We start from the raw sequence: 288358 nt of genomic DNA on the forward strand, positions 1-288358 counted from the left end.
TTTTTTTATAAAAAGCAGCCACTCAGTGACACTCAGATATAGGTACCTGTAGGCAGCAGACCTGATGAGTTTTTTTTATAAAAAGCAGCCACTCAGTGACACTCAGATATAGGTACCTTTAGGCAGCAGACCTGATGAGGTTTTTATAAAGAGCAGCCACTCAGTGACACTCAGATATAGGTACCTTTAGTCACCAGACCTGATGAGTTTTTTTATAAAAAGCATCCACTCAGTGACACTCAGATATAGGTACCTGTAGGCAGCAGACCTGATGAGTTTTTTTTATAAAAAGCAGCCACTCAGTGACACTCAGATATAGGTACCTTTAGTCAGCAGACCTGATGAGTTTTTTTATAAAAAGCAGCCACTCAGTGACACTCAGATATAGGTACCTGTAGGCAGCAGACCTGATGAGTTTTTTTTATAAAAAGCAGCCACTCAGTGACACTCAGATATAGGTACCTTTAGGCAGCAGACCTGATGAGTTTTTTTATAAAGAGCAGCCACTCAGTGACACTCAGATATAGGTACCTTTAGGCAGTAGACCTGATTAGTTTTTTTTATAAAAAGCAGCCACTCAGTGACACTCAGATATAGGTACCTTTAGTCAGCAGACCTGATGAGTTTCCTTTTAGCCATCACAAACTATTAATTATGATTTTGACATAAGCACTAGATCCAAATATGCGGAACCCCCTAGGCACCAATTCCTCGAACAACTTTACCTTTCTTTAAATATCTTTAAATGGTATTCGAACAAAAAAAGTTAATAAATTAGCTTGAGTAAAAGCTGTCTTTTTAAGCTATTAGCTTCCCAGTGTTAGGGCTTTTTCTATTTTTTTATTGTGGTTTCAGACAAATTTTTACAGACAGTCGTAGGTACAATATAAGACATACAAGAAAATAATGCTCAATACAAATCAGTATCCACTATTCCAGGACACAAGATAGTGTCTGCAAAGTATATGAACCAACCTACATTAAACCTCAGTTTTACATTTTAGTATTCCCCATTGGACAGAAGGCCACTTTTGGGCCTGTGCATATTCATGTAACAAAAAGAAGGGGGGACTAATAATTCTCAAGGGCCACTCTTGGGCCATGATTATAATGTAACATCCTTGTAAAGTGGACTAGATATTATCAATAGCAATAAGAGGGCCATATCGTAAGGAGTTAAGGATATTATGCTAGGGGCAGGTTGTGTAGGATACTTCAACAGTATAGTAAATTGAAACAAATTTTTGAATTATATATGGGCCCCGTGGAGCGTGTCCTATATTAATGTAATTGAAACTTATGACCTGTGCAAAAACTAACGGCTAGATTTAGAGTTTTGTTGGTAACGACCCGCTTAGATAACGCTGGCTTTTTTCTGGCTGCACCTTTAAAATAACTCTGGTATTGAGAGTCCACAGAATGGCTGCGTTAGGCTCCAAAAAAGGAGCGTACAGCATATTTAACGCCACTGCAACTCTCGATACCAGAGTTGCTTACGGACGCGGCCAGCCTCAAAAACGTGCTTGTGTATGATTCCCCCATAGAAAACAATGGGGCTCTTTGAGCTGAAAAAAAACCTAACACCTGCAAAAAAGCCGCGTTCAGCTCCTAACGCAGCCCCATTGTTTGCTATGGGGAAACACTTCCTACGTCTGCACCTAACACTCTAAGATGTACCCCGAGTCTAAACACCCCCAACCTTACACTTATTAACCCCTATTCTGCCGCCCCCGCTATCGCTGAGCCCTGTATATTATTTTTAACCCCTAATCTGCCGCTCCGTAAACCGCCGCTATTTACATTATCCCTATGTACCCCTAATCTGCTGCCCCTAACACCGCCGACCCCTATATTATATTTATTAACCCCTAATCTGCCCCCCACAACGTTGCCTCCACCTGCCTACACTTATTAACCCCTAATCTGCCGAGCGGACCGCACCGCTATTATTATAAAGTTATTAACCCCTAATTCGCCTCACTAACCCTATAATAAATAGTATTAACCCCTAATCTGCCCTCCCTAACATCGCCAACACCTAACTTCAAACATTAACCCCTAATCTGCCGACTGGAGCTAACCGCTATTCTAATAAATGTATTAACCCCTAAAACTAAGTCTAACCCTAACACTAACACCCCCCTAAGTTAAATATAATTTACATCTAACGAAATTAATTAACTCTTATCAAATAAATTATTCCTATTTAAAGCTAAATACTTACCTGTAAAATAAATCCTAATATAGCTACAATATAAATTATATTTATATTATAGCTATTTTAGGATTTATATTTATTTTACAGGTAACTTTGTATTTATTTTAACCAGGTACAATAGCTAAAATAGTTAAAATAATTACAAAATTACCTGTAAAATAAATCCTAACCTAAGTTACAATTAAACCTAACACTACATTATCAATAAATTAATTAAATAAAATACCTACAATTACCTACAATTAAACCTAACACTACACTATCAATACATTAATTAAATACAATATCTACAAATAAATACAATGAAATAAACTAACTAAAGTACAAAAAATAAAAAAGAACTAAGTTACAAAAAATAAAAAAATATTTACAAACATCAGAAAAATATTACAACAATTTTAAACTAATTACACCTACTCTAAGCCCCCTAATAAAATAACAAAGACCCCCAAAATAAAAAAAATGCCCTACCCTATTCTAAATTACTAAAGTTCAAAGCTCTTTTACCTTACCAGCCCTGAACAGGGCACTTTGCGGGGCATGCCCCAAAGAATTCAGCTCTTTTGCCTGTAAAAAAACACATACAATACCCCCCCCCAACATTACAACCCACCACCCACATACCCCTAATCTAACCCAAACCCCCCTTAAATAAACCTAACACTAAGCCCCTGAAGATCTTCCTACCTTATCTTCACCATACCAGGTTCACCGATCGATCCAGAAGAGCTCCTCCGATGTCCTGATCCAAGCCCAAGCGGGGGGCTGAAGAGGTCCATGATCCGGCTGAAGTCATCATCCAAGCGGGAGCTGAAGAGGTCCATGATCCGGCTGAAGTCTTCATCCAAGCGGGAGCTGAAGAGGTCCATGATCCGGCTGAAGTCTTCTATCAACGGCATCTTCAATCTTCTTTCTTCGGAGCCATCATCTTCCATCCGATGCGGAACATCCTCTTCTCCCGACGCCTACTCGCCGAATGACGGTTCCTTTAAATGACGTCATCCAAGATGGTGTCCCTCGAATTCCGATTGGCTTATAGGATTCTATCAGCCAATCGGAATTAAGGTAGGAATATTCTGATTGGCTGATTGGATAACCAGCTCTGAAATATGGCCAAACTAGTGGCAAGTGGCATCTTGGCAGCTGCACGCTTGACTTTTCTCAGTTCATGGGCAGTTATTTTGCGCCTTGGTTTTTCCACACGCTTCTTGCGACCCTGTTGACTATTTTGAATGAAACGCTTGATTGTTCGATGATCACGCTTCAGTAGCTTTGCAATTTTAAGAGTGCTGCATCCCTCTGCAAGATATCTCACTATTTTTTACTTTTCTGAGCCTGTCAAGTCCTTCTTTTGACCCATTTTGCCAAAGGAAAGGAAGTTGCCTAATAATTATGCACACCTGATATAGGGTGTTGATGTCATTAGACCACACCCCTTCTCATTACAGAGATGCACATCACCTAATATGCTTAATTGGTAGTAGGCTTTTGAGCCTATACAGCTTGGAGTAAGACAACATGCATAAAGAGGATGATGTGGTCAAAATACTCATTTGCCTAATAATTCTGCACACAGTGTACATTTATTAGAATAGCGGCGAGATTCGGTCGGCAGATTAGGGGTTAATAATTGAAGTTAGGTGTCGGCGATGTTAGGGAGGGCAGATTAGGGATTAATAAATATAATATAGGGGTCGGCGGTGTTAGGAGCAGCAGATTAGGGGTACATAGCTATAATGTAGGTGGCGGCTCTTTGCGGTCGGCAGATTAGGGGTTAATAAGTGTAGGCAGGTGGAGGCGACGTTGAGGGGGGCAGATTAGGGGTTAATAAATATAATATAGGGGTCGGCGGTGTTAGGGGCAGCAGATTAGGGGTACATAAGGATAACGTAGGTGGCGGTCGGCAGATTAGGGGTTAAAAAAAATTTAATCGAGTGTCGGCGATGTGGTGGGGCCTCGGTTTAGGGGTACATAGGTAGTTTATGGGTGTTAGTGTACTTTAGAGCACAGTAGTTAAGAGCTTTATGAACCGGCGTTAGCCCAGAAAGCTCTTAACTACTGACTTTTTTCTGCGGCTGGAGTTTTGTTGTTAGAATTCTAACGCTCACTTCAGCCACGACTCTAAATACCGGAGTTAGAAAGATCCCATTGAAAAGATAGGATACGCAATTGACGTAAGGGGATCTGCGGTATGGAAAAGTCGCGGCTGAAAAGTGAGCGTTAGACCCTTTTTTGAATGACTCAAAATACCGGCGGTAGCCTAAAACCAGCGTTAGGAGCCTCTAACGCTGGTTTTCACGGCTACCGCCAAACTCCAAATCTAGGCCTAAATAAGTAAATCAGGCAACAGGAGCCCTACTATGTGCATATGCTAGTGGGAGCAGATATCTCTAAGGCAAGCTAGAGAAGTAGGGCTATGAGGGACACCGCTGAATGTATAAAATGGAGTACGATCTGAGAGGCTGATGTTTGGAAACTCTTAGTATAATTGAATGAGGTAACTGTGCCTAGATAATTCGAGTGGAAGGTAGTATGAACAATATATAACTGCAGCTAGCAGTACAATCACTGCAAAACAAGATATAACAATAGAACCCTGAACATTAGAGGTCAGAATCTCTGTAACAAGAACTTATGAAAAACCAAACACGGTGTGATCAGCTTAGAGCTATACCACTTCTACATGGGTCAGAGAACTGTATAAAGATGGAAATCACATAGGTCAACACATATTAATGCATATATATATATGTCACAGAGGAATAGGATATAGACTCCTGGAGGGCTAAAAGTCCAATATAGTCCTAGCTGTGGCATAAGAGTCAGTTCAGTGAACAATATAGGGAAAAACATATAGAACTTACATAGACTTCATGCATGCTGTAAGAAACTCTCTACAAGCAGACCCCTGCAAGGTTTAAAACATTACAAATGTGCACGGTGGTTAAGACCGCAGTCGTATAGAGTGCAACCAAAAAAAAGAAAGAAAAAAATACAGGCAATTTGGCAAGATCGTTATTTGCACAATTATGGGCATAGGATTATATCTGTCCCAGGCTACTCCGCTTACCCAATTCCAGTGCGTACAAACACAAAGGTACTGTCCTCCCAAGGAATGTTGCCAGGGTAAGGAAGATATGTAACTGGTTTTCCCCAATGAGTACCGTGTATGGCCTCCGTAGCTTGATGTGGTGGAGCTACTGACCCAGGCTCCGGTTCTATCAAACTCACAGGCCACAAGCTGCAATGCGCCATCCAGAAGGTCAGAAGCTTTACGCAATCCACTATTCTGCTCATGCTCTGGGGAGTTTGAGGGGTGGGCGCCGGCAGAAGCATACTGTTGCCAGCCTGTGTATCCATTGCCTCCAGGGGAACTGAGGACAGCTTGGCAGCAGTCTATACCCCCATTCTCCTCTATGTGTCTCAACCCAATCAAGGGGAGCCAACTGTCAGCCTCCACTGGTAGTGGTGTGGTGCGGTAAGCATCCAGGGCCTGCTTACATGGGGATTGCTGTGATATAGCAACCTTGTCAATCATGTAGGGAGCAGATCTCCTTATAGCTACCCGGACACTAGGCTGCTTTAACTCATCAGTTGGGTCAGAGGTAGGTTTGTCACTGCCAGTGCGGTTGCTGGATATAGGGATCTGCCTCATTCCTATATTGGTCTCCGTTGTGGAACTAGGAGGGTTGTCTACCTGTGACTGCTTTTCTAAGTTCCTGTTATTGCGGGAGTCAGAATGGGATGCCTATTCCACAACACTGCACACTTGGGTGACACCTCTTACACGCACTGGGTGAGTGGGTATTTGCTTCAAGAAACTTTAATGGCGACTGCACCGGCTTTTGTAGTGTGTTGTATAGCCCTTTTTGGATCTGGCTTCCAGAGAGCCTAGACTCACTAGTTTCACTTGCCGGGAGAGTAAAAGATCTTGCAATAGTCTTTAGGTTCTCAACTTCAGTATCCCATAATTTAGTGATGCTTTCGAAATGCGAGTGCAGAAGGGCCTCAACTTCCGACAGGGCAATATGAGTTGCAGTTGCCATGATGGGAAGGAACTAGTTATAGATAAAGAGCTGTGCACTCAGGCACAGTTAGTTTGGAGACGGTGTTAAGGCTTCAGGTATAGGGAAAGGCCTTAAGAGTAATAGTCCGGTACTCAGGGCTATTATGCCACGTCGCAATCCAAAACCCTATATATCTTAGATCAGGACGCCAACAGCTAATCTTCTTCACTATTTTGAAAAGGATATATCTACTTCTGGTTCCCAGAATTAGTGAATTTTAAAGAGAGCTGAAGGAGCTGAAGCTCAGTGCGACCACTAAGATGGCCACCGCCCGGAAGTCCCCCAAAAGCTGTCTTTTTACATGAAATCCAAACATTTTCATGATTTACAATTAACTTATATAATTAAAATTTCATTGTTCTGTTGATATCTTTTGTTGAAAATTGAGGAGATAAGCTCAGGAGTGCCTGCGGCATTATATGGGCCAGATTACAAGTGGGCTATAGTCCCCTATACTTTCAACAGATATCACAGCCGCTCTAAATATCGCTCATATTTTAAGTTGTGAGTTAGGTGTTGCACTCAAGTGAAACACATAACAGTGCTAAAAAGGTTAGCTCGAGTTGAGACCTGAAGTAAAATTGTTAGAGCTAGAATAAAAGTATAACAAAAGACATTAAAATAAAAGTATTACACTCATGTAAATACATAATATTAAATGTAAAATATAAGTTTATTATTTAAATAAATGTATATAAATGTTTTAAAGTGATATTATATATGACAAAAAAATTGTGTTTTCAAGGGACACTGAACCCAATTATTTTCTTTCATGATTTAGAGCATGTAATTTTAAGCAACTTTCTAATTTACTCCTATTATCAATTTTTCTTCATTCTCTTGCTATCTTTATTTGAAATGCAAGAATGTTAGTTTAGAAGCCGGCCCATTTTTTATTCACAACCTGGGTTGTGCTTGCTGATTGGTGGCTAAATGCACCCACCAATAAACACGTGCTGTCCAGGGTACTGAACTAAACATTGGCTGGGTCCTTAGCTTAGATGCCTTCTTTTTCAAATAAAGATAGCAAGAGAACGAATAAAAATTGATAATAGGAGTAAATTAGAAAGTTGCTTAAAATTGCATGCTCTTTCCGAATCATGAAAGAAAACAAATTTGGGTTCAGTATCTCTTTGAAGTGACATGGTATGACAACAACCTGGACTGGGAAGGGCTCAAAAGTGCATATATTGGGGCCTATCTATCAAGCTCCGTATGGAGCTCGAAACCCTGTGTTTCTGGTGAGCCTTCAGGCTCACCAGAAACACCAGTTATGAAGCAGCGGTCTAAAGAAGGTCTGAAGGCTCACCAGAAACACCAGTTATGAAGCAGCGGTCTAAAAAATGTCTGAAGGCTCACCAGAAACACCAGTTATGAAGCAGCGGTCTAAAGAAGGTCTGAAGGCTCACCAGAAACACCAGTTATTAAGCAGCGGTCTAAAGAAGGTCTGAAGGCTCACCAGAAACACCAGTTATCAAGCAGCGGTCTAAAGAAGGTCTGAAGGCTCACCAGAAACACCAGTTATTAAGCAGCGGTCTAAAGAAGGTCTGAAGGCTCACCAGAAACACCAGTTATTAAGCAGCGGTCTAAAGAAGGTCTGAAGGCTCACCAGAAACACCAGTTATGAAGCAGCGGTCTAAAGAAGGTCTGAAGGCTCACCAGAAACACCAGTTATGAAGCAGCGGTCTAAAGAAGGTCTGAAGGCTCACCAGAAACACCAGTTATGAAGCAGCGGTCTAAAGAAGGTCTGAAGGCTCAACAGAAACACCAGTTATGAAGCAGCGGTCTAAAGAAGGTCTGAAGGCTCACCAGAAACACCAGTTATGAAGCAGCGGTCTAAAGAAGGTCTGAAGGCTCACCAGAAACACCAGTTATGAAGCAGCGGTCTAAAGAAGGTCTGAAGGCTCACCAGAAACACCAGTTATGAAGCAGCGGTCTAAAGAAGGTCTGAAGGCTCACCAGAAACACCAGTTATGAAGCAGCGGTCTAAAGAAGGTCTGAAGGCTCACCAGAAACACCAGTTATGAAGCAGCGGTCTAAAGAAGGTCTGAAGGCTCACCAGAAACACCAGTTATGAAGCAGCGGTCTAAAGACCACTGCTCCATAACCTGTCCGCCTGCTCTGAGGAGGCGTACAGACATCCCCGCAATTCAACCCAATTGTATTCAATTGGCACCCCCTGCTAGCGACTGATTGGCCGTGAATCCGCAGGGGGTGGCGTTGCACCAGCAGTTGACAAGAGCTGCTGGTGCAATGCTGAATGCGGAGAGCGTATTGCTCTCCGCATTCAGCGATGTCTGTCGGACATGATCCGCTAATTGGATCATGTAGGACAGACAAATAATAAATAGGCCCCATTGTGTGTGTATATCACCTCTGATGAAGAAGGAAACATTTGGATATACATTAGAAATGCGTGAGGTGATAGGGGAACTTTGTTTAAGTGTCCAATTTTACATTGTTTTAATCTCATTTATAGAATTTGATGTATTGCACTATTTCATATGGCTACAAATTTGAACCTTTATTGTAAGCTTCAACTGGAACTGAATCCCAGTAACAAACTATTTCTGGTACACACAGAGGGACAACATTAATATAACACATAAATACACTCCCCTTCCCACTCCCATACCAAAAAGCTTTGAGGTATATCCTTGAAACTTGGGACTATATGAAGAAGCCAAGGAACCACTAAGAACACGTGGACAAGCGAGAGGACTGCTGAGGAGTGCACTAACACAAGTGCCTTAAAAATACCTCATATCTGGAGGGTATACCAGGTGAGCGTGGATTTTCCCCCACTGTTATATACATGCAAAGTATTTGAACGTATTACACGAAGTGTGCCCTCTGGCGCCTGTTTTATTTCATACCTTTCAGATCTTTAAGAGGAACCTCTCCCTGCGAGGGACATTCCTTTCCTACAGACAGGGCTGCCAAACTTTCACAGCACACAGGAACTAGCACTGTGGACATAAGAAACATTATATATCCATAGACTGACCACCCCTAAATCTATGAGACTGTTTACTGCATAATTCGCAAGTGTCTTGTGTGTATATATATATGTTCTGGGTAGTGGATGGGAACATATATTGAGACCAACAGTATACTCATACACTTCTAGCGCTGATTACCTTTCTGTCTCTGAAAACATATATATATATAAGTGTATGGATAAAGAGAAAGCACCAGCGCTAAAACTCAAGTACTCAAGGTCACCATACAGGGACTAAAAGGCACAGTCATCTTTACTTACATAAAACGGATACCTTACCTCATATGATTGGGGTTTAAGCTGGTAAGCAAGAATTACTTACTACATTATACGACATTAAGAAGTCTCTGACAAAAGAAACTCATTCCAACAGCACAGATCTGTCACTCAAAAACTGTTTAAAAACTATTCTGATTCAAGCACATTAAGTTTATACTTCAGAAAGAATAAGTTTAGCTGAGTGCCTATTCACCATTATTGATTGCTCTTTTTACTTTATATATATATACTAGTCCTAAAGCCCGTTCACACAGGCCATTTTTTGCAGTACAGTGGTCCCACCCCTTGCGTTCTCTCCCTAACACTCTCTTTTGCTTTCTCTCTTTCCCCCCTCTCTTTTACGCTCTCTCTCCCCCTCTCTTTTGAGCTCTCTCCCCCCTCTCTTTTGCACTCTCTCTCTCCCCCCTCTCTTTTGCGCTCTCTCTCTATCTCCCCTCTCTCTTTCTCTCTCTCCTCTCTCCCTCTCTCTCCCCCTCTCTCTCTCCCCTCTCTCTCTCTCCCCCCTCTCCCCCCCCCCTCTCTCTCTCTCTCTCTCTCTCTCCCCCTCTCTCTCTCCCCTCTCTCTCTCTTTGCCCTCTCTCTCTCTCCTCTCTCTCTCAACCTCTCTCTCTCCTCTCTCTCTCCCCCTCTCTCTCTCTCTCTCTCTCTCCTCTCTCTATCTCCCCCCTCTGTCTCTCTCTCCTCTCTCTCTCTCTCTCTCTCCCATCTCTCTCTCTCTTTTTCCCCCCTCTCTCTCTCTCCTCTCTCTATCTCCCCCTCTGTCTCTCTCTCACCTCTCTCTCTCTCCCCTCTCTCTCTCTCTCTCTCTCTCTCTCCCCTCTCTCTCTCTATCTCCCCCTCTCTTTCTCTCTCCTCTCTCTCCCCCCCTTTCCCTCTCCCCTCTCTCCCCCCTTTCTCTCTCCCCTCTCTCTCTCCCCTCTCTCTCTATCTCTCTCTCTCCCCTCTCTCTCTCCCCTTTCTCTCTCCCCTCTCTCTCTCCCCTCTCTCTCTCCCCCCTCTCTCTCTCTCCTCTCTCTCTCTCTCTCTCTCTCTCCTCTCTCCTCTCTCTCTCCCCTCTCTCTCTCCTCTCTCTCTCTCTCTCTCTCTCTCTCCTCTCTCTCACCTCTCTCCTCTCTCTCCCCTCTCTCTTTCTCCTCTCTGTCCCCCCTCTCTCTCCTCTCTCTCTCTCCCCTCTCTCTCTCCCCTCTTTCTCTCCCCTCTCTCTCTCTCCCCACATCTCCCCTCTCTCTCCCCTCTCTCTCCTCTCTCTCTATCTCCCCCCCTCTGTCTCTCTCTCCCCTCTCTCTCTCTCCCCTCTCTATCTCCCCCCTCTCTCTTTCTCTCTCTCCTCTCTCTCTCCCCTCTTTCTCTCCCCTCTCTCTCTCTCTCTCTCTCTCTCTCTCCACATCACCCCTCTTTTTCTCCACCCTCTCTCCATCTCCCCTCTCTCTCTCCCCCATCTCTCTCTTTCTCCCCTCTTGATCTCTCTCTCCCCCTCTCCCCTCTTTTGAGCTGTTTGAGCTCTCTCCACGGCCTTTCACGGCCCTGCCTCTGGCCCTGCCCCCTCTCTCTATCTCCCCCCCTCTCTCTCTCCCCTCTCTCTCCCCACATCTCCCCTCTCTCTCTCCCCTCTCTCTCTCTCTCTATCTCCCCCCTCTGTCTCCCTCTCCCTCCTCTCTCTCTCTCTCTCTCCTCTCTCTCTCCCCTCTTCCTCTCCCCTCTCTCCACTGCCTTTTACGGCCCTGCCCCGCCCCTTCACACTAGGCCACGCCCATACATGTTCGGTCACGCCCCCGCACATGCTCGGTCACGCCCACTTCTTCTCGCGGCAGTCGGCAGATCAGGTAGGGAATCCAAGGCCAGGTGTGTTTGTCCTCGTGCTGTCTCTACTGCGCATGACAGCTTCGGACAAACACACTTGGCCTTTTATAATATAGGATATATATATATATATATACAAAACATGGGTGGGGTCAGCACTCTCAGGCTGGACCGGGTACACATCCTATGACCCTGCAACATGCACAGCCCTGGGTGCAAACCAGCATTCTCAGGAAGCTGCACCGTCACCAGAGTCACAGGCAGTTAACCCCAGTCAGGCCTGGGTGCAAGGCCCAAACAAGGAAAATTACAAAAAATAATATTTTTTAATATAAACACACAGAAAAAGTCCAGCACTCACTCAGAAGCTCTCAACTAAGATAATTTTTTTCTGTATATATATATATATATATATATATATATATATATATATGTGTGTATGTATGTGGACTTATGTATGTGCACACATATCCATACACTCATACAAATAAATATACACACACACACCTGTATATATATATGTGTGTGTGTATGTGGACTTATCTATGTGCACACATATCCATACACTCATACAAATAAATATACACACACACACCTGTATATATATATGTGTGTGTGTATGTGGACTTATCTATGTGCACACATATCCATACACTCATACAAATAAATATACACACACACACCTGTATATATATGAAAAATATTATCTGCACCACTAGGATTATGTATGTAGTTACGCTTCCCTTAGTGCATGGGGAATTGAAAAAAATGTAAAGAAAAAAGAAGAAAAAAACAGCAAATACTCCTATCTAGCACTTGGCTATTTAATTTAAAGCAATAATTAAGCCAATTAAAAAATAGTCCATTATATAGCTGTATCTGTGGGTATTCACTATAAGTAAGACATATTACAGTAAATATATATTTTTAAAGCAACATAAGTATTGTGGCTAGAGACCAAAGTCCATTCATTGAACAGTACAAGAGGCCATATAATTCAAATTAAATTGTATATAGCAAGAGCTATGAGTAGCGATCAAGTTGTTGTGCCATAAGTTGCATCTGAAAGTTCAAAACCAAGTTAAAGGCAAAGAATATCTAATGCAATAGTCCACAATACATGTGTAGGCCTATACTTGGTGTTAATATAAGAGTAGCAACATTGATATCCAGAGACTATAATGTAGTTCTTATATGATGATAAAGTACTTCCTTGATACAAAGTATAAGTGTTCTGAGCAAAAATAAGGGAATAGCTAACACCACCTACCAAACCAAGAAGTCGCCAACCTGTTCCCTCCATGGGAGTTCCTAGGGACAGAAATACTTGGCATTTACCTTGTAATCAAAGGCATATACATATTGTGTGTGTCCTGTCCCGGTGCAGCTATTTACCCTCCTGCTTCGGTATCACATCACAAAGTAGAGCTCTCCAGTTGAATAACGCTCCCTCTACGATACCACTCCTTTCACAGGACTCCACCTCTCAAGCTTCGCCCGGGTGAAATATACTACTTTCTTAATCAACATTGTTGCCTTTACTTTTTATAGTAACCATACACATCATTTATATACTCTGTTTTGTGGCAATAAAGTACAACTTTTTAAATACAAATTAACTAAATAAAGTATACAGTAGCTATAATAATGCAAATCATCAATATTCTGTCATCACATTCAAAAAGGAATTCTCATCATTGCAAAACCAATATCCAATTGTTATTTATTTATGTGTATTTTTTTAAAAAAAATTAGTTTTTATTGAGGTTAAATGAACAATATAACAGACGTGATATTTCAAAAATCATAGAAATATACAGAAAAAGAAACTTATCAATCACTTTGATCAAAATATATACTCGTATCTGTTAAATCTTGGTTATGTTAAACGTACTGAAAATAAACCTCATATTTTCTAGTTTTTCTTTAAGAGATGAAGTTGTCCTCCATAATCTTTGGAGGTCACTTATGGACCTCAACCAGGCAAGTACAGCAATGTTTCAGTAGGAAAACAAAACTAATAACATTAATACAATATTGAATGAAAAAATATATATCTTATGAATAGAATTTTAATAACCCTTTAAGAGGTGCAAAATGAAACTGCTATCCTGTAATTATATATTTGCTGAGGTGTGATCAGAATCTAGGATCTATATATCATAAGAAGCTGCATTTAAAGCAAATCATGTTGCGTAATATCTGGAAAAAAAGGAAGACACAGAGGTGCCAATATGGCCTAGTAACTTCTATACAGAAGAATATTCAATGTGATATAGAATGGTCCTCACAAAGATGAAGCACCCAATGGTGCAAGTGGCGCAGACTGGATCAATTGGCAGTAGTCCAGCTCACTGTGTGCCAACAAATACAGCACTCGATCAAAAAAACAGAAACCAGGCATCTGTTCCTGTGAGTGATAAAACACAGCTCCCATATCCTAGTACAGTATAAACAGGCAAAAGTTACACTTATTGGTCATACTTACAATAAGGAGCGAACCTCCAGGTGCAGTAAAGGCAAGCTGGGACCCCTCAGTCTCCCAGTAGACTGTGCTCAGGCGTTGAAGGATTCCACTCACCAGCCACACAATGTATATAAAAATCTCCAGGATAACAGCAAGTGTATCATTAAAACATTTTTTTATTTTTTTAATTCTTATTGAGATGGTCATTGAAATCTAAAATGAGTGCATGGGGTCCTCTGAAAATGAAAAGAAGGTCATCTATGTAACGGCCATAGAACACCAGGTTTGCCGCGAAGCGGGATTTGTAGATGTGATTTTTTTCAAATTGTCCCATGAACAAGTTAGCAAAGCTAGGGGCGAACCTGGTGCCCATGGCCGTTCCTTTAATCTGTAAATAATATTTACTTTGATATAAAAAATAATTGTGTTTTAAAATGAAAGTGATGAGTTGGATGATGAAGTCCACCTGTGTGTCGGGCATATAAAAGTCTTGTTCTCGATATGAACGCACAGCCTGTATCCCCAACTCATGTTTGATATTAGAGTATAGGGCTCCGACTTTACAAGGGATCCACCAACATTCATCATCCAAAGAAGTGGCTTGTAACTTAAGCAACAAATCTGTGGAATCCATAAGATGATACATTAACAACAAACTTTTGCAGAAAAAAATCTATATAGGCAGATAGGGAATCAGTGAGACTTCCAATCCCTGCAATAATGGGACGGCCCTGGGGTTTGAGGGGATCATTATGGATTTTGGGAAGATGATAGTAAAATGCAGTGCTTGGGTACTTGGGGAAACAGAACTCCATTTCTTTCTTGGTAAGGATACCCTTGTCCCATCCTGATAGAAGGATACCATATAACTCCTGTTGGTATTTCAAAGTGCGGTCACCATACAGAGTACTATAGTACTCCTTGTCATTGAGTATATGGTTAGCCTCACTTAAATAATCCTGCAAGTCTTGCAGGACTAACCCCCCATCCTTATCCGCCTGCCTAATGATGAGGTTGGGTTTGCCAGTGAGTCCAATAAGGGCCTTCCTCTCACCTGGGCTGAGATTATTTTAATATCAAAGTTTTTTTTTATTTTTTTAGAGAGTTTTTCAAGGTCTTCTCATTATTGCAGGGATTGGAAGTCTCACTGATTCCCTATCTACCTATATAGATTTTCTTCTGCAAAAGTTTGTTGTTTCTTTATCATCTTATATCAAGGATTCCACAGATTTGTTGCTTAAGTTACAAGCCACTTCTTTAAATGACAAATGTTGGTGGATCACCTGTGATGTCAGAGCCCTATACTCTAATATCAAACATGAGTTTGGGGTTCAGGCTGTGCGTTCATATCTAGAACAAGACATTTATATGCCTGACACACAGGTGGACTTCATCATCCAACTCATCACTTTCATTTTAAAACACAATTATTTTTTAAATCAAAGTAAATATTATTTACAGATTATAGGAACAGCCATGGGCACCAGGTTCGCCCCTAGCTTTGCTAACTTGTTCATAGTAGTGATCAAGTGTATAGAATTGAGTGTTGGCGCTAACTGTTATCCTAAATGCCTGGTTAAAGGATAAACTACTCCTCCTTAGTAGTTTAAAAAAGTGTAGGTGCTAAAATTAAAAAAGGGGGTAACTGGCGCTAATGGTTAGATTAGCTAGGATAACACTACCAGATTGGTGACTGTTATATTAATAGACGGCTGTCCGTCAGAGTGAAAACAAGTGATACGGGTATCTAATATAGTCCTACTAATAACTTAAAAAAACTATATAGTGTCACAATTCTTAATTTGATATAGTGGCAGCGAGTTTTAGTAAACAAAAATTGTGATGAAGGTATTTACCTATTTGACATCGTCAATACTAATGTGAGTAAAATATAAGAAAATGTGAAAATGTTCAAATAGTTACGTGTATACGTCAGATATGGTGGACAATTAAGGTCTATATGTATAGATAATAAGTGACAGATTGTGAAGTAAAAAATGAATATCTATGACTGTTAATGCATAAAATATTTATTCCTAAAAAAGATAATAAGTGACAGATTGTGTAGTAAAAAATGAATTTCTATGGCTGTTTAATGCATAAAATATTTATTCCTAAAAAATCAATAAAACAACATCAATATAATTAAAATAGTTCAAATATTATATTCGGGACGTCTCCCTTGTAATCAGTGATATCTGTCGACAAGAAGTTTGCTCAGCCGCAGTTAACTGGGCATATTTGGTGGTATGTGATACAGTGTTACTGCAAATCGTAAGGTACCTTACAGTTAGAGATGTTTATGAAGGCTGACAGACCGGGCGTGCGTTTATTCTGTCCTTGCACCGGGTCTCAGTATGGTGGTGTATTCCGCGGCTTCAAAGACAAAACAGCTCGCTGATATGGTGATTGGCGGTTTGGGTTACACACCCCTTTTCTGATAAGTAGAACGTCTGGTGTTCCGTGGAAATATATCGGCCAATATATTAATAATGATGGCTTGTTTCTTTTACTGAAATGATGGTAGTTGAACAAAGGTCAGACAAATTTGTGCCTGCTGTAGCCGTGTTTAAAAACGGTTGTAGTAGTTAGCGTGGATACTCGCTATTTGCTGATCAGATCCCTGGTCCTTGCAGCGGATTTATCTCCTAAATCAAAAAATTAGAGAGTCCACAGGAGGGGCTGGATCGCAGCTTTTGCGTGTATTTCAATCTTTGGTGGGTTCCACATAAAAACAAGCTTTCTGGAGTAAATTCTACGCGTTTCACCCTGAGAGGGCTTTATCAAGATAAAGCCCTCTCAGGGTGAAACGCGTAGAATAAAGCCCTCTCAGGGTGAAACGCGTAGAATTTACTCCAGAAAGCTTGTTTTTATGTGGAACCCACCAAAGATTGAAATACACGCAAAAGCTGCGATCCAGCCCCTCCTGTGGACTCTCTAATTTTTTGATTTAGGAGATAAATCCGCTGCAAGGACCAGGGATCTGATCAGCAAATAGCGAGTATCCACGCTAACTACTACAACCGTTTTTAAACACGGCTACAGCAGGCACAAATTTGTCTGACCTTTGTTCAACTACCATCATTTCAGTAAAAGAAACAAGCCATCATTATTAATATATTGGCCGATATATTTCTACGGAACACCAGACGTTCTACTTATCAGAAAAGGGGTGTGTAACCCAAACCGCCAATCACCATATCAGCGAGCTGTTTTGTCTTTGAAGCCGCGGAATACACCACCATACTGAGACCCGGTGCAAGGACAGAATAAACGCACGCCCGGTCTGTCAGCCTTCATAAACATCTCTAACTGTAAGGTACCTTACGATTTGCAGTAACACTGTATCACATACCACCAAATATGCCCAGTTAACTGCGGCTGAGCAAACTTCTTGTCGACAGATATCACTGATTACAAGGGAGACGTCCCGAATATAATATTTGAACTATTTTAATTATATTGATGTTGTTTTATTGATTTTTTAGGAATAAATATTTTATGCATTAAACAGCCATAGAAATTCATTTTTTACTACACAATCTGTCACTTATTATCTTTTTTAGGAATAAATATTTTATGCATTAACAGTCATAGATATTCATTTTTTACTTCACAATCTGTCACTTATTATCTATACATATAGACCTTAATTGTCCACCATATCTGACGTATACACGTAACTATTTGAACATTTTCACATTTTCTTATATTTTACTCACATTAGTATTGACGATGTCAAATAGGTAAATACCTTCATCACAATTTTTGTTTACTAAAACTCGCTGCCACTATATCAAATTAAGAATTGTGACACTATATAGTTTTTTTAAGTTATTAGTAGGACTATATTAGATACCCGTATCACTTGTTTTCACTCTGACGGACAGCCGTCTATTAATATAACAGTCACCAATCTGGTAGTGTTATCCTAGCTAATCTAACCATTAGCGCCAGTTACCCCCTTTTTTAATTTTAGCACCTAACTTGTTCATAGGACAATTTGAAAAAATTCACATCTACGAATCCCTCTTCGCGGCGAACCTGGTGTTCTATGGCCCTTACATAGATGACCTTCTTTTCATTTTCAGAGGACCCCATGCACTCATTTTAGATTTCAATGACCATCTCAATAATAATTAATTTGGTATTTCTTTTACTCACAACATCCAAAGATAAGATAAGATTGAGTTCCTGGACTTGATCTTGATCAGGAGCTCTGACGGGGTAGTCTCGTCTAAGACCGTCTTTAAAACAGTGGACTGCAACAGCTTCCTACATTACGATAATAATCACTATCAAAGCTGGAAAACCAATGTGCCATATGGCCAATTTAAAAGAATCAGAAGAAATTGTTCCATTATATCAGATTATGATAAGTAGGCTAGGGTACTTGGGGACCAGTTCTTGAAGAAGGGATACCCTAAAGAACTTATCAACAAAGAACTCATTAGGATTAGAGAAGAGGATAGAACACAATATTTTTGTAGGAATAACAAGGCTAAGGAAAGCTTTAAGGAAACTAATCCTCCCCTCTTCATAACTAGATACAATTCCAATTACCGTGAGATCAATAGAAATTTACAAAAACATTGGCCAATATTGACTAACGATTCCACACTTGAGAAAATTATCGGAGCCAAACCAAAGGTGGTCTACAGAAGAGCACCTACCCTTAAGACCCTTCTGGCTCCCAGCAAAATAGTGAGAGATAAACCCAAATCACAGTCTAGCTTTTTAGAGGGGCCAGGCCCAGACATAAAAAGTGTGGTAAGAAACAATGTGGCATGTGTACTCATATCTCACATCGAGAATCCACTTTTATGTCGCATAAGACTGGGGAGACGTTCAATATCAAAAACCACATGACCTGTGAATCATCTTTTGTAATTTATCTGTTAAATTGTGTATGTGGGGCCCAGTATGTGGGCCGCACTTGTAGCAAAGTAAAAAAAAGATGGGGCGAACACTCTGCCAATATCAAAAACAAGTCCCAGAACCATAGTATCTTGAGACATTGCTTAATTGCTCATGGGACTCTTACAAATCCATTGAGGATTTTGCCTATTGAATCTATATCCAGAGTCCAAGCGAACACCTTTATGACCCTCAGGAGATGTGGTCCTATTGGATCACAAAATTAAAGACTCTAGAATAAAATCTTGACTTGGCAGCATTAATTTAAACCTCCAAGGGGCCTTGCCTGCCTATACATTTATATCACTGCCGTACCGATTAGTACCTGGTGATAGCCACTTGGCAGGCTCTGTTGGTACTTATCAGTAATAGTAGAATGTCATCCTATATGTATATTCCATTCCCACACTTACCTCCACTCACAAACACCACACATCACTTTCCTATATTTAATGTTGCACATATGTTTAGTTATATCACAGACAATTATTCCCTGCAACTATCACTTTGCACCGAACTGTATAGGATTTGCCATCCTCTAGTTTTTGTTGTCTAGACAATGCAGGATTTTTTCACTGTAAAGTAGACAGACACTTTAGTATATAATCCTCCAGTTAATTTATCCAAATCAATTTTTATATTATTTTGACCAGCCTCTCCCTGACCAGTCCCCTCTCAGGACGGGCAAAGATCTTGCGTGTCTCTTTGTCGACACACTCAAGGTATCTATCTTCATTGCTCATCACATCATGGGTGAGCTCATTTATTCATCCATACAGGATTAGGTGTTGCACTAATACACTGGTCTTATATCACATTTGGAGTTTATACACTATTATCATTATTAGTATATTTATATTTTTTTTAAGAAGGATATTACATTATCCCTTCACACACCAATACCTTTCACAACCATTTACACTGATGCCACATCACATCCTATATGGTATACTGTCACGATTATAGTTAATTATACTCTTTTCATAGTATTTATTTCAATATATTTTTAGATAGTTTAGATCCCCTTATTATTCAAATGCAGTTTTCCATAGGGAACAATCATTTATATTAGATAGGTTCATGCATTTAGCGTATGTCTAAATTAAATAGGGTTTAGCCTTGTCTCTATAGTGACATCATCACTAAGATTATGTGGTTAGTATGTGGTTGTCAATGAACATGTTATCACAGATGGTTTAGGATTGAAGGGGGGTGGGCCTGTATCAATTAACCTATCACAGGTGTATTAAGGGTTTATATAGCAAGTGTATCAATACATATTTTTATTGTATAGCCTGAGGAAACAGCCTTAGAGGGGCTGAGAAATGCGTTGCTTTGTTTTAATAAAATTTTGTTTTAATTATACACTTGCTGTTATCCTGGGGATTCTTATATACATTGCGTGGCTGGTGAGTGGAATCCTTCAACGCCTAAGCACAGTCTACTGGGCGACTGAGAGTACCCAGCTTGCCTTTACTGCACCTGGAGATGCGTTCCTTATTGTAAGTGTGACCAATAAGTGTGTCTTTTGCCTGTTTATACTGTACTAGGCTGTGGGAGCTATGTTTTATAACTTACAGAACCAGATGCCTGGTTTGCTGTTTTTTTTGATCGAGTGCTGTATTTGTTGGCACACAGTGAGCTGGACCACTGCCAATTGATCCAGTCTGCGCCACTTGCACCATTGAGTGCTTCATCTTTGGGAGTACTATCCTATATCACATTGAATATTCTTCTGTATAGACGTTACTAGGCCATATTGGCGCCTCTGTGTCTTCCTTTTTTTCAGATCATTCATCACCAGGGACTGACCATCGTTTTGACAGAGTGCTGCCTCTTGTTGGATGTTAAATGGACAGTATACTAAAAAATGGTTTTCCTTTAATGTGTTTCCAATTACTTTTTTTTACCAGCTGCAGAGTATAAAATGTATGAGATTTGCTTTGTAAGGCTTATTTGTGTATATGAATGAGCTGATTTTGTGTTTTGAAGCCACAACCTAATAAAATGGGTTGAGCTTGTAGGTGTAATAAGATCTCATTACTTTATCACATTGTGTACATATACCTGCTTCTTTATCTTATATCTGTCCATAAACCAATCACCAATACTTGGAGAGAACAATGGAAAATTAACATTGTATTACCTTATCTCTTCTATAACCCACTGGGAGTGTAATTTCTTCTTCTAACTGTGTTAAGACAGCTTGGCCTTGAGGCCAAAAACTTTCAGGATGGGTGGGGATACCACAGACTAAATAAACTATTTCAAATGCCAATATAAGGGTAATGGAAATACTTGTACATAATTTAATACACTCCAGCAGGTAAAGTGGATCATTGGGAACACATTAAAGGGGATACTTTTTGGGGGTAAACTGTTCCTTTAAGGACTTTATATATACAATACATTCTGTTGGGCTATAGCTTGATTTGATGTGTTGCTCATATTATTTCTTGAAGATTTTTGCTACAGGATTTGTATTTAGGAAGCGCCCCCTATGGGAATATCTTTGTGGCTTATATTTCCCTTATTCTCATGTTGCGTAATATATTAATGGCAAGATATATTTATGTGAGTTTATGTGAAAAGATTGTTGTGGTATGTTGTGAAAGAAACCAAGGTTTTAATTTCTGGATACAATTTACCCATACCAGAGTAATATTACGTTGTTGGCGGGGGATGGTTAAAGTCCGGCAGCTATAATAAAAAAAAGGTTAGCTATTAAATATTGCGTAGGTAATTTAGTCACTGCAGATCGCTCATGGGCTATAAAATGAGTAGTGGGTTGTTAATATAGGATGCAATCGGACTCCTGATATGAATTGAAACAGGTGCTCTGTCTTATTATGCACAATACCACACTAATAAGTTGCTAAACTGCCAATATGAAAGTGCGAGATTAAGTGCATTCTCTCAAGAAAATGCTATAATCTCAAGTAAGTAAGATTGTATTGTAGGTTGTACTTTAAGACACTGGGAGTAATGCAAGACTAAGTATACCTTCCTAAGAAAAAGCTGTTATCTCAAGTGAGTGAGGTTATATTATGGGTTGCACTTTAGTGTACTAAGCATCAAGGGCTGTAATTTGATATAGGAAATGCCTGTTTAGGATGACCTTATTATTAAATAGCATATCTATTTAGGTGTCTAGTGGGTAGCTAATGTGTCTAGTGGGTAGCTAATATATAGTAGTCAAATATTAAGTTTACTTAGCGCTTCGTAGGTGATAGGAGCATTATACATACAACAACTATGAGTAATAACCTAGATCATATACCTATGAACATATTTTTGTATAAAGTTAGCCGCTTCAAGAGTGAGGGGAAACATAGTATATAGGGTAGGGCAGCATTTTGTAGTCAACAAGTAAGGAGTATACTAACAACAGACTATTAAACTGGTTTTGAAGGTATTGACCATTTCCAGGCTTAAAAATAAGCATACATCCTAAGCAAGTAACCAGTGACAAGTAAATAGATTAGATATACCCCTGCAACACAAAACAAGTTATTTATCATCCTACGTGTCATGGGTCAATTTAAACAGGTAAAGTGTATAATAACATAAATGCTTGTATTATACTACACAGATATCAGCCAAATTTTCTGTTAAGTAAAAAGTCTATGAGGCATATAGGTATTATATACAAGAGACTTCTGCCACTAATCAGCCTACATCACCATTTCCAAAGCATACAGTAGGCAAATATGAGTACATTAATATGAAACATAATACCCATTCCTAACAAAACTTTTAAGTAAAAAAATATAGAAAGAGCTATTAGCTGTTAAATTACAATGGGGACTCCGGCAAGTCTTTAGAAAGCCGTTAAAGCAGTGCTTTCCAAACTGTGTGTCGGGACACACTAGTGTGTCGGCAGCAGTGTGTAGGTGTGTCCCTGCTTCAGCACTAATTTCTTTTAATTTACATTTAAAAAAATAAATAAAAATATTTTGGTTTCCTACTTTTCCGCCTGCCTGCTACGCATATCACATGGTTGACACGATTGATACCTAGCGGGTCACAGATCATCTTAACCAATTGGCGCAGCTCAGTGGGAACTGAAACTATTCCCATTGGCGGCTTTGGCGGCACATTGGCTCCTGACTGCACGTGTAGTCTCCTTAATTGGCTTGTGACTGCATGTGTAGTCAGTGAGTGGAACAGCAGTGTGTTTGCAGCATGGGCAGTAGTCCCCACGGAGCTCTGAGGGCGGCAGCTTAAACGCTGAGCTGAAGTCAGAGGGTTTTTTTTGCAGCTAGCTCCCAGTAGTGCATTGCTGCTCCTGATATCTGGATAGGAAGTGGAAGCTTAAAAATGCTTGATGATGAAATGTGAGTACCTTTATCTAATATTCTACCAAATATTCAGAAATTGTGTTCATCCCATCAACCTCATAAATCAAATTAAAATAGTAAGTAGCTATTGGTGTGTTATTAAACTTTTTTTTTAATACTTGCACATACATACTGTTACTTGTAAATACATATTATTATTATTATTATTATTATTATATAATTTATGTATGTGTCCGTATATTTTAAAACATGTTAGTTTAACCTCTTTTTTGCTAGTACAACTGAATTAATTACCGTGCCGCAAAATGATGTAGGTCTAAAAAGTGTGTCACCAACATGAAAAGTTTGGAAAGCTCTGCGTTAAAGGGACACTTAACCCAATTTTTTCTTTTATGATTCAGATAGAGCATGCAAATTTTAGCAACTTTCTAATTTACTCCTATTATTAATTTTTCTTCGTTCTCTTGCTTTTTTTTTTTTTTTTAAAGAAGGCATCTAAGCTATTTTTTGGTTCAGCACCATGGAAAGCACTTGTTTATTGGTGGGTGAATTTATCCACCAATCATCAAGAACAACACAGTGTGTTCACCAAAAATGGCCCGGCATCTAAACTTACATTCTTGCATTTCAAATAAAGATACCAAGAGAATGAAGAGAATTCGATAATAGGAGTAAATTAGAAAGTTGCTTAAAATTGCATGCTCTATCTGAATCAAGAAAGAAAAATTTTGGGTTCAGTGTCCCTTTAAGTGGAATCTAGCGTTTTGCCTTCATAGGTAACGATTAATAGCCAGAGTCATCATTAATACATCCAGCATGGACCAAAAATAAAAGGTTCACATTATACTTATCAAAAAGGTCCAATGCTGTAAAAATTATAGAGTTCCTTTCCAGGCATATCTTCTTACATCCAAATAACTTGCGTAAATTATAATGCTTCATTTCCTATCATATGCCTGTTCTTAGTGAATAAACCACCAGCATGGGACCTATTCTTTCACCGGTTGCCCTGCAGGTTTTGTGCCAAGTTGCCTGGGTCCAATAGTGCTGTCTCCATTTGAAGGAAGTTTGTTCTGATGCTGTCTTCCTAGGTTCATGAGGAGAACGCAACAATAGTTTAGCTTTCCTGAGTCCTCTATAAGGATACAATACTCTCCTATTAGGTTCTTAACGGCAGCTCTTGTTAACAGGGATTCATCGATAGTCTCCTCAGTCTCATGGTATATTACATTCTCAGCTGTTTCTGTATTGGAAGTGTGCGGTTGATGCTGGGGCCCCAAAGCACACCCACTAGTATTGTTCCCTTCAGCTGGGCTGGAATAAACCTCGTTCAAAGTCCTAATGTCCTCTGCAAAACAAAGAGCCTTGTTTAAGGCAGCAGTAAGTTTAAGTTGGTGGGAGGTTATAAGTCTACTAAGTTCACTTAGTAACTGGTGAGTGTTCTCCATGGCAAATGCAGACCGACAAGGGAGGCAAGATGGCTACCGTCTTTGCAACTGCAAAATGGGACTCTGGTCTCACTTTATGCTGGTGTATCTGTGGCAAAACCAGCATTCTCTGCGTGTTGGTTAGGACTCCAACAGGAAGCCCCCTTATTATAGAAGGATTACTTAGTATCATTTAAGTGTATTTTAATAACTTTCTTTTAACTTTATTAAAAAAGGGGGCATAATTAATCTCTTCATTAAGGCCATCAGGTTTAAGGGACCTTAGATTGTAGATCCACTTGCATTCTAGTTGTAGAAGTATTTGATCTACTTCTCCTCCTCTACCTTGCAATTCAACATTCTCCAATCCCCTAAACTGCAAAATATGTTAATTGCTCTGATGGAATTCTGCAAAATGTCTAGTGACACTGCTAGATTTAAAACATTTATTTTTAATATCTCTCTTATGCTCCTTGTTCTTTTAATTCACATTAGGTTTTGCCTATATAGAACATCGGGCATTTGCAAAAGACCATATATATTACCTTTTTACTTTTACATGTTATAAGTAATTTTACCCTTTGTTGACTCCCACATTTATATATAAAGTTATCCCCTATATTCATATTTGCACAAACTGAACAATGATTGCATCTGAAATTACCAGTCTTATTAATCATCTCGCTAAGCCAAATATTTTTCTTTTTGACAAGGTGACTTTCCACTAACTTATCCATCAGGTTTGGGGCCCTCTTAGCTGTTATTAGAGGGGTAACACCCACTATTTTAGAAATCCCTGGGTCTATCTGTAAAAAATGCCAATATTTACGTAAGATGGCCATTATTTATATATAGATAATTATGCCCAAGAGGCGTCACTATGGTTGGTGCCACCAGGTGCAGTAACTCATGGTGTCACTCCCCTAGTAATGTTTTTTTGGTTTTTTTTACTAATGCTACTCATAAATCATAACGCCCATATAACACTGAATATAATGACAAAAGAAATGACATTTATAATTATTAAAATTACATCTTTAAATAATATCATATAATTCAAAGTTAAAAATTCTTCAAAAACAAAATTTATGCTTATCTAATAAATTTCTTTCTTTCCGGATATGCAGAGTCCACGATGTCATTCCAATTACTAGTGAGATATTCAACTCCTGGCCAGCAGGAGGAGGCAAAGAGCACTCCAGCAAAGCTGTTAAGTGTAACTTCCCTTACCCATAATCCCCAGTCATTTAGCCGAAGGAAAATGGAAAAAGAAGAAACACAAGGGTGAAAGGGTGCCTGAAATTTACTCTAAAAAAACTGCTGAATTATAAATAAGAAGAGGGCGGGGTCGTGGACTCTCCATGTCCGGAAAGAAATTTATCAGGTAAGCATAAATTTTGTTTTCTTTCCTATGACATGGAGAGTCCACAACGTCATTCCAATTACTAGTGGGAACCAATATCCAAGCTAGAGGACACTGAATGAACAGGGAGGGAGAAAAAGGCAGGAGGACTTAAACAGAAGGCACAACCGCTTTAAGAACCTTTCTCCCAAAAGAAACCTCAGCCGAGGCAAATGTATCAAATTTGTAGAATTTGGAAAAAGTATGCAGAGAGGACCATGTTGCCGCCTTGCAAATCCAGGCTTCAAATCCAGAAGCTTCATTTTTCAAAGCCCAAGAAGAGAAGACAGCCCTAGTGGAATGAGCTGTAATTCTCTCAGGAGGCTGCTATCCAGCAGTCTCATAAGCCAAACGAATCAAACTTCTCAACCAGAGAGACAGAGTAGTAGAAGTGGCCTTCTGACCCTTATGCCTCAGAGAAAATAACAAACAGGGCAGAAGATTGCCTAAATATTTAGTAGCTTGTAAGTAAATCTTTAGAGCGTGCACAACATCCAAGTTATGCAAAAGACGTTCGTTATGAAAAGAAGGATTAGGACAAAAAGAAGGAACAACAATTTCCTGATTCATGTTTCGATCCGACACCACCTTAGGGAGAAAACCCAATTTAGTACGAAGGACTGCCTTATCTGCATGAAAAATAAGATACGGGGAATCACACTGCAGAGCTAAAAGCTCAGAAAACTCTGTGAGCGGAAGAAATAGCAAGTAGAAACTATACCTTCCAAGATAACAATTTTATATCAACAACATGCATCGGCTCAAACTGAGTCTGCTGCAAAACTTTAAGAACTAAATTAAGGCTCCAAGGAGGAGCAACAGGTTTAAATACAGGCCTGATTCAGACCAGGGCCTATACAAAAGCTGCCAGACGTTTGTGAAAAAGGATAGATAATGCAGAAATCTGACCCTTCAGGGTACTGACTAACAAACCTTTCTCAAGGCCATCCTGAAGAAAAGAAAAATACGGGGAATCCTCACCGGCTCCAGGAGAAACCCTTAGATTCACACCAATAAAGATATTTACGCCATACCTTGTGGTAAATTTTGCGAGCAACAGGTTTGCAAGTCTGAAGCATGGTATCAATGACCGCTTTAGAAAACCCATGTCTAGACAGAACTAGGTGTTCAATCTTCAAGCAGTCAGCTTCAGAGAATCCAGATTTGAATGGAGGAAAGGACCCTGAATTAGAAGGTCCTTCCTCAGAGGTAGAGATAACATCCTTACAAGATCCGCAAACCAGATCCTGCGAGGCCAAACTGGAGCTATTAGAATTACTGATGCTATCTCCTGTTTGATACGAGCAATGGCTCGTGGAAGGAGAGGAAACAGGTATGCTCGAGAGAAAACCCAAAGAACTGCTAGAGTATCTTTCAGAATGGCCTGAGGATCTTTTGATCTGAACTGTACTTTGGAACCTTGGCATTTTGGTGGGACATCATCAGATCCAACTCTGGAACTTCCCACCTGAGGGTTATCTGAGAGAACACTTCCAGATGGAGAGCTCACTCCCCGGGATGAAAGGTCTGCCTGCTCAGAAACCCTCCCTCCCAATTGTCCACTCCTGGAATGTGGATAGCAGATAGGAGACAGTCATGAGCTTCCACCCACTGCAGAATGTGAGTCACCTCCTTCATGGTACTCTGAGTTCCTGTCTGGTGGTTGATGTAAGCCACTGAGGTGATGTTGTCCGACTGGAATCTGATAAACCAGACTAAAGATAATTGAGGCCAAGCTATCAAGGCATTGAAGATTGCTCTCAACTCCAAGATGTTTATGTCAAGAGACTCTTCCCGAGACCAAAGGCCATGAGCTTTTAGAGAGCCCCAAACTGCTCCCCAGCCTGACAGGCTGGCGTCCATAGTCACAATCACCCAGGATGGTCTCAGAAAGGAAGACTCCCAAGACAGATTCTCCTGGGAAATCCACCACGAGAGAGAGTCTCTTGCTAGGTGGTCCAAATTTATCCTCTGCGATAAATCTGAATGGTCTCTGTTCCATTGACAAAGCTGCAGCGGTCGCAGATGGAACCGATCAAAAGGAATGATGTCTATGGAAGCCACTATCAGACCAATCACCTCCAGGCATTGAGCCACTGATGAACGAAAAGCAGACTGGTGGGAAAGACAAGAAGCCAGAAGTTTGGATTCTCTGATGTCCGTCAGGAAAATCTTCATGGACAGAGAATCTATGATAGTCCCTAGGAAAATCACTCTTGAAGTTGGAACTAGAGAACTCTTCTCTAGACTCACTTTCTACCTGTGGAACATAGAATAGACAACAGCATCTCTAAATGAGATCTTACCAACTGAAAAGATGGCGCCTGGACCAAGATGTCAACCCAGAATGGCGCCACCACCATTCCCTGAGATCTGACCATCACCAAAAGGTCCCCCTAGAAAATTAATAAACATTAGAGGAGCAATAGCAAAGAAAAATGCTGGACATGTTGATGTAGCCAGAGGATGTGAACATGAAAATACATAATTGTCAGGTCCATAGAGTCAACAACTGACCCTCCTGAACCAAGGGTAGAATAGAACCAATAGTCTCCATTTTGATGACCCTTACGCTTCCAGGACAGAACCTTTAGAAAATTGAGTAGACACTTGCGGTCCCAAAAAGGGTCAGAAAAATTCCCATTTTCTTGGAAACAGGAGCGAGAAAATCCCTAACACTGTTTTGCCATAGTAACTGGTATTTAGTGGGATCTGAACCCACGTCTCCATTAGAAGACCAGAACACCCAATCACTGGGAAGATGAGAATCTCGAGAATCTCGAGTCTTGTGCCTAAGACCACTCAACCTTCCTGACTCACCCCAGAGAAGATCAGAGGTTTGTTTTTTTAAAGAAACATCCAACTTAGGACCATACAAAATCTCCTACGATTCCTACGATTGTCCCAAGAAAGGATATATATATATATATATATATATATATAGTAGCGAAGATGTGCACTCCTACTTACAAGTCAGCTGCCAGGGTGCTAGTAGACATCAATATTGGTACAGAAAAAACTTGCACTCACTGGAACTTTTCAACAAAAATGTACTTGTGATTGTAACGTTTCTGAGGAAGGGGATATATTACAATCACAAGTAAATTTTTGTTGAAAAGTTCCAGTAAGTTTTTTCTGTACCAATATATATATATATATATATATATATATATATATATATATATATATATATATATATATATACAGTTGTGCTCATAAGTTTACATACCCTGGCAGAATTTATGATTTATTGGCCATTTTTCAGAGAATATGAATGATAACACAAAAACCTTTCTTTCACTCATGTTTAGTGCTTGGCTGAAGCCATTTATTATCAATCAACTGTGCTTACTCTTTTTAAATCATAATGACAGCAGAAACTACCCAAATGACCCTGATCAAAATGTTACATACCCTGGTGATTTTGGCCTGATAACATACACACAAGTTGACACAAAATGGTTTGAATGGCTATTAAAGGTAACCATCCTCACCTGTGATCTGTTTGCTTGTAATTAGTGTGTGTGTATTAAAGGTCAATGAGTTTCTGGACTCCTGACAGATCCTTGCATCCTTCATCCAGTGCTGCACTGACATTTCTGGATTCGGAGTCATGGGAACAGCAAAATAATTATTTAGAAGATGGCCAAGATAACTTGAACAACTTAGTAAATTCAAATATGCAACAAATTTCAATTCATCAATGCTACAAACTCTCCAAGACAAAATAGAAGATTTGGACAACAGGGGAAGGAGAAATAATCTCCATATCCGGGGAATACCAGAGGATATCCCACAAGACCAGCTTAAATCTTATGTTAAAGATCTTTTCCAACACATATCCCCCTGCATGCCCCACCTCAACAACGAAGACATAGAACATATACATACAGCACTGAGACCACTTCCAAGACCACCTGCACCACCAAGGGATGTTATTATGCATTTCTTAAAATATATCATCAAAGAAGAAATATGGCAAGCAGCTAGAACAAGCCAGTCCATTTTGTTCCAAGGCCACAACATCCAAATCTACCAAGGAGGTCAGATTTATCACTAATGCTTTGTGAGAAAATAACATCAGTTACAGATGGGGCTTTCCTTTCAGCCTAATAGTTAATCCTAATGGCTCCCAATTCATTTATAAGAACTTTAACGAGCTTGACAGTTTGGCCAAATTTTTTAACATTCCACTCGAACCTCCACCAGACAGCGTGTTATCGCTATCATCTCCACAACCCACAGAGGATCAAGTCAGACCCAAAGAACAATGTGCCCAATGGAGCAAAGTCTTACCTAAAAGAAGAAAAATTGGAATCACCCCACCACTGAACCCACCAATAGTCTCTTAATAGCCTCCTTAGATTTACTTCAAATTCAAAAGGCTGCTGGTTAGCTGCAAACGAAGCCTAGATTTAAACTTCTCTTTGCAATTAAGAAGAATACGGGCTTCATTACTGGGTACTGGTATGTAATAGTATGTAGCTACAAGTTGTAAAATGTTGCTTACAATTACTCACGTCACTATATATATTCTTTACACCTTATCACAAGTTTAGCTGACTTTGATTGCTCCCCATAGAAATTTATTAGCTAACTTTTTAATAAGAAATAATAAAAAAAAAATACCAGTGCCCGTAGATCATACCTAGGTTGAAGGGCTAGTGAACTATGACGAATGCACCTCTAACTTTATAATCTAATTTAGTTATGTATCTATAGGGCTCCACTGTGTTCACTTACTTTGATAACAATATTGTATGATTACCAAGAATACCCCTTGGCAACTCTTCCCCCTATTCATGGTGTATTATAAGACAAATACACACTATCAGCTAGATTACGAGTTTTGCGTTATTAGTGAAAAAGCGTCGTTATGCTTCATAACGATGCTTTTTCCCTAATGCCACTATTACAAGTATCTTGTAGGTATAGGTGTACCACACACCTTTTTGGCCGTCACGCAACGTCAGTTCTGCACTTTAAAAAAAGTCCTTTTTCAATGGGACTTTCATAGCGCCGGTATTACAAGTTTGCCTGGTTTTGTACCGCCATTTAAAGTCAGTAGTTATAAGTTTTACGTTACAAAGCTGTAGCATAAAACTCATAACTAAAGTGTTAAAAAGTACACTAGCACCCATAAACTACCTATAATAAATTAATTAACCCCTAATCTGCTGCTCCGGATATCGCTGCCACTTAAAAAATGTATTAACCCCTATTCCGTCGCTCCCCGACATTGTCACCACTATAATAAACGTATTAACCCCTAAACAGCCGCCCTCCCGCATCTCAAACACTATTTAAATATTATTAACCCCTAATCTGCCATCCGCCGACACCGCCCCTATAATAAACCTATTAACCCTTAAACCGCCACCCTCCCGCATCACTACATAAATATATTAACCCCTAAACCTAACCCTAACGAAACCCTAAGTCTAACCCTAACCCTAACACCCCTTAACGTAAATATAATTAAAATAAATCTAAATAGGACTTCCGGTGGGCGGGTAAGAAGTAAGCAGCTCACTTTAGAGCTCCGCTATCCCATTGAGATCTTTTGAAATTGAATTAGGCTTCATCTATAGAAAGCAAGACCCGAGCATACTGGCCTTTGGCAGAAACGTGCCTAGACAACTTTTGGCTGGAGAACCCCATCTCTCCCCCACGGAAGGGCAACTAAACAAGCGAGTAGGTGTTGAGGTGTATGTGACCGGCGGCCATATTGGCGTGCACAAAAGGAACGAGTATCCTTGGCAGACTACAGGGTCCTGTGACAGCAGCGAGGTGAGGTGGTGACCGGAGGGGACAAAGGAACAAAACAAGCTGCACTACCTAAGCGCCTTACCCCGACCTCCCGTCAACCGGCACAAGTGAAGAGGCGAAAACAGTGCCCTGGAGCGCGCTGCATGGGAACGCACGCCACTAACTGCCTGCACCCTGAACTTCTCACAGGCGGAGGTAGATTTACTTTCCAGTGGACCGGGATCGCTGTGATCTAGCTGACAGCCGCTGTGGGGAAACCAAACGGAGCTGCACGGGCACATTGCCAACTCTGACTACGCCACAAACAGTAGAGCCCTGACTCCTGCGGCGCCATCTTGACTAGCAGCGGTCTCACTTGTCAACACCATCAGGGCCTAACACCGCAGCTGCTAAGAGGCAGGAGCTGTATTGCAGGTCCGGACACATGAGAATCATCTGGGACTCAGCGGAGCTGGTAAGATACAGAGCACTTAGCCCCAGTTCCACACCACACACACCTGGCTCACACAGGCCTGTTTAAAGACTCAGTGCTGTTTGCACGCATAGCACATTTTGACCTCTTGTGAGTCTTGTGGTGTGGGGTACAATTGGATCAGACTCTGCCACAAATTGCTTATTGGGACCCACCGGGGCACAGTGCGTAGGAGTGACCTTTAGATTGAAGAAACAAGTAGAAAAAGACTCTCACAAAAACACATGGCATGTTATGCGGCAATAATTGCCTGATCTAGTTGCCCCTTCACACAGCACTCTGTTCTATCAATAGGCACCGAACTAGCCGCAAACAGAATACTGCAACTGTTCCTGATGTTTTCTAATTTGCAGTTGAAGCTGTTATGACTTTATGTAATACCTGCATTTGATTGTACCTGTGAACACTGTGTTGATATCTGTAAGGTTTCAGGCACAAGATGTATACTGTATTGATACTATGAACCTGTATCTACACTTGATCAAACTATAATTTTTACTTTGACACTGGAGGGTAGGGGCGGGTATAGTGTCTGAAGGGAGAGCACAAGGAAACCTGGGGCATATTAACAAGAGCCAAGTAGAGTAAGCTTCTCAGTATTAAGCTTCACTATACCTAACCCCAACAAGTGCATTCCTTCCTTATATGGATACATTTTTAGAGCCCCCCAAAATGTCTGGTAGAGGCAAGACAGGAGAAAAAAAGGCAAAGAATGTGGTAGAGCACACCCCTGCTCATACACCTAAAAAAAATGACACCACACCTGAGCTAGCTAAATCACACGCCATAGTACAGCAACTCACATCACTCTTTATGCCGAAAATGGATAATATTCAAAAAGGTGTAGATATTTTAGCAGGTGAGGTTAAACAGATAACGGCCCGCTTTAATGAGGTAGAGGAGAGAGTCTCAGAGTTAGAGGACTTTAATGTTTCTCACACAAGGAAAGTAGAAGACCTGACACATCAAAATCAAATTCTGTATCAGCGCCTGGAGGACCTAGAAAACAGGTCCAGGCGGAACAATGTTCGCCTCTTGGGCTTACCCGAGACAGTTAAGTCATCTGACATCATACACTTTGTTGAGCATGACCTAGCATCCTTACTGAGTATTGCAGCGGGTACTATGAGAGGTAGTGTTGAGAGGGCACACAGAGTAGGGCCGGAAAGACAAACTCCAAGAGAAGGCCAGCCCCCCAGACAAGTAATGATAAAATTCTTACATTTCCAGGTAAAGGTGCAGGTACTACGAGCATACCGTAGACTCCCCTCCTTGATGTTTGACAACTCAAAACTCCTACTCTTTCAGGATTACTCTGCAGAGTTGATGAAAAAAAGGAGGGAATTCTCTGCGATATGCTCGTCCCTAAATAGGGAAGGGCGAAAAGTGTATCTGTTGTACCCAGCAAGGTTAAAATTGCTTACTGATAATGGTCCTAGATTTTTTTATTCTCCCGCGGAGGCTCAAGCCTTTCTGGGGGAGGGTCAGAGAAGGCCTGGTAACCCTCGCAGGGAGGCACCAAAACCTAACCCGGATTGAAAGCTGATGCAAGTGGCTGAGAGTCACAAAACATGGATATGGTGCTGATGGGATATATTACCATTCATATCTGTTTTATAACTGTTATTTGGTATACTGCCCTGTGTAACGCTCAGGAGCACGCTGAGGTAATACGAAACAGCAGGACTTTTTCCTCTATTGGTGCTCTGATGTTGCACTCACGGCAATATCCTATGTTCACGGGCTTGCAATGGGGAGGGAATATGACTGTTCGGATACTTTCAGTATTAATGGATTATTTCACAACTGTTATATGTTTCATTTATGTTATGTTGGGTACTGCCCTGAGCGACACTCAGACGCAAACAGAGATAGCACTAGCCGAAAAGAACTTACTCCCTGGTGTTGTCTTGGTGTCGCTTCCACGGCAATACACTGCTACTGGAAATAAGCAGAAAAAAAGAGTTCTTTCATGTAATACAATTTCTAATAATTCTGCTTGTTGTGGGGAATGTTCACCAAGATTGACAATCTGTTCTATTTATTTCTTGTTGTTGCTTTGTTCACATGCTGCTATTTTTAGCAACTCAACTTGCTGTGGGAAATGGTGGGCTACAGTCCCTGGAGGCTGTATGTTTCTTTTTCTTAACTTGAATTTTTTTTACTTGTTGTTACTATTATTGTTGTTATATTTGTATGCTGTGGTTTCTAATACTCTTTCTTACCATGGAGAATGGCAGGCCACGGTCCTGGGAGACTGTGTTTTTTTCCAATTTGGATTTTTTATTTTTCCTTTTCAAAAATTTTTACCATTGAAATCCGCGAGATCTCAAACCTGTACTATGAACCATTGGACCAGTGATGCACTGCATCAACATCCTTTAAAATTTTTCTTTCTTTTTTTTCAACTTCTGGATGGATTTAACTCACTAATGGCTAAAATAGTGCAGGCGACCCTCCCCACTGATGGGGCAAATGCTGGTCTCACAGAGGTATCTTTTTTTTTTTTCTCTCTCTGGGCCCTCTCCCCCCCCCCCCCAGTGCTTTGCAGATGCAATTCCGAAAACACGGGACTCGGAAGGGAGCTATAGATGGTAGTCACGCACTTACGTAGGATACATACTGATGTGGCTCTCCTACAGGAGACGCACCTGACCGATACGGAACATGAGAAACTAAAAACGGACTGGGTAGGTAACATTGCCTATGTTTCACACACTAGCTCTAGTAGAGGACTAATCATCCTTTTTGGGAAAAAATCTAGCGTGGACATCCTCAAAACCCATAAAGACCCAGAAGGTCGGTACCTAATAGTCCAAATTAAACTGGGCATACAGCGCTATACTTTGTGTAATTTGTATGCCCCCAACCAAAAAAGCGCAGGATTTTGGGCCCAACTAACTAGGGTACTAACGCCATACTTAGACACTAAGATTATACTGGGAGGGGACTTTAACCTTGCACCTGATCAAATATGTGATAGGATGCGAGCCCCTGGTCTCCCTCCAGACAGTGCTCGGCCTAAATACTTGGGGCGATTTGAGAAGAAGATTTTCTCTAACCTAGAAAAAGAGCTGGGGTTGTGTGATATTTGGCGGCTGCGACACCCAGAGGGCAGAGACTACTCTTGTATCTCTAAAGCCAAGGCGTCCTTGTCAAGGATAGACCTTTTTATGATATCCGAGTTGGTTATATCGCTGGTCCAACAGGCCAAGATACATGATATCCTAGTATCTGACCATGCACCGGTTGAGCTTGCGCTCTGCTCCCGCAGGGGTCCTGCCAATAGAAACACACTGAGATTTCCAAACTATTTAATAAACTCGGTGCCTTTTAAACAATTCTTGGTGCACTCCTGGAATGATTTCTATACTGACAACCTGGCTCATGCTGACAATCCCCAACTTATGTGGGAAACAGCCAAGGTGGTGTTGGCAGGTAATATCATCTCATATTTGGCTGACCTTCGGCGTAAAAAGCAGCTCCGATATATCACACTGGAAAAAAATCTGGTTTTGGCCTATAGTAGCTACTGTAAAACCAAAACTAGAGAGCTGTATGATGAGTACGTCGCCGCTAAAGAAAGGCAGCAGCAGGGTTGATTAAAACCGCAACTAAATTTTATAGATTTGGAAATCGATCTGGGAAGCTATTGGTCTCTCTAACCAAAGCTCGCACAGCAAAAAAGGATGTAGCCTCCTTGCGATGTAGAGGAAGGGTGCTCACCACGCCTATCGATATTGCCAGGGGTTTTGCAGAATATTATACAGAGCTATATACAAAGCAACCGGGGTGCATGCCTGAGGTGCAGAACTCCTTTTGGTCTACTGTGAACCTTCCGTGGCTTAGCCAGGACCAGACTGATCAGCTGAACTCCCCCATTACGGCGGAGGAAGTTGATAGAGCAATACAAGGCATGGCTCTGGGTAAGACACCAGGACCGGATGGTCTACCGGTGGAATTCTACCGGTTATTACAACCCAATATAGCAGCAACTCTGCTGGGAATGTTCAATGGATACTTCCAGAATAAATTTCTACCCTCGCCGACTTTCTCGGCGGCACATATTACGCTCATCCCTAAGCCGGGAAAGGACCACTCTCTGCCTGAATCGTATCGACCCATCTCGCTACTGAACGCTGACTATAAGATATTTATGGCAGTGTTGGCGGCCCGATTAAAGATCTTATTACCATCCCTTCTACACCCAGACCAAACCGGTTTTGTATACCAACGATCATCGGTGGTTAACTTGCGAAGGGTTTTGCAGGTCATCGATTTTTGCTGGAGGAGAAGTGAGGGTCGATATCAGGATGATATCTCGGAGGCCTTCATGCTGTCCCTAGACGCAGAGAAGGCCTTCGATAGAGTTGAGTGGGAACATCTGAACAACACTTTAACGCGCTACAATGTGGTGGGAAACTTTGCACAGACGATTCGGAACATATACTCGAGGCCAGTGGCCAGAATTCTGACTAATGGTCTGTTCTCCCCAGACATTGTCCTGCAGCGAGGCACGAGACAGGGGTGTCCCTTGTCTCCTCTGCTTTTCGACTTGGCATTGGAGCCTCTTGCTATTAAATTGCGGCAGAGCTTCCCGGACGTCAAAGTGCACGGCAGACCACAGCAGCTGGCTCTGTACGCCGATGACATGCTGCTATTTGTTGAGGACCCGGCCGAGCATGTCCCTAAAATCCTTCGGATCATTTAAAACTTCGGCAGCTTTTCCGGCTATAAGATCAACACAGGGAAGTCGGAAATACTGTGGCTCAACAAGCACTCAGCCAGCAGAGGGACCTATCCCTTTACGGAAGTTGGGAACGGATTAACCTATCTAGGAATCCAACTGCATAGAAACCCACACCACTTATATGATTTGAATTTTTCAAGTCATTGTGCCAACCTATGTAAACAATTACAGCAGTGGAGCTCACTGCCATTATCAATCATGGGACGAATCAGTCTCGTCAAAATGGTCACGCTGCCGAGGCTGCTCTACCCTATGCTTATGCTGCCTTTCCTACTGAACAAGAGAGATCTGAACTCCTTGAATATGGCAGTCAAAAAATTTGCGTGGAAAGAGGGGAAACCGCGCATAGCTGCTGCACACCTGCAGCAAACATACAACTCTGGGGGCTTTGGACTGCCAAATTTCAGAATGTATAACTGGGCGGCTCTGATCAGGGTGGTCCTTGACTGGCAGCTGGATACTTCCCACTTCTGTGATAGTGAATTAGAAAATGCTGTACTGAAACCTATAGACCTAACATACCTGCCGCATCTAAAGGCAGTTGACACACCCCCACTCATTAAGTCCTCTATCCTCTATAAGGGGCCACTAGCAGCCTGGCGTATGGCTCATAAATACTTGGGGTCCCGATCCCCCTCCGCTAAACTATTGCCCATAGTGGGCAACCTTGACTTCCCAGCGGGCACAGATACCCTGCCCTTCAGTCAGTGGAGGGATAGGGGAATAAAGACAATTGGAGATCTATTGAACCCCCTGACACACTCGGTTAAGACCTTTATGGACTTGAGAACGAGTTATGATCTCCCCAACACGCAATTCTATGCTTATCTTCAAATTCGCCATTATATTGACGATCTTAAACAAAAAGACCCACACTTCTGGAGCACCCCAGTCTTTGCTATTACACAAACTTTATTTAAATTGGGGAATTTCTCGATGTCCAGTATATATAAGACACTGATGCATAAGTCAATGACTACCTGTCAGAGCATCACCTTAGATAAGTGGAAGGCAAGAGGAGTGAATGATATTACCAACATAGACATCCAGAAAAGTCTGGAGCTAACTAAGAAGCATACAAAGAGAGAAGCGCTCTACCAGGAACGAACAACAACTCAGTGGCTTGTTCTATGGCGATTTACCACCCGGAAGCAGCCTCTTTTAGACCAGTGTGCTTTTCACAGAAGAAAACTTTCCTGAAGTATATCAGTCTGATCCCGCCAAGTAAGGTCAGTCCAGCCCCGAAATACCAGGCAATTCTCCTCTGAACAAGGAACATGACAACCCCAGACGATCGTTTCGGCCTCCTATGGGCCTCGTCAGTGAGGTGCAGCCACATTCCTCTAAGCACACTGGGCAAGGAGTCCACGTCTGGTTTCCCCCATCACCCATAGGGAGACTTCCCCAGGGTCATAATAATTTGCATACAAAGAGAGAAGCGCTCTACCAGGAACGAACAACAACTCAGTGGCTTGTTCTATGGCGATTTACCACCCGGAAGCAGCCTCTTTTAGACCAGTGTGCTTTTCACAGAAGAAAACTTTCCTGAAGTATATCAGTCTGATCCCGCCAAGTAAGGTCAGTCCAGCCCCGAAATACCAGGCAATTCTCCTCTGAACAAGGAACATGACAACCCCAGACGATCGTTTCGGCCTCCTATGGGCCTCGTCAGTGAGGTGCAGCCACATTCCTCTAAGCACACTGGGCAAGGAGTCCACGTCTGGTTTCCCCCATCACCCATAGGGAGACTTCCCCAGGGTCATAATAATTTGCATACAAAGAGAGAAGCGCTCTACCAGGAACGAACAACAACTCAGTGGCTTGTTCTATGGCGATTTACCACCCGGAAGCAGCCTCTTTTAGACCAGTGTGCTTTTCACAGAAGAAAACTTTCCTGAAGTATATCAGTCTGATCCCGCCAAGTAAGGTCAGTCCAGCCCCGAAATACCAGGCAATTCTCCTCTGAACAAGGAACATGACAACCCCAGACGATCGTTTCGGCCTCCTATGGGCCTCGTCAGTGAGGTGCAGCCACATTCCTCTAAGCACACTGGGCAAGGAGTCCACGTCTGGTTTCCCCCATCACCCATAGGGAGACTTCCCCAGGGTCATAATAATTTGCATACAAAGAGAGAAGCGCTCTACCAGGAACGAACAACAACTCAGTGGCTTGTTCTATGGCGATTTACCACCCGGAAGCAGCCTCTTTTAGACCAGTGTGCTTTTCACAGAAGAAAACTTTCCTGAAGTATATCAGTCTGATCCCGCCAAGTAAGGTCAGTCCAGCCCCGAAATACCAGGCAATTCTCCTCTGAACAAGGAACATGACAACCCCAGACGATCGTTTCGGCCTCCTATGGGCCTCGTCAGTGAGGTGCAGCCACATTCCTCTAAGCACACTGGGCAAGGAGTCCACGTCTGGTTTCCCCCATCACCCATAGGGAGACTTCCCCAGGGTCATAATAATTTGCATACAAAGAGAGAAGCGCTCTACCAGGAACGAACAACAACTCAGTGGCTTGTTCTATGGCGATTTACCACCCGGAAGCAGCCTCTTTTAGACCAGTGTGCTTTTCACAGAAGAAAACTTTCCTGAAGTATATCAGTCTGATCCCGCCAAGTAAGGTCAGTCCAGCCCCGAAATACCAGGCAATTCTCCTCTGAACAAGGAACATGACAACCCCAGACGATCGTTTCGGCCTCCTATGGGCCTCGTCAGTGAGGTGCAGCCACATTCCTCTAAGCACACTGGGCAAGGAGTCCACGTCTGGTTTCCCCCATCACCCATAGGGAGACTTCCCCAGGGTCATAATAATTTGCATACAAAGAGAGAAGCGCTCTACCAGGAACGAACAACAACTCAGTGGCTTGTTCTATGGCGATTTACCACCCGGAAGCAGCCTCTTTTAGACCAGTGTGCTTTTCACAGAAGAAAACTTTCCTGAAGTATATCAGTCTGATCCCGCCAAGTAAGGTCAGTCCAGCCCCGAAATACCAGGCAATTCTCCTCTGAACAAGGAACATGACAACCCCAGACGATCGTTTCGGCCTCCTATGGGCCTCGTCAGTGAGGTGCAGCCACATTCCTCTAAGCACACTGGGCAAGGAGTCCACGTCTGGTTTCCCCCATCACCCATAGGGAGACTTCCCCAGGGTCATAATAATTTGCATACAAAGAGAGAAGCGCTCTACCAGGAACGAACAACAACTCAGTGGCTTGTTCTATGGCGATTTACCACCCGGAAGCAGCCTCTTTTAGACCAGTGTGCTTTTCACAGAAGAAAACTTTCCTGAAGTATATCAGTCTGATCCCGCCAAGTAAGGTCAGTCCAGCCCCGAAATACCAGGCAATTCTCCTCTGAACAAGGAACATGACAACCCCAGACGATCGTTTCGGCCTCCTATGGGCCTCGTCAGTGAGGTGCAGCCACATTCCTCTAAGCACACTGGGCAAGGAGTCCACGTCTGGTTTCCCCCATCACCCATAGGGAGACTTCCCCAGGGTCATAATAATTTGCATACAAAGAGAGAAGCGCTCTACCAGGAACGAACAACAACTCAGTGGCTTGTTCTATGGCGATTTACCACCCGGAAGCAGCCTCTTTTAGACCAGTGTGCTTTTCACAGAAGAAAACTTTCCTGAAGTATATCAGTCTGATCCCGCCAAGTAAGGTCAGTCCAGCCCCGAAATACCAGGCAATTCTCCTCTGAACAAGGAACATGACAACCCCAGACGATCGTTTCGGCCTCCTATGGGCCTCGTCAGTGAGGTGCAGCCACATTCCTCTAAGCACACTGGGCAAGGAGTCCACGTCTGGTTTCCCCCATCACCCATAGGGAGACTTCCCCAGGGTCATAATAATTTGCATACAAAGAGAGAAGCGCTCTACCAGGAACGAACAACAACTCAGTGGCTTGTTCTATGGCGATTTACCACCCGGAAGCAGCCTCTTTTAGACCAGTGTGCTTTTCACAGAAGAAAACTTTCCTGAAGTATATCAGTCTGATCCCGCCAAGTAAGGTCAGTCCAGCCCCGAAATACCAGGCAATTCTCCTCTGAACAAGGAACATGACAACCCCAGACGATCGTTTCGGCCTCCTATGGGCCTCGTCAGTGAGGTGCAGCCACATTCCTCTAAGCACACTGGGCAAGGAGTCCACGTCTGGTTTCCCCCATCACCCATAGGGAGACTTCCCCAGGGTCATAATAATTTGCATACAAAGAGAGAAGCGCTCTACCAGGAACGAACAACAACTCAGTGGCTTGTTCTATGGCGATTTACCACCCGGAAGCAGCCTCTTTTAGACCAGTGTGCTTTTCACAGAAGAAAACTTTCCTGAAGTATATCAGTCTGATCCCGCCAAGTAAGGTCAGTCCAGCCCCGAAATACCAGGCAATTCTCCTCTGAACAAGGAACATGACAACCCCAGACGATCGTTTCGGCCTCCTATGGGCCTCGTCAGTGAGGTGCAGCCACATTCCTCTAAGCACACTGGGCAAGGAGTCCACGTCTGGTTTCCCCCATCACCCATAGGGAGACTTCCCCAGGGTCATAATAATTTGCATACAAAGAGAGAAGCGCTCTACCAGGAACGAACAACAACTCAGTGGCTTGTTCTATGGCGATTTACCACCCGGAAGCAGCCTCTTTTAGACCAGTGTGCTTTTCACAGAAGAAAACTTTCCTGAAGTATATCAGTCTGATCCCGCCAAGTAAGGTCAGTCCAGCCCCGAAATACCAGGCAATTCTCCTCTGAACAAGGAACATGACAACCCCAGACGATCGTTTCGGCCTCCTATGGGCCTCGTCAGTGAGGTGCAGCCACATTCCTCTAAGCACACTGGGCAAGGAGTCCACGTCTGGTTTCCCCCATCACCCATAGGGAGACTTCCCCAGGGTCATAATAATTTGCATACAAAGAGAGAAGCGCTCTACCAGGAACGAACAACAACTCAGTGGCTTGTTCTATGGCGATTTACCACCCGGAAGCAGCCTCTTTTAGACCAGTGTGCTTTTCACAGAAGAAAACTTTCCTGAAGTATATCAGTCTGATCCCGCCAAGTAAGGTCAGTCCAGCCCCGAAATACCAGGCAATTCTCCTCTGAACAAGGAACATGACAACCCCAGACGATCGTTTCGGCCTCCTATGGGCCTCGTCAGTGAGGTGCAGCCACATTCCTCTAAGCACACTGGGCAAGGAGTCCACGTCTGGTTTCCCCCATCACCCATAGGGAGACTTCCCCAGGGTCATAATAATTTGCATACAAAGAGAGAAGCGCTCTACCAGGAACGAACAACAACTCAGTGGCTTGTTCTATGGCGATTTACCACCCGGAAGCAGCCTCTTTTAGACCAGTGTGCTTTTCACAGAAGAAAACTTTCCTGAAGTATATCAGTCTGATCCCGCCAAGTAAGGTCAGTCCAGCCCCGAAATACCAGGCAATTCTCCTCTGAACAAGGAACATGACAACCCCAGACGATCGTTTCGGCCTCCTATGGGCCTCGTCAGTGAGGTGCAGCCACATTCCTCTAAGCACACTGGGCAAGGAGTCCACGTCTGGTTTCCCCCATCACCCATAGGGAGACTTCCCCAGGGTCATAATAATTTGCATACAAAGAGAGAAGCGCTCTACCAGGAAGGCAACTAAGAAGGCAACACTCAGCATGCCCCTACGGGAATCGCAAGTCAGAATGTTACATTTCGATTACATCACTCCTAACAGGATCTCCAAATGGAACCCACACCTGCCAAACAGATGTGGCAAGTGTGGATCCGCGGCTCCAGATGTCCCACACTATTTTTATTTCTGCCCTCTGGTGAGACAGTTTTGGGCCAGATTGCAATACTGGCTTAAAAACTTATTAGATATCTCAGTTGATCTACAACTAGATCAGATAAGCTTTTTTAGATGGCGTGATACTCCTCACAAATATCACGCACTGCTGACATTGACGACGCTGCTTGCCAGACACTGCATACTATGCTTATGGACAGTTAGAAAACCACCAACTATGGGGCAATTTAAACGCAAACTATTTAAACATTTATTCACAGAGCAGTTTGACGTCAGATTGGACACAGACCATAGACTAAGACCTTTTCTAACAAAATGGGGACCTTTTTTGAAAAAACAGACTCCCACAATACAAAGACAGATACTCGGCCCATTCTCCCAGACGGAAACTCTCCTAGAGGCATCCCTAAGAGGAGAATGGACAGCACTATATGATAAAGACGCGGCAGCGGTGGATGACAGACAGGGTGAGATCCTATTTTCACAAATATTATAGACCGGAAAACTAAGACCCAAGCTGGGAGACGGGTGGGGGGAGGGAGACCCTCAGAGAATAATATTTATTTTTTTTTCCCCCCCAACTCTGGGGAATCCTGCCAAATTCCACGGTACACTTAGAACCACCCGCGGGTGAGGTTACATGTTAAAGTAATGTGTTAAGTTATAAATGTATAAAAAAAAATAAGAGAGTTGAAGGAGAAGGGAACGACAAAACTCTGATAACTATCAACATCTAATCTCCATACAGAAATAAGCTACAAGAAAATCAAATGTAATACTGTCAAATTAAGTATACCAACTTCTATGTGATGCATTTGATATGTTATTTGTATATCTATAGGCTAATTGTAATTGTTTCTTACCTCCTTTTCTCTTTAATAAAAAGAATTTAAAAAAAATAAATAAATCTAAATAAAACTTACAATTATTATCTAAATAACCTATTTAACCCTTTAAGGACACAGCTTTCAGTTTGCTCAATGGTTTTATGACGGAAAAATTCCGTCATATGTCCTTAAGAGGTTAAAACAAAATACATACTTACCTGTAAAATAAAACCTAAGCTAGCTACAAAATAACTAATAGTTACATTGTAGCTAGCTTAGGTTTTATTTTTATTTCACAGGTAAGTTTGTATTTATTTTAACTAGGTAGACTAGTTAGTAAATAGTTATTAACTATTTACTAACCACCTAGTTAAAATAAATACAAAGTTACTTAAATAAAACCTAACCTGCCTTACACTAAAACCTAACATTACAATAAAATAAAAAAATTAAATTAATCAAATACAATTATCTAAATTATCTAAATTAAAAACCCCCCACTAAATTACAAAAAATAAAAAACAAAATGATCAAAAATAAAAACTAATTACTCCTAATCTAATAGCCCTATCAACATAAAAAGCCCCCCAAATAAAAAAAACCCTAGCCTACACTAAACTGGCAATAGCCCTTAAAAGGGCCTTTTGCGGGGTATTGCCACAAAGAAATCAGCTCTTTTACCTGTAAAAAAAATACAAACAACCCCCCAACAGTAAAACCCACCACCCACACAACCAAACCCCCCAAATAAAAACCTTTCTAAATAAACCTAAGCTAATCATTGCCCTGAAAAGGGCATTTGGATGGACATTGCCCTTAAAAGGTCCTTTCTCCTGTTAAGTGTAGTCAGTCCATGGGTCATCCATTACTTATGGGATTATATCTCCTCCCTAACAGGAAGTGCAAGAGGATCACCCAAGCAGAGCTGCTATATAGCTCCTCCCCTCTACGTCATACCCATTCATTCTCTTGCACCTAACTAATAGATAGGACGTGTGAGAGGACTGTGGTTGTTAAACTTAGTTTTTATTTCTTCAATCAAAAGTTTGTTATTTTAAACGGTACAGGAGTGTGTTGTTTTCTTCTCAGGAAGCATTAGAAGAAGAATCTACCTGAGTTTGTCTATGATCTTAGCGGTCGTAACTAAGATCCACTTGCTGTTCTCGGCCATTCTGAGGAGTGAGGTAACTTCAGAACAGGGGATAGCAGGCAGGGCTCACCTGCAAGGAGGTATGTTGCAGTATATTATTTTCTAAGGAATGGAATTGACTGAGAAAATACTGCAAATACCGATGTAATGTAAGTGCAGCTTTAAATGCAGTAGTAGCGACTGGTATCAGGCTGATATATATGTATGTATACTCTGAGGTATTTCTGGGGAATGGAATTTCACTAAGAAAATACTGTCTATATTTAAGTAATATTTGAGCCTACACTGCAGTGAAAGCGACTAGCAGCAGGCTTATTAATGACATTTCATAATTTCATTTTTAAAACGTTTACTGGCATGTTAATCGTTTTTTCTGAGGTACTTGGTGATAAAACTTTATGGGCATGATTTTTACCACATGGCTGTCGTTTGTTTCTGAATAAAATCAGTTTACTGAGCTTCCCCACTGTTGTAATATGAGTGGGAGGGGCCTATTTTAGCGCTTTATTGCGCAGTAAAAATTTAGTCACAGTCTTCCTATTTCTTCCTCCATGATCCAGGACGTGTCTACAGAGCTCAGGGGTCTCCAAAACTAGTTTTGAGGGAGGTAATCACTCACAGCAGACCTGTGATAGTGTGTTTTGACTGTGATAAAAACGTTAATATTAAATTGTTATTCGTTTTTTGGGTATTAAGGAGTTAATCATCCATTTGCTGGTGGGTGCAATCCTATGCTAACTTAATACATTTACTGTGAAAAATTGGTTGCTATAACTATTTTGGTTCATTGTTATTTCAACTGTGACAGTTTTTTGTGCTTCTTAAAGGCACAGTAGCGTTTTTTATATTGCTTGTAAATTTATTTAGGAAAGTATTTCCAAGCTTGCTAGTCTCATTGCTAGTTTGTTTAAACATGTCTGACACAGATGAATCTCTTTGTTCACTATGTTTAAAGGCCAATGTGGAGCCCAATAGAAATTTGTGTACTAATTGCATTGATGCTACTTTAAATAAAAGCCAATCTGTACATGTAAAGAAATTATCACCAGACAACGAGGGGGAAGTTATGCCGACTAACTCTCCTCACGTGTCAGTACCTTCGCCTCCCGCTCAGGAGGTGCGTGATATTGTGGCGCCAAGTACATCAGGGCGGCCCATACAAATCACTTTGCAAGACATGGCTAATGTTATGACTGAAGTACTATCTAAATTGCCAGAATTTAGGGGTAAACATGATCACTCTGGGGTAAGAACAGAGTGCGCTGATAATAATAGAGCCATGTCTGATACTGCGTCACAATTTGCAGAACATGAGGACGGAGAGCTTCATTCTGTGGGTGACGGATCTGATCCAAGTAAACTGGACTCAGACATTTCAAATTTTAAATTTAAGCTTGAGAACCTCCGTGTATTACTAGGGGAGGTATTAGCGGCTCTTAATGATTGTAACACGGTTGCAATTCCAGAGAAAGTATGTAGGCTGGATAAATATTTTGCGGTACCGGCGTGTACTGACGTTTTTCCTATACCTAAAAGGCTTACAGAAATTGTTAACAAGGAGTGGGATAGATCCGGTGTGCCTTTTTCACCCCCTCCTATATTTAGAAAGATGTTTCCAATAGACGCCACCACACGGGACTTATGGCAGACGGTCCCTAAGGTGGAGGGAGCAGTTTCTACTCTGGCTAAGCGCACCACTATCCCGGTGGAGGATAGCTGTGCTTTTTCAGATCCAATGGATAAAAAGTTAGAGGGTTACCTTAAGAAAATGTTTGTTCAGCAAGGTTTTATATTACAACCCCTTGCATGCATTGCGCCTGTCACGGTTGCGGCGGCATTCTGGTTTGAGTCTCTGGAAGAGACCCTTAGCACAGCTCCATTGGATGAGATTATAGACAAGCTTAAAGTCCTTAAGCTAGCTAATTCATTTATTTCTGATGCCGTAGTACACTTAACTAAACTTACGGCTAAGAAATCCGGATTCGCCATTCAAGCGCGTAGAGCGCTGTGGCTTAAATCCTGGTCAGCCGATGTGACTTCTAAATCTAAATTGCTTAACATTCCTTTCAAAGGGCAGACATTATTCGGGCCCGGTTTGAAAGAAATTATCGCTGACATTACTGGAGGTAAGGGCCATGCCCTGCCTCAAGACAGGGCCAAACCAAGGGCTAAACAGTCTAATTTTCGTGCCTTTCGTAACTTCAAGGCAGGAGCAGCATCAACTTCCTCCGCTCCAAGACAGAAAGGAACTGTTGCTCGTTACAGACAGGGCTGGAAACCTAACCAGTCCTGGAACAAGGGCAAGCAGGCCAGAAAACCTGCTGCTGCCCCTAAGACAGCATGAAGTGAGGGCCCCCGATCCGGAAACGGATCTAGTGGGGGGCAGACTTTCTCTCTTCGCCCAGGCTTGGGCAAGAGATGTCCAGGATCCCTGGGCGTTAGAGATCATATCTCAGGGATATCTTCTGGACTTCAAAGCTTCTCCTCCAAAAGGGAGATTTCATCTTTCAAGGTTGTCAGCAAACCAGATAAAGAAAGAGGCGTTTCTACGCTGTGTACAAGACCTTTTACTAATGGGAGTGATCCACCCAGTTCCGCGGTCGGAACACAGACAAGGGTTTTACTCAAATCTGTTTGTGGTTCCCAAAAAAGAGGGAACCTTCAGACCAATCTTGGACTTAAAGATCCTAAACAAATTCCTAAGAGTTCCATCGTTCAAAATGGAAACTATTCGGACCATCTTACCTATGATCCAAGAGGGTCAGTACATGACCACAGTGGATTTAAAGGATGCCTACCTTCACATACCGATTCACAAGGATCATTACCGGTATCTAAGGTTTGCCTTCCTAAACAGGCATTACCAGTTTGTAGCTCTTCCCTTCGGGTTAGCTACAGCTCCAAGAATCTTTACAAAGGTTCTGGGCTCTCTTCTGGCGGTACTAAGACCGCGAGGAATAGCGGTAGCTCCGTACCTAGACGACATTCTGATATAAGCGTCAAGTTTCCAAACTGCCAAGTCTCATACAGAGTTAGTTCTGGCATTTCTAAGGTCGCATGGGTGGAAGGTGAACGTAGAAAAGAGTTCTCTATTGCCACTCACAAGAGTTCCCTTCTTAGGGACTCTTATAGATTCTGTAGAAATGAAAATTTACCTGACAGAGGACAGGTTATCAAAACTTCTAAATGCTTGCCGTGTCCTTCATTCCATTCAACACCCGTCAGTGGTTCAATGCATGGAGGTAATCGGCTTAATGGTAGCGGCAATGGACATAGTACCTTTTGCACGCCTGCATCTCAGACCGCTGCAATTGTGCATGCTAAGTCAGTGGAATGGGGATTACTCAGATTTGTCCCCTATGCTAAATCTGGATCAAGAGACCAGAGATTCTCTTTTATGGTGGCTTTCTCGGCCACATCTGTCCAGGGGGATGCCCTTCCGAAGGCCAGATTGGACGATTGTAACAACAGACGCCAGCCTGCTAGGTTGGGGCGCAGTCTGGAATTCCCTGAAGGCTCAGGGATCATGGACTCAGGAGGAGAGACTCCTTCCAATAAACATTCTGGAATTAAGAGCAGTTTTCAATGCTCTTCTGGCTTGGCCTCAGTTAGCAACTCTGAGGTTCATCAGGTTTCAGTCGGACAACATCACGACTGTGGCTTACATCAACCATCAGGGAGGGACAAGGAGTTCCCTAGCGATGATGGAAGTCTCAAAGATAATTCGCTGGGCAGAGTCTCACTCTTGCCACCTGTCAGCGATCCACATCCCAGGCGTGGAGAACTAGGAGGCGGATTTCCTAAGTCGCCAGACTTTTCATCCGGGGGAGTGGGAACTTCATCCGGAGGTGTTTGCCCAACTGCTTCATCATTGGGGCAAACCAGATCTGGATCTCATGGCGTCTCGCCAGAACGCCAAGCTTCCTCGTTACGGATCCAGGTCCAGGGACCCGGGAGCGGTACTGATAGATGCTCTAACAGCACCTTGGGTCTTCAACATGGCTTATGTGTTTCCACCCTTCCCGATGCTTCCTCGATTGATTGCCAGGATCAAACAGGAGAGAGCATTGATGATTCTAATAGCGCCTGCGTGGCCACGCAGGACCTGGTATGCAGATCTAGTGGACATGTCGTCCTGTCCACCATGGTCTCTGCCTCTGAGACACGACCTTCTAATTCAGGGTCCTTTCAAACATCCAAATCTAATTTCTCTGAGGCTGACTGCATGGAGATTGAACGCTTGATTCTATCAAAGCGGGGATTCTCGGAGTCAGTGATTGATACCTTAATACAGGCTAGGAAACCTGTTACCAGGAAAATTTACCATAAAATATGGTGTAAATACTTATATTGGTGCGAATCCAAGAGTTACTCATGGAGTAAGGTTAGGATTCCTAGGATATTGTCTTTTCTACAAGAAGGTTTAGAAAAGTGTTTATCTGCTAGTTCGTTAAAGGGACAGATCTCAGCTCTGTCTATCCTTTTACACAAACGTCTGTCAGAAGTTCCAGACGTTCAGGCTTTTTGTCAGGCTTTGGCTAGGATTAAGCCTGTGTTTAAGACTGTTGCTCCGCCGTGGAGCTTAAACTTAGTTCTTAACGTTCTGCAAGGTGTTCCGTTTGAACCCCTTCATTCCATTGATATCAAGCTGTTATCTTGGAAAGTTCTGTTTTTAATGGCTATTTCCTCGGCTCGAAGAGTCTCTGAGTTATCGGCCTTACATTGTGATTCTCCTTATCTGATTTTTCATTCAGACAAGGTAGTTCTGCGTACTAAACCTGGGTTCTTACCTAAGGTAGTCACTAACAAGAATATCAATCAAGAGATTGTTGTTCCATCATTGTGCCCTAACCCTTCTTCAAAGAAGGAACGACTTCTGCACAATCTGGACGTCGTCCGTGCCCTGAAATTTTATTTGCAGGCAACTAAGGATTTTCGTCAAACTTCTTCCCTGTTTGTCGTTTATTCTGGACAGAGGAGAGGTCAAAAAGCTTTGGCTACCTCTCTCTCTTTTTGGCTTCGTAGCATAATACGTTTAGCCTATGAGACTGCTGGACAGCAGCCTCCTGAAAGGATTACAGCTCATTCTACTAGAGCTGTGGCTTCCACTTGGACCTTTAAGAATGAGGCCTCTGTTGAACAGATTTGCAAGGCTGCAACTTGGTCTTCACTTCACACTTTTTCAAAATTTTACAAATTTGACACTTTTGCTTCTTCGGAGGCTGTTTTTGGGAGAAAGGTTCTACAGGCAGTGGTTCCTTCTGTGTAAAGATCCTGCCTGTCCCTCCCGTCATCCGTGTACTTTTAGCTTTGGTATTGGTATCCCATAAGTAATGGATGACCCGTGGACTGACTACACTTAACAGGAGAAAACATAATTTATGCTTACCTGATAAATTCCTTTCTCCTGTAGTGTAGTCAGTCCACGGCCCGCCCTGTTTTTTACGGCAGGTCTAAATTTTAAATTAAACTCCAGTCACCACTGCACCCTATAGTTTCTCCTTTCTCGTTTGGTTTCGGTCGAATGACTGGGTATGACGTAGAGGGGAGGAGCTATATAGCAGCTCTGCTTGGGTGATCCTCTTGCACTTCCTGTTAGGGAGGAGATATAATCCCATAAGTAATGGATGACCCGTGGACTGACTACACTACAGGAGAAAGGAATTTATCAGGTAAGCATAAATTATGTTTTTTAAGGGCCATTGGCAGTTTAGTGTAGGCTAGGTTTTTTTTTTTATTTTGGGTGGGCTTTTTTATTTTGATAGGGCTATTAGATTAGGAGTAATTAGTTTTTATTTTTGATAATTGTGTTTTTTATTTTGTGTAATTTAGTGTTTATTTTTTTGTAATTTAGATAATTGTATTTTATTAATTTAATTTATTTTATTTTATTGTAATGTTAGGTTTTAGTGTAAGGCAGGTTAGGTTTTACTTTACAGGTAACTTTGTATTAATTTTAACTAGGTAGGTAAATAGTTAATAACTATTTACTAACTAGTCTACCAAGTTAAAATAAATACAAACTTACCTGTAAAATAAAAATAAAACCTAAGCTAGCTACAATAAACTATTAGTTATATTGTAGCTAGGTTAGGTTTTATTTTATAGGTAAGTATTTAGTTTTAAATAGGAATTATTTAGGTAATAATTGCAAGTTTTATTTAGATTTATTTTAATTATATTTAAGTTAGGGGGTTAGGGTTAGATTTAGGCTTAGGGTTACGTTAGGGTTATGCTTAGGGTTACGTTAGGGTTAGGTTTATGGGTTAATATATTTATTTGGTGTTAGTGATGTGGGAGGCCAGAGGTTTAGGGGTTAATAACTTTAGTATAGTGGCGGCGACATTGGGGGCAGCAGATTAGGGGTTAATAACTGTAATGTAGGTGGCGATATCGGGTGGCGGCAATGTTAGGGGCAACAGATTAGGGGTTAATAACATTATGTAGGTTGCGGTGATGTTGGGGGCAGCAGATTAGGGGTGTTTAGACTTGGTTTTTATGTTAGGGTGTTTCTTTCCCCATAGACATTAATGGGGCTGCGTTACGGAGCTTTTGTTTCCGCGATCGCAGGTGTTAGCCTTTTTTTTAGCCGACTCTCCCCATTGATGTCTATGGGGAAATCGTGCACGAGTACATCAAAACACCACTTGTATTTGGGTGAGGTATGGAGCTCAATGCAACCATATCACCCACGCAAGCCGGGTTTTACAAAACCTGTAATAGCAGCGCTATAGGGAGGTTAAATACCGCCGCTTTTGTGGCGGACGTTAATTTCCCTATAGCGCTCAAAACTCGTAATCTAGCTGATTGTTTGTATTGTTTTAAGACTTTACTATTTCCAAGTTTGCGGTTTATGTGAATTTACAGGTTTTATGATGCACTACTCTGTGTCTCAGGTTCTGTTTATTTTGTATGTATGCGACTACTTAACATTCAGCTCCATGTAAAACTGCACATTCTCCAAACCACTTTATTATGTCTCCTGAACCATTAAACATTAAAATTATGTTGCACAATGTCAAAGGGCTCAATATCCCCTAAAAGAGGTCAATAGCTACTAAAGATTATGCTAAACTCAAAGGTGATATAATCCTTCTCCAAGAGACCCACTTTAAAAAAGGTCACACACCCCTCCAACCTTTTATGAAATTTGGTCAAGTTTATCTTGCCTCTAACACAGTTAAACGTAGCGGGGTGGGAATTCTTTTTAATAAAGCGTTACCATTTAAATCCACTTCGGTTCATAGAGATAGGGAAGGAAGGTATTTAATTATTACTGGGATATTATATAACAAACTAGTTACAATAGTGAATATTTACGACCCGAATAATAACTCGTCCCAATTTTTTAAGCAAATTTGTAATCTTCTACTAGAGACTTCCAATGGAAGCTTAATATTGGGAGAGGATTTCAATATTGCTCTAAACCCGGACCTGGACTGCTCCACAGATTCCTCATCTATCCTAAATAAGACACTAAATCTCATAAAATCAAGCTTAACAAACTTGGCAGTACACGACCCATGGCGAGTCCATCACACAACCACAAAGGACTATACCTTTTTCTCATATCCTCATCAGAAATATTCTAGAATCGATTATATATTAATGGATGTAACTAGTTTGGCATTAGTACAACACACAAAGATATTTCCAATCACATTGTCAGATCACTCCATACTTAGTTGCTCTCTTAAATGGCCTACCTCCCAGATATTTGATAAAGTTTGGAAGCTTGACGAAACTTTATTGAAATACCAATTGATTTGCACACAGATTACAAACTCTCTGGAGGAATACTTTAGATTAAATGTTACCCCAGATGTAGATATCCAAAATGTTTGGAACGCACACAAGTGCGTCATAAGAGGAGAATTAATAGCATTAGAAGCAGCCAAAATAAAGCAACAACAAATTTAATTAAAATCGCTATTAGAGGACAACAAACTTCAAGAAATCAATAAAAGATACCCACAAAATAGTTCGCGACTAGATAGTTTAGAACATAAGAAGCAACAATTAAACCTATACCTAGGCTTGGAAGCTAAATGCAGGGCCTTATTCCTCCAATAAAGATACTATGAGGGGGCTAATAAACAGGGGAAAATGTTGGCTAGACAACTTAAAAAGAGAACAAACCAACAACATACTGTATAATGAGTATAGCTGATAACTCAGGAACGCAATGGTCCTCCTCCAAGGATATTGCAAACTCTTTCAAAACTTATTACAATAACTTATACAATCTAAACCAATCCCCTCAAAATACCAAAATGACAGAAATACAGACTTACTTATCACAACTACACTTACCCACACATACTATGGAACAACACAATGACTTAGAAGCACCTTTTACTCTATAAGAACTGCAAAAGCTATTGCATCCCTTCCATCTGGGAAATTTCCAGGTCCTGATGGGTTTGGAAACATATATTATACTAAATTTAAGGATCTTCTGGCCCCACAACTTCTGACATACTTTCACAACATAGATAAAGATGTGTCCTTCCCCCCACAAGCTTTACAAGCCCATATACAGGGAGTGCAGAATTATTAGGCAAGTTGTATTTTTGAGGATTCATTTTATTATTGAACAACAACCATGTTCTCAATGAACCCAAAAAACTCATTAATATCAAAGCTAAATAGTTTTGGAAGTAGTTTTTAGTTTGTTTTTAGTTATAGCTATTTTAGGGGGATATCTGTGTGTGCAGGTGACTATTACTGTGCATAATTATTAGGCAACTTAACAAAAAACAAATATATACCCATTTCAATTATTTATTTTTACCAGTGAAACCAATATAACATCTCAACATTCACAAATATACATTTCTGACATTCAAAAACAAAACAAAAACAAATCAGTGACCAATATAGCCACCTTTCTTTGCAAGGACACTCAAAAGCCTGCCATCCATGGATTCTGTCAGTGTTTTGATCTGTTCACCATCAACATTGCGTGCAGCAGCAACCACAGCCTCCTAGACACTGTTCGGAAGGTGTACTGTTTTCCGTCCTTGTAAATCTCACATTTGATGATGGACCACAGGTTCTCAATGGGGTTCAGATCAGGTGAACAAGGAGGCCATGTCATTAGATTTTCTTCTTTTATACCGTTTCTTGCCAGCCACGCTGTGGAGTACTTGGACGCATGTGATGGAGCATTGTCCTGCATGAAAATCATGTTTTTCTTGAAGGATGCAGACTTCTTCCTGTACCACTGCTTGAAGAAGGTGTCTTCCAGAAACTGGCAGTAGGACTGGGAGTTGAGCTTGACTCCATCCTCAACCCGAAAATGCCCCACAAGCTCATCTTTGATGATACCAGCCCAAACCAGTACTCCACCTCCACCTTGCTGGCGTCTGAGTCGGACTGGAGCTCTCTGCCCTTTACCAATCCAGCCACGGGCCCATCCATCTGGCCCATCAAGACTCACTCTCATTTCATCAGTCCATAAAACCTTAGAAAAATCAGTCTTGAGATATTTCTTGGCCCAGTCTTGACGTTTCAGCTTGTGTGTCTTGTTCAGTGGTGGTCGTCTTTCAGCCTTTCTTACCTTGGCCATGTCTCTGAGTATTGCACACCTTGTGCTTTTGGGCACTCCAGTGATGTTGCAGCTCTGAAATATGGCCAAGCTGGTGGCAAGTGGCATCTTGGCAGCTGCACGCTTGACTTTTCTCAGTTCATGGGCAGTTATTTTGCGCCTTGGTTTTTCCACACGCTTCTTGCGACCCTGTTGACTATTTTGAATGAAACGCTTGATTGTTCGATGATCACGCTTCAGAAGCTTTGCAATTTTAAGAGTGCTGCATCCCTCTGCAAGATATCTCACTATTTTTTACTTTTCTGAGCCTGTCAAGTCCTTCTTTTGACCCATTTTGCCAAAGGAAAGGAAGTTACCTAATAATTCTGCACACCTGATATAGGGTGTTGATGTAATTAGACCACACCCCTTCTCATTACAGAGATGCACATCACCTAATATGCTTAATTGGTAGTAGGCTTCCGAGCCTATACAGCTTGGAGTAAGACAACATGCATAAAGAGGATGATGTGGTCAAAATACTCATTTGCCTAATAATTCTGCACACAGTGTAGTAATTCTTCCGAAACCCAATAAACCTACTACTCTATTGGCTAATTACTGCCCAATATCTTTGTTGAACACTGATATAAAACTTTATGCAAAAATCATTGCTAATAGATTAAACCAAATGTTACCATTTCTCATTCATCAAGACCAGGTCAGCTTTGTTCCCACCCGGAAGGCAAAGGACAACAGTACAAAATCTACTCCTAATGGGTTATGCCAGAGAGAGAGGTATCCCCTTGGTTTGGCTCTCCACTGATGTGGAAAAGGCTTTTGGAGTGGGAAATGCAATGCTGTGTAGAATTTTTGCATTGTATTCTAATCCTAGTACTAGAATATCCTTGAATGGTATACTCTCTGACCCACTTCAAATATCAAATGGAACGAGACAGGGATGCCCCCTATCCCCACTACTATTCACATATCTTATTGAAACATTGGCCTCAAAAATTAGAAACAATCCTGAAATACCGGGTATAACGCTTAAAGGGGAGGAATTCAAATTGTCCATGTTCGCAGATGGCATCCTTTTTACCCTATCAGACCCAGAGAAAGCTATACCTCACTTACTGCAAGAACTAAACATTTTCTATCATTTATCAACTTTTTTAATTAATCAAAATAAGTGAGAAGTCTTGGGGATATCACTCTCACCTCAATTAGAGAGCCGAATTAAAAACTTATGCCCGTTCAGATGGTGTAAGATAGCCTGAGGAAACAGCCTGTGGTGGCTGAGAAACATGTCGCTGTTTTTAAAATAAAAGTTTTTAAATATACACTTGCTTTATCACAATTATTCTGCTCCTGTTTGGGGGCAGAGTGTGTGTGCTAGTCCTATCTTCCAAAGTGGTGATTTTCTGCATCCTGCAAATTGGATTCTACAGTCCACTGGGCGGTTGAGAGGTCCCAGTACTGCTGATATTGCACCTGGTGGTGCTTTGTTTCCTGTAAGTACAACCTTGAATCCTTTTTTATCTGGTGTACAAACGTTACTGGGCTATGTGTGTGCCTTTTTTGCCCTTATAGGCATCATAGGATAGGCCCTCGCCAAGGATCATCTCTATCTGGCTGGAGACACCAGTGAGCTGGACCACTGTTTGATGTTCCAGGCTGCCACAATAGCACCATTTGGGTGCGCTACGCTTGTGAGTATATTTCCTATCCTGCTGATGTTTTGTATCCGACTGCCGTGACGTTACTAGGCCATGTTGGCGCCTCTGTGCTTCTTTTTCTTATGGTGTAAGGGTTCACTGAAATACTTAGACATTTTCTTAGCAGATAACCAGGACTCGATATACAAGTTAAACTATATTCCAATTAAAGCAACTCTAATATGAGACTATGGACATCTAAGAAATTATCGTGGCTGGGACGCATAAATACTATTAAAATGAACGCGTTCCCCAGACTCTTATATATTTTACAAACCCTACCTATCCCACTACCCTTAAACTATATATTGCAGATTCAACGTTTGTTTAGCTCCTTTATATGGCATAGAACACCCCCCCCATAATTAATAAACACATCATGGGTTTACCTACAAACTCAGGAGGTGTGGGAGTCCCAAATATAGAATGTTATCGCCAATCTATTTTCCTTCAAAGAATTCTTGATTGGAGGATACATAAACAACAAAAACATTGGATCATATTAGAAGAAAATTTTAACCCAGAAGTTGATTTAAGGTCTATATGCTGGCACCCCAACCCAAAACCTATAACCAGCATAATAACTAACACTAAAACTTTAAAAGTTTGGGAAACAGCTAATAGAACTAATCCACTCTTATCGTCCAGACCTGGTCCCCTAACCTCTAACCCACAACAGCAAATTTTCAATCAAGGACCTAATAAAACACCCAAACGACTCCTCTTTCCCAATGAACACAGAAATCTACCAATTAATAAATAACGAACAATTTCATAAACAAGAATACTTGAAAGAACAAAAAGTCCCTTGGGTGCACAGTTGGCTCTCTTACAGGAAAGTACATCATTACGTTACCACTCACAAACAGAATCTCAATATAACTCCCCCTTAACTAACTTAGAAAGATTATTTATATCAACCCCTACATTAAAACACACTTTGTCTCATATACACAAAATCTTAACTCAATTCCGTTTGGGCTGCACTCTGCATTACATTGAAATATGGGAAAAGGAATAATCCCTCAGGCCGCAACAACCATTTTTCTCAATACTAAATCATTCTCCACATCCTCCTCAATATTAGAGATAAATTATAAATTACTACACTGTTGGTATCTAACTCTAAAACATTTGCATAGACTATTTCCTACAGTTAGTAATTAGTGTTGGAGTTGTGGGCATGTAGGTAGTGGAATAAGCCACTGGAGAAACATAATCACAGAGATGGAAGACTCTCCCCCTTGACCCACAGGTCTGGCTGTTGAATAAATCCATAAAGCTCCCCACCAAACTTTATAAACCTCTCTTTAAAATGATGGTCAATAGCGTGAGAGCTCTCATAGCAAAAAATTGGATATCAAAAGAGATCCCAACTCTGAAAATGTGGAGATTATAGGTGTCAAGTCTACTGGAGTTAGAAGAATATAGCTCTTTTAGATAAGAAAATAGAGAGTTGATTATTGAATCTCAAACAGTCTGGGAACAATAAATTAAAAACTTATCCTATAATTTTTGTTTCCCTTAATACTAATGTACTCTAACTCACATGAATAGTATCCCCTTTTGGTTATATAACACAATAGGAAAAAGCAAATCCAAATTTTAAGGTCAACAGTTTTATTTTTGTTGGGGAGTTGTGCAAACTTTTTTCATAGGATAGAAACAAAAGACTGGTTATACTTATAGTTTTATAATGTTAAATGAGACACAGAGACTAAGGTTAATGCAACTGTTTACTTTATTTAAGTTAAAATAGGAATCCAGAATGTGAGACAGACTATTTGTTGTATGAACATGTTGAAAAGACTGTTACTGAACTGAAATTTGTATTGCATTTTTGGATCCTAAATAAAAAGATTTAAAAAAAATATTAAAAAAAATTATGTACACAAAAGAGGAATAAATACAAAAACTACTAAAGTAGCGTAGATAGTCTAAGGATATACCCCAAAACTAAACATAGCATAAGCAGACACCATGCTTATAAAGTTGTTCAGAGTAGACTTATTGGGGCTTATTTATCAAAACGTCAACTGAAAATACGCTTGAATTCCGTGTTGTATTTGTAGAGAGACTGATCCGCCGTAGTTATCAAAGCATCAAGATCGGCAAATGTTGAACTTTGTGACATAAAATACGATCCTGCAATCTCAATCTTACACAGATCAATGCTTGCATGATTACAGATGTTCCAAATTCAGATACGACTCTATTTGAACCTTTTCCCAATTTATCAAACATGTAATAGGTACGCTGTATTCCGACGCAGCATACCTAGTTTTCAATCCGCCACCCTTGAGGTAGCGGATGCCATAGAACTCAATAGGAGTCTGAAAACACAGAAAGCTTATGTTCGATGCTGCAAGAGAATGAAATATATTACATAATAAAAGTAAATTAGAAACTCTATTAAAATTGTATACCCTTTCTAAATCAAACAATATTATTGCTACATATTTGGTGCAGTAGTATATATAGGGATACAAAATGAAAAATACATTATTACTTATGGATTATGTTACAACTTTGTCTCTCATTACAAAGCATGAGGACAATATTACTTCTACAAATTTTTTGAAATGTTTTGCCCCAAACTTGTCGCACTAATAGATATACAGATAAAAATTAAATACACAACATAATATAGCTAACTTCCTTTTTATTTTTTGTGAAATATCTATGTGCACTATGTTTAAGCCATGTAATACAAGTCCCACTCTCCACTTTGCACCAATTTTGACGCAACACTTTTCACACCAATTATGACGCAAACTCCTAAACAACCCACACTCTAGTGAATTTTTCAACCACTTTTGATTGGAATATGCATAATCACATGATTTATGAAATCAGCCAATCTGATTCAAATATACATTTTAAACTATCAATAACGAATCAAAATGCTCAATACTCGTGTCATTGATCACTCATCAGAACTTGTAAGTGCCATTTGTTATATTGTGTATTATGTTTTGAAAGTATATATATGTGAATTTAGAATTAAAGATAAACATTGATGCTGACATTAGAACATACAGTGTAATATTTTAGACAAGTATTTTAAAATTCGAATTGATGTTGGATTCAATATAATCTTAAGATGATAGCTCAATGGGATAGCCCACCTAATATTAAACTGTCATGATTCAGATACAGCAGAAATGAAAATCACCTCTTTACTGTCATGCTATTTTCAGTGTTTTTCTTCCTTCTCTTGAGTTTCTTTTTCAGTAAGAAATGTCATCTTATATGCCAGCCCATTTTATAACACCTGTGAAGGGGTGGTTTTTTAAAACTAGATTGCAATCAGGAGGGGTTACACAGGTACAGAGAGAAAACTGGCCCAGTTCTTAAGATATCCATTGAGTGCAAATAAATACATATGATACCCTGATTACATGTTATATTTGCAATTATTCCTGGTATAAATAAACACAGAGATATGAAAGACAACATCGTTTAGAACAAGAAAAGGAATTTAGGGACATGTAAATATGTTTGCAAAAGATTTCTGATATAACACACACACACACACACACACACACACATATATATATATATATATATATATATACAAGCATGTGCAAATATATATGTACAAATTCTAGCATTAATAATCATTTATAAAAATAAAATATGAGATAAAAGCATATCATGACTTCTAGAAATACAAATACACATTAATTTATGTGAAAGTATCATATAACAGATTTTTTTGTATAACAAATAAATATAACAATAACTTTCTATGAGATATTGTTTGCTGAGGTATAAATGTAGCTATTTCTTGGACATTAACAGTTGAAAAATAAAGATTAGCTTTAGAGAAATGTGCTTGTTCATGGACAGTAATGAAAAGGTATAAATAAAGTTGGGAAAAACCTTAATAACTGTGTCATCGATGAATGTTAGTTAACAACAGTCCGATGCTCTTCGCACAGTACTTGACATGCGTGTTTTTGACGGCTTTTTTGATAAATAAGGGGATCATTTTCAGATTCACGACAGCTATGTCTGGCGAGCGTATTGTCGCCGGCTAATGCAAAATAGTTGACGCTTTGATAAATAGGCCCCCATTGTGTGTAAAGTAAATTAAAACATAGCCACAGCAGACATGACATGTCAGTACCAGAAAAAAACAGCAGATGGCAGTAATAATTGTAAATCCCTTAGGATTAACACAATATAAAAGTGAATATAACTCTTCAAATTCACTATATAAAACCATCATAATAAAAATAAAGTACTCAAATCGCTAATAAAGTTAAAAAGCAAAGTATATGCAAATTTGGAATCCAAAACCGCAATACAGAAATTGCAGAAAAAATTCCACCACCGCTCTAGCATTAAACCAACATTGAATCTGTAAAACTGAGCGTAGAAACATACAGCACTGGAGCACTAAGAAAAAGCTCAAACCCACTAAGCCATCGAGCTGAGACATCAGAATGGCTAACAGAGGAAAGGAACGGCTCCTCAAATAGGCCCAATATTGAGTTCTTGCCAGAGTACCGGCCATACAGCGCAGTAAGATAAGTGCATGAAAAGTACAGCCGTATCAACAGTCTCTCGCTATATAAATAAAAAGTACTGGGAGGTACGGGGAATCATGTACCGTATTACAGATCTCAAATTAAAATACTTCTTCTGCGAAATGCAACTCGCAACAGCATAGGGCTTATATATATGTCACAATGACTGCAACTATCCCAAGATAAATGATCCGATTAAACAGATCATGAAAGGCTCCCAGAATAGCATGAAATGACCTCCACATATCACAAACTAAATACTGTACTCCAACTGTGATAAGCACAAAAAACATCTGTAGTAACGGATTGTACAGGGGTAAAAAAGTGGGAAGTAAAACTCACTCGACTTAGATTCCCACAAGCATAAAAACTGGCTAACCTGTAGAAAAGCCCGGCACTGACAGTGGCAAATCCCCCGTCCCTGGCAGTGAGCCAGACGTCTACTCAGCCGCAACATATCCCAAACTTTAGGCTATATATTAAATAAATATAAACCCCTTTGGAGGTCTCTCTTCCATAAAATTTCTGAACTGGGAAATATGTAAATAAAAGGACCGCCAACAGGGACCTGTAGAAAAAGAAAGAACAGAGTAACCAACTCTGGCTGTCTCCCAAGGGCTAGCAAAGTGTTAGAAGTAAAGCAAAGACTACCTTGCCACCTTCTAACTGCTATAAGCCACCACTACGCTTACTAAAGAGATTCACGTGGACACAGCTAGACCCCAATCCTTGCTTGCAGGGAAAAGTACCCATAAAAGGATTAAATATCTTCAGACACCAACTTCACACAATCTCCATTGACAGAGGCTAAGAGAATGACTGGGGATTATTGGTAAGGGAAGTTACACTTAACAGCGTTGCTGGGGTGCTCTTTGCCTCCTCCTGCTGGCCAGAAGTTGAATATCCCACTAGTAATTGGAATGACGTTGTGAACTCTCCATGTCATAGGAAAGAAATTATGTTTATTTAAACTTTATTGAAATAATGAAAATATGAAATAGTGCACAATGAAATAATACCATCAACATAAACAGGAACAAATACACAAGCATATAGAGTAATAAAGCTCTCTGAGATAGTGAATCTCACAGAGCATAAATTCTCTGTTTGTAGCTAATACAAATTAAACAAATGTTTTCATTATAATTCAACTTGCATTTGCTTCTAGTTAAGTCACTTTTCTTTCAGGTAAATAACTGTATTATGAACTTTGAATATACCTCACCATACAGCTTGCAAGTTAAAGGAACAAAATAAACCTTGAAATGTTTATTTAAAATCTTTAGTTATTAGTAATGAAACAACTTTGCAATATATTTTCATTATTTATTTTGCCCCCTTTTCATGTAATTTAACTCTGGAAAATTAAACAATTTCCAGTTCTCAGAACTTGAAATACATGCTACCTTGAAAGCTTTTCAAGGTTAACTCTGCTAAATAAATTTTTCTAATTGGCATTATCAGATAACATCTGCAAAACAATTCATTTTATACTAAATTTATGACAGTGGCTAGCCTTATTGTCTTTGGACCAGATTGGCTCCTCCAAACAAGGCATATGGTGGGCAAAGTTTGGCTATTGAAAACTAACTGCAGTAAAAAGGATGTCATTTATTTTAAAAATGTTAAGACTTGGCTGATATGGTATTCTATAGCAACACAACAGCAATATATTGTTATTACAAGGTGTATACTATCCCTTTAAATCAGTGAAACCTGGAGATGGAAAATTCTTTGAGAATATAATGAGTTGCAAGGGAGCTTCAGACACACCAAGATTTATGCAAGGGAAAGTGAGCTTAGATGGTGCAGATATTAAGATTTCTTAAAGGGATATGAAACCCATTTTTTTTTTTTATGATTCAGATAGAGCATGCAATTTTAAACAGCTTTCCAATTTACTTTTATTATCAAATTTGCTTTGCTCTCTTGATATACTATTTTGTTTTATTTTGTTTATTGAGACATAATTGTAAAAACATTAATACAAACAAATTAGTTTTATAAGGTATTCATTATATTGCTTGCCCAGTACAGCATATTTATAATTAAACGTTAAACCAATATTTCCTTAGACTGTGCATATCATAGTATTCAAATAATTTCTATAATACTTTCTTTAACTTAAATGTGTCTCATTTTTATACAAATCTCTACATATATATTAGAAAAAAAAATTCAGTCATCTTTACCAATCACCCAAATAAAAAAAAAAAGAAAAAGAAAATATAATAAGAAAAAAAACTAGACATTTAGTTAGATGCAACCAAAATTTCATATTTATCTAGTTATCTTATATGCTATAAAAAAAGAAACTTTAAAAAAAAAAAAAAGGCCTCCCTGGGATCACAGAGGGAGGGAAAAAAATCAATAAAAAAATCATATGTATAAAGCAGATAGCTTTATATATATCCATAAAGGTGCATATATACATAAATATATGCCCGTGCACATACAAACCCATAAGTATATATATGCACATACATATTCTGCCCCAGTTTTATACTTTAGTGACTACTCCCACTCTCCTCTTAATTTGCTTTCCATTATATATTGAGTTGATTCAAATTTCCTACATTATATTCAAGCTTATACCAAATATCATATTGTTCTATCAGAAACTGTTTCCTGATAGCATTCCTAAAGTATACAAAGGATGGACTTACATTTGTTTTCCAATATTTTAAAATTAAGTTTCTTGCGATAATAATAGCCATATTTATAAAATTTTTATTATTTTTGTCTGTTCTGCTGATAATGAAATATCAATCTGGCATATTCTATTCATCCAGTAGTTAATCATCCTCCCAAATTTCTGTATTTTTGGACAAGCCCAACAACAAAGAATATTAGCTTTATAGAATCTACACTTTCGGCAGCAATTCTCTTCCATGTCTTTCGACCATTTAGATCTGTTCAGTGGAGTAGAGTAAGCCATTAATACTATCTTAGTATGTTGTTCCCTAGAGAACGCCGATAGAGAAGCTTTTTCCACTCTTTTTAAACTTTTTAATATATTTTGATCATTAAAATTACCATTCAAAATCTTGCTCCATTTTTGAGCCATTCTTTCTAAGAACATATCTTGATTTATATTGGTAATCAATTTATATAAACGTGAGATGGAAAATTTTCCTTTAGAGAAAGCATTAATAATTTGTACTAAAACTATCCACTCCCAACGTCTACCATACAATGATATAAGTTTAATACAATAATGTTTTGCCTTCAAATATGAGAACCAATGTTTTGCATCTAGAGAGTATTTTTCTTTTAATTTGTCAAAGGAATATATAGAGGTTACTCCTTGTGCCTATTCCCATAGTTGATATACTTTACCCAGACCTAAATTATGCCATATTTTTGCGACCCCTCCTAACCTTAGATCTGGATTGCTATTAATTTCTAAAAATTTGGAAACTGAGAAATTAATTTTAAAATTTCGAAATTCGGTGCCATGCAATGACCGGATCCCTAAGGAAATCCACTTTTTTCCAATAGTCAGGCAGATTTTTAATCTGACTGTGAGTTATATTTGTCAAAGAGAAGGGTAAACTAAGTTTTTAGCAGTGAACAAGTGTGGAGATCCCACATGAAACATGTCTGCTGTTTCCTGCACTACCGGATACTTTTTCCTGCTGATGTGAGCTGCTTGCTCCCCCATGGTTTCAACTTGTATTCACCACCAATAAAGATTATGTTTTTTATCTTATACTAAAGACTTTCATTTCCTGTGAGCAGGAGTTGCTGTGGAATCATTTGTGCATACTGGAACTTTGTTTGCGTTCTAACGGGGACGCTTTCCAGCTGCACCCTCTAACAGGAACAGGCTCCCTTTGACGTGTGCACGCTGAAGAAACGCTGCCGGATACACACGTGGTGCAGGTGAGCGCCTGTAACATACTCTGTTCCTTTAACAGCCGTTCCTCCTAGCCTCCTTTTCACTCACCTTCCCCCTTATAAGGCACACCCACATAACCTTCATTGCTTGGTATTGAAGGTAATACTGCTCTGTCAAGCCTCTCTGAATCTAAGCAGAATCTTGTTTAAGCATATCCAGTATCTTCACGAAGACGCTGCTCCGCTCTCACTTCCAGCTGATCGGCGGTGACGTCACCTCAGCTGCTGCCTGACACTTCCGTGTACGCCAGATACACGCTACCTGCCACAGATCTATCAGCTGCTTTGTCAAGGTACCAACCAAACTTGCCTTATTAATCTTACCTGTCATGAACACTTGCACTCATATACTTTGCCAACGCTTGGTAAGGTTTATAATTCAAAATTCAGACAATCTTATAATTTTTCATTTTTTTATGCGCAATGTATTTTTTCTCTTGCTAGCAATCTTGAGAGTCATATTCATTCTTACTGTTCTAATATGTTCATGTGTGGACAACATTAGCAACAAGACAATGTTAATGTGTTTGCATAGAACTATAATATATTTTCCCAACATTCAAGCAGTATAGAGTTAAGTCTGCCTCTAGACTGCTAGAAATTGGAAACACACCTATTTTTAATTGCTAGCAACCTAGTTGCTAATCAATGAGCAGAAAAGTAACATCTTTATGTTTGTGGAATTATTACAGCGCCGTAGATCTTTTGCTTTTTTTAAACTAAGTTTTGATTCAACTGGCATAATCGTAAAGTAATTACATTTTAATATCATATCAAGAGCAATCTTACCTAGAGTAGCTAAGTTATAATTTACTATATGAGGGAGGGCAAAGCCAATATATTCATTTGATATTACTAACTTAGCAACACTGATCCTAGGTTTCCTCCCTTCCCCAAGGTAGTTTATAATAGCTGAATTAAGTTTCTTACTATCTTCTCTCCTCAATAGTAGAGGTACTTTCTGAAAAATATATAAAAGTTTGGGTAAAGCAATCATTTTCAACAAGCTAATCTTTCCTGTCAATGGAAGGGGAAGTGATCTCCATTTTTTAAGCTGTTCACAAAAATGATTAACACCTACACCTATGTTCAATTTATACCACTCTTCAGGGTGTTTAGAGATCTTAATTCCCAAATACGTCATATTATTGCCTACTTCTCTAAATAGCCCTGATACTGACTCTTCAATTTTATATACCAATAATATCTCTGATTTATTGGTATTAATTTCATAGCCAGAGACCGTATTGAACGTATTAAGGATATTATTAATTTTAGGTAAATTGACCGTGGAATGTCGCATAAAAATTAATAAATCATCCGCAAAAAGTGCTGTTGTTATCTCTTGATCAGCAATTGGCATATCTTGTATCTCTTTTCAAATTAAAATTGCTAAAGATTCTAATGCAATATAGAAAATTAACGGGTATAATGGGCAACCTTGTTTAGTTCCTCTTAACAATATAAATGAGGAAGTGTTATTACTATTTATCTTCAAATATGTAGAAGATTCCGTATATAATGATTTAATAACATTTTGTATATTACCACAATATCCAAATCTTTCCAGGGACAACAATAAATGATTCCATGTAATGGAATCGAAAGCTTTGCGGGCATCAAGAGATATGATAGAGAGGTCATAATTTGGTTTTTCCCCTTTAAATTTCTGATTGTACCAAGTATTAGATATACAGTAGATAGAAAAACCTTTCTAAGATTCACACTTAATGACCTAACCTTCATAAAACCAGTTTGGTCTGGTTCGACGAGAGTAATAGCAGATTCGTTAAAACCCCTAGGGGGGGATCATCTGACCAGATTAGAATTTATTATACATTATGGTCAGAATTCCTGTAATATCCTCCACCAAGATTTTATAGAATTCGGCTGGTAGGCCATCAGGGTCAGCTGCTTTATTATTTGCTAATTCCTTAATAATATTTTTAATTTCTGTAATGTTCCCCTGATATTTTATTTTAGATATAAATGAGGGACTTTTTGATTCTTATTAATTTGTGCCAACAGTCTACCTGACTTACTACCAAACCTATAGTATTTAGATGCATTTTTAATCTCTTCCTTAATAGTCAGTCTAGCAAAAATATCATCTCTTTCTTTCTTAGCACAAATATATTTGTTCCAATGTTTCCTACCCTAATGTATCTAGTATATGCATTTATTAACTGGTTTGATATTTGTAACTTTATTTGATTAATTTTTCTTTTAAATTTAAACATAAAGGCCATAATTTCCCCACGTAATACCGCTTTTCCTGCTTGCCAAAAAATGTCAATTTTTTTTTTAAATATTCTAGATTATTTTGTTTATACATTTCCCATTTACTTTGGATACAATTAATACATTTGGGGTTATTAAGTAGGAATTTAGGAAAGGATAAAACATTCCCACCTCTACTATGGCTCAATTTTTCCAATGAAATATATATTGGAGCATGATCTGATATGGTAATTTGATCTATTCTAGTGTCTTTAATCCTATTAACTAGTTTTCCTGAGGTTAGAAACATATCTATGGTATACGATGGTATTTATGTTATACATTTTTTACAAGTATTGACTGCATGTACTTTGCAAACGCATTGTTCTATTGTGTGTGGGGACTATATAAGGACCTAAGGCATATTGGGGATCTGTGAGTGGAGTCATCTGACACGGGTGTAATGATACATCTCTTTTGCCCCTGTCAATGAGGATGAAGTTTCTGCCCTTATACTGTCCTCCCACCTCACTACCTGTCCCCTCGACCCCATCCCCTCACAGCTACTCCCCTCCCTCTCTTCTACCCTCACCCCCATACTCACACACATTTTCAACCTCTCCCTCAGCACTGGTATATTTCCCTCATCTCTAAAACATGCACTGGTCACACCTATCCTCAAAAAACCTTCCCTCGATCCAACCTCCCCTTCCAATTACCGCCCTATTTCCCTACTCTCTCTTGCCTCAAAGCTCCTCGAAAAGCTAGTTTACGCACGTCTATCCCATTTCCTTACACTAAACTCTCTTCTTGACCCATTGCAATCTGGATTTCGTTCCCATCACTCTACAGAGACAGCAATTGTGAAGGTTACCAATGACCTACTTACAGCAAAATCCAAAGGCCACTTCTCTCTGCTTATCCTCCTTGACCTGTCTGCAGCCTTCGACACTGTTGACCACCCTCTTCTGCTCCAAACCCTCCAATCCTTCGGCATCTGAGACACAGCTCTCTCGTGGTTCTCTTCCTATCTGACTAACCGTACATTTAGTGTAGCCTTCTCCGGAGCATCCTCTGCCCCGTTACCACTTTCTGTTGGGGTACCTCAAGGCTCTGTCCTTGGTCCCCTTCTCTTTTCAATCTACACATCGTCACTAGGTTCCTTAATAAAGTCCCATGGGTTTCAATACAATTTGTATGCCGATGACACCCAAATCTACCTCTCTGCACCAGACCTACCTCCTTCCTTACTAACCCGTGTCACTAACTGTCTTTCTCACATCTCATCTTGGATGTCCTCTCACTATCTTAAGCTAAATCTCTCCAAAACTGAACTCCTTATTTTTCCCCCTTCTTCCAATGTCTCCACCCCCAATATTTCTATAACTGTTGATAATTCCATCATTACCCCTACCCCGCGCGCCCGATGTCTTGGGGTCACACTTGACTCAGATCTTTCCTTCACTCCTCACATTCAGTCCTTGGCTAAAGCCTGCCGCTTCCACCTTAAAAACATTGCTAAAATTAGACATTTCCTTACACAAGATACAACCAAGATTTTAATCCACTCTCTCATCCTTTCCCACCTCGACTACTGAAACTCCGTCCTCTCTGGTCTACCTAGCTGCCGCATAGCTCCTTTACAATCCATAATGAATGCCTCTGCCAGGCTCATCTTCCTTACTCGTCGCTCTTCATCTGCTGCACCTCTCTGCCAATCCCTTCACTGGCTTCCTCTTGCCTCTAGGATTAAACATAAAATCCTCACCATGACATATAAAGCTCTCAACTGCACTGCTCCCCCCTACATCTCAGAACTTGTCTCTAGATACTCTCCCTCCCGTCCCCTTCGATCAGCTCAGGATCTCCTCCTCTCCTCCTCTCTTGTTACTTCCTCACACTCCCGTTTACAGGACTTCTCCAGACTGGCCCCCATCTTGTGGAATTCCCTGCCTCGCTCCATAAGACTCTCCCCTAGTTTTAACAGCTTCAAGCACTCCCTATAAACTCTACTATTCAGGGATGCATACAACCAACACTAACCTTTCCTAACTCCACTGCTTTCCCCTTGAACCCCTTAGAGTGTAAGCCTATGGGCCCAGCTGTTTACAGATCGCTTCATAAGAGCCGACTACAACAGTGAAACTCTCGGCAGGGCCCTCTACCCACTTGACCCCTACAAAAGCTATCCTGTACATCAACTATGTTTATAGCACTGCAGAATCTGTTGGCACTCTACAAATACCTTATAATAATAATAATAATAATAATAATACATCATACACCGGACCTCCAGACAGATTTGGCTCCTTAAGATCTGCAGTGGAATTGCTTTGAGAGACCTTTTGCTGTTCCCCAGTGTTTTTATCATACCTCATAACGTTTGAGGTTTTATCTTGTGAGTGTGAATTTGTGCTATGTAATAAATATTGTTTATAACTAACATATTACACTTAGAGGGGTTGCGCCCTGTTTTCTTTCTTTTATATCTTGTAGTCCATCCGGTCTCCAGAACCGTGTAATAGTGGTGGCAGCAACCCATCTATATACTCTGTGATACACTCTGTGCTACCTGGATGTCATTTTAAAGACACATATCCTTTTCTGTTAAAAGTTGTGCTGATTTCATGTGAGCTGTTCTTTGGAGTGTGGGGCGCTTTTATTAATTGTGTGTGTTTTTATAATAAAATATCATAAGGGAGTTATACACCTATTTTTGCCCCCACTTATACACAGCCAGTAGATTGTAGTATGGTAGGATTGCACTTATCTTATTGTTGATTGGCTGAGATTCAGCATCATGAATAAAATCTTGCTTCAGGCAATACCGCTAAAGTCCCCTTCAGTATTGGCTTGATGGTGGGTCTCTACTCTAAACAGAGCCTGAGTGCTGATCCTTTATTTCCTTTATTTTTTCCTCCTCTTTGCGACCGTGGTTATCGGTGTCCGTGGGCTGCTACCGCTCCTCCGTGGGTCCTAGCAGATGGTGGAGTCCTGTGGGGGGTAGCGGCCCTATCTGTTTGTAACCAGAGCATTCCTTCTCCTTTGCTGGCCTTCCCTGCTAGCGTGACCGCTCTCCACTTCCCACTTGTTTCCCGGTGTGACCCAGAATGGGTTAGTATCCCTCCGCCTAGGGGTAATCTACACTGTGGCTTGTTCACGGGTCTCCGACACCAGCAAGCGCTCCTAAACACCCGCTCTCATGGCCACACCCACCGGAAGTCCGTCGCTCTCTTGCTATACCTTATTAAAAAGGATACTTAGGTAGGCTCAAGCGCACCAAAGCACTACTGGGAGCTAGCTGCTGATTGATGGCTGCACATATATGACTTTTTATTGGCTTACCTGATGTGTTCAGATAGCTCACAGTAGTGCATTGTTGCTTCTTCAACAAAGGATACAAATAGAACAAAACTAATTTGAGAATTGAAGTGAATTGGAAAGTTTTTTTAAAATTGTATGTTCTATCTGAATCATGAAAGATAAATTTGGGTTTCATATCCCACCTTCGGTTAGCACACAACTGAAAGCCAGAACATGCTTTTGTAGCATGCCCAATAGAAGTTTGTGGGGAACAAGACTTAGTGTGGATGTGCTATTCGACCTCCAGATGTCAGTGCGCCTGAGTCCTTGACTGAGTAAAAACGTTTTACTTTCAAGCTGTAATATGAGCACAAGAAAAGGAGCACTTTTGATTTAACTTGATGGGCGGCAGTGCTCAATAGTACTAATATTTCTGCACCCCACTTCCTATGGCAGCAGTTTTGCTATACATTTGCAAATATCTCTTCAACAAAGAATACAAAGAGAACAAAACTAATTTGATTAGGGAAGTAAATTGAAATTTGTAATATTATATATTCTTTCTGGATCACAAAAAAAGAAATATTATGGGTTTCACGTCCCTTTAAACTTTATGAATGACTCAGTTAAAGGGACAGTTTGTTAAATTGTTTATAAAACAGCCTCTTACCTTTATTTTGTCATTTGAAATAGATGATTTTCCTGTTGAAACCTCCAGCTATGCTAAACATTTCAATAGTTGTAAAAAATATTTGTAAACAAAGGCAACAGAAAAATGTAACGCTCCATGGGGGGTGGGGTCAAAGAGAAAGAGACCAGCCCTATTTAATGGTTGCTGCTGAATCAGCTTTAAATACAAATAACTCTTATATGCTGCTTGTACTAAAGTACTCAACAACTAAATAACATTGTAAAGAATTCTATAATGATTTTAATAATAATAATAAAAATAATAATGATGATAGCTATGTTTCCAATTGTATTTTATGAATGAAGAAATACTGCAATATCAAGATATCAATAAACAGGGCACATTTTGGCCTTCAGCAACTAGAAGATGCTATTGCTGTCAAACTTACGGAATCTAATTAACAAACGTTTACACTCTTTGGGGCCTAATTATGAACGTGCAAGCGGACATGATCCGATATTACGGATCATGTCCGCCGCACATCGATAAGTGCCGACTGCGTACGCTGTTGGCATTTATCATTGCACCAGTAGTTCTGGTGAACTGCTGGTGCAATACCGCCCCCTGCAGATTTGCGGCCAATCGGCCACTAGCAGGGGGTGTCAATCAACCCAATCGTATTCGATCGGGTTGATTTTTTGCGAGTTCTGTCCGCCTCCTTTAGAGCAGGTGAACAGGTTATAGAGCAGCTGTCTTTAGACTGCTGCTTCATAACTTGTGTTTCTGTCGAGCCTGAAGGTCCATAAATAGGCCCCTTTATGTCTAGTGCAGTCTTTATTTAGCTTTTGGGCTGCACTAGGCACTGAGAAATCTGCACCCCTCACCCCAACAATATTAACTCATATTTTGCCTCATATGTTTCTTAAAACTGTAGGCCAAAGAAACGTAGAGGACTTGTGCATTCAAATAACACAACTGAAAACAAGAATGAGAAGACATCATGTCTAGAACTAGGGTTGTCACCTTTTTATGGAAAAAGTCATATCATTAGCATAAATATACATAATTAATTAGCAATATATGTCACAACTAGAAGTACATATTTCTGTTCAAAAGCATATTATATAATGTATCTACAAAAATCTCTTTATTTAAATGACAAATATTGTATAAAAGCATTTTGATAAGATTTTACATGGAGACTTTTTTTTATTACTTTTACTAGAGAGGCAGTTAAAATACTGGATACTTAGCAGCCCTACGTGGAATTACATTTGCCCTATAGACCCATTGTTTCAGTCTGCTGTTTTTTGTAAACTTTTTACTGCAGCCTTTACAAATCAGAGGAATTTTTTTTTTATTCAGAGGGAACATTTTAATGACAACAAAATAGTACACCTATGTATCAGACATACCTATGTATCTGACTTGTCATTCCCTCTGACTACCTATACTAATAACCTGTCCTGGCTCTGCCCAAAAACTGCACCTGAGTCACACAGCATTGCCCATGGAGCATGCCCAGAACTGCTTCAAGTCTGACTAATCACCCCAGAGTGCTCTCACTCCAAACTTTTGTTTCCCAGGCACACCCACACTGCCCTGACATCCCCATATGTCACCCATTTAAAACTGCAGACTACACTGAATAAGCCTATGTGCCAACCAGGATCATACAATAAAAGAAAGCCTGAATCTGCCCCTGTGCCAATCAGTCACAACCACAGATTGTTCTGTCTCTGCCCCTTTGGCAGTCAATCACATCACCAGATTGCCCTGATGCAGCCCATGTGTCAGCCAACCCCTGCCCCAGACTGCCCTGACTCTGCCCATGTTCCAGCCAGTCAAACCCTCCAACACCACCCTCAGGCCACTCTGACTGCACCTTCTTGCTTCTTGGTTACACATTTGAAAACTAGTAATGCAGGGAGCTACTATAAACAGCCATCAAATAAGCAATGCTTAAAGGGACAGTTTACTCAAAAATGTTCTCCCCTTTAATTTGTTCCCAATGATCCACTTTACCTGCTGGAGTGTAATAAATTGTTTACAAGTATTTCCACTAACCTTATATTGGCATTTGAATTAGTTTATTTAGCCTGTGGTATCCCCACCTATTCTAAAATAGCCAGTAGAAGAAATTACACTCCTAGTGGGTTATAGAAGAGATAAGGCAATAAAATGTTAATTTTCCTTTGTTCTCTTCAAGTATTGGTGATTGGTTTATGGACAGATATAAGATAAAGAAGCAGGTATATGTACACAATGTGATAAAATAATGAGATCTGATTATACCTACAAGCTCAACCCATTTTATTAGGCTGTGGCTTCAAAACACAAAATCAACTAATTCATATAAACAAATAAACCTTAAAAAACAAATCTCATACATTTTATAATCTGCAGATGGTAAAAAAAGTAATTGGAAACACATTAAGGGAAAAACAATTTTATAGTATACTGTCCCTTTAAATTACATAAATGCTATTGGTTTAACATGCAGAAGTCACAACATCTGAACCACAGTGCAATGTTTTTGTAAAGAAAAATACACATTAAGTATATTCTGCCTCTAAGATCTGTATCACTGCACATTTACTACTTGAAGAGGCTTATTGTTATTTACAAATAAAATAAATAAAAATGAAGTGGAAAAAAACCCCCTCATTGGTTCATACACAGTATTCAGTCAATAGTGGTGGATGATCAGATACAATGCTTTAAAGGGCCCATTGTGACTCCAATGACTTAGGATGGGCAAGCCTGTTTCTAGAATTGAGATGTGATATTAAAAAGAATTCAGATAGGGCATGTCATTTTAAACAACTTTTCAATTTACTTTTATCACCAATTTTGCTTTGTTCTCTTGGTATTCTAAGTTGAAAGGTAAACCTAGGAGGTTCATATGCTAATTTCTTAGACCTTAAAGGCCGCCTCTAATTTAAATGCATTTTGATAGTTTTTCACCACTAGAGGGCATTAGTTCATGTGTTTATAGATAACATTGAGCTCATGCTCGTGAATTTACCACGGAGACAGCTCTGATTGGCTAAAATGCAAGCCTGTCAAAAGAACTGAAATAAGGGGGCAGTCTGCTGAGGCTTAGATACAAGGTAATCACAGAGGTAAAACGTGTATAATTATAACTGTGTTGGTTATGCAAAACTGGGGAATTAGTAATTAAGGGATTATCTATCTTTTAAAACAACAAAAATTCTGGTGTTGACTGTCCCTTAAATATTATTGCAAGCGGAATGTAATTGCTCCCTCACAGTAAGAAATCACTTTTAACACTGAATCCTTTGCTTGTTTTATGATTTCCTTAATTTTAGTGTCTACTATAACAATGAAACATAATTATATGATACAGACAGTAGTAAAACACCTCCTCCTGCTGGCTAAATTGTCTATTTTTTATTTATAAATATTGCTTCAGTTTAGTAACAGACAAAAACCAGAGGTTTGGAGTTATAACTACTTAAAATTAATAAACTTTTTGATAACAGCCATCCCTGCTTGCAGCCACAATCACATAAAAACAACAACCTTTACTGCTGTACATGATTCATGATTAACAGTAGATGTGGTGGGGTCATATACTACCATACCGCATACTTTAGTTATTCAAGCAGTACAGTATTTTATGGATCACTTTACACATTATTCTTAAGACTTGAAGAGGTTTGTTTTTTCAAGTATTGAAGTTTCTTCTTCATCACAACTATTTTGAGTTTAAAGCTGGGGACAGCTATGGGGGCAAAGTTTGCCTCTTCATACGCCAACCTGTTTATGGGTTGGTGGGAGCTGTCCCATGTCTTTGAAGATTAGACATGTGCATCGGTAAAAAAATGTGTTTAGTTTCATTTTGATTAGTTAAATAAATAATTTCGTTTCGGCAAATTAGTTTTAGTTAAGTTTTTTTTTTAAATTTGTTTCAGCAAATTAGTTAAGTTAATCGTTTTTTCTGATCCGTTCGTTTTTTCTGATCCATTCTTTATTCATATGCATTATTCTATTCTGAAGTTTAGAATAGAATAATGCATATGAATAAAGAATGGATCCGAAAAAACGAAAGGAACCCAAAAAAATTATTTAATTTAACATAACTAGTTTGCCGGCGATTGCCGAAACAAAATTATCTAAAACCGCTGCCGCCGCCACCCACATCGCCGACACTAAATAAAGCTATTAACCCCTAAACCACCGTCCCCCCACATCGCCAATACTACCTAAACCGCAACCCCCCCCACACATTGCTGACTAAATCACTAATAAAGCTATAAACCCCTAAACCGCCGTTCCCCGACATCGCCAACACTAACTAAACCTAGTAACCCCTAAACCGCACACACCCACACATGGATAATTTTGTTTGTTATTTTTTGTAATGGTAGTTTTTTTATTTTTTGTAATTTTAGTGTTTACAATTTTTTGTGATTGTAGTTTTAATTTTAATCTTAGGTTTTTAAATTTTTAGTAATGTTAGGTTTTATTTTTATTTCACAGGTAAGTTTGTATTTATTTTAACTAGGTAGTTAGTAAATAGTTATATTGTAGCTAGCTTAGGTTATATTTTTAGTTCACAGATAAGTTTGTATTTATTTTTAAATCAGTAGTTAGTTAATAATTGTAACTTTAATTTACTATTTTAATTATGTTAACGTTAGGGGGTGTTAGGTTTAGGGTTAATATAGTTTAATTTAGGTTGTTGCGATGTGGGGGCCAGCGGTTTAGGGGTTAATATGTTTAGTTAGTGTTGGCAATGTGGGGGCGGCGATTTAGGGGTTAATAGGTTTAGTTAGTGTTGGCAATGTTTGAGAACTGCGGTTTAGGGGTTAATAGGTTTAGTTTGTGTTGGCGATGTTTGGGAACTGCGGTTTAGGGGTTAATAGGTTTAGTTAGTATTGGCGATGTCAAGGAATGGCGGTTTAGGGGTAAATAGGTTTAGTTAGTGTCGGTGATGTCAGGGAACTGCGGTTTAGGGGTTAATAGCTTAATTTTGTGATTTACACAAAACAGTGGACTACTGGGAAGTGTGTACATATATAGCACTCAACAACAATCAACTGGAATAAATACAATATCGTCAGTGGGGAAATGATTCATCTCCGGGGTGGAGAGGTTTAAAACTTAACTTTTATTAATTATACAAAATTAAAAAGAAAGGATAATAACATTAAAACACAGAGGCATATCAACCTGTACTTCTGAATCGTGTTTTTGCTGTATAGTAATAGATGTGAAATCTAGTCACTGGTAGGAGAAGTGGGAAAGACACAGGCACTGGACTATCCACTACCGGGGTAGATGGACTAGCTGAAGGTACGTACTCCCTGGGTTGAACAGAGCATATGGTCATAAGATAGGGCTCACCAGGGATAATTCACCTACTAATCCCTAGTTCAGGCAGGGTAATATATTCAATATAATGTCGCTACACAGTCATATTCACAAGTAGCTCATATATACTGGAAGTCGCCCCGACAATAAGGGTCCAGTACTAGTAGAATTGTGAATATCAAAGGCTAGACTAGCCATGGGTGTAGTAGGTGGGACTAGTATATGTGAGTACCCTCTAATGTTCTCATACTGGGATTGGATATTATAGGATATCAAATCTCTGGTTGTGCCGATATTGGCTATGTTATTATCAAATCCATATAATGTACCAATGTATAACAGAACTTCCTAATTAGAATAGTTGGCTGATCCAGTTGAATTCCATATGGTACGATTCTCCCAATATAGAAATGTGGTGTCAAAAATATATGTGTAACCACAGGGGGATAGTATTCCCCCAAAGTACATAAATACTAGTTATATCCCCCAAAGTACATAAATAATAGTTGTTGCCCAAAGGGTATTACTATAACATGAGCGGACCAGGGGCGGACTGGGCCGGGGGGCGGGGGGGGGGCAATTGCCCCCTGGGCCTCTTTGATGTAGTGTGAAATGGGCCGCAGGCAAGCCTGGCTGAAAAAAATAAGTGAAAGTGTGTTGGCTATGCGCTATCTGACTCTGAACTAATAAAATGTATTTAATTCCAATCCTGAGTTTTTAAATAATTAATTGTGCAACTGATACTTTTTAAATAATGTCTGTCATGATCGATGTGACATATACTCTATAGAGATCATGCAGATGATCATGATAATAAATGCGATGAATGATGCGACCGCATGGCCGGGCCGGCAGTGTGGCTGATCAGGGCAGGGGCAGTCACTGTGTCAGACCCAGAATGATGATTGATCGTCAGATCAGCATCATCAGTGGCACAGTGCCGCACTGCCGCCACTGTCGGCCCGGGGTGGGCCTCAGCCTCACGCTCTCTCAAGTCCTCAGCGCAGCGCATCCTGACTCCTCCTCCCTTCCGGCGTCTTCTCGAGTCCCAGCAGCAGCTGCGCATTGTATTTGCAGCTGCGTACTACAGCCCAGCCACGCGGGAAGATCACAGTGAGTACTCGTGACTGTCTGAGCTGACTGAGTCAGGGAGAGTGCTGAGAGAAGCAGCGTGTGGCAAGATATTACTAGGCTGCTGCTGCCTGCCTGGCTGGCTTGCTATTAATTTAAGGCTGGTGCCGTGGTTGGTGGACTGGGGACTTGGGAGGTGATGGTGTCTGACTGTCTACTCTGTGGTGAGTGTGAGCATCACAAATGAATGAAGTAAATGTTATGTAACCACAGTGAGTGGGATAACTGGGATTTAAGACTTTTTCTGCCACAGAATTTGGAAGAGAAACAAAGCAAGCAAGCAAACAATGACAATCTGTGGCAGAAAAAGTGTCTTAAATAATCCCAGTTATCCCACTGGTTCAGATATTAGAGGTCTAATCAGGACAGGGAGAAAAAAAAATGTCTTGCTGTAATAGTGGCCAGGGCAAATTTAAAAAGGTGGGTGATTGGAAGAGAAACAAAGCAAGCAAACAATGTTAATCACCCTTTTTAAATTTACCCTGGCCCCTATTACAGCAAGACATATTTTTTTTTTCTCCCTGTCCTGATTCGACTTCTAATATCTGAACCAGTGGGATAACTGGGATTTAAGACACTTTTTCTGCCACAGATTGTCATTGTTTGCTTTGTTTCTCTAATCACCCTTTTTAAATCTGCCCTATTACAGCAAGACATATTTTTTTTCCCTCCCTGTCCTGATTAGACTTATACTATATCTGAACCTGACCTTGGGAAATAATTTATAACTAGTCAGACTGTGGACATAGAACAAAAGTGCATTATGGGAAGATCAAGATCTGCTTAACAGAACTGTAAGAATCTGAGAGTCTGGTTTTGGTTGCAGAGAAGGGTTAACTCCAGGCAGATCTTGCATTGCCTGCAACTGAGTACAGTTATTAAAAAAAAAACTGTTATTAGCAAACATGATGACATCATCATCACAAATCACACAATAATTCACCAGGCAGAGTAGTCAATATAATAATCCAGTGGAATGGATTACATTATATTTATTAATACATTATAGCATAATGGCTGCTGGATGGTGCATCAGGCTCTATAATGGCTGAAAATCTATCAATGGATGAAAATCAATCAAGGCTAATTACTGCCTATTTGTTTTTCTGCAGGCTGCAGCAATGCCATGGGCTTTATTTTTTTCTTGCAATCGTGCTGCTGACCCTAGAGACCTCACCTGATCTTGATTAGTGATTAATACTACCACCAATACCCCTTGTTTTAAAAAAATAAATGTCTGTTAACTGTTAAGCAATGTAGGTGAAAGTAATCCTAAGTATAATGATATACATATCATGCTACACATTGATTGCTACATCACTAGTAGTACAATGGGTTTGGGGTGGGTGGTATATACAACAGATATGCGCCACTTATCTATGCAGTGTGATGGATGATGATCATGTTATGTTGGTTTAGATTTGCTATATAAAGTTTAATTTATTTATTTTTAAAAATTGTATTTTCTATCTGAATCATGAAAGACAAAAATTGGTTTTCATGTCCCTAGTTCTAAGAGATTATAATTAGTAGCCTTATATTTACCCTTAGTATCTTGGTTGTTAAATCTGACTGAAGACTTCAATTATACAGGCAATTATTCTGATATTACAGTCAAGTCATAGAATAGAGATTCCAGAGTTTGATTTAATATAAGGATTGCATAAGTTAAGTTTAAAATTACTAATAAGCAATTTAGCTAATTTGATTGAGATTAGTATATAAACAATATTTGACAAGTAAAGAGTTTGAAATAATGAACATGCATTAGGCAATAAGATTTTTTTTTGTGGGGGGGGGGGATTGGGATGGATGATCATGGATCCTTTAGTGTGTGATAATTTTGTTCATTTATAATATATTGATATTTATATTTTCTTTGTGTGGCCTTGTCTTGATCATAAGGTTTAACTTTATCTTGTGAAATTACTTGTGTATAAGCACATCAATTCTTTATGCATTTTGCATAAAGCTGTTAAAGTGAAGGTACAATACATATTGGACTAATTTGGAGATCTATATTTTCAGTAGCTGGTTCAATTGTGCGTTGAGTTTTAAATTTGGATATGTGCTATAAAGACCTTTTACCTGTGCTAATTGTTACTCCCTATTATTTGTTTGATGTTCAGCAGACAGTTTAGTAAAGTTCATTCTATATTGATAAAAATGGAGAGCAAACCATCAAAAAGTAAGGAAAAAGGTGGCGGGACAGGAATAGGTGGGCGGGTGCGGGAAGGAGGCGGGCAGGGGGTCGAGTTGCTGCACCATGGGCCTCTGGGTTGTACTTTCCCCCTGGGCCAAAAGTTGCCAGTCAGCCCCTGAGCGCTTAACAGGTCAGTCAAGGAGAACAAAGTAGGACTCCAAGGTTCAATGTAATGCATGAACGTAGTGGAATAATACTGATCTCACAGGATATGTAATAGTACCGTAGTTATACACAGGACAAGGTGCAGGAGCGCACCACTGACTCTATAGCCTTGTAGTAACAGTAAAAAAGGGAGGATTATTGTGGCCGTGTGACCGGCTTTAGAATACAGGATGGATAGTCAGTAGAATAATAGGAAATGAAGCCTGTGGAGACAGTAAGTCAGTACTTATAGATACACATCAACATGCTTAAATAGTTAACCGATGTAAAATTAACTGATAAGTAACTATATTAACCCAAAAGTAGTAGCAGTGTGTAGAACCAGTGCACCAGAATATTACACCTACCAATTGCTATGACTATTACTACGGCGACACCATTTGTCAGCCAAATGCAAGTTATCATTAACAGCAAAGATGCCTATAAATATAGGAGGTACAGGAGGATAGCCACTGCAAGTTAAAAAATGGATAGAGTCAGGAGGGAGACCACTATGTCTCTGCGCCCCCTAACATGTTTCGCACAACTGCTTTTTCAAAGGTGGGGAGCCTGCCTCAGATCCGGATTTTTATAGGCTAATGGCTGAGCAACGTCATAGGCAGAAAGTAATTCAATAGGAAGAAGTACGTACTGACTGCTGATTGGTCAGGAAGGGGGGGGTGATAGCCCTATTGCGTTCACAGTATGCTGGGGCATAGAAGGGTTGCCTGGTAAACATGGACATGTTTCCCACGGTTTTAACCATCTTAAGGTTCAACGATCAGCATGCATCATGACATTTGTAGAAAGAGGTTACATAGCGTATAACAATGATGGTGTAGGAATACAATGTAACGGACTGATACTTGCAATGTTGCGATCTTGAATTGTACAAACACTAAGCGCATTGCGTATATTTAGCCATATGGATAATTATTACTAGATCAATAAAGAATAAATACTTATTACTGGATCTGTGTGAGGGAATAAAAGGAATCCTGAAAGTGATACCAGGTGAATGCTCAATTCAGAGGGAAAATTGAATTCCCTAAACATTAATAGTGCCAAACTTATAAGGGCAAATACATCAACATAAGTGAGGTGACAAAATATACAACTTGTGTGTGCAATCAGAATCACCCATGTAGGAGTGAGAGTAAAATGTGCGTTAGAATTGCAGATTAGATAAAGGGATTACAAAAATCCATGATTAATAGGGATATGTGAGAAAAATGGGAATCCCTAATTATAAAATAAGGGAATGTGTGAACAAAAATCAGGGAAAAAGAATTTAAAATTGTAATCTTTTCTAACAAGAAGAAAATAATAATGAAATGAGAGGTGGTACATGGCCACCAAGGGAAATGCGGGTGTAAGTTGTGGATCAGTGATACAATAACAAATCAGTGGAAAAAACCTAGAAGTGCAAAAAATAACTTGGACAAGGGTTAACATCTTATACTTAAACAAGTGTCATTAAAGGAAAGGACAATCTGTTGGGGGGGGGGGGGCGATGTGGTGGAAGAATTGCATTATTATGTTAATGCAGTTAATTATATATATGATGATTTTAACATGATGATTTATATTGCGTTCCGGTTATAAAAAAACAATATATTTTTTTTCTGCTTGTTAAGCCCTTTGGGGTGAACGCAATCTAAAAGGTAAATCCATCTACATTCTGCCCTGAGGAGGGCTGATTCAAGTTTACCCCCTTTTATACCTAGAGAAACTTTCGCAATCCCTTGACATTGGATATCTTGGGGATTGGAGTTATGATACAGTAGGAAATGTAATACAACAGAGGTGAGGGTCTTGCCCTCTTCTTGATCTTTCCTTGCATTTTTGATACTTCTGACATGTTCTTGAAGTCTGACATGTAGTTTTCGACTTGTCATGCCAACATAGTTCTTAGAGCACATGCAATACAATGCATATATAATGTTTTTTGTAGTGCGGCTGAAATAATTTTTCATTTTATGGGTGTGTCCAAATCGATCTTGAATACTGTCGGTCTTTCTAATGTAATTACAGCTTGAACAGGACCCACAGGAGAAGGAACAGGGTACAATAGAAGTCTTTTTCAAGTTTTGCCCACTTGAAAGTGGCTGCTGGAGATCATATTTTTAATGTTTTGAGTTCTTCTGTACTCCACTTTGACTGAATCACCAAATATAGATTTTAAATCTGGATCTAATAGCAATATATTCCAGTGTTTATTCATAATATCAGTGATTAGATGCATTCGTGGGTTGTATGTGAGTATCAGTCTAGTCTGATCCTCTTTCTCTTTCTTTTTCTTCTTTTTGAGCAGGTCAGTATGGTTGATATTTAGAGCTCGGGATCTGGCTTTTTTAATTCCTCTTTTGCTGTATCCTCTATCCAATAGTCTCTTTTCCAGATCTTTAGCCTGTGCTTTGAACAGTGTGAGATCACTACAATTTCTCCTAACTCTAAGGAATTCTCCTACAGGTAGAGATTTGGTAGTGCCCAGAGCATGGGCGCTGGTTTTGTGTCGTAGGCTATTGGTAGCTGTGGGTTTTCTGAAGAGATCAGTATAAATCTTGCCCTCTGCATCCTTAAAGATAGTTAGATCCATGAACTCTATTTTTGATTGACTCATGGTATACGTTAATTTAATGTTCAATGTATTATCATTTACTTTGCCCAATAAAGTCTCCAGTTCCTCCTGGGTACCTTCCCATAGAAACATGATATCATCTATGTATCGTATCTAGAGTGGTATTAAGTTGGTATCATCTGTGTAGGTGTCCGAAAATAGACATTGTCACTCCCACCATCCAAGGAAGAGATTGGCATATGTAGGTGCACATGCCGTGCCCATCGCGTGCCTTGTGTCTGTAGATAGAATTGGTTGGTAAAAGTGAAGAAATTATATTTGAGTACAAATTCTAATAATTGAAGAATAAAATGATCATGCGTTGTTTCTTCTTTTGAACCTTCTTCTAAGAAGAATTGTACTGCCTAGAGTCCTTTGTGCGCTATTGATGTATATAACGCCTCCACATCCATGGTAACCAACCACGTTTCCTTCCTAACAGTAATGTTGTCAAGCCTTTCAAATACTTCCATAGTGTCTTTTATGAAGGCAGTTACAAACTCCCTCAACCTGTGATCAACATACTGGCTGGCACGTTCAGATAGGTACTCATTGCCAGATACAATTGGTCAACCTGGAGGAATGTCTATGTTCTTATGTATTTTGGGGATAAGCTAAACAGTCGCGACTTTGGGTTCTTTAACAGTGAGAAATTTGGTTTAATCTGAGTTAATTATCCCTCTGTCATGGGCCTCTTTAATAATCTTACTATAGATATTAAGATATGCTTCACTAGGGTTATTAAATCATCTCTGATAGCATTGTTTGTTTTTCAATTGTTTCTCGACCTGTTTAATGTACATTAGTGTGGGCCAGATGACAATATTGACCCCCTTGTCGTCTTCCCTTATTATTACATCCTCCCATTTTTGTATCTCTTGAAGTGCCAATTTCTCTTCCGGAGTCAAATTACTAGGTGGGGATCCAGTTTTAATCTGTGAAATTTCGTGACAGACTACTTGGTTAAATACTTCAAGTTGTGGAGAAGTATTATATTTGGGAACAAAGGTAGATTTGGATTTCAGATTTTTATGCCAATGGGCGGGTTCCTGATTACCTTCACTGATCAAGCTTTCCAAGTCCAATAGGGCTTGTGCATCTTTCTCTGATATAGTGGGGTCAGTCTTTTTGGCACATAACTTTTTAAGGTTTAATTTGCGAACATATAACTGGATGTCTTTAATAGCTTCAAACTTGTTTAAATTACCAGTAGGACAATAGGATAGACCTTTAGATAACAATGGAGCGACCTCCCCTATGGGATGCTCTGGAGTGGCCTCTCGACCTGGTTGGTCTTTTGTTTATATTTCTTTCCTCTTCGGGAGGTTCTGCCTCTTCGTATGTGCCAGAATCTAAAAAAGTATTTATTTTATTTCTGGATGGCAGACTGAAGGTGGATGTGGACGGGGTGGCTACTGTGGTACTATTTTCATTGTTATCATTATACTCCCCATCTGTGTCTGACACATCGCTCTGGATAGTATTGGCCTGAAAAGATTGGGAGGCACTTCTATAAAAATTCCTCCTTCTCCATTTGTAGACTTTTTTCTCTTTGTAGTCATTAATATCTCTAAATAGTTTGCCCTGTTTTGTTTCTCTATGTTCTTTAATATATTGGTCTAATTCCTTTTGGTAATTTTTGTATAGTTTTTCAAAGTCAGTTTGAATCTCAAAGGTTTTGAGTTGATTATACTGTTCTTGAATTGTGAGTTCTAATTTGTCTTTATCGTGCTTGATAAGGATATTCATAAGTTTAACTGAGCATTCTGAAAGTGCTGTTTCCCATTCCTCAGTTAAGGTAAGGTTCTCAAACTCGAACGCTGGGAACAGTTGAATCCTCAAACCTCTGGGTATCAGTTTTTGTTCAATATATTTGTGAATTGAGCATTCACCTGGTATCACTTTCAGGATTCCTCTTATTCCCTCATACAGATCCAGTAATAAGTATTTATTCTTTATTGATCTAGTAATAATTATCCATATGGCTAAATATATGCAATGCGCTTAGTGTTTGTACAATTCAAGATCGCAACATTGCAAGTATCAGTCCGTTACATTGTATTCCTACACCATTATTGTTATACGCTATGTAACCTCTTTCTAGAAATGTCATGATGCATGCTGATCGTTGAACCTTAAGATGGTTAAAACCGTGACCACGGTTACCAGGCAACCCCTCTATGCCCCAGCATACTGTGAACTCAATAGGGCTATCATGCCCCTCTTCCTGACCTATCAGCAGTCAGTACGTACCTCCTCCTATTAAATTACTTTCTGCCTATGATGTTGCTCAGCCATTAGCCTATAAAAATCCGGATCTGAGGCGGGCGCCCCACCTTTGAAAAAGCAGTTGTGCAAAACATGTTAGGGGGAGCAGAGACATAGTGGTCTCTCTCCCGACTCTATCCATTTTTTACCTTGCAGTAGCTATCCTCCTGTACCTCCTATACTTATAGGATATTTGCTGTTAATGATAACTTGCATTTGGCTGACAAATGGTGTCGCCGTAGTAATAGTCATAGCAATTGATAGGTGTAATATTCTGGTGCACTGATTTTACAGACCGCTACTACTTTTGGGTTAATATAGATACTTATAATCAGTTAATTTCCAGATGCCATTTTTCATCGGTTAACTATTAAAGCATGTTGATGGGTATCTATAAGTACTGACTTACTGTCTCCCGGGCTTCATTTTCTATTATCCTACTGACTAGCCATCCTGTATTCTAAAGCCGGTCACACGGCCGCAATAATCCTCCTTTTTTACTGTTACTACAAGGCTATAGAGTCAGTGGTACGCTCCTGCACCTTGTCCTATGTATAACTACGGTACTATTACATATCCTGTGAGATCAGTATTATTCCACTACGTTCATGCATTACATTGAACCTTGGAGTCCTACTTTTTTCTCCTTGACTGACCTGTTAAGTGCTCATGTTATATTAATACCCTTTGGGCAACAACAATTATTTATGTACTTTGGGGGATATAACTAGTATTTATGTACTTTGGGGGAATACTATCACCCTGTGGTTACACATATATTTTTGACACCACATTTCTATATTGGGAGAATCGTACCATATGGAATTTAACTGGGTCAGCCAACTATACTAATTAGGAAGTTCCGTTATACATTGGCCCATTATATGGATTTGATAATAACATAGCCAATATCGGCACAACCAGAGATTTGATATCCTATAGAATCCAATCCCCATATGAGAACATTACAGGGTACTCACATATACTAGTCCCACCTACTGCACCCTTGGCTAGTCTATCCTTTGATATTCACAATTCTACTAGTACTGGGCACTTATTGTCGGGTCGACTTCCAGTATATATGAGCTACTTGTGAATATGACTGTGTAGCTATATTATATTGAATATATGACCCTGCCTGATCTAGGGATTAGTAGGTGAATTTTCCCTGGTGAGCCCTATCTTGTGACCATAAGCTCTGTTCAACCCAGGGAGTATGTACCTTCAGCTAGTCCATCTACCCCGGTAGTGGATAGTCCAGTGCCTGTGTCTTACCCACTTCTCCTACCAGTGACTAGATTTCACATCTATTATTATACAGCAAAAACACGATTCAGAAGTACAGGTTGATATGCCCCTGTGTTTTAATGTTATTATCCTTTCTTTTTAATGTTCTATAATTAAGAAAAGTTACGTTTTAAACCTCTCCACCCCGGATGCTCACTATGGGGCCTAGTTATCAAGCCGTCAACCTCAAATACGCTGGAATTCCGCAGCGTATTTGTGGCGAGGCTGATACGCCTTAGTTATCAAAGGCTCGAGACCGGCAAAAGTAGAATTTTGTGACGTAAGCATCGATCCGCCGGACTCCGTCCGACACAGATCGATTCTTACGTCACTCCAGATGTTCCGATCAGCCAATAGAATGCGAGCTCAATCTGATTGGCTGATTGGATCAGCCAATCGGATTGAACTTGAATCTGATTGGCTGATTCCATCAGCCAATCAGATTTTCCTACCTTAATTCCGATTGGCTGATAGAATCCTATCAGCCAATCGGAATTGAGGGGACGCCATCTTGGATGACGTCCCTTAAAGGAGCCGTCATTCGTCGTAGTCCGTCGGTGAAGAAGGTGGTTCCGCGTCGGCGGAAGGAAGATTCAAGACCCGGCTTGGAAGATGACTTCGCCCGGATAGAAGACCTCTTCAGCGCCTCTTTGAAGATGACATCGGCCGGATCGAAGACTTCTTCAGCGCCGCCTGGATGATGACTTCATCGGATGGAAGATTTCTTCAGCGCCGCTTGGAGGATTAACTTCTTCCGCTCCGGATGTCCTCTTCAGTTCCATCGGTGGCTCGGCTGAGTGAAGACGACTCAAGGTAGGATGATCTTCAGGGGATTAGTGTTAGGTTTTTGTAAGGGGGGTTTGGGTTAGATTAGGGGTATGTGGGTGGTGGGTTTTAATGTTGGGGGGGGTTGTATTTTTCTTTTACAGGCAAAAGAGCTGAACTTTTTGGGGCATGCCCCCACAAATGGCCCTTTTAAGGGCTGGTAAGGTAAAAGAGCTTTGAAATTTATTTATTTATTAGAATAGGGTAGGGATTTTTTTTATTTTGGGGGGGTTTGTTACTTTATTAGGGGGCTTAGATTAGGTGTAAGTAGCTTAAAATTGTTGTAATATTTTTAACATGTTTGTAACTTATTTTTTTATTTTTTGTAACTTAGCTTTTTTTATTTTTTGTACTTTAGTTAGTTTATGTAATTGTATTTAATTGTAGTTATTTGTAGGTAGTTTATTTAGTTAATTTAATGATAGTGTAGTATTAGGTTTAATTGTAACTTAAGTTAGGATTTATTTTACAGGTAATTTTGTATTTCTTTTAGCTAGGTAGTTATTAAATAGTTAATAACTATTTAATAACTATTCTAACTAGCTAAAATAAATACAAAGTTACCTGTAAAATAAATATAAATCCTAAGATAGCTATAATATAATTATTAATTACATTGTAGCTATCTTAGGGTTTATTTTACAGGTAAGTATTTATTTTTAAATAGGAATAATTTATTAAAGTATAGTGTAGTGTTAGGTGTAATTGTAACTTAGGTTAGGATTTATTTTAGGGGTAAATTTCAGTTTATTTTAGCTAGGTAAGCTATTAAATAGTTAATAACTATTTAATAGCTATTGTACCTAGTTAAAATAAATTGAAAGGTACCTGTAAAATAAAAATAAATCATAAGATAGCTAGAATATAATTATTATTTATATTGTAGCTATATTAGGGTTTATTTTATAGGTAAGTATTTAGTTTTAAATAGGATTCGTTTAGTTAATAAGAGTTAATTTATTTAGATTTATTTAATTAATATTTAAGTTAGGGGGGCGTTAGGGTTAGGGTTAGACTTAGGTTTAGGGGTTAATAATTTTATTACAGTGGCGGCGGCGTAGTGGGGGGCAGGATAGGGGTTAATAAATTTATTATAGGTGGCGACGGTGTAGGGGGGGCAGGATAGGGCTTAATAGGTTTAATATAGGTTGCGGCGGGTTCATGGAGCGGCGGTTTAGGGGTTAAACTATTTATTTAGTTGTGGAGAGGTGCGGGATCAGCAGGATAGGGGTTAATAATTTTATAATAGAGGGCGACGGTGTAGGGGGGGCAGGATAGGGGTTACTAGGTATACTGTAGGTGGCAGCGGTGTCCGGGAGCGGCGGTTTAGGGGTTAATACATTTATAAGAGTTGCGGCGGGGTCTAGGAGCGGCGGTTTAGGGGTTAGTAACTTTATTTAGTTGCGGGGGGCTCCGGGGGCGCCGGTATAGGGGGTAGAACAGTGCAGTTTAGTGTGAGTGCTTAGTGACAGGCTAGCAATAAAGCTGGGAAAAAGCCGAAGGGCAGCGAGATCGGATGAGTGATAACTGTCACAGTCCGCTGCTCATCGCCCCGTGGCTTTTTGACAGCTTTATTTGATAACTTAGGCGTATTTTTTCAGGTCCGCGGCAGCGAAGGTAGGCGAGTTTAGGCGGGCGTATTGGGCCGGAGAAGCCAGAAAAGTAGACGGCTTGATAACTACCCCCCAATGAATCATTTCCCCACTGACGATATTGTATTTATTCCAGTTGATTGTTGTTGAGTGCTATATATGTACACACTTCCCAGTAGTCCACTGGATTTTTGTGTAAACAATCTTTCCCTGTGTACATAGTAGTACTGGACTAAAAATCTATATAGGTTTTAGGCAACAACATATGTAGTGCCATAGTTTATCTTGTTCTTTTTCTCGTAATTTTGTGATTTACTTAGTGTCGACGAAGTTGGGGAACTGCGGTTTAGATAGAACATTGAAAAATTCTGTATATGTATAATGGATTCGAAAATTCGGAAACTGATTTATTCATTTTTGGAATTTTTCGGGATTTGCCAATTCGGAAATTTGGGTGCATTCAAATCTCTCAAATGGCTGAAACGAAATTTGGTCGAAATGAAATGCACATGTCCATTGGAGATAGAAATCCGTATAGAGACTGTGGCCTCTAGTTATTAAGGTCTGGCAGACCTAATCCAACACTGCGGATCAGGTCCGCCAGACCTCGCTGAATACGGCGAGCAATACGCTTGCCGTATTCAGCATTGCACCAGCAGCTCACAAGAGCTGCTGGTGCAACACCGCCCCCTGCAGACTCGCCAGCAGGTGGGGTGTCAATCAACCCGATCGTACTCGATCGGGTTGATTTCCGGTGATGTCTGTCCACCTGCTCAGAGCAGGCGGACAGCTTATGGAGCAGCGGTCTTTGTGACCGCTGCTTCATAACTGCTGTTTCTGGCGAGTCTGAAGACTCGTCAGAAACAGGGGCCATCAAGCTCCTTACGGAGCTTGATAACTAGAGGCCTATATCTCCATACATAAAAGATACATTGACGATCTGATATTTGTATGGTCAGGATCTGTAGAGCAGGCTCATCAGTTCATAGAATATTTAAATCGTAATGACTATAACTTAAAATTAACATATGCTCTTGAGAAGTCTGAAATACCCTATTTGGATTTTAAATTAAGGGGGGGCCTTAATAAAGGTGTGATTAGTTCTAACCTTTACAGGAAACTAAATTGTCTAATACACTTTTACATGCAAAAAGCTCACATCCTAAACATTGTCAATTTGGTATAGCTAAATGCCAGTTTATTTGAATAAAACACAATGGGGCCTAGTTATCAAGCCGTCAACCTCAAATACGCTGGAATTCCGCATCGTATTTGTGGCGAGGCTGATATGCCTTAGTTATCAAAGGCTCGAGACCGGCAAAAGTAGAATTTTGTGACGTAAGCATCGATCCGCCGGACTCAGTCCGACACAGATCGATTCTTATGTCACTCCAGATGTTCCGCACACAAGTGCGGCACATTCTCACTACTTTTGCTAGTTATCAAAAAACTAGCAGGTACGCTCGGCACTTTTATGGCCCAGCGTACCTGGTTTTCAATCCGCCACCCCTGGAGGCGGCGGATCCCATAGGAATCAATGGGAGTCTGACCACAGCGAAAGTACAAGTTCGCTGCTGACAGACATCCCATTGATTTCTATGGGAGCTGTCTACACCTAACACCCTAACATGTACCCTGAGTCTAAACACCACTAATCTGTCCCCCCTACACCGCCGCAACTAAATAAAGTTATTACCCCCTAAACCGCTGCTCCCGGAGCCCACCGCAAGCTACTCTATACATATTAACCCCTAAACCGCCGCTCCCGGAGCCCACCGCAACTATAATAAATGTATTAACCCCTAAACCGCCGCTCCCTGAACCCGCCGCAACCTATATTAAATGTATTAACCCCTATCCTGCCCCCCCTACACCTTCGCCACCTATAATAAATTTATTAACCCCTAATCTGCCCCCCCTACACCGTCGCCACCTATAATAAATTTATTAACCCCTATCCTGCCCCCCACTACGCCGCCGCCACTGTAATAAAATTATTAACCCCTAAACCTAAGTCTAACCCTAACGTCCCCCTAACTTAAATATTAATTAAATAAATCTAAATAAATTAACTCTTATTAACTAAATGAATCCTATTTAAAACTAAATACTTACCTTTAAAATAAACCCTAATATAGCTACAATATAAATAATAATTATATTCTAGCTATTTTAGGATTTATATTTATTTTACAGGTACCTTTCAATTTATTTTAACTAGGTACAATAGCTATTAAATAGTTATTAACTATTTAATAGCTTACCTAGCTAAAATAAAGAGAAATGTACCTGTTAAATAAATCCTAACCTAAGTTACAATTACACCTAACACTACACTATACTTTAATAAATTATTCCTATTTAAAAATAAATACTTACCTGTAAAATAAACCCGAAGATAGCTACAATATAATTAATAATTATATTATAGTTATTTTAGGATTTTTATTTATTTTACAGGTAACTTTGTATTTATTTTAGCTAGTTAGAATAGTTATTAAATAGTTATTAACTATTTAATAACTACCTAGCTAAAAGAAATACAAAATTACCTGTAAAATAAATCCTAACTTAAGTTACAATTAAACCTAATACTACACTATCATTAAATTAATTAAATAAACTACCTACAAATAACTACAATTAAATACAATTACATAAACTAACTAAAGTACAAAAAATAAAAAAAGCTAAGTTACAAAAAATAAAAAAATAAGTTACAAACATGTTAAAAATATTACAACAATTTTAAGCTACTTACACCTAATCTAAGCCCCCTAATAAAATAACAAACCCCCCCAAAATAAAAAAAATCCCTACCCTATTCTAAATTAAATAAATTTCAAAGCTCTTTTACCTTACCAGCCCTTAAAAGGGCCATTTGTGGGGGCATGCCCCAAAGAAAACAGCTCTTTTGCCTGTAAAAGAAAAATACAACCCCCCCCAACATTAAAACCCACCACCCACATACCCCTAATCTATCCCAAACCCCCCTTACAAAAACCTAACACTAATCCCCTGAAGATCATCCTACCTTTAGTTGTCTTCACTCAGCCGAGCCACCGATGGAACTGAAGAGGACATCTGGAGCGGAAGAAGTTAATCCTCCAAGCGGCGCTGAAGAAATCTTCCATCCGATGAAGTCATCATCCAGGCGGCGCTGAAGAAAAGTCTTCAATCCGGCCGATGTCATCTTCAAAGAGGCGCTGAAGAGGTCTTCTATCCGGGCGAAGTCATCTTCCAAGCCGGGTCTTGAATCTTCCTTCCGCCGACGCGGAACCACCTTCTTCACCGACGGACTACGACGAATGACGGCTCCTTTAAGGGACGTCATCCAAGATGGCGTCCCCTCAATTCCGATTGGCTGATAGGATTCTATCAGCCAATCGGAATTAAGGTAGGAAAATTCTGATTGGCTGATGGAATCAGCCAATCAGATTCAAGTTCAATCCGATTGGCTGATCCAATCAGCCAATCAGATTGAGCTCGCATTCTATTGGCTGATCGGAACAGCCAATAGAATGCGAGCTCAATCTGATTGGCTGATTCCATCAGCCAATCAGATTTTTCCTACCTTAATTCCGATTGGCTGATAGAATCCTATCAGCCAATCGGAATTGAGGGGACGCCATCTTGGATGACGTCCCTTAAAGGAGCCGTCATTCGTCGTAGTCCGTCGGTGAAGAAGGTGGTTCCGAGTCGGCGGAAGGAAGATTCAAGACCCGGCTTGGAAGATGACTTCGCCCGGATAGAAGACCTCTTCAGCGCCTCTTTGAAGATGACATCGGCCGGATCGAAGACTTTTCTTCAGCGCCGCCTGGATGATGACTTCATCGGATGGAAGATTTCTTCAGCGCCGCTTGGGGGATTAACTTCTTCCGCTCCGGATGTCCTCTTCATTTCCATCGGTGGCTCGGCTGAGTGAAGACAACTAAAGGTAGGATGATCTTCAGGGGATTAGTGTTAGGTTTTTGTAAGGGGGGTTTGGGTTAGATTAGGGGTATGTGGGTGGTGGGTTTTAATGTTGGGGGGGGGTTGTATTTTTCTTTTACAGGCAAAAGAGCTGTTTTCTTTGGGGCATGCCCCCACAAATGGCCCTTTTAAGGGCTGGTAAGGTAAAAGAGCTTTGAAATTTATTTAATTTAGAATAGGGTAGGGCATTTTTTTATTTTGGGGGGGTTTGTTATTTTATTAGGGGGCTTAGATTAGGTGTAAGTAGCTTAAAATTGTTGTAATATTTTTAACATGTTTGTAACTTATTTTTTTTATTTTTTGTAACTTAGCTTTTTTTATTTTTTGTACTTTAGTTAGTTTATGTAATTGTATTTAATTGTAGTTATTTGTAGGGAGTTTATTTAATTAATTTAATGATAGTGTAGTATTAGGTTTAATTGTAACTTAAGTTAGGATTTATTTTACAGGTAATTTTGTATTTCTTTTAGCTAGGTAGTTATTAAATAGTTAATAACTATTTAATAACTATTCTAACTAGCTAAAATAAATACAAAGTTACCTGTAAAATAAATATAAATCCTAAGATAGCTACAATATAATTATTAATTATATTGTAGCTATCTTCGGGTTTATTTTACAGGTAAGTATTTATTTTTAAATAGGAATAATTTATTAAAGTATAGTGTAGTGTTAGGTGTAATTGTAACTTAGGTTAGGATTTATTTAACAGGTACATTTCTCTTTATTTTAGCTAGGTAAGCTATTAAATAGTTAATAACTATTTAATAGCTATTGTACCTGGTTAAAATAAATTGAAAGGTACCTGTAAAATAAAAATAAATCCTAAGATAGCTAGAATATAATTATTATTTATATTGTAGCTATATTAGGGTTTATTTTAAAGGTAAGTATTTAGTTTTAAATAGGATTCATTTAGTTAATAAGAGTTAATTTATTTAGATTTATTTAATTAATATTTAAGTTAGGGGGGCGTTAGGGTTAGGGTTAGACTTAGGTTTAGGGGTTAATAATTTTATTACAGTGGCGGCGGTGTAGTGGGGGGCAGATTAGGGGTTAATAAATTTATTATAGGTGGTGACGGTGTAGGGGGGGGCAGGATAGGGGTTAATAGGTTTAATATAGGTTGCGGCGGGTTCAGGGAGCGGCGGTTTAGGGGTTAAACTATTTATTTAGTTGCGGAGAGGTGCGGGATCAGCAGGATAGGGGTTAATAATTTTATAATAGAGGGCGACGGTGTAGGGGGGGCAGGATAGGGGTTACTAGGTATACTGTAGGTGGCAGCGGTGTCCGGGAGCGGCGGTTTAGGGGTTAATACATTTATAAGAGTTGCGGCAGGGTCTAGGAGCGTCGGTTTAGGGGTTAATACATTTATAAGAGTTGCGGCAGGGTCTAGGAGCGGCGGTTTAGGGGTTAGTAACTTTATTGAGTTGCGGGAGGCTCCGGGGGCGCCGGTATAGGGGGTAGTTTAGTGTGAGTGCTTAGTGACAGGCTAGCAATAAAGCTGGGAAAAAGCCGAAGGGCAGCGAGATCGGATGAGTGATAACTGTCACAGTCCGCTGCTCATTGCCCCGCGGCTTTTTGACAGCTTTATTTGGTAACTTAGGCGTATTTTTTCAGATCCGCGGCGGCGATGTGAGGCGAGCTTAGGCGGGCGTATTGGGCCGACGAAGCCAGAAAAGTAGACGGCTTGATAACTACCCCCCAATTGCTCTAATACTTCTGATTTTCCTAAAGAGAGCAATGAATTAAAAGTGTTCCTCTCTCAAAGGGGTTATCCCAACCGCATAATAGAAAAGGCATTTAATGAAGTTAGGGATAGAGATAGAAAGCCTTACTAACAGCAAATAAAAAGAAATATGCCATGAAAGATAACAAAATGTTTTTGTTACAACATTTTCCTCTAATATACACAAGTATGTAAGATAATTAAAAAACATCTTCCAATTTTATTGGGTGATGAAGATCTGGGATGGTTGTCATTTTGTGAGTTGAAGGAATAAAACATTAGGAAATATTTTAGCACCTAGTATGACTTGGCAAAAAAATTATCACGACAACCAGACATCTTGGTTAACATGCAATGGGCATTATAAATGTGGGAGTAAAACTTGCAAGGCCTGTAGTCACACCATGATATGTAAAACCTTTCAGTCTAACTCTACACAGAAGGTTTTTACTTTAGATGATTGTAAAAACTGCAGAACGAAGTTTGGAGTTTGTCTAATTTGGTGTCAGGTTTGTAAGCTACAATATGTTGGCCGTACCATCAGGGAGGTACGTGAATGGATACGTGAACATCTTAATTACATAGATAACTCAATTCACTGCTCTAGCCTCACATTTTATCAATGAACATCAGAGTCTGACTACTGATTTTAAATGGTGTATTAAAGCGAAGGTTAGAAGACTTCAATAATGAGGCAGATATTATAATTTTTTGGCAATAATAAACATAAATGAGTAAAAGATAACTGAGTTTTGGATATATATATCTAAAATTTAATTTTCGATACAAGAAGGTCTATATATACATTAATTATGCTATTCATTGCTGTTCTACATGAAACACAAATCACATTGTCTGGGTCTAATAGTTATGAGACATATACCAAGTCTTTACTTCTTACCATGTGAAGGGGAATGTTTATAATATATTAACTATGAACACATTTTCTAACATGTATCCTTACAATGAAAACCTGTTTATAACGGAATTGTACTGTATAGTATGTGTAGTAAAAACTATATTGCATTCGAATATGTATGTTTTATTGTGTATATAGCTTTAACTGTTAATTTTGTCATGTAGCCTATCAGGTTGCAGATATACCTTCAAATAATTGTACACTGGAAGTAAAAGACACAGGTCTATGAGTAAGGCGATAAACAGCCAAAATGCGTAAGACTGTGTCCCTCCTTCTCTTGTTTTTATTATCTGGATGTGACTGCTAATAAATCATGGACTTTTTGTCTCCATGCCCACTTGTCTTGCTTTTCCTGCTGTACATGAATACCATACTCAGCGTACCCAGCAGCAGGATAGACAGCACCAGAATAAGTAACTTTCCCCAAGAAAACCTCCAATTTACATATAATCCTGATGTGTTCCATTCACACACTTTATATTCCCTGCTGGACATTAAAAGATGCCAGACAAGTAGGTTTGACATTTGCCTGGTTGACTAGCAGATGATTAAGAGAAAGCAGTGATGAGCTAACCCTGCAACAGCTGTCAGTTCTGCCCACATCAGCCCCCAGCTCAGACCCCGTGCCTGCAGTTTGTGTTAGCAACAAGCCTTTATTGGAAATCAGATCAGACCCTTGGTCTTGAGCCAGTCAATGATGACCCATGAGACCTTAGAGGGCAACAATTTTTATATTCCAGTTTTGAAGCTTTATATCACTGCAAGTAATAATCAGATTTCCTTTTTTTTATTTTCACAAAGCATTATAGATCTTTTGGCTCTGTGTGCCAATTAAGGGCTAGATTACAAGTAGAGCTCTAATTTATTGCACGCCTGGAAATTTGCCAGTTTGCGGGTGCACGATAAATAACCAGCCATTACAAGTGACTGTTTATTGCTACCGTGAGCTTGTGGTAGCAATTAGCATTTAGACAAGTAAACAGAGGTCAGACCTCAGGTTAATTTTCTAAATGTCCCCCAATTGCACCCATAATACAGTGTATTAATCTTTATTAAAAGATAAAAATATTGGCATTTTTATTTTTTAATAAAGTAACTGCATAAGGCAGTTATAAGAGGCTAAAGTTGGCGGCAGGGGAGAGTTTGAAAAACAACGGCACCGAAAAGTGCCTATATTTTGCGGTCTATTGGGACTATTTTCCCTGTAAATATATATGTATATGCTTATATACACAGGTATTTGTGTTATGTGTATATACACATAAACACATAAATATATATGTATAATATTCAAATACATATTTATATTTGCTGTGTTTATTCTCATGCCGTGTCTCGTGGCATGAGAACGAGGCTCCCATTGGAGCCTATGAAAGCGCACTCTTGTGAGCGCAATGCTTTTGTGCAATGCGAACATGAGGTTGCGTTCACATTGCACCTCACTTGTAATATCAGCGCATATTTGCGTGAGCTGGTATTACAAAGTGGAGGGCAAATATCGCTTTCGCAGAAGTTATATTTTGTGCTCCATTTATAATCTGGCCCTAAATGTAAAATAATTCAAACAAATCTTTCACAGGTGTTTTTATTGTAGGTGTTAAACCTTTCTGAACAGTGCATGGGAGTAAATTAAAACGGTATTTCTTCCAGCCAGTCAAATTTATAGCTGTATTTCAGAGATTTATTTAAAAAAACAAAAACAAAAAAAAACAAAACATAATGGATTAGCCATTTAAAAAACTATTAGCAGTTATAACATGGGTACTATTTTTTCTTCTTTTTTAATGCTAATTTACAGTTTTTATGTTACTGATTCAGCTAGATCATGCAAAACAACTTTACAAATTACTTTTATTATTAATTTTGTTTTGTTTCATTTGTATCCTTTGTTGAAGAACAATCATAAGTAAGCTTAAGAGCGTTGCACGTGTCTTTAGTATTCTATGACATCAGTGTTTCCAGCTATATATAACATTGTTACAAAATCCTGAGCTCACCTAAAATTACTCTTTAACAAAGGATACCAAGAGAACTAAGCAACATTGATAATAAAAGAAAAAAATGAAAGTTGTTTAACATCTCATGCTCTATCCAACCCATTTAACTTTGACAATACTGTCCCTTTATATAGCACATGTTCTCAATTACTATAGATTTTCACTTTATAATTATTAACAAACATGTGAGACATTGTTATACTTAATGTATAGGTTTTATTTTAAATTGATCTGCTTTCTTTTTTTTACACTGTTAAAGAGCCAATAAAAATGACTGAGGAGAAAGGCAAAACCAGCTCTCATTTACACATATTAGTGTTCTTTGTATCTGCTTGGTTTAAAGGGACACTAAACCCAATGTTTTCTTTCATGATTCAGATAGATCATGCAATTTTAAGCAACTTTCTAATTTACTCCTATTATCAATTTTTCTTTGTTCTTTTGCTTTTTTTATTTAAACAGTAGGAATGTAAAGTATAGGAGACGGCCCATTTTTGGTTCGGACCTGGGTTGTACTTCTTTATTGGTGGCTAAATGTCAGCCACCAATAAGTAAGCACTATCCATGGTGCTGAACCTAAACTGGGCCGGCTCCTATGCTTTACATTCCTACTGTTTAAATAAAGATAACAAGAGAACAAAGAAAATTGATTATAGGAGCAAATTAGAAAGTTACTTAAAATTGCATGATCTATCTGAATCATGAAAGAAAACATTTGGGTTTAGTGTCCCTTTAATGAATATTATTTTATTTTCTTAAATGTAATTGATTTTAATGCAGACTTGTGACATTTGCCCAGGAAGGAAAAGTACCCAGATCAAATATTTGAAAAGCCCAGGCGTTGATGGCCAGCGTGATGGTCAGAACTCCAAGTATCTTTAGGACGAATCCGGCTTTGACCTGCAGGAGAAGGGAATAAAAAGCACTGTCATTAAATTCTCTCTCAACGATTGTGCTTGACTCATGCTACAAAGAGTGGCTATAAAGCTATTTCTCAAGTTTAAGTTTTCACCAAGATCCTGCAAATTACATTGTGGTAGAGGGTCTGGCGATATAGCCTTAAGAGTAGAGGGTTTAATGCTGGGGAAAGTTGCAGCTATAGAGACAACAGTAGTCAGGGCTAATAAGGATCTCCATAATACAGATAAAACACTGCTACTTTTATAAAAGAGGTAACAATGTTAACTTGGAAGACCATTTTATCTATCCACACAGTTTGTACCTTTGTTGTAGTTAGTGTTATAACTTAAAGGGGTCACTAAAGTCAAAATGAAGGTTTCATGATTCAGATAAAGCAAGCAATTTAAAAAAACAAAACCTTTCCAATATAATTCCATTATCAAATCATTCACTTTGCGTTTTATGTGCTCACTTTCTGAGACTCAAGCTCCTACTGAGCATCTGCAAATTTGCACAATATAAACATATATGCATTTTGTGATTGGATGATTGCTGTCACATGACACAGGGGATGGGAAAAGTGGATTGACTTTGACATTTGCCAGAAAATATTCTACTGCTTATTCAATTCAACTGTATTTAGTGGTTCTTTAATCCCATTATGAGGATGTGGTTAACAAGGACATAGCAATATGGCACAAGGAATTGTGAATTACTTTTGATGCCTATATCTTGAGGTAATATAGCTGTGTGTCCAAGGGGCATAACAAAAACAAAACATGATTTAGATCGAACATACAATTTTAAACAGCATTCCAATTTACTTCTATTATCAAGTTTTCTTGTTATCCTTTGTTGAAAAGCAGGAAGGTAAGTTCAGGGGTGTGCACGTGTCTGCAGCACTATATGGCAGCAGTTTTGCAACAATGTTATGCATAAGCAAGAGCAGTAGATGGAGCACTATTTCCTGTGCTACAAACATGTGCGCCCTTCCTTGTTAGATATCTCTTCAACAAAGAATAACATGAGAGCAAAGCAAATTTGATAATAGAAATAAATTGGAAACTTATTTAAAATTGTATTCTCTTTCTGAATCATAAAAGAAAATAATTGGGTTGCATGTCCCTTTAACTAAAATGTTTAAACAAGTTTAGCACAAGTATATTCTAAACCACTACAAGACACAAAGAAAAAATATATTTCACTAAAATATATTTTGATGACTTTCAGTTTGTGGGGAGATGAAACGGCTGCAAAAAGGAGGCACTCCATAATTAACAGATCTAAATACACTGCAACGGCAGCTAAATATCTCCCCCACGTTCCTTTCCTTGCCACAGACGAGCCCCGGTCATATAGCTCATAGCAAGTTGTGGCCAGAAAACTCTTACAGTGAAGGGCTTCACATTTTTGCCCTTGCCCCGTGGAATCAGTAAGGATTGTGAGGTGCGCTATCTAGGTGCAACTCTCAGGAGATTCCCCGATGGGCTGCAGTAGCTGGGGCTGGAAAGCCACAATTTAAAGGGGTGATTAATGGATACAGTTGGGTTGTAGGTGGCTATTTAACAACAATCTGGCACTTTTTTAATACAAATTAATATAATTCTGAAACAAATATTGGGGGAAAGAGTATCCCAGTAAACCCTGTTTGAGAAAAATGGGGTGCACACATTATACTGACATATACGGCTGGTCTCCAAATACGACCAGTCCAGCCCTGGCTACTCTAGTGCCTGTCCTTATAAAGCCGGCATTATCACCAGGGAAAAGTGCTGCCTGAAAGCCACTGCATCGGTCTGTGCAGCGAAGCTCTCACCCAGACTGACGAAGCACCAGAGTATAGCCAGAAAAATCACACCCATGGTTTGTGATTAACAAGCTACCTCCACATGGCTCCCAGTTATACCAGAGAAAGCCTAGGAAGAGGGGTGAAGTATAAGGGGAAATATTTTGTACTGAGCCAACAGATTGATAGCTGTCTGAGCCTTCTTGATCCCCCTTCCTTTCTTCCACTTTACCAGCATTACCCCCAAGCCCTGGGAATTTTTATTATCTCTGCCCTCTATTCAATATATAAGGGAAGGTGAACATGTGACCCAGTGTATATACATATTTCAAGTCTTCACTGCATTGCCATAGTGTTTATTCATTTGGGGGGGAGGGAGGAAAATAAACTTCCTGAATTATTCTATTCATGTTGCCTTGCACTGTGTTGTGAAATTTCTCAATATTGCTTTGATATCAGGGATGAAGGCGCAATGTTGTGGCCAAACTATATAAGTGCATCAGATATTCCTCTGTCTGAACATCTGCGGTACTGGTCTCTAAAGCATACTACGTTTTTATAGGCAGAAAGTCAAACCACTACAACAGCGACCCCAAGTGGTCATTTTCTGTTACTGCATCAGTGTAAACAAACATTTTTCTTGTCTTAAAGTGAATGTAAATTTGAATGAATAAGTGCCCAGTTTTTAAAAATACTATTAAAAACAGGGGCACTTTCATTCATTAAAATTTATATTGAAGCATTTTTAATTTTTTTTTAATTGGAGGAAGCCGGTTTTGTCATTGCGGTGCTAAGTACAGAGGAGCTGCGGGCGGAGGATCGTCAGTCTGGCTTTCCTAAAGTAAAAGGTAAGGTTTTAAAAAGAAAAACACTTCAATGTAAATTTTACTGAATGAAAGTGCCCATGTTTTTAATAGTATTTTTAAAAAACGGTCACTTATTTACTCAAATTTACATTTACTTTAAGGGCTTGTCTGCCTGCAATACTTACTGGTAACATCACGATGGCTGACTCCTTATATTCTACCATCTAGCTCCCTACTGTTAATAAATGTAAGTGGATACATATTTTATGAGTCTCTCCTCCTCTGAAGATGCAACAATGGTGGCATGATCAAAGCAATCTGACAAAAAAAAATCACAGCTGTAGCAGAGGTATAGGGGGAAGACCCTTCCTCGCTACCAACCTCGGAGACCTTACAATCTGACTCTCACTTACTTATGCAAGAACTCAAGAGTTTTTTCTTCCTAAAATGTAATCCCATTAAGCAGGGATGGACACCTTAACCACTAAAGTTCGACAGTATTCCTCCCGCCCCTCACTCAGGCGGAACAAAGAATTTTGTACATGGAAGATCGCCATAATGAAGCTATAGTTACTCTTTCCTGCCTAGTGAGAGAAAACCAGCAACTTCAAGAAAAAAATAGATGATCTAGCAAATAGATCTTGTCCAAATAACCTAATAATTGGGGTGCCAGAATCTGTATGTTACAATGATCTCCTGGAATTTGTCGCCTTAGCATTGCCTAAGCTGTTGAATATGGTTAAGGTTGCTTTACTACTGGATATTGAACAAACCTTTAGGTTGGGCCCGAGAGATCTACCATCCAAATTAATAGCAAACTGCCAAGTCATAGTTAAGTTTTTGCACTACCAAAAGAAATTAGCAATGTTTCTGGCCTATAGGATGGAAAAGGAATTCAAATACGAGAGCAATAGAGTCTTAATTTTTCAAGATTTATCAGCAGAAGTTGTGAAGAGGAGAAGAGACTTTTCCCCTCTCTGCAGTCGCCTATATGAACAGGGCAGACAGGCATCTCTCTTGTAACCAGCAAAACTAAGACTACAGTCTCCTCATGGTTCAAAGTTTTTTATTTTTCCACGGGAGTGAGCACAATGTTATCTATATGACACACATGAACTAGCAGTGTCTAACTGTCAAAAACAGTCAAAATGCATTGAGATAAGAGACAATTCAACGACTTAGAAATTAGCATATGAGCCTACCTAGGTTTAGCTTTCCACAAAGAATACCAAGAGATCAAAGCAAATTTGATGATAAAAGTAAGTTGGAAAGCTGTTTAAAATTGCATGCCCTATTTAAATCATGAAAGTTTGATTTTGACAAGACTGTCCCTTTAAGAGACACATCTGGCTATTTTATGTTGTTTCCCATTTTGTTGCAGAAAAAGATTATCGTGCCTGTGTCTGCTCTTCAATGGATCCTACTGGAATTCTACTGGCACATTTTCATACATCGTCAAATGTAAGTCTTACACGGAATACACACACACACATAACTATGACCTAGTTCTTCAGAACACAGACCGAGGTCGGTCTAACTGTTCCACTTCCCTCTTGATTGATTCAGAGGGACAGATTTGCTTTTGATGGCTTAAAATATAATATCCCCCCATTCCCAGATTTTGCTTAAAAATGACCCACTTATGTAATGTAATATCCTGGAATGTGGGAGCGATTACATTGTAGTATGATATTAAAGCATTTACAATCCATTCAGGCAGACCTTGCCCTGTTACAAGAGACAAGGTTGACTTTTGAAGAACATGAAACGCTAAAAACCCATTGGGTAGGGCTGGTACCTATGTGTAGCAAACCTCCATTACTTTCTTCTGGAAATAAGAAAGAAACTTAACTAATCTCTGCCTTTAAAAATGACTTTTTGGGGTAACTGCTTTGTGGCAAGCTTGTAACCCATGTCTATCTAAATCACATCACACCTTTTTCAGGATTAATTATTTTCTGACCTCCCCTTTAAGTACCAGTATTTCCTGACTGTGGATTGCCCAAGTAACACTGTCTGACCATGCCCCCATTTGGTTACTGCTTTAGCCCACTCCACAAAAGCCACCGCAAAGGGCATGGTGATAACCCACTTATTTAAGCCATAACATTGAATTTCAAAATCACCTTAAGACCCAATGGGCTGATTATGCTACCTTCAATGTACAACAGACACTACATAAATCTCTTGGCATGCCTCTAAGGAGGTTATGCCTAGTACGGTTGACAGAGGCTTATAACACATATTTGCAGACTCTTCTGTTAATAGGCAAAACTATTAGACCCTGAAACAAGAATGTGACACTTTTCTCCAACAACAGAAGAACATATTTAATGCATAGAGAGAAGGATGCGAATGGATTCTGTGAGCATTATGTCAGAGTTTTTGGGTTATTATTAATCCCTGTATACAAAACAGCATATCACTACAGACGAACAACAGAATTTCTGGAGTGAAATTCAATCTCCACAACTGAGAGATCATCTAAATGCTCTTATACAACCATTGGAAGTCCGCAAGGCTATCCAATCTACTTAACCAGCTAAAATAGCCTGACCAACAAAATACCAATTTTATAAGACTCTACAGTTAGAAATATCCCCAATATTAGCAGAGTTGTTCTCTGGATATCTTACAGGATTATAAATGATAGGTCCATATTTGTGTTATCCCCAAGCCTGACTGAGACCCTACACTAAACTTTTCTTACAGACCTATCTCCCTATTAAATAGAGATTATAAGATATTCACAAAAATATTGGCAGACTGCCTGGCCAATGAAATAGAGTACAAGACCAAGCAGGCTTTATTAAATCCAAGCCCTCTGTTAGAAATATCTGTATAACTTTGACTGTGATGTCGTACTTCTGGCAGGAACAACAGGGGAATCCAACTTTGAAATCGCCGGACCCCTGCCTCCTAGCTGTTGATGCGGAAAAGGCATTCGACAGAATAGAATAGGGCAATTGGAAATGGGATTACAGGCAATTTCCTTCAGGCAATTCATAGTCTATACAGACATCCCTCGGCATTATGGATTATTAATGGGTGGGTTCCCCCCTCTTTTATTTTAGAAGTGGTACTAGACAGGGTTGCCCACTATCACCATTGTTATTTAACCTAGCTATTGAACCCCTAGCTTGTTATATTAGGCAAAAAAGTAAAGGTCTAACTGGACAAAAAGAAATTACATGAATAGCAGACCCACAATAAAAGTCCTTGGGTCCTCCTTCTGATCTTTTCCCAAACAGAAAGGAAATGCCTTAGGAGGTTTGCTGCTGTGTGAGGCAGTTTTAACTGATAGTACTAGTGTTGTCCTAATAGGGTGTTAGACTCAAACAGAATAAATCATATTAACATTTGAAAAAAGTCTTTATTGCTGTGTTGGAGGGCATGAAATAATTTGAACAAGGCTTCAGAAAAGAACAAATCGGGTCAGGAAGTTTTAGATATACTTGAGAGTTCTTGGATTACCTTAGTTATTGTTGTCACTTGGTCTGACAATACAGACAAGTAACGGACCACCTCTGCAAGCACGAAAGTATGGCCCTGGGTCTGGAGAGTGAAGCTCATTTGCAGAGGGGGCTATGGTAACTTTCTTACTTTTAGGCATAATGGCTGATGAAAAATCCAGGAACAGGTATCACAGGCAAAATACTTGCAACACAGGATACAGCAGAGGCTGAGTGATGGCAGGGTCATAGCAGAAACTGAACGATGGCAGGATCACGGCAGAGGCTGTGCGATGGCAGGGTCACGGCAGAGGCTGAGAGATGGCAGGGTCACGGCAGAGGCTGAGCGATGGCAGGGTCATGGCAGAGGCTGAGCGATGGCAGGGTCACGGCAGAGGCTGAGAGATGGCAGGGTCACGGCAGAGGCTGAGCGATGGCAGGGTCATGGCAGAGGCTGAGCGATGACAGGGTCACAGCAGAGGCTAAGCAATGGCAGGGTCACAGCAGAGGCTGAGTGATGGCAGGACAGACTAGAGACACAGAAGCTGGTATCTTTAGACAGACTTGGCACTAGTCTCAGATGCAGCAAGGCTTGAGCCTTCGATTGTCTTTGATGAAGTAGTAGCCAGAAGTGCTCAGAAAATGCAGAGGTAACTAGGTGTACTCATGAGCTGCAGCAGACAAGGTATACACTGGAGCTGCAGCTTAAAGCAGGAAACAGGTCAGACTAGCAGGGTTGGTATCTCTCTGGTAAATACAGTACAAGGGTTATCCAGAGGCTTGGTCAAAAACAGGCGAGGTAGAAAATTCAGAAGGTAAGTCCAAAATCAGGTGTCACAGCAAAGGGTCACACAACGACAGAGTCAGGAACAAGCGAAGGTCAATACCAGAAAGCAACAAGGATTATTCTTAAGCAAGCAAAGGCACAGACTGAGTAGACTCAATGTCAGGGCAAACACTGATTAGCCAGGAAGGTTTAAATAGTCTGTTCTAATTGCACATTACCAACAACTGTCAGGAGATGAAGCCAGAGAGCCTGAGAAAGAAAGCAGAAAAATAACAGGAAAGCATTCAGAACTAAAGCCCTTTGGTGGCTCTGGGGAAAGTCACTGGGATACAACATGGAACACCAGAATTCAAGACCCGATGGGTGAATGACACTGTGCAACTCCAGCAAAATTACTTTTGAATGACTGGCTGACAGACACTAAGTTTTTCGGGGTCCCTCACTTAGAACAACAGTTCCTGCATTCCTTTCAACCAGCGTTTCTTCCACATGTGAACTTGTCCTCCCTACCACATTCAATCAGTCACAGTATATTGTTCCAAGATCCATTAAGTGTCTGGGCTAAATGTTGCAGGATATGGGATGTTCACAGACAATTCAGCATTTACTTGCCTCTCACAGGTAATCCAGATTTCCTGCCAGGATTCTCCACATTAGTGTTTGTCAGTGGAGATCTAAAGACATTGTAACTATTGCACAATTGGTAAATCAAACAACACATCAAACACTTAACTTGCAGGAGCTGAGAGATAAATATGACCTACCAGCTAGGGATAGATTTGCATAATTTCAGAGCAGACATTTCAATAAGCTTATATTACATGGACTGTACTGTTTGTCATCAGCCAACATTACAAAACTTTGTACACTAGCCTGACAAGGCATACATTCTATATCCTATATGCATTCCTCTATTGCTGCTCACCATGAACAATAGACAATGCAAACCCTGGTAGAAAGATGGCAAAGTATTTGAGAAATACCAAATATAACTAAAAACCTACAAAACAAGTTTTTCACATGTTCAGGCAGTAACACTGTTGACGGATCTGTGGGAGTCGCATATTAAATGAATGCATCAGGCCTATAAATTATGTCAAGTAGCCTCCCCAGATATCTTTCATTTACTGTGGGGCTGTCCTAAATTAAGGAGATACTGGGAGAGAATCTCTTATTGGCTCTCAAAAACCTGTAAATATAGGATCTTGCTGTCATTAGGTAATATTTTATTTCTAGTGCGAGACAATTTGAGAAAAGATCTCACACAGATATGGTATTTGGTAGCAGACCTTATCTGGCTCTAGACTTGCACCATTCCAGTGCTCCTGTAAATTGATTCTATTTTATGCCTTTTGGCATTTGAAATTAAAATTAAGTTTTACTCAATTTGAGATAAAGAGTCCCACAGTTTTCAGTTTGGGGGCGGAGCCGGCCGAGGCAGAGAATGGCCGCACACTTTTGAGCTCCAGCTTTACCGACTCACTATAGGCAGCAAATAAGCCTTTCTATGCCCTAAAACTGAGAAATACTAACAGCGTGGGGTAAGGATTTGTAAAGTATGTGTAGCTATACCATAATGGTGCAGGGGAACTACCGGATCGTAAAAGACTGCGCTATTGAGGAAAAGCGTTATCCTGGCTAACACCTGAAGCGGGAACACCTGGGCAGCTTACCTGTGGTGAGAGGAAACCATATTGGAGGCTGCTTCTGCGCGGGAGCTCAGGCTGAGCGGAGTAGGAGATAGCTGTGTGGAAGACGCACTGACAGCAGATCCATAGCCAGCGGAGAAGCCCTGCGGCGGGATAGAATTTGGTCCCTGGGGACATAGCTGCGAACATTGTGAAGCAGAGACACGGTTCAGGTGTTTGGCGCTAAGTAAAGGGCAGGAAAGCCTAAGGGGTCACAGTTGCTGACTCTTGGAACAAGACACTCTGTTGGAGGAAATAGCGCTTGTAGCTGCAAAAGATCAGCGGTGCCTCCGGAGAAGACCACTCCCGTTATTACAATAGACACCCCGGATCAGAGGGGAGATAAGTGGAGGAAAGGGAAGAACGCAGCCCCAGAGCGGAGGGCAGCTGTACCTTAGAACGTACGCAATCAAGCTCGGCTAGATTGGAAGTAAAGAAATTTACCCCAGTACGATACCCAGTCAGCTTGGACTACAGGAATTAAAGGTACTACAATATATTGTTTGTGGGACATTCATAAGAAAAATATATGCTGATAACTGGGATAAAAGTTAAAGGAATAAAGATTACCAGGGAATAAGGAAAATAAAGGAGGAAAAAAAAGGAAGAAAAAGGGAAGAGAAAAAAAGAAAAAAGGAAAAGGGGTAAAACTGGTAACTTGGATATAGACACAGTAAGAGAGGAAAAATAAAGACATTAAACTAAATATTCCCCATAATAAATATCTTTTTTAAGGTATATAAACTAGGCTCAAAATGACCTCAAAGAAATTAACTAAACAAGATAAAGGGGTGAAAACCAATGCATCTCAGGTACCAAAGGTAGATGCATATTTTAAAGCAACGGATTCCTCTACACTGAACCAGTCAGCAGACATTACTTCACCTTACAAACAACTATCAAATACCCCTGAACATGGGTCAGCACCACTTACAAAAGCAGACTTACAATCCTTACCCACTAAAGCTGATATTCAAACTCTCCTGGAAGAAATTAGCCAGGTCAAACTATGTATTAAAAGTGAACTTTCCACTATTAAAAAAGACATAGTAGAAATAGGGAATAGGGTGGCACAATTAGAAGAAGAGAAAGAGACAGACACTATCTCTTATGAAACCCTATCCCAACAATGCCGTAAGCAAGGAGATGCTTTAATAAATCTACAAAACCAGGTGGAAGACCTGGAGAATAGACAGAGGAGGTCAAATTTAAGAATTAGGGGGATCCCAGAGAGTATTTCATATACAAATCTAGAACAGCAGCTACTACAATTTTTTGCCACATTAACAGGGGATGATACGTATACCACCAAGACATTGGAATGTTGCCATAGAGCCTTAAAACCCAGGCAAAAAAATGGTGATCCCCCTAGGGACGTAATTATTAAATTTGCCCACTTTAAAGATAAAGAAGCTATCTCACAAGCAGCAAGAAAGCAACAAGATATCAGATTTGAAGGCCAGCTAATACAGATATATACAGACATATGCCCAAGGACCTTACAAAAAAGGAGAGAGCTTAGATTCTTTACATCATATTTAAGCAGTTTGAATGTCATATATAGGTGGGGATTTCCCTTTTGCTTAACAGCTACATGGAATGGGAAAGTGGCTACTTTACATACCATGGATGAGATTAAATCTTTCTGTGACACATTAGGGATTAACCCACCAGAGGAAAGTAATATAGTAAAGGATGCAGAGAAAGAGAGAAATGTGCTTTCACAAAATAAAAACGTTACTTATGGGTCTTCGAACCAACAGTGGACTAAAGTAATGGGGAGTAAAAAAAACAAGAAAAGACAAGACCCCAGACTGAGAGAAACTCTATCCCTAATATGTGAACATTTAATTGTATTAATCCCTTGTTTTTTTCTCTTTTTTTTTTTTAGAGGTTTAATATTGGTGTGTAATCACTGACTGTTACCCCCTTTTTTGGGGTTCTTTTTATTATTTTTTGTGAACAGAGATTTATTTTTTAACAAGTAATATATACTGCTGACGGAAATTAGTAGTATACTTAAGTTTTAAAGGTATAAAACACAATGGGGGGGTTTTTTTGTTTGTTTGTTTTTTACAAAGTACAGAGGTTTAATATTGGTGTGTAATCACTGAATGTTACCCCCCTTTTGGGATTATTTTTATTATTTTTTGTGAACAGAGATTTATTTTTTAACAAGTAATATATACTGATGACTGTAGTTAGTAGCATACTTAAGTTTTAAAGGTATTAAACACAATGGGTTTCTTTTTTTTTTTTTTTTTTTCATAAACAAACACAGAGGTATAATATAGTTGGAAGTATCACTTAGTGTGTAGAATTTGTTTATATAACACAGAGGTTTAATATTTTGTAATCACATTGGTTATCACTATTGGGTTTTTTTTTTTTTTGGTAGCAATATATTTAAGTTTTAAAGTAATATGGTATAATGGTTGTTTAGCCATATAGCAAATAATCAAACACAGAAGCATAACATTGTTGGGGGTATTGATTGGTAAGCAATTGCTAACAACACAGTGGTAAAATATTGACGTGATTTTCACTTAGCTAGCAACACTGCTAACATTGCACAGAGATTTAATATGAGTTTTAGAAATTACACTAGATATCACTGCGAAACGAAAATTTATATATATATATATTTTTTTTTTCTCCCCCTCCCCATTTTTTCTCTTCGCAGTTGGTACTTTTTGCCAACACAGCCCAGAGATAAAAAATAAAATAGTGGGAGAAAAAAAGGGCGGTTTGTGGGGTTTTTTTTTTTTTCTCTCTCTTCCTCTTTTTTCTCTTCTCAGTTGGCATTTTTTGCTAAGATAGCTTAGAGATACAAAATACAGAGAGAGAGATTTGGTTTTGGAGACTCTAATAAAGAAATATAAAACAAGGGGTTATTAATAAGTGAGGTAGATTTATCTCTTTTTCATACATAGGAAGTACATATAGGATAAAAAAAAATTATGAAATAGTTGCCATAGGAGGAGATCCATCTTTTTCGGATTTATTCTTCCCATAAATTGTACAAATGTGGATTACATGTGGTGGGGGGGGAGGGTTGTGGGGTTTTTTTTTTTCTCCTTCCCCTTGCCTCTACTATTGTCCCAAAGTATATATATCCCTTTAAACAGTATACATTTTGTATTAGCGGATGACAGCTAAAATACAAATACGTTTACTATCACAAAATACAAAAGGGCTCAATAATCCACAAAAAAGAAATTTAGCCTTAAATTGTTTTCACAAAGAGAGGGGAGACATTATATTCATTCAAGAATCCCATTTCGCTAGTAACAATATACCAAACTTCACGAATAAGTACTATCCAAATATATATCAGAGCACAAATAAGCTGAAAAAGAACGGGGTATGTATTTTGTTACACAAGGATATACCCTTTAAACTTATTCAAATTGAAAGGGATGTAGAAGGTAGGTTTATATGTATAGTAGGGTTGTTGCATAACAGACCAGTTACCTTGGTGAATATTTATGCTCCTAACAGAGGCCAGAAACAATTTTTTAAGAAAATGTATAATCAAATTTTGGACTTACAAAAAGGTACATTAATTATAGGAGGCGACTTCAATATCCCGTTAGAACCTAAAGAAGATTGCTCTAAGTCTAAAAGTAACATCTCAAAACATATTATAAAGGCAGTTAAATCTAATTTTTCATCTCTATCTCTGTTGGATGTATGGAGGACACTTCATCCATCCACTAGAGACTTTACCTTCTATTCTGCACCTCAAAAATCATACACGCGTATCGATTATTTTTTAATAGACCAAAATAATTATACTCTAGTTCAAGATGCTAAGATCCATAACATTATCTGGTCGGACCACTCAATGATATCAATGGATTTAACATGGCCAGATAAACCACTAACAATATATCAATGGAGGTTAGAGGATAATCTGCTAAAAGATATACATATAAAACAGTCTATACTGAACTCCATTGAGGAATACTTTAGTATAAATAATATCTTAGATACTTCCTCAAGCACATGGTGGGAAGCACATAAGGCGGTAATCAGGGGGGAATTTGTTAAACATAAATCTAGATTAAATAAAAATTCGAGAGATTTGTACAATAAACTATTGGACACACTCTCCAAATCAGAAATGAAACATAAAAAAGACCCCTATAATAGTCAATTATCTGAATCCCTTAAAGAGGCCAGAGAAAAGCTAAATGAATATCTACAAAAGGGCGCCCAACGTAGAGCTTTACAACTTAAAAAGGTGTTCTTCAATGGAGGTAATAAAGCGGGAAGATTACTAGCAAGAGCAATAAAAAAAAAGACGTTACAAACATATATTTCCAAAATAAAAGATAAACAGGGTAATTATAAAGTAGGGAGTCAGGATATTGCTAAGGAATTCCAGGGATATTATAAACAGCTATATAACCTAGATAACCAAAATAAATCGAAAAGTTCTTTAAAAGATAAAATTAAGTATATTGAAGAAGTGTAAAACCCCTGTTATATCGGAAATTCAAAAAAAGATGCTAGATGAGCCCTTCTCTCTACAAGAGATAAAGCAGACAATTCAAAATCTGGTCACAGGAAAAAGCCCAGGGCCAGATGGCTTTAGCTCCAATTATTATAAAACTTTTTTGGATGTATTAGCCCCTAAACTTTTGGCACTCTTTAATTCCCTTAGCCCGGAAGCGGCCTTCTCTAAAGAAATGTTAGAAGCAAGGATAATTGTTTTACCTAAACCAGATAAAGATCATAGCTTGACAGCAAATTATAGACCAATCTCGCTGTTGAATAATGATGTGAAAATATATGCTAAGTTAATATCTAATAGGATAAATAAACTATTACCTGAAATTATAAATAATGATCAGGTTGGCTTTGTTCCTAAGAGAGAAGCCAGAGACAATACCACCAAAGCTCTGCACTTGATAAAATACGCTAAATTGCATAGAATACCATCAGTAATACTATCATTAGACGCCGAAAAGGCTTTTGACCGGCTAGATTGGTCCTTTTTGCAGTTAACACTCAAAAAATTTGGATTTGGGGAAAACATTAGACAATGTATATCATATCTATATAAGTCTCCCTCGGCCAAAGTGAAAATGAATGGGTTACTCTCGGATCCATTCGATATTTCCAATGGCACAAGACAGGGGTGCCCTCTGTCCCCCCTGTTGTTTGTGCTAGCTATGGAAATATTAGCAATAAAAATAAGAGCAGATAGAAATATTAAAGGTATAAAAATAGGGGACCAAGAATATAAAGTAAATCTATATGCAGATGATGTTCTATTAACAATGACGGAACCAGTGCAGTCCGTTATAAATTTGGAACATCTACTTCAGGAATATGGGATACACTCCAATTTCTCAATTAATAAAAATAAATCAGAGGCAATTAAGATCTCAGTATCAAAGAGGGAGTTTCAAGAATGTAAAACACATAGTGCATTTATATGGAAAGAAACCTTGTTAAAATACTTAGGGGTACAATTAACATCAAGCGATATTAGACTGTTTTCTGAGAATTACTCCAAACTGTTAGCAAGTCTTCAAACAGACCTAAAAAATTGGTCATCAAAATCCCTGTCTTGGATTGGCTGTATTCATACGGTAAAAATGAATATTCTTCCACGTATTTTATATATTTTTCAGACAGTACCTATAAATATTCCATACACATACTGTATCAACCTTCAGAAAATTATTAATTTATTTATCTGGAAACAAACAAAACCCAGAATTAAAAGCTCTATACTATATAAGCCTAAGAATTTAGGGGGTCTAGGAGTTCCAAATATTAAAAATTATCATAGGGCAATAACTTTACAAAGAATCTTGGATTGGCATATTAATGATAAGAATAAAGCATGGATACAATTGGAAAACAGTCTAATATCCCAACAACCACTGAAAAAAATTATCTGGACCTCAGTGGAAGGGAGACCAACAAGTATTAAACAATTCCCAATGATAAAACATACCTTTAATAATTGGGAAAAGATAATAAAAGATTCATCTAATATATCAACTATCCCATCCCCTTTAATACCAATAACAACTAATGTAGAATATCAAGGGGGACATATTTCTAAGTATTATAGTCAACAGGTCCAACAAGATTCTATACCTTTAATTCAATTCATAGAAAATGGTAAACTTAAACCTCAAGGGGAATTATTGAATTTGGCTAGAGGCACCCATAGCAATTGGTTAAAATATCTACAACTGCAAAACTTTTTAGAACAACATCCAGAAAGAATGAATTTAATTAGACAATTGACTAACTTTGAAAAAGTCTGTCTAAAGGAAAGCCCTATAAAAAATACCATTTCATTTAGTTATAAACTTCTTGTGGCATCTGAGGAGAGTATAAAATACGGATATGTACAAAAATGGGAAGGTGAAACAGGGATTAAATTAGAGGATTCAGAATGGAAAAGTATATATAAAAATACAGCTAGTTCATCTTCATCATCTAATATACAAGAATTAAATTATAAAATCTTAACAAGATGGTATTTAACACCAGCTAGGTTACACAGTATTTATCCAAACTCATCTAATTACTGCTGGAGAGGTTGTGGTATGATAGGCAGTATGCAACATATATGGTGGGACTGTCCCATGATTAAATCTGTCTGGGGAGAAATCTCGAGATGCATACATAAGATAAGTGGAAAAAAGGAGTTTCAACTAGATATATATACGGCCTTACTAAATAAACCCATTAAAGATGTATGTAAAATAAGAGCTAAATTGATAATGTATATACTAAATGGCATAAAATCGATATTAGCTAGAAATTGGAAAAAAATGTATGTTCCTGATAAAGAAATAGTATATGATAGAATTAATGAGCTTTTAGTACTTGAAGAATATGCTTATTTAAAAACAAAAAGGGAACACACATTTCAGTTGATTCGTTTTCATTGGGATGAATTTTTAAACAGAGATGAGAACAGGTAGAGGCAAGGTGGGAGAAGGGGTTTGCCCCTGTTTCCCTTGTTTCCCCCCCTTTTTTTTTTTTTTCTCTTCTCTCTCTCCCCCCTCACATTTGGGATGTTGTCTGTAGACAGTAATATAAGAAATGAGTGTAAGTTAACTAAGTGTCATATTTTGTATAAGACTACACTCTAAGCTTATATAAGATTTTGTATAAATGTTGTATGTAAAGGTATTTTATGTTGTGGAAAATAAAATTTATAAAAAAAAAAAAAAAGAGTCCCACAGTTTTGTTAATCTGGTCCAAAAACTCATACTTTGGTTTTGGATAAATAATAGGTCCCTCTTTTGGCCACTATACACTCCCAACTGCCCCAGGAACAAACAGATATCAAGGGTTATATTGAAAATAGGATAACAAAAAATGTAATGAAATGGGAAGCACCTTTTAAGCTTACCTATTAATATGTGTAGCAGAATCTTGTCCCTATTTTGTAACAGCACATTTATTATGATGGAAAAACGTCTTGGAAAATGGTGCATGGATACCTAACACATCAAATTCTGGGGGGGGGGGGGGTGTCCTGCAGGTTTTTTTTTTTTGTGTATTTTACTTATAGTTAAAAATAATGCCCTCAGGTTAAACCCAATGTTTGATAACATAGTACTATATTACTTTGTATTCTTAATCATTTTAAAGATTGGTACTGCTGTGTACTACATATCCTTATTGTATGGTCTTGATTTTATGGATCTTTGTGCTTTGCCTGTGATATATTTAAATAAAGAAATAATATATATATAAATATATATATATATATATATATATATATATATATATATATATATTCCATGTATGATTATATGAGAATATTGCAGAGTACTACAGAAAAATGCAAATTTCTTTAAAGGTAGATATGAAACTTAAATTTTTTTCTTACATGATTCAAATAGAACATACACTTTTAAACAACTCTCCAATTTACTTCTATCACATTTGCTTTATTCATATCCTTTGTTGAAGGAGCAGGAATGCACTAATGGGAGCTAGCTGAACACATCAGGTGAGCCAATGACAAGATGTATATATGTGTAGTCACCAATCAGCAGCTAGCTCCCAGTAATGCGTTGCTGCTCCTGAGCCTGCCTAGCTATGCTTTTTAACACTTGATACCAAGAGAACAAAACACATTATATAATAGAAGTCAATTGTAAAGTTGTTGTTTAAAATTGCATATTCTGAATGACTCATGAAGGTTTAATTTCTTTAAGCTTGGCACATTGACAAATAGATCATACTTACAAAGTCTGTAAAAAGTCAGACCCATGTTCTACACATAAAACATTTCCTTGTCATCCTTTTGTGGTGTTTAGATAAGATGCAGTAATTAGTGAGTGAGAAGAAAGTTGTATTAACCCTGGAAAGTCAGTAAATAGGAGGAAGCACATTAAATGAATAGTTTAGTCAAAATAAAACTATCATGATTCAGATAAAGCATGTCCTTTTAAGAAACTTTCTAATTTACTCCTATTCTAATTTTTTTTCTTTGTTCTCTTCCTATCTTTATTTGAATGTAAGCTTAGGAGCCAGCCCACTTTTGGTCCAGCACCTGGGTAGGGCTTGCTGATTGGTGGCTACATTTAGACCTGGGCTGGCTCATATGCTTACAATCCTGCTTTTTCAAATAAAGATACCAAGAGAATGAAGAAAAATTGATAATAGGAGTAAACTAGAAAGTTACTTAAAATGACCTGCTCTGACTGAATCATGAAAGTTTAATTTTGACTAGACTATCCCTTTAACCTTATAAGCCTTATAAGATGAAAACCCATAAGTGGGTAAACAGTGACCACTTGCATTTATATTTGTTATAATTATTCATATTATATTACATATGTTTTAACCTCTAGAGTTTCTATATGTATTTCCTATTTAAGTAATCTTATTTAATAAAACAAAATTTATGAATAAGATCTGATCTTTTCTTTTTTACATTTACTGGGAATATTATTGATACGTTATATCTACAGTTAGTTGTGTGAATATATTTTGGTCATTTGTTTTTTTTCTCTGTAAAAAAAATATACATTTTCATTTTTCATATCATTATCTAGTTTGTTTTGGGTTGAATTTAACCAATAAATAGTTAATGGCTAAAAAAAAAAGAGGTAACAACATCATCCACTCACATATTGAACATAGTAATGCCTATCTGTAATGTGAAAATGTCAGTTCATATACATATTTAGTTCATCTTTAGAACTTCTGGGACTTAAAGAGATTTGGAATTTGCTTACCATATCAATAACTTTGAGATGCCCATATGAGAAGACTACTGAGTTAGGTGGTGTGGCCACTGGCAACATGAAAGCCAACTGTGCAGATAGTGTGCATGGAAGCATGACATATAATGGGTTCTTCTTAATCGCCTTCGCCTAGAAAAATAAAAAAAGTTGACTAAAAATAAAAAAAAATATATTATTATTATTATATATTAAAACTTCATATAAACTCATCTGCTTTCAAGTGGTTGTTTTTTCCATCGATTAAACAATCCATTGAACCATAAAATATTTATCTAAGACAAAGAAGAAAATAGTAGAAATACTTATATTATCTATTTCTGGTCTCTTCATAGTGATATATGGTGCCACCTCTCACAATAACACAGTGTGGTATGTCCTAGATGTATCTGCCTTCCATATATTGTCGGCAGGCAATACCGAGGGAGCTGGTCATCCATAATAATGCAGTGAATTTTTTCCACATGTTTACGTTTTGATGTTTATATGGTTACATTTTCTCAAGTCTATGGGCCCAATTCTCTAAAATTCTCTGATGAGGGCTCCATGTACGAAGCAGCGAAAGCTGCTCCGGATCCTTGCGGGGCAGGTTCGCATATGCGAGCCTGCTTCCCGCAATGTAAGAAGCAGCGGTCATTAGACCACTGCTTCCTACACCCTACGCCACCTCTTAGGCGGTGAGGGAAAATCACAGAGAGCTTGCTCGCTCTCGGTGATTGACAGCCCCTTCAGTCGCAAGATTGGTGGGGCGGTCATTACACACTCCGATGAGTGTGTAATGATACATACGGGCAAGCGGATGAACAGATCCGCTGCCCGTGTGTAGCGAAGGTGGGCGGACAGCTTCGAGAGTTGAGAAGCTGTCCGCCCGCCGCTTAGTACATGGCGCCACATGGAGTAAAAATATACTGCCTACCCTAATATGAGCAGACCTCACTCAGTTCTCTAAACGGTGTATGAATCTGTAAAACCCCAGCGAGTGACGAGCTGCCTCCTGTAGAACGTAATGAAGCTCTTTGGACTAGAGAATCTTATAGGGAAGAGCGAATGTGACAGACAATCAGACAGTGAAGTAAGTACAAATCAAATGATGGGATTGTAAGCATACTTGAGTATGCAATTAATTCTATCTTTACTCCAGTTTACTTTTGGGAGGATAAAAGGTTTAGAGAATTCAATGAGCTTTCAGTCCATTTACAAAGGCTGCATAATACATTTTACAATAGAAAAATAAAGAATGCTTTGAATGTTGTACTTTTTTGATAAGATATTAAAAACATTGTAACTTCACATTTTGCGGCATTCTTTTAATTTGAAGTTTAATTTGTACTATTATTTTGATTTTTAAAGCATACTTTAGTAATGATTTGTAACATGTACATTTATTACAACTTTACTCATTTTATTGAGCACTCTACTCCAATGTATGTGTGTTTGTGTCCCTTCTCATATAGAAATGTAGTGTATATCCCTGAGCAAAACACAGCTATGAGCTTTTAGACAATCCTGTGAAGAACCTTGTAACACTGACGTATCTTTTTAGATAATCTACTCTGTGCAGAGAGCTTTAGAAAATCGGTCCCTATGTATTAGGTATGAGGAATATCTCTCTCATATATATATATATATATATCAATACAATTTTTTGCATAGAAAATTAGCACCACACCACTCACTAGACAAACTTGTTTCGTTCTTTTTAGAACTCGTCAGTAGGAGATAGATTTCTGGTTGCTGCTTTGCCTAGATGTGCTAATTTTCTATGCAAAATGTGTTTTGATTTACTTTTGAGACATGGAGGATTTTAATCTCAGTTTTTTATCTCCACCATAATTTTAATGAATTTTGATTTAACCCTGAAATTAGCTTTACCAAAGCAGCAACCAGAAATCTATACGCCCCTTAGTGAGACACCCTGTTCTCAGGGTAAAGAGACTTCCACCAGGGAAATAGAAGCACTGGTGAACATTCTTAGAGAATCTCACCAGCCCAGAGTCCTATAGAGAAGGAGGTCCTTAGAGTCTGTGCCTTCCAGTTTAATCAGCTTGGTAATTTACTAATGGCATTTACTTACTCTGTGATAGTCAGTAATTGTTTTGAAAACGTATATAAAGTATATTGTCTCACAGAACTATACCTAGGGCTAAGCCCTGGCTGTATACAGTGTGAGTACTATCCTATAAACAGTATATTGTCTCACAGAACTATACCTAGGGCTAAGCCCTGGCTGTATACAGTGAGTACTATCCTATAAACAGTATATTGTCTCACAGAACTATACCTAGGGCTAAGTCCTGGCTGTATACAGTGTGAGTACTATCCTATAAACAGTATATTGTGTCACAGAACTATACCTAGGGCTAAGCCCTGGCTGTATACAGTGTGAGTACTATCCTATAAACAGTATATTGTCTCACAGAACTATACCTAGGGCTAAGCCCTGGCTGTATACAGTGTGAGTACTATCCTATAAACAGTATATTGTTCTGGCTGTATACAGTGTGAGTACTATCCTATAAACAGTATATTGTCCTGACTGTATACAGTGTGAGTACTATCCTATAAACAGTATATTGTCCTGACTGTATACAGTGTGAGTACTATCCTATAAACAGTATATTGTCCTGGCTGTATACAGTGTGAGTACTATCCTATAAACAGTATATTGTCCTGGCTGTATACAGTGTGAGTACTATCCTATAAACAGTAAATTGTCCTGGCTGTATACAGTGTGAGTACTATCCTATAAACAGTATATTGTCCTGGCTGTATACAGTGTGAGTACTATCCTATAAACAGTATATTGTCCTGGCTGTATACAGTGTGAGTACTATCCTATAAACAGTATATTGTCCTGGCTTTATACAGTATGAGTACTATCCTATAAACAGTATATTGTCTCACAGAACTATTTGAACACCTTCATTCTTTTGAGGGTTTCCAGATGATCCTATAAAGTTTAGGAAAAAAGAAAACTGAACACAAATCATTGCATTTTGACAGAACGTCCTTTTTGAGTGCGCGTGTTATCTGGTCATGTTTGTTTAGGATCTTACCATGGATGCTACAATAGGCAGGAACAGTGTAGTAGTCGCTGCGTTGTTTGTACATTCAGTGAAGGTGGCAATAAGAAGGCACAACACTACTACAGTGGCTGCAGGAGGGATGCTCTGCAATGGGGCCAAGCTTTTTGCCAGCCATTTTGATAATCCAGATACCTGAAGAACACAGAATAATGCAGCATATTATGGCTTTTTCAACCTTTTAATTCCTTTTCTCTCTGTGTATATTCATCATGGATATTATTATTATTTTTACTCTTAGTCATAAAATCAAAATACAGTTTAAAGGGACATAAAACTGACAATTTTCCTTTCATGATTCAGATAGAGCATGCGATTTTAAGTTTGCAATTTATTTCTATTATCAATTTTTCTTAGTTTTCTTGTTCCTTTGAAGAAAAGCAGTGAGGTAAGATCAGGAGCGTGCACGTGTCTGTAGCACTATATGGCAACATTTTTGCAACAATGTTACATATTAGCAAGAGCACTAGATGGCAGCACTATTTCCTGTTGTGTAGTGCTGCAGACATGTGCGCGCTTCCTATCGAGATATCTCTTCAACAAAGAATAACATGAGAACAAAGCACATTTTATAATAGAATTGGAAACTTTAAGAAAAAACAATTGTATTCTCTATCTGAATCATGAAAGAAAATGTTTGAGTTATCCCTTTAGATATAAATTGTAATCTGACACTTAAAGCTGATTTGTTGAAGACTTTTTCTAACTGAATATATTTTTATTTGCAGATGTCTATGTGCTAAGCTACATTATAATATAAAACAGACTTCATTGTATAAAAAGCTTGTGTAGTGCTATAAGCAGTAATGATGCTGTTGAGAAGCTCTGGTCTTTCACTCCCCTCAAAGCTGTTAGTTTTACCATTCTTTCAGGGGCATAAAACAAGGACTTTTTCTTAGTCTTGCAATAAATGAATCAACCAAGTGTGAATATTTATTTTGTATTTTTATTTTTTTCTTTATTTAGGAAAACAAAAATGAACAAACAATACAAGATTCATTCTACATCATATGACGAGAGAGCATACAATATCTATATCTATAGATAGAGAATACATTTATGAGTATTACATACAAAGATTAAAATAAAGATTACAATCTTTGACCTGTTGTTTCCCATGTTGCATAGTGCTAGACGAAATTTATACTTATGGTCATGGATCTAATTACATTTATAACAATAAAATGGTTACACATTTCCATTTTTCCCATAAATACCCTATTATCTAGAATTACAATACTCATCGCAAATAAAGTTTATAGCTATAAAATCATCTAGTCATTTTGTACTTGCATAATGATATTTCTCCAACAATAAGTGTGAATATTTGTATTTGTTATTCAATGACCAAACCTACCTTTACACTTTCATTATTTAGAGGAGCTTAGATAGCCGTATTGTAAGATCATCTGTTCACATCTCTTAAGTAAACATTTATAAGTGAGGCACAAAGAATTATACAAGAATTGAACAAGGATTGGACAAGGGATAATGCAAGTTCTGTTTTAATACTGAATTTTATCCAATGTATGACTATTTTGTAAAAAATGCTCAATATCTTTATATTCGCTACTTTACTCTATTACTCCTTCCCCCTCACCACCTGGACTGCTCATTTGCCCATCTCTCTTAACCTCACCTTGCTTTTGTATTTATGAACTTCACACATTCCTAAAGACTCTCTCTTCCCCTTGCACCTCATCACAAAAACATTACTGTAAATCTGCATCTCATCTCATGTCACTCTCCCTCTTGCTCATACTAGCTGCTGGCAGGGTCGGCTCCAGAACGAATGAAATGGGGGGGGCATTTTTTTTTCACGAGGGGGCACACATTTAAAAAGCATGTATGAGAGTCAAAATAAGAGCAGACCTACTGTGGCAGTCCAGGGGTTACATTTATCAGATCTCTGGCTGTGCAGGAGTTAGATTTGTTTATATTTCTGGAAGTGCAGCGGTTACATGTGTCATATCTCAAGGAGTATAGGGGTTACATTTATAAGATGTCTGGCAGTGCCGCAGCAGTTACATTTACCAGATTTATGGCAGTGCAGGGGTTACATTTGTCATATCTCAGGAATGTCTCCCACATATGACACAGCCAGTGGACACTGTTTGCATGTGTAGCTCTACCAATGACCCTACTAATGATCAAATAAGCTTTTACATGACAATAAGTTTGAGTGCCAAGCAGTACATTACTTGTACAGATATTATTAATGATATTTACCAGCACACACACAGTATATACAGTATGTATATACACACAAATTATATATACACACACACACAAACTGTATATATATATATATATATATATATATATACACACACACACTGTATGTATATATATATATATATATATATATATATATATATATATCCAATAGCACGTGTTCCAGCACTCCAACTTTGGTAGTTAGTTCAGGACCTGGGTGCAATCCTCTATAGTAATGTAGAAAAGAACGCGGAAATGGAGGGCACTCTCAGGATTTGTGTAAATTGCATATCAGCAAATAAGAATTTATTTATTGTTCATAGTAACAACATAGTTAAGTTGTACCTACGACTTAACTATGTTGTTACTATGAACAATAAATACATTCTTATTTGCTGATATGCAATTTACACAAATCCTGAGAGTGCCCTCCATTTCCGCGTTCTTTTCTATATATATATATATATATATATATATATATATATATATATATATATATATACACACACACACACACACACACACACACTGTGTGTGTGTGTGTATGTATATATATATATATATATACACACACACACACACACACACACATACACACACACACACACAGTATATATGTATATACACACATATATACAGGGAGTGCAGAATTATTAGGCAAATGAGTATTTTGACCACATCATCCTCTTTATGCATGTTGTCTTACTCCAAGCTGTATAGGCTCGAAAGCCTACTACCAATTAAGCATATTATGTGATGTGCATCTCTGTAATGAGAAGGGGTGTGGTCTAATGACATCAACACCCTATATCAGGTGTGCATAATTATTAGGCAACTTCCTTTCCTTTGGCAAAATGGGTCAAAAGAAGGACTTGACAGGCTCAGAAAAGTCAAAATAGTGAGATATCTTGCAGAGGGATGCAGCACTCTTAAAATTGCAAAGCTTCTGAAGCGTGATCATCGAAAAATCAAGCGTTTCATTCAAAATAGTCAACAGGGTCGCAAGAAGCGTGTGGAAAAACCAAGGCGCAAAATAACTGCCCATAAACTGAGAAAAGTCAAGCGTGCAGCTGCCAAGATGCCACTTGCCACCAGTTTGACCATATTTCAGAGCTGCAACATCACTGGAGTGCCCAAAAGCACAAGGTGTGCAATACTCAGAGACATGGCCAAGGTAATAAAGGCTGAAAGACGACCACTGAACAAGACACACAAGCTGAAACGTCAAGACTGGGCCAAAAAATATCTCAAGACTGATTTTTCTAAGGTTTTATGGACTGATGAAATGAGAGTGAGTCTTGATGGGCCAGATGGATGGGCCCGTGGCTGGATTGGTAAAGGGCAGAGAGCTCCAGTCCGACTCAGACGCCAGCAAGGTGGAGGTGGAGTACTGGTTTGGGCTGGTATCATCAAAGATGAGCTTGTGGGGCCTTTTTAGGTTGAGGATGGAGTCAAGCTCAACTCCCAGTCCTACTGCCAGTTTCTGGAAGACACCTTCTTCAAGCAGTGGTACAGGAAGAAGTCTGCATCCTTCAAGAAAAACATTATTTTCATGCAGGACAATGCTCCATCACACGCGTCCAAGTACTCCACAGCGTGGCTGGCAAGAAAGGGTATAAAAGAAGAAAATCTAATGACATGGCCTCCTTGTTCACCTGATCTGAACCCCATTGAGAACCTGTGGTCCATCATCAAATGTGAGATTTACAAGGAGGGAAAACAGTACACCTCTCTGAACAGTGTCTGGGAGGCTGTGGTTGCTGCTGCACGCAATGTTGATGGTGAACAGATCAAAACACTGACAGAATCCATGGATGGCAGGCTTTTGAGTGTCCTTGCAAAGAAAGGTGGCTATATTGGTCACTGATTTGTTTTTGTTTTGTTTTTGAATGTCAGAAATGTATATTTGTGAATGTTGAGATGTTATATTGGTTTCACTGGTAAAAATAAATAATTGAAATGGGTATATATTTGATTTTGTTAAGTTGCCTAATAATTATGCACAGTAATAGTCACCTGCACACACAGATATCCCCCTAAAATAGCTATAACTAAAAACAAACTAAAAACTACTTCCAAAACTATTCAGCTTTGATATTAATGAGTTTTTTGGGTTCATTGAGAACATGGTTGTTGTTCAATAATAAAATTAATCCTCAAAAATACAACTTGCCTAATAATTCTGCACTCCCTGTATATATATACATATACACACAAACAATATATATATATATATATATATATATATATATATATATACACACACAGTGTGTGTATTGTGTGTATGTATGTGTGTGTGTGTATATATATATATATATATATATATATAACAACTTTGGGGACAAATAGGAGATGTTTTGAAACATGTAAATAATAAACACAAGGCTATTTCACTCATTGTCCCACAGCTACATTTGAAATGTGTGTATTTGAGCACCTATAATCTGACACACATTTTACACTGATCACTGCAGATAAAGCAGGCACAATGCACACTTGTTTTGTGTGACCTGCAGTGGGGAAACCAAGGAATTCCCAATTTGCTTCTTTATCTGTGTCTGCCAGGATATAAAGTACAATAGGGAAGGAATACTACTCTCACACACACATTGGTTATACGGCTGTGTTTTCACAAAATTACTTCTGCCTTCCCTCTCACTGACTGTTAGCTTCTCCCAGCACTTCCTGCAGAGGTCTGATGATGTCATCATCTCACTTCAGCTCTGTAGTAAGTGGGTTAGCAGGAGGAGGGGCATTGCAAGCCCTAGGTTAACTGTGAGAGCACCAGCAGGGAAATGCAACTTTATTTGTTATCTGGTTGTAAATAGAGGAGAGTAAAGAGATTAGCTGGGCCCTCCAGTGGCGGATCTCCACGGTCCAGTGGCTGCAAATGCTTGATGCGACATTTGGGACCCTGGACGTTCCGTCACTTTTAAAATGTAAAAAAAAAATATATATATCATTTTTTTTTAAATCACTTCTTTTGCCCTGGGGGGCACAGCCCCCCAATGCCCCCCCTTAGAGCCGACCCTGGCTGCTGGGGCCTGTTACAATGGACTGACTCTCCCACTCACAAAGATGGTCACTCCCTTGATCTGATTGTCAGCTATCGATGCACTATCTCAAACTTCACAAACTACCATTTTCCTCTTTCTGACCATCACCTCCTCACTTGTAACATCACTTGCCTCCCTACAACTTTCCCTTCTTCTACCCCTCACACCAAACTACACAGAAGAATCAAGTCATTAGATCAGCAACAGCTCGCTAGCTCTCTCTTACCTCTCCTCTCTTCCATTCCCTCCTTTTCCTGCCCTGATAAATCTATCTGCCTCTATAACTCCACCCTTACATCGGTCCTTGACATTCTGGCCCCACCTACCATAGCTCGGAAATCATACACTCATCTTCAGTCCTTCAGCTGACTTTCTTCACTCTAAGTTCATCTTGAACACTTACTATTCTGTCCTTAATCTATATAAGCAACATTACTTCTCTTCTCTTATCTCTATTCTTTCTTCAAACCAAAAACGTTTGTTCTCCACATTCAATACTCTTCTCTGCCCATGCCACCTCCCACTACAACTTCTCTCCCAGCTCAAGATTTTGCCAGCTACTTCAACAACAAAATCAACTCCATCAGAAATGAAATTGGCTCTCAACATACTACCGGTCTCCCACCCCCCAAAAAATCACGATCATCTAAAATACACATAGCCAAAAATTTAGCTCTTTTACCCCTGTTACAAAAGAATAAGTTTCTTCCCTTATACTATCCTCTCACCTCACTACCTGTCCCCTTTACCCCATCCCCTCACAACTACTCCCCTCTCTCACTTCTATCCTTACCCCTATACTCACACACATCTTCAACCTCTCCCTCAGCACTGGTATATTTCCCTCATCTCTTAAACATGCACTGGTCACACCTATCCTCAAAAAAATCTCTTTCGATCCAACCTCCCCATCCAACTACCGCCCTATTTCACTACTCCCTCTTGCGTCAAAGCTTCTTGAAAAGCTAGTATATGCACTTCAATCCCATTTCCTTACATTAAACTCCCTCCTTGACCCACTGCAATCTGGATTCCGCCCTCTACACTCCACAGAGACAGCAATTATTAAGGTTACCAATGACCTACTTACAGCAAAATCCAAAGGCCACTTCTCTCTACTATCCTCCTTGATCTGTCTGCAGCCACCCTCTTTTGCTCCAAACCCTCCATTGCTTCGACATCTGCGACACTACTCTCTTGTGGTTCTCTTCCTTTCTGTCTAACTGTACCTTTAGTGTAGACTTCTCTGGGGTATCCTCTGCCCCATTACCTCTTTCTGTTGGGGTACCGCAAGGCTCTGCCCTCGGTCCCCTTCTCTTCTCAATCTACACGTCATCATTAGGTTCCTTAATAAATTCCCACAAGTTTAATTATCATTTGTATGCTGTAGACACTCAAAGCTACCTCTCTGCACCATAACTATCTCCTTCCTTGCTAACCTGTGTCACTAACTGTCTCTCTCATATCTCACCTTGGATGTCCTCTCACTACCTCAAGCTAAATCTCTCCAAAATGGAGCTCCTTATTTTCCTCCCTTCTTCCAAAATCTCCACCGCCCATTTCTCTATAACGGTTGATAACTCCATCATTACCCCAACCCGACATGCCCGATGTCTTGGGGTCACACGACTCAGATCTCTCTTTCACTCTTCACATTCAGTCCTTGGCTAAAGCCTGCCGCTTCCACCTAAAAAAATCTCTAAAATTAGACATTTCCTTGCATAAAACACAACTAAGATTTTAATCCACTCTTTCATCCTTTCCCGCCTCGACTACTGTAACTCCATCCTCTCTGGTCCCCCTAGCTGCTGCCTAGCTCCTTAACCATCCATAATGAATGTCTCTGACAGCTCAAATGAACTGTTCCCCCCTACATCTCAGACCTTGTCTCCAGATACTCTCCCTCCCGTCCCCTTCGCTCTGCTCATGACCTCCTACTCTCCTCCTCTCTTGTCACCTCCTCACATTCCCATTTACTGGACTTCTCCAGACTGGCTCCCAACTTATGGAACTCTCTGCCACGCTCCACAAGACTCTCCCCTAGTTTTGAAAGCTTCAAGCGCTCCCTGAAGACTGTACTATTCAGGGATGCATAAAACCTACACTAACCTTCCTATCTCCCCTGCTATCCCCTTAAACCCAATAGCATGTAAGCCTATGAGCCCAGCTATTTGTAGTTCACATTCAAAAGAGCCTACTACAACAGTGCAACTCTTGGCAGGGCCCTCTACCCACTTGACCACTGTAAATGTTATTTTGTATAACACCTATGTCATAGCGCTGCGGAATCTGTTGGCGCTCTACAAATACCTGCTAATAATAAGGATCCACTACAGACTTACATGAAAATTGTTAACCAAGTAGGTACAAAAACCCACTAATAGTGTGCTGCGCAACACATGTATTTCTAAGTCCATAAATAGGTAAGTTGTTTATTCTTTAAATGTTACTCAAGTTTGTGATTTACTGTGTTTACAACTTAACATTTATTAAAAATTCAAAAATAAAAAATGGGAATTGAAATATTAAAGACAACTCTGCAGCAACGTTATTCTCAAATTCCTTCTCTGCAAAATATTGTCGCAGTTGTTCTATCGAAAACTCCAAGGAATCGAAAATTCCAAGATGAAGTCACTTCCGGTGATTACATACATCTGATTGTGAATCCTGTCACTCCCTGAGACACGGACCAATCAGATGGGCACTGTAATCGCCTAGCTTCACTATCTATTTTGCCTCCGCCTGGAAGGTTCATGGGGGGCGAAGGTTCACTTGGGGTGGATGCCAGAGGATCGGCGGTGCAACACCCAGACAGAGGCAAAATAGACAGTGAAGATAGAAGAGTCACCGGAAGTGACGTCATATTGGAGTTTTCTATTTTTTGGAGTTCTCGACAGAACAATTCACAGAACATCTAGCAGCCTTTCTTACTAGAAACAAAGGCCTCTATTTATCAAGGTCTGGCGGACCTGATCTGACAGTGCGGATCAGGTCCGCCAGACCTCGTTGAATACAGAGAGCAATACGCTCTCCGTATTCAGCATTGCACCAGCAGCTCACAAGAGCTGCTGGTGCAACGCCGCCCCCTGCAGAATCGCGGCCAATTGGCCGCCAGCAGGGGGGTGTCAATCAACCCGATCATACTCGATCGGGTTGAATTGCGGTGATGTCTGTCCGCCTGCTTACGGTGTTGGCTGATTGCCGGTTTACTAAAGTAACATTTGTAACCAAACACTGCAATCTGATTTTTTTTTTTTAGAATATGTATCTGTATAAAATCTGCCAGATGCTTGTTATTTACAAAATACTTAATGTAGTTATTTGACTTTGTATGTCCTAAAGTGTTTGTAATTTTATCCATCAATAAAAGTTCAGGTTAGCTATCTGCTTTTATACACAATTTTAACACTTGTGTTTTAGTACTGTACCTTTCAATTTAATGAAGTCTGAATAGATCATATAAATATATACAGTACATATACACACATATATACACACACCACATCTGCCAGTAAATAGTTATCTACAAAGCACCTGTTGTGCATCATCTAAAAGCTAATTTATTGCCACCTAGTGGTTGTTTACAAAATTATTATTAAACCAAGTTGTTACACAATAAGCGATTGAAATAAATTTAATGTTAACGTAGTTAGTCTTACAGCCATGTTGTGAAATTGCAGCATTAGTTATGGCCTAGAAAGAGCCAGTAATTACTGCACTTTAGCTAGATAAGTATTAGTTATGTGAATCTGTACTAAATCAAATGTATGTAATCTTTAGTGGAATACTGATTAAAACACATTTATTCACAAAGAATAAAAAATTGGACCAGACTAATTAAAACACTAAAACTAAAGATATCTCATGTTATTATAATAGTATTAATTATTAGTTATGTAACCAAGGTTTTTATTTTTTTGCATACTTTTTGTATATTATATTAATCAGGTAGATTGCAGACATAACGTAGGTGAAGGTGTTCTGTGAGAGTTAGCCAGGCGTTCCAGGGGGAGTATAGGGAAGACATGACGTAGGTGTAGGCGGTGTGTGGGAGTTAGCTGAGCGTTTCAGGAGAGTGTAATTAAAGGGACAGTCAAGTGCAAAAAAACTTTTTTACTTTTATCACCAATTTTGCTTTGTTCTCTTGGTATTCTTAGTTGAAAGCTAAACCTAGGAGGTTCATATGCTAATTTCTTAGACCTTGAAGGCCGCCTCTAATCTAAATGCATTTTGATAGTTTTTCACCACTAGAGGGCATTAGTTCACGTGTTTCATATAGATAACATTGAGCTCATGCACGTGAATTAACCATGGAGACAGCTCTGATTGGCTAAAATGCAAGTCTGTCAAAAGAACAGAAATAAGGGGGCAGTCTGCTGAGGCTTAGATACAAGGTAGTTACAGAGGTAAAACGTGTATAATTATAACTGTGTTGGTTATGCAAAACTTGGGAATTGATAATTAAGGGATTATCTATCTTTTAAAAGAACAAAAATTCTGGTGTTGACTGTCCCTTTAAAGGGACAGTCTACTCCAGAATAGTTATTGTTTAAAAATATAGATAATCCCTTTATTAACCATTCCTTTCATAACCAATACAGTTATATTAATATACTTTTTACCTCTGTGATTACCTTGTATCTAAGCCTTAGCAGACTGCCCCCACATTACATTTAGCCAATCAGTGTCCTCTAACTTGTAAATTTATGAGCGTGGTCACAATGTTATCTGTATGGCTTACATGAACTTACGTCCTCTAGCTGTGAAAAACTGCCAAATGCATTGAAATAAGGGGCGGCCTTCAAGGTTTTAGAAATCAGCATATGAGTCTATCTAGGTTTAGCTTTCAACAAAGAATACCAAGAGAACAAAGCAAATTTAATGATAAAAGTACATTGGAAAGTTGTTTAAAATCACATGCCCTATCTGAATCATGAAAGTTTAATTTTGACTAGACTGTCCCTTAAAGACGTGACGTAGGTGTAGGTGTTATTAAGGAGTTAGCTGGGCATTCCAGGGGGAGTATAGCTAGAGTATGACTTAGGTGTAGGTGTCTTATGGGAGTTAGCTGAGCTTTCCAGAGGGAGTAACCTGTACTTTGATTGGAATACATCGCCAGCAGTGCAATATATTACAATCTCTGAAGTACAGTTTACAAGTAGGATGTCAGCCATGTTTGTCTCGCCACCTTTTCAGTGGCGAGACTTTCTAGTGTGAGGTCGTTAGCGGTGGTATAGTTGGAGTTAGGTCACACAGGCAATATTTGAAGTGTTCTGACATATAAACCATGTTCAGTTTCGGAAAGCACACTGTCTGCGATGTGTAGGAACACTTCAAATACGCCCCTCTCTTTGTTGCAGAAAGCACTGACAAGTGGCAATGTCAGTGATCTTTCAAGAAAGAAGAAAATCGGATTGTGAGTCCAAGTAGATAAAAAACAGCAAACTTTATTCTTGATAATTTAAAACTGCATACATCGACAAAGCAGAAATTTCATCAGGGGCTTCAGCTGAGCAGAGCATAAAAAGCTGATCTTTAGCTGACATTGCGATCCCCATTATATCCTATGGGAGGCACATCGTCACTCGCCAGCACTTTGTAGGTCCGCCCACTTTAAAAAGAAATATTGTAAGACTGATGAACTGTGAGGCCAAAGAGGCCAGAAAGGCAGTTTCTCGTCAGTTTGTCTATGCTTTGAATATTGGGGCCTTGGTGAGCTCAGGAGCATGCATGGGTCTTTAGCTATCTGGCAGCAGTGTTTGCATCAATGTTTATAGCAATGTTATTCACAGTTGCAAACTTTGCTGCTAGAGAGTCTTTGTAGCATTCTGTGGCTTCAGTGTATGTAACTATGTATAACATTGATACAAACATTGTTGCTAACTGCTGTCAATGACTAAAGACACATGCACGCTCCTGAGCTCCCCTAGAATTATCTTTTTAACAAATGATGCTAAAAAACAAAGTAAAATTGATAATATAAGTAAATTGGACAGTTGTTTAAAATTATATGCTCTATCCAATCCATTTAAATTAGATTTTACCTTTACTGTACCTTTAATTTTACTTAATTTGTATTGTTCAAATTCCCTGAATAATCCTTCTAATTAAGTATGCTGCCCAAGCGGCTAACTCATAATTCACAGATACTTCTACACAATAAAGTAACTTTACCAATTTAGTAACATCCTCTACAAAGTATCGCTTTCACAAATGCAAACTCTCAGCTCAATTTAATTATTTAGCGTAGCGATTACTACAAATTATGGTCTATAGTTTAGCAAATTAAAAACCAATAAACAAAGTCCCCATTGGACTCAACACCTCTCCTTTCCCCGTGCTAATTTCCTCTCCACAAATACTTCTATGGGGTGTGCTGTAAAAAAAACTAACAGTAATCGCTTATGCGCCAGATTAGGGCCAGAAGAGGAGTGCAAAATATCACTTTCGCAAGAGTGATATTTGTGCTCCACTTAGTAATACCAGCGCACGCAAATGTGCACTGGTATTACAAGTTAGGTGCAATGCGAATGTGACCTCACGTTTGTATTGCATGAAGCTTTGCGCTCACAAGAGCACACTTCCATAGGCTCGTTCTCATGCCGTGAGACACTTAAAATGGCTGGTTATTTATCGTGCAGCCGTAAATAGGCAAATTTTCCTGTTTATGGGCGTGCGATAAATTAGCGCTCCACTTGTAATCTAGCCCATACTGTTAGACCAGCTGTGCGAGACACAAAATGAGTTAGGAATACATTCCTGTGTTATTCTATATGTGTTTAATATATAAAATATTTTTTTTGTAAAATATATATCTATACCTATATATCTATTTAAATTTACACACACACACACATATATATATATATATATATATATATATATATATATATATATATATATATATATATCAAAATTATTCAACCCCCATTGCAAATCAGGTTTATTGTCAAAATTTACAGACTTTCAGCTGTTTGCAATGAACAAATCTAACAAAAGTAATTGAAATAGCTCAACACAACAAATTTTTTAGTGCTTTCTCCAAATTCAACTGAAAATGCAACTTTGAATGAATTCTGCAGTCTCAAAATTTATTCAACCCCCTGAATAGAATCCCTCACAACAGCACAAATATGCAAAACAGGTGTTGTCTCAAGCATACCTAATGTGATTAATCAAGGGCTTCATTAGTGTGTTTGAGCCAAACCTCAAATGCCTATAAATACACCCCTCACCACACCCACAATTCAGTTTTACAAACTTTGCCTCCTATGGAGGTGGTGAAGTAAATTTGTGCTAAGATTTCTACGTTGATATGCGCTTCTCAGAATTTTTGAAGCCCGATTCCTCTCAGAGTACAGTGAATGTCAGAGGGATGTGAAGGGAGTATCACCTATTGAATGCAATGGTTTTCCTCACGGGGATCTATTTCATAGGTTCTCTGTTATCGGTCGTAGAGATTCATCTCCTACCTCCCTTTTCAGATCGACGATATACTCTCATATTCCATTACCTCTACTGATAACCGTTTCAGTACTGGTTTGGCTATCTGCTATATGTGGATGGGTGTCTTTGGTAAGTATGTTTTCATTACTTAAGACACTCTCAGCTATGGTTTGGCACTTTATGTATTTATATAAAGTTCTAAATATATGTATTGTACTTATATTTGCCATGATTCAGGTTTCAGTATATTTCCTTTTGCAGACTGTCAGTTTCATATCTGGGAAATGCATTTTTTAGGAAAATATATTTCTTACCTGGGGTTTAGTCTTTTTTCAATTGACTGTCTTTTTAAATTCACGGGCAGAATTAGGCTCGCGAAGGCCAAAGCTAAGTACATTTGTTGTAATCTTGTGGAGATTATATCTCCAGCTGTGGTTTGTAATAAGTTGTCATGATAAACTTTTACATGCAGAGAATATGTCCATCAGTAATAGGACATTGCCTGTTGCTGTTCTTTTAACATCTAATGTACATGATATACCTGTGAACTTATAAGAATTTATTGCTGATTCTATTCAGAAGGCTTTGTCTGCCATCCCGCCTTCTAATAAATGTAAAGGTCTTTTAAAACTTCTCATAAAGTTGATGAAATTTCAAATGACCGACAACATACTGAATTATCCTCCTCTGATGAGGATCTATCTGATTTAAAAGATCCTTCCTCAGATATTGACACTGACAAAACTACTTTTTTATTTTAAATGGAGTACATTTGTTCTATGTTAAGAAGTGTTGCTTTTTATTGGATATTAATGAGGAGACTAGTCCTCTTGATATTAAAACTAGTAAGTTTAATTTCTGTTATAAACCTCCTGTGGTTATTCCAGAGGTTTTTCCAGCTCCTAATGCTATTTCTGATATGATTTCTAAGGGATAGAATAGGTCTGGTACTTCTTTTATTCCTCCTTTAAGGTTTAAAAAATTGTATCCTTTGCCAGCAGTTGGATTGGAGTTTTAAGATCCCCAAAGTTAATAGGGCTATCTCTACTCTTGCTAAAGTACTGCTATTCATACGGAAGATAGTACTTCTTTTAAAGATCCTTTAGATAGGAAACTTGAATCTTATCTAAGGAAAGCTTATTTATATTCAGGTGATTTTCTTAGGCCTGCAATTTCTTTGGCTGATGTTGCAGCTGCTTCAACTTTTTGTTTGGAAGCTTTAGCGCAACAAGTATTGGCTCATGATTTATCTAGCATTGTTAACTTGATTCAACATGCTAATAACTTAATTTGTGATGCCATTTTTTGAGATCATCAAAATTGATATTAAATCTATGTATTTAGCTATTTTAGCTAGAAGAGCTTTGTGGCTTATATCTTGGAATGCTGATATGACTTCTAAGTCCAGATTGCTATCTCCTTTTTTCCAAGGTAATAAATTATTTGGTTCTCAGTTGGATTCGATATTTTCAACTGTCACTGGGGGGAAGGGCGTTTTCTTGCCTCAGGATAAAAGACCTAAGGGTAAATCTAAAGCTTCTAATCGTTTTCATTCCTAAAAAAAAGGAATAGAAACCTAATTCTTCCCCAAGTAATCTGTTTCCAATTGGAAGATTTCTTCAATTTGGAATAAATACAAGCCATTTAAGAGATCAAAGCCAGCCCCAAGTCCGCATGAAGGTGCGGTACTTATTCCAGCTCAGCTGGTAGGGGGCAGATTGAGTTTTTGCAAAGAAGTTTGGATCAATTCGGTCCAAAATCTTTGAATTCAGAATATTGTCTCTCAGGGGTGCAGAATAGGATTCAGAGTAAGACCGTCTGTGAGAAGATTTTTTTTTCTCATGCATTCCAGCAAACCCAGTAAAGGCTCAGGCTTTCCTGAAGTGTGTTTCAGACCTGGAGTTATCTGGGGTAATCATGCCAGTTCCGTTTCAGGAACAGGGTCTGTGGTTTTATTGAAATCTATTCATTGTCCCAAAGAAAGAAAATTAATTCAGACCAGTTTTGGATCTAAAAATTTTGAATCAATATGTAAGAGTACCATCTTTGTGACTATAAGGTCTATTTCTGCCTTTTTGTTCAGCAAGGGCATTATATGTCCACAAAAGACTTACTGGATGCATATCTTCATATTCCGATTCATACAGATCGCTATCAGTTCCTGAGATTCTCTTTTGTAGACAAGCATTACCAATTTGTTGCTCTTCCTTTTGGCCTAGCGACAGCTCTAAGAAATCTTTTTCAAAGGTTCTCGGTGTCTTACTCTCTGTATTCAGAGAGCGGGATGCAGTGTTTCCTTATGTGGACGATATCTTGGTACCTGCTCAGTCTTTACGTTCTTTACGTTCTGCAGAATCTCACATGAATCATCTACTGTTGTTTCTTCAAAGACATGGTTGGAGAATCAATTTACCAAAAAGTTTTGTGATTCCTCAGACAAAGGTAACCTTTTTAGGTTAGATAGATTCAGTGTCTATGACTTTGTCTCTTACAGACAAGAGACATTTGAAATTGGTTGCAGCCTCTCGGAGCCTTCAGTCTCAGTCATTCCCTTCAGTAACTATGTGCATGGAAGTTTTAGGTCTCATGACTGCAGCATCGGACACAATCTCCTTTGCTTGTTTTCATATGAGACCTCTCCAGCTTTGTATGCTGAACCAATGATGCAGGGATTTTACAAGGATATCACAATTAATATCCTTAAATTCCAATGTTCAACTTTTTCTGACTTGGTGGTTAGACCACCACCGTATAATTCAAGGGGCCTCTTTTGTTCATCCAATCTGGACTGTGATCACAACAGATGCAAGTCTTTCAGGTTGGGGAGCTGTCTGGGGATCTCTGACAGCACAAGGGGTTTGGAAATCTCAAGAGGTGAGATTACCAATCAATATTTTAGACCTCTGTGCTATTTTCAGGGCTCTTCAGGTTTGGCCTCTGTTGAAGAGAGAACTGTTCATTTTTTTTTTCAGACAGACAATATCACAACTGCGGCATTTGTCAATAATCAGGGTGGGACTCACAGTCCCCAAGCTATGAAAGAAGTATCTTGGATACTTTCTTGGGCGGAATCCAGCTCCTGTAGACAATTCAAAGCGGATTATCTCAGCTGTCAGACTTTACATCCAGGGGAGTGTTCCCTCCATCCAGATGTGTTTTCTCAGATTGTTCAGATGTGGGGTCTTCAAGAAATAGATCTGATGGCTTCTCATCTAAACAAGAAACTTCCCAGGTGCCTGTCCAGCTTCAGGGATCTTCAGGCGGAAGCAGTGGATGCGTTGACACTTCCTTGGTGTTATCAACCTGCTTATATTTCCCGCCTCTAGTTTTTCTTCCAAGAGTGATTTCCAAAATCATCATGGAACAGTCGTTTGTATTGCTGGTAGTTCCAGCATGGCCTCACAGGTTTTGGTATGCGGATCTTGCTCGGATGTCCAGTTGCCAACCTTGGCCTCTTCCCTTCCTCTTCTGTCTCAAGGTCCGTTTTTTCCATCATAATCTCAAATCATTAAATTTGAAGGAATGTGAAATTGTTCGCCTAGTGCTTAGTCATAGAGGTTTCTCTGACTCAGTTATTAATACTATGTTACAGGCTCGTAAATCTGTTTCAAGGAAGATTTATTATCGAGTTTGAAGACTTATATTTCATGGTGTTCTTCTCATAAATTCTCTTGGCATTCTTTTAGAATTCCTAGAATTTTTCAGTTTCTTCAGGATGATTGGATAAGGTTTTGTCTGCAAGTTCCATGAAGGATACATCTCTGCTCTTTCTGCCTTATTTCACAGAAAGATTGCTAAGCTTCCTGATATTCACTGTTTTCTACAGGCTTTGGTTCGTATCAAGCCTGTCATTAAATCAATCTCTCCTCCTTGGAGTCTTAATTTGGTTTTGAAGGCTTTGCAGGCTCCTCCATTTGAGCCTATGCATTTTTTGGACATTTAACTACTTTTGTGGAAAGTGTTGTTCTTCTTGGCCATCTCTTCTGCTAGAAAAGTTTCTGAATTATCTGCTCTTTTTTGGTGAATCTCCTTTTTCTGATTTTTCATCAGGATAAGGCTGTTTTGCGGACTTCATTTAAATTCTTACCTAAGGTTGTGAATTCTAACAACATTAATAGAGAAATTGTGTCCTAATCCTAAAAATTCTTTGGAGAAATCCTTACATTCTTTGGATGTGGTAAGAGTTTTGAAATATTATGTTGAAGCTACTAAAGATTTCAGGAAGACTTTTAGTCTATTTGATATTTTTTCTAAGTTCTAGGAAAGGTCAGAAGGCTTCTGCCATTTCCTTGGCATTGTGGTTAAAGCTTTGATTCATCAAGCTTATTTGGAGTCGGGTCAAGCCCCATCTCAGAGATTTACAGCTCATTCTATTAGATCAGTCTCCACTTTGTGGGTTTTTAAGAATGAAGCTTCAGTTGATCAGATTTGCAAAGCAGCAACCTGGTCTTCTTTACATACTTTTACTAATTTCTACCGTTTTGATGTATTTGCTTCTTCGGAAGCAGTTTTTGGTAGAAAGGTTCTTTAGGCAGCCGTTTTAGTTTGATTCTTCTGCTTATGTTTTAAGTTTTTTCTTTTAATTTCATGAGAATTAACTTATATTTTGGGTTGTGGATTAATTTTCTTCAGCGGAAAATGTCTGCTTTTATTTTGTCCCTCCCTCTCTAGTGACTCTTGTGTGGAGTTCCACATCTTCACTAGCTCATGGACTCTTGCCAATTACATGAAAGAAAACATAATTTATGTAAGAACTTACCTGATAAATTAATTTCTTTCATATTGGGAAGAGTCCTTTTTTATGGTGGTTTTGATTTTTTTGTATAAAGCACAATTATTTCCAAATTCCTTTGTTGATGCTTTTTACTCCTTTCTTTATCACCCCACTACTTGGCTATTCGTTAAACTTAATTGTGGGTGTGGTGAGGGTTGTATAGGCATTTGAGGTTTGGGAAACTTTGCCCCTCCTGGTAGGATTGTATATCCCATACTTCACTAGCTCATGGATTCTTGCCAGTATGAAAGAAATTAATTTATCAGGTAAGTTCTTACATAAATTATGTTTTTATTAGTTTAATTTATTTCATTTCATTGTAATGTTAGGTTTTAGTGTAAGTCAGGTTAGGTTTTATTTTACAGGTAACTTTGTATTTTTTTTTAACTAGGTAGCTAGTGAATAGTTAATAACTACTTAGTTAAAATAAATACAAACTTACCTGTGAAATAAAAATAAAACCTAAGACAGCTACAATATAACTATTAGTTATTTTGTAGCTAGCTTCGTTTTTTTTTACAGGTAAGTTTGTATTTAGTTTTAAATAGGAATTATTTAGTTAATAATTGTAAGGTTTATTTAGATTTATTTTAATTATATTTAAGTTAGGGGGTGTTAGTCTTAGGGTTACATTAGGGTTAGGGTTAGATTTAGGGTTAAATTAGGGTTAGGATTAGGAGTTAATATATGTATGTAGTGTTAGTGATGTGGGAGGTCAGAGGTTTAGGGGTTAATAATATTTAAATAGTGTTTGTGATGTGGGAGGGCGGTGGTTTAGGGGTTAATAGGTTTATTATAGTGGCGGCGATGTCCGGAGTGGCAGATTAGGGATTAATAATTTTATTATAGTGTTTGCGATGCAGGAGGGCCTCGTTTTAGGGGTTAACAGGTAGTTTATGGGTGTTAGTGTACTTTGTAACACTTTAGTTATGAGTTTTATGGTACAGCTTTGTAACGTAAAACTCATAACTACTGACTTTAGATGGCGGTACAGATCTTGTCGTTATAGGGTGTACCGCTCACTTTTTAGCCTCCCAGGAAAACTCATAATACCGGCGCTATGGAAGTCCCATTGAAAAAGGACTTTTTAAAAAGTGCGGTACTGACGTTGCGTGACGGCCAAAAAGGTGTGCGGTACACCTATACCGACAAGACTTGTAATACCGGCGTTAGGGAAAAAGAAGCGTTATGGGCCATAATTCTGCTTTTTCACTCATAACGCAAAACTCGTAATCTAGCAGCTGATACTGATTACAAACTTACTCTAATTTATGACTGATACCTATAGACCAGTGGTCTCAAAGTACCAGCTCTGGGACCATATGAGGCCCTCAACATAGTTTAATTTGGTCCTCTCTTGTTTATTAGTTAAATTATTAATTTTGCACCATCAATTTTCTTAGGATTCTAAGAGGTGTAACAAATTTTTCTATATAGGCACTCACAAGATAAAAATAAAGACCGGCATGCATTGTCCAGTGTAGACTCCCATTATGCACTGCTTCGATAAATGTCACTTTTTATTCAGTTCCAGAATGTTCACTTCACTTGGCACTCACATGATCAATATACTCTGTGTATGTCTATTGTAGACTATAACTCCTACCATGCACTACTACTTGGGTAAATGTCACTTCCAGTTTCCAGTATGTCCAGTTACAGAGCACTCACTTTGTTCAAATGGCCCCCAGAAGAAGAACACTTGGCCAGTGTCCCCCAGATACAATGAGCTTGATACCCCTGCTATAGACTGTTATAAACTTGCCAACTGAGAAAACAAAATAAAAATGCCTTTCAATGTGGGGACTGAACTTAAAATAGTATATGCATTAAATGACTTTGTGACATCAGACAATAATGACAAACATTATCTCAGTATTGTGCATATATGTAATTGAGGTATTTTGCTAACAATTGGTAAAACAGAGTTTATCTCTGATCATGCAAGTAGGAGGCAACCTTTGAGCACCAAGGTGAATCTATTTGTCATGAACAGTTTTACGAAAAATATAAATAGTTAACTAATTGTATTTATTAGTCTGAAGCATACAAGTTACTCCACTTGTCTCCTTTGTATTATTCTTCAGTGGGACTGCAAACTTACATAGGGTCAGTGTATACTTTCAATGGCCCTACCTTTCTCTATATGTTTTTATAAACTTTATGGTTGTCAAGAAACATTAATGTTGTAAGAAATGTATTTTGACTTCTAGTTAATGTTTGACCTCAAGTTATTGTTGTTACACTAAAAGTGGGTGAAATGCTAACCCTGCTTATGAAATGACTTGAGACCTCTTGCTTTGGGGACAGACAATCCATAGAATGAATCAGATATCTTTCTACAAACTGTAAAGGTACCAAACTACCTTGTGAATTTTGGTGTTATTTTAAACGCTATTAAACATATAGCTATCACTGTTCATGGTGACTAGCGTCTTGTAACACTCTGGTGAAGAGTCATTGCTCCCAAATACACCTGTTAGACGCCAGTAACTCTCTACTTTTTATATCAGTATTTTTAAATATGAGCATGAAACATAATTGAGATAAATCAAAATAACAAGTTACCTCACTGCCTTTGGCCAGAGCAAAGCCACCTCCCAGCAGGATGACAATACTCCAAGGCATCTTCTGGTTCACTGTCTTCCAGTCAAGTATAGGAGGAGACCCATGTGCCTTTGTCTTATGTTCTGGCATCAAACAAACACATTAATACTTTTGTATTAAAGAAACATTCTCACAGAGCAAAGTCTCATTATATTTTAAGTATTTTACAATGCATGGAAACCATCTTATTCTCTATAACCAATGAACCCTGCCTTTGTAAGAGATACATTTTAAAACAATGTCCAGACCTGCTTGGCTTGATTTGGCCAGCTTAAATAATTTCCTGCATTATAAACCTTTATGAATATTCTATTAGAAGAAGAATAATCAGTGGTGGTTCTAGACCAGTGGTTTTCAAAGTGTGAGGTGGGCCTCCCTAGGCAGATGCTAGAGAATATAAGGGGAGGCGTGGGAGCAGTGACACTTAGCATTATTCTTTGGAAACCACAAGCAGGTGCTGAATTTGGCAAAACATAAAACATTTTTTTAAGAGTCAACGTTGTGGTGGAATAAGGCAAAAGGTGGGACATATGTGGAAGAAAGGCTTAGTGACGGTGTCGCATTTGCTGTCTTGATCAGTAACTTGCGTTTAACACAGGAGAAACAAAGTGTAAATTGAATCATGAGTGAAGCTCTCTTTTGGTTGTGCAGATTCGGCTTGTGAGAGATGTGTGAAAAAATTAAAGGGACATGAAACCCAAAAATTTTCTTTCATGATTCAAATAGAGAATTTAATTTTAAACAACATTCCAATTTACTTCTATAATTTAATTTGCTTCCTTCTCTTGGTATCATTTGCTAAAAGGTTTATCTAGGCAAGTTCATGAGCAGCAGAGAATCTAGGTTCTAGCTGTTGATTGGTGGCTGCATTGGTGGCTGTTGATTGGTGGCTCACTTATGTGTTTAGTTAGAAACTAGTAGTGCATTGCTGCTCCTTCAACAAATGATACCAAGAGAATGAAACAGATTAGATAATAGAAGTAAATTAGAAAGTTTTTTAAAATTGTATTCTCTATCTGAATTATGAAAGAAAATTTTTGGGTTTCATGTACCTTTAAGTAACATCTATTATGGGGAGGGGGCACTGTCTAGAAAATTTAATCAGAGAGGTGGCCTACCCCCTAAGACTTTAAAAACCTCTGTTCTAGACCATACAAAGTGGTAGTGCAAAATGTTGAAGACAAATTAAATATCACTAGTGCAGGAACCTCATCTTCTCCTATTGAATACTGTTTTTATTAGTCTCCCTTTTCCATGTGTTATAGCTCTCTTTAATCTTCTAGGATCACTGGACATGAAAAAAAGCACAACTTGCAAATACAGGGCAGCCCTCTTCTTCGAATGAATGGGAGAGCATAGAACTATCATTCAGGAACAAAAACTATGCACTTTAACATTTTTTTGGCCATTTTACTATTTTAGTCTATTTTTATATTGTACTATTTTTCCTTTGCTTCTTTTCAAATAGGGCATTTTTTTTGCTTGTTTGTTAGTTTGTTATTGTTTTTTTCCTTTGTTTTTTGAAAATCTAATTTTCTTGTCCTGAATAAACCAATGTTTTCTTATCATACTCACAGAGGCATTTCCCTCTCCAACAGTACAGCAGAGACAGTTGTCCTTATCAACCAATGATTAGTACAAAGCCTGTACTATAGTATTAGCTTCACTTTAATTGTAAACAAAATTAAGGCAAAAAAATAAATAAAAATGGCAAGTCTAAATGCTCCTCTTTCATATAATTGATAGGAATATTTTATAATACAATATCTTTTTCACTTTGACTTCCTTTAGAGAAGTATAATCCTGCATTGAATCATTACCTAATTTGCGTAATTGCAGCAATGCACTACTGGGAGCTAGATTGGTGGCTGCACATATATGCCTACTGTTATTGGCTCACCCAATGTTTTCAGCTAGCTCCTAGTAGTACAGTGATGCTTCTTCAACAAAAGATACAAAGAGAATGAAGCACATTTGATAATAAAAGTAAATTTGAACCTTGCTTAAAATTACATGCTCATTCTAAATCATGAAATAAAAAATGTTGGGTTTTATGTCCCTTTAACCCCTTAAGTGGATATAGGTACTATGTCAAACAGTACTTTGCCAGCATACTGTGTTGACATAGTACCTATGTCCAACACTCTGGCACATGCTCCAGTCCCCGTTGTCAGCTTTGACAGCGGAGACTGCAGCCAAGGGCAGAAGACAACTGCCTTCATATGGTAAGGAAGAATTAATTGTTCTTCCTTAACCATATGAAGGCAGATCGTCAATACAGACAGCGACATTTACCTTGCGGTGATGCCATGTGTGGTGTGAAGGGAAGGAAGGAGCCAGGTGGGCAGCACATCACGGGAGGGGAGGGTTCCCTACGCTACAGGAAAAAGATTTGGTGAGGGAGGGGAGGGTTCCCTACACTACAGAAAAAGGGTTATGACAGGGAGGAGGCGGGTTTATATAAATGGTTGCTTAAATGGTTGCTTAAATAATAATAACATTTCTATAAACTGGGTACTGACAAACAGCTGCCAGTACCTAATATGGTTGCTACTAGTGAGAGGGGGGATTAGAGAGCTATTTGGGAGGGATCAGGGAGGTGGGAGGTTTGAGAATGGATCCCTATATAGTTAAAAAAAAACAACCTAAAAAGAAAATGCCTGCCAGTGCCTAAGATGGTGGTGAGCAGTGGATGGGGCGGAGGGAAGAAGGATCAGGTAGGAATCAGTTTGGTAATGGCTGTTAGGTGGGATGGTAATACCTACACTACAATAATATTACCCTTGCTGGCTAACTAATTAATTCCTTCACTGTCTGAAATATTACAAGTGTGGTGCCGCCTTCTAATTAACAAAACACAATGACAAAGGGGATCCCAGAGAATCCTTTACACTCATATTTTTTCACATGTACATTAGCTCAATTATTTACTGTGACTGTGATCTAAGAGCTTGATTATTCCTTCTTCGGGTATCAGAACACTGAAGCAGATTTGTACCTGTCTCACCTGTGTTGTCACACTTCAAAGAGGGTAATTCAGAGGGGAAGAAAAACATCAGGACTGACACAAGTATGGCTACTGTTGCATCTGTAACAAAGCTGAGACAAATGTTACACAATAAGTTTTAATAATAATTTAGACAAAGCAGTTGTTTTATTGTGGGGGAGTGAAGCATCACACTCACTTTTTGTTGCGGTTGAAGCTGACAGTTGCCCAGCCTGATATGAATCCTGGGTCTCTTGTAAGCCACAATAGCACTAACAAAACAAACAGCACTGATATAGAGATCTCTGCAAAGGTCATAGAACCCAACTTCTTGTGTTGTGCAGACACGGCCTGAAACATTCGCTTTTCTTCTTCCTTTTCTTCTGGGTTCCAACCACAACCAAAATTCTTATAGAATCTACATGTAAAGAGCAGAGTTTTAAACACTATTCTAGAAATTTTTGGGACACTGGTATGTCTGAGTCTTCTAGGTGTCACATAGTATTAAAGGGACACAAAAGCCCAAATGTTTCTTTCAGGATAATGACAGAGTATAAAAAAAAAAAGTTTAAAAAGTTTCCAATTTACTTCTTTGCAGAAGAGCATACCTAGGTAGGTAGCGTACACTGTACACATTTCTAAAGCAATACATTGCAGCAAAATCTGCTATTCAGCACTTTTGCAAATTTATAATATTTTTAAAAAGTATTCTTTTCAACAAACAATACCAAGTGAATAAGTACATTTCCTAATAGAAGTAAAATGGACACTTTAAAAAGTGTGCGCTCTATGATCTGAATCGTGAAAGAAAAAAAAATAGGGTTTTGTGTCCCTTTTAAATTTAAAGTTAACACCCCCCCCCCCCACACCATATTTCAGATTATGAGAGACCCAGCATGGTACAAAAACAAACAAAAAAAAAAAAAGATAAACTTTGGGATGTTGCAGTTACTTAATGCAGAACTGATGTTTGGCTAATAAGAAGGGTTCTGTATAGGGTTATGTATAGAAAAAATATAATGATATATCATATACTGGTAAAGGCATTCGATCCTTTTCTTAGTGTACTATTGCTTTCCTACACTGGCAAGGGATTAAATACATAGTTAAAGCCAGATATAGAGTGCCATGAGCTGAACATGAAGGTGATTGGTGGCTACAGATTGTCTCAGCTATGTTCAGCTCTGCTGATCAGAAGTCAATTTTAACTATGTTGTTACTGCTTTTGTGGGGGGGGGGGGGGGTAGACACACAGGTGTAGGCAAGCAAAAGTGCAATTAGAATTAGCTAATTAGTAAATATAGCCACATAGATGCACATTTTAGTTAACTCATAATAACACATTTTATAGTCCTAATCATATCATTTTACAGTATTAGGAGGTCACTATTATTTAAGCGACTACACTTACACTTCTAATATATTATTATTTATAATAGCTAATGTTCACATAGACACTTCCTATTTTAGGTATTAACACTATATTGTCCACACCAAATCACTTATCAGATTCAATATTATATAGAACATTCTAAGATAGGATAAGTCCGTTCACATATAATGTGTTTAATTAAATCCACTTATTAGTATTAAGATTATAATCTGCAAGGGTTTGTAGTCCATTTCAATCACTTTCAAAATTCCATTACTCTATTAATAGTTCACATATTATTGCAACATTTTCACTATTTATTCACGTTTCATCAGTATTTTAAATTTATATACTTCCCTAATGATCTCGACTCTGTATCACGACTCGTAGATTAGTAAACGTAGCACACCCAGCCGTCATTTGCTATTTGGGGAAATCCTTTAGGATTTTTCACACAAGATACGTCAGCAGTTACGCACTCTGACATGCCCTTCTGAAAGGCCAGTTGACTGCGTAACATCTCACAGCCATAGGCAGGCTAAGGACACTCCCACTGAGGGTTGTTGACGGAAATGATTTGCAGACACGGATAATCTCATATCCTCAGCTGGCAGTGTGATCAGCTGTGATTTTATTTATAGATTTTTACACTCGAGTAACTAAGATCGCAATTAACATAGAATATCACTTTATTGGAGTGAACTTGGATAAAGCTTACCAACAGGAGAATCTTACATTGGTGAGTGACGATTGTGAACACAGGAAGGGAAACTGTTTTAAATGCTTGTTTGAATTGGATTTTTTCAAGTGATCACAAGTGATTAATATAGATCTTTGATGTATTCGAAAGTGGCTAATATAGTTTGGACCAGGGATCGTTGCAATAATAATAATGAAATAAGGGATAGTCATATAGATTTTAACTGACAAATATTTTACTATTATTTTATGTATTTTGGTATTTTGATCTAAAAGTCTATTGTCAACTTACACTTTTATATGGATGTAGGAGTGTAAGTAATCTGTAATCCACATATATTATTATTATTATTATCGGTTATTTGTAGAGCGCCAACAGATTCTGCAGCGCTATAAACAAATGCGGAGTACAACAAAACAATTATATGGATCAAATGGGTAGAGGGCCCTGCCAAGAGTTGTACTGTTGTAGTCAGCTCTTAAGAAGGTGATCTACAAACAGCTGGACTCTTAGGCTTACATGCTAAGGGGGTTCAGGAGATAGAGATGGAGGAGTGGAACTGGTATAAAGAAAGGTTAGCGTAGGTTGTATGCATCCCTGAACAGTAGAGTCTTTACGGAGCGATTGAAGCTTTCAAAACTAGGGGAGAGTCTTGTGAAGCGAGGCAGAGAGTTCCACAAGATGGGAGCCAGTCTGGAGAAGACCTGTAAATGGGAGTGTGATGAGGAGGAGAGTAGGAGGTCATGAGCAGAGCGAAGGGGACGGGAGGAAGAGTATCTGGAGACAAGGTCTGAGATATAGGGGGAGCAGTGCAGTTGAGGGCTTTGTATGTCAGAGTGAGAATTTTGTGTTTGATCCTAGGGGCAAGAGGAAGCCAGTTAAAGGATTGGCAGAGAGGAGCAGCAGATGAAGAGCGACGTGTAAGGAAGATGAGCCTGGCAGAGGCATTTATTATGGATTGTAAAGGAGCTAGGCGGCAGGTGGGGAGACCAGAGAGGTCAGAATTGCAGTAATCGAGGCATGAAAGGATGAGAGAGTGGATTAAAATCTTAGTTGTGTCTTGTGCAAGGAAGTGTCTAATTTTAGAGATGTTTTTAGTGTGGAAATGGCTGGCTTTAGCCAAGGACTGAATGTGAGGAGTGAAAGAAAGATCTAAGTCAAATCTGACCCAGAGACATCGGGCATGCGGGGTAGGGGTAATGATGTAGTTGTCAACAGTTATAGAGAGATTGGGGTGGAGATTTTGGAAGAAGGGGGAAAATAAGGAGCTCAGTTTTGGAGAGATTTAGCTTGAGGTAGTGAGAGGACATCCAGGAAGAGATGTGAGAAAGACAGTTAGTGACACGGGTTAGCAAGGAAGGAGATAGGTCTGGTGCAGAGAAGTAGATTTGGGTGTCATCGGCATACAAATGATATTGGAAACTGTGGGACTTTATTAGGGAACCTAGTGATGACGTGTAGATTGAGAAGAGAAGGGGACTGAGGACAGAGCCTTGCGGTACTCCGACAGGAAGTGGTAACGGGGAAGAGGAGGCCCCAGAGAAGGCTTCACTAAAGGTACGGTTTGACAGGTAAGAAGAGAGCCACAAAAGGGCTGTGTCACAGATGCCGAAGGATTGGAGGGTTTAGAAAAAAGAGGGTGGTCAACAGTGTCAAAGGCTGCGGACAGATCAATTAGGATAAGCAGAGAAAAGTGGCCTTTTGATTTTGCTGTAAGTAGATCGTTGGTAACCTTAACAATTGCTGTCTTTGCGGAGTGATGGAGACGAAATCCAGATTGCAGTGGGTCAAGGAGGGAGTTTGATGTAAGGAAATGGGATAGGCGTGCATATACTAGTTTTTCAAGAAGCTTTGAGGCAAGAGGGAGGAGGGAAATAGGGCAGTAGTTGGATGGGGAGGTAGGATCAAGGGAAGGTTTTTTGAGGATAGGTGTGACTAGTGTATGTTTCAAAGATGAGGGAAATATACCAGTGCTGAGGGAGAGGTTGAAAATGTGTGTGAGTATAGGGATTATGGTAGCAGAGAGGGAGGGGAGTAGCTGTGAGGGGATAAGGTCAAGGGGACAGGTAGTGAGGTGAGACGGCAGTATAAGTGCTGAAACTTCTTCCTCAGTAACAGGGGAGAATGAGCTAAGTTTAAGGTTATGTGGGTTGAGGTTGATTCAGAGCATTTAAGTGGGTGAGAGAATGGAATTATGTTGAGAGCTGATTTTGTTTCTGATGGAGTCGATTTTGGAAATTAAGTGGCTAGCAAAGTCTTGAGCTGACAGAGAAGTTGTATTAGGAGGTGGGGGAGGTCGGAGAAGAGTATTGAAAGTGGAGAACAGATGTTTTGGGTTTGAAGAAAGATTAGAGATAAGAGTAGAGAAGTAGTGTTGCTTATGGAGATTAAGGGCAGAATAGTAGGAGTTCAAGATGAATTTGTAATGAAGAAAATCAGCTGAACTCCGAGATTTCAGTGCCGCTCAGCAGTACAGGAAGATCTGCGTAGGTACCGTGTCAGAGGAGTATGGTCTTTTGTATATTGATATATATATTTTTTGTATATATGATTTAAAGATATGTTATGAAAAGTTTATCCCATTAATCAATTAATTTTAATTGAAAAGGGAGGGGGCGGGTTTTGAGATGGGGCCAGAATTGGTCAGTTTGAATATAAAAGCCAGTGTTTCCAATTTAGTAACAGATGCCTGAGGAAACAGCTAGCACAGCTGAGAAACGTGTTGCAATCTGTATTTTACTTTGTTTTTATACACTTTGGGGGAGTGTGTGCACCCATAGGCCTAGATTTGGAGTTCGGCGGTAAAAGGGCTGTTAACGCTCCGCGGGTTTTTTTCTGGCCGCACCATAAATTTAACTCTGGTATCGAGAGTTCAAACAAATGCTGCGTTAGTCTCCAAAAAAGGAGCGTAGAGCATATTTACCGCAAATGCAACTCTCGATACCAGCGGTGCTTACGGACGCGGCCGGCATCAAAAACGTGCTCGTGCACGATTCTCCCATAGGAAACAATGGGGCAGTTTGAGCTGAAAAAAAACCTAACACCTGCAAAAAAGCAGCGTTCAGCTCTTAACGCAGCCCCATTGTTTCCTATGGGGAAACACTTCCTACGTCTGCACCTAACACTCTAACATGTACCCCGAGTCTAAACACCCCTAACCTTACACTTATTAACCCCTAATCTGCCGCCCCCGCTATCGCTGACCCCTGCATTACACTTTTAACCCCTAATCTGCCGCTCCGTAAACCGCCGCCACCTACGTTATCCCTATGTACCCCTAATCTGCTGCCCTAACATCGCCGACCCCTATGTTATATTTATTAACCCCTAATCTGCCCCCCACAACGTCGCCGACACCTGCCTACACTTATTAACCCCTAATCTGCCGAGCGGACCTGAGCGCTACTATAATAAAGTTATTAACCCCTAATCCGCCTCACTAACCCTATCATAAATAGTATTAACCCCTAATCTGCCCTCCCTAACATCGCCGACACCTACCTTCAATTATTAACCCCTAATCTGCCGACCGGAGCTCACCGCTATTCTAATAAATGTATTAACCCCTAAAGCTAAGTCTAACCCTAACACTAACACCCCCCTAAGTTAAATATAATTTTTATCTAACGAAATAAATTAACTCTTATTAAATAAATGATTCCTATTTAAAGCTAAATACTTACCTGTAAAATAAATCCTAATATAGCTACAATATAAATTATAATTATATTATAGCTATTTTAGGATTAATATTTATTTTACAGGCAACTTTGTAATTATTTTAACCAGGTACAATAGCTATTAAATAGTTAAGAACTATTTAATAGTAACCTAGTTAAAATAATAACAAATTTACCTGTAAAATAAATCCTAACCTAAGATATAATTAAACCTAACACTACCCTATCAATAAAATAATTAAATAAACTACCTACAATTACCTACAATTAACCTAACACTACACTATCAATAAATTAATTAAACACAATTGCTACAAATAAATACAATTAAATAAACTATCTAAAGTACAAAAAATAAAAAAAAACTAAGTTACAGAAAATAATAAAATATTTACAAACATAAGAAAAATATTACAACAATTTTAAACTAATTACACCTACTCTAAGCCCCCTAATAAAATAACAAAGCCCCCCAAAATAAAAAATTCCCTGCCCTATTCTAAAATACAAATATTACAAGCTCTTTTACCTTACCAGCCCTGAACAGGGCCCTTTGCGGGGCATGCCCCAAGAATTTCAGCTCTTTTGCCTGTAAAAAAAAACATACAATACCCCCCCCCCAACATTACAACCCACCACCCACATACCCCTAATCTAACCCAAACCCCCCTTAAATAAACCTAACACTAATCCCCTGAAGATCTTCCTACCTTGTCTTCACCATACCAGGTTCACCGATCCGTCCTGGCTCCAAGATCTTCATCCAACCCAAGCGGGGGTTGGCGATCCATAATCCGGTGCTCCAAAGTCTTCCTCCTATCCGGCAAGAAGAGGACATCCGGACCGGCAAACATCTTCTCCAAGCGGCATCTTCTATCTTCTTCCATCCGATGACGACCGGCTCCATCTTGAAGACCTCCAGCGCGGATCCATCCTCTTCTTCCGACGACTAGACGACGAATGACGGTTCCTTTAAGGGACGTCATCCAAGATGGCGTCCCTCGAATTCCGATTGGCTGATAGGATTCTATCAGCCAATCGGAATTAAGGTAGGAATTTTCTGATTGGCTGATGGAATCAGCCAATCAGAATCAAGTTCAATCCGATTGGCTGATCCAATCAGCCAATCAGATTGAGCTCGCATTCTATTGGCTGATCGGAACAGCCAATAGAATGCGAGCTCAATCTGATTGGCTGATTGGATCAGCCAATCGGATTGAACTTGATTCTGATTGGCTGATTCCATCAGCCAATCAGAAAATTCCTACCTTAATTCCGATTGGCTGATAGAATCCTATCAGCCAATCGGAATTCGAGGGACGCCATCTTGGATGACGTCCCTTAAAGGAACCGTCATTCATCGTCTAGTCGTCGGAAGAAGAGGATGGATCCGCGCTGGAGGTCTTCAAGATGGAGCCGGTCGTCATCGGATGGAAGAAGATAGAAGATGCCGCTTGGAGAAGATGTTTGCCGGTCCGGATGTCCTCTTCTTGCCGGATAGGAGGAAGACTTTGGAGCACCGGATTATGGATCGCCAACCCCCGCTTGGGTTGGATGAAGATCTTGGAGCCAGGACGGATCGGTGAACCTGGTATGGTGAAGACAAGGTAGGAAGATCTTCAGGGGATTAGTGTTAGGTTTATTTAAGGGGGGTTTGGGTTAGATTAGGGGTATGTGGGTGGTGGGTTGTAATGTTGGGGGGGGGGTATTGTATGTTTTTTTTTACAGGCAAAAGAGCTGAAATTCTTGGGGCATGCCCCGCAAAGGGCCCTGTTCAGGGCTGGTAAGGTAAAAGAGCTTGTAATATTTGTATTTTAGAATAGGGTAGGGAATTTTTTATTTTGGGGGGCTTTGTTATTTTATTAGGGGGCTTAGAGTAGGTGTAATTAGTTTAAAATTGTTGTAATATTTTTCTTATGTTTGTAAATATTTTATTATTTTCTGTAACTTAGTTATTTTTTATTTTTTGTACTTTAGATAGTTTATTTAATTGTATTTATTTGTAGCAATTGTGTTTAATTAATTTATTGATAGTGTAGTGTTAGGTTAATTGTAGGTAATTGTAGGTAGTTTATTTAATTATTTTATTGATAGGGTAGTGTTAGGTTTAATTATATCTTAGGTTAGGATTTATTTTACAGGTAAATTTGTTATTATTTTAACTAGGTAACTATTAAATAGTTCTTAACTATTTAATAGCTATTGTACCTGGTTAAAATAATTACAAAGTTGCCTGTAAAATAAATATTAATCCTAAAATAGCTATAATATAATTATAATTTATATTGTAGCTATATTAGGATTTATTTTACAGGTAAGTATTTAGCTTTAAATAGGAATCATTTATTTAATAAGAGTTAATTTATTTCGTTAGATAAAAATTATATTTAACTTAGGGGGGTGTTAGTGTTAGGGTTAGACTTAGCTTTAGGGGTTAATACATTTATTAGAATAGCGGTGAGCTCCGGTCGGCAGATTAGGGGTTAATAATTGAAGGTAGGTGTCGGCGATGTTAGGGAGGGCAGATTAGGGGTTAATACTATTTATGATAGGATTAGTGAGGCGGATTAGGGGTTAATAACTTTATTATAGTAGCGCTCAGGTCCGCTCGGCAGATTAGGGGTTAATAAGTGTAGGTAGGTGTCGGCGACGTTGAGGGGGGCAGATTAGGGGTTAATAAATATAACATAGGGGTCGGCGATGTTAGGGGTAGCAGATTAGGGGTACATAGGGATAACGTAGGTGGCGGCGATTTGCGGTCGGAAGATTAGGGGTTAATTATTTTAAGTAGCTTGCGGCGACGTTGTGGGGGGCAAGTTAGGGGTTAATAGATATAATACAGGGGTCGGCGGTGTTAGGGGCAGCAGATTAGGGGTACATAAGTATAACGTAGGTGGCGGTCGGCAGATTAGGGGTTAAAAATTTTAATCGAGTGGCGGCGATGTGGGGGGACCTCGGTTTAGGGGTACATAGGTAGTTTATGGGTGTTAGTGTACTTTAGGGTACAGTAGTTAAGAGCTTTATAAACCGGCGTTAGCCAGAAAGCTCTTAACTCCTGCTATTTTCAGGCGGCTGGAATCTTGTCGTTAGAGCTCTAACGCTCACTGCAGAAACGACTCTAAATACCGGCGTTAGGAAGATCCCATTGAAAAGATAGGCTACGCAAATGGCGTAGGGGGATCTGCGGTATGGAAAAGTCGCGGCTGAAAAGTGAGCGTTAGACCCTTTAATCACTGACTCCAAATACCAGCGGGCGGCCAAAACCAGCGTTAGGAGCCTCTAACGCTGGTTTTGACGGCTACCGCCGAACTCTAAATCTAGGCCTTAGTTTTTAAATTACATTTTTAAAATAAACAAATATTGATTATATTGGAAGCCTGAGCATTCTATCTTATCCGGAGCTGACAACGGTATTCTGTGGGATTCATTCCTTCCCTGGCCTGGGACCAGTGTGCTGGGACACTGAGAGATCCCAGTAGGCTCTACTCAGCACAATAGGGTGCTGCAATTCTTGTGAGTATAACCACAACACAAGACATCTCTATATCGCTCTACAATCACAGTGTTACACTAGGAGGTGCCCTCTGTTTGTGATTTCTCCTTCACAGTTATCTGCCTTGGATTTGTTTTTTCCTTTGAGAGGAACAGCCCTGATCCAAGAACCAGATCAAATCTATCCTGTTTTGGATTCTACCTTCCCTCTAACCATTAAGATGGTCTCTAAATGGACTCATATAAGACTTTGAACCTATATAATTCTACCTATGGTGTATTATTTGATGTTTTACTGATTGATATTGTACCGTTCATTTTCTTTTTTCCTATTTGCACCCCCTAGAGTTGGACATGACAGTGTTATGAGCAGTGTTTTTTAGCAATGTATTTATGACTGTTATTTGTAAATGATTTCACTCCAAACTTGAGAATTTTTATATATTAGGCCCTCAGTGAGAAAGGAATGGAACTCCCTTATTGCATACCTGCATAGGCTTTTCTGAACTTGTAGTTGAGGGAGACTTGCAAGACGTGGTCATGGTTTTGTGGGTGTAGCAAGAGAGGAGCTGTTGGTGTGCTATGGTCAGGTTTGAAGGACAATGGGCAGAGCTGGGGCAGTCCCTCGTCTCTGGAAAGTGGGACATTTGCCCTGAAGGGGAAGTTCCAAGACCGTGACAATCCCACAATAGGAGGGATGGGGGTTGATCACAATCAAGTTTGTTAAAATCCCTGAGCCATAAATGCCTTTTTAACAGAAAAGCTCAGAAAAGGCCTCTATGTGTGTTATGTACCTGTTTTCGAGAGAAACTGGGTAGCCACATGAAACTGACAAATACAATAGCCCATTCACACCTCTTAAGGTTAATGTAAGCGTCTATTCAAGTAACCCCTCTGTTCACTGTGCAAGGGAAATACTCATCTACATGTGCGACATTAACCTATTGTAATCCAAATCCATCCTCATCATTGATTAACCATTTAAATGCTATATGTTTCTTGGAATACCTCAATATTAGGACACCAACATCTACAAATGGTATGTTTTAATTTTTTATTTTAACATTAGATTTTAAGTCAGACTATCACTGTCGTGTTTGGCACTAACAGCAGAGGCATCTTCATAACCGTGTTTTAAACGTGATTGCGCAATTGTAAGGTTAATGTAAGGGTCTATTCAAGTAACCCCTCTATTCACTGTGCAAGGGAAATACTCATCTACATGTGCGACATTAACCTTTTTGTAATCCAAATCCATCCTCATCATTGATTAACCATTTAAATGCTATATGTATCTTGGAATACATCAATATTAGGACACCAACATCTACAAATGGTATGTTTTTATTTTTTATTTTAATATTAGATTTTAAGTCAGACTATCACTGTGGTGTTTGGCACTAACAGCAGAGGCATCTTCATAACCGTGTTTTAAACATGATTGCGCAATTGTTACAATGTCATGTATTACAATCTTTTTCCATCTGCACCGCTGCTAAACCATATGAATGCCAAATTTATGTTGACATGATGGGCATACTGGGTATAATTTTTCTATCGCTATATTATTTTATTCTTAAGTTTTGTTTTTAACTGTATTTTTTAAACTGTTTGTTAAAGCACCATTTCCATTTTGGCGTGTTCTCAAAGGTGGCAACTATGGATTTTAATTGAAAGGACTTATAATATCTTCTAATACTGGATTTTAACATTACTGAGCATGCTGCATTGCAACATTGGGCTCTGTTTAAAGGGCAATTATACACTTTTCTTTGCATAAACGTTTTGTAGATGATCTATTTATAAAGCCAATAAAGTTTTTTTTTTTTTAAAAATGTATAATTTTGCTTATTTTTAAAGAACATTGCTCTGATTTTCTGACTCCTAACCAAGCCCCAAAGTTTTATTTGAATACTGTCAGCTACCTTCTCCAGCTTGCTCCTGTTTGTGTAAAGGGTCTTTTCATATGCAAAAGAAGGGGGAGGGGGGGAGTGTCTTATTTCCCACTTGCAGTGGGCTTTCCAACTACCTTTTCAACAGAGCTAAACTGAAAGCTTTTAAGTACGTTTTTAAACCATTTTATACTGGATTTTTATATCAGTATCTGTGCATCTTATTATGTCTATTACATGCAGTTATATGAAAATGAGTGTATACTGTCCCTTTAACAAGCTACGTATGGAGCTTGATGGCCCCTGTTTCTGGTGAGTCTTCAGACTCACCAGAAACAGCAGTTATGAAGCTTTTATCATCAAATTTGCTTTGTTCTCTTGTTATTCTTAGTTGAAAGCTAAACCTAGGTAGGCTCATATGCTAATTTCTAAGCCCTTGAAGGCCGCCTCTTATCTGAATGCATTTGACACTTTTTCACAGCTAGTTAGTTCACATGTTTTTTTAAATAAATAACATTGTGCTTACGCACGTGAAGTTATTCAAGAGTCAACACTAACTGCCGGAAATGCAAGTCAGTCAAAAGATCTGAGATAAGGAGGCAGTCTGCAGAGGCATAGGGGCCGAATTATCAAGCACCGAACGGAGCTTGATGCCCTGTGTTTCTGGCGAGCCTTCAGGCTCGCTGGAAACACAAGTTATGAAGCAGTGGTCTAAAGACCGCTGCTCCATAACCTGTCCACCTGCTCTGAGGAGGCGGACAGACATCACCGGAAATCAACCCGATTGGGTTGATTGACACCCCCTGCTAGCGGCAGGGGGTGGCATTGCACCAGCAGTTCACAAGAACTGCTGGTGCAATGATAAATGCTGACAGCGTATGCTGTCTGCATTTATCGATCTGCAGCGGACATGATCCGCAATATCGGATCATGTCCGCTCGCACCTTCTTAAATATGCCCCTTAGATACAAGGTAATTACAGAGGTACAAAGTATATTTCTATAACAGTGTTGGTTATGCAAAACTAGGGAATGGTAAATAAAGGGATTATCTATCTTTTTAAACAATAACATTTTTGGTGTTTACTGTCCCTTTAAATCATTCCAAGCACTTTATTCTTGTAAATACCTTATACTTACTTAACACCAAAGAACACGACCTGTAGTAGGATCCAGCAGAGAAAAAGTAGCACAATCATTGCGGGGAAAGCAAAGCCAAACCATGAGGCAAAATTGACGATGTTGTTGTTCTGGGGAAAGAGTCTGAAAAATAAAAAACAGCACATGAAGTGGTAACAACTCGTTATGTCTTAAAATTTATTTTATTTCAGCATAAATTTGTAATCTTTAGTTTTGTTATTAAATTTACGTAAACAATGAAATATATTTCAGCAGCTCATGAACGTGATCTCTGTCTTCTATTTTTAAAGTACAAAATAGAAAACTTAGGTTAAAATAAAATAAGCATTTCATGGGGCATCCTGAAAACATTGTTTTTGCTGTACTGACCATTTTGCTATGCTCATCATAATGCTTCTTAGTGACTATGATTATTATTTGTATAATTGTTTGTGAGTATGCATCTATATATGTATTTATTCTACTAGTATCCTTTGTAGAAAATCATACATGAGTGAACCCAAGGAGCAGTAATGCACTACTGGGATCTAGCTGGTGATAAGTGGCAACAATCATATGACTCTTGTCATTGGCTCACCTGATGTATTGAGCTATCTCCCAGTTGTGCGTTGTGTTGGTTTCAATAAAGGATACCAAGAAAATTAAGCAAATTTTATAAGACAAGAAAATTGTAAAGTTATTAAAAATTGTAAGAGCTATCTGCATCATGAAAGAAAAAAATGGATGCCATACCTATTTAAGTACTTATTAAAGTGAATTAGGATTAGGGAAGATTTACAGACAAATGTATGTGTTAGCATGGGTGTAGGCAGCAAGAGAGAAGGGGGTATTAATTCCCTATGGGGTTTTTTGGGAGGGGGTGAAAAATATTGACTGGATGATTAAATAGTGGAAGTCTTAATAAGCATAGTGGCTGCCCTTGTCATCATTGTTAGGAAGCAGCCATATTTGAAAGACAATACCACCATATTTGTTTGTGGAATGAATAAAATAATTCTTACAAAATATGCTAGTGCAGCTCCAAGATGGTGGGAGGAATGAAGAAATCCACAAGGAGAAACAGGTAAGTACCGCAATCTACAAAAAATATGGGACAAAATCTCCCTGTCTGTTCATGGCAAGTTTCACCACTAGTCTGTGCCATGCGCACAAATTTAGTTAAATCATTTCACTTTGTAATTACTAGCTTAAAATGTTCTACATGTTTGTGGTATATGCACACAAATAATTAAATCAATGATTTATGTATATTTGTTACTGCCTCAGAAAAAGTACAATCAATGCTCTGTGTTATTGACTACAAATTGACTAAATAGTTAATCTTTTTGTGTCATTGGCTCAAAATGATTTAAATCAGTACTTTCTGTATGTTATTTATGTTATAGCAATACTCGCTTAGTGACTTAAAAATCATTCAGTTCAAAGCTCACATGAGATTATCTTGTAAGATCTAGAAAGGTACATTGTCCTGCATTTCTGGACATTAAGAGACATGGTTAGTACAATAAAGCACTGTATGACATGAGAGGAGTGGCATCTCCAGAACTTATATGTAGGGGGAGCACTTCCTAGGGGCCCACCAGTGTTTTTGAGGGCTGGGCTGTAACTGGAAGGGACAGGTCCAGATATCCAGCGTGCAGTGCCAAGGTATGTCATGGGTGAAGCTGGAAGGAGCTTGAGCCGAATGGTGTTGGAAAAATGAAGGATGATCACAGCTGGTGGGGCACATGTGTGGCCAACAATTTTACTAGGGCTATTGCCCGACCTGGCCTTCTGGCAATGTCATGCATGAGAGTTTTGTAGCATTTATGCTATGAGCTTTGTATTTTAATTTACTTTACACTTCATATTTTTTGCTTTAATGCATTAAGTTTTTTGTATACAGCGATGTATTAGGATTGGGATTTGAAAAAATTCTGATTGTACATTACAATTAGGGATGGGCGAATGTGTATATTTTCGAATTTCGAATGTAGAACGAATGTTATTACCGAAATTCAAATTCTAAATCCGAATGTCGATAAGAACGAATATTCTTAAAAATTCGAAAATCGAATGTTATTTACAGTTTTCGAATTCGAATGTTTATAATTATATCGAATGTCCACATTCGAAATTTCGAATTCAACATTCTATTTAACAAATACTATTCAGAAGTTCAATAGTTCATGTGGTAGGGCGGGAATCTAGTAAATTGATACATAATAGATACAAATATATAATTTCGAATGTTTCCATATAGAATATTGCATAATTCGAATATTACATTTAAAGAAAGCATTAGCAATACTATTACAAACATATAAATTCGAATTTTTCGAATTCGAATATAAATTCGAATTTTTCGAATTCGAATATTGCATAATTCGAATATTACATTTAAAGAAAAAACATTAGAAATACTATTACAATCTAAATTCGAATTTTTCGAATTCTAATACACGTATTGCATAATTCGAATATTACATTTAAAGAAAAAGCATTAGAAATACTATTACAATCTAAATTCGAAATTTTCGAATTCGAATATTGCATAATTCGAATATTACATTTAAAGAAAAAGTATTAGAAATACTATTACAATCTAAATTTGAATTTTTCGAAAAGAATATTTTCGAATGTAATCGTAAAATTCGAAACCAAACATTCGAAAATCGAATGTTAGAATGTTATGTAAACATTCGAAATTCGATTCGAACGAACAAATGTGTTAAAATTTGTGCCATTTTTCGAATGTTGCGAAACATTCGCCCATCTCTAATTACAATTAGGATCATACTGAGAGACGTGTGGTCAGAGTCCCAAGAACTTGGGAACAGGGTCAGGTTGGGTGAACAGGAGCAAGCAGAAGGTGAGGTCTATCCTGCATCTTATTTCTCCTTTTCTTTGTCAACTTATTTAGTACCTATACAATTTTATGCTCCAGAACCACCCATGGAAATGTGTGTGAGTGCAGTATGTCTAAATGTTCCACATCCTTAGATCGTCTCCTATAATTCCTGACTTGCATAATGTACCAAGTACCTACTCGTCCATTTGTCCTTTCATCACAAGGTTAGGTGTGGTGCCAGTCAATGTTCCAAGGCCCCCAATACTTGCAGAATAACAGACAGAAAGGCTCAATGCTTTGCAAAGCTGTTTGTGCTTTTTCTGTATTTGCTTCTCTTTTTTCAGTTCTTCTGTGTTGACTTTCATAGCAATTATGCCTTTACCTGATAAACATAAAAGTGATAAACAATTAACACAGCACCAGTCAATATCCTCTTCACAAAAAAATTGTTTTGAAGAACCAGTAATACTAATTATTCTTTGTGGCTAATGGTGTACATATCAATTTGTGTTAATTATCTCATTAGGTTATAAGCAACAGACTAAAATATATAAATCTGTGCCCCTGTGGGATTGCCTATGTAGGCAAGACCACCAGAATTCTGAATCTATCAGTCCATGTATTTCATCAAGGCAATAATATAAGTCAATGTTGGTTTCAGGCAGTCGATCACATTGAAAGACTTGGTAAGAAAAGATAAGGGGGGAAATGGGAACTCCTTCTGAGAGAGAAAAAAGTATTATGGATTTTTAAACTGAACACACTCTCTGCCTCAGGTATGAACATGTCAGGATAATTGTCAGGTAAAATTCACTATTTTAATATTGCAAATTAATCACGTGTCTGTGCTACAGTATATTATATAGGCACAAAATTGATCATGTGTATTTTCTTATATATTCATGTACACATACACATATATATTATTAATCAGTATTAATATGTAACTATTAACTAGTGTTGCTTGTTATTATATAATTGCTTATGGTGAAGTTTTTGTACTTTAACAAAATAATTCATATTTAGTTATTATTATATTCAAGGTCCACAACATAGCTGCATGATTTCTATCATTACATTATTGGTGTAAATATCCACAAATATCACTATTGTATTCATACATCGTTCCAGAAAGTATCTAAGTCTATAAACATTAGTGGTGTTCAACCTTGGCTAACTGTCAAATAGAGATAATTACTTGTTTTCAGAGCATATTTATAAAACATATAGTTGTCTATTATAGCTTAGTGATGAGTGCCATCTTCAGAGGGAAAAATATTCTGACTGCTAAATCATTGCTCATTAACAAAAATGTTAATTAGTCTGTAATTAGTGTCATTTATGTAAACCAAACTTTATCAGTTGGGTGGAGTTAAGAGTTCTCCATAAAATACACACTAACCCACAAAAGGGGGGCACAAACAGGCGACACAAGAGGGGCCACACTGGGCATGCATGATGACCACACCCTGTCCAGAGGAGATGGAAGGCTAAGCTGACCAAACAGACAAGGGTCCAGGGGTAACCTAGGAAGGTCTTTTTATATTGAACCCTAGTAAAGGATCCCACAATATTGATAAGTATAAAAGCAAACCGATATGAAACAGTTTTGTTAATATGATTTAAGCTCTTTACATTTCTATTCAAACTTTTCTTATTTAATCAGGTAAGTTAATATATTCTGGTTTACCCTGATTTTGAGATCTATGTATTGGAGGTAGCTTCCTTCCTGTTAACCCACAGTTTTTTTTAATTTGAGGGCCAGATTTATCTGCAGAGGTGCGGGACAGCTATGGGGGCCAAGTTTGCACCCTTTTATACCAACCTGTTCATGGGTTGGTGGGAGCTGTCGTATTCCTCAGTCTAGGGTTGTCACTAAATGAGTGTTTAGCAACAGATGTATGTATGATTCTCTCAAGAGGACAGAAAAAGAGATGCTGTAAGAATTATTCTTTAATATGACTATTATATGCTTTGATTAGACAAAAACCCTAACTATAGACAAATATTACATCTGGGTTATCTAACAGATTAAATTAATACTCATATCTATCAAATATTAGTTGACATAAATCATTTATTAATCACAACAAGATTAATACATACCTTGAGATCTGAAGGTAACAGATAACAATAACTTAAAACAAATTCAAAGCTTATATACACAATTTAAACCAATCAAATTAGAGCATACCATAAGTGAAAGGCTAACTCTATATATGTTAACAACCTTAAAAGACTTTAAAATTTTGGCTGACATATAGAAAATACTATTTTAACTTGTTCATGCGCAGTCAGTCTATAGGGAGTTAATAATAATAAGTGTCTAGCTAGCAGCAAAGGTGTTTTCATTGACAAGAGCAACTGAATGTACATGTCACAATCCTAAATACAGTGCCCTTAAAAAGCATTAACCCATTACTAACTAAATTCTGACTAATCCTATCTTTAGGCTAGATTACGAGTTTTGCGTTAAGCTGAAAAAGCAGCGTTAACAGGTCCTAACGTTGCTTTTTTTACTACCGCTGCAGGTTTAGGGGCACCGCACACTTCTTTGGCCTTACCGCAAACCGACTTACGTAAACTTCGTAAACCCTTTTTTCTATGGGACTTCCATAGCACTGGTATTACGAGTCTGTCCTGGGAGGCCAAAAATTGAATTAAGGTAGAAACAATCCTATCAGCCAATAGGATTGAGCTGGCATTCTATTGGCTGCTCCAATCAGCCAATATGATTTTTTCTGCCTTAATTCCGATTGTCTGATAGAATTCTATCAGCCAATCGGAATCTAAGGGACGCCATCTTGGATGACGTCACTTAAACAGATATTCATTATGAAGAAGCCGTCATTTGAAGAGGATGCTCTGCGTCGCATGTCTTGAAGATGGACCCACTCCGCGCTGGAAGGATGAAGATAGAAGATGCCGTCTGGATGAAGACTTCTGCCCGTCTGGAGGACCACTTCTGCCCGTCTGGAGGACCACTTATGCCGGCTTCGTTGAGGACATCTTGCCGCTTGGATGAAGACTTTTTTTAAGGGTGTATTGGGTGGGTTTATTTTTTAGGTTAGGGCTTTGGGCCTGCAAAAGAGCTAAATGCCCTTTTAAGGCCAATGCCCATCCAAATGCCCTTTTCAGGGCAATGGGGAGCTTAGGTTTTTTTAGTTAGCTTTTTATTTGGGGGTTGGTTGTGTGGGTGGTGGGTTTTACTGTTGGTGGGGTTGTTTGTATTTTTTTTACAGGTAAAAGAGCTGATTACTTTGGGGAAATGCCCAGCAAAAGGCCCTTTTAAGAGCTATTGATATTTAGTTTAGGGGGCTTTTTTATTTTAATAGGGCTGTTAGATTAGGTGTAATTAGTTTAAAGATCTGTAATTTGTTTTTTATTTTCTGTAATTTAGTGTTTTTTTTTTTGTTTTTTTTTGTGATTTAGCTAATTTTATTTAATTTATTTAATTGTATTTAATGTAGGGAATTTATTTAATTGTAGTGTTAGGTGTTAGTGTAACTTAGGTTAGGTTTTATTTTACAGGTAAATTTGTCTTTATTTTAGCTAGGTAGTTATTAAATAGTTAATAACTATTTAATAACTATTCTACCTAGTTAAAATAAATACAAAGTTGCCAGTAAAATAAAAATAAAACCTAAGCTAGATACAATGTAACTATTAGTTATATTGTAGCTAGCTTAGGGTTTATTTTATAGCTAAGTATTTTGTTTTAAATAGGAATAATTTAGTTAATGATAGTAATTTTATTTAGATTTATTTAAATTATATTTAAGTTAGGGGGTGTTAGGGTTAGGGTTAGACTTAGATTTAGGGGTTAATACATTTAATATAGTGGAGGCGACGTTGGAGGTGGCAGATTAGGGGTTAATAAATGTAGGTAGGTTGCGGCAACATTGGGGGCGGCAGATTAGGGGTTTATAAATATAATGTAGGTGTCGGCGATGTTGGGGGCAGCAGATTAGGGGTTAATAAGTATAATGTAGGTGGCGGCGGTGTCCGGAGTGGCAGATTAGGGGTTAATAAATATAATGTAGGCATCGGCGATGTCGGGCGGCAGATTAGGGGTTAATAAGTATAATAATAAGTAAGATTAGGGGTGTTTAGACTCGGGGTTCATGTTAGGATGTTAGGTGTAAACATAAAATGTGTTTCCCCATAGGAATCAATGGGGCTGAGTTACTGAGTTTTACACTGCTTTTTTGCAGGTGTTAGACTTTTTCTCAGCCGGCTCTCCCCATTGATGTCTATGGGGAAATCGTGCACTAGCACGTACGACCAGCTCACCGCTGACTTAAGCAGCGCTGGTATTGGAGTGCGGTATGGAGCAAAATTTTGCTCAACGCTCACTTCTTGCCTTTTAACGCCGGGTTTAGAAAAACCTGTAATACCAGCGCTGCAGGTAAGTGAGCGGTGAGAAAAAACTGCTCGTTAGCACCGCAAAGCTCCTAACGCAAAACTTGTAAGCTGGCCGTTTGTTAATTATATTTCTAACTCTTCATTCCATATTCTATATTTTATAACTCCACGTTCCCATATCCTATATTTTATAACTCCACATCATAAACTAAAGAAATGATTTGGCGATAGATTTATTATTTTATTTTATATCTAAATGTTTTATCTATGAAGAACATATTTAATGTGTAATTCTTCTTTGAAATAGTATATTTTATTCTAATCATGATTTTATAACTCCACAGGAGCTGTTCCACATCTTTGGAGAGTCTAATCCCTTTAGGTCTAACATTCTGGTCTATAAAAGCTTTATAGATGACCTGCTTCTCAAATGGCAGGATAGTACTGACTCAGCACAGCAATTTGTGGAATGGATTAACAATAATGAGTTAGGTTTGAAATTCACTTCTGAGTATGACAAACAATCCATCAATTTTTTGGATTTATCCTTGAAAGGAATGTCAAGCGGTAAAATTATAACAGGAATGTATCGTAAACCCATCTCAGGCAATATAGTACTAGGAGTAAATATCTGCCATCCAAAGAATGTACCCTACGCAGTCGCAAAATGACAATTTGTCCATATTAAAAGAAATTATACAGGAAAATATCAGTTCGAAAAAGAGGCCCAAGAATTTAGCAGTAGACTGCAGGAAAGAGGCTATAAGGGGTCAGTCATTAACATAGCCAAAAATGAAGTAGCACGTTTGTATAGATATAGATTGCTACAAGATAAGAGGTTTGAAGATAAAAAGTATTTTGATGGTGTGACATTTATCACCAACTAAAGCGCATAGTACGATCAGGTGTGCATTATAGTTAGCAAACACTTCAATATTCTGGCTGTGGATGATCTCTTGGTTCCTATGGTTGAGAAGGGAATGAGATGTGCATATAAAAAAGCAAAAACTATTGCCAATTATGTAGCCCCCTCTCAATTGTCTAAACCAAAAGAGACTAATTATTCATGGTAGCAACACAAAGGAATGTTTATGTGTGGTCGTTCTCAAAGCAAACCATGCAAATATGTACAAATTGGTGATTCCTTTAAGTCGGTAGTGACACAAGAAGTATTTCCAATCAGGAGTTGCTTAAATTGTACCTGCAACTATGTAATATATTTGATTATGTGCAAAACATGTTTCCTACAGTATGTAGGACTCACTACAAGAGATGCTAATTCTCGAATTAGGGAATACCTCTCTACAATTAATATTGGAAAGGCTAAAACTCCCTTGGGACAGCATTTTGCGCAAATTCATGGAAAAAAAACTGATACATTTGCATGGTGTGCTATTGAGAAAATATCTGTCTCTAGTAGCGGAGGGGATAAGATGAAGCTGTTAGCAAGACAAGAAATGTACTAGATATTTAAATTGGGAACAAGAGTACCATTTGGATTATACTCTGAATATGATTTGATAAATTATTGGCAATAGTTCTTTTATATGCTAGTATATGCTCTTTAATTACTGCTCGCTACTATTGCCAATAAGGTTTCAATATTTTATTAATTGGTATCCTGCTATCTTCTCTAACTTTTTAATACCATCAGTATTATTATGTTCAGCTAAATTCTATTCATTAGAACAGTGCTTTCCAAACTGTGTGTCATGACACGTTAGTGTGTCGGCAGCAGTGTGTAGGTGTGTCCTTGCTTCAGCACAAATTTTTTTGAATTTAAATTTTTGTTAAAATTTTTTTTTGGTTTCCGACTTTCCGCCTGCTTGCGACGTATATCACATGGTTGACTCGTGATTGATACCTAGTGGGTCACAGATCATCTTAACCTATTGGCACAGCTCAGTGGGAACTGAAACTATTCCCATTGGTGGCTTTGGCGGCACATTGGCTCCTGACTGCACGTGTAGTCTCCTCAATCGGCTCGGGACTGCATGTGTAGTCAGTGAGTGGGATAGCAGTGTGTTTGCAGCACGGGCAGTAGTCAGTGCAACTCACAGAGCTCTGAGGGCAGCTGCTTAAACGCTGAGCTGAAGTCAGAAGTCAAAGTGTTTTTTTTTTCTGCAGCTAGCTCCCAGTAGTGCATTGCTGCTCCTGCTCTTGATATATGGATAGGAAGTGGAAGCTTAAAAATGCTTGATGATGAAATGCGAGTGTCTTTATCTAATATTCCACCAAATATTCCGAAACTGTGTTCATCCCATGAACCTCATACAGCCCACTAAAATAGTAATTAGCTATTGGTGGTATTAAACTTTTTTTTTTTAATTCTTGCACATACTTACTGTTACTTGTAAATACATTTTGTTATTATATCATTTATGTTGTGTCCGTATCTCTTAAAACAAGTTTGTTTAACCTCCTGTTTGCTAGTACAACTAAATTACTGTGTTGCAAAATTATGTAAGTTTAAAAAGTGTGTCACCAACATAAAAAGTTTGGAAAGCTCTGCATTAGAATGATCAGTTCCTAGTCATAGACCTTGTAAACCACTTGGGGAACACAAAAGTTACAATATGTAAATATATACACTTTTGTTCAAATAGCCTTTATATAGGTGGATTTATTTACTTATGTATTTGTTTAAATTTGATATCAATTAATATTTAGATTTTGATTGCTTACCTTTCATCCACATTATGAAGGATATCCCTAGATATTGACCTTAATAATAGCATTTTGCTCTAGCATGTAGGTCATGTATTATGTATTATGTGCTATGTTAACTTTAGTGAAATATTGCACGCTGAAAAAAAAATGTATACATGGAATTGAGACTCGGTATCTTTAAACAAGGGTGTGTTTTTGTGATTTTTTTTTAGCCGATGACTGGCAGAATACGTCTTTAAATAGGTACTGTGTGTCAGATATGTCAACCTATGACTACGGCTTTCGACAAAATGCGTAGGGCCTTTCTGACACACAGCACCCCTTTCACCCCTCTGTGTGGAACCTGTTTTTAAGGAATTATAAATAAAAGCTGCTTTTATTTACGGACCAATCATTTCTGCTTGTTTTGATTGCCCTTTACAGTCACAAATGTTTTTTAGGTAATTCCTGTTAACCTTGTCTTTTCTGTCGACAATAACATTGGGTCAATCAGGAATCTGGTAATAATATAATTTTCTTACGGTTTGCCATGAATATTAGCTTACCTGATTCTTGCCAGCTATGCTGAGAATTTAAATAACATACATTTCTGTTTCTGTATTATACACACAAGCTACTGCAAATAAAATAATTTAGTGATTGTTTTCATTGGTTCTAATCTGATAATCAATAAATCATTGTAATGATGTATATTAAATTTGCGTTATTCAAATATTGCTTATTATTTCTAATAATTCTTTAAATAAACTAAGTTTGTTTATTGATCTGGTCTCAGTTGAATTAATAGGCAAATTCAGAACCAAAAGGGATTCAGGTTTTATATGTATTATCCTTGCAAATGATATAATTCAAAGTGTTATTGAATTGCACACATTGCCCCTGCAAAGTTGGAAACCACTATTTTACATATATTGAGTTACATTGACAGAATGATATAGAGGTTCCATAATATTTATTTTATCTAAACACATAATACACTTTGGGCTAGATTACAAGTGAGGTGCACACGGTTTTTCAATAGCACAATTGCCTTTTTTGCGAGCCATTTTAATTTCGCTGATATTACAAGTTGAGCAAAATTCTTACTGTGATCTCAGAGCTGTGGTTAACTGTTTTCCAAAACTAAAAAGTTGCACAAAATTCATTACAAAGTTCACTTACATTCATAAATAAACTATTAACCCCTAAACCGCCATCCCCTGACATTGCAAACACTAAACTTAACAATTAACTCTGAAACTACCATCCCCCCACATTGCAAACTATCTAAATAAACTATTAACCCCTAAACTGCCATCCCCCCACATTGCAAACTATCTAAATAAACTATTAACCCATAATCTGCTTAGTGATTTTGTTTTTATTACAACAAAAAAAAAGACTGTGTTATTGGTACACAAGATTCTTCATAGCAACAAGACATGTCTAACCTTGCATTTATCAAGGTACATATCAGGGACACCATGTGTGGGATGTGTGGGACCTTGGGAAAAACAAATTTGCAGGGCCCCACAATCCAGCATTCTTATCCCCCCTGTATGCCCTGCCCCCTGAATGCCCCCCCGTCCTAACATTCAGTGTTACCTATATAAAAAATAGCACTATATAATACATGTCCTGATACCATAAACACTTCTTAATACATTAAATACAGGATGTACATTGCACCTTTTCATACCCTCTCCCCTGAAAGAGTGGGACCTCCCAAAGCACAGGGCCCTGGGCGGGTGCCCCTCGGGCCTTGTACATATTAAATATACAACACCTGTACAACAACACCCATAAAATACCCTTAACTTTAGATATAGTGATATACAACACAAGAAAGTACCAGCATTCTGTGAGAGCATAAAGGATAAGATGAATTATGGCAATCATTTCTAAAGATAATATTATCAATACAAACTTACTTTCTTTATCTGATATGGTTAGAGTAGGATCATCAGCGCTTAATTCAAAGGCCTGGTTCATTGTCCCATCAGGAAGCCCTTGGTTTTCAGTCCCATTTAGATAACTTTCTTTCTTTTTTATGTTGTTCTTGCTGTCAGTTTTACATTCTTCTAACTCATCATCTGAGGTGTCTAGTTGTTGTAGTACAGCTTGTGCTATAGGAAACATCATGGCTGTTGTAGCTGTATTACATAGCCACATTGATATAAAAGCTGTAACTGCCATGAATCCGAGAAGCAGGCTAAAAAGACAGAGAAAGGAGAATAAGGAGAAATCCATAACTTGCACTCATACTACTATAAAATCCTTTGCGCTCTACTTCATAATTGTTTATTGTTATTCACTAAACACTAATGTTAATTTTATTTATACAAATATGTTAGGGAAAGGGAGGCTAGTAAAACCTTAGAATTATAACTTTACCTTGAGCTACAAAACAATGCCCAAGTGATAGAAAACCTTATATGAAGGAAATGTAGTGGTATGCAGACCCTTAAATTAATTATATATTCACATTAAAAAGTGAGATTAAATAACAACCGCAATTAGATTGTTATAAAGATAGACAGGGATTTCAGCACAGCCTTTTTTAGTATAGATGCTAAGCAAATGCCAAGCTCCGCATTAAGCGGTAAGTGAAGTCTATTCTCATCCACCACAGACCAACAGGCCATTCAAAGAGACCTATATTATTAAATAAAACACATGAACCAAATAAGCAAAGGAAGCACAGATAGATTTATGCCTTAGCACAGTTAACGCTGAAAAATTTATTAAATATATTTACATAAAACAACAAATAGATCGCTGAAACTGTGAGCGGTATGTACTGACAACACCTCCACTAGAGGGTGTCAACCCCAAAGTACAGACTGACTGAATGCTAGCATAAAGGTTTAGACATTTATTTACTTTTACAGATATAATTTTAAGACAAGAAAGACTGTGGGGGTGAGAAAAACAACTCCAGTATTCAGCGGACACCACCATTATAGTAAGAGGTATCAGGTGTCATGAATATGCAAGTATCTGGATCTATGTTAAAACAGCCCCAAAACAAGTCGTTTTGTCTTTCACAGTAGATATTATGCAGATAGTGTTTATGCAGTATCTCGTAAAATCTATCAAACATAATACAAGATGAATGGTTGCACATAAGTAGTTGTTGATGCGGTGTAATTAGAACACCAACAGGCAGTCTTTGATTTGTCCAGTTAAATAGAACCGTATTAACATGTAGTGCATGAAAGCACCCTCTGGTATCTGGAGAAAGTAACGGACTGGAGTATCAAAGTTTTTAAAGTTATAAGTTCAACTTATTATACAACCGTATTTTCCTTTCAGCGAACGAACTTCCCAAATCCGTTGTTATGTAGACTGAATCAGCCTTAGGGGTTCACCATCAAAGGATGCTTCAAGTGCGGACACTGTGTTGTCTGTAAATTTATTGTACGTACAAAAACATTTGCCACAACCTCCACTGTCTATCCTATAAAACAGTTTATCAACTGCAAGACTGAAAATGTAATATCCTGCTGCTGCCCGACCTTCTATGTAGGAAAAACAAGACGAATGTTGAAGGATAGGGTCTCTGAGCACAGAGATGACATTAAGGCAGCAGAAGAGGGGGACATCAGAAGTGGAGTGGCACTCCATTTCATGAAACACCATAACTGTAACCCCTCAGACTTAAAAGTAACAGGCATTGAATCCTGTTCACTCTTTGGCAGAGGGGGAGATATCGATAATGTACTCCTTAAAAAGGAAACGGAATGGATGTACAAGTTACAGACAGTAATGCCTAAAGGGCTCAATGAGAAATTTGAATTCGCTGAATTCCTTAAATAAGGAGATGCATTGGTGTCCCTTCTACTTAAATTTACCAAACCTCTATATCTACCCTTAGCCAAATAACATATCTATTATATGTTTATATATATTTTCTCAATCTGCTAACCTCCTTAAAAAATGCTTAAAAATGTTTTGCTATTTTGGAAGTGTATTGGAACGGTTTGCCGTATTTCCTCCTAAGATTTGTAGGAAAATTTGGGTGCACCCTAACGATATCTAACAAATAGATAAAAAATGGCTTTAAAATTTCAATACACATGAACCAATGTATAGATTAATCTAATGCCTGGATATTTTACTGATTCAATGCTTATTATAGGTTTTGATCAAAAAATGCCTAGTACATGTTAATATCAAAAAGGCAACTTAATAACATTTTGTTTAGGTATACATAATATCCCAGTTGCTTGGTTACTATTGATTTATGTACTGTAGGCCCCTTTTAAAGTTAATTACTTACAAGAGGTTTCACAATATATTTTCACCTATTCCTCTATTATGCATACATGAGGGCTGTGGCTCATCTAAGGATTATAATTGGCTACTATCTACCTATGGATCTACCAATGAGCAGCGAGAAGGAAAGTTATAACGCGGCTGCTTTTAGAATCAGCATCCGCTTTGCCCTGAGGAAACCCCTGTGATCACTGGCGGTCACGTGGGGGGTGAAACGCGCATCGGCAGTGACGTAGGAAGTGGAGGTGGATGTGCCTGAAGGACAGTTCGCTGTGGCGTTCACGCTGTTCTATACTGGTTCGATGGTGAACCCCTAAGGCTGATTCAGTCTACATAACAACGGATTTGGGAAGTTCGTTCGCTGAAAGGAAAACACGGTTGTATAATAAGTTGAACTTATAACTTTAAAAACTTTGATACTCCAGTCCGTTACTTTCTCCAGATACCAGAGGGTGCTTTCATGCACTACATGTTAATACGGTTCTATTTAACTGGACAAATCAAAGGCTGCCTGTGGGTGTTCTAATTACACCGCATCAACAACTACTTATGTGCAACCATTCATCTTGTATTATGTTTGATAGATTTTACGAGATACTGCATTAACACTATCTGCATAATATCTACTGTGAAAGACAAAACAACTTGTTTTGGGGCTGTTTTAACATAGATTCAGATACTTGCATATTCATGACACCTGATACCTCTTACTATAATGGTGGTGTCCGCTGAATACTGGAGTTGTTTTTCTCACCCCCACAGTCTTTCTTGTCTTAAATTATATCTGTAAAAGTAAATAAATGTCTAAACCTTTATGCTAGCATTCAGTCAGTCTGTACTTTGGGGTTGACAAACATAGATCCAGATCAACATAACATGACACCTGATACCTCTAACTTTATTGGTGGTGTCCGCTGTTACTGGAGTTGTTTCTTAACCCCTCACAGTCTAAACTGCTCCCTCTCATGTGAATTGGAGATGACTATGTAAAATGCTGGCAAAATAACGTATTGTGCACAATACTTAGAGCTATACTCTAGCTCCACTACGTATGATTCAGCTGTTAATGTGTTTATGCTGCTCGATTTAGATAACTTATACAGATACCTGCACTGACATAGATCCTCAAGGATCACTAAGGTGGCAGATTTTGCATCTAGTACGTAACCACCCTCTAGTGGAGGTGTTGTCAGTACATACCGCTCACAGTTTCAGCGATCTATTTGTTGTTTTATGTAAATATATTTAATAAATTTTACAGCGTTAACTGTGCTAAGGCATAAATCTATCTGTGCTTCCTTTGCTTATTTGGTTCATGTGTTTTATTTAATAATATAGGTCTCTTTGAATGGCCTGTTGGTCTGTGGTGGATGAGAATAGACTTCACTTACCGCTTAATGCGGAGCTTGGCATTTGCTTAGCATCTATACTAAAAAAGGCTGTGCTGAAATCCCTGTCTATCTTTATAACAATCTAATTGCGGTTGTTATTTAATCTCACTTTTTAATGTGAATATTTAATTTTATCTATATCCAGATGCATAGACACGTTTAAAGGGCCATTAAATAAAGTAGCTTAATCACCAAATGCATGATAAAAAGACAATACAATGGCATTTATTCTGACCTTTAAATGAGCAGAAGATCTTTTTTCTGTCAAATTTTAAAATTCATTTAAATTTGCCAGCCCCATGTAACATGTGACAACCATCAGCCAATCACAGACTCATATACATATACACTGTGAATTCTTGCACATCATCATTAGGAGCTGGTGCCTCAGAAAGCGTGCATATAAAAAGACTGCACAATTTTATAATGGAAGTAAATTGTAAAGTGTTTAAAACTCCATGTTCTATCTGGATCATGGAAGTTTAATTTTGACTTTAGTATCACTTTAATTAGGAGTTTCACCCAACCGATACATCTACATAAGGTGTTATAATGTGACTTTAAAGCTTTATAGCTTCAAAATATCCCAAACCAACAGACAAACTATCTTCCATTTGATCTATATAATTGGCAGATGCCATAAAGATTAATTCAACCATTTGTACAGCTTTTTTTTCAATAAAGTTGTTTGTCTATTCAAAGTACATATTTTTGTTAACCAGAAACTCACAGAGGAGGTTTGACTCCAACGATCAGCAGCACCCTCAGCGCTATACGTCTGTGCAAATTCCATTTCTCAACTGCAATTGCCACCAACAGCCCCCCAATAAAAAGCATAGTGGTGTCCTTCAGATATTGATTGCAAACCTGAAATTTAAATAGACACAAATGAGCACCAAGTAATTTGCAAATTGCTAGATCCAGTATTTTCTGTTTTGTAAATATGCATGAGGCATAAATAAAAATGCCTCTATTAAAAATCGGCTAGATTTAGAGTTCTGCGGCCAAAGGGGTGCGTTAGCTACGCGTGCTTTTCCCCCCCCCCGCACCTTTTAAATACCGCTGGTATTTAGAGTTCTCAGAAGGGCTGCGTTAGGCTCCAAAAAGGGAGCGTATAGCATATTTACAGCCACTGCAACTCTCAATACCAGCGGTGCTTACGGACGCGGCCAGCTTAAAAAACGTGCTCGTGCACAATATCCCCATAGGAAACAATGGGGCATTTTGAGCTGAAAAAAACCTAACACCTGCAAAAAAGCAGCGTTCAGCTCCTAACGCAGCCCCATTGTTTCCTATGGGAAAACACTTCCTAAGTCTGCACCTAACACCCTAACATGTACCCCGAGTCTAAACACCCATAACATTACACTTATTAACCCCTAATCTGCCGCCCCCGCTATCGCTGACACCTGCATTACACTTTTAACCCCTAATCTGCCGCTCCGTACACCGCCGCAACCTACATTATCCCTATGTACCCCTAATCTGCTGCCCCTAACATCGCCGACACCTATATTATATTTATTAACCCCTAATCTGCCCCCCACAACGTCGCCGCCGCCTACCTACAATAATTAACCCCTAATCTGCCGACCGGACCTCACCGCTACTATAATAAATGTATTAACCCCTAATCCGCCTCCCTCCCTCCTGCCTCACTAACCCTATAATAAATAGTATTAACCCCTAATCTGCCCTCCCTAACATCACCGACACCTAACTTCAAGTATTAACCCCTAATTTGCCGACCGGACCTCACCGCTACTCTATTAAATTTATTAACCCCTAAAGCTAAGTCTAACCCTAACACTAACACCCCCCTAAGTTAAATATAATTTTTATCTAACGAAATAAATTAACTCTTATTAAATAAATTATTCCTATTTAAAGCTAAATACTTACATGTAAAATAAACCCTAATATAGCTACAATATAACTAATAATTATATTGTAGCTATTTTAGGATTAATATTTATTTTACAGGCAACTTTGTAATTATTTTAACCAGGTACAATAGCTATTAAATAGTTAATAACTATTTAATAGCTACCTAGTTAAAATAATTACAAAATTACCTGTAAAATAAATCCTAACCTAAGTTACAATTAAATCTAACACTACACTATCAATAAATAAATTAAATTAAATACCTACAATTATCTACAATTAAATAAACTAACTAAAGTACAAAAAATAAAAAAAGAACTAAGTTACAAAAAATAAAAAAATAATTTACAAACATTAGAAATATATTACAACAATTTTAAGCTAATTACACCTACTCTAAGCCCCCTAATAAAATAACAAAAAAATGCCCTACCCTATTCTAAAATACAAATAGAAAAGCTCTTTTACCTTACCAGCCCTTAAAAGGGCCTTTTGCGGGGCATGCCCCAAAGAAAACAGCTCTTTTGCCTGTAAAATAAACATACAATACACCCCCCCCAACATTACAACCCACCACCCACATACCCCTAATCTAACCCAAACCCCCCTTAAATAAACCTAACACTAAGCCCCTGAAGATCTCCCTACCTTATCTTCACCACGCCGGGTATCACCGATCGGTCCAGGCTCTGAAGTCTTCATCCAAGCCCAAGCGGGGCTGAAGATGTCCATGATCCGGCTGAAGTCTTGGCCCAAGCGGGGGCTGAAGATGTCCATGATCCGGCTGAAGTCTTGATCCAAGCGGGAGCTGAAGATGTCCATGATCCGGCTGAAGTCTTGATCCAAGCGGGAGCTGAAGAGGTCCATGATCCGGCTGAAGTCTTCTATCAAGCGGCATCTTCAATCTTCTTTCTTCCGGATCCATCTTCATCCCGCCGACGCGGAACCTCCTTCTTCACCGACGACTTCCCGACGAATGACGAATCCTTTAAGGGACGTCATCCAAGATGGCGATCCTCGAATTCCGATTGGCTGATAGGATTCTATCAGCCAATGGGAATTAAGGTAGGAAAATTCTGATTGGCTGATAGAATCAGCCAATCAGATTCAAGTTCAATCCGATTGGCTGATCCAATCAACCAATCGGATTGAACTTGAATCTGATTGGCTGATTCCATGGGAATTTGATTCAATGGGAATTTTCCTACCTTAATTCCCATTGGCTGATAGAATCCTATCAGCCAATCGGGATTCGAGGATCGCCATCTTGGATGACGTCCCTTAAAGGAGCCTTCCTTCTGTGTTAGGACGTCGGAAGAAGAGGATGGATCCGCGCCGGAGGTCTTGAAGATGGAGCCGCTCGTTGTCGGATGGATGAAGATAGAAGATGCCGCTTGGATGAAGATTGCCGGTCCGGATCTCCTCTTCTGCTCGGATAGGATGAAGACTTTGGAGCCTCTTCTGGACTTCTTCTTGCCGGATAGGATGAAGACTTTGGGACCCTCTGGAGGACCGATCGGTGATACCCGGCGTGGTGAAGACAAGGTAGGAAGATCTTCAGGGGCTTAGTGTTATGTTTATTTAAGGGGGGTTTGGGTTAGATTAGGGGTATGTGGGTGGTGGGTTGTAATGTTGGGGGGTAGTATCGTGTTTATTTTTACAGGCAAAAGAGCTGTTTTCTTTGGGGCATGCCCCGCAAAAGGCCCTATTAAGGGCTGGTAAGGTAAAAGAGCTTTTCTATTTTAATTTTAGAATAGGGTAGGGCATTTTTTTATTTTGGGGGGCTTTGTTATTTTATTAGGGGGCTTAGAGTAGGTGTAATTAGCTTAAAATTGTTGTAATATTTTTCTAATATTTGTAAATTATTTTTTTATTTTTTGTAACTTAGTTCTTTTTTTATTTTTGTACTTTAGTGTCTAACGCTCACTTCAGCCAAGACTCTAAATACCGGCGTTAGAAAGATCCCATTGAAAAGATAGGATACGCAAATGGCGTAGGGGGATCTGCTGTATGGAAAAGTCACGGCTGGAAAGTGAGCGTTAGACCCTTACCTACACGACTCTAAATACCAGCGGTAGCCCAAAACCAGCGTTAGGAGCCTCTAACGCTGGTTTTGACGGCTAACGCAAAACTCTAAATCTAGGCGATAGTAAATGACGTATTTCAGTTTTCGCTGGAATCTCCCTAGTATTGGCAATTAGTGCATGTGAGGGAGGAAGTATTATGGACAAAGTAAGATTGGTTGACTTGGTCTATATATGTCTGATTTTTAATTATTTGCAATTAAGATAAAACAGAACATACAGGGAATAGAAAGGTGTCATATTTTAACACTTTATGTCAAATAGAGAACAGAATATAAAACAGTAAAAAAAATAAAAGCTTGCTACAAGTATCTTGTTTGCAGGTGCGTTAAGTACATACTAGTCTAGCTAAATGCAACAATTTTATACCATGAAATCTGACATTTACATATCTTCTCTTCAGTGCCACTACCACAAAACAAATTCCTATTTAGCCGCTTCCTCTGCCCATTCCGCAGCCCTCTCTCTCTTATAAAAGTAATGGCTCCTGAAATGGTAACCAAGGACATCTTAGCCATGCCTCCAGACAGACAGAGAGTAGCTTTTTAGTAACTAAATAAAAGGTTATGTTTAACTTAATGTAGGAAATATGGAGAAATATACTACATCAGACGGGTCCATAATCTTCATCCACAGCGAAGGCGGCACGGAATGATGGTCCGGAGCAGTCTTCCGAGAAGTGGCGATCCTCTGCGGCAGTAATCGGCGGCAGTGGCGCTCCTCGGCGGCAGCGGTGGCGCTCCTCAGCAGCGGCAGTCCTCAGCGAAGGCGTGGAGGTTCCTTTTCAGCTGCACACTGAAGAAAGATTCAAGGTACCCCATATTTATTCCTATTGGCTGAAATTTTCTAAATCAGCCAATAGGATGAGAGCTACTGAAATCTTATTGGCTAATTTCAACAGCCAATAGGATTTCAGTAGCTCTCATTCTATTGGCTGTTTTAAAAAATTCAGCAGCCAATAAAATGAGAGCTACTGATATCTTATTGTCTGATTTGAACAGCCAATAGGATTTTAGTAGCTCTAATCCTATTGGCTGTTTTGAAAAATTCAGCCAATAGGAATGCAAGGTACCCCAAATTGATTGTGATACCTTGCATTCTTTCTTCAGTATACCACGGACGATTGGATGAAGAGGAGTCTCCATGTCGCAGAGGACCGCCACCGCTGCTGAGGACCGCCGATGCTGCCACCAAGGATCGCCACATCTGGGAAGACCGCTCCGGACCTCCGCTCTGCGCCACCTTCGCTGTGGATGAAGATAATGGACCTGCCTGGAAGAAGACTTTCTCCGCCGGACTTCTGAAACTGTGACTACCTATTTGGGGCTTTAGTGTTATTTTTTTTTTTATTTTTTTTATTTTTTAACTTAGGTTTTCTTTGGGCACTTCTTTGGGCAAGAGCTGAATGCCCTTTTAAGGGCAGTAAAAAGGAGCTGAATGCCTTTTTAAGGGCAATGCCCATACAAATGCCCTTTTCAGGGCAATGGGTAGATTAGGTTTATTAGTGTTAGTTTTTTTTTATTTTGGGGGGTTTGGTGGCCGGGTGGGGGATTTTACTGTTAGGGAGGACTTTGTTTATTTTTAATGTAAAAGAGCTGTTTAACTTAGGACAATGCCCTACAAAAAGCCATTTTAAGGGCTATTGGTAGTTTAGCATTAAATTAGAGGGTGTCTTTATTTTAGGGGGGCTTTTTTATTTTCATAGTAATTAGGTTTAATGTTTTTTATTTTGGATAATGTGTTTATTTTTTTCTGTAGTTCTATTTTTATTTTTTGTATTTACAACATATAGACTGCCCTCTGGGCAGGCTTACCAACTAGTTTAATTATAAAATAGTTTTGTGATCAATTTTCAAACTAAAAACTGTGAATTTCTTACCTCTGTTGAGTCCATGATACCCATCATTGGGAACAGCACAGCTGGAAAGAGTGCTGTGATTGCCAGAGGCAGGGCTTCTGTGCACCAAAATATCGCCATGATGATCATTACAAAGCCACATTTTGCTTCCTGTCATGAAATAAAAGCAGAAATTAAAATTTCACATAGGAAAGGCAATTTATTTGTACAGTACAACACACTGAACATAAGAAAAAAAACACAGGTATGCAATGCGATAGTAGAAACATTAGTAAGCTAAACATACTATGCTAATCATGTGAGGAACAGCAATTCATTAGGTATTAGTGATGTCGCGAACCTAAAATTTTGCGTTCGCGAACGTCGGACACGAACTTCCACAACTGTTCGCGAACGGGCGAACCGTGCAAACTGCCATAGACTTCAATAGGCAGGCGAATTTAAAACCCACAGGGACTCTTTCTGGCCACAATAGTGATGGAAAAGTTGTTTCAAGGGTACTAACACCTGGGCTGTGGCATGCTGGAGGGGGATCCATGTCAAAACTCCCATGGAAAATTACATAGTTGATGCAGAGTCTGGTTTTAATCCATAAAGGGCATAAATCACCTAACATTCCTAAATTGTTTGGAATAACGTGCTTTAAAACATCAGGTATGTACACTACTGTTACACTAGATATGAGTTGCACTGGGGTGACACTGTACCCTGGCAGGCGGGCACTGAAACGCACACGTGTGAAGGAAACTGACTGCTATTATTTAACACAGTTAAAAAAGTGTTGTTGTTTTTAAATCTACACTACTGTTACACCAGGGGCCCGATCCGATGAAAATCGTCGCCCGCAAAAGCCGGCGATGCCAATATTTGCACTGGTTTGGTATCCTATATACGGCGTAACTTAGACGTTACACGCGTATATTTCTGCCGTCGCCCGTAGTTTTTTGGGCCATAGGCAGGTATACCAAACCAGCGCAGTTTGGTATCCAATATACAGCGTAAGGACTTACGTGGCGAAAATGGAGAAATCTTACTCCATTTTCACCTCGCCACAAAAAGCAGCCGTAAGAAGCCTTACGCTGACTATTGGAGCCCCGTAACTCCCTAAACTACCTGCTAAATAAAACCTAACACCTAACGCATGCGCGATGTCTATCTACCTGTCAACTGCGATCTGCTAAATAAAACCTAACACCTAACGTATGCGCAATGTCTATCTACCTGTCAACCGCGATCCCCCGCCGCAATCCCTAATAAAGTTATTAACCCCTAAACCGCCGCTCCCGGACCCTGCCGCCATCTACATAAACTAACCCCCTACTGTGAGCCCCTAAAACCGCCACCATCTAACTGATCTATCCCCTAATGTGAACCCCTAAAACCGCCGCCATCTACCTTATCTATCCCCTAATGTGAACCCCTTACACCGCCGCCACCTATATAAAAATTATTAACCCCTAATCTAATCCCCCTATACCGCCGCCAGCTATATTAATATTATTAACCCCTAATCTAATCCCCCTAAAGTAATAAGATCTATTACCAGCCCTTAAAAGGGCCTTTTGCGGGGCTTTGCCCCAAAGTAAACAGCTCTTTTGCCCTATAACCTGCCCTCCCTACACCGCTGCCACCTATATTAATAGTATTAACCCCTAATGTAAGCCCCTTACACCGCCGCAATCTATATTAAAATTATTAACCCCTAATTTAATCTACCTACCCCGCCGCCAGCTATATTATCTATATTAACCCTAAGTATATTATAGTTAATATAGTTATTACATTATATATTAACTATATTAACCCTAATTATATTATAAACTAAAATATTCCTATTTAAATCTAAATACTTACCTATAAAATAAACCCTAAGATAGCTACAATATAATTAATAATTACATTGTAGCTATGTTAGGGTTTATATTTATTTTACAGGTAAATTGTTAATTTTTTTAACTAGGTATAATAGCTATTAAATAGTTATTAACTATTTAATAGCTACCTAGTTAAAATAATTACCCAATTACCTGTAAAATAAATCCTAACCTAAGTTACAAATACACCTACACTATCAATAAATTAAATAAACTACAAATATTTATCTAAAAATACAATTAAATAAACTAAACTAAATTACAAAAAAAAAATTGGTTCAGCCAATCGGATTGAACTTGAATCTGATTGGCTAATTCAATCAGCCAATCAGATTTTTCTACCTTAATTCCGATTGGAATCGGAATTAGACGGACGCCATCTTGGATGACGTCATTTAAAGGTACCTCATTCGTTGTTAGTCCGTCGGCCTGGATGGATGCTCCGCGTCGGCGGAGCGAAGAAAGAAGAATGAAAATTCCGGTTGCTTGAAGACATTGCCGGGATGGATGAAGACCTCGCCGCCGGGATGGATGAAGACATCGGCCGGATGGAAGAAGACTTTGCCGCCGCTTGGATGAAGACATCACCGGGATGAAGACTTCTTCTTTGCCGCTTGGATGAAGACATCGCCCGGATCGGATGAGGAGTTCGGCCCGGCTGGGTGAAGTCAAGGTAGGGAGATCTTCAGGGGGTAGTGTTAGGTTTTTTTAAGGGGGGTTTGGGTGGGTTTAGAATAGGGGTATGTGGGTGGTGGGTTGTAATGTTGGGGGGGGTTGTGTTCTTTTTTTTTACAGGCAAAACAGCTGTTAACTTGGGGTAAATACCCCGCAAAAAGTCCTTTTAAGGGCTGGTACAGAGCTGGGTATTTTATAATTTAGAATAGGGTAGGGAATTTTTTATTTTGGGGGGCTTTATTATTTTATTAGGGGGCTTAGAATAGGTGTAATTAGCTTAAAATTGCTGTAATCTTTTTTTTTTGTAATTTAGTGTTTTTTTTTTGTAATTTAGTTTAGTTTATTTAATTGTATTTTTAGATAGATATTTGTAGTTTATTTCATTTATTGATAGTGTAGGTGTATTTGTAACTTAGGTTAGGATTTATTTTACAGGTAATTGGGTAATTATTTTAACTAGGTAGCTATTAAATAGTTAATAACTATTTAATAGCTATTATACCTAGTTAAAATAATTAACAATTTACCTGTAAAATAAATATAAACCCTAACATAGCTACAATGTAATTATTAATTATATTGTAGCTATCTTAGGGTTTATTTTATAGGTAAGTATTTAGATTTAAATAGGAATATTTTAGTTTATAATATGAATTAGATTTATTTAATAAGAATTTAGTTAGGGGTGTTAGGGTTAGATAGAGTTAATATAGTTAATATAAATACTATAGTAACTAAATTAACTATATTAACCCTAATATAATTAGGGTTAATATAGTTAATATATATAATGTAATAACTGTATTAACTATAATATACTTAGGGTTAATATAGATAATATAGCTGGCGACGGGGTAGGTAGATTAAATTAGGGGTTAATAATTTTAATATAGATGGCGGCGGTGTAAGGGGCTTACATTAGGGGTTAATACTATTAATATAGGTGGCGGCGGTGTAGGGAGGGCAGGTTATAGGGCAAAAGAGCTGTTTACTTTGGGGCAAAGCCCCGCAAAAGGCCCTTTTAAGGGCTGGTAATAGAGATAATTATTTTAGGGGGATTAGATTAGGGGTTAATATAGATACTATAGCTGGCGGCGGGGTAGGGTGATTAGATACTGGTTAATATAGTTTAATATAGCTGGCGGCGGGGTAGGAGCTCACATTAGGGGGTAGGTAACATAGATGGCGGCGGTGTTAGGGCTCACTTTAGGGGGTTATAGATTTAATATAGCTGGCGGCGGGGTCCGGGAGCGGCGGTTTAGAGGTTAATAACTTTATTAGGTGGCGGCGGGGTCCGGGAGCGGCGGTTTAGGGGTTAATAAATTAGTGAGGGGGGATAGCGGATAGAGGGTTAGACGTGCCGGGCTATGTTTGGGAGGCGTATTAGACAGTTACGGGAGATTTAGACTTTAGTCAGGTTTTGTAGGCGCCGGCAGTTTCTAAAGTGCCATAAGTCACTGGCGACTCCAGAAATCTGTACTTACGCAGATTTCTGGACATCGTTACTTTGTCATACTTACGCCAGTTTAGCATCTGACGGCGCTGTATATTGGATAGCTCGAGTTGCGAGCTGAGACTGCGGGCGATGCGGGTTCCCACGCCGTATATCGGATCGCGCCCCAGATATGAGTTGCACTGGGGTGACACTGTGCCCTGGCAGGCAGGCACTTAAACGCACACGTGTGAAGGAAACTGACTGCTATTATTTAACACAGTCAAAAAAGTGTTGTTTTTTTTAAATCTACACTACTGTTACACCAGATATGAGTTGCACTTGGGTGACACTGTGCCCTGTCAGACAGGCACTTAAACGCACACGTGTGAAGAAAACTGACTGCTATTATTTAACACAGTCAAAAAAGTGTTGTTTTTTTTAAATCTACACTACTGTTACACCAGATATGAGTTGCACTGGGGTGACACTGTGCCCTGGCAGGCAGGCACTTAAACGCACACGTGTGAAGGAAACTGACTGCTATTATTTAACACAGTCAAAAAAGTGTTGTTTTTTTTAAATCTACACTACTGTTACACCACATATGAGTTGCACTGGGGTGACACTGTGCCCTGGCAGGCAGGCAGGCACTTAAACGCACACGTGTGAAGGAAACTGACTGCTATTATTTAACACAGTCAAAAAAGTGTTGTTTTTTTTAAATCTACACTACTGTTACACCAGATATGAGTTGCACTTGGGTGACACTGTGCCCTGTCAGACAGGCACTTAAACGCACACGTGTGAAGAAAACTGACTGCTATTATTTAACACAGTCAAAAAAGTGGGGTTTTTTTTAAATCTACACTACTGTTACACCAGATATGAGTGGTGGCACTGGGGTGACACTGTGCCCTGGCAGGCAGGCACTTAAACGCACACGTGTGAAGGAAACTGACTGCTATTATTTAACACAGTCAAAAAAGTGTTGTTTTTTTTAAATCTACACTACTGTTACATCACATATGAGTTGCACTGGGGTGACACTGTGCCCTGGCAGGCAGGCACTTAAACGCACACGTGTGAAGGAAACTGACTGCTATTATTTAACACAGTCAAAAAAGTGTTGTTTTTTTTAAATCTACACTACTGTTACACCACATATGAGTTGCACTGGTGTGACACTGTGCCCTGGCAGGCAGGCACTTAAACGCACACGTGTGAAGGAAACTGACTGTTATTATTTAACACAGTCAAAAAAGTGTTGTTTTTTTAAAATCTACACTACTGTTACACCAGATATGAGTGGTGGCACTGGGCAAGTGGGCACAGTATACGCTGTGAGCCTGACACACACGCTGGCAGGCAGGCAACTGCAATTAGATTACACAGGAAAAAAAAAAAAAAGCAGCCCTAAAAGGGCTTTTTGGGGTGCTGTCCTTACAGCAGAGATCAGATGAGTCCTTCAGGACTGTAGTGGACACTGAATACACTAGCCTAGCTATAGATTTCCCTACTAAATCAGCAGCAGCTACACTGTCCCTCCTCTCACTAACAATGCAGCTTCCGAATGAATCTAAAATGGATGCTGTCCAGGAGGTAGGAGGGTCTGGGAGAGAGGGTCTGCTGCTGATTGGCTGGAATGTGCCTGCTGACTGTGAGGTACAGGGTCAAAGTATTACTCAATGATGACGAATAGGGGGCGGATCGAACATCGCATATGTTCGCCCGCCGCAGCGAACGTGAACATGCTATGTTCACCGGGAACTATTCGCCGTCGAAAAATTCGCAACATCACTATTAGGTATCGCACCATGTATAATTTTTCTACAGATTTGTTAGTGGGTGTTCCTGACTTTAAAGGGACAGTAAAGGCAAAATTAAACTTTAATGATTCAGAAAGAACATGCAATTTTAAACAACTTTCCCGTTTACTTTGATGTTCAAATTTGCTTTATTCTCTTGATGTCCTTCGTTGAAGAGTAGACTTAGGAGCACTACTATGAACTAGTGGAACATATCTAGTGAGCAATGGCAAGAGGCATATATGTAAAGCCACCAATCACCAGCTAGCTCCCAGCAGTGCATTACTGCACCTGAGCATACCTAGGTATGCTCTGCAACAAACGATACCATGAGAACAAAACAAATTTGATAATTGAAAGAAATTGGAAATTTGTTTAAAATTACTTACTTAATATAAATCATAAAAATGTATTTTTGACTTTTCTGTTCATGTAAAGTAAACCATAGTATTTTAAGTGCACAACGCATGATACCTGGCACATAAAAGATGAACATTAAAACGTACAATTACAATAACAACCACAACAACACTAGAAACATGGTTAATGCAAATATTAGTAAGTGTAAAATATTTGTTTTGTTATATGTAGTCTCGCTGGGTAGAATGGAAGATGTCACAAAGACCTCACAGACACCAACAAGGAGTTGACCATGGGTGTTCCAGGGATGTGCTTGGGAATTTTCACCTACACTAACACATAGGGGCATATTTAGCAAGCTCTAAAGACAGCTGCTCCATAACTTGTCGGCCTGCTCTGAGGCGGTGGACAGAAATCAACCCATTCCATTGCACCAGCAGTTCACAAGAACTGCTGGTGCAATGTTAAATGCAGACAGCCTATGCTGTTGGCATTTAGTGATGTGTGGCGGACATGATCCACTATATCGGATGATGTCCGCTCTCACCATAGTAAATAGGCCCCTAAGTCTGTAAAAAAAAAAATATATTTCTTGTCATAAGGTTATGTCTTGTTATTTCAAGGCTGAAGATGTTGTCTTGATTTTTTATGATTGTTTTTTTTAAGTAAACTTTTGTGCATATGTTAGTGTTGACTGTCTTTTCAAGGTTGTTGTTTTTTTCCATTTTCAATATATTTGTTCTTTAAAGTTTTGAATGAGTTTTGTGTATCCTTTACATTAGAAGTCGTATAATTCACTGATAGTGTAACAGTTACAAGATAGATGCTGCTCCATTGATTACAACTGATAATCACTTGCAACTCGCAGATTTGATGAGGGGCAGGTACAAATCTCTTTAAATTTATGCTTTTTCCACAAGACGCTAGTCTCATGAACAGTTCAGAAGTCAATAAAAGGCATATAATATAAACTATATGACCAAAAGTATGTGGACACCAGACCATTACACCTACATGAGCATGGTGGACATCTCATTCCAAAGCCATAGGCATTAATATGGAGTTGCCCCCTACTTTATGGCTATAACAGCTATAACTCTTCTGGAAAGGCTTTCCACAGGTTTTTGTAGTGTGTCTGTGGGAATTTGTGCCCATCCAGCCCAAAGGGCATTTAAGAGGTCAGGCACTGATGTTAGAACAGATCTAGCTTGCTTCAATCAGTGTTCCAATTCAATGCAAAGGTGTTCAATGAGGTCAGGGCTCTGTGCACGCCACTAGACTTTTTCCACACCAGAATTGATAAACCATGTACTTCGCTTTGTGAACAGGGGTACATGCTGGAAGATGAAGATGGAGTGTCTGATGGAGTGTCTGTTACTGCAGGATTCAGGGGCCACGCTAAATCACTTGAATTAGCCTTGCCGGCTCTCTGGATGCTACCCATGTCTGGTCTTAATTTGTGTTAGTGCTCTTTTTTTTTTATTTATTTAAATATATTTTTATTGAGGTTGTGAGCAAATATTACAACAGGTATTTGCAGAGAAACAAAGATAACAGTGTGGTACAAAGTACACTTCTTAGTAAGAAAAAAGAACAGAGTACAAATATAAAACGGTAATAACTCTAGACATGCAATCTATAGTACTCTAGACAAGTTTACATGGTCTGTCGATGCAGTATATAGCCCAAATTATTAACCTATCTAACTATATAATATCATGTGGGGCCAATGAGAAAGGGTATTAATCTGATATAATATGTACCAATTTGTACAGAAAAATGATAAAAAGAGTTTGATAGAACCTCAGTTTTATATTATATGTCAAAGAGAGGTGAACTCCTCCTTGCTGTATAAATATTTATTAAAGTGTTTGTTCTAAAAAACAGAAAAGGGGAGCAAGAGGTGGTTAGCTTTTTATATTTTTGGGGGGAAGAGAATGCAGCGGACGAGAGACGCTCAAAGTAGAGTAGGGGGGGGGCGGAGCCAGTTAGTATGGATAAGGAAACCAAATTTAAACATGGCTGTATTTCAGTCATTGAGGGATGGAAGTATAAACTATTTGCTGGTCAGCTTATAGAAAATTAAGTATAATCACTCTTAGTTAGCATACATAATGCTCTCTAGGTTAGGTCCTAGTACAGAACCTCTGCTAATATATGAGAACACCTTACAAATAAAATCAATATAAGGATAATATTGAAGAGGAAACGGGCATCTGAGTATTAAACAATCCAAATAGTTTGGAAAGGTATATGGGGGTAGGAGAAGTATAAGACTGGCTAACAAGTGCTATACTACCACTGCAATAAATGGACCAACCACTCTATTTGGGTGAATATTAGGGCCGGTCTGATTAGAGAGACAAAAATGAACATTCCTGCATGCACAAATAAACACATACACTTATATGCCCACATGTAAGGGGACAGCGACCACTTAGGCTGTCCATTACAAGCCACCAATAGTTAAACAACTAAGCCTGTCACAGACATAAAAATATAACTTGAGAACACATACATTGTATAGACATTGACAGCCAACAAAGCTATAGGCAAATATGTCCTAGAAAACCATGATAATAGACACATCACTGAACAATTAAGTTGAGAGGAGAGGGGAGGAGGAGGGCGGACCCAGTTAGGGTGGGAGACTGTTGAATACTTTTGGGCCTCTGAACTTTGAGTGTAGAAATAGTAGCCAAACACGTGTAAATAAAGAGGTAAATAAGACCCAGAGATGGCAGTAGTGACAAAACAGTGACCCCAGTGTGACACCCATACTTTGGTAGAGGAGATTATTCAATAGTAGTTAGCGTGTCTAAGGAATGATAGACCCACCAAGAATGAAACACATGAACACATAGTAAAAACTTGAAAGTGCTAAAAACATTACAAAATATCAATGGAAGCCGCTCTGGACAGGTCACCATTCCATAGGGTAGGAAATAGTATAAACTCTTTTTGCAGGGCAATTTTGAGACCCTGAGCATATCTGCTAATTCAACTACTTGACTAAGGTCTCTACATAGTGTATGCAATATCTTAGTACAAATAAGTGGTGTTAGTAGTACTGTAAAGACACTATGGATCAGTATTTCAAAACTCATGCTGTTTCCCATCATTGCTAAGGAATATATGAAATGAAGAGCAACAGCATATCGAGAAACACTGAAGAGGAGCATTCTGCGAGGAGACTTACATTGTGTAACTGAGCAATCTACCGTCTATTAAGAATGTACTGTGTACATTTGGAAATGCAGCTATTGTCTAATAGTTAGAGTCAACTGACACACTCCCCTTTGTCTATAAAGAAGTTATATATGGTCAATTAGTGTCTCACTATTGTAGGATTTAATATACTACCTGGTGAATATATAAGGAGGATATCCATTATCTAGAGCACATATACGGTATAGATACTTCCATGGAACTAGTTCAGATCGGTTACTAAGTGGGCAGAAGAAGTGGATAAGATCTTTAAGGAATAGTAGAGTAGGAGTACCTATATAGCCCATATGCTTTGTGACCTGTATGTTAAAGTCACCAATACATCTACACGGAATGGCCACTACATGCCTGCCAACTGTAATCATATCAAGGACATCTGCTCAGGCTTAAATACATAAAACAGTTCTGAATATATAGAGTGCAACAGAGGACCTATACATAGATTACCCTTCTAAATAAGCCAGGTTAAAGTAAATGAAAGCTGCGAACTGGGGGTTAATTTAAAGTGATGCAGGCATTACTAGAACATAGATTAGGACCAGTGCCAAAAGCATTGAATGACATACAGCATAGGTAATTGTGATATATAGGCAACACACATAAACCAAGTTCCAATATAACTATTAGTGTAGAGTGTCCTTCAGGGGGATCCACAGTCAGTGCACATTAAAACGGCAGAGTGTGATAGGCACTGATGTGTGACAGTTCTTCAGTCTATCTAACTATGTACTGTACCAGTATCTGCCTAGTCAGCTACTACAAAGATAATCTCATTAAACATCATCTGTATAAGGTATCTGGAACTCAAAGCCCAATATTACAGACATAGTAAATAGTATATAAACGTGACAGACTAGTCAACAGAGAAATAGCCAGGTAGTATGCTAACAGTATATGTGATACTTCAGAGACCCTCAGATAATAACTAAATTGAATGAATATGATTATAAACTATGAGGGGATTAAATGGCAAGCTTATAAAATCTGTGTATATACACATAATACAGTTAAGAACTTGCAATTATATAAATACACACACACTCTTGTATGGCTGAGGGTTTGCTATGGTCTGTGAGTAAAAAAGGAACTCATAGGTGTAATTGCAGAACTGTAAGATACAAAAACTACTGTAGTGGAGCTAACCTCCTAAGGGGGGTACAGAAAGGGCAGGCTCAAAGGCCGTCATCTAAGATATTAGCCAAGCAGCAGCGTGATCTGGATAAGGGGACCTTAGTGGGTAACATAACTTATACACTCCTATAGAGAACTATTATGTATGCGTTCCTAATAAGGAATCATTAACTTAACCAGTATACATGCAAACAGTTCAAAGAGGTTAGGAGTCTGATATGACCACTGTTTAATGTTCTTCATATCTCCGTCCTTCAAAACACTGACAATCAGGGCTGCTGTAAGTAGATAAAAGTTTTCTGAAGGAAAGCGCTAATTGTCATATGGCTAACTCTCAATCGGACCCTGCTGATCTGGCCGCAGATAAAATTACTGGCCTCCCGGATCAAAAAGGCCTTTCACTAAGTCAATGCAATAACTGTCAGCCGTCTCGTGAGATCCAGCTGACACCTTGTTCAGAGCTTGCGATGTAGGCATAGATATGCGTTCTCTCAATCCACCATCCCACACTGACAGGCAATCAGGCAGATCCCAACCTTCCGGAGCGAGATCCCCAGGGTATATAGAGTCACTACAGTTCCACGGGTTCGCAAGGTCCCAATAGAGATCTATTAAACTTACACTCATGTTCTGAAGCAAGATGTCCCTGATTGCGATATTACTAGCTAGCAGTGAAGACTCATGTAGGTGCCATGACTTTGGAGATATGAACTGCTGTCTGGTGCTCTTGGGGAAACCCTTCTGCGCAATTAGGTGCGTAACTTTCTGTCCCTTGAGGGCAATCTCATCGTCCAGACTAGGTACAATACAGGGTAGAGTAGAGCTCGTAGACACACTCGGCATAGTATCGATAAAGTCCACCTTAGACTCCACAGTCTGCTCCATACTCACACGAGGACAATTTCTGCAAGTCGGGAAATCTTCACCGCCTACTCTGTCTTGCGCCGGAATCAGCGATTGCGTCATAGTATTCCTCAAACTGGCTGATATGTCGTCAAAACCTGCCGACATCAGTAAACTAAGTCCCCGCAGAGCTTCAAGTATAGTAGAGGGACCATCCTCCATACTGGAAATCATAACTTGAATAGGCCGCAGAGACCTGGGTGCCTCCCAGCCTGCAACGTCTATTTGGGATAGAATCCGAGAGGTGGATGAAATAAAAATGACCACAGATACTGTAGGGGCAATTGTGCTCATTCAGGGTTAGTTCTGATGAATATTTGCGTGGCAGAGGTTCCAATTTTCTATTATATTAAACAAATTTCAGCAGGAGCTCTATGGAACACGTCCTCCCTGTTTAGTAGTTGGCTCCGCCCCGTTAGTGCTCTTTTTATCACATTATTTTGGCAGTGATCTCCTGCTTTCTTTTTAGTGCCAAGACTGAATGGGGAGGTAGGAATAGGAGGTGTTAAAAGACTATCTCAGACTCCCATTCAGTTCTTGGCTATTGCTTCATGGAGACCAAAGTATTCTTGTTCCTGGCCTGTTACTCTGATCTTGACCTTGGCAAAATTTCTGGATTTTACTACCTGTCTTACCCTTTCATTGAAATAATCTACCTAAGGACTGATTTTCTGGTCTCTGAACCTTGGAACTGTGACCTAACCACTGCTTCTGCTTTATCCCCCTATTCTGATGAAAGATTTTGGATTTACCTCTTGGTTCTGACCCTTGACCTGTTTACAGATTGCTACGATGCTTACCTCATAAGCACCTGCTGCACAGTCTCTGGACAACTGGTTCCTGACTTCAACTCAGGTAATTTTTCTATTACCTTATACTTCCCTAAACTGATGCCAGAAAGTTGGAAGCACCCAATTGTCTAAAATGTCTTTCTATCCAGAAGCATTAAGATGACCCTTCATTGGAACTAAGGGGCTTAGCCCAAACCCGAAAAACAGCCTCTGAGCATTATCCCTCCACCACCAAACTTTACAGTGCACCCTGTACTCCAGTAGTTAGCATTCTCTTGGGACATCTGTCTCACCCAGATTCTTTTATCAGACTGTCAGATAGGGAAGTGTCATTCATCACTCCATAGAACATGCTTACACTGCTCCAAGCCCAGTGGTGGCATTCTTTACAGGACTGCAGACAAGCTGATGTGAGGCTTGGAAAACCATTTCACAAATCTCGCAAGGCACAGTTCTTGTGCTGATATTACTTCAATTTAGCTTTTCAGTACAACCCATTGTAGTGCTAATGTTTGTCCATGAGGATTTGATGGCTTTGTGCTGGATTTCACGCACTTTTTAGCTATTGGAGTGGCTGAAACACCTGAACTGAATAATTAGTAGGGGTGTCCACATATTTTAGGCCATATCGTGTATTTCCCATTGGACATACCCATGTTTCCTAGTTTTGAATTATAAGAAAAGTAAAATAAAAAACATAAATAAAATTCTAAACAGGACCAAAATAACTCACTGCTCAAATGATAAGGAATATCAATCTAAAAAATTATTGTTAATCTTACAGGAAACAAATGCTACTAAGTAGTAGAAACTCAAGTGATTTTCTGAATTAGATTTTTTTTATATATATATATTCATTCCCCTCTTTGTGCTTGTTAGTAGTGAAATGTAAACGCTTAAAGGGACATAAGTCATTTTTTTTAATATTTATGGTAGCCTTCCAAGAACAAACAGATATGCATTATCATCAAACCAATAAGAAAAGATAAATAATTACACTTATCTTGAAAAAAGATTGTGACTGCAGCACTCTTTGACTTAAAAATAGATTTTTATTACATTTAAATTTATTAGATATAAATAGAATGCTCACAAATCACAAAATGTAAAAAAACTATTTACTTAAACAAACATATAATAAAAATCATGAGAATATTGACTGGTCACCTAATATCAATGAAGTGGCAAACATACAATAGATTATTTAAAGCTGGCTATAAGTACAATGTTACTGACTCATGAACTAGACCAACTACACTCCATCTGAACCCTGAACCCCCTAGAAATCGCCAAGGAGGTAAAGTACAGGACAGATTTATACAGGGATCTAAGTTCTTACTGCCCATTCAGTAGATACAGCGGCTACATGTAAGATATAACACTCATATAAAATTGAACCACAGGTGAATATTTAAGAACCTGGTAAACTACACCTCTACTGTACCCAGAACCCCCCTGAATTCACCAGGGAGGCAAGGGGATTCCTTATGCGGATGTCTCAGTATAGGAAACTGGCATATATATGCAGAAAGATGCTTCAGCATTTACACAGGGATCGTAATGGCACTACAAGTTCACTCACGAATATACCATGTCGTTTCAATCCACATATTTCCAGCATCTGCGTTTGTATTTGAAGTTAAGTGTAATGGAAACTTTGAGCTCACGAGAGTGTGCTTCCATAGGCTCCAATGGGAGCCATGTTCTCAAGCCAATAGTCATGGCAGAGAACCTAGCACAGTGAATGGGTTAAGTTGCACAGCGATGGGCAGCAAAGTTTAAATATATATGTACAGGGAGTGCAGAATTATTAGGCAAGTTGTATTTTTGAGGATTAATTTTATTATTGAACTCTGACAAGATTCCTCGACACTTAAAATACCTGTGCATCTATATTTTCATGTCTGTTAAACTAAATATCGCTAAGGCATGGCTCCAACCTAAGGGCCCTAGGTGGAGCCAGATTAAGTCTACAATGGTACATATTGAAGCTATGGAATGCGCGGTCTTTGCAGCTAACAACAAAATCCCGATTCACTGTCTATGCTGGGAAGCTTGGCGACAATGCCTAGAAGGAGAGATTATCACGTGCTAGCAATGCCTTGTGTTTTATGTAATAGGATTATAGATGATGCCAGACATAGGGTGTGGAAGCTGATTGCCGGTGGGTTCTCCTGTAGGGATCTAGAGCTTTTGGGACATATTGAAGCTATGGAATGCGCGGTCTTTGCAGCTAACAACAAAATCCCGATTCACTGTCTATGCTGGGAAGCTTGGCGACAATGCCTAGAAGGAGAGATTATCACGTGCTAGCAATGCCTTGTGTTTTATGTAATAGGATTATAGATGATGCCAGACATAGGGTGTGGAAGCTGATTGCCGGTGGGTTCTCCTGTAGGGATCTAGAGCTTTTGGGACATTTAGAACCAGAGATGGGGAGTCACCCTCCCACCCGCCCTCCTCACCCTTTACCTTCCTCCCCCCCCCCTTTTTTTTTTTTTTTTTTCTTCTTTCTTTTTGTCTTCCCCTTCTTTCCCTTCCTCTCTTTCCTAAACTATGTGGTATACATTTGTTGAGTTGCTCTTTCTCTTGCTTGATATCAATAACCAGCTCGTTAATTCATGTTTATATTATATAGTGTTGTCTACTGACTGTTAATGAACCATTGTGTTCAGTACTACAAAAGTAAAAAATTATACGAGGTTTGTTTTATGTTGGAACTCTACTTATGATTTCATATCGTCTAACATTACTCTGTCATTGGAAACTATTGTACAATATGCTACTAGTGACCTGTAACTGATAGCTACTGAGCTTTTACTGTATAATGATGTTTCCCGTTGTTACATGAGTTTCGTCTGTTATTATATTTGTATGTTATTTTATCATAAACCTCAATAAAAATTATTTAAACAAAAAAAAAAAAAAATTTTATTATTGAACAACAACCATGTTCTCAATGAACCCAAAAAAACTCATTAATATCAAAGCTGAATATTTTTGGAAGTAGTTTTTAGTTTGTTTTTAGTTTTAGCTATTTTAGGGGGATATCTGTGTGTGCAGGTGACTATTACTGTGCATAATTATTAGGCAACTTAACAAAAAACAAATAAATACCCATTTCAATTATTTATTTTTACCAGTGAAACCAATATAACATCTCAACATTCACAAATATACATTTCTGACATTCAAAAACAAAACAAAAACAAATCAGTGACCAATATAGCCACCTTTCTTTGCAAGGACACTCAAAAGCCTGCCGTCCATGGATTCTGTCAGTGTTTTGATCTGTTCACCATCAACATTGCGTGCAGCAGCAACCACAGCCTCCCAGACACTGTTCAGAGAGGTGTACTGTTTTCCCTCCTTGTAAATCTCACATTTGATGATGGACCACAGGTTCTCAATGGGGTTTAGATCAGGTGAACAAGGAGGCCATGTCATTAGATTTTCTTCTTTTATACCCTTTCTTGCCAGCCACGCTGTGGAGTACTTGGACGCGTGTGATGGAGCATTGTCCTGCATGAAAATCATGTTTTTCTTGAAGGATGCAGACTTCTTCCTGTACCACTGCTTGAAGAAAGTGTCTTCCAGAAACTGGCAGTAGGACTGGGAGTTGAGCTTGACTCCATCCTCAACCCGAAAAGGCCTCACAAGCTCATCTTTGATGATACCAGCCCAAACCAGTACTCCACCTCCACCTTGCTGGCGTCTGAGTCGGACTGGAGCTCTCTGCCCTTTACCAATCCAGCCACGGGCCCATCCATCTGGCCCATCAAGACTCACTCTCATTTCATCAGTCCATAAAACCTTAGAAAAATCAGTCTTGAGATATTTCTTGGCCCAGTCTTGACGTTTCAGCTTGTGTGTCTTGTTCAGTGGTGGTCGTCTTTCAGCCTTTCTTACCTTGGCCATGTCTCTGAGTATTGCACACCTTGTGCTTTTGGGCACTCCAGTGATGTTGCAGCTCTGAAATATGGCCAAACTGGTGGCAAGTGGCATCTTGGCAGCTGCACGCTTGACTTTTCTCAGTTCATGGGCAGTTATTTTGCGCCTTGGTTTTTCCACACGCTTCTTGCGACCCTGTTGACTATTTTGAATGAAACGCTTGATTGTTCGATGATCACGCTTCAGAAGCTTTGTAATTTTAAGAGTGCTGCATCCCTCTGCAAGATATCTCACTATTTTTTACTTTTCTGAGCCTGTCAAGTCCTTCTTTTGACCCATTTTGCCAAAGGAAAGGAAGTTGCCTAATAATTATGCACACCTGATATAGGGTGTTGATGTCATTAGACCACACCCCTTCTCATTACAGAGATGCACATCACCTAATATGCTTAATTGGTAGTAAACTTTCGAGCCTATACAGCTTGGAGTAAGACAACATGCATAAAGAGGATGATGTGGTCAAAATACTCATTTGCCTAATAATTCTGCACTCCCTGTATATGAATATATACATATATATGTATGTGTTTATATGTGTACATACACATAAATATACTGTATATGTATATAAGTATATACATATATATTTAGAGTTATAACGCAGTCCCCAAAGACTGCAATGTAAAGTGCCTTTTTGTCTAACAGCCCACATCCGCACACTTTAATCCCTTAAAACTGCTTTGTGCAGTTATTTTAAAAAATAAAGATGTTACTTTTTATATTAATAAAATAACTTACTTTATTTTGGGGCAAATTTTGGAACATTTTATGAATTACCAGAAGTCTGACCTTTGGTTAATTCACTGGGGCCGATTTATCAATCTCCGTATGGAGCTTGATGCCCCTGTTCCCGCGCGAGCCTTCAGGCTCGGCGGAAGCAAAAGTTTGCTCTATAACCTGTCCGCCTGTCCGATCGGGTTGATTGACACCTCCTGCTAGCGGCCGCAAATCTGCAGGGGGCGGCAGTATCTGCAGCATACGCTGTCGGCAATTATCATTGCACCAGCAGTTCTTGTGAACTGCTGGTGCAATGATAATTGCCGACAGCGTATACTGTCGGCATTTATCGATGTGCAACAGACATGATACGCTACATCGTATCATGTCCACTCGCACTATGATAAATCTACCCCACTGAGTGCAAAGTGCTACTGCGAGCTTGCAGTAGCATTAACTAGTCACTTGTAATGGTTATTTAAGGTGCGCCCGTAAACTGGAAAATTTGCCTGTTTTTGGCCGCATGTTAAATTAGTGCTTCACTTGTAATCTATCCCATAATGCATATTCTCTGTGCTGTAATCGCCCTCATTATTAAACAAAGAATTTTTACAGTATGTCAGTTATGCACACGATGTAACATTTTTATGCTGACACATGGAAACGTGTCCCATAACAGGACATTGCTCAACAGGTTATTTATTATCTGCCACAAACAAAGCTGAGCTTATTTAAACATTTAAATGTTTTGAGTTTTTTTATTTTTTTTATTTTTTTTTTAAGCAGTTTTGTGCACCTGCTAAATTATGTCCATGTAATAACTGAGGACCACTGATTTAACCATCTACTTTGTTTCAAATCAAATACACAAAGCAAAAAGAGCGCGTTTTCAGGTTTTAAACATACATAAAACAGGATGTGGCCTGGAGGTCAGTCGAGTTTCTGCTTTTCCAAATAAAGCAGAGTATCAATAAAATTATAAACTGCTCTAATTTTTAATAGCAGATTTAAAAAAAAAAAAAATATTAAATTCCATACTTTCATTAAGGGGTTAAATTGATATGTAACATTGCACATCTGGAAGTGCTACCATGTCAATCAGTCTGTGTTAAAAGGTAAAGAAGTGTGCCAGGTGTATGACTTTGCTTATGTGTTTAATCTCTTAACTGTGATGAAACATATGGTATGAGAGATAAATATGTCTTTTACATGTTTTTATCTACTTAACGGCAAAGGGCTCTACTGCACTTATATATGTCTATATGTATATACATATGTATTTATGTGTTTATATGTGTATATATATGTCTGTAAATACCCCCAAAGGTAAATAACAGATGGGCGTCCTTTGGGATACACATGTGAGGAGATACAGGACCCTCAGGCATACGTGCACTTGTGATACCTACAATGAACTGTGGCTATATATACTAGTGCTGTACCTATTGCCTTTCTTTTATATATATATATATATATATATATATATATATATATATATATATATACATACTGACAAGAAAGGAGTGAACCGTTTTTTCTTTTGCTCAGTGGCTTTTTAATGTACCATCAAATAACAAATGACACAGACAGTCTGTTAGGTAGCATGATCTGACGTGTTTCGCGCATGCGCACATGTGCTTCCTCAGAGATCACATATATATAAAGATATATATGCATCTTTAGACATGTATATTTATGTATCTCAATGTTAAAGCCCTTTGCCTGCCTTTTCTTTCTAACACCTGAGACCTCATATGTTTTAGCCTTTATAACTTTTGTGTGCAATTTTTTTTTAAAAAAAAGGTTATTAAATGGTGTTTTAATGAATATTTTGCAATGTATTTTTATGTGTTTTGTGCAACTTTTATGTTTTGCAAAACAGTTAACCAGAGCTCTGAAGTTGCGATAATGATTCTAGCATAAATCACGATTGCACTCACATGATCATGTTTACTTTCAACTTGTAATACGAGCAGTAAGCCCGATGAGCACAAAGCCTCGCGATATACCCCTTATTGCTAGGGTGCTAACGTTTGTGCTCCACTTGTAATCTAGCACTAAATGGGCTAAATTTATGGGTACTAGTCTGCTGAAGGGCCTCGTCATTAAGGCGAGATCATTTTCGAAATTCATTGAGGCTCACTTTACCTACCTTTTTTAGCCAATTGTTGATGGGCGTTTCTGTCATTACCATGTATAGTTGTGTTAAATGGTCCAATACAGGATATCTCACACAGCTATGGAGAACCCGCAAGGTAAAAAACAATAATTACAAACGCAACACTTTGCAAACACATTTACAAAAGGGGTTCTGTAAATACATTATTATTAAATATTTACAGGTATCCTTGAAAATGGAAAGTCATTCTATGCATCGGGAAGTTAATGGTTGTGAGCTAGAAGTGGCTTTATTTCATTGGAGCTGATCTCATCAAATTCTTTTCTGAAGCAAAGCGGGTACAAATCTTTATGAATTCTGTAATTTTTGAGCATCAAAGTTGCAGGCTAGTTTTTTTTCAGTGAGATACTAGTTTAAAAAAACAGTTTTATTGACTCTAGGTTAAAGTGATGGTAAGACCGGGGGGGGGGCGTGTCCAGGCAGCAGCCATATCTGGTCGCAAAAGAGAAGCTCCTGCTATATCTCAGACAATTCATGGATTATCTTTGTCATCACTAAGAATACGGGATTTTACTCTATAGATTCCACATTATGAAACTTTCTTAAACAGTTTGATACTAAGCTTGGGACTATTACTTCTTTATTCTCTCTTTGGGGCACTATCCTGGATTGTTGGTCAGGGTCGTCGGGTGCAGAGTGTGCAGCAAATCTCTCCAATTGCCGACATTACCCAAGATGATGGAGGAATTTCAAGAATCTATATGTGCCCTGCTGGCTGAATTTGAGCAGAAGATGGACGATAGATTCAATAATCTCTTGTACGTAGTCAAATATCCCCACGTGGAAGAAGGAGACCCTGAGACAGACTCTCCTAAACTAACTGAGGACTTCCAAGTTGCAGACTGGACCCTAACACTTTCAGCGAAAGAGCCCAGGGCAACCGCAGATTACAGTGTCCCAAAGTACGCTGATACCTACGTAGAGATATACTCTTCAAAACCCCTGACTGCTCCCATGACGCCCATCCTGGAACCCAGGAGGATGATCACTATCCCAGTTGCGATTACAGAGCAATTTTCAGACATAGTCTACCGGCCACACAGGCAAACACCCACTCTAACCCCATACCTGACTGAAGATCTGAAAATTAGTTCCTCATCGGAGGCTTCTGGCTGGGGAGATGCAGCCAATTCTCATAGACAAGACTCTGACCCACCTATAACCATGAGGCATAAGATGGCGGAGTTGATCGTAATCACACTATTTACACCAGGAAGCAGCCTCGCTGGCGGAGTCTCGCAAGTTTTCTCCCTTGACACCGGTAACTATGTCAGCTGTGAGTGGGTCTCCCCCTGTGGTTTCAAGAGCTAGTCCCATTCTGGTTTAGGCTAGAATTTCAGCCCATATAAACACGATCTATGAGCCTGTTCATTCTTCGGATCAATGTGGACTCTTATTTGTAGCATTCTTTTACAGCCTTCACACGACAAAGCTTAAGCCAGAATCTCCTTCTGAGTGTGTTTAATATTGTTCCTTAAGACATACCCCAGGTACTTTAAATGGTAACGAAACCTTATACAGAGACATGCTATTGGGGTAACCGGATCATGCCCTTCTTTCAACATATGTAATTCAGCGGATTCAGCTGTAATGTTACCCTGTTTATATTCAGTTTAATGTTCAGTTCCTTATATGTACTTTAATTTATTTTTCTTATTGTAGCTCATTACTATGACCCCACAGCATCAGCCTAACCTTTCCACTGTAAGGTAACTTTTCTATCTTACCTAAGGGAGCCATGTCATTAAGGCGGCTGGGGCACTTTATGCTACACTCACTCTTATTGGGACTGCCCCTATATTTGCTCCTCAATCACTAACCCCTAATAGAAAATGGTCACAATGCTCCAACGCACTCGTAAATATTTTTACAGTTCACCCCTTACCTATAACCGGACTGTCAGTATGATAAGACGGATCACTGTGAATCCACATTCAAACTATCAAATAATATGGGACATTAACTGTAGGGAGCCGATGCTGTAACTCCAACTTCTCAAACCTATAGGTTATTTCTATAAGCTAAATTTAATACTTGCACCCTCTTCCCAATCTTCACGTGAGAACAATCCCCTACCCCTTTACTTACCAGCTACAGCAACCCTAGCATCCTAATTATGCTTATGTATATATATCCATATTATTTATTCCCTCAGAAACACACAATAATCTTACCTATAGCCCACTAGATTTCCCCATACTACTGAACATACCTTAATAGCTAGTCTTTAAACCTAATAATTTTGACCTATTAATTTAGTAGTGCTTAGACCCTTCCATCTTTTGACCTGATCTGCGACATGAGGGACGATGGTCTTGTGGTCTTATTTATGAATGAACAGGATATAGGTACATGGGTACTTATAGATGGGTTAACTGCATATGTTTTAATATATTCCATGGATACCTTATAGAGTCATGCTGTCCAGATGTAATTCAGGAGCTCTTGTATACTTTCTTACATGTCTAACTCAGTAATACAAACCTATTATAACTATGTTAAGCCCTTTTAGCTCAGATATCCTCACTAGACAATGTCCATGTTACTTATGTAGTTGTACCTTGCCTATATATGGCTACAAGGCGCCTTGAGATATAATATTCTAGTTTGTACTATGAGATCCCTAGTCTGTCTTCTTAACTGTCTCAAACCGCAGAATTATTTATGGTACCAACTACAGAAACACACAAAGAATAACTATCATAATTTTTGGGGTTAGTAAGTGTAGATACATGCTTCAGATATAAGATTTATATTGACTCGAATGATGTCTTTTAAACATTACATGTAATGTAGGTATTACAGCTCATTTAAGGTATTTGCATTATTTCATATATGGATCAATCTGTTACCCAGCGCCTACTATTTGGGAAAGATATATAGCCCTAACCTATAGTTTCAGATGATATTGTATTATGTACACTTTCATAGAATTGTTGAGGTTGATGGATATCTACTACTTGTTTATTTCATGCGCTATGTTTAAGCTTTGTTTTTAGGGAGGGGCTAGAACTACAGATATTTAGCATACTGATTTGTCTATACCACTCTATTAGGTTTTACCTACCTCCCTATTAAACAATTAAATAACTTAGTACACTTTTGCTCTATGTCATGCCCATTCCGTATAGTGTTATTATGGAATGCTGAACATATCACAAGCAGAGCTATGTAGTATGCCAAAATAGACAAGACGCTATGGTTAATCTAAGGGCTCTTATTACTGTGATATCCCTCTTTTGCAATATCTATATTTACATAACCTACAACAATACTTAGTAAGAGGAAGTAAAGATATCCACTATGCTTTCCCTAGCCCGATGCCCTAATACGTCCTACACACTATAGCTCATCTAAACGCCCTATTATAAGGGTAGCCTCTTACTACCGTGTCATTATATATATACGTATATGTATTGTTGTCATCATGTAGGTAGGTATATAAGGATTGCCCTGTTACCATACATACATTTATCCCAAGTACACTATTGGAAGAAGAATAATTTTACTGTTTACCAACTTTGTAACCAAAACAATGCCGTTCCCTACACCTCTCGGACACATCCCCCTCCCTTTTCCCAATATTAGAGCAGCTCTTGCCTGCTGATATACCCCCATTATTTTTCAAACAGTCCATGAGTGACCTCTAATTGACTACCGATTATCACAAATTTATCTATTTATCTAGCCCATCAGAGGCCTATACCGTAGTCACATTTATTCTAACCCCCTTAAGAAAAATGAGGTTTTATTTTGGTTTAGGATACCTTTTGTTGATGACGGCCTGATCACTTTTGTCTCACATGTTTTAAACTGTACTCACCACACTGTAATTCCTAGTTTTGTCTGTATTGTACAAGGCACTGATTCATTGTTATGTTATGGCAATATCTCAGCCTATTATTATGTTTCTTACTACTATCTTGTACCTGTATTATCTATGTCATTGTATCAAAACCTCAAAAAACTCTAAGATTTAACAGTGCTATAAATAAAGTTTACTTTCTATCATGAAGTTTAAAAAAATGCAGACAGAAAGTACCTTTATTTGGCCACAAGCCTCTGCCTAAACTGAGCGCATCCAGCTGCCGTCAGCAAAAGTCTTTTTTTGTTTTCAATGAGGTGACGTTTCCACCTCTTAGCTATATATATATATATATACTGTATTTATTTAAATAATAAATATGCAGTATCAAACAATATGTATTGGCCTCAGAAGAATTCTGTTTTTGCTGCTTATGTTTTTCTGTGAAATCTTTATATTATATAGATAAAGGAGTTCAACATAGGGATAATATTAATACTTTTATTGGGTTGTAAAGTATTTTTCTGTTTTCCCTCTGTTCTAGTTCTCACAACTTGCTGTGTCAGTATCTGTAACATTCCACTTTTTTTGCTTTGTTATTATGTAATTTGAAATTGCACTTCCTTAGCACTGTGACCCATATTTAAAAATACACATAATGTAACTTCCCAGTACTAATATATCCCTAACAGTTTATGGTCTAAAAAAGGTTATAAAATGTTGTTTAACTCAAAAAGGTTAAAAACCGTTGAATGCTCTTGTTTTGCTGACATATTGCAGCAGTGGTGAGGAATATTGTTTGCATTAAAGCCTTTATAGAGAAAACAAAAGTATTTACAAAATTAATCAAATAATAAAAGTACATAACCTGGGCCAGCTTACTTTCTTCTGGGTGACTGTTTTGACCCCAGACCGCTCCTTCCACACCATTAGGGGTGTCTTATTACATGTGAGTGTATTCATCACGCAAAAAAGTTTGACTATCTCCAACTATATTGGGCCATGTGGCGCTTCTGTCTTCTTGTATTCACTGCAGATCACTGATCCTGGATTGTGGCCTTGATCCTCTACAGATAGCTGCCTGAACACACCAACCACCTACTCATATTGACACCATCATCTACACCAAAACCTGTCCTAAATAGTTTCTAAAGGACTTTATTATATGTATCTTTGGTGCTCATGACTATCATTTTGCAGTTTGGTGCACATTTATGATTGTGTCTTGTGATAATCTTGTCACTCATTTGTATTCTCTTTTTGATACAATTGTATACCAACACTGTTTTTTATATTAAGGGCGCCCCCTATATATCATTTTGTTTGTCTCCTTGTAACAGGGATATATTGTCTTAAAGTTTAGCAAAGGGACACATAACCCAAAATTGTTCTTTATTGATTTAAACAGAACATACAATTTTAAACAACTTTCCAATTTACTTCTATTGTCAAATTTGCTTAATTATTTTGGTATCCTCTATTGAAGGAGCAACAATGCACTACAAGAGCTAGCTGTACACATCCAGTAAGCCAATGAAAAGAGGCATATATGTGCAGCCACCAATCAGCACCGAGCACCGAGTAGTGCATTGCTGCTCCTAAGCCTACCTAGTTATCCTTTAATCAAAGGATACCAAGAAAATGAAGCAAATTAGAAAAAAGAAGCAAATAGCACACAAATGCGGAAGAAGCTGAATGCCGTTAGCAGCTGCCCTCTTCTGTATTTGTGTGCTAATGAAATAGCTGAATGCACATGTCTAAGAAATATAAAAATAAAAAATATATATATATATATATATATATATATACAGTCATGGCCAAAAATATTGGGCACCCCTGTATTTCTGTCAGATAATGCACCACTTAGCCCAGAAAATTGTTGCAATTACAAATGTTTAGGCATTCTCATGTTTATTTCCTTGGTTTGTATTAGTATGACAAAAAAATGGAGAAAAAAAGCAAAATCGGACACATTCCACGCAAAACTCCAAAAATAGACAGGACAAAATTATTGGCACCCTCAATTTAATATTTGGTAGCACACCCCTTGGAAAAAAATAACTGAAATCAATCGCTTCCTGTAACCATCAATGAGTTTCTTACACCTCTCTACTGGAATTTTGGACCACTCTCCTTTCGCCAAATGCTCCAGGTCTCTCAGATTGGAAGGGCTCCTTTTCTCAACTACTGTTTTGAGATCTCTCCACAGGTGCTCTATGGGATTGAGATCTGGACTCATTGCTGGCCAGTTCAGTACTGTAAATATATATATATATATATATATATATATATACTATATATATATACACATATATTTATACTGTACAGTATATGTGTGTACAGTATGTGTGTGTATATTTGTATGTGTATGTATTATATATGTGTATGCGTGTGTATGTATATATGTGTGCACATACATTTACACACACACACACATATATATATATATATATATATACACTGTATATGTATATATATATATATATATATATATATATATATAAGGGGCAATAGGTCCAGCGATACAACAAAAGGTTTTTTTTGGTTAAGCACACCACAAAATGGACTGTTTTATCTTAGCACACATATTGTGGGAGTGCTACCGAAGTGACCAAAACAATTACAAGACAACTAAAAGTATCGGTGCACATCCAACCACTTAAGTCCACTCTTTCATGGCATATTTGTATATGCTTCTGTCTGTCAAATATACTTACATAGCTTCTAATAAGATTGGGATCAACATCTCGCAATAATATTGGCTTATATTTGAGCTGCAAAAACAAATATACTTCTATTTACTAAATATACTTACATAGTTCAAATAAGATTGGGATTAACATAATATTGACTTATATTTATGCTGCAAAAAAATGCCTGTTTAAATTTAAATAAAATAGGGATCTTAGTCACACAATATGATGATCATATTCTGCTAAGGCAGTCACCACTTACAAGGTGTCCCATATTAGACTGGTCCTAACTCTAACCAGTTTCCACACTGCAGCAAGTCATGTCTACACAGTGTGAAGCTTCTAGCTTATTAAAGGGACATGAAACCCAATTTTTTTCTTTCATGATTTAGAAAGAGCATGTCATTTTAAACAACTTTCTAATTTACTTCTATTATCTAATTTGCTTCATTCTCTTGATATCACTTGCTGAAAAGCATATCTAGATATGCTCAGTAGCTGCTGATTGGTTGCTGCACATAGAGGCCTTGTGTGATTGGCTCACACATGTGCATTGCTATTTCTTCAACAAAGGATATCTAAAGAATTGAGCAAATTAGATAATAGAAGTAAATTGGAAAGTTGTTTAAAATTGCATGCCCTATCTGAATCATGAAAGTTTAATTTTGACTAGACTGTCCCTTTAAGTATATCACAATTTATCTGTTTTATCTTAGCACACATATTGTGGGAGTGCTACCGAAGTGACCAAAACAATTACAAGACAACAAAAAGTATCAGTGCACATCCAACCACTTAAGTCCACTCTTTCATGGCATATTTGTATATGCTTCTGTCTGTCAAATATACTTACATAGCTTCTAATAAGATTGGGATCAACATCTCGCAATAATATTGGCTTATATTTGAGCTTCAAAAACAAATATACTTCTATCTACTAAATATACTTACATAGTTCAAATAAGATTGGGATTAACATCTCGCAATAATATTGACTTATATTTATGCTGCAAAAAATTTTGCTTGTTAAAAATGCCTTTAAATTTAAATAAAAACTTCTGTCTGCTAATTATACTTACATAGTTCAAATAAGATTGGGATAAACATCTCACAATAATATTGACTTGCACGCCACCCAGCCCAGGTGTGTTCCAGATAAATTGTGATATACTTAATAAGACAGAAGCTTCACACTGTGTAGTCATGACTTGCTGCAGTGTGGAAACTGGTTAAAGTTAGGACCAGTCTAATATGGGACACCTTGTAAGTGGTGACTGGCTTAGCAGAATATGATCATATTGTGTGACTAAGATCCCTATTTTATTTAAATTTAAACAGGCAATTTTTTGCAGCATAAATATAAGTCAATATTATTGTGAGATGTTTATCCCAATCTTATTTGAACTATGTAAGTATATTTAGCAGACAGAAGTTTTTATTTAAATTTAAAGGCATTATTAACAAGCAAATTTTTTGCAGCATAAATATAAGTCAATATTATTGCAAGATGTTATTCCCAATCTTATTTGAACTATGTAAGTATATTTAGTAGATAGAAGTATATTTGTTTTTGCAGCTCAAATATAAGCCAATATTTTTGCGAGATGTTGATCCCAATCTTATTAGAAGCTATGTAAGTATATTTGACAGACAGAAGCATCTACAAATATGCCATGAAAGAGTGGACTTAAGTGGTTGGATGTGCACCGATACTTTTTGTTGTCTTGTAATTGTTTTGGTCACTTCGGTAGCACTCCCACAATATGTGTGCTAAGATAAAACAGTCCATTTTGTGGTGTGCTTAACCAAAAAAACCCTTTGTTGTATCTTTGAATAGGGAGCTGACCAAATCCCTCCCCTTTTGACAGACAGAAGCATATACAAATATGCCATGAAAGAGTGAACTTAAGTGGTTGGATGTGCAATAATGGATGTGTAATAGGTCCAGCACTAGTAGAAATAACCAGCGTTCATTATAGGTAATAAAGTGCACGTCCACCAGAGGGTCCTGTATCACCTCTTACATATAAATCCAAGAGATAAATAACAAATGGCGCCAGCACGGTTTCTTTAAAAGTTGAAAATCTTTATTGGGGTGTCATCATATACATCCTTCTATGATGACACCCCAATAAAGATTTTCAACTTTTAAAGAAACAGTACTGGCGCCATTTGTTATTTATCTCTTGGATATATATATATATATATATATATATATATATATATATATATATACAGTATATATATATAATATGTATATGCACATATAACTTTACATATAAATAAAAATATAATTTAATACCAAAACCAGGTTCTTCTATTTTTAATGCACTTTTGGCTTAGCACACCTTCATCTTTGCAGACAAACACCTAGATTACGAGTTTTGTGCTAAACAGGGTGCGATACTAATGCCAAAAAGTTGCGTTATTTCACTCTCCATAGTATTGCCATTACGAGTTACTGAAAAGCCTCCTTGTGCATGCGATATCCAAGGGCTAATTTGACGTGCTTGTACACGGCTACCCCCATAGACATCAATGGGAAGAAGGTGTTAGATAAAACACCTGAAGCGCGGAATAAAAATTCTCTGTAACGTAACACCATTGATGTCTATGGGGGGAAAAAAGTTACGTTTAAACCTAACACCCTAACATAAACCCCATGAGGCCTATTTATCATATGTCTGCTGGACCTGTTCCGACAGTGCGGATCAGGTCCGACAGACATCGCTGAATGCGGAGAGGATTACGCTCTCCGTATTCAGCATTGCACCAGCAGCTCTTGTGAGCTTCTGGTGCAACGCCGCCCCCTGCAGACTCGCGGCCAATCGGCCACCAGCAGGGGGGTGTCAATCACCCCGATCGCACTCGATCGGGTTGAATTCCGGTGATTCCTGTCCGCCTCATCAGAGCAGGCGGACAGGGTTATGGAGCAGCGGTCTTTAGACCGCTGCTTCATAACTGGTGTTTCTGGCGAGCCTGCAGCCTCGCCAGAAACACGGGGCCTCAAGATCCATTCGGAGCTTGATAGATAGGCCCCCAAGTCTAAACACCCCTAATCTGCTGCCCCCAACATTGCCGACACCTAAATAAAGTTATTAACCCCTAATCTGCCACTCCCCAACATCACCGCCACTATAATAAAGTTATTAATCCCTTTTCCGCCACTCCCCGACATCGCCAACACCATAATAAAGATATTAACCCCTAAACCTCCGGCCTCCCACAACTAAATAAACCTATTAACCCCTAAACCTCCGGTCTCCCACATCTCCGCCACTAAATACACCTATTAAATAAACCACCGCCCCCCCCACATCACAAAACATTAAATTAAACTATTAACCCCTAAACCTAACACCCCCCTAACTTTAAATTAAAATTACAATATGTGAAATAAAAATAAAGCTAGCATTAAACTATAAATAAACCTAACCTTACTATTCTAATAAAATAAAAAATACTACCAATTAAAAAATCTAAATTACAAATTTAAAAAAACCTAACACTACGAGAAAAAATGAAAAAAATCTAAAATTACAAAAAATAATAAACACTAAATTACGAAAAATAAAAATCACTAAGCTTACAAAAAATAATAAACGGAATTATAAAAAATAAAAACAATTACACCTAATCTAATAGCCCTATAAAAATAAAAAAGCATCCCCAAAATAAAAACACCTCCTAGCCTACATTAAACTACCAATAGCCCTTAAAAGGGCCTTTTGTAGGGCATTGCCCTAAGTTAAACAGCTCTTTTACCCCCAACAGTAAAACCCACCACCCAACCAACCCCCAAAAATAAAAATACCTAACTTAAAAAAAGCCTAAGCTACCCATTGCCCCTAAAGGGCCATTTGTATGGGCATTGCCTTTAAAAGGGCATTCAGCTCTTTTTCATTGCCCTTAAAAGGGCATTTAGCTCTTTTTCAAAAGCCCAACCCCTAATCTGAAAAAAAACACCCCAAAAAATAAAAAAAAATGCCTAACACTAACCCCAGAATATCTACTCACGGTCGCTGAAGTTTGGACATCCAGGCGGCGAGGAGTCTTCATCCAGGCAGCGACATCTTCATTCAGCATGGGGGCCTCTTCTATCTTCATCCCGGCGGATCGGATTGGTGAAGACATCCAGCGCGGAGCATCCTCTTCATACGGTCCCCGCCGTACACTGAGGCTTCAATGCAAAGTAGCCGTTTCAAAATGGTGTACCTTGCATTCCTATTGGCTGATTTGATTCTTCAAATTCAAATCAGCCAATAGAATGAGAGCTTCTAAAATCCTATTGGCTATTCAAAACAGCGAATAGGATAAGAGCTTCTAAAATCCTATTGGCTGTTCAAAACAGCCAATAGGATGAGAGCTACTGAAATCCTATTGGCTCATTTGAAAAGCCAATAGGATTTCAGTAGCTCTCATCCTATTGGCTGTTTTGAACAGCCAATAGGATTTTAGAAGCTCTAATCCTATTGGTTGATTTGAATTTGAAGAATCAAAACAGCCAATAGGAATGCAAGGTACGCGATTTTGAAACGGCTACCTTGCATTGAAGCTTCAGTGTACGGCGGGGACCGTATGAAGAGGACGCTCCGCGCTGGATGTCTTCACTGCTTTGCTCCACGCCGCCGGGATGAAGATAGAAGACGCCCCCGTGATGGATGAAGATGTCGCTGCCTGGATGAAGACTTCTCGCCGCCTGGATGTCTGGACTTTAGCAACCGTGAGTAGCTCCACATTATAATATTACGATGCCCTAAATTGTAATTTATGTTGGAAGATTCTAATTTACATTCTAATTTTAGAGTTAAGATTACACTGTTATTTGTTTTCTTTCTTCTCTCTTCTAGGTTATAGGGGTTTAGTATGTTTTACTATACTTGTCTAACCTTGGTCTTCCCACCGACCTACATATTTACTGTCATGTGATTGCTCTGTATGATCAGGTTTACCAATATATTAGTTTCTGAACAGCTCAAAATTATTCTGACAGGCTGCCTCACTCATGTGACTAACAACACTTCATAACTTTATCTAGATAATAAGGATATTTGTGTTCATTCCTGCTTCCCTGTCTGCGGTCGGGATTGGGAAGTTTTAGTTACTTTAAATGTCCTTATTTTGTAGCAACCATCACATTTATTACTGAGAGTCTTAGCTTGCTTTTTACCAAGGCAAACAAATACTAGTCTAATTGATCCTCCTCTCCGTATGTACATTATAACCCTTAAGGTAAATTCTGGTGCTCTTATACTCCACAAGGACTTGCATAAAACAATATTATTGTCATGTTAACATGCTTCTGCATATAATAGCCATCCAATAGGGTAGCAGAGTGTATGTTTTGTTTTTCTCTGGTCTGTTTATTTACTGTTGTTAATATGAGAAATCCCACATTAAAAAGGCAGGAAAAGAATTCCACAGGTTAAAATTAGCTAAACTTAAAATGATAAAAAAATGAGGTTTATGTATAGAGACCCATGAGTGGTCTCCTTTATCTTATTGTACGTCCTGTCACTTTTACCATTCTGTATTGGGTGAAGGTCCAAAAGTGGCCTTATGAGCAATTTAGGAAGTTGAGAGTTGTCAAGAAGATTGTTGTTTAAATATTTATTTTTCCTTTTCAGGACATTTCATTGCAAATCATCTTTTGAAATCTTATTGTTATCTTTCAATTGAATTGTTGATTATCAGACGATATTTTGTATTGTAAATTCCTTGTTACTTTGGTTATTTGTATGCCTTGCAATAAACCTCAATAAAAAAAAATGTTTTAAGGGCTCAAAGATATATGGTATAAGGTGTTTGACAAAAAAGGGCTGCAAAGGGCTTTAACATATATATGCATACATATACATGTCTAAATATGTGTATGCATATATATGTATAGATGTGTGTATATACTGTATGTATTTATGTTTTACTGTATAGTTACTCTACATATTTAACATTCCAATACTCTTCACTTACAGGATAATGTATTTTGTATTCTAAATACATATTTCTCTATATATCTATACATACCTACAGTATATCTGTATATCTGTTCCTATAGATATATATAGGTATAGATATCTATTTTACATTAACATTATCAGATATATATAGAAATACTGTATATATTTAATAATAAAAGTTGTCATTTGTGAAGAATATAGGAATGTAAAATATGCGTGACGCACATCGGGGTTCGCTATTTAGATCCAACGCAATGTCGGGTTAGCGCACATGTAAGAATTGCTAACTTGAATGCATGTTATTGCAATATTAAATATTAAAAAAACATTAATAAGAATTATTAAGAATTATTATACATGCCGTAAAAATATAGATATATTCTATGGGTTATTTAGAATTTTTTACAGTATGTGCAATGAAGTGAATCTGTTAATAGAAGAAAATTGGAATTCTTTTTTTTTTATTATTTATCTGAACCATGAAATAATTGTTGATGTCCCTTTAATATGGTGTCAAAAAAACCCTGGTTACATTTAGGTTTGCAGACAAAGGAATAATATATCTCATGCAGTGCCTCAAAGACCTCTCAGAAAACGTATTAGAGAATGCATATCAAATATTATAAATGTTTTTTTTTCCACAAAAAATAGTGTATTATGGAGCAGAATTATATTTCTATCCTAATGGTTTGAATGCAGATTTGGATCTAAACCCTTTTTATAGTATAACTTAGGTTTTTATAATGTGGATATTCAATTTTTCTTACTGTCTTTTTTTAAATAAATGTCCTTAAAAAAAGGATTTTAAGAAAAGGATTTAAAAAAATGTTTTTAATATTTGTTCTGTTTATATATAGTGATGTTGCGAATAGTTCGTCGGCGAATAGTTCCCGGCGAACATAGCATGTTCGCGTTCGCCTCGGTGGGCGAACATATGCGATGTTCGATCTGCCCCCTATTCGTCATCATTGAGTAAACTTTGACCCTGTACCTCACAGTCAGAATACACATTACAGCCAATCAGCAGCAGACCCTCCCTCCCAGACCCTCCCACCTCCTGGACAGCATCCATTTTAGATTCATTTGGAAGCTGCATTCTTAGTGAGAGGAGGGACAGTGTAGCTGCTGCTGATTTAATAGGGAAATCGATAGGCTAGTGTATTCAGTGTCCACTACAGTCCTGAAGGACTCATCTGATCTCTGCTGTAAGGACAGCACCCCAAAAAGCCCTTTTTAGGGCTAGAACATGTCTGCTTTTTTTTTTTCCTGTGTAATCTAATTGCAGTTGTCTGCCTGCCAGCGTGTGTGTCAGGCTCACAGTGTATACTGTGCCCACTTGCCCAGTGCCACCTCTCATATCTGGTGTAACAGTAGTGTACATTAAAAAAAAAAAACACTTTTTTGACTGTGAAATAATAGCAGACAGCTGCCATTACCCAAGATGGCCGCCAATAAAGCAGATGGGGAGGGTTAGAGAGCTGTTTTGGGGGGGATCAGGGAGGTTGGGGGCTAAGGGGGGATGCTACACCACAGCATATGTAAATATGCTAAAAAAAATAATAATTTAAAAACCTTTTATTTTAGTACTGGCAGACTTTCTGCCAGTACTTAAGATGGTGGGGACAATTGTGGGGTGGGGGAGGGAAGGGAGCTGTTTGGGAGGGATCAGAGGGTCTGATGTGTCAGGTGGGAGGCTGATCTCTACACTAAAGCTAAAATTAACCCTGCAAGCTCCCTACAAACTACCTAATTAACCCCTTCACTGCTAGCCATAATACACATGTGATGCGCAGCAGCATTTAGCGGCCTTCTAATTACCAGAAAGCAACGCCAAAGTCATATATGTCTGCTATTTCTGAACAAAGGGGATACCAGAGAAGCATTTACAACCATTTGTGCCATAATTGCACAAGCTGTTTGTAAATAATTTCAGTGAGAAACCTAAAATTGCGAAAAAATTTAAGTTTCTTTTAAATTTGATCGCATTTGGCAGTGAAATGGTGGCATGAAATATACCAAAATGGGCCTAGATCAATACTTTGGGTTGTCTACTGCACTACACTTAAGCTAAAATTAACTCTACAAGCTGCCTACATGCTCCCTAATTAACCCCTTCACTGCTGGGCATAAAACACGTGTGGTGCACGGTGGCATTTAGCAGGCTTCTAATTACCAAAAAGCAACGCCAAAGCCATATAAGTCTGCTATAATGGCATGTCTGGCAAACAGTGTTGGGGCAAGGGTCCATCTGACCACTGATACCTGGTCTGCAAAGCATGGTCAGGGCAGGTATATCACCTACACTGCGCACTGTGAAGCGGGCGTAACCCTTACACGTAACCCTTACACTACCTGATCGATACAACATCATACCTGATGTTTTAAAGCACGTTATTTCAAACAATTTAGGAGTGTTAGGTGATTTATGCCCTTTATGGATTAAAACCAGACTCTGCATCAACTATGTAATTTTCCATGGGAGTTTTGCCATGGATCCCCTTCCGGCATGCCACAGTCCAGGTGTTAGTGCCCTTGAAACAACTTTTCCATCACTATTGTGGCCAGAAAGAGTCCCTGTGGGTTTTAAAATTCGCCTGCCTATTGAAGTCTATGGCGGTTCGCCCGGTTTGCCCGTTCGTGAACATTTGCGGAAGTTCGCGTCCGCCGTTCACAAACCCAAATTTTTAGGTTCGCGACATCACTATTTATATATAAAAACAGGTGGGGGAATTAGCACTTTAAGAAGTGAAGGAAGGTTCAAAGCACCAGAAGTATAAAATTAAGCAAAACGTTGAACATTGGACATATTGATAAAGGCAGAAAATGCTGAAACACGTTGATGTTGTCCAAAAATAAAAGCCAAGCATAAAAACAATTTAGATATACAGCTAACATTAAAGCTGAGGGAAGAAGGTACAATATTAAACAAGTATTTGTTATTTACAGTTATTTCAAGACTATTTTAAGAAAATAATGAATGAAACAAAAAAATGGAGGCTCAATTCACATACCTAAAGTCCCCTTAGAACAGACAAATGAATTAAATTGGCCCATATCTGAACAGTAAATTATGAAAATAATTCTGGGGGCGGAGTCAACTGCCGAAACGGCTGGACGTGTTCCTGTATAGTTCCTGACTTTTATGCCTAATATCAAGGGTTAATTCCCTAACAAATGCTATGAAACGTAGCTGAAAACAAAACCCAAGCACTCAAGAACCTTTAAAGTTTCCATAGAAGGTGGAGAGACTCTGGATAAAAACTCTACCGACCCATGTTCCTTGATAATGCCATGTGGTAAGGATCGCCATTTCATGAGATGGATGCCTTATTTTAGGAGACTTACTACTACCACGGGCAACAACTGTTGCACACTTCCCCACCAGATCACAGGATTAAGTAACAGTTTCATTTCTGCACTATTAAAATAACTACTTAATTGCTTTAAACATGGAGAAGGACCACTACTATACGATCCAAGCACTCCTTAAAAAACTGGACCAACAGATGCATAACAGTTTTGTCGATCTCATCAATGTAGTTAGAGCCCAGCATGAGTAGCAAGGCTATACATTTAAGATGGCAGACAGAGGCAATGTCACTGTGCAGCAGATGAAGCCTCAACCTGCAGAACAGGGCAGTAACTGTACCACAGCTGACCCTGGAGCCACAGCACGGTAGAGTGAACTCTTTCCTGAACCTCCTTTCACTGAAAGCCAGGACGATGCGGCCGGCCTCCTGGTAAAGGGTGAAGTCACTATGTCAGAGCAGAATGGCAGACACCTGACCCTAGCCAATTGGGGGGAGTGAATAGGCTCCAGACAAAACGATGGAAGATTCAGAAGGCATCAGGGTACATATGTCAACTTGGATTCTCTAATATCCAGTCATTGCAGCTGACATAGTGATCTCGGACTACACCAATTACAAAAGAGTGGTGTTGGGGGAAAGTACTGAACTCAGTAACTACACACTATGGGGCCTATTTATTATGGTGCGACTGGACATGATCCGATATAGCAGATCATGTCCGCTGCACATCGATAAATGCCAACAGCATACGCTGTCGGCATTTATCATTGCACCAGCAGTTCTTATGAACTGCTGGTGCAATGCCGCCCCTTGCAGATTCACGGCCAATCGGCCGCTAGCAGGGGGGTCAATCTACCCAATCGTATTCGATCGGGTTGATTTCTGTCCGCGGCCTCAGAGCAGGCGAACAAGTTATGGAGCAGCGGTCTCCATACGGAACTTGATAAATCGGCCCCTTAATATCTTCATGTTTACACTGATGTCTGGTCTGATTAATACAAGTGGCAGGGCTGTCTCCTACATTCACATTATAAAGGGCTAGATTAAATAAGCGGAATTAGCCAATAGGATGAGAGCTACTGAAATCCTATTGGCTGATTTGAATAGTCAATAGGATTTCAGAAGCTCTCATCCTATTGGTTGTTTTAAACAGCCAATAGGATTTCAGAAGCTTTCATCCTATTGGCTGTTTTGAACAGCCAAAAGGATTTCAGAAGCTCTCATCCTATTGGCTGATTTGAATTTGAAGAATCAAATCAGCCAATAAGAATGCAAGGGATGCCATTTTGAAATGGCTACCTTGCATTCAACTTCAGTGTACGGCGGTGACCATATGAAGAGGATGCTCCGTGCAGGATGTTATCATGGCTTCGCTCCGCACCGCCGAGATGAAGATAGAAGACGCCCCCGTGATGGATGAAGACCTCGCTACCTGGATGAAGACCTCGCCGGTTAGTGCTAGGTTTTTGTTTTTGGGTGTTTTTTTTTTTTTAGATTAGGGATGGGCACTTGGAAAAGAGCTGAATGCCCTTTTAAGGGCACTGCAAAAGAGCTAAATTCCCTTGTCCATTAACCCAATGTCCATACAAATGCCCCTTTAGGGGCAATGGGTAGCTAAGGTTTTTGTTAGAGTTAGGTTTTTTATTTTGGGGGGTTGGTTGGGTTAATAGTTTAATTTAGTGTTTTGCGATGTGGAGGGCCGGCGGTTTAGGGTTTAATAGGTTTATTTAGTGGCAGAGATGTGGAAGGCCTGAGGTTTAGGGGTTAATAACTTTATTTAGTGGTGGCAATGTTGGGGAGCGGCGGAAAAGGGTTAATAACTTTATTATAGTGTCGGCGATGTCGGGGAGCTGCGGTTTAGGAGTTAATAAATTTAAATAGTGTTGGCGAAGTGGGTGGGCAGCAGATTAGGGGTTAATAGGTTTATTTAATAGCCACAATGTGGGTGGGCGGCAGATTAGGGGTTAATAGGTTAAATATAGTATTTGCGATGCTGGAGGGTGGCGGTTTAGGGGTTAATAGGTAGTTTATGGGTGTTAGTATACTTTGTAACAGTTTAGTTGTGAGTTTTGTGAAACATTTTTGTTATACAAAATCCATAACTACTGCTCTCATATGGCGGCATGGGTCGTGTCGATATAGGCTGTAACGCAAGCAATTTAGCCTCACCCCACAACCTGTAATACTGGTGCTATAGAAATCCCACACAAAAACTTTATTGCGGTATAGCTATACCGATACGGCTCCCAATAGTGCGTTCCTGCTTTTACACTGAAATTGCCATTTTTTCAGCATTAAAAGCCGCAACGCAAAACTCGTAATCTAGGTGTTTGTTCATTTGATTATTACCCCAAGCGGTGCTTACCAGCTACACCCTATTTGATGTATTGCAAGTTTATATTTTATTATCATTGTTTGTATTCTACTTTATTCTATTTTAGTAACAATCTAGATATTTTCATATTTACTAAGAGCCATTTGACCCTAAAGGGCCCACAGTAGGGACTATAAAGTTTAATTCATCTTTAATAATTTAAGAGGTCCATAAGTAGCCAGCTAAATAGTTCTTAACAAGTGGCCAGCTAAATAGTTCTTAATAAAAGATATTAATATTGTAAAATGTAGGTTTCAGAAGCCCATTTTTTGTCATTCATCTCCGTTCATACTTAGGATGCTATTGAATTTTTGTTATTACTGTTATTTGGCAATTACTTTATGTTTCCTATATCGCAAAACCTCAATAAAAGATTATTTAATAAAAAATAAAAAAAATTAAACAAATTATGAAAATATTTAAAGAATTCTGTCTCTGAAAGGTGGCAGGTCTAGTTAAGAATATTATAAAATTCCTTCAATAGAATTTGAGAATCATTAATTAGTTTTATTCCCAAATAATGAAAATACCATTATCAATTGAGATCTTATAGAGCCATTGCTTTAATAAATTTTGATTATAAAATAAAATAATAGCAACCCATCTACAATCATAATTGAACGTATTGATTCATAAAGATCAAACTGGGCTTATACAGTACGAGTATTATAAATATCCTGCAGAAATTACAATTTAATTTTGATTATCTTTGTACCATTTAGTTCAGGGTAAATTGATGAAATTAATAATGTTATTACTATCAAATTCAATGGCTTCTCTGATTATTAATGACATTTTAATGTCACCAATGACAAATTTAAGTACTCATGGGAGAATATTTGGATTCACCATTAGTTTGCAATATAAATGCTGAATATGGCTGCAGGCAGTGGCATTCAGCTCTTCTCGGAGTCGGATATATACAGTGGGTATTGAAAAGAATCACCCACCTTGAAAATAATCACATTTTGTTGCTTTGCAGACTGAAATAAAGACAGACACCGTTTTTGTTTATCCAGTTGTAATTACTCAGTGCAACCTATAACATCCAAGTGAAAGATATAACGCCAACATGTCAGACAAAAATAAAGACAATTCAAAAACAGAATCACTGAGTTGAAAAAAGGATCACCCCTTGTGTCAGTATTTTGTTGAACCACATTTTGCTTTAATTACACCCTTTAGTCTGTTGAGATATCTCTCTCTTAACTTTGCACATCTAGACTGTGCAATATTTGCCCACTCTTCTTTGCAGAACTGCTCCAGTTCTGTTACATTTGATGGGGACCATTTGTGGACTGCAGTCTTCAAGTCCTGCCACAGTTATTCAACAGGGTTTAAGTCTGGGCTCTGACTAGGCCAAGCAAGGACATTCACCTTTTTCTCCTTCAACCACTGTGTGGTCATTTTTGCTGTGTGCTTTGGGTCATTATCATGTTGGAAGGTAAACCTTCTTCCCATTGCCAACTTCCTGACAGAGGGCAGTAGATTTTCCTCAATAATTTGACAGTATCTTGCCTCATCCATTATTCCTTCTATCCTGACAAGTGCTCCAGTGTCTGCTGCAGAGAAACACCCCCATAACAGGATATTACCACCTCCATGCTTTACTGTAGGTATGGTGTTATTTGGAGGGTGAGCTGTATTGGATTTCCTCCGGACATATTGTTTGATGCTGAGGCCAAATAATTAAATTTTAGTCTCATCTGACCATAACAACTTTTTCCATGTGGCTTCAGAATCTCCTAGGTGTGTTATGGCAAAGTTTAGTCGTGACTGCATGTGGCCTGTCTTGAGGAGTGGCTTTTTTCTTGCAATCCTCCCATACAAGACACATTTGTGGAGAATTTATTATATTGTTGTCACATGCACACAATGACCACTCTTTGTCATAAATTCCTGCAACTGCTTCAGACCTGCTTTGGGCCTCTTGGTAGCCTCTCTGACCAGTTTCCTTCTGGCTCTTTTATCTTTGGAGCAATGTCCTGATCTAGAGAGGGTCTGTGTTGTACCAAATACCTTCTACTTCTTAATAATAGTCTTCACTGTGATTCTAGGCATTGATAAAGCCTTTGATATTTTCTTGTATTCATCTCCTGATTTGTGCCTGTACACAACTTTATCCCAGAGATCTTTTCACAGTGCCTTGCCACCCAAAGTTAATTGTTTGCTTCAGTTGCACTACCAGGGACTGAGATGCCTTAGGAAAGCTCTTTTTAATGCTGAGCTAATCAATATGCCCACACTTGATCACAGTTGAAGGTCAAATGGCTTTGTGTGTGATTAGCTACACCTGATTGAGTTTACAAGTAATTTTAGGAGGGGGTGATCCTTTTTCCAAGTCAGCGATTCTGTTTTTGAATTGTCTTTATTTTTGTCTGACATATTGGTGTTATATCTTTCACTTAGATGTTATAAGTTGCACTGAGTAATTACAACTGGATAAACAAAAACTGTGTCTGTCTTTATTTCAGTCTGCATGGTACTCCATTAATTATAGCAAGTTAATTACCCAAATCTTACTAGATCCCAGGGTCAGAAAGTGACACTTGACCCCCTTGTACATGTGTGTAGTTGCCAAATGGCAGTATGTGTTTTTCATTGCCTTTTTATGCTCATTTACAACTTTAGTACTGATTATAGCCCTAACTGATTAAAAGGACAGTCTACTTGAGCATTTGTATTCTTTAAAAAGATAGATAATCCCTTTATTACCCATTCCCCAGTTTGTCATAACAAACACTGTTATATTAAAGGGACAATAAACACCCAAAATGTTATTGTTTAAAAAGATAGATAATCCCTTTATTTAACATTCCCTAGTTTTGCATAACCAACACATATTAATATACTTTTTACCTCTGTGATTACCGTGTATCTAAGCCTTTTCAGACTGCCCCCTTATCTCAGTTCTTTTGACAGACTTGCATTTCAGCCAATCAGTGCTGACTCCTAAATAACTCCATGGGAGATAGCACAATGTTATATTTATGACACACGTGAACTAGCGCTATCTAACTGTGAAAAGGTGTCAACATGCACTGAGATAAGAGGCGGACTTCAACTGCTTAGAAATCAGTTTGAGTCTACCTAGGTTTAGCTTTCAACAAAGAATACCAAGAAAACAAAGCAAAATTGCATGTTCTATTGAATTAGAGCATGTGACATTTCCACTATAATAGCTCTCTAAACTTGCTAAAATAGATTTGTTTTATTGCCAGAACAAAAATGTGAAGTAAAAGCTGCTTAAAATCTATTTAAACTGAAACTAATACAGCTGTATCTGTTTGTAGTTCCTGCTGTTTATTAATATCAATGATAGAACATTTTTTTAGTACAGGGCCCCTTTAAACATCATAAGAGTGAAGAGGTAGGAAAACCCAAAGACCTCTTTGTGTATCTTGATCGTCTTCATATAATCTATGATTAAATAATTGGATTAAATAAATATAGTTTAAAATAACCTAAAAGAACATAGAAACATATATTCTGATAACCAAAACGCCAGCAAGTGTGCCATAAAATGACACATGTAGGGGGGGGTGGAGCCTACTCTCATAGCGGCAAGACGTGTCTCTGTGAAGCTCCCGGTCTATGAGTGTCTTAATATAAGTTTCCTTCAGAAATAATGCTATTTTCTACTCTTCAGAGGACATTTGACTAGCTGGAAACTGATATATGCTCAATATTGAGGATTTGACTGTGTTTCTGCCTATGCTCTATGGGAAAGATATGTGCCAAGATCTCTCACAGGCCTGTCAGCCATTTTTATAATTAGCCGCGAGGATCCTAAGAAGCGACCCTGTGTTGAGTCTGAAGCATAGATCTGGGGCTGCCACAAAATTACCCCCCCAAACTCTGGGGGTTACGACATCCTACAATAGGATAGTTGCTCGAAGGAGCACTTACTGGACCTTGTACTTAGAAGGGGGCACTTTGTCCCACTGCGCAACAGTATCCAGCAGAAATGGCGCACTCAGCAGAAATGACCATGGACGGAAAGACCTTAGAATCAGCAATACTTGCACTACTTGATAATCACTATCGGAGACTCCATAAGCTCATTGGCGAGTGTTTTTCACTAAACCCACCTTCTGAACAAGAGGTGATGTGCACGCTGACCTCTGTCCGGGAGCCGATCGCAACGGGTGCCAGTTACATTGATAACCCACACAATGTAGTCCAGAGAAGCCCTATACTTAACAGTGTTGAGCTGAAAAACAAACTGGCTCTGTCTGAAGATTCCTCTGGAAAGCCTCAATCCGAAATCATCAGCTGGGCAGTACTGCATTTCTGACCCCATCGATAGCGGGCCAACGACTTGGGCCCTATGGACTGAAAACACAGAGGACTCTCGCCTTGAAAAGCATATGCGCTACTTGCCGGTACATACCCCCCTTACAAAACAGCCTGGGGCTATATCGGAATGGAGGAAGTCTGGGATCGGCAAGGCCTCCATACAAAGGGATCTGAGATAGGATCAACACTGCAGGTTTGGTAGTGACCTGAACGTCCTGAAAACGGACTTCAATCAGCCACATCTTGACCTATTCATCGGCTAGTTTCTAAACTGATATGACTGTTATGACTGCCCCTGCTTATCAGAAGAACCATAAGTTATATAGGGTCTGGTTTACTTTAATGATGGCTCATCTGCCGGATGTTTGTGAGACTCTCATATTTCAAGCTGCTCTGTGTGTTACTATGGACTGGGACTCTAGGGGCTTTTGCTCATATGATGCCTTTAGCCTGTATCACACCCTGATTATTCACTTAGTTATGTCCTACCTGTACTCTGTACTTACCTATTGAAAGTGGATGACAGTCCCTCTGCATTTTCCTATTGCCCAAGCCGCCATTGTTTGTCTGCATCAATTCTCCTATTTCAATGAATGTATATAGTTGGGGGCTAATTACTCCTAGGATGGGTCTGTATCGTTGTACTGTTATATACACAATGCAGGATGTTATAGAAGGGGGTTATTTTGTTTAACGTTGGATTGGTATTTACAGTGTAACCATGTCTTCCACGTATATCTCCTAGCTCTCTTAGGATACTAGTACCTTTGGTGAATGAGGTTACTTTTGTCACTCCAGGGTCTGAATACATCACTAGGGCCCAACCTATGAGCCTGCTGTCTGCGGCCAAAATAGCAGGTTTAAAACCTTACCTAGGTTAATACCAAGGTGGCATATTGAGAGACACCTAAGTAGTTCCCACCTACTAGCTGCTTTACAGTAAAAGTTAATTTCCAACATCATGTGACACACGCTCTGGTGGGAGATCCTAGAACAATCCTGGAAGTTACTTTTTAGCCTCTTTAATTACCTAACTACTAAACCTAAGTTTATGCTAACCTTGAGCCATATAATCCTTGCCCTTTATGCGTGGGGTTACTATTATCTACACTCTGCCCCAACTACATAAGATGAGACTACTGTCTTCCCAAGCCAGTGTATACTTGCCAGTGAACCCTCCTACATTCAATATTATGTTATTGTATATTCTTACGACAAATAACAATAGCTGACCTCAATGTGTGTATTGCCTTTACTATTTACAATAGTGAGTTCTGCATGGCCTTTATGATGTTACTTAAATTGATGGATTAGAAGTGTCCCTTTCACTCCCATAATCAATTATGATTTCTGCCTATACCAGTATTTTACATTTACAGCTCTTATTAACAATCCCAGCAGCTTATACTCGTTACTATAATAGAGCTTCATTGTGTAATATATCTATAGATAGATCACATAAAACCAAAAGTAGGTTCTTCAGCGGAGACCCAAGAGCGGCCTCCCTTTGTTAAAGATATCCCACTATAGCTACGCATGCACTGCTTTCTTGAGAGGTCCAAAAGTGGCCTCATGTGACTTTTAGTGGGTCCAAAGTTTCGTAGGCAATTCTAACTGTATTTGACTTGAAACTTGTCTTGTAAATGTATGATCTTTTACCAGTTGATGGTTACCGTTTCTTTGCCTTGCAAAGAACCTCAATAATAAAAAAAATTAAAAAAATGACACATGTAGTGAAGCATGCAGGATGGAGCTGATTTATTATGCTGCGATTGCAGCAGTTTCCGCGCAAGCATTCAGGCTCGCTGGAAACAGAAGTTAAGAAGCAGCGGTCATAAGACCGCTGCTCCTTAACTCGTCTACCACCTCTGAGGTGGCGGATAGCAATCATCCCAATTGTATATGTTCAGGTTGATTGACACCCCCTGCTATCGACCGATTGGCCGTAAATGTGCAGGGGGCGGCATTGCACAAGCATTTCACAAAAAAATGCTTGTGCAATGATAAATGTTGACAGTGTATGCTGTCGGCATTTTTCGATGTGCGGCAGACATGATCCGCTACATCGGGTCATGTCCGCCCGCACAATGTTAAATTGGCCCCTTAAGCTGAACTGAATTAATGTTGCTATCAATGTTGTTCACAGACAGTAAAAAACTCCCTGTTCAATGTATTAATTTGTGTTTAGTTTTTAGAAGAAAAAAAAAAAGATTAACACAATTATTAAAATAGCAATTCAAATAACATACTTTAATTCACAAGAATTATATTCAATTGTATGTGTATTCTATTTTAGTGAAAACAAAAAGTAAAATCACAGCTTTTTTTCTCTAGGTATGGGAAATAGCTATGTTTTGTTTTGTTTGTTTTTTTGTCATTTTGTGATATACAAAACTATTGAATGAATATGTTTCAGTTTTGTAGAGTTTGAATGATATTAACAAATAGTGATGTCGCGAATAGTTCGCCGGCGAATAGTTTCCGGCGAACATAGCTTGTTCGCATTCGCTGCAGCGGGCGAACATATGCGATGTTCGATCCGCCCCCTATTCGTCATCATTGAGTAAACTTTGACCCTGTATCTCACAGTCTGCAGACACATTTCAGCCAATCAGCAGCAAACACTCCCTCCCAGACCCTCCCAGTTCCTGGACAGCAGCCATTTTAGATTCATTCTGATCCTGCATTCTTAGTGAGAGGAGGGATATTGTAGCTGCTGCTGATTTTATAGGGAAATTGATAGCTAGGCTAGTGTATTCAGTGTCCACTACAGTCCTGAAGGACTCATCTGATCTCTGCTGCAGGGACAGCACCCCAAAAAGCCCTTTTTAGGGCTAGAACATATATTTTTTTTTTTCCTGTGTAATTTTAACTGTGAAACATCAGTCTGCTAGTGTAATCTAATTGCAGTTGCCTGCCTGCAGTGCCACCACTCATATCTGTTGTAACAGTAGTGTAAATTTTGTAAAAAAAAAACTTTTTTGACTGTGAAACATCAGTCTGCTAGTGTAATCTATAAGCAGTTGCCTGCCTGCCTGCCAGCGTGTGTGCCAGGCCCACTTGCCAACTAGTGCCACCACTCATATCTGTTGTAACAGTAGTGTAAAAAAAAATTAAAAAAACTTTTTTGACTGTGAAACATCAGTCTGCTAGTGTAAGCGTGTGTGCCAGGCCCACTTGCCAACTAGTGCCACCACTCATATCTGTTGTAACAGTAGTGTAATTTTTTTTTTAAAAAAACTTTTTTGACTGTGAAACATCAGTCTGCTAGTGTAATCTAATTGCAGTTGCCTGCCTGCCAGCCAGCATGTGTGCCAGGCCCACTTGCTAAGTGCCACCACTCATATCTGTTGTAACAGTAGTGTAAATTTTGTAAAAAAAAACTTTTTTGACTGTGAAACATCAGTCTGCTAGTGTAATCTAATTGCAGTTGCCTGCCTGCCAGCGTGTGTGCCAGGCCCACTTGCCAACTAGTGCCACCACTCATATCTGTTGTAACAGTAGTGTCAATTTTTTAAAAAAAAACTTTTTTGACTGTGAAACATCAGTCTGCTAGTGTAATCTAATTGCAGTTGCCTGCCTGACAGCGTGTGTGCCAGGCCCACTTGTCAACTAGTGCCACCACTCATATCTGTTGTAACAGTAGTGTAAAATTTTTTTAAAAAAACCTTTTTGGACTGTGAAACATCAGTCTGCTAGTGTAATCTAATAGCAGTTGCCTGCCTGCCTGCCAGTGTGTGTGCCAGGCCCACTTGCCAACTAGTGCCACCACTCATATCTGTTGCAACAGTAGTGTAAATTTTGTAAAAAAAAACTTTTTTGACTGTGAAACATCAGTCTGCTAGTGTAATCTAATAGCAGTTGCCTGCCAGCGTGTGTGCCAGGCCCACTTGCCAACTAGTGCCACCACTCATATCTGTTGTAACAGTAGTGTAAATTAAAAAAAAAAAAACTTTTTTGACTATGAAACATCAGTCTGCTAGTGTAATCTAATTGCAGTTGCCTGCCTGCCAGCGTGTGTGCCAGGCCCACTTGCCAACTAGTGCCACCACTCATATCTGTTGTAACAGTAGTGTAAATTTAAAAAAAAAAACTTTTTTGACTGTGAAACATCAGTCTGCTAGTGTAATCTAATAGCAGTTGCCTGCCTGCCTGCCAGCGTGTGTGCCAGGCCCACTTGCCAACTAGTGCCACCACTCATATCTGTTGTAACAGTAGTGTAAATTAAAAAAAAAAAACTTTTTTGACTGTGAAACATCAGTCTGCTAGTGTAATCTAATAGCAGTTGCCTGCCTGCCAGCGTGTGTGCCAGGCCCACTTGCCAACTAGTGCCACCACTCATATCTGTTGTAACAGTAGTGTAAATTTTAAAAAAAAAAAAATTGACTGTGAAACATCAGTCTGCTAGTGTAATCTAATTGCAGTTGCCTGCCTGCCTGCCAGCGTGTGTGCCAGGCCCACTTGCTAAGTGCCACCACTCATATCTGTTGTAACAGTAGTGTAAATTTTGTTAAAAAAAACTTTTTTGACTGTGAAACATCAGTCTGCTAGTGTAATCTAATAGCAGTTGCCTGCCAGCGTGTGTGCCAGGCCCACTTGCCAACTAGTGCCACCACTCATATCTGTTGTAACAGTAGTGTAAATTTAAAAAAAAAAAACTTTTTTGACTATGAAACATCAGTCTGCTAGTGTAATCTAATTGCAGTTGCCTGCCTGCCTGCCAGCGTGTGTGCCAGGCCCACTTGCCAACTAGTGCCACCACTCATATCTGTTGTAACAGTAGTTTGGGGAGTTTGCGGTTGTGCAAATGGACTGTTTGCGGTTGTTTGCGGTGCGTTAAACGGGGAATTTGGTCTGTCACTGTGAAGCGGGCGTAACCCTTACACTACCTGAACAATACAACATCATACCTGATGTTTTAAAGCACGTTATTCCAAACAATTTAGGAATTTTAGGTGATTTATGCCCTTTATGGATTAAAAACAGACTCTGCATCAACTATGTAATTTTCCATGGGAGTTTTGCCATGGATCCCCCTCCGGCATGCCACAGTCCAGGTGTTAGTCCCCTTGAAACAACTTTTCCATCACTTTTGTGGCCAGAAAGAGTCCCTGTGGATTTTAAAATTCGCCTGCCTATTGAAGTCAATGGCGGTTCGCCCGGTTCGTCCGTTCGAGAAATTTTGTGGTTCGCGACATAACTATTAACAAATCCAAAAGCTCTGAAAAAATGTTGCTGCTGCATTCAAGTTATATACATTTCATTAAACTTTAAGGCAGCAGCAAAGCTGACATGGGGCTAAATTACAAGTGGAGCTAATGATAGCGACCATGCTAAATAGCGCCAATATTACAAGTTGAAAGTAATAGGTTGCGCTCGAGCAAAAGCCAATAGTGCTAGAAGAATTAGTGCTACTTGGGACCTTAAAGGGAAACCCAAAATGTTTCTTTTATAATTCAGATAGAGAATGTGATTTTAAACAAATTTAAACAGGTATAGGTATATTTTTTACAAAATCAATATAAAGATATGTAATGAAATATATAGTTAAAAATAAAAAGAATAATTTAAAGTATTCCTAACTCATCTACAGCTTTAGCGCAGTTGTAGGAGTTGAAGCAGTTGCGAACTTGCGATATCCAAAGTTCTGAAGTCAGCACGCCTGAGTCTTTCACTCACGGCTAACTTTTTACTTTCAATTTGTAATACCAGCATTAATCCGACTGTGCTAATTTTTTACCTTGAGCACAGTTAGTGCTCAAAAGTGATAACAAATGATGATGGCACCACCTGTAATCTGGCCCATAATCAGTTAAGGATCAATGTACTTTTTTTCTGTTACATCTAACAAGTGAATGTAGAACCATGCTTTGATTTTTTTTTTTTTTTTAAATGAATGTGCCTGAGATGAACAAAACAACTTTTTCTTTAGTAGTTGTCAGACTATAAACATTAGATGTCCAGCAATTAGTTGTACCACATCCTGTTAGTTTCACCTTAAAGAGACATACAAGTGCAAAAAGAAGTATTTTTTTACTGCACTAATGCTTGCTGGGGTTTAACACATAGTTAAAGTCAGCTACAAAGCAGCAATGCATTAATGGGACCTTGCTGAATGACAAGAGGTATATGTGTATAACCACCTATCACCAGCTAGCTTCCAGTAGCACATTACTGCTCCATGGCCTACCTAGGTTTGTTTTTCACATAGGAGAACAAGAGGACAAAGACAATTTTACAAGAGTATTTCATGTTCTGTCTTAGCCATTAAAGTATAATTTTGACTTTCGTGTACTTTTAAATAGAATTTGATTTTCCTTAACTTTTATTCATGCTAAATATTTTTTTAAATGTGTTTAACTGCTTCTCTTTCACCCACACAAGAGAACAATATACTATGTCACCTTAAGAAAGTACAGAAACACAAATGTATATCTGACATACGCAGATGAACTGTTAATACTTTACTGTGCTGATAAATATCAGGAATTTATGATGCCATCTTCTTGTAACAGAGGATGTTACCTATGTTAATATACATTCTAATCTGGTGTATGACTTGAAAACAGCTTTTCCATTTAAATGTGTTGCTCTGAAAATGTATTAGAGAAATTTCCGAAAGCACTGGATAAAACAAAACTGTAATCAACAAGGCTGAAACCAAATATGACTACTCATTCTAGTGCTGATTATGTTTTCAGAATCATCTGTGAAATACTTAAACCAGTCTAAAAAATAAAATATCCAAGAAGTACTGACCTTTGTGTCCACCACAAGTGGCAGTGCTATAAGTAGCAGAGGTGTCAGATAGATGATAAAATAATTCCTGTTTGCTAAGAGCCATCGCAGTGAGGAAACCATCTTACTAGTGAAGATATTGCTGACTAATGGAGGGTAGACTGGTCTCCTCTATGTATCTATGTAAGAGGTGAAGAATAGTTATACAACCGCTTATTGTCTCCTAGAAATAATCTTCCAACAAGGAAGGACGTGACAAACGGAATAGTAATCCATAAACTGGTGATTACTTAACTGTTTCCAGGGCTTAAGTCATTCTCAAGGGGCTCCACTTCAACAGCAAATATTTTGGAGGGTGTTTTAAATTCTGGATTTTCAAAGCAAAATAAGACATTTTATTTTTAAAGAGATAGAAAGGTCAAAAATGAAATGTGCATGGGTGAATTAAAAAAAACCCCATTTGCAATATACTTCTAGTAAAAGGTATTACTGTTTTTCTGCAGCATACGCACATATCCTGTGAGGGCTTGTGCACCATTATTTAAACATCAGTGCCTGCTTAGAGAGATGGCAGTGGTGTATATTGATTCTGAAGGCATAATTTGTGTCATACAAGCCACTGCTGACTCTCTGAGAAGGTTTGGTGTTTCAATACTGGTGTACTGGCCCTCAGAGCATATGTGTGTATGCCACTGAAAAACAGTAATAACTTTTAATAGAAACATTTTTGCTACTGAATGTATATTGCAAACATGCTTATATTTCAAATTGAAATGCACCTTTGCACTTTTTACCTTTATATTCCTTTAAAAATAATCAGTACTATACAAATGTATCTATCTATCTATCTATCTATCTATCTATCTATCTATCTATCTATCTGCATTAGAACATTTTCTTTTTTCCCTATTGCTTGCAAATAGCTATCGCCTAGATTACGAGTTTTGCGTTATTAGCTGTGCGGTGCTAACAAGCATTTTTTTCTCACCGCTCACTTACCTACAGAGCTGGTATAATGGGTTTTTACAAACCCGGCGTTAAAAGGCAAGAAGTGAGCGTAGAGCAAAATTTTGCTCCATACCGCACTCCAATACCAGCACTGCTTAAGTGAGCAGTGAGCTGGTTGTACGTGCTCGTGCACGATTTCCCCATAGACATCAATGGGGAGAGCCGGCTGAGAAAAAGTATAACACCTGCCAAAAAGCAGCGTAAATCTCAGTAACGCAGCCCCATTGATTCCTATGGGGAAATAAAAGTTATGTTTACACCTAACACCCTAACATGAACCCCGAGTCTAAACACCCCTAATCTTACAGTTATTAACCCCTAATCTGCTGCCCCCGACATCACCGACACCTAAATTGTTCTTATTAACCCCTAATCTGCTGCTCCGGACACCGCCGCCACCTACATTATACTTATTAACCCCTAATCTGCTGCCCCCAACATCGCCGCCACTTACATTATATTTATTAACCCCTAATCTACCTCCCCAATGTCGCCGAAACCTACCTATACTTATTAACCCCTAATCTGCCACCCCCAACGTCGCCGTCACTATGTTACATTTATTTACCCCTAAATCTAAGTCTAACCCTAACACCCCCTAACTTAAATATCATTTAAATAAATCTAAATAAAATTACTATAATTAACTAAATTACTCCTTTTTAAAACTAAATACTTACCTATAAAATAAACCCTAAGCTAGCTACAATATAACTAATAGTTACATTATAGCTATCTTAGGGTTTATTTTTATTTTACAGGCAAGTTTGTATTTATTTTAACTAGGTAGAATAGTTATTAAATAGTTATTAACTATTTAATAACTACCTAGCTAAAATAAATACATATTTACCTGTGAAATAATACCTAACCTAAGTTACACTAACACCTAACACTACACTACCATTAAATAAATTAACTAAATTAAATACAATTAAATAAATAAAATTAAATTAGCTAAATCACAAAAAAACAAACACTAAATTACAGAAAATAAAAAACAAATTACAAGATCTTTAAACTAATTACACCTAATCTAATAGCCCTATCAAAATAAAAGCCTTTTGCGGGGCATTGCCCCAAAGAAATAAGCTCTTTTACCTGTAAAACCCACCACCCACACAAACAACCCCCAAAATAAAAAGCTAACTAAAAAAACCTAAGCTCCCCATTGTCCTGAAAAGGGCATTCGGATGGGCATTGCCCTTAAAAGGGCATTTAGCTCTTTTGCAGGCCCAAAGTCCCTAACCTAAAAAATAAACCCACCCAATACACCCTTAAAAAAATCCTAACACTAACCCCCGAAGATTCACTTACCGGGAGAAGTCTTCATCCAAGCGGCAAGATATCCTCAATGAAGCCGGCAGAAGTGGTCCTCCAGACGGGCAGAAGTCTTCATCCAGACGGCATCTTCTATCTTCATCCTTCCGACGCGGAGCGGCTCCATCTTCAAGACATCCGGCTCGGAGCATCCTCTTCAAACGACGTCTTCTTCCGAATGAATATCACTTTAAGTGACGTCATCCAAGATGGCATCCCTTAGATTCCGATTGGCTGATAGTATTTAAATAAATCTAAATAAAATTACTATAATTAACTAAATTATTCCTATTTAAGAAATAGTGTGATAACAAAATCCTCATGCAATAGAGCATGTTTTTATTGCAGTTCCATATACCTTTAACCACAGTTTTCTTGTTTTGTAATGATGCCAAATGCATTTTATTGTTATTATTTTTTAATGTATGACATAAAAGCCTAGGTTTACTAATATAGTGAAGTCATTGATGTATGTGTTTGTGTGTGCACAGCTCCAAACATTTCCATAAATCAGATGCCTGGATTCATTTTATACTTTTGAGAGGAGCAGCCTGGACCACACACTGAGGATCTTACCACCTGGGATTTTACCTACCATTATCAAAGTATATCCGGACCAGGGGCGTATTAACACATAGGCCAACAAGGCCGGTGCCTAGAGCGACAGATTTTGGGGGGCGGCACTTGGCCGCTGCACTAAATGTGGTCAGCAGGTTTAACACATAGGCCAACAAGGCCGGTGCCTAGAGCGACAGATTTTGGGGGGCGGCACTTGGCTGCTGCACTAAATGTGGTCAGCAGGTTTTAAAACATTTTTTTTTTAATTTTGACAGGGTGTATTATTTTATATTTTACATTAAAAACTGTGTTTTTTTTTAGCTGGGAACTTTTTTGGGAGGCGGGGAAGGTGCACGCTGAAATGTGCACTGTTTGTGCATTACTGTAGAAGGCTGGGGATATGAGCGGCGAGTGCTCTGTCCGTGGATACAGAGAGTGAGAGAGTCAGTCATGAAGTGGAAGGAAGAGCTTGTATGACAGTCTAACGTGGCCGTGCAGCTCTGACTGCATTACACTCCAGTAATCAGACAACTCATTTAACTTCTGTGCAGTTGTTTTTTTAAAATTCCCCTCCCCGCGTGCCTCTTCTTATCCAGCCTGCCTGCTTCTAATAAATCAAGTGCTGCAGAGACACTGGCAGCTGCAATTTACATTCTCCCTGCTATGGGAACTTAATCCTAAAAGCTCTGCACATAAAACAACGTGCAGAGCTTTTAGGGTTAAGTTCACTGAGCAGAGAGTATAAATTGCAGCTGCCAGTGATTTATTACTAGTTAATATCCGAGGGGAACCTAATCTGCTATTGTACAAAGCATTTTGTGGTAAAATTCAAACTGTAAAATTAAAGTTCTTTTTCAGTCATTTAAACTTTTAATTTCCTATGAAAGTTTTTATTTTGAATTTGATTCCTTAATCTCCTCCCCTTATTTTCTTTAAAACAATTTGTCAGCCCTACTGTGCAGATCAGTATATATATGCAAGTCCTGGAAAAATGTCCTAAAAAAAGTCACAATACCCTGACCAAAAAATATTGTGGCCGAAAAATTGCCTAAAACCTAGGGGGGGGGGGGGGGTTGGGGGGGCAGCAGAATTTTGAGTGCCTAGGGCAGCACAAAACCTAAATACGCCACTGATCCGGACATTTGAACTGTCTTGCATCCTTCTATATGGACTCAGATAAGATACTACATATTTGTTGTTTTACATTTGTTTATATATTCCTATGCGATTATAGTTGTTAGTATTTTTAACAACACACCATTGTACTATTGTGCCCCCTAGAGTTGGACACGTCAGTGTTACCAGCAGTTTTGCAGACATTTCCATAAGACTTTCTGGGAATAGAAGGTGAGGGTGACTTGTGGGTTGTGGCCCAAAGGTGCTCTTTGGATGGGCAATGGGCAGGGCCTAACATATCATAGATGGGGAGGGTGGAGTCTGGTGTGCTGTGGGCGGAGCCTGAGCTGCCCTGGTAACTGGGACATTAACCCTGACAGGGGAAGCTGTGAGAGGCACAAATGACAGACCTCCCAACCCATGACAAACCTGCAATATGAGATTACACTTACACAGAGGTGGTAAGCCCAAACTGACAATAACGATTCTCTCACACGTCTAAGTAAGGGTTGTGATATATGTCAAAAATAATATTAAAGGCTGATATGCTGCAGCAATGTAGACATGGGTGTCGGTGTATAAAAATCTATTTTAGGTTAATTCATATATTTTTACATACATTACCATCAACATAGACATTATAGTTTTTTTCTTTGAGTGTAATTTAAAAACAATCTAGGTTAATTTACTGAAAAAAACCTGCTTTTTGCTTTTATGCTTGTGAAGGCAATGCCTGCCCACCAACTGCCAGCTAGAGGCCATTCTTGTTGCAAAGAATTATCATTTATTAGTAATCAATTCCTAATGTAAAAAATGTAAGCAAATCCCCATATAAAAAGGTTGAAAAAATGTATGTTCTCAGTGGAAAGCATGAAAGGAATTGTGTGGCTTTTTCACAATTGTATCATTTATTGCTGCCTAATGATGCCCGGCTCTTTACCCCCTTTTCTTCTCACCTGTCTTGTCGTGGTGTAATCAAAATGAGGACGTTTGTTAAACAGCGCTCTGTGGGTACGGAGCCCTGGATCAGTCACTTCCAGCTTGTATACAATAAAATAAAGTTGAGTTTCTGTCGTGGTGTAAGTCAGAATTTCCTACATCAAAGGAACCTGTATCTGAGCCCCCTAGTATCTGAGTGACATCCATAACAAAACCAATCCCCTAAAAACAGAACCAGCTTAAAAAAAATATCCCATCGTTCTGGATATTGTCCGTCTTCAGCCTTTTCTGTGCACACAATAAATGTTACCCGCAATGTTCTTCCTCGCTGTAGTCTGCACCAGGTATAGTTTCAGATTTCTTTATTTTGGCTGGTTAAAGGGACATAGCAGTTTAAAATTACCTTTAGTGCATATGAAAGAGCAACATTTAAACAGTTGGGAAAAAATTATCTGAAAAAATGTTAAAGGGACATGAAACCCACATTTTTTTTCTTTCATGATTTAGACAGAGCAGGCAATTTTAAACAACATTCCAATTTACTTCTAGGGGCCGAATTATTAAGCAATGTATGGTGCCTAATACATCTGTTTCCACATGAACCTTCAGGCTCGCCGTAAACAGCAGTTAAGAAGCAGCGGTCTTAAGACTGCTGCTCCTTAACTGGTCTGCCGCCTCTGAGCGGCAGACAGCAATCAACCCGATCAGATACGATCGGGTTGATTGACACCCCCTGCTAGCGGCCGATTGGTTGCGAATCTGCAGGTGGCGGCATTGCACAAGCAGTTCACCTGCAATGCAATGTTAAATGCAGACAGCGTATACTGCCGGCATTCAGCAATGTCTGTCGGACATGATCTGCTGAGTGAATCATGTCAGACAGACATATGATAAATCAGCCCCATAGTGTCTTATTTGCTTCATTCTCTTGATATCCTTTGTTGAAAATCATATCTAAATAGGCTCAATAGCTGTTGACTGGTGGCTGCACATAGATGCCTCATATGATCGGCTCACCCATGTGCATTTCTATTTCTTCAACAAAGGATTTCTGAAGAATGAAGCAAATTAAATAATAGAAGTAAATTGGAATGTTGTTTAAAATTGTATTCTCTATCTGAATCATGAAAGAAAAAATTTGGTTTTCATGTTCCTTTAAGTAAAAGATGTTTACATTTTGAATTGATACAATTTCTGCAGTATTGCTTTTTTTTTTTTAAATTCCTAACAATCCTCGTTGGCTGATTATGACAACTGCCTCTGGATTACTGGGGGAAATGGACAAGTCTCTGCAATTGTATAAAATAAACATTCATTTATTCAGGACAGGAATATGAGTTTTTTAAAATAAATTTTGAAAGTCCTCTTTACATAATGGATCCTCCTATACATAGAAATAACCCAAGAATGTCTATAGTTTAGGCATCATTGGTATTTGGTTCCTTACTGGGCTCAGCTATAAGGAGTGTACTAAAAATTGGGGACAGAGACACAGGGGGCAGCATTGTTCAGTGCCTTAAAGGTGAGAATGAGCTATTTAAATGTTATTATACAGTTGAGTGATTGTCAGCACATTTTCTGCTTTAAAGAAAGCAAACCATTCAAGACATTACCTTTACTCTACATACCTCCTCATGTAGTATCTCTGCTCTGAACTTTGTGAGCCTGTATGTCTTGGTAATTCTAACAATATTGACCCTTTCATTGTCAAATGTCTAAAACACAGATTACTTTAAATCAGGGAGAAGCCAGATATATTAAAAGTATATACATGTACAATAATAGAATGGTCCTGTGCTATAGCATTTTATAATTACACTATTGCTTGTAAATAAATTGTATTTAACCTCCACAAAGAAGTTAAACAAATAGTTAAAGTCAGACCAACATTGCACCCTTCATCCTGAGTTGGACACAGCTCAATAAAAAATATGATTCAAAACTCCAGGTGGCTTCTATGAATATATTCCAGCTCTGATTGGCTCAGAGGCTGTGTTTAGTTGCAGACTAGTAGTTACTGGTATGGTGCTTACTTTAAATGTGACCCTATGTATGGGGTTAACACATAGTTCTATTCAAGTAATAGTGCAGTGATAACTGCTTCTTTATGTCCCTTTAATATAGCTGGCTTCCCTCTAACTCAAAGGAACTTGGACATTTTATCAAATTGCACATATATTATTGTCATTTCTTATCACGTAACATTTATAATCTTGCTGTACATCCTAGGTATTTAGTTTCCTGAATTTATTTTCCAACAAACAACTTAAACAATTCTGAATCTATACTGTTTTCTGCTTAGTCACTTTAACTCTTAGAATTCCTAACAAAATACAGTTTGAGAAAAAATGCCTTCAAATTTTATGGAATACTGAATTTTACCCTATGAATAGTGTGGTCCACTAAAAGGTATTACAGTGGGGGAGGAGCTAACCAGCTTTCAGAACAGACGTGTGTGCCCATAACTCCTACCAAAAGCAAATATAATATAACTAAAAATCAAGATTATTATGTACAAAACCGTTCCAGATCACCCCTGTAGCTGAGAGGTCGGTCAGAACAGGTACCGGGAACCCGTGGAGTGTGAGATGTGTGAAATCTGAAGGATACCGGTTACACACCAGCACAGGGCCTTTAGGCCGCGAGTGTCAGCATAGTAGTGATTCCTTACTGCAATTGACTGCAATTGCCTCTTCAAGGGGTAAACGATATCAGCCTGGAGCCTCAGGGGCCATAAAGACCATCATCATCTCAGACACGGAGGCCGGCCATACTGCCCGAGAGTAGCTAATCCCTACACAACACTACGCAGCGCTGCCATCTACGCTGTTTGGAGCCTTTCAACTTTCAAGATGGAGGATTTCCATAGTGCAGTCAAAGCTATGTTTGCGGAGTACGAGTCTGTGATTCTGGCCAAATTTGACCAGCTCCTATTAAAAATGCAGGCTGCTAGTGTCCGGGACAAGTCTGCTAAGGATGAAACAGCAGGGGAGACGAGCCTTACCAGACAACAGAAGTGTACGCTGAACTTTACTGAACAGCCATTAAGAGTAAATGGGGATGTGAGCCTCTCGGGGCTATACCCGCTACCCAAGGATATCAGAGTTAACCATCCCATGTTGACCTGCACTGAAAGTCCATACCCCTTGGCCCTGGCTGCTGCGCCGGGGGATGCGGCCGCCCCTCCGGTGCAGAAAGTGGAGGCTGAGGCTAGCTTTCTTAGCGAGAAGGATCTGCTGAGGTGTGAGTTGCTTAGTGAGGACGGAACTACTCGCTCGGCACCTGATGGGTCCCCAGGTTTTGTAGCATACAAAGTGGAGTCAGAGGGGCCACATCGCAGAGTGGGTATGCGGGAGAGAAACATTTGGCGCGGCCCTGCACAGCGATTCAACACAGGGCAGCCGTCTCTGGTTTTTCACAGACCCCTCCATAGGAGACTGAGAGTGACTACAGATAACTTGGTAAGATGTGTGGAATCGTGAGGGGTAGCCTGCTCCCTAGCCCGTAGGAAGGGAGTAGGTTGAAGAGTGTTGCTGGAAGTGGATCTAAGTACACAGGACATTGAGACTATACTACTGTTAATGTCTGTTGACTTTAATCCCATAATTTGCTGGAACCGGGACACTGCATGTTAAATAACGTTTTCTTATGAAGCCCCTGGGCTGATTCAGTATTGCAACCTCTGTTCTAGATAATATGATAAGGCAACACCTTTTAGCAAATATATTTTTGTCTAGAGTTTTTTCATACTATCACAGATCTGTTGGTTCATTACCCCATGTTATGATGTTGACAAACTACCCACTATATGCAACAAGTTTTGCCCAGCACCTGTGCAGACTGAGCATTGCTTAATAGGGTCTCTCACACTGATGGATCTGCGAGTTGTTCGCATTTACATACTATAATACTAGCTACGTACATGTTTTTTAGTTCAGGATCCCTCAGTCTAAGAATTTAACAGTGCACTGTGGGTAGCGCTAGACAGTTAGTCACGACTTTAAGAAATTTTTAGCCCTCATAGGGCACTTATTATACTATGCTTATCAAAAGGTTTGCACACATAATGTAAAATAAATGTATATTCACTAGTGCAAAACGGCTGACAACTGTGTATATTACAAGGTTCACTGGGGAGTTGGTATGGTCTGCCAATGTCAGTCGATCAATTAGCTTAATCTGTTTAGTTTTATTAAGAGAGCAGACATACATTAGGCTTGCCACCCTCAGAGTCATTATGATGTTGGGCTCTGGGGCTCCTGCCCACACACAGCTTAGTGAAGAGATTGCTCCATAATTGCTGGTGTCTCGCCCCCCCCCCCCCATCTAGGGGGCCAGGGATACATAGCTTATCCTCTATACCCCCCTTTTATTTGGCAGAGTTAGGTAGCCTCTGCCCTGTCCGAAGAGCCTGGACCCAGTTTGTCTGTATATGAATGTCACTTAGACTCTCCGGATTTTGCTAATGAAAGTAATCTTCTATGTTTCAATTTTCCTGACTGCTTACCCCTATAACTCATAATACTATTGATAGCTTGCATAAACATTCACTGCATATGTTAGGCCTACGGGAATGGTGTTTAAAGCACAAAGGTTTATGATGGGAGACACTGGAAGATTTCATTTATTAGCCTGACATATATATGGCTAACTGCATATGGTTGTATTCTCTCCTTATATAGCTACTGTATTACCCCCGTATTTGTCATTATGATGTTAAGCCATCTATATAGATATGAACTGTAATACTCCTATATATAGCAGTACCTGGATTTTTTCTGGGAAGCAGTCTCTGAAATTTGTTTTTCTTATTATCTTGTTCACTGTTTTGAGTAATAGTATACTTACTGTGCTTGCTATTAGCTTTATAAATAAGCACAAAATACTTACATGATGTCCAAGTTAGACTAGTGTAGGTTGTTCACCTCACAATTCCTGACTAGCGATGAGGGCCATTTGCAGTTTGGGACATGTCTTCAGATAAGCCCAGTAAACAGATCCTATGAGAGGATCTATAGTACATAGAAGACGCTAGCGCCTTAACCATTAAAACTAGAGGCAAGGATGGAGGATAACATTCTGTCTTGGTAACACCCCGTTTACTGATATATTATTGTATATGCTTTTTGGACTTGTATTATTGATCTGAAGATGTTATCCCTCATGTTGTGATTGATGTATCTGTTATTTGCCTCAATAAAAAATATTTAAAAAAAAAAAAAAAAAAAAAAGGTATTACAGTTTGCTAGTAGCACAATTACTGAAGAAATATGATTTAAAACTCCATTGTCTCCTATAATATATTGGTGTGGTATGTTATGAAAAATCCGTAATGGAAAATGAATCTGCTATCTCATTTCATTTTTGAAGGGTATCAATACAATATATTGTTTACCTTATATCAGCATGACAAGAAAACAGCACAGTGTTGCCACTTGAAATGTTCATATTGTACAGTCTGAGCCCAGAGAGCTGACACTAAAGGAACAAAGAAACTGATCCAGCAAGAAGCAGGAAAAAGAGTACACTGTGTAACACATTGTGGGGTAGTTATCAAGCCGTCAACCTCAAATACGCTGGAATTCCGCAGCGTATTTGTGGCGAGGCTGATTCGCCTTAGTTATCAAAGGCTAGACACCGGCAAAAGTAGAATTTAGTGACGTAAGCTTCGATCCGCCGGACTCAGTCCGACACAGATCGATTCTTATGTCACTACAGATGTTGTGTGCGGCACAATCTGACTACTTTTGGTAGTTATCAAAAAACTAGCAGGTACGCTCGGCACTTTTCTGGCCCAGCGTACCTGGTTTTCAATCCGCCGCCCTGGAGGCGGCGGATCCCATAGGAATCAATGGGAGTCTGACCATAGCGAAAGTACAAGTTCGCTGATGCCAGACATCCCATTGATTCCTATGGGAGCTGTCTACACCTAACACCCTAACATGTACCCCGAGTCTAAACACCCCTAATCTGTCCCCCCCCTACACCGCCGCAACTAAATAAAGTTATTACCCCCTAAACCGCCGCTCCTGGAGCCCACCGCAAGCTACTCTATACATATTAAACCCTAAACCGCCGCTCCCTGACCTCGCCGCAACTATAATAAATGTATTAACCCCTAAACCACCGCTCCCGGACACCGCCGCAACCTACATTATACCTAGTAACCCCTATCCTGCCCCCCCTATACCGCCGCCCTCTATAATAAAGTTATTAACCCCTATCCTGCTGATCCCGCACTTTGCCGCAACTAAATAGTTTAACCCCTAAACCGCCGCTCCCGGACCCTGCCGCAACCTATATTAAATTTATTAACCCCTAATCTGCCCCCCCTACACCGTCGCCACCTATAATACATTTATTAACCCCTATCCTGCCCCCCACTACACCGCCACCACTGTAATAAATTTATTAACCCCTGAACCTAAGTCTAACACTAACCCTAACACCCCCCTAACTTAAATATTAATTAAATAAATCTAAATAATATTTCTATTATTAACTAAATTAATCCTATTTAAAACGAAATACTTACCTTTAAAATAAACCCTAATATAGCTACAACATAAATAATAATTATATTGCAGCTATCTTAGGATTTATTTTTATTTTATAGGTAACTTTCAATTTATTTTAACTAGGTACAATAGCTATTAAATAGTTATTAACTATTTAATAGCTACCTAGCTAAAATAAAGAGAAATTTACCTGTAAAATAAAAACTAACCTAAGTTACAATTACACCTAACACTACACTATACTTAAATAAATTATTCCTATTTAAAACTAAATACTTACCTGTAAAATAAACCCTAAGATAGCTACAATGTAATTAATAATTACATTGTAGCTATTTTAGGATTTATTTTTATTTTACAGTTAACTTTGTATTTATTTTAGCTAGTTAGAATAGTTATTAAATAGTTATTAACTATTTAATAACTACCTAGCTAAAAGAAATACAAAATTACCTGTAAAATAAATCCTAACCTAAGTTACAATTAAACCTAACACTACACTATCATTAAATAAATTAAATACAAATAACTACAATTAAATACAATTACATAAACTAACTAAAGTACAAAAAATAAAAAAAGCTAAGTTACAAAAAATAAAAAAATAGGTTACAAACATTTAAAAAATATTACAACAATTTTAAGCTAATTACACCTAATCTAAGCCCCCTAATAAAATAACAAAGCCCCCCAAAATAAAAAAATTCCCTCCCCTATTCTACATTAAAAAAGTTCAAAGCTCTTTTACCTTACCAGCCCTTAAAAGGGCCTTTTGTGGGGCATGCCCCAAAGAAAACTGCTTTTTTGCCTGTAAAAGAAAAATACAACCCCCCCCAACATTTAAACCCACCACCCACATACCCCTAATCTAACCCAAACCCCCCTTAAAATAACCTAACACTAATCCCCTGAAGATCATCCTACCTTTAGTCGTCTTCACTCAGCCAAGCCACGGATGGAACTGAAGTGGAGATCTGGAGCGGCAGAAGTGATCCTCCAAGGGGCGCTGAAGAGCCCACCGCAAGCTACTGGAAGATGACATCGCCCGGATAGAAGACTACTTCAGCGCCGCTTGGAAGATGACATCGCCCGGATGGAAGACTTCTTCAGCGCCGCCTGGAGGATCACTTCATCGGATGGAAGATTTCTTCAGCGCCCCTTGGATGATAACTTCTGCCGCTACGGATCTCCTCTTCAGTTCCATCAGTGGCTCGGCTGAGTGAAGACGACTAAAGGTAGGATGATCTTCAGGGGATTAGTGTTAGGTTATTTTAAGGGGGGGTTGGGTTAGATTAGGGGTATGTGGGTGGTGGGTTTAAATGTTGGGGGGTTGTATTTTTCTTTTACAGGCAAAAGAGCAGTTTTCTTTGGGGCATGCCCCACAAAAGGCCCTTTTAAGGGCTGGTAAGGTAAAAGAGCTTTGAACTTTTTTAATGTAGAATAGGGGAGGGAATTTTTTTTATTTTGGGGGGCTTTGTTATTTTATTAGGGGGCTTAGATTAGGTGTAATTAGCTTAAAATTGGTGTAATATTTTTTAAATGTTTGTAACCAATTTTTTTATTTTTTGTAACTTAGCTTTTTTTATTTTTTGTACTTTAGTTAGTTTATGTAATTGTATTTAATTGTAGTTATTTGTATTTAATTTATTTAATTTATTTAATGATAGTGTAGTGTTAGGTTTAATTGTAACTTAGGATTTATTTTACAGGTAATTTTGTATTTCTTTTAGCTAGGTAGTTATTAAATAGTTAATAACTATTTAATAACTATTCTAACTAGCTAAAATAAATACAAAGTTACCTGTAAAATAAAAATAAATCCTAAAATAGCTACAATGTAATTATTAATTACATTGTAGCTATCTTAGGGTTATTTTACAGGTAAGTAATTAGTTTTAAATAGGAATAATTTATTTAAGTATAGTGTAGTGTTAGGTGTAATTGTAACTTAGGTTAGTTTTTATTTTACAGGTAAATTTCTCTTTATTTTAGCTAGGTTGCTATTAAATAGTTAATAACTATTTAATAGCTATTGTACCTAGTTAAAATAAATTGAAAGTTACCTATAAAATAAAAATAAATCCTAAGATAGCTACAATATAATTATTATTTATATTGCAGCTATATTAGGGTTTATTTTAAAGGTAAGTATTTAGTTTTAAATAGGATTAATTTAGTTAATAATAGAAATATTATTTAGATTTATTTAATTAATATTTAAGTTAGGGGGGTGTTAGGGTTAGTGTTAGACTTAGGTTTAGGGGTTAATAAATTCATTACAGTGGCGGCGGTGTAGTGGGGGGCAGGATAGGGGTTAATAAATGTATTATAGGTGGCGACGGTGTAGGGGGGGCAGATTAGGGGTTAACAAATTTAATATAGGTTGCGGCAGGGTCCGGGAGCGGCGGTTTAGGGGTTAAACTGTTTATTTAGTTGCGGCGAGGTGCGGGATCAGCAGGATAGGGGTTAATAACTTTATTATAGAGGGCGGCGGTATAGGGGGGGCAGGATAGGGGTTACTAGGTATAATGTAGGTTGCGGCGGTGTCCGGGAGCGGCGGTTTAGGGGTTAATACATTTATAAGAGTTGTGGCGGGGTCTAGGAGTGGCGGTTTAGGGGTTACTAACTTTATTTAGTTGCGGGAGGCTCCGGGGGCCCCGGTATAGGGGGTAGAACAGTGTAGTTTAGTGTGGGTGCTTAGTGACAGGCTAGCAATAAAGCTGTAAAAAAGCCGAAGAGCAGCGAGATCGGATGAGTGATAACTCTCACAGTCCGCTGCTCATCGCCCCGTACTTGGTGCTCGGCTTTTTGACAGATTTATTGATAACTTAGGCAAATTTTTTCAGGTCCGCGGCGGCTATGGTAGGCGAGCTTAGGCGGGCGTATTGGGCCGGCGAAGGCAGGAAAGTTGACACGTTGATAACTATCCCCCTTAGTGTCTGCAACAATGTTATCAATTATATCCAATATATGAAAGAAGTTAAAACTTAACTTTTATAAGGCATAACAATAAAATTAGGTGAAAATTAAAAACTCAAAAGCGTACTCTTATGAACATCTAAATGAGATTAGAGGCAAATATGGTAAGTGATATGAGAATCAGAACCTTATGATCGCCATGTAAAAACCATCAAATTAAGGTGCATAGGATGGCTATAGGTAATATCGTTAGCAGCGACGCTCTCTCTTTTTAATGGTCAAAAGCTAACTCTATGACTTATTTAGAAACCTTTTAGAGGCATTTAATAATAACTTAAAATACTTACAGCGAGATTATGAGTTTTTGTCGGTAAGGCTTGCGGGGCTAACAAGCCTTTTGTTCCCACCGCTCCCTTAAGACAACGCTGGTATTACAGGTTTTTTTAAACCTGGCGCTAGCCGCAAAAAGGTGAGCGTAGAGCAGAATTTAGCTCCACATCTCACCTCAATACTAGCGTTGCTTACGGTAGCGATAAGCTGGCTAAACGTACTTGTGCACGATTTCCCCATAGGAAACAATGGGGCTGAGCTGACTGAAAAAAAAAAAAAAAGCAGCGTCCAGCTTCTAACGCAGCCCCATTGTTTCCTATGGGGAAAATAAATCTATGTCTGCACCTAACACCCTAACATGAACCCCGAGTCTAAACACCCCTAATATTACACTTATTAACCCCTAATCTGCCGTCCCCGCTATCGCTGACACCTACATTATATTATTAACTCCTAATCTGCTGCTCCGGACACCGCCGCCACCTACATTATCCCTATGAACCCCTAATCTACTGCCCCCAACATCGCCGCCACCTACATTATAGTTATTAACTCCTAATCTGCCCCCCCCCAACGTCGCCACAACTATATTAAATTTATTAACCCCTAATCTTCCGACCCTAACGTCGCTGCTACTATATTACATTTATTAACCCCTAAACCTAAGTCTAACCCTAAGTCTAACCCCCACTAACTTAAATATAATTTAAATTAAACAAAATAAATTTAACATAATTAAATAAATGAATCCTATTTAAAACTAAATACTTAACTGTAAAATAAACCCTAAACTAGCTACAACATAACTAATAGTTACATTGTAGCTAGCTTAGGATTTATATTTATTTTACAGGCAATTTTGTATTTATTTTAACTAGGTACAATAGTTATTAAATAGTTATTAACTATTTAATAACTACCTAGCTAAAATAAGTACAAAATTACCTGTAAAATAAACCCTAACCAAAATTACAATTACACCTAACACTACACTATCATTAAATAAATGACCTAAACTACCTACAATTAAATACAATTAAATTAAATAAACTAAATTACGAAAAAAACAAACACTAAATTACAGAAAATAAAAAAAGAATTACAAGAATTTTAAACTAATTACACCTAATTTAATCCCCCTAATAAAATAAAAAAGCCCCCCAAAATAATAAAATTCCCTACCTATACTAAATTATAAATAGCCCTTAAAAGGGCCTTTTGCGGGGCATTGCCCCCAAGTAATCACACCCAACCCTACTCTAAAACCCAATCCAATCGGCCAATAGGATTGAGCTTGCATTCTATTGGCTGATTGGAACAGCCAATAGAATGCAAGCTCAATCCTATTGGCTGATCCAATCAGCCAATAGGATTTTTCCTACCTTAATTCCGATTGGCTGATAGAATCCTATCAGCCAATCGGAATTCAAGGGACGCCATCTTGGATGACGTCATTTAAAGGAACCTTCATTCAGTGTTAGGACATTGTTTGAAGAGGATGGCTCCGCGTCGGCTGGCTTGAAGATGGACCCGCTCCACTCCGGATGGATAAAGATAGAAGATGCCGCCTGGATGAAGACTTCTGCTGCTTGGAGGACCTCTTCTGCCCGGATCGGATGAAGACTTCTGCCCCTCTGGAGGTTCACTTGTGCCCGGCTGGGTGAAGATGGCTCAAGGTATGGAGATCTTCAGGGGGGTAGTGTTAGGTTTTTTTAAGGGGGGATTGGGTGGGTTTTAGAGTAGGGTTCGGTGTGTGGGTGGTGGGTTTTAATGTTGGGGGGGATATTGTATTTTTTTTACAGGTGAAAGAGCTGATTACTTTGGGGCAATGCCCCGCAAAAGGCCCTTTTAAGGGCTATTTGTAATTTAGTATAGGGTAGGGAATTTTATTATTTTGGGGGGCTTTTTTATTTTATTAGGGGATTAGATTAGGTGTAATTAGTTTAAAATTCTTGTAATTCTTTTTTTATTTTCTGTAATTTAGTGGGGGGGTTTTCCGTAATTTAGTTTATTTAATTTAATTGTATTTAATTGTAGGTCTCCAGATACTCTCCTTCTCGTCCCCTTCGCTCTGCTCAAGACCTCCTACTCTCCTCCTCTCTTGTCACCTCATCACACTCCCGTTTACAGGACTTCTCCAGACTGGCTCCCATCTTGTGGAACTCTCTGCCTCGCTCCACTAGACTCTCTTCTAGCTTTAAAAGCTTCAAGTGCTCCCTAAAGACTCTACTGTTTAGGGATGCATACAACCTACGCTAACCTTACTTTATACCAGTTCCTCTCCTCCATTGCTATCCCCTGAACCCCCCTAGCATGTAAGCTTAAGTGCCCAGCTCTTTGTTGATCACCTTCTCAAGAGCTGACTACAACAGTGCAACTCTTGGCAGGGCCCTCTACCCATTTGATCCCTATAACTGTTTTTTTTTTGTTTTTTTTTGTACTCCGCATTTGTTAATAGCGCTGCGGAATCTGTTGGCGCTCTACAAATAACCGATAATAATAATAATAATAATAATAGGTAGTTTAGGTAATTTATTTAATGATAGTGTAGTGTTAGGTGTAATTGTAATTTAGGTTAGGATTTATTTTACAGGTAATTTTGTATTTATTTTAACTAGGAAGTTATTAAATAGTTAATAACTATTTAATAACTATTGTACCTAGTTAAAATAAATAAAAGTTGCCTGTAAAATAAATATAAATCCTAAACTAGCTACAATGTAACTATTAGTTATATTGTAGGTATCTTAGGGTTTATTTTATAGGTAAGTATTTAGTTTTAAATAGGATTAATTTATTTAATTGTAGTAATTTTATTTCATTTAATTTAAATTATATTTAAGTTGGGGGGGTTAGGGTTAGGTTTAGACTTAGGTTTAGGGGTTAATAAATTTAATATAGTAGCGGTGACGTTGGGGGTTGCAGATTAGGGGTTAATATATTTATTTAAGTGTTTCCGATGTGGGGGGGGGGGGGGCTCGGTTTAGGAGTTAATAGGTAGTTTATGGGTTTTAGTGTACTTTTTAGCACTTTAGTTAAGAGTTTTATGTTCTGGCATTAGCCCATAAGACTCTTAACTACTGACTTTTAAATGCGGTAGAAATCTTGACAGGAGAGGGTCTACCGATCACTTCTTCCAAGACTTGTAATACCAGCATTAGGCAAATCCCATTAAAAAGATAGGATACGCAATTGACGTAAGGGGATTTGCGGTAGCCTCAAGTCGCGGAAGAAAAGTGAGCGGTAGACCCTTTCCTGCCTGACTCGTAATACCAGCGTTAGGAAAAAAGCAGCGTTGGGACCTCTCAACGCTGCTTTTAAAGGCTAATGCCAAACTCGTAATCTAGGCGTTAGTTTTCAGACCTTTTCACTAATACAGGGAATTATTAGGCAAATGAGTATTTTGACCACATCAACCTCTTTATGCATGTTGTCTTACTCCAAGCTGTATAGGCTCGAAAGCCTACTACCAATTAAGCATATTAGGTGATGTGCATCTGTGTAATGAGAAGGGGTGTGGTCTAATGACATCAACACCCTATATCAGGTGTGCATAATTATTAGGCAATTTCCTTTCCTTTGGCAAAATGGGTCAAAAGAAGGACTTGACAGGCTCAGAAAAGTCAAAAATAGTGAGATATCTTGCAGAGGGATGCAGCACTCTTAAAATTGCAAAGCTTCTGAAGCGTGATCATCGAACAATCAAGCGTTTCATTCAAAATAGTCAACAGGGTCGCAAGAAGCGTGTGGAAAAACCAAGGCGCAAAATAACTGCCCATGAACTGAGAAAAGTCAAGCGTGCAGCTGCCAAGATGCCACTTGCCACCAGTTTGGCCATATTTCAGAGCTGCAACATCACTGGAGTGCCCAAAAGCACAAGGTGTGCAATACTCAGAGACATGGCCAAGGTAAGAAAGGCTGAAAGACGACCACCACTGAACAAGACACACAAGCTGAAACGTCAAGACTGGGCCAAGAAATATCTCAAGACTGATTTTTCTAAGGTTTTATGGACTGATGAAATGAGATTGAGTCTTGATGGGCCAGATGGATGGGCCCATGGCTGGATTGGTAAAGGGCAGAGAGCTCCAGTCCGACTTAGACGCCAGCAAGGTGGAGGTGGAGTACTGGTTTGGGCTGGTATCATCAAAGATGAGCTTGTGGGGCCTTTTCGGGTTGAGGATGGAGTCAAGCTCAACTCCCAGTCCTACTGCCAGTTTCTGGAAGACACCTTCTTCAAGCAGTGGTACAGGAAGAAGTCTGCATCCTTCAAGAAAAACATGATTTTCATGCAGGACAATGCTCCATCACACGCGTCCAAGTACTCCACAGCGTGGCTGGCAAGAAAGGGTATAAAAGAAGAAAATCTAATGACATGGCCTCCTTGTCCACCTGATCTGAACCCCATTGAGAACCTGTGGTCCATCATCAAATGTGAGATTTACAAGGAGGGAAAACAGTACACCTCTCTGAACAGTGTCTGGGAGGCTGTGGTTGCTGCTGCACGCAATGTTGATGGTGAACAGATCAAAACACTGACAGAATCCATGGATGGCAGGCTTTTGAGTGTCCTTGCAAAGAAAGGTGGCTATATTGGTCACTGATTTGTTTTTGTTTTGTTTTTGAATGTCAGAAATGTATATTTGTGAATGTTGAGATGTTATATTGGTTTCACTGGTAAAAATAAATAATTGAAATGGGTATATATTTGTTTTTTGTTAAGTTGCCTAATAATTATGCTCAGTAATAGTCACCTGCACACACAGATATCCCCCTAAAATAGCTATAACTAAAAACAAACTAAAAACTACTTCCAAAACTATTTAGCTTTGATATTAATGAGTTTTTTGGGTTCATTGAGAACATGGTTGTTGTTCAATAATAAAATTAATCCTCAAAAATACAACTTGCCTAATAATTCTGCACTCCCTGTATTACCTATAGCCATCCTATGCATCTTAATTTGATGGTGGAAGGGAGAGAATGCGCTTGTCATCAGCTAGCCCTATTTACTTTTAGAGCATTTTTATATGCCCTGACATCACTGCTTCATGGAGAAGATATAGTGAGTGACTATTACAGTAGGCCAGGGGCCTATGCACACATTGCGCCTCCACTGAGATCTGGGTCATTGAGATTACGGAAGGCCTTAGTGGGAGAGGGGATGGCGGTAAGAGCTATGGCTTACTGATTAAAACAGCCAATAGAATGCAAGCTCAATCCTATTGGCTGATCCAATCAGCCAATAGGATTTTTCCTACCTTAATTCTGATTGGCTGATAGAATCCTATCAGCCAATCGGAATTCAAGGGACACCATCTTGGATGACGTCATTTAAATGAACCTTCATTCAGTGTTAGGACGTCATTTGAAGAGGATGGCTCGGCATCGGCTGGCTTGAAGATGGACCCGCTCCACTCCGGATGGATGAAGATAGAAGATGCCGCCTGGATGAAGACTTCTGCCGCTTGGAGGACCTCTTCTGCCCGGATCGGATGAAGACTTCTGCCCCTCTGGAGGTTCACTTGTGCCCGGCTGGGTGAAGATGGCTCAAGGTATGGAGATCTTCAGGGGGGTAGTGTTAGGTTTTTTTAAGGGGGGATTGGGTGGGTTTTAGAGTAGGGTTGGGTGTGTGGGTGGTGGGTTTTAATGTTGGGGGGGGATATTGTATTTTTTACCAGGTGAAAGAGCTAATTACTTTGGGGCAATGCCCCGCAAAAGGCCCTTTTAAGGGCTATTTGTAATTTAGTATAGGGTAGGGAATTTTATTATTTTGGGGGGCTTTTTTATTTTATTAGGGGGATTAGATTAGGTGTAATTAGTTTAAAATTCTTGTAATTCTTTTTTTATTTTCTGTAATTTCCGTTTCCGTAATTTAGTTTATTTAATTTAATTGTATTTAATTGTAGGTAGTTTAGGTAATTTATTTAATGATAGTGTAGTGTTAGGTGTAATTGTAATTTAGGTTAGGATTTATTTTACAGGTTATTTTGTATTTATTTTAACTAGGAAGTTATTAAATAGTTAATAACTATTTAATAACTATTGTACCTAGTTAAAATAAATAAAAGTTGCCTGTAAAATAAATGTAAATCCTAAAATAGCTAGGGTTTATTTTATAGGTAAGTATTTAGTTATAAATAGGATTAATTTATTTAATTGTAGTAATTTTATTTCATTTAATTTAAATTATATTAAAGTTAGGGGGGGTTAGGGTTAGGTTTAGACAGGTTTAGGGGTTAAATAATTTAATATAGTAGCGGCGACGTTGGGGGTGGCAGATTAGCGGTTAATAAATGTAAGTAGGTATTGGCGATGTTAGGGACAGCAGATTAAGGGTTAATAAAATTTAACTAGTGTTTGCGAGGTGGGAGTGCGGCGGTTTAGGGGTTAATATATTTATTACAGTGGTGGCGATGTCCGGTCGGCAGATTAGGGTTTAATATATTTATTTAAGTGTTTCCGATGTGGGGGGGGAGCTCGGTTTAGGGGTTAATAGGTAGTTTATGGGTTTTAGTGTACTTTTTAGCACTTTAGTTAAGAGTTTTATGTTCCGGCGTTAGCCCATAAAACTCTTAACTACTGACTTTTAAATGCGGTAGAAGTCTTGACAGGAGAGGGTCTACCGATCACTTCTTCCAAGACTTGTAATACCAGCGTTAGGCAAATCCCATTAAAAAGATAGGATACGCAATTGACGTAAGGGGATTTGCGGTAGCCTCGAGTCGCGGAAGAAAAGTGAGCAGTAGACCCTTTCCTGCCTGACTCGTAATACCAGCGTTAGGAAAAAAGCAGCGTTGGGACCTCTCAACGCTGCTTTTTAAGGCTAACACCAAACTCGTAATCTAGGCAATCGTTTTCAGACCTTTTCGCTAATATTACCTATAGCCATCCTATGCATCTTAATTTGATGGTGGAAGGGAGAGAATGCGCTTGTCATCAGCTAGCCCTATTTACTTTTAGAGCATTTTTATATGCCCTGACATCACTGCTTCATGGAGAAGATATAGTGAGTGACTATTACAGTAGGCCAGGGGCCTATGCACACATTGCGCCTCCACTGAGATCTGGGTCATTGAGATTACGGAAGGCCTTAGTGGGAGAGGGGATGGCGGTAAGAGCTATGGCCTACTATGAAGAAGGACAGGCAATTCCACACTGGATTTTATACCCCAGAACATATGATGTGTGATAGATTGGAGAAACGTATCTCCTCAGAGGTCTGAGCAAATCACTGCATTAAAAATATATAGTGAGAGGGAGGGTCCCAGCACTCTTTGGCACTCAACATGACCCCCTTATGTATCATTAATACTTCCTTAATATTATTCTGCTTACTAAATTGTATATGCCTGTCTACCTTCCTTATGTAAAGAGATTTTGAACTTTCTGTAGTTTATACCTTATATTGCATTGTAAACCTTCTGATATCATTTCACTTGATGTTTCAAGTACCAACAGCTGCTGTGTAAGCTTGAGAAACACCCTGGAAGATTTAATATTGCATTAACTATAAAATATTCAGCTATCAAATGCATTCAACAGTTACAATATCACCATCCTGATATAAGTGAATACAGGCAGTGTGGATCATCACTGCCTAAATAAAACCCAAGCGCCTTGACCATCTGAGCCTCTGAAATATACCAAGGCAGAACATTGCTGAGAGGTTGAAAACCTGTTAAAATGTCGAAACTCTCAAATGTAAAAGGTCATGTGATTGCTGGGAGCTGTACAGCTGTCTGTCAGTATTCAGGGCTGTGGAGTTTACAGTGACTTAGGATGTGTACACTGTCTGGTCCGAGAGTACGGTATGTCCTTTAAAGTAACACTTGGTGTATTTCTGGTGATTCTCTTCTTTATATTGCCAGTATAGCACCGAGTTTTTAGTCAGTCTCCCTGCAAGACAAGTTGAGCCACAACTACTTGGGTATACATTGAAGCATACTTCTCTGCGGTCTAGCGGGTAACACTCGCAGGGCAGAGCTCCAAAGGTAAGCATGTGATACGGATGGGTTGGACTAGCAGATGGCTGTTTACCTGATGGCACTTGTCTCTAAGAAATTCGGCACCCCAGAGTTTCAGATGTTACCCATGTGCATCGAGTCGATAGAGGATCTCTATGAAAAACAAATTGTATTTACCATCTTCGAAGATATCCGGTAACCAGAGATTAATAACCGGGTACAAGTTACGTTACTTTAAAGCTCTTGAGCACATTACTGGTGTCTCTGCTGTGCAAATGATTTATTTATATACACTGGGCTCCTGAAACTGAATATTGAAAATTTTGAGTTATAACATATTTTGACTTTATTTTACCACTTTTACAGCACTAATTTGTGACTTTGTTATGAATTAAAACACTCTCACATATCGCCAATAGCTTGGTCGGACCACTCAGTGGTAGTAACTAAGATCCATTGGCCTAATACCCCTAAAAATCCCAATGTCTGGAAATTGGATGATGCCCAGATCAGTTGGCTAACCTTAAAAATTCTCACCAAGAGTATTTTCGGTTTAACTTATTGATGGAAAGTGATCCTTTTGTTGTATGTGATGAGCATAAGTGCTATATGAGAGGAGATTTTATGAGATTTACGGCACGTTATGTAAAAAAGACCAGACAGCGTTATCTAGATAGAAAGGGATAAAGAACAGGGCGCACAAGTGTAGTAGGTTAAAACCACATACATTTATTAGAAGTTAATAACAAATGGAAACTCACGAATTGTAACCTCAAGCAACTATGAGGTATGATTCAGGCACGTAGAAAACTGTATACGTTTCTTAACGATATTCCCATAAAACAGTAGCAAAGTTTCAGGGCTTTCTCCTTCAATCGCAAATGATTGTCTATTGCAGATGGAGTCCTTCTGTGCTCACTGTAAGGGATCTTATACTTGGAAGAGTCCACAGCAGTCTGTATCCTAAAGCAAGTCTAAAAACTGTAAAAAATTGCCACCACAAAACAACACAGCCGCTCAACAAAAAGCCAGCTCACACAAACAGCTGCTTGCTGTGACATAAAGACGGTGGGTGTGGCCTTACGCGTTTCGTAGGGAAACTTCCTACTTCGTCAAAGGCTGCCCACTATTAGTACAGTCCGTCTTTAAATAGAGCTGCTAGAACCTCCCTCATGAGTATTTGTTTGTTAACTCTTTCAATAAGGAAAATAATCTAGCAACATAAGTTAAGGCTTATAATAACATCCAATAAGTATTACATCTTAACCCTAATGACTAATGCGCTTATAAATACAACAGTTATCTGTGCTATTTCTTAAAAACAACCCATAAGGAATTCCTAATAAAACAGTAAATAAATAAGTAAAAATCAATTGATATTTAGACACATATACATTCACTAAACAATTCTCAGACCCATTAACATTTATGGAACTTCTGAGATAGCAAAAGTAAAATTATTCATTCTGTGCTTAGCTGATATATATAAGCATATGTCTGATAAATATTAATAATTAGAGAATAAACTACAGTTTAAGTACCCAAAGTCAGGAAAGGGGAAGAGGTCCAAACCAACGTCTATATGAGTACAGTAAATATAGGTTTATATCCACCAATGAAAAAAACTCACTTAATCCTATAACTACAATATCAGCAAACTAATGTGTTTACATATGTATTGAATGTTTGGATGTATATAAAAAGATCCAACTAATATGTATCACCCTCTATAAAAACTAATCATATGTATTTTATTCAGACTGATCAGTAGAGAAGGCGTCATGGTCCACACTATATTTTAATCCTCTATGAGGAAAGCTGCCAAATCTATCTCCCTGTTCATGCCCCTAGGTTCTAGAGTTCCAAGGGTCCGAATCCAATAAGTCTCCCTGTGTCATAGGGCAATAATTCTATTTCCCCCTCTCACATCTAATTTAACTCTTTCTATTGCCTTCACCTCAGGCTACTAGGATCTTTGTTATGGATTTCATAGAAATGTGCTGAAACACCATGTGACAGGACTCCTTTTTCTATATTAACTGTATGTTCCCTAAATCGAGTCTTAAGGCTCCTCTTTGTTCTTCCGATATATATTTTTCCACATGAACAAGATAGATGGTAAACCACATGTGTACTTTTGCAATTTATGGATTCTTTAATGGGGTATACTTTATTGTCTCTTAAAGACTAAAAATCAGAACTTGCTTTATCTATATGTGCGCAACTCAGACAACCTTTTCTTCCACATTTGAAAAAAACAGTAGTCCTTTTTTGTAACCGATTATTCTGTTTCATATTTTCTAGGAGCTAAAATGTTTTTCAGATTTTGATTTCTTCTGAATATAACCTGAGGTTTCTCTAATAGAACTCCCTTCAGAATGGGATCCTGTAGTAGTACAGGCCAATGTTTTTTAAAAGTGCTCTCTATTTGTCTTGGTGTTCTGTGGAACCTAGTTATAAATAATGGTTGATCTCTTAGTGTTTTACTTTTACATCTGTTTCATTCGGTATTAAGCAGAGTCATCCTGTCTAAATTTTTAGCTCTAGTATGCGCATTCTGAAGGTTCATAACCTTTACTCAAGAATCTTTTTTCAATAACTTTCATAGGAGTTTATATCTGTGCAATTCCTTCTTACTCTTTGGGATTGCCCGAATGGGATATTCCAAATCCATTTATGATGGTGTCCACTCCTAGCATGCAAGTAAGCATTGGTATCAGTTTCCTTTCTGAAGAGGCTGGTGACAATTTGACTCCCCCCTATGTGTCAATGATAAATCCAAAAATGTTATTTGCTCAACACTATGGGACTCTGTAAATCTAAGATTGAGAAGGTTTCGGTTCATGTATGTCACTAAATCCATAATTTTATCTGTTGTTCCTTGCCAGATAATAAGGATGTCGTCTATGAAACTAAACCATCTCACAATCTTATCTCAAAAAGGGTTGTCCATAAAAATATACATCTCCTCCCACCACCTCATATATAAATTTGCAAAATTGGGGTCAAATTTTGTCCCCATCGCAGTACCGGTTGTCTGTAGGAAGAATTCACTTTCAAATAGGAAATAATTGTTCTTTAGAATGTAATCGATACCCTTCATGATGAATGCCTATTGTGTTAAGTCAATATAATTAGTTTTTCTATAGTAATATTTAATAGCTGCTAGGCCTAAATCGTGGGGAATGCATGTGTAGAGGGAGGAGACGTCTAATGTAACCCACATATAATCATGATTAATAATGTCCATGGAGTCCCTAACATATGATTGGAGGTAGGGTACCATGGGTTTTAATATAGTATCCACGTATTGGGACAATTTAGTGGTTAGGGACCCAATCCCTGAAACAATTGGACATCCAGGGGGGTTTAGTAATGGTTTATGAATCTTAGGAAGGTTGTAGAATACCACAATCCTCGGTTCCACCACCCTCACAACCTTTGTCTAGAACTCCCTGTTCTTTTGCTTTATAAATCAAGACATCATATTGTATATGTGCTAGTATCTCCCAACAAATGATAGGCTTATTTGAGGTTATCTGTTTTGTCTTGTAAAACTACCCCCCACTCCCTTATCAGCTTTGCGAATTACTAATTCATTGTCATGCTGTAAACATTCCAAGTCCTTTTTCTCACCTAAATTGAGATTATAGTGTATATCACACACACCTAGATTATGAGTTTTGTGCTAAACAGGGTGCAAAACTAATGCCAAAATAGTTGCGTTATTTCACTCTCCATAGCGCTGCCATTACGAGTTACTGCAAAGCCTCCTTGTGCGTGCGATATGGTGGCGTTAAGCTTCATACCGCATAAAATCCAAGGACTGCTTTGATGTGCTCATGCACGCTTTCCCCCATAGACATCAATGGGGAGAGAGTGTTAGAAAAAAAATTAACACCTGAAGTACGGAATGAATAATGCGTAATAATGAGTAAAGCAACCCTATTGATGTCTATGGGGAAAAAATTGTTGCGTTTAACACCCTAACATAAACCCATAGTCTAAACACCCCTAATCTGCCGCCCCGACATTGCAGACATTATAATAAAGTTATTAACCCCTATTCCGCCGCTCCCCGACATTGTCAACACTAATAAAAGCTATTAACCCCTTAAGGACAAGGCCACTTTTCAATTTTTTTCCCTTAAAGACCAGGGCTTTTTTTACATTTCTGCGGTGTTTGTGTTTAGTTGTAATTTTCCTCTTACTCATTTACTGTACCCACACATATTATATACTGTTTTTCTCGCCATTAAATGGACTTTCTAAATATAACATTATTTTCATCATATCTTATAATTTACTAAAAATAAATTATAAAATATGAAAAAAAAATGAAAAAAAAAACACACTTTTTCTAACTTTGACCCCCAAAATCTGTTACACATCTACAACCACCAAAAAACACCCATGCTAAATAGTTTCTAAATTTTGTCCTGAGTTTAGAAATACCCAATGTTTACATGTTCTTTGCTTTTTTTGTAAGTTATAGGGCAATAAATACAAGTAGCACTTTGCTATATCCAAACCACTTTTTTTCAAAATTAGCGCTAGTTACATATGGACACTGATATCTTTCAGGAATCCCTAAATATCCCTTGACATGTATATATATATTTTTTTTAGAAGACATCCCAAAGTATTGATCAAGGCCCATTTTGGTATATTTCATGCCACCATTTCACCGCCAAATGCGATCAAATAAAAAAAATCGTTCACTTTTTCACAAATTTTTTCACAAACTAGGTTTCTCACTGAAATTATTTACAAACAACTTGTGCAATTATGGCATAAATGGTTGTATATGCTTCTCTGGGATCCTCTTTGTTCAGAAATAGCAGACATATATGGCTTTGGTGTTGCTTTTTGGCAATTAGAAGGCTGCTAAATGCCACTGCGCACCACACGTGTATTACGCCCAGCAGTGAAGGGGTTAATTAGGGAGCATGTAGGGAGCTTCTAGGGTTAATTTTAGCTTTAGTGTAGTGTAGTAGACAACCCCAAGTATTGATCTAGGCCCATCTTGGTATATTTCATGCCACCATTTCACCGCCAAATGCGATCAAATAAAAATTTTTTTTTAATTTTTCACAATTTATGTTTCTCACTGAAATTATTTACAAACAACTTGTGCAATTATGGCATAAATGGTTGTAAATGCTTCTCTGGGATCCCCTTTGTTTTAGAAATAGCAGACATATATGGCTTTGGCGTTGTTTTTTGGTAATTAGAAGGCCGCTAAATGCTGCTGCGCATCACACGTGTATTATGCCCAGCAGTGCAGGGGTTAATTAGATAGCTTGTAGGGAGCTTGCAAGGTTAATTTTAGCTTTAGTGTAGAGATCAGCTTCCCACCTGACACATCCCACCCCCTGATCCCTCCCAAACATCTCTCTTCCCTCCCCCACCCCACAATTGTCCCCGCCATCTTAAGTACTGGCAGAAAGTCTGCCAGTACTAAAATAAAAGACTTCTTTTTTTTTTTTATTAATTTTTATTTTTTAAAATATCTGTCTAGCTGTGATGGACCCCCCCCTTAGCCCCCAACCTCTCTGATCCCCCCCAAACAGCTCTATAACCCTTGCCCACTACCTATTTGCTGCCATCTTGGGTACTGGCAGCTGTCTGCCAGTACCCAATTTGCCTCCCAAAAATGTTTTTTTTTTTTTAAAAATTTATGTAACTAAATTTTTTCTGTAGTGTAGCTGCCCCCATCAATACCCTCCTCCCTCTCCAACTCCCAGATTCTTTTGATGGTTATTTCCCCCCCTCCCTCTCCCTGTGTCCCATTCACTCTTTCATTGGTGGCAGTGGTTGTTGCGCAATCGCGCGCCAACATGCGCGCGCGCTCCCTGCAGGCCCCCCGCACGCTCCCGGCACCCGGCGTGCACATTCCATATTCAGGAACCGGATGCCGTGTAGCGATGGGCCGCCCACCCGCCTCCTTGCAGCTGCTCCCACCCACCAACGATCAGGCCCATCGCTACCATTGCAGAGAGGGCCACAGAGTGGCTCTCTCTGCATCGGTTTTGGAAAAAAGGTATTGCAGTGATGCCTCAATATCGAGGCATCACAGCAATACCTTGAAAGCGGCTGGAAACGATCAGGATCGCTTCCAGCCGCTTTAAACCCTGATGTCGTACAGGGTACGTCGCTGTTCTTTAAAGACCAGGTTGTGTGCGACGTACCCTGTACGACATGCGTCGTTAAAGGGTTAAACCCTAATCCGCTGCTCCTTGACATCGCCACCACTATACTAAAGTTAGTAACCCCAAAACCTCCGGCCTCCCACATTGCTGCCACTAAATAAACCTATTAACCCCTAAACCTCCAGCCTCCCACACCGCCGCCACTAAATAAACATAGTAACCCCTGGACCTTCAGTAGCTCTCATCCTAATGGGCTGATTTGAATTTGAAGAATTAAATCAGCTAACAGGAATGCAAGGTACGCCATTTTGAAATGGCTACCTTGCATTCAACTTCAGTGTTTTGAACAGCCAAAAGGATTTCAGAAGCTCTCATCCTATTGGCTGATTTGAATTTGAAGAATTAAATCAGTCAATAGGAATGCAAGGTACTCCATTTTGAAATGGCTACCTTGCATTTAACTTCAGTGTACGGCGGTAACCGTATGAAGAGGACGCTCCGTGCAGGATGGGATCAGCTTCCAGGATGGCTCCGCTCAGCACTGCCGGGATGAAGATAGAAGACGTCCCCGAGATGGATGAAGGTGTCGCCGCCTAGATGAAGACTTCTCGCCGCCTGGATGAAGATGGATGACCAGACTTCATGAACCATGAGTAGATATTCTGAGGCTAGTGTTAGTTTTTTTCTTCGTTTTTTTGGGTGTTTTTTTTTTTTTTAGATTAGGGCTTTGGGCTTTTGGAAAAGAGCTGAATGCCCTTTTAAGGGCAGTGAAAAAGAGCTGAATGCCCTTTTAAGGGCAATGTCCATACATTAGTGTTTTTTTTATTTTTTGTAATTTAGTGTTTATTTTTATTTTTTATTTTAGATTTTTTTAATTTTTTCGTAGTGTTAGGTTTTTTTAAATTTGTAATTTAGATTTTTTTAATTGGTAGTATTTTTGTATTTTATTAGAATAGTTATTGTTAGGTTAATTTATAGTTTAATGTTAGGTTTATTTTTATTTCACAGGTAAGTTTTTATTTATATAAATATAGTTATATTGTAATTTTAATTTAAAGTTAGGGGGGTTAGGGGTTAATAGTTTAATATAGTGTTTTGCAATGTGGGGGGGCTGGCGGTTTAGAGGTTACTAGGTTTATTTAGTGGCGGCGATGTGGGAGTCCGGAGGTTTAGGGATTAATAGGTTTATTTAGTAGCGGCGATGTGGGAGGCCAGAGGTTTAGGGGTTAATAATTTTATTATAGTGCCAGAGATGTTGGAGGCCAGAGGTTTAGGGGTTAATAACTTTATTATAGTGGTGGCGGTGGCGGGGAGCGGGGATTAGGAGTTAATATATTTAAATAGTGTCGGCGATGTCGGGGGTGGTGGATTAGGGGTTGTTAGGTTTATTTAATAGTCGCGATGTGGGTGGGCGGCAGATTAGGGGTTAATAGGTTAATAGGTTTAATATAGTGTTTGCGATGCAGGAGGGTGGCAGATTAGGGGTTAATAGGTTTAATATAATGTTTGCAATGCAGGAGGGCATCGGTTTAGGGGTTAATAGGTAGTTTATGCGTGTTAGTGTACTTTGTAACAGTTTAGTTATGAGCATAACAACTGCTCTCAGATGATGGTATGGATCGTGTCGGTATAGGCTGTAATGCAAGCATTTTAGCCTGAACGCACAACCTGTAATACCGGCGCTATGAAAATCCCACACAAAAACGCATATTACCAACACGACTCGTAATATGCGTTCATGGCCATTCCGCTGGAATGGCCATTTTTTCAGTGTTAAAAGCCGTACCGCAACACGTAATCTAGCCGTATGTTTCTTTTTACAGATGATCTCCAAATCCTGAAGTACTGACTTATTAAAAACAGGTATAAAGTTTCCTTGTGCTTGTAAGGGAAAAAAGTAGCGTTTGGTTTTAGTTAATTCTCAGATCCGTTGATTCTAGTTCTAGCTCCTCTAAAATCCTCAAGTCCTTAAAGATTTGCTAGCACATAAATATCATATGACCACTCTGAAATTTAAGCAAAATTTGTATTATGAAGGAAACAGGCCAGGGGAGCTTTTGGCAAGAACACTTAAAATTACGAAACTGAAGACGTTCATGCACAAGCTTAAAACTTCAGAGAATTACAAAGTTTGCACAACCCTTGACATTCTTCCTCAGTTTGAAGACTACTATGCCAGATTATACAAAATAGAAGCCTTAGACAAGCCAATTTCCTCTCAGGGGAATCTTAGTTCATATCTAGTGGGATGCGGCTTCCTCGACTAACTAGGGAACAAGCAAAATAACTAGATTCACAAATAACTACATAGGGAATTATAGCTGAAATTATAGACCTAAACACGGGGAAAGCCCTGGCATTGATGGCTTTTCAGTAAAATACTATCAAACATTTGCTGTCACTCTGGCCCCCTACCTGCATACACTTTTTAATAAGGTAGATAATCAACATCCTTTCCCCATATGTTTGTTAAGGCACATGTAAAGGTGATCCCAAAACCAGGTTAAGCAACTGACTCCCCCTAACTATAGGCCGACATCCCTACTTAACGTAGATGTCAACATTTTTGCTAAAGTCCTTGCAAGGAATATAAATAAAGTGTTTCCTCAGTAGATACATATAAATCAAGGGGGATTCACACCAAGCCGAGAAGCTGAGACAAAACAGTCAAGATCCTAAATCTGCTTGAATATGCACAAAATAATGCGATCCCTTCAATCTTCCTTGCAATGGATGTGGAGAGGCCTTTGACAGGCTTAATATCCTTCTTACAAGGCATGCCAGCAAGATTCAGGTTCAGGGAATATTTACAAGAAAATATATTTGCTCTGTACAACTACCCTACGGTGAAAATCAGACTTAATGACTCCCTCTCTAAACCCTTTACTATTTACAATGAAACCTGTTAAGTATGCCCTCTTTCTCCTTTACTTTTTGTGCTTGCAATGGAAGTATTAGCCATTAAAATAGAGATAACCCAGTAATTAAAGGAATAAATGTTTATGGGACACAACACTAAGTTTCATTATATGTTGACAATGTCGTGTAGGCATTGTCTTCCCTCTTAGACTCCCTGTCAGCGTTATTGTCTGAATTACAAGAGTATAGTGTCCACTAGAATTTTAAAGTGAGTTCTTCTAAATCTAAACTACTAAGTGTCTCAATACCTAAATCAGTTTTAAAACAGATAGAATCAGAATACAAGTATACAATTAGAACAAACTCCTTAAAAACTCCTTAAATATCTACGAAAGTAGCACCCCTCTTCTACTTAAATCAACAGCCTCTCCTAAAACATACTGAATTAGGAAGAATCCATGCCATTAAGATGCCAATAATACCACAGGTAATTTATATATGCCAAGCCCTCGCTCTCCCAGTGATCTTTCATAAACAAACTACAAAAAGTAATTAACTAATTTGTATGGCAAAATAGCATACCTTGTGTATCTAAGGCTACAATGTATAGACCAAAGGATAGTGGAGATCTAGATGTTTCTATCCTCAAATATTATAGGCAGGTTTCATTTTAGTTAGAATAGTTGAAAGTGCAAAATAGTTAAAATATTGAAAAAACTGGAACAGCAATGAGCACTCTTTAGCAGATTGTGTCAAATTAAGAAGATTTTGCTGTTTACCCAGTCTATAGGAAAATGTCTACATAATTACACAGGAGACATTCAATGTGTGGTATGTTTTAGTAGCTAAAATGAACACAATATCTACAATACCCTCCCTCTCCACTGACACAAATTCTCCTAAGCCCGAACTTCCCAACTGAATATCAACCTAAGATTAGAAACATGACAACACTAAACAATCTTCTATTTTTTTATGAGATCATAAACAAATTAAAACAAAAGAATGAAATTGCAAACTGAAACCCTTCCCTGTTTAGTTCTTGGTAATTGGGGGAATATTATGCAACTTTTATACAACTTATTGTAGCCACCAATAAGTAAGCGCTATCCAGGGTGCTGAACCTAAAATGGTCTGGCTCCTAAGCTTTACATTCCTGCTTTAAAAAAAAAAATAGCAAGAGAACGAAGAAAAATTTATAATAGGAGTAAATTAGAAAGTTGCTTAAAATTGCATGCTCCATCTGAATCATGAAAGAAAAAATGTGGGTCTAGTATCCCTTTAATTTTAAAATAACAGCAACTCGTACATCAGTGAGCATCTAAACAAACTTAGGATGTATTGCTAAAAGGGCAACTACATACAGACAAAACAAATAGATACTGAACATCTCATCTAGCAGAGAGAAAAAAAAGAATTGAGATAGATCGAGCCTGATGCCACGGATACATGGGATGCACTAAGTGCAATATTTTAGTACAAGGCAGATATTTCTATCATCCACAAAATAATGAAAATTATTGGACAGATGATAAATAGATTGATAGACAGATAGATAGATTGATAAATAGATAGATAGACAAAGACCATAGACAGATAGATAGATAAAAAGATAGACAGCATTAAATTCTTATACAAGTTTAAATATTTTCTTTAAGTTAATATCCAACAAAAATATAAAATCTACTAGCTTTCATAAAATTGAGATCCAACATGAATACAATTATATCAACCTATTTCTTGTAATACCTTATAAATTAAGGGCCAGATTGCAAGTGGAACGCTAAATATCACTTTCTTGAAAGCAATATTAGCACTAACTTGAGCTCACGTTTGCATTGCTGGGAAGCATTGCGCTCACTCGAGCGCGATTCCATAGGCTCAAATGGGAGCCTCGTTCTCATGCCGTGAGACACGGAATGAGAACTCGCACAGTGCAGGGGTTAAATAGCGCAGCAATGGGCAACAATTTGTAAATATATATGTATATGATTATATATATATATATATATATGTGTGTTAATATGTGTATATACACATATTAACACATAAATATATATGTATATAGTCATGTACATATATATTTACTGGGAACACACAGTTCCCATAGACTGCAATGTAAAGGCACTTTTCAGTGCCATTTTTGTATGTATCATCAGGTTTAAAAAATAGCGTGTAAAATGTGAAAAAAGTGTATTTTTTACTCCTTTTCTAAGTGCTATCAAAACCGGTATGGATAAATATTTGTAGTAGGTAACCTGCCTGAAATAAGCAGAAATTTAGAAAATTTCAGAGTTTTTTTTCCACTGTTTTATTGCAGGCATGTCAATTTGATAAATTATCAAAAGCAGCATATTAGAATTTACTGTACTGTTTTCAGCAATTAAACAGTTCTAGCCACCTGAGAAATTAAAATGGTTTACACAAAGCACACATTTTCAGAAAGTTCACCCCTTGGTGCATCAAATGAGGGGCTACAAGTATTTCTAGCATGAATTTGGGGTGTGCAGCAATTAATGGAATAAGTTGCATTGCTTAAAAAAAAAAATTCTAAGCAAAGAGCCATATTCCACTTATTATTACATTGTCTAATTTTGTGCTAGCAATACATGTAGCCCCTTATTTGATGCGTCAAGGGGTGTACTTTCCAAAAATGTGTACTTTATTGTATCTTAGTTTCCCAGGTTTTTACAGCTGTCTGATTGCAGACATAACTCATAAAAGTTGAAATGCAATTTTTTTAGACGATTTCAAGATTGCCATGTCTGCAATTAAACAGTTCTAGCCACTTGGAAAATAAAATATGGTACACAGAGCACACATTTTTAGAAAGTGTGGGGGCTACATGTATCTCTAGCACATAATTGAGGTGCGCAACAATTAATGAAATATGGTGCTTTGCATAAAAAAAAAATAAACAATTTTTAGCAAAGAGCCATATTCCACTTATTATTACATTGTCTATTTTTGTGCTAGCAACACTTGTAGCCCCCCCATTTGATGCGCCAAAGGGTGTACTTTCCAAAAATGAGTACTTCATTTAATGTATCTTAATTTCTCAGGTGGCTACAGCTGTCTGATAACAGACATAACACCGTAAAGTTGAAAGACTATTTTTTTATTCTCTTTACAAAACAAATAGATATTTATAAAGAAATTATGTCGCTAGAAAATATGTAATTTTTATTGCAAAAAAAAAAGCTTCTTTGCAAAAAAATACAGACGTTTTGAAAGATGGAGAGAGCTGCATCAAGAGGGTGTTTTACTCATCTTCCACGCACGCTAAAAGGCTGATTATAAAAATATTATTATTATTATTTTTAAATAGAATTCCTCTACATTTGTTAATTTGTAACCACATTATCCAGGTGATCATGGGATTACAAATATTATATTGGTCCGTATTATAAAAGGGAATGCGGCATTTCTTAGCTAGGTGATTACTGTAGTAACGGGAGTTACCACTGTGATCATTTAGCTATAATACTGAAACCAATATTTCTTTTTAAAAAATAAACAACTTTATTTTTAGAATATGTATTTTGGGGGTCTCTAGGCAATTTTGATCTTTATTTATGTGCCTTTAGAGACCCCCAATTCCTTTTTTTTAAACTTTTTTTATTGTTTTTAGGTTAGACGATTAACTTTCCAATGGTGGGTCTGTAGCTGCTTAGATACCTGAGATACAGGCATCTAAACAGCATGCCCCCATCTCCCTATTACTGACAATTGTCAGTTTTAAATAAAGTTGTGCAGTGACATCATTGCATCATTGCATGTGACATCACTGTGCAAAACGTGAACCCCCGGTGATGCCTGTTACTTTACAGGCCAGATCGCCGGGGTGGGAGTGGATGGAGGTCCCCAGAACTCCACAAAGGTAGGGGGAAGTGCTAGTGACGGCTCTGAGCCATCTTACTACCTGAGAGGGAAACTTTCTGATGACTCAGAGCTGTCGTTAGCACTCAAGGAGTTAAGCTATAAAGGTCTATCAGTTTCTTGTAAAACTTTTATAAATCTTTAAAATATCTCTTAGTGGGATATTTTCTAAATGTCTTTGTATTTGTTTAGCCATTTCTTGGTGTCACACTGATAGCACAAGAAGTATGAAAAGTTTTAGTTGAATCTTTCATTATGAATATTCAAAATATTGTTGCCTGTGCTATTCTGTATTTGTATTGTTTTAAACAAAACAAATACCAACCATTCATGGAACATTTACAATAAACAAATGTAAATGTTCCTTTGCTACGGGTGAAAAAGTTCAACTGTATCATAAAATACTTATCTTTAGTGTGTTGGAGAGCCATGTTTATCCCGATCCGTCTTCACAGAGAACTTCTCCTTTAGTGCAGGCCGTGGGAGCCAGTGCTAAGACTCTAATTTAGTGTACTTGCCCTCTAGGCCAAAAGTTCCTGGTAAAGCCACTCCAGATAAGCTCTTCTAAAATATTGTGATTAACCCTTATATTAGTTGTTTAAATATTGAAGAAATAAACATTTATTGGAAATATAAGTCAAAACTTTAATTGTTTCATTTTAAGATACCTAATTGTATTTCTATTATCAAATTTACTTTGTACTCTTGGTATCCTTTCTTCATAGGTATACTCGGAAGTTTGAGGAGCAGCAATGCACTACTGGGAGCTAGTGGGTGATTGGTGTCTACCCACATATGCCATTTGTCATTGGCTCACAAGATGTGTGCAGCTAGCTCTCAGTGTTTAATCATTTTGCAGGGATTACATATAGGGGTTGGTCACAATCCTAAAAGCTTATGATTTACAGTTGCAAGAAAAAGTATGTGAACCCTTTGGAATTATATGGATTTCTGCACAAATTGGTCATAAAATGTGACCTGATCATCATCTAAGTCACAACAATAGACAATCACAGTCTGCTTAAACTAATAACACACAAACAATGAAATGTTGCCATGTTTTTATTGAACACACCATGTAAACATTCACAATGCAGGTGGAAAAAGTATGTGAACCCCTAGACTAATGACATCTCCAAGAGCTAATTGGAGTGAGTTGTCAGCCAACTGGAGTCCAATCAATGAGATGAGATTGGAGGTGTTGGTTACAGCTGCCCTGCCCTATAAAAAACACACACCAGTTCTGGGTTTGCTTTTCACAAGAAGCATTGCCTGATGTGAATGATGCCTCGCACAAAAGAGCTCTCAGAAGACATACGATTAAGAATTGTTGACTTGCATAAAGCTGGAAAGGGTTATAAAAGTATCTCCAAAAGCCTTGCTGTTCATCAGTCCACGGTAGGACAAATTGTCTATAAATGGAGAAAGTTCAGCACTGCTGCTACTCTCCCTAGAAGTGGCCGTCCTGTAAAGATGACTGCAAGAGCACAGCGCAGACTGCTCAATGAGGTGAAGAAGAATCCTAGAGTGTCAGCTAAAGACTTACAAAAGTCACTGGCAAATGCTAACATCCCTGTTAGCGAATCTACAATACGTAAAACACTAAACAAGAATGGATTTCATGGGAGGATACCACAGAGGAAGCCACTGCTGTCCAAACAAAACATTGCTGCCCGTTTACAGTTTGCACAAGAGCACCTGGATGTTCCACAGCAGTACTGGTAAAATATTCTGTGGACAGATGAAACCAAAGTTGAGTTGTTTGGAAGAAACACATAACACTATGTGTGGCAAAAAAGAGGCACAGCACATTAACATCAAAACCTCATCCCAACTGTGAAGTATGGTGGTGGGGGCATCATGGTTTGGGGCTGCTTTGCTGCGTCAGGGCCTGCAGATTGCTATCATCGAAGGAAAAATGAATTCCCAAGTTTATCAAGACATTTTGCAGGAGAACTTAAGGCCATCTGTCTACCAGCTGAAGCTCAACAGAAGATGGGTGTTGCAACAGGACAATGACCCAAAGCATAGAAGTAAATCAACAACAGAATGGCTTAAACAGAAGAAAATACGGCTTCTGAAGTGGCCCAGTCAGAGTCCTGACCTCAAACCGATTGAGATGCTGTGGCATGACCTCAAGAAAGCTATTCACACCAGACATCCCAAGAATATTGCTGAACTGAAACAGTTCTGTAAAGAGGAATGGTCAAGAATTACTCCTGACCGTTGTGCATGTCTGATCTGCAACTACAGGAAACGTTTGGTTGAAGTTATTGCTGCCAAAGGAGGTTCAACCAGTTTTTAAATCCAAGGGTTCACATACTTTTTCCACCTGCACTGTGAATGTTTACATGGTGTGTTCAATAAAAACATGGCAACATTTCATTCTTTGTGTGTTATTAGTTTAAGCAGACTGTGATTGTTTATTGTTGTGACTTAAATGATGATCAGATCACATTTTATGACCAATTTGTGCAGAAATCCATATCATTCCAAAGGGATCACATACTTTTTCTTGCAACTGTATCTACAACTTCCTTAGACATTAATAGTCAATTTGTAGAAAAAATATAAACTTTTCTAAAGGACAGTTTATTTATTATTTGTATTTATTTACCCTAAATCTTTGCACTGTATCAAACCTAGAGATATACTACTTGCCTCTTCTAAACTGAAATTCCACACAATGGGCCACGCTAATATTACAAACGCAACTTGATACTATGAGGCCCATTTATCAAGCTCCGAATGCAGCTTGTGGGCCCGTGTTTCTGGCAAGTCTTCATACTCGCCAGAAACAGCAGTTATAAAGCAGCGGTCTAAAGACTGCTGCTCCATAACCCTGTCTGCCTGCTCAGAGCTGGAATTCAACTCGATGGAGTACGATTGGGTTGATTGACACCTCCCTGCTGGTGGCCGCGAGTCTGCAGGGGGTGCCGTTGCACCAGCAGCTCACAAGAGCTGCTGGTGCAATGCTGAATACGGAGAGCGTATTGCTCTCCGCATTCAGCGATGTCTGTCGGACCTGATCCGTACTGTCGGATCAGGTCCGACAGACATTTGATAAATAGGCCTCTACAAGTCCATGGTAAATCAGATTTACCAGAGAAGGTTTTAACGTGGCTGATATCTCTCTATTGCACTCATTACATTCAATGGATATCATGACCCCGCTAAATACCGCTGAAATTATAAATTGAAAGTTTGGGGTTTCACTCGAGTGAAAGCTGAAATAGTACTAGAAAGATTAGTACGACTTGCTACCTGAAGTAAAGTGTAAGGGTTACAAAAAGAGATTTCACAAAGCACATGTAAAACAAATTCAAATAAATTATTATTCTTATACATACACATTTAAAAAAAAATATAACATTTATGTTGATATACTGTATATGTTTTAAAATGGTTAAAAAGGGGTATGGTATATGGCAAGGTGTTTGACTTGGAAGGGCTCCAATGTATGTACTGTATGAATAAATATATATATTTGTGGGGGGCGTGGCTAAGAAGTGGCCATGATCAGTCGCATTTTATGAAGTTCCTGGGGCTATTCCTCTAATATCTAAATTACTCTTGAATACAGTCTTAATCTTATCCTATACTTATAAGATTTCATTGCTACTCATCTTATGGATCTGCGATATGCCGAGATCTACACTTAAGTCCCCCCAGGACCTGAATCAGCCAGCTAATATATTAGGCCGTCACCTTTTACTTGAGCATACAACATTCTTCTTCGACTACTCAATCTACACAATCTCTCCATCGAGACTCAAGATTGTACTATACTTATATTTCCCACTGATGGAGTATGGTTCTAAAAGGATTATAGCTCCTAGAATGCTACACTGAACAACTAGTTGAATTGGGAGGTGGCTTGAAATTTTTTTTTTCTCTTCTCAACCCCCCCCCCCCCCGACTCGCCGGGTATAACGGGCCTACTTGTTTACCGGCTTCAAACAGCAGGGTGGAGGTGTTCTGATCCACTATATTTGCCTTACTATGAGATCTTGACCGTAAGATGGATGAGGGGTTTGCTGATCTCAAAGCTGCCATCAAAGGGGCCTGCACAGAAGATGGCGCCCAGCAACCACTACCATCTGAGCATGACTCCATGGAAGCTCCGGAGAACTGCCCCACTACAAAACAGACCTCAAACTATAGATCCAAAGAGTCTGCACAGATCCCAGGATCGATTAAGAGAGAAAGTCTGGGAGAAAGCCTGGAGGCGCATAACCTACCTTACCTACAAGCTCCCGCTACAACTTGGAGATTAAGTCTGATCCTGATGCCCGACCTCGAGCGACTCCCACTTTTGGAATGTTCGTCGCTCCCTCAGCTACCCACTTCAACTCCAGATAGAGAGCAGAAACGTACCTCCTCAACCTTGGTGCTCCGGTCGGGAGATGCGGCCGTCTCCTGGACAGGATACTGGGGACTCCTTAAGAACTACATCGCCACAGAGCGATCGTATGAGTGGGAGGTGATCCTGACAATCGTTCTCTCAAGACGACCCACAATAAAGAACTACCGAGATCTCTCTTTAGTTTTTGGCAAAAACCTTAATAAAGACTCATTCCACATCAGGTCAGATCTAAACAGAGCTGGCATTGGTTAGATGAAGAGATGTTTCTAGGGTGCATAATACATTTGCATGTACTTGTGAACGTTGTGAAGCACTCTTTACTGTATTTATATTTATCTTCTTAGCATGTAGCCAATGGTCAGATCCTCAGTGTTTCATATGGAACATCAATGTTATATCTTACTGTATTATACTGTATATTGACTAGTTTCCTGTTACAGATTTGTTATGTTCTAGCAGAGCAGTGAACACACACACAGTTTCCTAACACATATGTTAGATATCAAATCATCTATATATAACCACCTAGTGGGTACTACTCTTAACACATACATTGGGATGTGATGATTGGAGATACTGACGTCAGGTAGATCAACTACCCTGCTTACTGGTGGACCAGACCACAGACATATTGTAATTAAGAACCTATAGATAGTTTGCTTACACCACTTTACATCCTCATCTCCTCATATCTCCCGCGATTCTTCTTAGTAACCCCCAATTGCCTCTAAGTTATAGGTTTCATCATACCCTTCCCATTAAAGATTACCTATCTCTAAGAAATATACTAATTTACCCAACTCTCTATCCTACTGGTCACCCTATTAAAGTCACTGATTACCTATTTAAATAGTCATGGTTCTGAACATACATGTACCCTTTGTTTTGGACTATTAATGGAAAATACTCCATCCTGCTTCTAATATTGAGTAATGTATTACTAGTTTATAAAGGCCCAAGCCCCCTCCCTACCTTCATATCAAGCGGCTCATGACTGCTGATCTTCCCCCCACCTTGAAATGCCTAGGTCCAAGAGCGACCATCCCAAAAGCCAATTCCCTCCCCTAGATTATATTAGTCTTCATAGGTTCAAGAGTGACCTCTAATGTTAAAAGAGGAATCAACCATATAAATTAATATAAAACAGAGGTTCAAGATACTTACTCATAACAACCCACTGCGATGCTCTACTTTTGTCAAACACTACCTGTAAACGTTACCTTCTTTTTGTTATCTGTGTTTTATGATGTTTCATTTATACTGTATAATGCGCACAACCTCAATGAAAAACCTATTTAAAAAATATATATATATATATTTGTGTGTATGTAAACGTGTATATCTGTGTTTACGTGTGTATTTATGTGTTTATATGTGTATTTGTTTGTCTATTTCTATATATATAATATATATCTACATATAAGACTGATGATAACTACTACTGCTTATTGCTATACTTCAGCTCATGTGAATAGACACACCAGCAATCTAATTCATCAGTACAGCAGAGACAGGACAGGTTCTGCTATGAGACAAAGAAGTAGGTGGCTGAATTACGAAAAGAGAAAAAGACAAAAGGGCGGATGATCAAAAACTGCTTAGTTAGATAAACATTTCTAAAGGTAAAATTTTAGTTTTTAAATTGAGGGACCTCACTGTACTGATCAGATTGCTTATATCATCTTCCCTAAGCAAAGAACTTTTAGATCATCAGGCCCAAAGAAAGAGTGGAACTTACAAGGGTGGAAAATTGTGATAATTATCATTATCACCTACATCAGGCCCAAAGAAAGAGGGGAACTTACAAGGGTGGAAAGTTGTGATAATTATCATTATCACCTACTAGCACCATCCACTATCCATGATATTTATCATTTTGAACATGTTTGTTGTTTAAGGTTCACCACTGCTTTTTACCACGTTAGTTTTTGACTACTTTCATAAATTTGAGACTGGACACTGTAAATAGACATTCTAATGCAGAAGTTGACTACATGGTTGTTCAGCCTAAAATCCTGAAGCCACAATGGGAGCCTTCATGGGCAGTTCCATAAACCTTATCATGGAGCAAATACCCCAGGGTTTAGTAGTGGTAGTCCCATAGGTGAGGACAGGGTGGGTGGAGGCTCAGTTACAGGTATTCCAGGGACAGGGGATAGTTCTGAGGACAGAGTCAGGTGGTCCAGGAATGTGGATAGGCAGTTGTGGGATGTGGCCTAAAAGGATAAAGGCAGGAAGTATTAATTGTTACTTTAATATCCTCCTCCTCAACCCAATGGAGATACAAAACAGAAGATTAGGGGTGATTTGCCATTTATTCCATTCAGTTTCTATTTCCATTTACAACCCACACTGTGTCCCTCTTTTCTGCAACTGGCTTGTTCCTGCCATTTCTGGGTGCTCTTGTTTCTGAATCGTTTTTGTATACTGATGCTTGTGAAAGTTATTTTGTTAAAAACATGCTAAAAATTGCTGATCTTAAGTTTATTCATAAAACAAAAGTGTATATTTTTGCTCCAATTAATATATTTTTTTCACATCCCTGCAGTTGAAATAAATATTCTCTTGTGTCTCCCATTTGAAAATGTTGGATACCCCTGTTTATTTTGTATATGTATATACAGATACAATGCAAAATAATAAACTCTTAATATATTAACCAAACTATTTTGTTTCATTTCTTCACTATGACAAAATCATAACTGCACTTACATCGGTTTTACAGTAAAAAAAAAAGGTTTATTGTTGCTTCAGACAGACAGTACAAATTTTCTTCCACAGAAATCACGTTGATTTCTAATGCTGACTTATGAATAACCAATCTGTACTTTATATTTTAAATAAATATACAAATACTTGAATATCTGTTGAACAAAAACAGTAAATTCTGATTGGTGATGGAGTACGATTATTTGACTTTGCTCAAAGTATGACGATCATCTTAATGCTAAATAGACACTTCTTGCTGGTATAATGATGTGTTCAAATGAATATTTGTTAATGCCATGAACATCTAATAACAGCAAATGCCACGAATAGGCCTTGTCTAGTTGAGATACTCTCAGCAAATGGAGAAAAATCCAGCTTCTGGGACACCAGCCATTGTTTCCAAACAGATGTGTGGTACTTGCCTTCGAAAACAGAAAGCAATATTACAAATGTCATTGCACATTCACACATCTCAGTAGTTTTGGTGTCTGCTTGATTTTACTCAATATTTGTTCATAAATTCCTTGTGCAAGAACCTTTAAGGAACAGTTGTAACATTTGCCCAGGTAGGAAAACTGCCAAGATCAAACATGTAGTAACCCCAACTGTTGATGGCCAATGTGATTGTCAGTACTCCAAGGATATTCAACAAGAATCCAGCTTTGGCCTGTATATAAAAAACAAAGAATATAATCAGTTAAGCACTTGGCAATTAAGTCATTCCTGCTACTAAAACATACACTGGGCACATTGTTTAACCATGTTTTCACCAGTAACATACAAAGAGTAGAGATTTCATTGTTTCCACTGGTAACACACATATAGAGCAGTACGTTTTTATATTTAGCCAGTGATCCATACCACGTATGCCAGTAACCCATACCTCCTAATATTTCCTGGATCCAGTCTAAGAGGCCCATTTATCAAGCTCCGAATGGAGCTTGAGGGCCCGTATTTCTGGCGAGTCTAAAGACCGCTGCTCCATAACCCTGTCCACCTGCTCTGAGCAGGCGGACAGGAATCACCACAATTCAACTTGATCAAGTACGATCGGGTTGATTGACACCCCCCTGCTGGCGGCTGATTGGCCGCGAGTCCGCAGGGGGTGGCGTTGCACCAGCAGCTCACAAGAGCTGCTGGTGCAATGCTGAATATGGAGAGCGTATTGCTCTCCGCATTCAGCGATGTCTGTCGGACCTGATCCGTACTGTCGGATCAGGCCCGACAGACATTTGATAAATAGGCCTCTATGAGTGAGAGGTTTAAGTTAAGAAAGGTAGACCTGCAGATGGAGTCATGATCAATAAAGGTGGGGTTATGGGTGGCCCATGAACAAGGTAGGGCAAGTCACACATGGAGTTTTGTATGCTGAGAGATGGGTCAGGAAAGTCTGACATAATGGCTACACAGTGCCTGGTTCCATTTCCAGAAACCAGGACATTTATAAAGCAGGGGTAGCTGTGGGTGGAACATTGCGGGCAGTTCTATTAAACCATGACAATCCCACAATATTCAGGACAGTTGGGAGCTTTAGTATTGACAACAAAATGAGGTGTAACCCCCTTTCATCTAGTAACACAAAAATAGTAGATTTAACCCTCTCAGTGAGACACACACAGTTAAGTTAAACTTCTTATTGGCAGTAACATACATTGTGCTCAGATTAAAACCACTTAAAGGGACATTAAACACGAAATAAATGCTAGATAGAATGATGCATTCAAAGAAAGGATTAGTCTGAGAATAACATGCAGAAGTATTTTTTAAAGTTTCATTAGCTGTTTAAATATTGACAAAATAAGTGTAAAGTTGTAGTGTCTATTAAGCTATGGGAGCTGCCAAGAGCTTACCTTCTCTGCTGTGGCCAATTGAGGATAGTTATAAATAGGTCACTAGAGGATGCAGCCAATGGCTGTGTGAAATATAACAGTGTTCTGCAATTCCCTTTCTTACAGGAACTGAAAAGCTCACAATTTCAAAATTGAATTACATGAAAAGGGGACAAAATAAACAGTGAAAGTATATTGCAGAGTTTATATATATGTGTGTGTGAGTAATATATATATATATATATATATATATATATATATATATATATATATATATATATATGATTTATCAGTTTATATTACCATCTCAAAGTGTTTAATGTCCCTTTTGTGTTGTCTGCTTATTTATATAACAGATGATGACAGAGACAGGCTGCTTTTCTGAAATAACTTTAATACATGACTGACTGCAATGCAACTCCAAACTAGACTGCTAGAACTCTTCCTGTTTCCTGTGTGCCCCTGCCCCTTGAACTCACTTCCTGTAGCAATGATATAATGAAAGTTCATTGCAAACTATACTCAACACATCTTCCCCTTTTTAGAAACAAAAACAAACAAATAATAAACAATATAAATATAACAGCAAACATGACAACAACAAATAAATAACAATCAAACCTAACTGACAAGTGTACTTCTCAACATCCCTCAATGAGTTTTTGTGGCTTTCTAATTGCTCTGTAGGGATGGGCGAATGTTTCGCAACATTCGAAAAACGGCATGAATTTTAACACATTCGTTCGTTCAAATTGAATTTCGAATGTTTACATAACATTCTAACATTCGATTTTCGAATGTTCGGTTTCGAATTTTACGATTGCATTCGAAAACATTCTTTTCGAAAAATTCGAATTTAGATTGTAATAGTATTTCCAATGCTTTTTCTTTAAATGTAATATTCGAATTATGCAATATTTGAATTTGAAAAATTCGAATTTAGATTGTAATAGTATTTCTAATGCTTTTTCTTTAAATGTAATATTCGAATTATGCAATACGTGTATTCGAATTCGAAAAATTCGAATTTAGATTGTAATAGTATTTCTAATGCTTTTTCTTTAAATGTAATATTCAAATTATGCAATATTCGAATTCGAAAAATTCGAATTTAGATTGTAATAGTATTTCTAATGCTTTTTCTTTAAATGTAATATTCGAATTATGCAATACGTGTATTCGAATTCGAAAAATTCGAATTTAGATTGTAATAGTATTTCTAATGCTTTTTCTGTAAATGTAATATTCGAATTATGCAATATTCGAATTCGAAAAATTCGAATTTAGATTGTAATAGTATTTCTAATGCTTTTTCTTTAAATGTAATATTCGAATTATGCAATATTCGAATTCGAAAAATTCGAATTTATATTCAAATTCGAAAAATTCGAATTTATATGTTTGTAATAGTATTTCTAATGCTTTCTTTAAATGTAATATTCGAATTATGCAATATTCTATATGGAAACATTCAAAATGATATATTTGTATCTATTATGTATCAATTTACTAGATTCCCGCCCTACTACATGAACTATTGAACTTCTGAATAGTATTTGTTAAATAGAATGTTAAATTCTAAATTTCGAATCTGGACATTCAATATAATTATAAACTTTCGAATTCGAAAGTGACATTCGAAAACTGTAAATAACATTCGATTTTCGAATTTTTAAGAATATTCGTTCTACATTTCGGTAATAACATTCGTTCTACATTCGAAATTCGAAAATTTACACATTTGCCCATCCCTATTGCTCTGCCATTAGATGTATATTTGTTAACAATTGGTGATTCTGGCAGAGACGCTTCAGTGTCATTTAGTCTCTGCTCTGTCAAGTTCTTCCACATCAGCTTCATGAAATGGCAATATGTCATGTCCTAATGCTCCATTTTCCTCAGGTAGTGTCCTTTCATCTTCATCCCCCAATAATCCATCTGTATCACTAAACAATTCCATGTCAGTTTGCAGCATTTTGGAACCTGCACATTTTGGTATCTTCAGTAAATGTCTACGATTTCGTCTAAGAACTAAACCTTCTGTGGTTTTCACTTCAAATGACCGTTCTGCCACTTTATGCAGCACAACTGCTTCGTTGTCCCATTTTTGTCCTGTCCAGAGTTTCACAACATCCCCAACATGCAGCTCCATTTGATCTTTTGCACCCCTGTCATAATTTCTCTTCTGACAATCTCTTATGTTCTCTTTCCTCTTCCAATACATTTTGTGTAATTTGCTGTTTGCATGGTACTTGGTAAGAGCCAACTGAGGTAATTTAGTTTTTATCTGAATGCCAAAAAACAGTTCTGCTGGAGACTTTCCTCCTTCCAGTGGTGTAGCACGATAATTAAGTAAAGCTGTTTGTGTATTCTCTCCTGAGTGACTAGCCTTTGCAAGCAACCTCTTAATCATTTTGACTCCAGCCTCTGCTAATCCATTACTCTGGGGATACCTGGGACTAGATGTTATATGTGTGAATCCAAATTCCTCAGAAATGCTTGAAAATGTTTACATGAAAATTGGCGGCCATTGTCTGACTTTAAGACATTTGGAATGCCATACTTTGAAAACACTGCTCGTAATTTCTTGCACACCTGTTCTGAAGAAGTAATTCTCAGATTGGCAACTTTAGGATAGGTGAAGTAAGCATCTAATATGGCTATGTAGTCCTGGCCATTCAGTAAAAAGAGATCCACACCTACTGTATGCCATGGAATCCTCACCAATTCTTCCTGCACGAGAGTTTCTTTAGGGAGAGCAGATTAAAAGGACTGACAAGTTGGGCATGCAGAGATAAAGTTTGTGATATCAGTCATCATTTTTGCCTAGAAAATAACTTCCCTAGCTCTCCTTCTGCATTTTTGTATTCCTAAATGCCCTTCATGTATTTTAGTTAACATTTCTCTTCTCAGTGATACATGAATTACCAATCTATTGCCTTTCAGAAGAACACCATCAAACACTGAAAGCTCTTCCCTATGTGGCAAATACTGCTTGGGCATGTATACCTTTTTACTTGCAGAATTGATGGCTTGTATTTCATTTTGAAGAGTTTCATCTTCTCCAGTTGCCTTTTGTAATCTCTGCCACATAGTTGATGAAATGGTTCCAGACATTTTAACACTATTGACATGCACCTCTATATCTGAGTCAGTTCCATCATCGGGTGATCTGTGACACTCTGTCCAAATTCGAGATAAAGAATCTGCAATTAATAAATGTCTTCCTGGGGTGTATTCCAATATATAATCATATTTCTGTAACTTCAAAAGTAACCTCTGAATTCTTGGTGGTGCTTTCCACAATTCTTTGTGTGAAATAGTTATTAATGGTTTATGATCAGTTTTAACTGGGATGCCATAAACAAAATTATGAAAAGCTTCACAGCCAAATGCAATACCCAATGTCTCTTTTTCTATTTGAGCATTACTGGTATTCAGTGTCAGTAAAAGCTCTGGCAGCATATGCAATAGGCCTCCAGCCCTTGCCATCATGTTGTAGGAGCACTGCTCCTAGTCCATCTGTAGATGCATCTGTGGAAATCTTAGTTTTACGTGAGACAACAAAATAATGCAAAGTAGGTGCTCTGCTGAACAGTTTTTTTAAGTAATACAAATTCTGCTTCATGTTCTTTTTCCCAGCACAATTTAGCATCCTTCAACATTAAATGTCTCATATGTTTATTTTTTTTCCTGATAGATTAGCTATAAATTTGCCCAAGTAAGTCACCATCCATAGAAATCTCTGTAAATCTTTCTTACTAGCAGGGGATTCCATTTTCTCGATAGCCTGTACTTTAGCTGGATCAGGTCTGACACCTTTGCATGAGATGATTTCTCCCAAGTAGATGATTTCAGATTGATTACATTTACATTTTATTTTATTTTATTTCAATCTATTTTCCTGAGCATTCTGTAGCACCTTCTCAAGTCTGTTGTTATGTTCACTTTCTGTAGTACCCCACATCAGTATGTCATCTATGTAAACTTTAATGCCTTCCACCCCATCAAATAATTAATGTATGGTTTGATGAAATATTTCAGGGGCTGAACATAGTCCAAAAGGCAGACATTTAAAACTGTACCTTCCAAATGGTGTATTAAAAGTGCATATACTCCTGCTTTGTTTTGATAAAGGCACCTGCCAAAATCCATTTGAGGCATCAAGGATTGAAAACACCTGGGCACCTGCCATCTCTCCTAGAATTTCATTTCTTGTTGGTATCTGGTAATGCTCTCTTTTAATGTTGGCATTTAACTCTTTTGGATCTAAACACAGTCTTAATTAACCATCCTTTTTTGATGGGGCCTACTTATCAAGCCGTCAACTTACTTGCATTCAACAGCACCAATACGTTCACCTGACATCGCCTAACATCGCTGCCGCGGACCTGAATACGTTCTCCAAAGTTACCAAAAAAGCTGTCAAAAAGCCGCTCACCAAGTACAGGGCGATGAGCAGCGGACTGTTGTTAACTGACAGTCATCGATCTCGCTGCTATTCGGCTTTTTCACAGCTTTATTTATACCCTGTCACTAAACACCCACACTATACTACACTGTTTTACCCCTATCCCGCTGCTCCCGGACCCCACTGCAACTAAATAAAGTTATTAACCCCTATCCCGCCTCTCACGGAGCCCACCACAACTCTAATAAACTTATTAACCCCTATCCTGCCGCTCCCGGAGCCCACCGCCACCTACATTATGTTATTAATCCCTAATATGCCGTCCCCTACACCGCCACCACCTACATTATGTTATTAACCCCTAATCTGCCACCCCCTATACTGCCGCCACCTACATTATACTTATTAACCCCTATCCCGCCGCTCCTGGAGCCCACCGCAACTAAATAAAGTTATTAACCCCTAAACCACCAGCCCCCCACCTCGCCATAAACTAAATTAACCTATTAACCCCTAAACCTAACAACCCGCTAACTTTATATTAAATATTAACTTATCCCTATCTTATAATCAATTTAAACTTAACTTTAGAATTAAATTAAACTATATTAAATTATTAATTAACCTACCCTATTATAATAAAATTACATTAAAATATATTAAACTAATAATTAATCTAGCCTAACTATTATACTAAAATTACATGAAACTATATTAAACTAATAATTAAACTACCCTAACTGTTATACTAAAACTACATTAAACTACAAATTAAATTAATTATATTATATATTTAAACACCTTACCCTACTCAAATAATTTAAATCTACACTAAAAAATTACTAAGTTACAAAAAACTAACAACTTAGAAAAATATAACAAACACTAAGTTACACAAAAAATAAACACTAAGTTACAAAAAATAAAAAAGAAATTATCAAAGATTTCAACTAATTACACCTAATCTAAGGGCCCTATGAAAATAAAAAAGCCCCCCAAAAATAAAAAAAACCCTAACCTACAATAAACTACAAATAGCCCTTAAAAGGGCCATTTGCGGGGCATTGCCCCATATAAATCAGCTCTTTTACCTGTAAATAAAAAATACAAACAACCCCCCCAACAGTAAAACCCACCACCCACACAACCAACCCCCCCAAATAAAACACTAACTAAAAAAACCTAAGCTCCCCATTGCCCTGAAAAGGGCATTTGGATGGGCATTGCACTTAAAAGGGCATTTAGCTCTATTGCACCCAAACCCCTAATCTAAAAATAAAACCCACCCAATAAACCCTTAAATGTCCGCGCCACAGGGCTGACTGTCTGTTGAAAGACTCGTTTGTGACCATAAATGTTTGTATTCGAAATGTCAATTTTAACAACTCAAATATCTAGTAATAGGACCGTTAAATCTATTGCGTGTCCCAAATAGTACATAAAATTGCTATCTGAACAATTATGAATCATAAACTTCAGACAGGTGTGGAGTTCTAAACTAAAATTTAATGGAATAAATAAAAGGTAAACATATATAATACAAATGACTAGATAGAACTTTATAAAACCATATTAGTACATTTAAAACAATGACACCGGTGTCTTAGTACTTTACAGTGCATACAATAAATGACATAAAATCAAATCCTCAATGCAAGAAATAGAATATATCTGACATAAAAATCAATAATCTTCAGTGCAAAAATTAGAATATATCTGACTCATCTATTACTAGAATAAATCTGACTCATCTTTTAGTGGCGGCTAATATTGACGGCTAGTGTTAGCTTCATTGGTATCAACGGCTGGTAATATGTGCTAAATACAAGACATAGAAGTTACTGATGTTATAACACCAGTGTCATTGTTTTAAATGTACTAATATGGTTTTATAAAGTTCTATCTAGTCATTTGTATTATATATGTTTACCTTTTATTTATTCCATTAAATTTTAGTTTAGAACTCCACACCTGTCTGAAGTTTATGATTCATAATTGTTCAGATAGCAATTTTATGTACTATTTGGGACACGCAATAGATTTATAACATCAGTAACTTCTATGTCTTGTATTTAGCACATATTACCAGCCGTTGATACCAATGAAGCTAACACTAGCCGTCAATATTAGCCGCCACTAATAGATGAGTCAGATTTATTCTAGTAATAGATGAGTCAGATATATTCTAATTGATTTTTATGTCAGATATATTCTATTTCTTGCATTGAGGATTTGATTTTATGTCATTTATTGTATGCACTGTAAAGTACTAAGACACCGGTGTCATTGTTTTAAATGTACTAATATGGTTTTATAAAGTTCTATCTAGGCATTTGTATTATATATGTTTACCTTTTATTTATTCCATTAAATTTTAGTTTAGAACTCCACACCTGTCTGAAGTTTATGATTCGTAATTGTTCAGATAGCAATTTTATGTACTATTTGGGACACGCAATAGATTTAACGGTCCTATTACTAGATATTTGAGTTGTTAAAATTGACATTTCGAATACAAACATTTATGGTCACAAACGAGTCTTTCAACACACAGTCAGCCCTGTGGCACCACTCACATCCTTTTGTATTAATTTTTTGTGTCTTAGTTCGCACCTTGTGAGAAGTGCAACAAGTGAGTTGGCCAGTACTGTGCTCTTTTAGGTCAGTGTACATCATTTACTTCAACTAGCAAAAGTAGTCAGAGAGTGCTGAATTTGCATTCGGAACATCTGTAGTGACATAAGCATTGATCTGTGTCGGACTGAGACCGGCGGATTGTATGTTACGTTACAAAATTCTACTTTTGCCGGTCTGTAGGCCTTGATAACTAAGGGGAATCAGGCTCGCCACAATTACGCTGCGGAATTCCAGCGTATTTGCAGTTGGCGGCTTGATAAATAGGGGACAATAACTAGAGTGAACCCATTCTGTTGGCTCATGCACACATTCTATGACATTTAATTTAAGGAGGCGGTGTAGCTGCTTTTTAAGCTTATCTCTTAAAGCTACAGGTACTTTGTGTGCTGCATGAATTGCTGGTGATGCTCCAGGTTTTAAAGCTATTTTATATTCCAAAGGGAGCTTACCAAGCCCAACAAATACATTCTTGTAGTCCTCTAGCAAGGTAGTAGTGCTCTTATATTTAATTTCTGTAATTGCAAACAGTTTGTTGACCAGCCCTAGCTGTTGTATAGACTGTAAACCAAGTATAGGAACGCTTTCTCCAGGAACTACAACAAATCTGTGTCTTGTTTTTGTTATTATGATGTAGGGACATCATTGTCCCACAGTAGGGATTTCAAATCCATTATATGCTCTCAATATTTTATTTTGTCTTTGCAGTATTGGTCTAGGCTTTAGTCTTGCCCATAGTTTCTCAGGAATCACATTAGTATCTACTCCAGTATCCACTTTGTATGGTATCACTGTACCATGAGCTTCAACTTTTACAATCCATTCTTTATCAGGCATTGACACCTGCTGCACCATATCTACAAAAAGATCCTCCTCACCAGAGGTATTTGTCTCCACTGCATGCAGATGTGTACCTTGCTTACACTGTGAGGCAAAATAATTATATTTCTTGCAAAGTTTACATTTCTGCCCATATGCTGGACATTTACGAAAATCATAGACTTTGCTGTATTTCCAGCATGATATCTCTGTATTGCTTCTCTTTTTGCTATATGATTTACTCTGTCTCCTGTCTAACAGAGGTGTAACTTGCCTTCTCTGCTGACTGGCATTTTCTTACTTCATCACCACTTCCTGAGTGCTATCTTTATGCATTATATTTAGCTGTTTTCTGGTCTGTTCAGCAGACTGACATATTGTGATAGCTTTTTGCAGTGTCAGGTCACAATCCCTGAGAAGCCTCTCACGTGTTTTGTTGTTGGTGCAGCCTATAAGAAGTCTGTCTCTAATCATTGATTCTTGCAAAACACCAAAATTACAAGACCTGCTTTTTAATCTGAGGTCAGTGACAAACTCTTCTACAGTCTCTTGTGGTTGCTGTACCCTTGAGTTAAACTCAAAACGTTCATAAGTTTCATTTTTCTTGGGAGTGCATCATGTTGTAAATTTCTACATAAAAAGCTCATATGATCATCTTGGAGTGAAGAGGTGTTTGTGGCTTTCATATACAGTGTAAACCTTTGTTTAAATGTTCCCCACACTTCTTCAAAATTCCCCACAAACCTGAGCTCTTTTGGTGGTTTGAGGCTGGCAACACTGTGAAAATGTCTTTGCTTTTGTTCTGGATGATGTTGTCTTGTAACTGCTCTATGCTGTGTATCCATTTGTATTTCTTGTATTATTGCTGTAGTTCAATTCTTGGAGAAACATCCACTTCTGGTACCATGTGTTGTCTGCTTATTTATCTAACAGATGATGACAGAGACAGGCTGCTTTTCTGCAATAACTTTATTACATGACTGACTGCAATGCAACTCCAAACTAGACTGCTAGAACTCTTCCTGTTTCCTGTGTGCCCCTGCCCCTTGAACTCACTTCCTGTAGCAATGATATCATGAAGGTTCATTGCAAACTATACTCAACACACCTTTGATACCAGTAATATTCTGAGCTTACAACTTGTGGCCAGTGACACACTTTTACCAGGGCCTCTGAAGTATGTTAAATTCTGTGCACTATGAAAATCTACTGCACACTCCCCCTCTGTCCATGTAAATGGACTTCTGTGCAGAGTGAAAGTCAACAGTGTCATCACTAGGGTGACAGTAGCCCCACGGATCCACACTAGCCCCACTGCTCCACATGTACCCCCCCCCAACTATGATCATCCCTGGTTTTCCCAACAGCACTCTGCCCAGGCCCACCTGGTCCCACCTGCCACATGTCTGGCCCCACTTATGACATACCCGACTTCACCAGTGGCACACCAATTCCCACTCATTCCATTGTGGCCCACCCACAACACATCAGTGAGCATCCAGTAAGTACCCTCCATATATCATTTCTGGTGATGCCACTGGAAGTAAATGATATCACTGGCAACATTTCTCATAATATCCATATCCTTGGCCAGGCACAAATAGGCATTTGTCAGTGGGGAAAGTGTGCCTGAGATTATCACTGGGTACAATTATTTGCCTCTCAAGCCACCATATTTCAACATAAGGACATGTAGTCAGTATTCTGGGGCACTTAGGGGATCAAAATTTGCCACTCATTAAAATCTGCTGACCTAAGAATCTGCCTCATATGCCTAGTTAATATGTTCATGCACTGATTAATAACATTGGAAAATGCTGAGTGCAGAGGGAAATTTGATATGAAGATCAAGCTATATCTATCTATCTATCTATCTATCTATCATCTATCTATCTGTAACATAACCTTCAAACACAAAAGAAGTGGCTTCTTAAAGGGATACTGAAGCCATTTTTTTCTTTCATGATTCAGATACAGCATGCAATTTAAGCAACTTTCCAATTTACTCCTATTATAAATTTTTCTTAGTTCTACTGGAATCTTTATTTGAAAAAGCAGTAATGTAAGCTTACAAGCCGGCCCATTTGGGTAGCGCTTGCTGATTGGTTGCTACATTTAGCCATCAATCAGCAAGCGCTACCCAGGTGCTGAACCAAAGATGGGCCGACTTGTAAGCTTAAATTCCTGCTTTTTCAAATAAAGATTACCAAGAAAAATTGATAATAGGAGTAAATTAGGAAGTTATTTAAAACTGCAAGTTCAGTATCCATTTAAAGACAAAGGGATTTGTTTGGTGCCAAATTGTTATACTCAATGCCAATAAATGCTTTTATACCAGCGTTTTCATATTACTGTATTCACATTCCTACTGTATTTTTATTTTTAAACAAAATTATTTTTGTTAACCCTTGCAAAGGCCACTTATGGAAAACTAAATGAAATAGTCATACAAAATAGAGGACTGAAGCTTTACACTTACACATACATAGTACTATATATGCTCTGACAGTGTATTTAGATGTGTAATAAATGGTGTTTGTATAGGATCCCTTCCTGGAAAGTGGAATAGCACATACTGTAGCTCCAAGGGAAAGCTATGAGTTATGTTTGTACATTTGTAATCCCTTGAGCCAGAGAGACAAGTAGGTGCTGCAGTTTTGCATATAAAACTGGTAAAGCTGATACGTGCACTGTTTGTTGTAATTTGACAAGCTGCAGTCCTAGTCCTGTTGCTTAATGTGCTTTTCATTTAGTTATTGTGGGAATGTATTTTGATTTCATTACTGAAAACTATCTGTCCTATAAGAGTTACCTGTCCACACAACAATATAAGGGGCTAGATTCAATAATTCTCTAAGCTAGGAGTTCACATGGCTCTCAATTTCTCTCTTCACCGAATTCAATAAGAAAATGAACCTGAGATTGCCAGTAAACTGTGAGCTGCCTTCACTACAAAAGTAACAGGGATCCTCAGGAAAGGGGCATTTCAAAAGCTCTGGTACAGAATAAAACGTCCAGCCTGAAACAAATACAAATCAACATGTGGTGTTGTTTGTGAGGTTTAAAGGGACGTGGAAGTCATTATTCTGATAGAGCATGGCATTTTAAATTCACTTCCATTATCACATTTTATTTTCTTGGTATTCTTTGTTGAAAGGCTTATTTACATATGCTTAGAAGTAGCAAAACTCTACTGTGAGCAAGCTGGTGTTTGGTGGTGACACATATTTGTCTCTTCCCATTGGCTCACCAATAGTTTTCAGGACATATAAGAGAATTTTCCTGTTGCTTTATGGTATTAAAATCAGAGGTTTAGATTCAACACAGACCTCTCAGAGACTTTGTATAGTAAATAACTATGCATGGGAATTCTGTTGGATTTAAACTGGTATCCCTGGATGCAAAGCAAATTAAGCAATGTGTCTTTATAGGATGAAGCTCCAGTGTGCATCTTTTCATATTTAAATGTAGATCTGAGATGCAGTTTGAATAAAATGTAGTATTAAAGCCTTCAGCTTACCATATCAATAACCCTGAGCTGCCCATATGAGAAGGCTATAGCATTGGGTGGTGTGGCCACTGGAAGCATGAAAGCCAATGATGCAGCAAGTGTGCATGGAAGCATGACGTACAATGGGTTCATCTCAATCGCCTTTGCCTGGCAAAGAAACAAAAATCTAGTTCATTATTTGTTTACAGCTTTAGCTTCTAATTATAAATCATTCATGACAGAAGACTGACAAGCCCATTTATCAAGCTCCATACGGAGCTTGAAGGGCCGTGTTTCTGGCGAGTCTTCAGACTCGCCAGAAACACAACTTATGAAGCAGCGGTCTAAAGACCGCTGCTTCATAACCCTGTCCGCCTGCTCTGAGCAGGTGGACAGGAATCGCCGGAAATCAACACGATCGAATACGATCGGGTTGATTGACACCTCCCTGCTGGCAGTCAGCAGGGGGCGGCGTTGCACCAGCAGCTCTTGTGAGCTGCTGGTGCAATGTTAAATGCGGAGAGCGTATTGCTCTCCGCATTTAGCGAGGTCTTGCGGACCTGATCCGCAGTGTCGGATCAGGTCCGCAAGCCCTTTGATAAATTGGGGCCTAAGTGTAGTGAAAAGCAGTTGCAAAAATATATAAATGAGACTCATTTCTTGTGTCTTCTTATTTCTAAACAGCCATTGCCCACAAAGTACCTAAGTATTAAATAAACAAAATGCTGGATCGAATGGGAACATTATATTCTAAACTATAGTAACAACAGATCATTCGGCTAAACTAACACAATCTCAGAGTTTTGTGTTACTGTGACAACCTGGCTTTTAAGCATCATGCGGATTAGGGTTAAAAATTCTCATTCAAATGTTCAACATTAATGCCAGCGTTTGAGTTGCCATTCATGAATTTCTGAACTTAGCCCTCTACCCAACTGACTTGTCAAGGCTTCTCTCATTACTTCTTTACATTCACACTTACAGGAATGTTTTTTTATATAATATGCACCCAGTTTTGTGAAATTCTAGACTTGCCTGAGGATTTCAGACTTCCAAGCAAAACAGATATTTTTGCATGCGACTTGTATCACTTAGATATTTTTGCCTGAACTCCCTCACCTTTAGCCTTATATATTCCTATATATGTTTTGTAATATATAAGCATTGTAGCCCAGCTCTCCTGTAGTTTACCTTGTGTAAAAGGAACTATACATCAGGTGCTTTATGGTTAATAATAATAATAATAATAATAATAAATGGAGTAATTGCAATACTGACTTATGCATATAAATATTCTGCTTTTGAGGAAGGTGTTTTATACACTGTAGTTTGAACATACATGGTACATGGTGTCTTTCTGTTACTGTCATGGTGAAAAATGTTTCAAGTGGCAATTTAAAGTGGGAAATGTGTGAGTATATTAACTTAAATTATTTGTACTTACCATGGATGCTAGGATGGGTAGGAACAGTGTGGTAGTAGCTACATTGCTTGTACATTCCGTAAATATAGCAACAAGAAGGCACAAAACAAGGACAATTGCTGCTGGTGGAATGCTCTGAAGTGGAGTCAGTTTGTCTCCAAGCCAAATTGATAATCCTGATTCCTAATGGCAATAAATATCATTATTAAGTGGTTTCCTATACAAAATAATTTATTTGGCAGATTCTCAGTAGAAATTTGTATTCATATTATATAAAGTTATTGCATGTGCGAAATAAAGCATGATAAGAAAATGGTACACATTGTTGTGATAACTTATGTCACCTGATGTTAAAGGGACAGTCAACACCAAAATTGTTATTGTTAAGAAAGATAGATAACGCCTTTACTACCCATTCCTCAGCTTTGCACAACCAACATATTATATTAATATACTTTATAACATTTAAACCTCTAAATTTCAGCCTGTTTCCAAGCCACTACAGACAGTCTTTTATCACATGCTTTATATTTGCTTTTCACAACAGGAGACTGCTAATCCAAGTGGGCCATAAAGATAACATTGTGCTCTCTCCCGTGAAGTTAAGGATGACACCGCACTAATTGGCTAAATGCAAGTCTATAGATAATAAGTAAATAGCCATGTCATCAGGGGGCTGTCAGAAGAGGTTTAGATACAAGAATCACCGAGGTTGATTTTATATTAATCTAACCATGTAAGCTGTGCAAAACTGGGGAATGGGTAATAAAGGGATTATCTATCTTTTTAAACAATAATATTTTTGGAGTTGTCTGTCCCTTTAATAACGTATTGCAAACAACCCACCTTGACCTGAGCTCCCTAGCCATTTCTATTATACCCCCATATAAACTTTGTTATAGGTAAACGTTCTATCACAACTTTTCGTTTAATTAATTTTAGGTATTACATAACATTTAAGCCATTAATTAAAGGGACACTAAAGCTAAAATGACTAGACATGCATTTGGAGTTTTCAGCACTAAATGATTGCTGAAGATGGTGGCCACAAGCCACTTTCTGCACTTTTTAGAGCGGCATTTATTCTTGTGAAAGTGCAACAGACTAACATCTGGATTTGCACATAATTCAGACAGAACATGCAGTTTTAAGAGACTTTCCAATTTACTTCCATTATCCTACTGAGCATGTGCAAGAGTTTATGTTAGGAGTGAGTCTGTTATTGGCTGATGGCTGTCAGAAGGCCGTTAAATTGAAGTAAATTTGAAATCTATCAGAAAAAAAATCTACTGCTCATTTAAAATTTAGAGTGATTATTGTATTTTTATTATGTACTTGTTGATTATGCAATTTTTTAATGGTCCTTTAGGAAAGAATATACCATTTTATCAAATTGACCCCTTTCTCTTGGAATCTACTGCTGAAACTTTCCATGAGAGCATACCGAGAGTAAGAAATGTGTACTTGAGTATTATATGGCTACAGTGCAATGTTATACAAATTGGCCTAGATTACAAGTCAAGCATAATTGATCAAACACGGTGCATTATTTTGCAATCTGCCTCATGCAAAGAATAACCCATTATTGGGTATTACAAGTTTTAGGTTAAAATTGCTAGCCAATGCACCCAATACTTATATAGCGCACCACATACTTTCAATAAGAAGTTGTAGTAGCTCATTGTGCTTGCATGACAAGGTGAAGGTTACGTTTTGCGTTAGTGCCCTTCCATTTATTTGTGCTCCACTTGTATTCTAAGCCATAGTGTTTGAGACACGTGCTCGCTCCTGAGCCTACCATAGTATGCTCTAACAGAAAAGAACAAAGCTTCAACATGGTTATCAAGAGAAAGTGGTACATTGTACGCTCTGTATGAATCATGGTAGATTCACTTTGGCTTCCATGTCAATTTAGTTCATCCCTAGAAAATCTGAATATGTCTAAAGTATTTATTACTTTTTTGAGGTTTTTATTTAATTATAAAAATTCTCTGATGACATATATTTGTCAGTCACTAATACATTTGCTGAAATGTAAAGGGTCAGTAAACAGATATTGCAATATAAAATGTGCAATTATGCATACAAAACAGCTTTGCGGTATACTTTTATTATTCATTGTGTCCCCTTTAATGGCTATTTAAGTCTGTCCCTAATTTGCAGTTTGTTGTCTTATCTTTTTTTATTGAATCCAAACAATGGATATTTTGTAAGCACAATGGCAGTGGTAAGCCCTGTCAACTCAGGATTAGCTCCTCTGAAAAAGTAAATCAGTGGGTAGAGTTTGACCATTGAAAAACAAATGCAGCAAGCAAGATGTTAATTTGTTCAGACAGAGCATCCAATTTTAAAACGTTTCCAAGTTACTTCTAGAATCAACTTTGCTTCATTGCCATGGTATTCTTTGTTGAAGAGATACCTAGGTAGGTTTCTGGAACACTAAATGGAAGGAAATAGGGCTGCCATCTAGTGCTCTTGCATATGGATAACATTCTTGGAAAAGTGCTGCTATATATTACTCCAGACATATGTGGTATTTACTGTACCTTATTCAACTAATACATTTATATACCAGAATTATAAAAAAAAAGGTAAAAAAAAGGTAAACTGATATCATGCACATCCATACTAAAACAAAATGATACATGCTTTTCATTTTAACATCTTCAGTTGATCCTGTGATCTTTGACATGATAGTTTTTAATTGCACAAATAACTGTATAGCATGACAAACAATTACTCATTGTAGTCCTAGGAGTAGATTTACAAAATGTTTAGCAGACATGTGCAACGCCGCCCCCTGCTCACTGGCAGACAAACGACCGCTAGCAGGGGCCGTCAATCATCTAGATCGGATCGGGATGATTTCAATCCGCCACCTAAAAGGTGACGGACAGGTTAAGGAGCAACGGTCTTATGACCGCTGCTTCTTAAAGGGACATGAAATCCAATTTTTTTCTTTCGTGATTTAGAAAGAGCATGTCATTTTAAACAACTTTCTAATTTACTTCTATTATCTAATTTGCTTCATTCTCTTGATATCACTTGCTGAAAAGCATATCTAGATATGCTCAGTAGCTGCTGATTGGTTGCTGCACATAGAGGCCTTGTGTAATTGGCTCACACATGTGCATTGCTATTTTTTCAACAAATAATATCTAAAGAATTGAGCAAATTAGATAATAGAAGTAAATTGGAAAGTTGTTTAAAATTGCATGCCCTATCTGAATCATGAAAGTTTAATTTTGACTAGACTGTCCCTTTAACTTCTATTTTAGGCGAGCCCTTAATTAGCAAGCAATAGAGTATTTTTGAGGCAACTAATACATTTTCAAAATTGCTATTTTTACCGGTCTCAACTCTCAGCAATTGTTTTCAGCATTATTATTATTTCCAGCAAGAGTGGAACAAGTACAATTTTCAGAGGTATTTACAGCAAAAGCAGGGAAAATAAATGATGAATGTATATTGCAATGATGTCTTATTTTAGTAATTAAACTTTTCATCACTGACTAGTAAAGGTATGTTTAAGAGATGTCTGGTCTGAGTGCATTCTGGTAACACATGAGTGAACTGAAAAGGTTTTTAAGGCCTTAAAGGGATACCCAATTTTTTTATTTAATGATTCAGAAAGAGAAGGCAAACAACTTTTTAGTTTACTCCTATTATCAATTTTTCTTTGTTCTCTTGGTATCTTTATTTGAAAAAGCAGAAATGTACGCTTACAAGCCAACCTATTGTTGGTTCAGCACCTGTGTACTACTTGCTGATTGGTGGCTTAATGCAGCCACCAATCAGCAAGGGCTATCCAGGGTGCTAAACCAAAGATGGGCCGGCTTGTAAGCTTTCATTCATTCATTTCATTTCATTTAAATAAAGATACCAAGAGAACAAAGAAAAATTGATAATAGGAGCAAATTAGAAAGTTGATTAAAATTGCCTTCTCTGTCTGAATCAGGAAAGAAAAAAATACGGGTTTTGTCTCTCTTTAATAAACCAGTGCCTACAGTTAAGCACACTAAGCATCTAGATTTTGTCAACATCCAATAGGAATCACTGTTTTTCTCTATCACACTCAATAACATTTCCTCCATTAACATTTCTCAGTTTTCTTATTGTTTACCTTTTTCTCCTCTTTATTTTCCCCAAAAAATGTCATTCTCCTCTGTGTTTCCATTTATCCATCTGCTCTTTATTTCTGTAGCTCTTCCCTCCACATTCCTACCTTGGTTTCTTCCTATGACAACTGGCCAAATACTCTACATTTACATCAACACCAGTCATTTACCTCACTGCCCTTAGCCAGAGCAAAGCCTCCTCCTAGCAGGATCACAATGTTCCAAGGCATCTTCTGGTTCACTGTTTTCCAGTCTAGCAGAGGTGGAGGCACGTACACCTTTGGCATTTTCCCTGGAGTAAAAAAAAATAATATATTTTATATATATATATATATATATATATATATATATATATATATATATATATAGTGAGGTTTTAATGTTATGTTGTGCCTAAGGTATAAGGTGTTTATAAATTAAACGTTTCATCTCAACACATGCCAATAACACACTCACCAAATATTCTGCTCCATGGATCTTGTAAACCATTCTTCCTATTTAACACTTTAAAACCCTGAACAATTTATTCAATATATTTTCTCATTTGGTTTATGTATACCCCAAAAAACATTCTGGCATTTATATCATTTGCCCTACATATTCATTAAGCTCATCTTGATAGACTAAAGCACATTAAACACTCAGAAACAGGTCTCAGAGATTCTGAATTCTGAGTCCTAGAACATTATCTAGACATACTTACTCAGCTAGATAATGAGTTTTGAACGCTATAGGGAAATTAATGACCGCAACATTTTCGGTGTTATTTCACCTCCCTATAGCGCTGCTATTACAAGTTTTTAAAAAGCAGGCTTGCGTGGGCGATATGGTTGTGTTGAGCTCCATACCGCACCAAAATCAAGCGCTGCTTTGACGTGCTCGTGCACGATTTCCCATAGACATCAATGGGAAGAGCCGGCAAAAAAAAGGCTAACACCTGCGATCGCAGAAACAAAAGCTCCGTAACGCAGCCCCATTGATGTCTATGGGGAAATAAAAAGTTATGTTTAAACCTAACACTCTAACATAAACCCCAAATCTAAACACCCCTAATCTGCTGCCCCTAACATTGCCGCCACCTACATTACAGTTATTAACCCCTAATCTGCCACCCCCGATATCGCCGCCACCTACATTACAGTTATTAACCCCTAATCTGCCGACCCCGATATTGCCGCAATCAGCCAATAGGATGAAAGCTCAATCCTATTAGCTGATTGGGAATTTTTTCCCCTTTAATTCCTATTGGCTGATAGAAATCTTTCAGCCAATAGGAATGTAAGGGACGCCATCTTTGATGACGTCACTTAAAGGGAACCTTCAGTTTACGGCGACGACCATAAGAAGAGGATGCTCCGCGCCGGATGTCTTGAAGATGGACCCGCTACGAGCCGGATGGATGAAGATAGAAGATGCCGTCTGGATGAAGAGCTCTTCTCACTTGGATGGGGACTTTCCGGCTGGATGAAGATCGAAGAGGCCACATGGATTAAGACTTCTTGCCCCTTGGATGAGGACTTCGCCGGCTGGATGAGGATGGATGTCCGGACTTCGATAACTGTAAGTGAATCGCTGGGGGTTGGTGTTATGTTTTTTTAAGGTTTTTCTTTTAGGTTAGGGTTTTGGGCAATGTAAAAGAGCTAAATGCCCTTTTAAGGGCAATGCCCATCCAAATGCCCTTTTCAGGGAAAAGTTTAGCTTAGGTTTATTTAGATAGGTTTTTATTTGGGGGGTTTGGTTGGGTGGGTGGTGGGTTTTACTGTTGGGGGGGTGTTTGCATTTTTTATTACAGGTAAAAGAGCTGATTTCTTTGGGGCAATGCCCCGCAGAAGGCCCTTTTATGGGCTATTGGCAGTTTAGTTTAGGCTATGGGTTTTTTATTTGAGGGGGGGGGGGCTTTTTTATTTTAATAGGGCTATTAGATTAGGAGTAATTCGTTTTTATTTTTGATAATGTGTTTTTTTATTTTTTGTAATTTAGGTTTTTTTTTTGTAAGTTAGTAAATTGTATTTTTTTTTTTTTTATTTAGTTTTAAATAGGAATTATTTAGTTAATAATTGTAAGGATTATTTAGATTTATTTTAATTATATTTAAGTTAGGGGGTGTTAGTGTTAGGGTTATGTTAGGGTTAGATTTAGGGTTAGGGTTACGTTAGGGTTAGGATGAGGGGTTAATATATTTATGTAGAGTTAGTGATGTGGGAGGTCAGAGGTTAGGGGTCAATAATTTATTTTAGTATATTTCGTTGTTGGGGGCTTGCGGTTTAGTGGTTAATAGGTTTATTATAGCGGCAGTGTGGGCGGACAGCAGATTAGGGGTTAATAATCTTTAAATAGTGTTTGCAATGCGGGAGGGTGGCGTTTAGGGGTTAATAGGTTTATTATAGTGTAGACGATGTCGGGGACCAGCGGAATAGGGGTTAATAAAAATGTTTAGTGGCGGCGATGTCCGGAATGGCAGATTAGGGGTTAATAAATTTTTTCAGTGGCAGCGATGTCCGGAGCGGCAGATTAGGGGTTAATAATTTTATTATAGTATTTGCGATGCGGGAGGGCCTCGGTTTAAGGGTTAATAGGTAGTTTATGGGTGTTAGTGTACTTTTTAACACTTTAGTTATGAGTTTTATGGTACAGCTTTGTAACGTAAAACTCATAACTACTGACTTTAGATGGCGGTACAGATCTTGTGTACCGCTCACTTTTTGGCCTCCCAGGCAAACTCGTAATGCCGGCACTATGGGAGTCCCATTTTTTAAAAGTGCGGTACTGACATTGCATAACGGCCAAAAAGGTGTGCGGTACACCTATACCTACAAGACTTGTAATAGCGGCGTTAGGGAAAAAAACTGCGTTATGAAGCATAACAATGCTTTTTCACTCATAACGCAAAACTCGTAATCTAGCTGACTATTAAGCAGTATATAAAAATCTCAAGGTGTTATTCACATATTCTGATTTCATGAAATTGGATGCGGCCCACCTGCCGCAATGCTGGGCAGACAGGATCCTAGAACCTTGTCCTCCAACAGCATGTTAAATGAAAGCCATATTTTTTTACCTTCCTAAAGTATAAACCCTAAAAAATGCCAGGTGGTTTATCTCTAATTTAGGACTTGATTATCTAAAGTTCTCCGCTCAGGTGAGATTAGCTATGAGCTAGTCTCGTCAGTACTACAAAGTCTCTGAAAGAATTTTAAAAAGGCAAATTTCAGCCTGAGAGCTGTTCATATTGCTATTGTGGGTTCTGGATGCAAAGGAGAGACGCCTACATTACAATATAGGGGCCGAATTATCAAAGTGCGAGGGGACATTATCCGCAGCACATTGATAAATGCTGACAGCATACGCTGTTGGCATTTATCATTGCACAAGCATTTCTTGTTAAATGCTTGTGCAATGCAGCCCCCTGCAATTTCAGGGGGTCTCAATCAACCCAATTGTATCCAATCAGGCCGATTGCTGTCCACCACCTCAGAGGTGGTGAACGAGTTAAAGAGCCGCGGTCTTAAGACCGCTGTTTCTTAACTCCTGAAACAGATGCATATGGATGCATTCAGGCCTTGATAAATCGGCCCCATAAAGTTCAAAAACAGCTCCCAAATATTTTGAGCCTGATGATCTAAACTTCGCCAGATCAAATGTGGTTTATCACACTGACCCTCGCAGGGGCTAATATGGTGGAATTATCTTTAAAAAGGGGCAGTCCCGGGGGGGGGGGGGGCGGAGCCAACTGCTAAGGGAACAAGACGTGTTTCTGAGGAGCTCCTGGCTCCAATTTTATTAAAAGAAGAATTACTGCATATCTCTACCTTTAAGA

At 38.6% G+C, this 288358-nt stretch overlaps 2 protein-coding genes across 2 annotated transcripts in view; both read right to left on the bottom strand.

Annotated features, from left to right (window-relative positions):
* Positions 1–97208: 97208 nt before the first annotated feature.
* On the bottom strand, positions 97209–223341 carry SLC13A2 (solute carrier family 13 member 2). The gene is made up of 12 exons (XM_053704591.1): positions 223199–223341; positions 174973–175101; positions 169853–169989; positions 165385–165665; positions 156638–156821; positions 153610–153732; positions 141534–141752; positions 141356–141447; positions 138310–138431; positions 118222–118383; positions 115160–115297; positions 97209–97407 (listed from the first exon to the last, which is right to left on the bottom strand). Exons 1-12 carry the CDS (start codon positions 223298–223300, stop codon positions 97279–97281), a joined length of 1818 nt encoding a protein of 605 aa, XP_053560566.1. The 5' UTR covers positions 223301–223341; the 3' UTR covers positions 97209–97278.
* A 42540-nt stretch (positions 223342–265881) lies between these two features.
* LOC128651575 (solute carrier family 13 member 2-like) overlaps positions 265882–288358 on the bottom strand; it is a 103322-nt gene continuing 80845 nt past the window's right edge. Inside the window, exons 9-12 of the mRNA XM_053704592.1 lie at positions 284712–284833; positions 280445–280606; positions 279031–279168; positions 265882–266484 (exon numbers count right to left, since the gene is read on the bottom strand). Of these exons, the coding sequence (XP_053560567.1) occupies positions 266356–266484; positions 279031–279168; positions 280445–280606; positions 284712–284833 (551 nt within the window). The 3' untranslated portion in view covers positions 265882–266355. The remainder of the gene's footprint in view (positions 266485–279030; positions 279169–280444; positions 280607–284711; positions 284834–288358) is intronic.

Source organism: Bombina bombina, chromosome 3 (genome assembly GCF_027579735.1).
Source record: "Bombina bombina isolate aBomBom1 chromosome 3, aBomBom1.pri, whole genome shotgun sequence".
Taxonomy (NCBI): domain Eukaryota; kingdom Metazoa; phylum Chordata; class Amphibia; order Anura; family Bombinatoridae; genus Bombina; species Bombina bombina.

What these genes read in the sequence shown, in the direction of transcription:
- SLC13A2 (XM_053704591.1), bottom strand. Translation starts at nt 223,300, where the DNA reads ATGGTTTCCTCACTGCGATGGCTCTTAGCAAACAGGAATTATTTTATC. An exon ending in ATGAAAGGACAAATGGACGA is followed by an intron (nt 153,733 to 156,637) that starts GTAGGTACTTGG and finishes TTTATTTTTCAG; the next exon opens with ACTCTTTCCCCAGAACAACA. An exon ending in AGCTTCAACCGCAACAAAAA is followed by an intron (nt 141,448 to 141,533) that starts GTGAGTGTGATG and finishes CATTTGTCTCAG; the next exon opens with CTTTGTTACAGATGCAACAG.